This window comes from Mustela putorius, unplaced genomic scaffold (genome assembly GCF_011764305.1).
Source record: "Mustela putorius furo isolate JIRA1106 unplaced genomic scaffold, ASM1176430v1.1 tig00000596_pilon_pilon_pilon, whole genome shotgun sequence".
Lineage (NCBI taxonomy): Eukaryota > Metazoa > Chordata > Mammalia > Carnivora > Mustelidae > Mustela > Mustela putorius.
The window spans coordinates 11,516,441-11,797,587 of NW_025421428.1; the positions used below are offsets into that span (position 1 = coordinate 11,516,441).

The window sequence follows — 281,147 nt, forward strand, 5'->3', positions numbered from 1 at the left end:
ATACCCGAGCCTTACGACCTATCACAACATCATCCACGGGCCTGGCCCAGATCTGATCTGGGTACAGAGAAATACCTGTGCTGGAGGCGGGAGAGCAACCTCCCGCGTTGGACACGCCCACGCGTCCGCGGCCCCGCCCCCACTTCCGGCCAGGCCGTGATCACGTGCCCTGACCCCGCCCCACAGACACGGCTCCTCTCGCGTTGAGCGTCCCGGCTTCCCTTCCGCCGGAAGTGGGGAGTCTTTCCCTTTCCGGCTACGGGTCCCCAAGCGGAGCTGGAGGCCGGACGGGGGAGCCGAGCGGCGGCGGCGGCGGCGGCGGCGGCGGCAGCGGCGGGGGCGGTAATGGCGGAGCTGGTGCAGGGGCAGAGCGCTCCGGTGGGGATGAAAGCCGAGGGCTTCGTGGACGCCCTGCACCGGGTCCGGCAGGTACGGGCGCGGCCGGCTGGCGGGAGCACGGGAGCCCGAGGCGGGGCCGGGCCGGGCCAGACGGGGAGAAGGGGGTCGGGCCTGGGGGCGAGAGGCAGCCTGGGCTGACGCCTCTCCGGGGCTCGGCCTTTTCTTGGGGCTTCTGCAGCCGGAGGAGCCGAGGGATAAGGCACCACAACGAGGCCCAGGCCCAGCCTGTCGGGCGGCTCTTCTAAGTGCAGCCGCTGGGAAAGGGCTTGCCCGGGTTGCTTGGCCCCACCGCGCCCCCACGCCGGGCTGGGCGTGCAGGGCGCCCAGCGTGGGCTTCTGAGGTTCGCTAGGGGTGGGGGCTGGGGAGCTCACGGTGAGGACCAGGGTGTAGACAGAAAGCGACCGTCTCGGGCCGTGTAGCTTCTTAAAACTTGGAAAACATCGTTTTGGGACTTCCTGTATTCGGAGGGTGGAGTGGTAGGAATTCGAGGGTATTTTACTTTTGAAGTTATTCTTGGAGAGGGAAAGAGGAAGATGTTCAGTAAGTGTGGGTGGTCCACAAGACGTAGAAGTCCCTTATGGGCAATAATTTCCTCTCTGGGGGGAGAATGTGATACGGACTCATCCCAACCGTGAAGCCTTACCATCACAGTGTCGTGCATTTTGGCAGAGTTTAAATAAGTTGGGTTTTAAGAGGTTGCATACCTCCCTGGAGAATGAATATGGGACCTGCCAGAAATACTCTGGCTTCTGGCATGGTGCTTAGAGGAGAACATGTCGTTCTAGTGCGTGTAAAACTTACAAGTTACCTCTGACACTTAAACCTTTGCTTCTGAGTGTCTTATACTTATCACCTCTTCCTATTTAATTGTAGGCGTACTAACTGACACCTTAAAAGTTGAGCTGTAACTAATTACTGCTTGATTCCTAACAGAAAGCCACAGGACTCATTGTGTTAGAAGAAGGTCTCCACTTGCTCGCTTGAAGATATGGTCTTTACATCTCTTTCCAGTATTCCAGGGGAGGGAACCCTACCTGTTTCCCAGATACTGACTTTTCATTTTAATACTGATGCTCCTATAGACATTATATTGGATCCCCGAACTTTCCAAACCTGTGGTTCCACCTAAAATTGTTTCCGATGACTTGACTTGTTACTCACTGCCTAGGCCTCAAGCAGTACAGTAGTGAGTATTCATCTCACTTAGACTTCAGAGCCCACCAGTGGCTGTAATGGATGAACATGCCATCCAGCTTCCCTTGCACCACTCTGCTTGCCGGCGTGTTTCACTGCTTTCCTCTGCAGAACAGGGTCCTGAACCTTGTTTCTCACTGGCTACTAATATGTAATGGCTTTCACTTTGTGCTGATATGTGACAATCACCTGTTGGCCTTCTCTGTCCAGGAAGAATTATAGTCACTGCCCTAAAGAGCTCAGATCCTCAGTTTGCAGAAGGCCTGTAGTTGAACATAACATGAATTTTGAACCATTGAGAAGACTTTCTGCTTCTCTTGAGCCAGTGGTTGAACTCATATTCTTGGACAACCTGCTCAAGAGGGAGGGAGACCCTCTGTTAAATGGCTGACCCAGTGTGGATTGTTGAAGCAGTGGTGTATACTACTAGCCAAGAAAACTTCATTGGAAATGTTCCCAGCTCTGAAATGCACCATTGACTGGAGCAGTATTAAGCCCAATGGAGACAGTGCTGTGAGTGTATTACTTCTGAATATTAACAGCTTGTGGTCGATACTATCTCCAAGGATTTGATGGCCTTTAAAAACTAAAGAAAAAACAGGTTTGTGGGTAATTTTAGGTTTATGTATAGATTCGAATTGGGCAAGAATGGAATGTTAGAAATTGAAACTGTTGTATGCTTTATAGTAAAGTTCACCTCACTGGGTCTCACATTATTGGGGCATGTGGGTGATGATGGTCCTACTTCATTGTATACGCAGCGTGTTGCAGAAATGTGCCCCCCCCCCCAGTAACTGGAAATAAAAGATAAGGTATTTCTGTATTTTAATGATTGCAAAGCTTTCCCCCCCCAACCCGACCTTTACGTACCCTCATAAATACCCGCAATAGTCTAGAAAGTCCTCACAAGTTTGTTAGGGAGCAGTAAGCTATCTTGTGCTCAGTTTATGTAGAAGATCATAACCAAGTCCAAATCCACCCTGCTGGGATTTGAACCTGCAGTTTCTATTAAGTTTGGTATATGGAGCCCAGTACCTAATCCACTAGCTTCCTGCCTGGCATCATTGAAGCCTCCTGCATATCCTTTGGACTCTTTCCAACAGAGGGGACCAGCTGTTACTCTTCCTTTCCTCTGAGCGTGGTATTTCTAGATCAAAAGAGTCTATGAAGATGTCACATAAAATGTAAAATTTTCTGCAGCAGCATGAAGTTCAGTGAGTTAATAGTGGTTGGCACAAACGAATAATGCAGCCATTCCATAGGGAACTGTTCAAGTGTAGAAGTGTGGTTTGATTCAGTCCCATTGATAAAGAGTTAAGAGTCCTGGGAATTAAAAAAAACACGTCCTGTTCTCCAAGTCATTGGCAGATCAGCAAAAATACATTTTTTTTAAAAAAGATTTTATTTATTTATTTGACAGAGAGAGATGACAAGCAGAGAGAGAGGAGGAAGCAGGCTCCCTGCTGAGCAGAGAGCCTGATTTGGGGCTCGATCCCAGGACCCTGGGATCATGACCCGAGCGGAAGACAGCGGCTTAACCCACTGAGCCACCCAGGCGTCCCGCAAAAATACATTTTTTAAACTCATCGTTTAGAGAGGTCGGGATCCTCTGAAGGGTGGGATGTGGATTCAAAGCCAGAACAGGCTAGGCCGTCCTGTTTTGTGGCCACAGTGCACTTCTGCCCTGACCGACCCTGGTTACTGGAGGACCTCACGGAGATTATGGATAAGTAGGTACAACTCTGTTCTGTTTGGTTTGTTTTTTCTAAAAGCAAAAATATTCCCAGAGAGCCTGCTGCTGGTGGTTGAGTAGTCCGCGACATGCGGTGCACACATTCGTGTGCTAAGAGGACAGTGTAACACCAGTGTCTTGGAGATGCCCGGCAGCCTTCCCCACCTCAGGCCAGCTGTCTGCCAGTCATCACCTAAATAGAAAGAAGTTGCTTTGCCTAACTGCTAATGCTTTTCAGGACTTTAAGCCCTTGTTTTGATCTAGACCCAGTCAGTGCTTCTGTGTTGCACAAGTCCGGGGTATTCTTCACATAAATACAGTGTATTTACAGTGGAACGGGTGCCAGTTGGAGTTGGGCATCATGGTGGTTCAGCACCCAAATGATTGAGACCAAGCCCCTGTAGAATCTATAGGAAGTAATCTGTTGACAGTTCTGTAGGCCTAGAGCCTGTTTGTCACCAGAACTTTATTTTGGGAAATGTTCTTGGCATGGGGTCTCAGAATGTCCTTGGTTCTCTGCAGATGCCTGCCATCGCTGCCGTCTCGAGCTTTGAGCCTAAGCGGGAGATGATTTGGCGTGTGTGCTTTGTACATGCACAAAATTGCCTTTACGAGAATGTGCATCCACCTTTAAAAGAAAAAGCCTTTGTTCATTGGTTCTTGGTCACTCCCTGAAAGAGACTGTCTTTGCTTCCTTAATACATGATGCTTCTGACTCATGGCGTATGTGCTGAGCGCTCCACTGGTTGCAGCTGTATGCCACCGAGATTATCTCCTACACACCCAGCTCAAGTAGCTCAAGTCATCGATTCATGAGGGACTAACTTCTGAATGTGCATTCGTGTTTGCTTTCTCAAACACTTGAAGAAAACCAACATTTGCAAGAAATCTGTGGGCTGCTCTTATATCTTTGCTTTGGTAGGACCCAGTAGAGTCCCCTGTAAAGAGCAAGTCCTTGTTACAGGGTTTTTGTGACGTGACTGACCCCATCTGGGTCACTGCTTTTATGGAAGTGCTGAACTGCCTATTCGGTTTTGAAAAGTGCATAGGAAACGCACAATACGTTCCACTGTCTGTTTCTGCAGTTTTTCTCCTTTTCATCGGAAATTTCTTTATCTTTCTTTTTAAAAATCTGATAGCCCAAATGTCGCATCAGATTCTGGTTTCTCCTGAAGTCCCATTTATTATGTAGATCCAAATTTGCCTAGACCAGAGTTCTCAAACCACTGGCCCATGGGCTGGAGAAGGCTCACAGTGGGCCGGCAGGCATGCTTTGTTTGACCCACACAGTGCCAATACTTAGAATGATTTCGCATAAAAATTGAGCTCTCCAGCTTCTCAAGAAAAGATCTGGCCACACTGCTGACACAATCTGGAATGGCAGTACTCCCCAGGAGCTGTGTAGCAGCTGCCCCTTTGACTCTGGGATGCCATTGGGATGCCTAATCATCAACAGCTTTCTCCCCCATTGTCCTTTTCCGAATTGCGAGTCCACCGTATCTGGGTTTTATTTGAAATTTCTAATGGAAAGAACGGTTTAGGGAGATTTAGAAGACCCGAGTCTCCTGCAAGTAGCTATCTGACCTTGGGCTGCGTTAGCCATTCCCAACACTTGATCTACAGGCCGTTCGTGCATCTTCTGTGGAAAAGGTGTAATGGACAGATAGGTTTGGGGAATTCAGGGTCAAGTAAAGGTGCATTAGCTTCTTTAATGCAGGACTTCTCAGAACCTTTGATATGCATGTGTGTGTCAAGTCCTATAGGAGTTTGGGATGGGTGTTGTAAATATCCTGAAGTTACGTAATTTCATACTGTCTTTTCATAAAACCAAGTCACATTCTACAGATCAAATTTCAGGAAATGTTGAGCTAGATAATCTTAATAGTTCCTTCAAGCCCTCGAACATTCTGAGCTGTCATCTAGCTGGATCTGGGGGGAAAAAATGGCCACGGCATTTTGGTTCTTTTGCTTTCCATTATGTTGTGTTGGGCATCTGTTCAAACCCCCCCCCATCTTTTCTGTGCAATCCTTTTACTCTGTCAAAAGTCATGTCTCTTGAAAATGTTTTGCATTTAGAGTTTCGTTATAGAGACACTTGGGAAAGAGCAGCCAATACTTCTTTCAGGGGCAGAAACTGTACTTTTATCCTCAAACCAGCTAATAGCAGATCACTTGCAAAACTGAGCGTGTTAATAGAAGTAGTGATATGATTCGGATTGCCTGCCATTATTGGAAGATCTGCTGACCTCGGGGCCTCCTGCCTGGATGCTGGGCCAGCGCAAAGATAAGACCAACAGATTTGTGGCTGGTTTCATCTTACTGTGGGATTAGTCCTCACAACAGCCAGGTGAGATAGGACAAGGGTTCTGATTCTCATTTTATATTTGAAAATGATGAGCCGAAGGGAAATAAAGCCATTTTCTCAGAGACACACAAGTAGTAAATATACGCAGCTGTTCTTGGATCACTGTTTTCTGCGTTCTGAGGATTCAGTTCCTTCGTAGGGGTAGCTGGATCACTTTCCGTCTCCAAGGAATCAGAATCTGAACAAAGCATCCAGGGGATGCTGGTGGAGTTAGCTGGGACGTAGGGTATAAACCGAATGGACGTGTCCTCTTCAGGGCCTCTGGAGGTCCCGCTGGAGCAGCGTTCCGCTTCGAGCCTCCGCCGGGCATCTTAGCATTTTGCCTTCAGGTGGGCTTCTCCAGATCCACTGTAAGTTTGGCAAACCCTTAAAGTACCTTTTGTGGGTCGAGAACTTTGCTATGCATTAGGGAAGTTGTGCTTTGACTTTGGAAACATGGACCTTTTTAAAACTCTTGAAAACTTTCAACCTCCCTCAGGAACATTTAAATAGTTTTGTATGTAATTTCAGGAGGTTTGTGAATTCTGTAAAGTTGAGCCCTGGAGTTCCGGGTTTCAAAACCTTTGCCCCAGCGGTACTAAGGATTGAGACAGGTCTACTGTGCAGAGAGCTCCCAATAGCAGGGAGACAATTTAACCAGTAACTTTCTCAGTGAGCTACATTGTTTAGAGGTAGTTTATAAAGTGCTTTGCAAGCATAGAAAAGGGAATATTGAATTCTGCCCAAATGTTGGTGGCATGAAGCTGTCTGAAAAAGCTACTCCGGAGAGCTGTGCCTTATTTGATTGGCATATAGAATTCCTTGTTTTGGTTAATGCCAGTAAATAGGGCAGGATCAGCTGGGGCCCCATTTCTGATGACAACAATAGCTGCCATTCATCGAGCCACTGTTGTGCTAGATGCCAGGCAAGGACTTCCATATATGTTCTCTCATTTGATGGTCACAAAGCCCCCAGAGGGTAGTACAGTAGTCCCGCTTATCTGCGGCCTCGCTTTCCAGGTTTTTGGTTGCCAGTGGGCAGTCGAAGTCCAGAAGCAGCTGGTCCTGCCAGCTCCTGACATGTTGCCAGAAGGTCGCTGGTAGCCTAATGCCCTGTCACAGCCCCTCCGGTGCTCATCTCACATCATCACAAGAGTGAGTGCGGGATATCTTGATAGAGATGCCACATTCACATGACAGTTTTTTATAGTATATTGTTATAATTGTTCTATTTTATTTTTAGTTATCGTTAATCTAACTTACAGGTTAGACTTTATCATAGGCATGTACGTATAGAGGAAAAAATATAATACGCAGACGGGTTGGTATTATCTGCCATTTCAGGTATCCAGAGTCTTGGGATATATCTGCCGTGGATAAGGCGGGATCACTGTACAGTGAAGTGCTTATTAAGACTTTGGATTTGGGCACCTGGGGAGACACAGTTAAGCATCTGCCTTTGGCTCAGGTCCTGATCTCAGAGTCCTGGGATCGAGCCCCACATCGGGCTCCCTGCTCGACGGGGAGCCTGCTTCTCTCTCTCCCTCTGCCCCTTCCTCCTGCTTATGCTCGTGCGCTCGCTCGCTCTCTCTCAAATCTTTAAAAAAGATTCTCTGGATTCAGCCCGTGTGAGTTCAAGTTCTGGTTCTGCCACTTACAAGCTTAGCGACTGGGCAAGTTCTTTTAACTTCTTTAAGCCTTAGTTTCTTCATCTGGAAAATGGAGGTCATTGGTGGTTGTAATAATTTTTTTTAATAGTTGATATTAAAAGTTAGGAGGTTCCCCTTGGGATGTGATGACAGAAGGGCGCGAGACCGACTTTGGGGCCCCAGTAATGTTCTGTGTCCTGATCTCAATGCTGGTTGATACAGGTATTTTAGTGTAGGGACATTTAGTGAGCTGTAAACTTACGATCTGTGTATTTTCCTGTTATTATTCAATAAAAGATTAAAATGGCAAACATTTCTTATTTCTTACCATGTACCCAGCGTTGTTCTGGGTGCGTTATGTTGTCCCATTATCCCCGTGGATATCATTCCAGGCAGATGGGCTCCCAGTCCCCCAATAACGAGAAGAGTAACTACTTTATAAGGTTGCCATGGAGGTGAATTGAGGACACCATCAGGCACTTATAAGTCTGACACACGACTGTCCGCAGTGTGACCTCTTAGGCAGTAGGAAGCAGAACTGGGACTTGCTCCCATGCACCACGATCCTCGAACCTGCCGTCTGGGACGTGAGCTCAGCGCCTGGGCTTAACCGCGCAGGTAACATACTGTGTCTTCCTGCCGTGAGCAGCAGACCCTTTCCATCAAGCCCTTGTATTCTCCAGGGCCTGGGCAGGGTCACTCAGGTGACCGTGGAGCAGAGGTTCCCTGGAAGCAGGTTGGGTTCATGCTCCCTTGGAGGTTGTGTGAGTGTTCTGTTTGCTGAATCCATGAGGATCAACATCAGCTATATTTGATTGTGTGGACGTGGGACATGGGTGACTTGGCATTCAGGTGGCTTTGCCTATTTCTGTGGAATGTAATGTTTAAATAAATGTAAAACTGTGGAGATACACAGAGCTTCCTCTTCGGGTTTACAAGGTGAACTGCTTCAATTAAGAAACTTGTCAGAGAATTTTAGTTGTAAAAATGTGCACTAGGAATAATTAATCACTGTGTTTCCTAAATTTAATGATGTGTGTAGCACCTTTACAATTTCTGCTGTATCATTGAACCTTCAGTGTTTATTTACTTACTATTTTTAAAAGGAAACTAAATCACTATTGTAAATGAAAATTTTGCCTTGCATAGAAGGTAACTGTAAGAAATATATATATATATATATATATATATATATATCCGCATATAAATAGCCATAAAACACATACACACACACAGACATGCTCTCAAAGTTTAAAAACATTGATCCATGTACCTCCCAAAAATGCCTGCATACTTCTCTTTGGAAAACACTGGTTTAGTCTGTCCCTGCATTTTACAGGTGAGTACCCCAAGAAACGAGTCCACTGAAAGTCTCACCTAAGGTCATACACTGGAAGAGCTGGCTGGAAAACCTGGACCCTTGACTGACTTCTGGTTCAGTGGTCCTCCTCCTTGTTTTTATTAATTATTCAAAGTCAAGGTCAAATACGTGTGATGTTGATTTGTAGTTCATCTATTATGGTGCCTAAAATAGCATAGGTAGTGAGATAACAGATTTTCCTCCTGACCTCCCCCCAAGAAGGGGGGAAAGGGAATCGAGTGGTTAAAAAATCAGTAGCAGAGTCCCTTCAGGGCGAAGACAAGAGGGGCCTTGGTTTGGTTGGTGTGTCCTGATAACGGCTTCGGTGACTTGTTTTCTGGCCCACACCATTATTAGCTGAGAACGTACCTCACTTCCCTTAAGCAGCTGCCCTTCGGAGCCATCAGTTACGATGTGGGGAACTTGTTGAGTTGAGCTTGAGCTCGGTGCCATGGAAATCATTAGGTTTTAAGTCCTTGGGAAGTGGAATATGGTTAATAGAGTATTAGGTGGGAGAGGGGAGGTGCCCAGGACTGTGGGTAATAGCGTAGGCTAGAGCTGGGCAGGCTGGGCTTCAGTAGGCCTCCTGCTACTTACGACGTGTGTGACAGTGTGCGGGGCACTCAGCTGCTCCAAGCCTTGCTCTTCCTTGTCTTGAAATAGTATCAACCTCCTAGACAGTCATTGTGAGGAATAAATAAGATAGAATATTTCAAATGTGCTTCCCGGGGTGCCTGAGTGGCTCAGTTGATTAAGCATCTGCCTTCAGCTCTGGTCATGATCCTGGGGTCCTGAGATCGAGTCCTGCATCTGCTTCCCTGCTCAGCTAGGAAACTGCTTCTCCCTCCCCCTGCCCCCTCTACACTTGTGTGTGAGCGTGTTCTCTCTCTTTTTTGCAAATAAATAAAAATCACTTTAAAAAGTTTTAACTTTAGAAAAAATATATATTTATTTTTCTGCTCTTCGCAGAATGCCCAGCATACAGTAAACACTAAATTTTAATTCATTTTGGTGGACATTTAAAATCATTTCTTAAGGTTTGGGGTGCCTGGGTGGCTCAGTTGGTTAAGTATCTGACTCTTGATCTCAGCACAGGTCTCAATCCCACGGTTCTGAGTTCAAGCCCTGCATCAGGCTCCACACTGTGGAGCCTACCTAAAAACTAAAATAAGGGGGCGCCTGGGTGGCTCAGTGGGTTAAGCCGCTGCCTTCGGCTCAGGTCATGATCTCAGGGTCTTGGGATCGAGTCCCGCATCGGGCTCTCTGCTCAGCAGGGAGCCTGCTTCCCTTCCTCTCTCTCTGCCTGCCTCTCCATCTACTTGTGATTTCTCTCTGTCAAATAAATAAATAAAATCTTTAAAAAAAAAAAACTAAAATAAGGTTGCATTTGTATAGACGAAAGAGTACATTGTTTATTTACAGAATATTATGTGTACAGTGTAAATTATGATACAATTGTATATTATATTGTTAAACTCCTGTTTAACATTTGTTGAGCCAGGGTTCAAATGCAGTCTGTTGACTTCAGAGCTACACCTCTTAACCAGTAGTGTGTACTGCTTTTCTCTTAGTGGAAATTTCCCAAATTATAGATAACTGAAGTAAACATGACTTAAGAACAAATCTGAAAGCCTCAGCCTTTAATCAAATTCAGGAACAGGAAACTATTGTAACATTTTTAGCATATCAGCTTTGGGAAAAAATGACATTCCAGCAACATGCAAAACATACTGTGTAAGTTAGAAGGAAGGCCAGAGACTCAGGAATAACATTTTAGCTGCTTTGGAAAGAAGAAAAACGATCTGGAAGCAAAGAAATATCAGAAAGGTGCAGGGAGCATGCCTGATGTGTGTCGAGTTGAGGTTGTGGGGTTCTGGTGTCGTGTGGTTTGGCATGCCCGCTCTTGGGGGCCTCCACCAATAATCATGTGTCCTTGTACCCCTTTCTTTGTGCTTTGGGGTCATCTTCACTATCTGCTGGGGACATTCTGGGTCATCTTTAAAAGGAAACCAGCCAACAATCCTGAAAAACCCCGCATCAGTCCTTTACAACTAAGTTTATTGTAGCAAATGAAAGAGTCTCCGTGGGGCACAAGCCGAGGCAGTGTTCTCTCCTTTAATCTACCTGCTTTACCAGCTGGGCCCATAAAGGTAACTTTTGCATCTTAAGTAAGTAGCCAACCCCCATAAACTTATCCAAAACAAATACGGAAAGCAAGATTACAAGTCAGTGGTAGAATGCTGTTAGGCAAGACCTGTACAGTATTTTGTTTTAGAGAAAATGGCCTCTTGAATACAGAAGTTAGGTTTCTATCAGTAGTCTTGATATTTTAATTATTTACTTTTTATTTACTGATAATAATTTTAAACAAGCACCTATCATCGCTAGCTTAGACAGGGACACACAGACTTTATAGTAAATGACCTGTGTGGGCACTGTGTTCCATATGGCCTGGGTGCAGTTCCTCCCCCAAAAAATGTGTGTGGCTGGATTCCTATAAAATTTTCTATACAAAAGCAAGTGGTTCAGCCACCATAGTTTGCTGAGCTCTGACTTAGAATGTCTCCTAAATGGTCTTCCTACTCCTGCCCCCTTAGAATGTCTTTTCCTTGTCAAGGGGACCTTTTAAAAACATAAACCAACATGTTTCTTCCCCTCGTACGCATCGGAGTTGCTTCCTGTCACCCTTCCTATAAAACCCAAGCCCTTACCATGACCAAGAGCCCTAGGGAACTGGCCCTTGCCTGTGTCTTGGAACACATCTAGTTCCCCCTACTCTTGTGACGTTGACGTCTATCTTCTGGACTCGTCCCTACCAGGCTGGCTCCTGCCTCAGACCTTTTATACAGGCTGTTCCCTCTGCCTGGAATGTTACCTCTACCTGGAGTGCTCCCTCAGACTCTTGGATCGCCAGCTCCTCCTCAGCCTTTAGGTCTTAGGTCACACGACCTCATGTGCTCACAATGGCCTTCCCTGATCCACTCTCCAAAACGCTCTATGTCATTGTCTTCTCTTATTAGCCTAATGCTTATAACCCGTGAAATGATCAGTTATTGGTTAGCTTGTGTACCTGTTACTCCCCACTGACTGCTAACTCGGAGTAGGGGCCTGGTTATTCCTTTTTTTTTTTTTTTTTTTTTTTAAGGGAGGAAGAAAGAGTTGAGGGGTGGGGGGGTGGGGTAGAAGCCTAAGCAGACTCTATGGCCAGTGCAGAGCCTGATGAGGGGCTCGATCTCCTAACCCAGATATCATGACCTGAGTTGCAGTCAACAGTCAGACACTTAACCAGCTGAGCCACCCAGGTGCCCCTGGGCCTAGGTATTCTTATTCACCACAGGAACCCCAGTGCTTGGAACAGAGCCCAGCACATAGTAGGCCCTCGACATTGGTTGGATGAGTTGTCTTGTTTTTGTTTGTTTGTTTGTTTGTTTTTAAAGATTTTATTTATTTATTTGACAGACAGAGATCACAAGTAGGCACAGAGGCAGGCAGAGAGAGAGGAGGAAGCAGGCTCCCCGCTGAGCAGAAAGCCTGATGCGGGGCTCGATCCCTGGTCCCTGGGATCATGACCTGAGCCGAAGGCAGAGGCTTTAACCCACTGAGCCACCCAGGCGCCCCGAATTGTCTTGTTTTAACAGCCGCGCTCTTTGTGAAGTGCTTTCTAGGATGCAAAGTTCCTCTGTGTTGAGAGTGTGTTGTTAGCTTTCCCCAAACTGCATCTGGTGGTGGGACACCCAGAGGATCTCATGCAGAGGGGAGACGGGCTTGTCCAACACCACAGAACTACGAAACCAGAGAGACCTGACCCTGCATCCCTGACACTTAAGCCCTGCCTTGGGGTTTCGGTGTCATGATTGTCTTGTTTAAGACATTATATGTTTAAGGTCATTTATGTTGGTTCCAGAAGGTCTCAGATTTCTGGGCATATTTGGACAAGCTCGGAAGAACTACACTGAACACTCGCTCTCGTGGGACAACCCTTCTGTCTGCTCTTTATCCCCCCCACACACACTTATAACGCTTAACTTAGGGACTAACTTCAAGAGCAGTGGCTGTAAATATTCTTTTGATTAAATGAAAAAGTTGATTTACCATGAAGATCACATTTAATCTTCCAATGAGAACAAAGTAGATAAGTAATTCCCCCATAGCATTTGTTTCTGGGGGAAAATGCTTTAATAGCTATGCAATCTTTTTTTTTTTTTTAACGGATACTAAATATTAAAATAGCTCTCAGAGCTTGTCTCCCTTTCTCCAGTGCAGGAATCCTTCTGAAATGGTGTGGACAGTCATCTCCCCACTGTTTGGACACTTCCAGTGAGGAGCAGCTTACTATTTTAGCTCTCTGTAGATGACGTAATCACTTTATAGGATGAATGTTTTCCTAACAAGTTGTCATGTTTGAGCAAACACAGCCTTTTAAATAGTATCGGGGAGCTTGTTTCTTAAGGGAACCCTGTGATAAAAGCTTCTGAACAAAGTTCTTTATATTGTTGGCCTCCTTTTTTTCTTCATAGAATGCAGGATACCTGTATTTTAAGTGACTGCTTAAGTCTAATTTGTAGAAGACACACGTTTGGAAGTATTTTATTCCTAAAGACGTTGTTAAGGCCAAAAGAAAATTAAGTTAGCGGTGGAAAGTGTTTGTCCCCTTGGTGGCAATGCCTTACATTAATCTAGGTCAGGGGGAGAAATGGGGTAACAGGCCTTTTAAGAGGACTCTCCTCTCTCTCCCTCACATGGAGCCAGGATTTGTTACTGAGCATTTAAATCTGATTCTCTCTGTAGATTGCTGCTAAAATTGATTCAGTTCCTCACTTGAATAATTCCACACCTCTAGTGGACCCCTCAGTGTATGGATACGGAGTACAGAAACGGCCCTTGGATGATGGAGGTAAGTCGCAGTAAAATGTCTTTGCCTTTCAGATGGTAGCGAACCTGCCAGTTAAGTTGGAGTTGGTGTCACCCGGTTCCTTACCAGCTCTCTCCAGCGTCTCTCTGAAGAGGAGTGGGGGAGGGGACGTATTGGGGATGATTTTTCTCCGCGATTCTCGCATTTGAGTTCGTATTTGCCTTGATGACGCGGGAACGTTTTTCAGCCGGGCTCTAAGGTAAAAGACTTGCTTGGTCCTTGCGCATCAGCTCAGAAGGAATTTGATTCAAGAATTCCGTTTGATTTAGCCCTCCGCTCTTCAAAGACTCAAGTGGAAATTGAAGTTCCCACTTTACTCCAAAGAAAAGCTAAGATTTGGTGCACGGCCCCGAGGAAGCTGTGGCTACATCCTGATTTAAAGAAAGGGCCAAGGGGGTGGTGACCTCTTTGCAGTCGGTCTGCTGAGTTTTTCACCACTTACGACAGGCTCTCCCCACAGGCGCTGGTCTTTCCTTCGTTCGTGTGTTACTTCGCTGGTTTCTGTCTGTTACTCTCTTCAGCCCACTTAGAAAGGCCTGTCACCAGCCCCTTGGCAAAGACTATCTGTCAGATGTGTGTGTACAGAGAACTCCGACTTCCTTGATCGCATTTTGTGTCCTACAAAGTATGGCTCTGAAAGGGAATCTGAAATGTAATGGTTTGTACATGAATATGCGTGCAGCGGCGGGGGAGGGGGTTCTGTGTCTTCTGTCCTGTCCTTCTGCACGTGTGCCCAACCACATCTGTGGGCACATATTTCCACGACGTACTATTAAACAGAAAAAAAATCAAGATGTACAACAGGAGGTACTGTGTAATTTTCTTTTCCGGAAAAAGAGTGTGTTTTGATGTACATGGAAAAAAAATGTAATGTGGTATGACTGGTTTCTCACATTTCTTGGGGGATCCTAAAGGGGAGATTGCCATTGTTTTTAAATGTGCTAACCTTTTTGGAATTATCATATAGGGTCACAGCATGAAGGTCTTAGGGGGCTGCGCTCTTCTGGGTGTAAAAGTTCTTGTCTTTTTAAAGGGACTATTTATGAGCTCACACACACAAAATCTACCCCAGGGCCACTGGAGCTAAGGGGACCATTTAAAGTACTATTCCAGAATGTTGCCCTGTGATCTTTTTGTATTCGACTGGTGTTAGTGATTTCTTAGAAGAAATATGACCAATTGTACCATCTGCGTTTTTGCCGACCTGAAAAACTGTAATGCAGAGTGACCTTTTTACCTTCTCAGGGCAGTCATGCTTTGGTTCCTCTTATGGGACATCGATATAAAAATAAAACTAAGTTGTCTGGCTCTGAGCATATGCCCCGGTAATGGACAGTCCCTCTGGCCCTCTGTTTCCAGAAATCACGATCAATACCTTTCACAACTCCCCGCCTTGCTTGTACCCCGTGCGTGGCGGGAAGTGTAAAACCTGTGTGTGCACAGCACAGGTGATCACTGTGTCCTTTGCAGAAAGAGCACCTAGATACCTGCAAATGAAACCACGGGCACCGGGCTGACCTTCTCCCATTGACCCGCTGCACACCCATTCGAAAGATGTTCATCAAAGTCTCTGAGTTTTGGAGAAAGAGGCCTCGGGAGCAGGCAGATGTAGCTAGGGACTCACAGGAAATTCTAGGATCTCAGCTGGAACTCTAGTTCACTCTTCTGTGGTGTGTTTTCAGCTCTGTTTTGAGAACCATAATTTTTTCCATGTCTGCCTTTGGGGGACTGAGTTCTTGGAATCAGAAAACGAACACAGTTTCTCTTTTTCTTCCTTCTAAATATGAAGCCCAGTTAGAGTGGGGAAGAACTGAGAAAGATCCTTCCTGTCCAGGGCCAGCTCTCCGTCTTACACAGCAGACTACGTGAAGAACGAGAAACTTCCCTCAGGCTTTTTACACCGGGCAGGACAGTAGTTAATCCTCCCCAGTTGTGTGGCTTTCCAACAACAGAGTTACATAATGTTTTCCTCCAAGTTGGTCTCCACCTGTGGCATCGGGGATGTGCCGTTGGAGGTCAGAGAGAATTCTGGACGCTTGGAGCATTTTCAGGGCAGGCCGCGGTTGTCTTCTGACAGGGATAATAAGGTCACTGGGCCATTCCCCTTCTCTTGGATAAACAAATAGTGAATAAACAGATCCCGTCAAGGACAGTGATGTTCATGGTTCCCCGACAGCTTCCTAGGGTGCTGTTCGTGAGAGTTTAGAAAAGCAGAGATGAACAACAAACAGGGGTTCCTGCACTTTTTTGTTTTTTCTTGAGCAATAAAGTTTTCCAGAGCTTTGCCATTTTCCATTGGTTTGGTTTGGCTTGGGGTTGGTTTTTTGTTTTTGTTTTTGTTTTTTGACAGAAGTTCAACAGATCACTTCTTTAGCAACATGAACTTTCTAACTTTCCTGGAAAGCCAGATTCTTTAACCTCTCAAGCGTTGAAGGTCATTCCCCTAGAAGTTTTTGGAGGTATTATTTGAGTCTGTTTAAAAGTGCTTCAACTCCTAAGTCAACCAGAGAGAACCCTTGCAAGCCTCGGGGTCTCTGCAGGACATTGAGATTTGCAAACAAGTACATGAGTTGGAGGACTAGGACGAAAACAGGTAGAATAAGGGAAAAGCTTTGTTCGTGTTGTAGGAAGGGACCGGGTTCGTTGTGTCCTGGGCATTTGGAACTGTCACACTGCCGGCTCGTGAGACCTGCTCGGAGCCCAGCAAGAAGGGGTCAGAGCCGGGCTTTCCTCGCCTGCCTCGGTGCCCTGACCTGGGCCGAGCAGTTGTTCCACTGCCATCTGCTTCAGGTCAGGTCATCGTAAGTATTAGCACCATCGGTCTTGGCACCCACGCTTCATGGTAGTCTTGGAGGTGCAGCCCGGCAGTTCAGGAATCTTCCTGCGGCCCTTCCATCTGGTACTTTCTTCCCGCTGCAGCGGAGGCCTCTCGCTGAAGCCAGTCTGACCAGTTCCATTCCTCTGTTCTGAGACCTGTGGCAGCTTCCAGTAATGGGGGCAGGGGACGGGGGGGTTCTGGCCCTTCCTAACCTACCCTCCTTCTCTGGCTCTTCCCCCTCCCCCTCGTTGGGCGCCCTGCAGCAACCTGCTCAGCTGTTTCTTCTCTTTGCTCTTCCCGAAACCCATCCCCCCTCCCAGCTCTTTACGTGGCTGAGTCCTGCTCCGTCTTTAGGTCCCAGAATTGACAGGACGTCCTCCCGAGAACCCGGCCCCGTCCTCATCTCTCGACTTTCTTCAGTGCCTTGCCAGATGCTGCCTAGTCTCTTCTCTTGCCCCCTGTTCTTCCTCCCTCCCCTCTCCCCGCTTCTCCCTTTTCACACACCCACCTGAGCGGAGCGTAGACATCACATTCTGCTCAGAACCTCGAGAGCCATTCACTTGTGCCCTGGGCATCCTGCAGGGACCAGGGTGTGTCGTGGGCTTCTGCTGGACTCTACAGGCTGCGATCCTGGAGACGGGCTCTTTCTTTCCGTCCCTACCTTACGCGGAGGTGACTACCTGCTTGACGCTTCCGTTCTTTCTCTCCACGTCCTACAAGTAGCATCTAGGAAATTTCGTGAAACGTAAGATCCAAATCGAAGAGACTGGTATTAGCTAAGAGGTTTAGAAGTGCCGATTTTAATCTGAATCAGGGATTAGTATAACTTTTCTTAAAAGGACCAGACGGTAAATTGTTTTGGACTTTGAGGTCATATGTGCTCTGTCCCACCGACTCAGCTCTGCTGTCAGAGCTGGAAAGCAGCGGAGGAATCTGGAAGCGCCGGAGCCCGGCACATGGCCATGAGCTGGCCCGCAGGCCCTCAGTGCCTTTGAGGTTTATGTACCACCGTTCAGATGGTGCCACCCTTTCTGAACATTGTCTAGGTGGCGTTCTTGGTGACTGAAGGCAGAGTTCTTGAATGCTTTCGCGGGAACCACTTATAGGAAGATTGGGACAGAGGAGCCTGGTTTGTTTCAACACGTGTGGCCCAGGACAAAAAGAAGGAGGAAACAAGAATGAGGAGGGGAGTTTTCTTTGTTTGTTTGTTTGTTTGTTTGTTTAAGATCCACACTTTGCAAGAGGGAAGGCGGCATGAGAGGTGCTGGTGCTAGGTAGTGGGGAGGGCCTGGGTTTTTGCTGCTGGGCGGCAAGGGTGCGTGGACCACTGCCTGGGGTCTGCACTGCCTCTGGCAGGAGCCCGCAGGGCCCAGAGTCTTTGCTTTGAAAAGAGCGAAACGGAATCCACCACGTGCTTGTGCCGTCCCTAAAGGAAGAGAGTAACGGGCCACAGGGATGAGGAGCCGAGACTAAACCGTAGTCCTTGAGGCTCAGGGAGACAGGACGGGATGGGGCAGGGATGGGGGCGGGGGCATCAGGAGTGTGGTGGAGCAGTAGTCTTCCAGCAGGCGGAATGAAGGTCCCTGAGGTGGTGGGAGGCGTTTCCAAGAGTCCTGTCCCAGCTCTTCCGTTTGTGGCCGCCTCTTTCCTAAAATGGATCTCTCTGAGAATGGGGTCTGTGGTGGAGACGCTGTGCCCTTCTCCTCTCCGGGTCCCCAGCCACATTTCCTCTGGGTTTACGGGGGCACATCCCTGTCCTCAGATGCCTCAAGAGGCTGTGAGTCCAGAATTCTGACTGGGGCATCCCCAGATAACAAAGTGTGAGAGTCTTGGGAAGAAGTATTGAAAGGGACAGGATCTGATTTTGATTTTTATTCCGGCAGCAACTCATCACAGAGACTCGGGTGGTCCCTCCTCCCCGTCCATCCATCCATCCATTTCAGGATTTAGAAGTGAGTGGTAGTCATATAGGGGCATATTAACATGTATGTGTGAGTTGGAGAAAGGAAGTGAGATTTTTTTCCCCCTGGCAAAGTATGATCTCTGATGGGTTTGACAGTTGGTTTAGCCAACTAGATATCACACAGAGTAGAGAGAGATTATCCACAGAAATGGATGACCTAATAAATCTGTCACATCAGTGTTACAACTGAGAAACAGCTGAGGCTTCTACACCATACCTGTTGTGTTCTTTGTACCTGTTAACCTAGGGATGACTTTTAGATGTCACATTAAAAGGGGATTTAGAGTTTTTCAAAACTCTTTTAGGAAATGTGGGAGCCTAAGTGGCTCTCTACCCTAGCTGGGTGTGAGACCCACCCAAGGAGCTTTTAAAAACACATCTGATGGTGCAGCCTCTCTAGAAAGCTTAGAAAATTAAGCATGTGCTCACCATTTAGTGCACGGTTAAAGGAACAGACACCTGTCCACAGATCTTTGTAGCAGCTTTATTCGTAATAGCTCCAAACTGGAAACAGCCCAGATGTCCTTCAGCAGGTGAGCGGCTAACAGAATGGCGCAGCCATACGGTAGAACACTACTCAGCGACAAAAGGAATAAACCGTTCATACACGCAACAATCTGGATGAATCTGCAGATAATTCAGTTGAGCGAGAAAAGCCAATCCCAAAAGGTCACGTACTGTGTGATCCCATTTATGTAACGTCTTCGGAATGGAGGATGGATTAGGTGATTGCCAGGACGTAGAGATGGAGCTGGGTGGGGGCAGACCCCGTGTAGAATTTTTTAAAAAGACAGCTGGGAGGAACCCAGAAGCCTGAATTCCTTTTCATGTGGATAAGGAAACCAGTGTCTGGAGAAGTGGTTTGACCAAGGGCTGATGTCTGAGAAGTGGCAGAGGGAAGATTTGAACCCAAGTCTCTGTCTCTTGTGCCATGATAGTGTGTGCTTGGAAATGTGGGCTCCGGGGCACCTGGGGGGTTCAGTCAATTAAGGATCTGACTCTTGGTTTTGGCTCAGGTTGTGATCTCAGGGTCCTGAGATCAAGCCCCTGCGTTGGACTCCATGCTCAGTGCAGAATCTGCTGGAGATTCTCTCTCCCTTTCCTCCTCCCAGTAGCATGCACGTGAACTCATGCACACTATCTCTCTCAAAATAAACAAATCTTAAAAAAAAAAAAAAAAAAGAAAGAAAGAAGGAAGATGTGGGCCCCAGAGTGGTAGGTAGGAATTCCAGCTCTGCCATTGGTTAACTGTGTGACTTTGGACAGGTTGCTTAATCTCTCGGAGCCTCTGCTTCCTCACCTGTAAAATGGAAATTAATACCGACCTTATGAGGTTATCCTAAGAATTATAACAAGTTATTTTCAAACTTGTGAAACGCCACTCAACAGTATTTCCATCAGAAATCATACATACACACTAAGGCACATGTAGCTGAAATGAAAGTTTAAGGGAATATATACCCTTACTATACATGGTGCCCTCTGTTTTCTATTTCGGTTTTTAATAAAGCTGGTCGTGATCCCCCAAGTTGATATTTATGACCTCTGGCCTAAAGGCAAATATGGCCCAGCGCCACAAACACGTATCATAGACCTGGTTTTCCTCTTAGTGTCACTGCAGTGCTCCTTGGGTCAGTCTGTGGGTAGGCACTCGGCCCAGGGTGGGTGCTGGTGGGGTTCCTAACACCCCCACAACCTTGGGAGACTGGATTGGGTCACTGTTCCTCCAAGCTTCCTCCTGGCCCTATTGGACTCTGCTTCCCAAGGGCCACGATAGCTTTGCACACTGTGTGACCCCCAGACTGGCCCAGGGCCCAGACCAGACAGATGTGACTGGCGTGCCTTCATGGAGGCACAGGAATGTCCTGGGCCCTCCGCCTTACTGGTTGGTAGAGTGGGCCTGGTGCCTCCTGGGACTCTTGTGGGCCTGGCTGGGCTCTGCAGGCAAGGCACCTAGCGCGCCGCCCGCCGAAGCCCGTGAGCCTGCGAGTGAGGGCGCCATTACTGAGAAGAGCTTGAGTCCACTCTCACTTTTTAAACAACAATAATTTGCAGAAATTAGAGATGGATTACTGGCCTAAGGACTTGCAGCTGAACTCAGCAGGTCAGTGTTTTGTGGCCCTGGCTGGAGAGTTGCTGCCTGAGAACACAGGAAGCCTTTGTACTGTCCTTGGGAGGAAAGCTTTATGAAAGCACTTTTGGAAGCGGCAGAAGTCCCTGCTGCCGACTGTAGGTATTCCCGACCGTAACCAGGGCCTGGGAAGGCATTAGTCAGAGTCAGAGGAGCCGGGGAACCTGGGGCAGGGGCAGGATTGTTCCCGAAATCTGCAGAGGAAGCTCTGGCTTATTTGCTTGTTTGGTCAGTTACATAAAAAGTGTTGATGTTTTCTCTCCTGGCCGAGCCACTCACCTGCGTGTGGTCTGCTGCTCTGTGCACTGCGCCCGCGCCTGCTGTCCGCGCTTCTGCCAGGAGTGCTGTCACTCCTCGGGCTTTTGTTGGGGGTGGGGGAATGGGGGTTAACTCTTAAAATTGATGCATATTACAAAGTTAGGTATGTTCCTCAGTGATACTTCGTAGCATTTCTTCAGGGGAAGAAGGAGGAAGACCTTTTTCTCTTAGCTAGTCCGGAAAAATGTATCCAGTGCCTTTTTTTTTTTTTTGGACGATCATTATTGAAATTGGCAGAGTATTACTCTTCAGAAAAAATGTCTCATATTGTAGCATGAATCTCTTGTATGGGAAGCTCATTTTCCCCTAGCCCAGTCAGCTTCCCATTATGTGATGTGCCAGGTAAACGAGAACCACACGTGTGTGTGTGTGTGTGTGTGTGTGTGCACGCGCGCACACGCGTGGGCTGGAATGGAGCTGGGTTGAACTTCTGAGGGGAGATGAGGCACTGTGGGCCAGCGTGCCCATTAACGGGAAATGGGACTGATTGTGGGCAGCATTTTGCCTTTTTTTACAGTAAAATGACTGCAGTTACCATGGAATTGAACTTGATAGGTCCCCATATGCCTCCCTCCTCGGACCCCTTTTCACTTTGAAGATGGAGGGGAGGCTCCGTGTTCGCGGAATGGACATTATCCGTCCGCCTTGTGAGTGCCCAGCGCCCCTGATCTAACTGCTTGTTTTCGCTGGTCAGCAACAAATGGGGCCGTTTCTGCAGGGACTGAAACTTCATTAAATTGCACGTTTCAGCCTGTGGCTGCGGCATGTGCACAGAAGGAGGAGGAGGTGTGTCGTTCCTCAGAGCCCACCAACTCCGAGCTGAGTCTCGGTTGGAATTTGATTTCCTTCTTCTGTGTGGTGGCTCGCAGCAGTCCATGGCAGCGGGGGGGGGGGGGGGGGCTGGCATGCTGCTGTGTGTGCCTCTGCTTTTGCTCTCTGCCAGCCCCTCCCCTTACCAGCGAGGCAGTGGGCACCTGTGACGCGTACCTTACCCACAAGAAGGAATTGCCCTTTTTTATGTGACAAGCGCAAAATTTCAAATGGCTTTGACCAAAAGCCTTTTAAATGTTCTTCTGAATCTCACCAGGTGTTTTATGGTAGTGTTGCCCTTTACCCTATTTCTGTGGCGTTTCTGGCCAGAATAGCTGAAGATCATCAGCCTTTTGACATCTCTTACCAAACATCACAGCAGGCCAAGAGCCAAGGTCCGGCTGTGTTAGCCTGTTTGGGGACCAGGCGCTTCCGTGTTCTCGGCATGTCAAGGCATTTCAGTCTTCAGTCTCTCTGTCTTTTGTGTATTCTTGATCCCTGGGAGGCATTCTGACAGTGAGCAGGGACACGGAGCTGGACCCTCGGGCAGGGACAGCTGACCAAACTCAAGGGCACTCTTGGGGACATCCTTCTCCAGCCTGTTTTTTCATACCCACTGCCTTGGATGGCAGACAGGCCTCTCATGCACCGTGCAGGGGCCAAGGGTGTGAGGAGGACTCCTTGCCCAAGGTTGTCATTGAACAGCCTTCATGGGATGGGAATCCTGAGCACCAGCTGTCCCAAGTGAGGGAGCTTTTGTCACATTCCAACTGGAAATGCAAGAAGAGAATCTGAAGATTCAATAAAAAACAATTCTCTCATCCCTGAGATAAGCAGATTAATAGTACGTAATGTCAATATTTTGGCTGCAAACCATGTCTCGCTATTGATCCAGAAGAAATATGGTACTGACTCCAGAGCCTCATTTGCTTTCTGCTAGCGGTGTCTCTGTATGCACTTTCTTCTTTTAAAAAACCATGATCTGGTTTCTTTTCCTTTGTCATCTGAGGACTAGTTCCCGTCCAGCCAGAAAGACAGGGTTAAGTTCAGGCAGAAAGAAGAGCAGTTGGGAGTCAGAGATTTCAGATGCCAGACCATTCCACTCTTTGTTCCGAAGCTGGTGTGCTTGACCCTTCCCCACTGATCTCCTCCTGTCTGTCCTCCTGACTTTCCGCAGAGACAAGGTTCTGAGTGCTCTGGTTAGCGCCTCGCAAGGTCCGTTCAGTCCCTCAGAATATGCTGAGGATTGATACTTTTTCCTCGTCCACCGACTGTGTTTCCTGGGCTGCGTTTTCCAAAAGAGAAACAGCTGCTGGTTGGTTAGGGAGACGCTCATCAGTCGCCGAAAGAGGAGAAACTGGGACAAAAAGCGTAGCTAAAGTGGTTTTGTGGGAATGTGATTACAAGTCGGTTTTCATAATAAGAGGCTGTTTGGCACCGTTGTCTCTGTGAAATGGGCTTGAAAGGCACGCTCGTTCTTAGCGTCCCCTGCATGCGGACTGCCGTGCGGGTCAGCAAAGAGACCCAAGGAAGGAAGATGCCAGATCCTCTTCCTTGAGGTGTTTATGTTCTTGGGAGGACAGGGAGAATGGGGGGGGGTGCCCCGTGGCCAGCAGGAACATATGTGCGTGTTCTTAGTGACCACAGCTGCCACGGAGCAGTCCTTTAACGACGCTCCCAGGCTAGGAGGTTAAACCTTCTCATTTGCTTGAGAAAGAGCAAGAGGGAACCCTCAGTATCTTTACATTGATCTGGATCCAGAGCAGGAGGGAGGGGAAGGGAGAGGGATTTAGGCAGGCGGGATTTTCTCCCAGGCCGCTCAGCATGCGGACACACAGATCAATTTCTTATCCTGCGTTCAGCTGGACACTGGGTTAGAGACTGTGTTGATCAAGACGTCCCCTCCTGTTTCATATCATGTAACGCATTCAGTGCAGCCACTGAGCCTAAATTACTGTTTGCTTTCTCTCTGCCTCTCGTCCCCTCCCTCCCTGAAATGGTAAGAACTCGTGTAAGGATGGAGTCCGTTTATCCGTGCTAATGCTTTGATTTTTCTTTTCTCTTTCTCTTTGCCACAGTAGGTAACCAGTTAGGGGCCTTGGTACATCAAAGGTAAGCAGTGGGTTATGTTTTATTATTTATTGATCATTTCTAATTGTTTATCGATCGACCATCTGTACTAGAGTCTTAGAAAGTCAGAGGTTGAGAATGGGAAAAACCGGGGGCTAGATTTCTTTAAGGCTCAAGTTTTTTGTAGTCCTTTCCAAGACAGCATAAGCACAAGGGAGAAACGAACGGGAGCTATTAAAAATCACCCATTATTGTATGTAAATTTAACAGACCTCTCGAGTGTGGGAGCTTTTTTCTGTCCCACATATATCTAATCTAAAAAGAGAAATTTTCCATCCTGAGTTGATGGTCTCCACAGTTTTCTGAATCCTTAATGCCTCCATGCGAGCAAAAGTGTCGCCAAGAAGTGTTCGTCTTTGGGCTTTTCCACAAGATAAAGCTTGTGATTCTCAAGGAGTCGTGGTCCTGGGCAGCCAGAAACCCAGGCCCCGCCCCATGCCCTTGAAGAAGGACTTGCCGGAGAACCTTGGAGAAGGGCCCAGTTGCTTCCCTGCCTCGGTTTACCCTCATAGCCTTCCCTTAAATGTTGAGGATTTAGAGAGCTATGGAGAGGTCTGGGCTTTAAAAAGACCAGTCTGTAAAATAGGATGTTTGTGGTCAAAATGTTATCCTTCAAATGGAATAAAATGTGCAGGAACCTGCCTCAGGCTCTCTCCCCACATGGATGTCATTCTCTGTGTCTCCATTACTGTAATATTGTATCCTTAATCTTCACCAGTAACAATACAGTTATGTCCTCTTGTGTTCTACACAAGTGTTTGGGAGTTTCTAGAAATCGTCAGGCCTCAGTTAACCGAAAGATTTAACCTGGGTTTTATTGTTACTGGTTTGCTTTTTTAGTGAATTAGAATAATTTAAATGATGTTGCTGTTAGTATCAAACATAATTTTCCTATAAAGCCATAATTGAGATTTTACTTTCCCAAGAATATCATACTTCATGCAGTCAACAAGTTTCAGCCTCACAGTCAGAATGGAGGTTTGTCTCGGGGCCCAGAGCAGCTCCTCTTCATACATTTCTAATTCCAGGAGAGTCTGCTCCTGCCGTTCCCTGAGGGCTGAGGAACTGCTGAGTTTTGTGACAGTTTGTATTGTGATAGTGTTGAACCGCTCCCAGTAAATCCCCCAGGGACCCTTGCGGAGAACAGACAGGGCTACATACGTGGGCTGCAGTCTCGTGGCCACACGTACAGGGGTACTGCGACCCTCCACCGTGGCAGGGAAACTGGCCTCATGGGGACCCCGCAGCCTGTCCAGACGGGTTGGGCCCTCGAGGCTCGGCGTTTGTGTCCACGGTGCTGCTGACTTAGGAATGTGGCATTGTCTGATTTGGAGGCAAACTCAAATATCCCAAGACTGTAGAGAGGCTCTCTGCACATGTATGAACTGGGGGAGGTAAGCTCCTCGGGGATGTCCGCTCTCCTCAAACTGGGACGGTGGCAAGTGCTGTCGCGCCTTCTGCCTTTCTCCTGCGTGCCACGCTTTCCCTAAAAACATGGGCTGGATTCGATCCTTTTTGTGATGGGTAAAAATCCAGCTGTGTGAGAGATGCTTAAAAATGCTTACCCTTTTTTCTTTTTAACTACTTGCATTTAGCTTCCTTCTAAGGTAAATGTTTAGATTTAATTGCTTTCTGGGGCTTTGGGCAAATTGGATATTGTCCACAATACACTCTGTGGCAAATTTGAAGGTTTGTTTGAAAGAACCAGTGCAGCCGTTGTTTAAAAAAAAACAACCAAAAAACCCGACACATAATGGATGGAATAGCGTTGAACGAAAGTACCTTGCAGAGTAAGGTGATTATTTTGTTCTGGTCAACACTGATTAGGCCTCTGCTGGATACTGGGTTCCATTTGGAGCATCTCACCCGAAGCAACAGATCAGTGAGAGGGAGGCCAGAAATCAAGAAAAAGATGGGGAAACCAGGAATGTTGAGGAGAAATTTCAGCATTGCTATCTGTGTCTTAAGGAGACTGGCAGAGAAGTCTAAGCTAACTTCACAGGCCCCAAAGAATCTTTTAAAGCATTAGACAATACTGAGAAGAAAAGGCAGTTGTTACTAGAATTGATGGTTTAATAAAAAATCAGGTTTCTCCCTCTTTCACAGCGAGGGAGGAGGCTAGGATCTTCTCCAGAAGTGATTAACCAGAGGCCCTATGAGATGATGCTCTTTCTCGAGGGCTGGGGACTCGTTGGCATGATTTCTTTGAAGTCTCTTGTCTTCTGGCATTGCCAATATGGGAACGTGGGGAACCTGAAATGACCATGAGATTCTTTATATGTTTTTCCAAAATGTTCTTTGTTTTTAGGGCGGTAATAACAGAAGAATTCAAAGTGCCTGATAAGATGGTTGGATTTAGTAAGTATCCACATTATCTACTTTGCCCTGATTAATCTTTCAGTGGGACCGTCACTGTGGTAGGAGGCTTTGCACACTGTGTCCCTCAGAGCCCTGAAGGGCTGCAGGCCTCTCTCCAGGCTGAGAGAGAGAGAGAGCCACGCACCCCCGCCAGTCTCTCTCCTCACTTCAGCTAGAACACCCTGTACCTGTCTACTGTGTTTCCCATAGGATTTCCGTGGCTCGCCGAGGCCACCGTGATGTGCAGTGCCGCGGGCCTAGTGTAAATGTTTGCTGAGTTAATTAAGTCATTCATGCGTGGTTAAACATGGAACGGAGGCATGTTCTGACCCTGTTCCATTTGTTTCAGTTATCGGCAGGGGGGGTGAGCAGATTTCACGGATTCAAGCAGAATCTGGTTGCAAAATCCAGATTGCCTCAGGTAAGGCTTCTTTCTTCATAGATCTCAGTTTGGTAGAAATCCGTGTTTTGCCAGACTTTCCAGATTCGTTACCTTTGCTCATTGCTTAGAAGTTTAGGGGCCTGAGTAAGTATATGCGATTGCCGTTCTCCTTGTGCTTTTAGAGCTGGACTCCCAGATGAGAACCAGCAAAACCAGGGCAAAAGCGGGCCTGGAGACAAGGCTGCCCATCTGGCCTCTGGAGGAGGCCCTCTGTAGTTCTGTGGCTCTGCGTGGCCCCGGCCAGACCGGCTGCTCTAGGACCGCAGTTTTCTGCGCCAGGAGGTTATGCCAGACAGTGGGGGCCTAGAGGAGCAATGTGGCTTTGGGGTCCCTCCTGGGGACTGCTCTCTGGCTCCCCTTATCTCCTCCACCCCCCATTGTGGAAAGAGGCCAAGGCCAGCTGGGGGTTCTGACTAAATTAGCCCACGTGAAACACAGTTCAGGACCTTTCCCAGCTGGGGCTGTTTGGCCCATGCATTACGGAGAGAGATTGAGGAAAAGAAGCATTCTTTTTTTTTTTTTTTTTTTTTTTTTTTTAAGACTTTATTTATTTGACAGAGATCACAAATAGAGAGGCAGCGGGACAGGGGGCGCGGTGGGGTGGGGGAAGCAGGCTCCCTGCTGAGCAGAGAGTGATTAACCAGAGGGACTCTGGGACTCGATCCCAGGACCCTGGGATCATGACCTGAGCCAAAGGCAGAGGTCATGAGCCACCCAGGCACCCCAAGAATCATTCTTAACATTATTAATAGTTCGAGCAACTCATTTGAATTTGGTCTCTTTCCATAGCAGATGAGGGGGGTGTGGAGGACTCTTGACTAGAGAAGCATTTGTCTGTTTAAAAGATACATGTTACCATGTTTCCAAGGCAGTAACTGTTATTAGTTTTTTATATATATACATATATATATATATATATATAATACATACATATATATATTTAGTAGATATATATGTATATGTGTGTTTGTGTGTATATATATATATATATTTTTTTTGGAGTTAAGAATTTTAAGAGGCAGGTGTTTTAAGAACACAGGAAAGCGTCGAGTGGTGTCGGAAAGCAAGCTTTTCCTCTCTCGTCAAACGGCCCGGAACTATTTCCACATAGACATCCCTGCTCTCTCGGGAGATTCGCACACTACCTGGTACCAGGCCTCGTGTGCGTCTACCATTAAATTGCTCACCGGTGTGCAAACATGTGACCCTAACCCACTCTGCAGGCGGAGAAACTGAGGACAAGCGAGTGTCGGGACCCGGGCACTGCCCGGCACACAGCCGGGTCAGAGAGGAAGCTGAGCCGCTAGGACCCGCTGTCAGGGCTCCGTGGCGTCCCGCCCACTCCCCCTGCAGAACTTGTTTCTACTTTGGGAATCTAGGGCAGAGCCATCAGCCTACCGTTCTCTCCACAAGCGGAAGCCAACTGTCTCTTCCTGGGGCCCGGGCTTCTGTGGGGCCGGTGTAGGGACCAGGCCAGAGAGTCTGTACACAGAGGCACAGGTGCACGGTTGCCTGGTGCCCACCAACACACCTCATCTTCTTGATTCTTCTTATAGAGAGTTCTGGGATTCCAGAGAGACCCTGTGTACTTACCGGAACCCCAGAAAGTATTGAGTAAGTTTATTTTATTTACTTCTTCCTGTCACTCTTCTTCCTCCTTCCCCACATGGGGAGACGTGGAAGGGCCAGATTGTTACTGAGCGCTGTGGAGCCGCGTCGCAGCCTGGCCCACGGCAGCAGATGCTTCTGTGGAGAAGGATCTGGGAGGTTGCCACGCCAGGGGAGTTTTCTGTTACTTAAAACACATAAGGTATCACCATGGGCCCCCCCCCCCAAACGCTACAGAATTTCTGGCAGCCGTCATAACATCACTCCGTACACCAGGTTCTTTATAAAGAGTGTGCGCTGGCCCCATCTGCTTCCTTCTTCCTCGGTAACACCTCCTTTCCCTGAGCAGGTCTGCCGTCGTGACCCTGTCACTGGTGAACGGTTGAGAATCCTGGCACCAGGTCTTTTGCCCGGGGCTGATCCCACTGCCCTTCTGACATTTGTGAATCAAATGAGTTGACTCTTCGTGGCCCTTGCTCCTCTCAGAGGGCTGCACGGACCGGCCAGAGGGTGTCTTGACGCTGAGCGGGAGCCGTTGTCACCACCTGCCAGGAAAGCTGGCATTGCTTTCTGACCGTGGGACACCCGCGCTCAGAGCCTCATGTCAGAGGCAGGCCTCGGCAGTCCGCGCGCCTCCCGGGGGAACGGGGAGGTACTGACTCCCGAGTCTGCTCGCTCTCCTTTTTCAATCCACTGAGTAGCGTTGCATTTGGGGGCAGGGGTGCTAAGATTATGCCTGCCTCAGTAGATAGGGCTGTTTTACCATTTCTATTTCTCCGGGAGTCCAGATGAGTTTAAATTCTCTTGTTCTGCCGCAACATTGCAAGCAGTGAACCAGAATAAATACCGCAGGCAGGTGTGCGTTATAGGGCAAGCCGGATGGTTTTGCTGGGGTCCAGGCATCTTTCTTCCAACACAGGTTAATTTAGTACACAAGCAAAATATTAAAAAGCTGGTGTCGCTGAGAAGACCGGCCAGGCCGATTCTGTACACAGAGAGGCTCAAGACGACAAAAGGCGACGTCCGTTTCCTCCCTTTCTCTTCTGTCCTCTCCTCTCGTAACCATTCCCGCTTCCACTTCTCTACCCAGGCAGTCGGGGCAACAGCACTGTGACTTCAGGAAGAAACAGTTTCATCTTCTTCCTCTGCTGCATAGTAGCTGAATTCCTCCCTAGCAGAGGACCCAAAAACTAGATCGTATATAGTGATTTAAAGAACAAACCAGCCAGTGGAGCTTCTGGTGCTGAAAAGGCAATCGCCTCGACAGGTGGCCTGGCCAGCCGGGCTGGGCGTGCCGTGTCGGCCCTGTGGTCTCCCTCTCCTGCCTCCGAGTCTCCCGGCACCAGACAGCATCACAGGGGAAGCCGGGACCCGAGAATCCGAGCGGACAGGCACGCAGCCCGTATCTCGGGCTCTGTGGCCACACTGGGTCCCGGCCTCTCCTCCCCGCTCGGGCGCTCCTAGCCTAAGCTCCGAAGCCAGAGAGCAGGTGGGTTAGGGAGAAGAGATTGGGAGTCTGGGAACTCAGACGGCGGCTACTAACCCTCGCTTGCTTTCTTCCCGTCTCTCTCGTTGCTCTCTCCTGCCTGTATTTAACCAGTGTCTCTTGAGCGCCTCCTCTGTGGGAAGCATTGTGCCAGACCGAGGACCAGAGAGAGAGGCAGGGCGACCAGAGGTGGTCGCCGCCGCGGGAGCGGCTGACACTTGGTGCCGGGACTGCCGGACCCCCTCACGGGCAGAGGGCAGGCCGGACAGGGCTGTGTTGGAATGTTGGCTGTGTGGTGTGTGTTGCTTTTAAATTCCAGCCCGGTAGCGTGGCGGATGGCAGAGACCTCCCGGGTTGTGGGGGCAGGAGCTGGAGCTGGAAGGAGGGCTGCCTTGATTCCTTCGTGGTCTTCCCCCCATGCTGTTGCTCTCCCGTGGGCGCCCAGCACCTTCATTTAATGCTCCTTCTCTTGTGATTCTTTTCCCTCCCAAAGACAAGCCAAACGGCTCCTGGGGCAGATTGTGGACCGCTGTCGGAACGGCCCTGGCTTTCACAACGACATAGATGGCAATAGCACGATCCAGGAAATTCTTATTCCCGCGTCCAAAGTGGGTCTGGTCATCGGCAAAGGAGGGGAAACGATCAAGCAGTTGCAGGTGCGTGAGGCCTGAGCGGCGCTCCAGCGGGCCTCCTGGGACTCGGGACGGTGGGGAGGGTGGCCCTACCTCGGACTACCCCCCGCTAGGCTGGCCGTGCACCCCTCTGCTTCCAAGGTGCCACAGATCCTCCGTCGGACGGGTGCTTATGAACAGGCACTGTGGGCAGGTGCGACGCCCAGTGTGATGCCCTCACTGGGGCAGTGACACTCTGTGGCGGCTGCTTTTACCACCAGGTGACAGCGTCTCAGGTGAAAGTCCTGCGTGGACTTGCCAGAGCTGGGGCTCCTAGCCAGCCGTACGCCCTCTCACTAGCTGTGGGATCTTACATACGCGTGTGTATTTGTCGAGGGCTCGGAGTCCTTGTCGGCCTCACTGCTGTCATGAAGCAGAAGTGATAACTCGTGACTTTATCTTCACCTCAGACTCTCGGCACAGAGCCCGTGACTGAGTAAATGCTCCCCGAGCCTTAGCTGTTGCTGTTCCAAAATCCCTCGTGTGAGACCACGGGGGCCAGACGTGTTCAGGATGGAACACCCTGTAACCAGACACCTGTTGGTCTAGCCAGACGCAGTGACAGTCCCCCCGTGAGAGGGGCTACACATATGCTTCCAAGAGTTCAGGTTCATTTTGCGGCCAAATGAGCTGTGGACAAACGTTTATTTCCCCTCCTGGGCTTTTGAGGTTGTAGGTCGGGGCTCGTGGGCGGCCCGGTGCGCATGTTCCCTGCCCAGCCCTCAGCCTGGTGAGCACTCTGGTGCGGGCGCTAAGGTCCTGGAAGCCAGAGTCCACGGTTTGCTCCTCCCTGCCTCAGCTCTGGGACCTTGGGCACCTGCTGTCGGGCTCGCCCTGTCAGTGAAATAGGGCAGCGGGAACCCTTCCATCTCAGAGCTGTGCTCGGGCCCTAATGAGAAGCCGTTACTGCCTGGATCAGAAAAATTGATCCAGTCGCGCTATTCTGGAGACCGGGAAGGGAGGAGAGTGTTGGGAAACAGTTTCCATGTCGCACACCTGTCAGCTGTCTAGGGTGGCCTGCGCGCCGGTGTCCTCCCAGGGCAGCACCCTGTGGTCGGAGGGACGGGGCTGATGGTGGACAGGGCCCTGCCTCGTGCTTGCGGCGCGCACGTGTGCCCTTCCTCACGGCCGTCCTGGCGTGCTGCCCCCACAGGAGCGGACAGGTGTGAAAATGGTCATGATCCAGGATGGCCCGTTGCCTACAGGAGCAGACAAGCCTCTCCGCATCACGGGAGACCCGTTCAAAGTACAGGTAGGGGAAGGACCACGGATGGAGCAGGTCCTACGTGGGGGGTCGCAATGGGGGTGGGGGGGCTTGCGTGTCACGCAGGACGTTGTGAAACTGGGTGTTCCTTTATTTAAGGGGAGCTGTTGTCCCGACCCGGGTGTGATGGAAGGGCTGTAGGGATGTCTTGCTTTCAGCCAAGCCACTAGCCCCAGGTGTTCCTTAAATGAATCCGGAGCCAACGAGGATGGAGTTCCTCTTTTACACCGGCCGGATTCTGAGCGCCTAAGAGCCACGTGAGGGTGGCGGCGATGGTTGTGGCCGGCGCACGTATGTGACATTCCCATAAATGCAGATGGTTTTGTTGCCCTGATCAGACGTGGTCTCCCGTCTGGGCTCTGGGCACCTCAGCTGCAGGCTCTCTTCGGCTCTTGCTCGCTGCTTCTCTCTTGGCCCCTCTTACAAGACCTCCAGCTCCGGTGGGGGAGGTGAGCAGCCCCCAGGCATACGTATGCCCTCGGAGCGAGCATCCTGTGCCCCAAGCACCCGGCCACAGAGGGGAGCCCGTTTCTGAAAGCGGTGAGGGGCGTCGTCCTAGACCTTCTGGGGCAGGTCCAGCCTCCGACTCCTGCTGTCAGCAGGAATGCGCGTGGGCTGCGGGTGTGGGACGTGTCTGTTCCCGTGAACTATGACTGTTCTTTTCCTGCCCGCTGCAGCGTGCTGTGCCTTTGCTGCATTTAGCAGAGCTCCAGGGTGATGCACCTCGGTGAGCTAGTCAGCCGCAGCTATTTCTCCGTGGGAGCTCTGGGGCTTTGAGCCAGCCAAGGTTACCAGTCTCCAGCAAAATATGCCCCCGATTCCTCCCCTCCCACGATGCCTTATTTACAAATGGATGTATTCATGTGGGTGCTTATTGGTGTCTGTGTGCGTTTTTATTGAAATCGACACACGATATTATGTCCATTTCAAGGGTGCAACATAGTGACTCAACACACGGGGAAATTCTGTTACGGAGCGGCTCCCCATAAGCGCACTTACCCTCCGTCACTGTGCAGTTATTAAAGTATTAGTGATTCTATCCCCTGTGCTGCACTTCTCAGCTGCATGGCTTCCTTCTTGTATAAATGCAAGTTTATACCTCCTAATCCCCTTCATCTGTTTATTTCCCCCAGTGCTTAATGCTCTCGTCCGGCTTGACTCAAGCTTGTGTCACTAGTAGTTCTTCTGGTCCAGGCACAGACGTAAAATCCTGGTTTTAAAGCAGGATTGAGGGCCAGTGGTGAAACCAGCCTCTTTCCTTGAGCTCCAGGCAGGGGTGCACCCTTTACTCCCCTCCAGCAGGCCAGGATCCCCCAGGTGCCTTGCCCCCCCAGGGCTTCTAACCTCCCTGAGTGTGTACAGGTGGGCTCCCTGCTTACCTTCCGTAGTGGAACCTTGGTTCTTTTATGAAAGGAACACTAGAGCGAAGAGTGTATTTCCTTGATGTTCCAGTGCTTTGCAGGAAAATCTTGACAACCAAAGGTTTTTAGTTTTGTTTTTTTTTTTATTTTAAAACTACGTGTATTCCACATTTTTTATTTGGCAGAAGCCGTTCGCTGTGTTGAGGATAAATTGTTGGTCATTTGTTTTCTCTCCTCAACTTTTTATCATGAAAAACTTGAAACATACAGACAAGTTGAAAGGGTAGAGCAGGGAACATATATGTGTGTAAACTCACCCCGTCATTTTGCCACACTTGTGGCACTTATTTCTGCTCGACCATAACCATTTCTAAGTAAGTGGCAGGCGTTGTGACTGTCTGCCCCTGGATCTTGTATGTGTCTCCTAAGAATGAGAACTAATTTCTAGAACCAGGACTAAGTAAATGATAGCAAGTCCCCTAACATTCTCTTACAGTCAGTCCTACTCCAGTTTCTCCAAATGTCTGAAGACTTCATTTGCTGCTTTGGAGTTTTTTTGGTTTGGTTTGTTTTTTCCAGAACCAGACGCAGTCTGGGTGCCCGTGACCTTGAGTTCTTACGTACACCTAACGTTCGATGCAGATTCCTGTGCAGCCAGGAACGGTGTGGGGAGGGGGGGGCGACAGGTGCGTTTGGGGGCAGAGGACGCTGAGTGTGCCTCCGAGAGCGTCAGGCCCTGGAGGTAGGCTTTGCCAGCTGGTAATCGGGGTATTTGCTCTCTGGGAGCTGGAAGATATTTTCAGACCCCCTGGGCTGGCATTTTCCCTTTACTTCCCCGGGGCTTCTGTGGGGCGAACCTGTCCACAGAGCTCTGAGAAAGAAACGGTGTGCCAGATGCCTCAGGCCACAGTCCTCAGGCTCTGACCCACCGCACGTGTGCCGATCTGACTGGTTTAAAGCCGGCCGGGCCTGTGTGGATGCCTTGGGCAATGTAAAGAACATGTCACCTAGGACTCGATCTCTGTGACCCTCCCCAGCAGCCCACCCGTGTCCCGTGTTGGAACGCAGGAAGTGAGCTGGGCCCCAGCTAAGTGCCTTCTGGGTCTGCGAGTCTGACGTAACAGGCCGTGGTGTGGAAATTTCACCCGGTGTCATGGCTTTTCTTAGGAGTTTGATTTCCATAATGCCTGTCCTCTGTGTTTACGCAGCAAGCAAGAGAAATGGTATTGGAGATCATCCGAGAAAAGGACCAGGCTGACTTCCGAGGTGTCCGAGGGGACTTCGGTGCCCGCGCCGGAGGAGGCAGCATAGAGGTATGCCTGTCCTGCAGAGTAGTTCCCGGGCAGACAGGCCGCACTTTGGTTAACTCTTTAACCTTGACTGAGTGGGCTTTGGTTCATCTTCAAAGCCAGGGTGGGTGTGAGGAAGGACCTAGAGAGAGTCCACAGCCAGAGAGAAGGGGAGGGAAGGGAGCCAGCTGCACGCCTTTCAGGGAACGAGGCCGTCATCCTGGTTTTGAGCTTTGCCTCAAGGCTGTTCCTGCTGCCCAGGTCAAGACCAGAGGCGAGGCTTTCTTGGTGCTCTGCATTGTGTGCGTAGCAGACCCGGAAGCCCAACTTACTAATGAGGTGGAATGGGATGAAAATCTTTCCTTTATTTCTTAAAAAACTTTTAAAGATTCATTTATGAGAGAGAGAATATGTGTGCAGGGCCAGGCAGGGGCAGAGGAAGAGAATCTCAAGCAGGTTCCCTGCTGAGCACAGAGCCCAACGCAGGGCTCGATCTCACAACCTGAGAGTTGGACACTTAACCCGATGAACCCCCCCCAGGTGCTCCAGAAAGCTTTCCCTTACAGTGGAGCGCCGCGGTGACGCTTCACCTTGGATGGGGCTTGTGAATATCGTGCTTAGTAAAGTTAGCCGGGTACGGGGGACTCCACCCCCACTGGTGCCCAGAACGGGCAAGTTCTTCGAGACAGAACGTTGCGCAGAGGTGACCAGGGCTGATGGAAAGAGTCTCTCTTTAATGGCTACAGAATTTTGGGGGGTGGTGGGGTGGTGAAGAAAAGGTTTTGGGGGTATAGAGACCAGTGGTGGTTACACAACGTTGTGAGTATATTTCATGCCACTGAACCGTATTCTTACAGATGGTTAAAATGATGAAGATTATGTTCTGTATATTTTAGCACAATAGAAGAATGAAGGGGGGATAAAAATACACTTTCAGGGACCACCAGTATAATCAGTGTCCATAGTATATTTATGCTAAGTTCGTGGAATTGGGAAATAAGTTTGCCACTTTCAACCTTTTCTGCAAAAAGTTTATTATTCCTCATTTTATGGCTATCGTGATCAAATCTGAGATGCGTTAGATATATTTAATAGGTAGGAATGCAATCCTCAATCACGATAGTTTTCCAAAGAGGGGAGAGAGGGGAAAATATGCTGTATCGTATTTCCAGGAAGGCACTTGCAATGAAAAGTCTGTGTTTTGAGTTTGTCTTTTTTAATGTATCCTCTAAGAAATAACAGATTTGCAGACAGCTCTGATCAGGTTTTGTTTCCCTGTGCTCAGGTGTCTGTACCCAGGTTTGCTGTTGGGATTGTAATAGGAAGAAATGGGGAAATGATCAAAAAGATTCAGAATGATGCCGGGGTGAGGATTCAGTTCAAGCCAGGTTGGTTTCGATGACTGTCAAAACTCCTTAGTGCTCTGAAGAATCATAAAGCAACACAAGGACTCTGTAACTAGCTCATGTGTGTGTCCCCCGCTCCCCCTCCCACCAGTACTATCACCAAATTACCAATCTAGCTTTCTCCTCTGGGCCCTCATGGCATTTCCAGCTTTTAATTTTGTTCAGTAAAGACTCAAAAAAAAAAAAAAAAAAAACCTGTTATTCTGACTTCATTATTTAAAGATAAAACCATTTTTAAAAAGGACTAACGTCTTAGCATAAAGGACAGTTCTTTAAATTTTGTAGATTTAGCTTCATGAGCAAAATTTTTGACATTGTCTTAATTTTCCTCATTCCTCTGAAGTTGGAAAAACTGTGTGATAGGTTCATTTTTGGCAACACGGCCATAGCTCATGTCTGCCTTCTTTTGCTTTATTGTTTAGTGTTTCTGTAATGATAACTTTTTTTAATGCCTGTAATTACCTAAGAAGCAGGTGTTGGCATGGGCCATGCAAAAAGATGGAGCCGCATGTGCTTCTCTAGGCCTCTGGTGGGAATACTGATTGCAGGTCAGGTGACCTTTGTTTCCAGCTGAAGTTGGCCTTTTCCTTACGCCACCTCTCGCTTTGTCCTGCAGACGACGGTATCAGTCCAGAGAGAGCCGCGCAAGTCATGGGACCTCCAGATCGGTGTCAGCACGCGGCACACGTCATCAATGAGCTTATCCTCACAGCCCAGGTGGGTTGGCTTTCTGGGGTTCCACTGCGTCGCCGGCAAAGGCAGGAAGTGCTCCAGGGGTCTTGGGGCAGCGCCGTAGAGCTCTCTCCAGTCACATTTCTGGAACACAGCGGTCTTTTCAGTCACCCACCTCTGGGGACATGGCCAGCGGCTTCTCTACACCTGCCTGTCTCCTGCCTTCCTGTATTTTGTCACTACCTTCTTGCTCTCCTCCCTCTGTTATCCCAGGGTCTGTGTTTTCTTGACATAGGAAGTTCCTGACCCTACACTATTAGAAGTGCATTGCGGGTCACCATGGGTCAGACCATCGAGTGCCTTTAGCAGCGAACTGCGTTAAGTCAACTCCAGGGCTCTGGGGGAGCTCAGTCAGCTCAGCGCTCGACTCTGGATCGAAGCTCAGATCTTGGTCTCAGGGTCAGGAGTTCAAACCCCGAATTGGGCTCCATGCGGGGCATGGAGTCTACTAAATAAATAAATAAACTCTTAATCTCAGAAAACACTTTAGGCTCCTCCAGAGTCTTTTTTTTTTTTTTCCTTAAGATCTTATTTATTTGACAGAGATCAGAAGTAGGCAGAGCAACAGACAGAGAGAGCAGGGGAAGCAGACTCCCAGCTGAGCAGAGAGCCTGATTTGGGGCTCGATCCAGGACCCTGAGACCATGATCTGAGCCGAAGGCAGAGGCTTAACCTACTGAGCCACCGGGGTGTTCCTCCCCCAGAGTCTTTTTTTTTTTTTTCTTTTTTTAAGATTTTATTTATTTATTTGACAGAGATCACAAGTAGGGAGAGAGGCAGGCAGAGAGAGAAGAGGAAGCAGGCTCCCTGCCGAGCAGAGAGTACGATGTGGGGCTCGATCCCAGAACCCTGGGATCATGACCCGAGCCGAAGGCAGAGGCTTTAACCCACTGAGCCACCCAGGCGCCCCACCTCCCCCAGAGTTAAATTAAAGCCGTCTTCACGAAGTGGATTCCATGTGCATCTCGGGGCACGAGAGCAAGCTTATGATGCTGTTAGCATCTCTGCTGGCGCCCCTGCTGTTCAGTGCTCCGGGAACCCCTGGGCCTCACGCTGGGTCGGCAGGTCTCCCAGGTGTGCTGAACTGAGGGAAGGTTTAAAAACACCTGGGGCCAAGGAGCAGCACGGGATTGGAAACCGTAACCCGTCTGCTGTGAGCCGTGTGAGCCGGGACAAGCCTCTGAACCTCTCTGGGCCGAGCCGTGGCCATAGACCAGGGGGTGGGGCGTGCGGTGCCACCCATGCGAGCCCCCAAGTTGCTGAGTGACCGTGTTGAACTTATGGCGTGACAGCCCCCACCACGGACTTCCCGAATCGGCAGATCCCAGAGAGGGGGCTTGGGCTGCAGCCAGAGTCCTGGGAAGTTCTTGGGATGCGACAAGTTCAGAAGAGAGTGCCTGAGTGTGCCCAGCATCGTCTGCAGCAGGAAGAAGCAACAGACCCAGAGCTGCGGGAGCGCAGGGGAGACAGCCTCCCCTCCGACAGTCTGCCGCAGGCCGGTGGTCGGCAGTGTGTGCACGCACGTGTGCAGGCATTTTTACTTAAATCCCTAGAATTGCCTCGTTTACTCGTGATTTGTGTCTCAGAAGAGCCGAGTGCAGGGTAAGAAGCCCTCCAAGCCTCTCTGCAGGTTTAGATTCTGGGGAGGTGCTCGATTTACTCTCCATCAGCATAGGTGGGCTTTGCCGAACATTGTCCGCTGTGTTAAGCATTGGCTCGGCTTCTCCCTTCCGAAGGGGCTCTGGGCTGGACCAGGTTTGCCCTCAGCATCTAAAAAAGACCGCAAATGCTGCTGCTCCAGGGTGACTCGGGACAAAGACGAGATTGCTGATGAGATGAGATTGCTGGCCCTGAATGAAGGGAACCTTCTGTTAGGTGCCGGCCGGGGGTTGTGCTCTCTGCGTGGGGCCCGGTGTGAGCGTGTCGCAGGCTGCTCCACCCCCAAATGCTGGCCCCACACACCTGGTTTGTTGCACCCCAGTTTGGGGAGAATGGGACAACCAACTTTCTTGAAAAGCCTTTTATTTTTTCCGCTGGTTGGCTTGCGAGGTGCCCCGACCGCCATCAGCGGTGTCGGGACCGGAGGGCTGGAGGCCTAAGTCGGGTGGCCCTTTGAGATGCCCAAGGCTCGTGCGCATGTAACGCACGGTGTCTGGTAGGCCCAGCGGGCGTTAGCCACAGGGAAAGGGCATCAGCGTGGAGGAGAAAAGCAATGCCCGATGCCTGGACAGTAGGGCCCGGGCCTCCAGAAACAGGAGTTTGTGCCGACTGCCTGTCTCGGTTGGGTCGGCGGGGCCGCTGGTATGAGCACGGGTTGGTCTGCACCTGTCCTCCCTGACTGCACCTGGGGTTTGTGCTAATCCTGGCTTGAAAGAGCGCCTCCGAGGCTGGCCCGGGGAGAAGTGCTGAGGTTCCAGCGCGTGGCACTGATTACATCCTGTCACTGCGCCTCCTGCCTGGGCTGAAGAGCGGTCCCATGGCAGTGGCAGAAATCACTTGAGCTCTGCTTCCTTCCCAGGAGAGAGATGGCTTCGGAGGCCTTGCGGTGGCCAGAGGACGGGGCCGTGGCCGTGGCGACTGGAGCGTGGGAGCCCCTGGTGGCATCCAGGAGATAACCTACACGGTCCCGGCGGACAAGTGCGGCCTCGTCATAGGCAAAGGTGAGGGGCCATTGCTGGGGTTTCGTGGTCCCCCTCCCTCTTTCCTACCTTCCTCCCCCCTCCCCCCATGCAGACGGGGCCCCTGCGGTACCTCCAGAGCATGAAGTTGGGTCCACTGGTGGCACCTAACTGCAGGTGCCCAGCCTGCAACTCCAGCTGCCTTCCATAGGGACCCTGCCGGTCCCTACGGTCTTCCCGCCAGAGGGGACTGTCGGTTATCGAGTCCCAACGGACCAGAAGTGAGACAACCCCCCACCCCACCCCCGCCCGGTAAAGCTGTGTGGGTTGCCACAAAGGCACCCTGCCCAGTGTGGGGGCCTCTGGGTGTTTGTCCATCGGCTGATTAACGATTAAGATGCCTCCTGGGAGCTCAGAGGAACAGTTAAGGTAACAGCTCAAGCGAAGATGGACCTCTGACAAGCGTGTCACTTTTTGTCCTGGCTGGGTTTGGGTATTTGGTCCATATTGACACATATGAGCACATATCTTTTGAGCACATTTACTGTAACAGACACTCTGTGGAGGGAAATAAATACTGACTGACTCGTCGTTTCTAGGCTTTGTAGGGAACATTAGGTCGGGAACCCTCGTTAGCGGCTGACGCGGCCCCTCGCCGTCCGTCACTGGGAGCCGGGGGAGAGCAGGCAGCTTCCGGGGCTGCCGCGCAGCCTTCTCCGCAGCGGGCTGGCCTCCCTGTGGGCTCTCCGGGGCCCCCCCACCCCCAGCAACACAGGCTGAGGCCTTTGTGCCTGCCTCCATGCATGTTTGTTTGACAACACGTGGAGGGAGTAAATACAGGCCTCCCAACCCTGACTCCCCGCACCGCCGCCCCTCCCCCCGCCCCGAGTATCTCCCATTTCTGCCACCACCAGACCTCTCCGACCTACGGGAGGGAGCTAATGTCCCACAGACGGTGGCTTGGGTTTGGGAACATACTCGACGGAAAGCTGAGGCTGCCTTAGCCTGCACAGGAGGCCTCCTGCCCCCTCTCATTCTCCTTTTGGAGTCTGCGTTTGGCTGTGCTGTGGGCGGCATGTGTGGTGTGTTCCTTCGAAACGTCTATCTCCTGTCTCCGTGTCGTCTTCTAGATCATTCATCTCTCGGAGGCGGTAGGAACAATGTGGGTTTGTTTTCATTTCCTGGCGGGGTGTACATGCTGATCAGGGCTCAGGGAATGCTGTCAGCTGCCCAGATGCTGTGGTGACTCAGATCTGCCACCCAGACCATCAGCGTGGCTGCCGGGACATTCAGACCAGTTGGTGCCTGTGGGTTGAGAAGCAGAGCTAGGTTTCTGTGCCTTCTGAGGACCATTTTGTCAAGGAGAGTTGACTCAGTGGCCTAGTGCGGCCTTGCGACCGTTCCTGGTAGTCGGGGAAATCAGGGTGTGGGCAGGACGCCCCTTATGGTTTGTCCTCGACAAAGTCATCTTGATCGACTCCCACGGGAGAGTGATGGCAGCGCCGAGCAGTGACTGATCTGTGTGTGACCTGGCGTTCCGACTGCGGCCTCGGAGGCCCGAAGTTGGTCAGCCAGGGTCTTTCTCCACCGCCCCCCAGCCACACACACAGGGGCTGGGCGTGGGGGGGGTACACCCTCTTAAGGAAGGTGCGTGGTGAGGGAGACAGGAGAGGGAGCCGCAGGCAGGCAGGCAGCCTGTGCTCCCCCCTCCCCAGCTCTAGTCCGTGGACAGACGCTGCGCCTCCCCGGGGCCCCTGCTGGATTTCCATGATAAATACAGCAGCGGCGACAGATAGAGCGACCAGCCCTGCTCTTGTCAGCCAGGCCTTTTAGCAGGTTTGATTAATTGCTTTACGATTTCACGTCCAGCTGGGGGGCCGCTGGTGGGTCGCTTCTGCCCCCCATCAGGTGGAAGAATGGACAGGCTGCTGAATGAGCCTCTAGACAGCCACCATGTGCCAAGCTGGTGACCTCATTTTGAAGGAAGATGAACTTAAATGAACTCCTTCCGGCCCTGCGCAGTTTTTGTGCTGCCTCTTCCCCCGGTTATTATGCTGCCCCGCTCTCGGGCCTCAGGCCTGCGCGGCTTCTCCAAGTGCCCACGGGAGCCGGGCTCGTCGTCGGGGCCGAGGGCGCTCGGCCTCACACATGCGCCCTTTTGTGTTCTTGCCTCTGGAACCCCACGGGGCCCGGAGAGGCTGGAGGATTCCGGCAGGCACTGGGTGTGCGCTAGGAAGGCTTCCAGTTCCTTCTTCTTGCCCTTCCTTAAGCCCCAGAAACACTTTGCCTAGGAGCAAAGCTACTCACATTTCATGGTGCCAAGAGGATGAAATCGTGATGCGGGAGCAGAGGATGGTAGTTGTAGGGCTGGGAGGGGCTCGCTCTGACCCAAAGGCCACGGAGCAGCTGAAAGGCTTGTCTGTGACTTTCCGCATTGGCCAGTGCTCTGTGCTGGAGGTGGACGACGCAGGGATGCTCTTGAACCGTAGCAGAACTTGAAGGAAGGTCTGACGCGTTGTTGTTTTTAATTTGCTTTTAAATTGAAACCCATCCTCCGCTAAACTGCCATGCTGCACGTGCCAGTTTGAACAAAGCTTTCCCCGAAGGCCAGCAGCTTCCTGGTTCCTCCGGGCTTGTTCCCTGCAGTGTCCACCTTCGGGAAGGCCCACAGGACCCCGGCTCCGATTGTGCTTTCTGGGCCTGTAGTATCCCAAGAGGGTGAGATGAGACACAACACGGGCCAGGCCTGCTCTTGGGATCCTCCTTGTCTACTTGCTCGATGGGCGTGACGGGTGCCCCAGCAGCGGCTGGAAGGACTGTGCACGTGGTACCCAGAAATGGCAAGTGTCATTTGAGGTTGGTTTTGACTCTGGGCGGGGTCGAGTGATACAGAGACTGGCCTGGAGTCTTTGCTTTTGATCATCTGGGGTTCTCTGGTCGCCTGTACCATATTTTCCAGACTGTCTTTTTCTGATGTTGCAAGACTCTGTGCTCCCAGGTTTTCCTTGTATTCTGCCCCCCCACCACCACCACCCCAGTTGAGCAGAACCGATCTGTAAATTCTGTGAAATTTCAAAAGAAGAATCAAACCATTGTGACACTGCTGGACCTTTTGTTACGCAAATCTCATTAAGAGACTGGAACTCTCAAAGGTTTTTCAAAAGGTCCAACTAAATTTTCATTACCCCGCTCCACCCAGGCCTCTGTGACCCCCATCCTCGGCTGCCTCTCTGTCTAGACCTCCCCCGCCCCACCCCCCAGCGGAGGCAGGGACTTCAGAAGGGCCGTGGAAGGCCTGTGGGCTCTGGCCATTGTTGGAGCCCGTGGCTCGTCTGTTTGCGCTTGTGGCAGGGCAGGGAGGGAGCCGCCGGGCCATAGCCCACAGGGCTGAGGACAGAGTGTGTTCCCCTGGCAGAGGCGGGCTTGCAGTGAGCCTCCAAGAGCCCGGCTCCAGCGTGCACACCCTTGGGCTCCAGGCCCTGGCGTGGGTGCCGTGCGGTGTCTGGCCTCAGTCTGGCTCAGGGAGAAGAACCAGCTTCCTCGCTCCTCAGTCTGGTTTTGCAAATGAGAGAGCTCTGGTGTTTGTCAGAACGGGGGGTTTCGGAGTCAGTTGAAGGTACTTGTCTGCTCTCGGGTGAGGGCCGGGGTACGGAGGACACCTTTTCCTCCCCTAAGCGGCAGAGGACCACCGGGCCTCTGGGTCTGCCCCAACTGCCACTTACCCTTGTGTCTTGTGTCCACCTGCCTGCAGGGGGCGAGAACATCAAAAGCATAAATCAGCAGTCAGGAGCGCACGTGGAGCTCCAGCGGAACCCCCCTCCCAGCACTGACCCCAACCTGCGGATGTTCACCATCAGGGGCATCCCTCAGCAGATCGAGGTGGCCAGACATCTCATAGATGAGAAAGTTGGCGTACGTACAAGGTCCTTCCTCTGCCCGGCTTAATGATAGCTGGCTTTTCTTTTGGACGTCCAAGGCACCTGCTCCTCCCCAGAACGTGGTACCTCCTGTGCCTTCTAGTCCTCATGTCACGTGAGGGCAGCCCCTCCCACGTTGCCAAGGGGGAAGGTTGGGGCCCAGGGATGCCAGGGCCAGGCCCCGGGCGCGCTGGAGGAAGCCCCCTGGCAGAACTCACCGAGGCCCCTGAGGCCCCGCAGTGCAGCAGCTCAGGCCCAGAGCCGGGTCCCCTGCAGGCTTAGATGAGCAGCTGGGGCGGCAGCCTTCCCCCAGCACCGCCCCTGGACTCCCGCGGGCGCGGCCCTGGCGGCCAGCCCTGCAGGCGGCTTTCATTGACTCTGGCTTTAGTTTCAGGCACCTCAAAGCAGATAAAGAAAGGGAGTGTTGATGGAGGACAGATTGGCCACTGCTCACCTCAAAGGGGACGTAGAATGGCAGAAAGAGCCATGGGCCAGCCTAAATTGACGGGAGAGTCAAGCAGGTTGGTCCCTACCCCCAGGGTGACGCGTTAGGGCACCTGTGACGGCGCTCGTATGGGCTGTGTGGTGGTTTTGGTCACTCGAGGGGGCAGAAGCCATTTCTGCAAGTGAAGCCCCTGTGGGGAAGCGAGGCTAGCGAGTGTCAGAGGGTATCTGGATGTCACTTGACTCTGTGTCCCCGAAAGCTGTGGTTTGCTGGGGGTGGGAGGGGCCTGGGCAGAAGGCAGAGGTGCAGCCGACAGGAAGTGAGAGCTCCTTGTGTGCCCATGACAGGGGACGAGTCTCGGAGCGCCGGGAGCCTTTGGACAGAGCCCTTTCAGCCAGCCGCCTGCCGCGCCTCATCAGAAGTAAGTCTCGCACGTCGGTCTCGGCGGGAAGAGCTCACTCCGTCCCAGGCGGTCCTCTCCAGCTACTTCTGGGGAGGGCCAGCAAGAGCCTGGGTGTGAGCAAGACTCTTCCCTCTGCCTCTCTCGGCCGGCCCCTCTAGCCTGTTCAGAGCCCACTGGCCGGCCCCAGGGGTGGGGGCCTTCCCGCAGGGTGGAGGGCCTTGTCAGCGCCGGCATCCCCGAGTGGCTGCCCCCCGACTGCCGCCGCGGCCGCCGTGGTCATGTGTTCTTCACTTGCTTTCAGCACGTTTCCCCCAAGGAGCTCGGGCTGCTTCCCGAGCATTGCTGCTAAAGTGAACGGAAACCCCCACAGTACCCCTGTGAGGTAGGCGACCTCTCACTCCCTCTGTGTGCTTCTCTCGGGACTCTCGGGACCAGGGCTGCCACATGGCCACTACCCAGGGGTGGGGGTGGGGGGGAGCCGTGACGCCTCAGATCACGGATGGCCTGGCGGGAGGCGGACCCAGTTGAGGGACGGGGGTGTGGCCTGCTGTGGAACGAGTGACTCTTTCCCCCCCGCAGTGGTCCTCCAGCCTTTCTGACCCAGGGATGGGGCAGCACCTACCAGGCGTGGCAGCAGCCCACACAGCAGGTCCCAAGTAAGTGGCCCGGGAGGAGGTGGGACTGCGCACGCCACACGGGAGGGCTGGGCGGCCGACGTGTCTGGAACGCTCTCGTTGCGTCTCTTGGCCAGTACGCCCGCACGCCCCTCCCCAGAGCTGCCAGGAGCACCTGGGGCAGCGGGAGCCACCAGCAGCCCTGTGCTGGGCCCCCAGCGGAGCAAGGGAGGAGGCCGGCTCTCTCCTGGCCCCTCTCCAGCCTTTCTCTCCCATCTCCTCTGTTCTTTTCAGAGCTGGGGGCTCTGTCCGCTTCGGGCCCACAGATGCCCATCTGGACCCGGCCCAGCCTGCAGCCCCCGCTCACTGCCCTCCCAGACAGGCCCCCGCCCAGGCTCGGGCCTGTTGGTGACCGTCTGCCCCTTTTCTCTCCAGCACTGCCTTAGAAGGGATGGTCTTTCTGTCTCCTGAACTTCTCAGAAAGCACACAGCTGGAGAGTTAGCTCAGTGGAGGGACACCTTGGCAGAACAGCTGACCGTTAGAGAAGGTCCCTGTGGCGTCCAGTCCCCTCGGCCTGCCCTCGGGCCCCCACACGAGCTTCAGGAATCTTTCTAGAGTTGGATCTCACGCAGCCTTCAGAACCAAACCAAACCAAACTGCTTACCTTCCGTTCTTCTGTCCCCCTGAGGCGGCAGCTGCTTGCATCGAGGGCGTCCTTCCGTGCAGCTGCCCGGGTCCTCGCAGCGCCACACCGCTTTGTGGCTGCTCGGCTCACAAGGGACGGAGCCCGCGCTCCGGGTCCCTCCCGCTGCCCCCTTGAGCAGAGCGCGGCTGTGAGGAAGCCCGGCCCGGTGCCTGCTCCGGGCCCCAGCTGCACCAGCTCCCCGGGGGGTCTGGAGTCCGGAGGCCGATGCCGTGTGTGGCCGTGCACACCTTCCCCTCCTCTGGCCTCCAGTTGGTGTCTAAGAAATGGAAGGTTTGGGTTCGATTTCCAGAGTAACCGTGAGCTCTGACTTTGTATGGTTGCGGTTTTTTTCTGCCTCCCCCCTTTTTAAGAAAATGTCTCAAACATGCAGAATATTAGAAAGAATTTCACCGTAAACGCCTGCACCCTTCCTCCCCGCCAGAGTCCCCGAGCGTCTCACCGCACTCACTTGCTCCCAAGCCTGTTTGTGTTTCCTGTTCTGATGGAAAAGGGCCTGCAAGACAGGAGTGGCCCCGGGCAGACTAACCATGTGCCCCATTGTCCGGGACAGGGACTCTGTGGGAAAGCCCTAGACTGGGGGGTGTGGGTAGGGGACATGTCCTCCTGCCTGAGGGGAAGTGACCCCTGTGCCACGGTTCCGCGCCCCAGCTCCGCTGTCCGCTGCAGGCAGAGGCCTGTAGGGCAAAGTGAAAGAAAACACAGGGCCTGGGTTCTCGCCTCTGTTCCCGTCCGTCTCGTGGTGTTGAGCGTGTTTGTCTCTAGGGGGCGGTGAGAACTGGTTTCCGTCAGTGGAATCTTGTTTGGAAGAACCCACCTGCTTGCCCACACCCTCCACAGCCACCGTGTTCTGTGCCCAGTATCGTCCTGAGGCCCTTCCCACCCTGCTGGGAGGACCAGGACCGGGAGGGGGTGCTTCTCCCCGTGTGTTCTTCCCACCTCGCTTCCTTTCCCCGCCGCACACACAGACTCCTGTCACCGCACGCCCCTCCTCAGACTGCAGTAAATCAATGAGCAGGGAAGACACTTTGCCATGACCACAGTCACCAGCGCGTCCTGCCCGCTGGCTGTCACCTGCGGTTCTAACAGAAGACAGGACAGAAGGGGGTCCAAGCAGGGAACACACAAGCCAGCCCTGACCTCGGTAGAAAAGAAGGTCCCGACTTGTCGCTCTGGTCAGGGCTTATGAACCCTACAGGCCCGGGACAGGCGGCTGCCACTCCGCGCCCCGCCCCCCCCAGATCTTTGCTGCTAGTGCCAGGCGGAGCAGGCGTCCTGGCTCGCCCGCCAGGAACAGCCCCACACACCTCCTGTCCCCATCTGCTCCTCCCCTAGAAAGGCATGAGGCTAAGTCGGGCTCAGGCGCATCTTGTGGCCTCGGCCCTCTGCTGCGTGTACCGCGGCTTCTGTCACCGTCGCCGGCTCGATCTCTGAGCCGCTTTCCCACGGGCTTTCCCTGCACTTGGGCTTGTCCGGAGTGAAAGCCGTTCATCTGTGCGAGACCGGCCGGGTGACGAGTGTGCGGTCAGCACTGCTGGGATTCTTTATTCAGTTTGGAGGGCGATTCAGGGAGCCTCAGACTCTTGTCACTCTGGCCTCGGGGGCTCCCCAAGCTCAGATCTCCATCTGAAGGGTCGAGGCTGTTCTGACCCGTTGCTCTTGGGGGTTAGCTGTCCTGTCAACCCCCTCTCCACAGGGCTTCAGTCACTCCTAGGCCCCCTGGGGGCATCGCGGTTTCCCTGGCCACTGCCTTCCGGGGCCGCAGGGCTGGGACCGGGCTAAGGCACGACGCTCAGCCGGCGGGGGCCTGACTGCTTTTGTGTTCCCCGCACAGGCCAGCAGAGCCAGCCGCAGAGCAGCCAGCCCGACTACAGCAAGGCCTGGGAAGACTATTACAAAAAGCAGAGTGAGTGAGCCGGCCTTCTGACGAAGCAGACCCCTAGGCCCCGGGCCCCCCCCCGTGCCTGTCTGTGGGCCTCCTTGTCCGTGGTTCCCTGTCACCTTTGGTTTTTTTTTTCAGTGTTTTCCCTGTGTGACTTGGTCTCAGTCCCTGCTTTTGTCTCCCTGCGTCCCCTGTGTGTCCATCAGAAGGAACGTGGTGAAGTCGCCCACCTTCTGGACGCCAAAGGGCCTGAGGACAGCTGGGGGCCCGCTGTCTCGTCCGCAGCCATCCCCTCTGGAGCTGCTGGGCCAGGCCTCAGACCAGCAGGCGTCCCGGTCCCCGGCCGTCGTGCTTCCTCCTGGCTCTTTTTGGTCCTTTCAGGGCAGGGAACAGAAAAAGGGTAAGACTCCAGGAAGGGAGCCTGCCGTCAGAGCCGGTGCCTGGGCGCCAGTTCCCTTCTCGAGTAAGCTCGTGCTCTTAGCTGTGCCAGGAACTAAGCCCATCTTGTTAACAAGAAAAGAAAAAAATCGAGTAACAGCAACTAAAATAAGTCCTAAGTCCCCGGTATGAGTTTCCGAAGTGCCTGGCTGGAGTGTGGTCAGGGGAGGCGCTCTCACGCCGTGACTGCGCAGGACGTCACCTGCTGGTTGGCAAAAATCAAGTCAAGGACTGTGGTCGTTCTGGCGTTGAGATTCCTCCCCGGGGCTTCGGTGGGGTCAGGGAGGTCATCGTCACCCAGAGCCCCTACTGAGACGCCAGATGCCCCGTCTCCCCCAGACCTCCCAAATCCAGACGCGCAGGCACACATGGGCCTGTGTTTCCAGCCCTCCTGGGACTGGAGCGTGCGCAGGGGCACCCCCGCACCCAGGCCGGGGACCCGCACTCCTTTCCCTCTTCCTCCCTCCCCCTCGTCTCCCCCTCCACCCACCACCCACCCTGGCCATCTGTCTGTGCTGTTTCTCTGTGTGTGTCTCTCTCTCGGTCTCTCTGTCTCTGTCTCTGGCAGCCGATGGGGCAGGCAGATGGGCAGCGGGGGTGATTGGGAAGCGCCGACAGCCAGCCATGAGGTCTGGGGGCAGAGCAGGGCCAGGCAGCAGGCAGCTCGGAGCACTCTGTGCCCCTGGGCAGCGCCCGGCCGCGCGGTGTCCCGGCGGCTCGTCCAGCGTCCGGAGGGAGACCGCGCCGGCCCTTGGTGCAGCTGCCCCGGGACGCCTCCGAGCTGACAGCGTCCTTTGCCTTCCCCGAGTGTGTCGCCATCCCCGCTAACCTCCGTGCTTTCCTTTGTCAATCAGGTCACGCTGCCAGCGCCGCTCCTCAGGCCAGCTCCCCGCCGGACTACACAATGGCCTGGGCGGAATATTACAGGCAGCAGGTCGCTTTCTACGGGCAGACGTTAGGGCAGGCGCAGGCCCACAGCCAGGTCAGTAGCGGCGCGGGCACTCCCAGGCCAGCCCGAACCCCCTTCCTCCCGGGCCTGTGGCGGAATGGCTCAGGCCCCGGCCGCGCAGGCCCCCCTCTCCGCGCCCCAGAGACAGCAAGTTCGGGCCCCGGGAGAGAGGAAGTGCCTGCCCCTCCCTCATGTCTGAGTCCTGAGACTGCAGTGCCGAGGGGCACTCCCGTGTCCCTAGGCCTCAGTTTTCCCCACCATCCACGAAATGACCAGACTTTGTGACTCTGGGCAGCCTCGGCACTGCAGTAGGGACCGTGGGAGTCACAGTCCGTACTGTTCTTAAAGAGGATGGTGTGGCCAGACTGTCCCCCAGTCAGCGGCAAGGGGCGGCAGGAGAAGGGCGAGTCCAGACGCTCTGAAGGCTGGGCAGGGCAGAAAGCCAGATCTCCACCCTGCGTGGAAGCCAGGAGCGCTCTGTCCAGGCAGAAGCCAAAAACGGATTTCTTACTAACATCGGGAATATGGCCAAAGGCTGCCCTGAGTCGTGTCTCAGGTGTGTTCTCCAGGTGACCTGATGTAGGCCAGGTCCCCATGGACAGCGTGCTGGTTCCCACAGGCCCTAGACCCAAAGCTCGCTGGTCATCTCACTGCCAAAGTGGTCCCTCTGTGCCTGGGCCCGGTGGAGACAGGTGTTGGGGCTGGCGGGTGGCCAAGGGGAGGGACGCGCTCCCCTGCCCCACCCCCTGTACCTGGGCTTGGGGAGCCGCCCACGGCCTCCTGTGCAGGAGAGGGTTTGTCTGTCCTGGATCCCAGGACGCACGGACATGGGCTGTGTGTCCATGCCCGCTGAGGAGCCAGAGGCGACCTGTGCCCCAACCTCCGAACCTTCAGAGCCCCAGACCGGGACGAGGTCACAGGAGCTGACCTCACTAACTTCTGTCCCCTTCTTTCCGCAGGAGCAGTAGGACGGCGACCTGCAGCTGTTTCCTCCCCGAAATCATTGTGAGCAAAAACCTGTTTGTAACAGAGGTTTTTAGATTTGCAAACCTTTTGATGAAGAACCTTTGTTTTGTTCTGTGAAACACTATATTTAGATTAACAGGATTTTTCTAAAAATCGGGAAAATTAGTTACTAAAAATTGCTGATAATTTGTTTCATTATTTTTGTTTGTTATTTCAAATGTGTAAGCTCTGGGATTCTCTCTGGAGTGAGACCTGCAAATTCAGGCACCAGCGCGTGCCTCAGAGCAGTGACATTTCAACACGGTGTGTTTCTGTTTTGTTCTGTTCCGTTTTGTGTGTCTTTTTATTTACAGTTTTTTTCTGTTGCAACAGAAAGTGGCTTGGAAGTCTTAGGTGGTATGTAACAAATTCTTTAAAAAATTTTTAAACAGTATTTAAATATTCTTAAATGTGTAAATTCATTAAATGTTTTACTTCTAATTTCTTGTTATCTTGGCTGTCTGGTTTTATTGCATTTTTTTAAAAAACTGAACTATTATGTATTGTAATTAATTATGTGAATTCTGAATTGAGACAGATAATTGTATTGCTGTCCAACAGGGATTGGGAGGGGGCATTTTATAGGGTTTGTATAATTTCTAGAGTGCTAAAGGGGTAATATAAAAACGTGTCCGTGTGTTTAGCATACGTTTTTTTTCGTGTCTCCATTACCAGTTGCAATTGTGTATCTAAGACCTCCAAGCTTGTTTTAAAAACAAAACGAAAAACCTTTCTGTCTTCTCTCAGAAATATAAATACTGTTATTTTTAATATTAAAAAGAAATTCGATATAACTTTTAACAAACACTGTGGAACGTTAAACCGCGTGAAAATGTAGTAACTGTTGTTTAATTCCAAGATGTTTCTTCCTTTTTTCTTTTAAATATTTTCTTAATATTTGTCAAATTAACTAGATGAATAAATAAATCTAGTATTAACCACCATATGAATTAAATAATTTTGATTTAATAAAAGGGATAATATGATTTCCAGTGTTTACTGTAGTGCGTCTTGTACAGATAACATGTATTTTTAAAGGAAAGAAAAACGGAGTCGAAGCTATTTTTTCTTGCATTTTTAATTGACCCGAGGGACATTCCGTTTGAAATGTACCGAAGTTACAGCTTCTGGGTTTTTCTCCTTATTTTCCTTATAATGCTTGAAATGTCTAACTATTAAAAAAAGGCAATTGGAAAATGTTATGCATGTTGTTTTTTAAAAAAAAAAAAAGTGTTCTTTTTATTTGACTGACAATTCATTTTACACTCTATATAATAAAATTCCCACAAGCCGTCTTGTGGGCGAAGTATTTTTAGTCTGTTTGCTTTCCTTTCCGCCCAGGCCCCTCCCCCTGCCCCCCCCAGCCCCCCGATTTTGGAGCGAAGGTTCTTACTCTTTGCACTATACCAGCCCGACTTGGAGCCCAATCCAGATTTCTAGCTACTTCGTTAAGCTAATTTTATTTTAATGGCTTTGCATAATTTGACAGTCTGACTCCAGAGCCTTGATTACCATCAGCCCCTCTTACCTGTCAGTCTAAGCCGCTCTCGACGTGGGTGTGACACTGAGAAGTCAATAAGAGTGTCCTCGCACCGAGGCGCTGTCAGGGGAAGCAGAGCTGGAAGCTTCATTTAAGGGAGGTTGTGACCAGCTCCCGCAGCTGGATCAGCTCACTTCCCGTAACTGAGTCAGCTCGCCCCCCTCCCTCCACCGGCTCCCCCCCAACACACACACACACACACACACACACACACACACACACACACCCTCTCCCTGGCGCAGAAGGTAGGGCTGCCTTGGCCTGGCACACTGGGCCGCTGCTGTCCTCCACAGTCTTCTCTGGCTGCGGCTGCCTGGGCTGTTCCCTCCTGGCACACCGGACCACGCTGGGGGGCCCAGGGTCGCCAGGAGGGCTGGAAGGTGCCCACTGAGGTGCTCATTTGCTTTTGGTGTTTCCATCAAGGAAACAGAAGGAGGGTCCTCCTTACCCAGAGGTGTAACTCAGGGAGGGTCCAGGGGTTTCAGGACACAGCGGGACCGTGGGGGCCCTTCTCTGGAGGATATCGAGGAAGAGCCTTCGGCTCCTCTTTTTCCCTCCTTCCTTTCTGGTCCGTTGAAGCAACCGGCTCCAAACACAGCTCCCGACTTCCCCGTTTGAAAATGCCCTGCCTTTGCTGCCAGCTTTCTGTGTGTCATCTCCTTTAGATGCCCGGTACTGGGAGGATCCCGTGTAGAGCCCTCCTTATGGCTGTGGGTGTGTGTGAGTGTGTGTGTCTGTGTGTGTGTGTGTGTGTGTGTGTGTCTCCAGTTCAGGTCCCTTTTCTCTTTTCTGCCCCACGCTCTAAGAGGAAGGGAAAAAAAGCATCTGTGGCTCCTTGAGGCCGAAAAGGGGTGTGGAGAGCAGCCCATCTGCAGCCGTTCTGAGGCCTGTTGAGAGCCGGAAGACAAAAAGGAGCAGTGGCATCTTTAACTACACCTCCAGAGAATCGAGTTTGACGTTGAGAAATTGAATAGTAAAAGCCACTTGGAAAGAAGGAGGGGCGGGCGGAGGAGGGCATAACCGCTGCTGATGGAAATGGGAGTTGGGGAGAGGGCATTACAGAGAAGACTTCCTTCTAATTCATCTTCCAAGCTCTGTGCCAAAACAGCATTTGGCATGGTTCACAGGGAGCGATTGTGTGATAATGAACCCTAAGGTGTCCCTTAATTGAAGACTGAGCATTGCGGTTTGTGCCAAGAGTCATAAATGCTGCAGGCTTGCGAGAGGATGCATTTTCTTAAATGTATCGGTAAGTACAGATTAGCGCTTGTCCCCAGTGAAATGCCCATACTATAAATTATGGAAATCTCTCTCCCTCTCTCTCTCTCTCTCTGATGCAATCTTTTATTGAGGCGGGGGAAGGCGGGGTCCAGGACGGCAGGAGGCAGGGGGGAAAGTTTGCAAGCACATGAAATTTGGCCTCTCATTAACATGGCGCCCACAGAAGATGGTTTTCATCAGCAGTCTGGTGTCCTGGAAGGCTAAAGTGCTTGAAATGTACCAGGTTCAGCGATTGTGTTCCATTAAGAAAGCTGCATGGTCATCACGGAAAGGACAAGTCTGTGTTTGGGGGGGTGGGGGCGGGGCGGGGGCCCAGTCTGTCTTCAGAACTCTGCCCCCGGCCGCCCACCCACCACCGCGCATGCGCACTCCCGTCTCTGCCCGCCGCCCCCGGGGTCCGAGTTCCGGGTTCCAGGACGCGGCTGGGCTGTTCCCATGCGACCCCAGAGTTTCGGGGTAGTGGTGGGCAGTGCTCCAGCCAGCGTCCTCCGTCAGCATCCCTGCCCTCTCGTCAGGTAGGAGGTGGTGTCTTTTCCATGTCCCCTCTAAGGGGTGGCCACCCCCATGATGTCCTACAGCTCTGCCCCCCAACCCCAGAGGCTTGGCTGGGGCACAGATGGCATGAGGCAGGAGCTGGTCCACGAGGGCGCTGGGACACCTCGGAGCCTCCGCTCCTAGCTGGCTACAGCAGCTTGGTTTCCCAAGCCCCACTTCTGGTCCACTGGGGCCCAGCTGGGGTTTTTTGCAGACAGGCTAATGCAAATGGTCCTGACAGACTCTTAGAGATTAATGGCCAGAAAGTGGCTTGACACAGTTCCGAAGGGGGTGCTGGCCCAGGGTCCGTGCCTCGTGTGGGTCGGAAGGGGGAAGTAAAGACCGCCCTCATCAATGAGCCGCGGAAACAATGGGGAGCCTTGCTGGTCTCTGTCCCCAGGGCCTTCCAGGAGCACCTAGCGGGGGACTTGTGGTCCTTGGCAGGCATCTCCTTTGCTGAGGGTCGCCACACCCTGGAGGGTAGACAGGACCGATCCCCGCGACTTGCTCTCCTACACGCAAGTGTAGGGGCGGGTTCTGTGCCAAGTTCTAGGCTGGGCTTCATCTAGGGTTTCATTCGAGAGCATAATGGCTGCTCTCGGGGGGACACTGCAGTCACCACCAAGTGAGGCGGTCCTCGGAGCGGGGAAATGGCCTGAACGCTTAGCATTGAGTGTCAAGCCTACACGTCCATCACAGTCGATCATGGGCTTGGGTTCCATATTTACAAATTCACATACTCACTGAAATTTATTTACAATCTTAAAGCACATCCCCCCGTCCTGCTCTCCTGCAGTCATTCTCAGCAAATCTGAGTTGCCCAATGCGCACGTTTCTGCACACGTTTCTAACTGAGGACAACCCCCACCGCCCACATGTCAAGCCTCTCCGGCCATAAGCACGTGTCCGCATTGCTGTCTATCTAGTGCCACAACGTCTCGCTTTCTGTCGGTGATTTTGCTGCTTAAAATGGCCCCCAAGCATAGCGCTGGGAGTCTGGCACTCCCACGTGGACACCATGTGTCACGTAAATTGTGTCAGCCACGAGTTACCGTGCGGTTGGCCGTGAGTTTGATCTTCAGGAGTCGACGATACATATTAGGCAAGGTGCCTTTAAACAGAAACACACATAAAACACAGTTATGAACTGATTGATGAAAAGTTGTGACCAGAGGCTAGAAGGACCCCAACTCTGCACGCCCCGCTGGGAGTGATGGTGCCATATTCACCGATCCCGGTTCTCCGAGGTCTTGTAGAATGCGACCACACTGCAGACAAGGAGAATCAGCTATCTTACTTTCCGCAGAGGACCCCGATACTCTTGGGGCTCATGTTAGAGACAGGGAAACAGGTTTGAACGGGTTCTTGCTAGGGTCATACCATGGGCATGAGGTGGCAGAGCCCGGGCTCAGACCTCAGTCTGACTGTAAAACCTGCCCGCGTGGCCACTTTTGTGGACAGAAATGGCACTTGGGCAAAGGCCGACTAACTTGGTTCTAGAGGGACCCAGCAGGTTCGGTCCACCTGGAGCAGCAGAGCACAGGGGTAAAGGTGTGGACACTCAAAGTTGGGGTTTTTGTTTGTTTTGTTTTGATTCTATTTTATTTATTAGAGAGCGAATTCACAAGTACCTGAGCAGGGGAGGGGCAGAGGGTGAGGGAGAATCTCAAGCAGGCTCCAGGCTCAGAGTGCCCGATGTGGGGCTTGATCTCAGGACCCTGATCCAGACCTGAGCTGAAATCAAGAGTCAGACGCTTAACCCACTGAGCCACCCAGGCGCCCCTCAAGCTTTGGTGTGAGCAAAGGCTCTGACCGAAGACAAATCATTTAAGATTCTATGCCTCCGTTTCTCCGTCTGCGGTGTGGAGATAAGAGCTATTTACCTGGTCATGGGCTGAGCTAAGATTTTATGACAAATATGTAAAACACTTGACCCCTGCCTCACACTGAGAACCCAAAACACAGCAACTCCTAATAATAATTGAGACCAGGGCTGCTGTTGCTTCCTTTTTTTTTTTTTTTTTTTAAGATTTTATTTGTTCATCAGACAGAGATCACAAGTAGGCAGAGAGAGAGGGGGAAGCAGGCTCCCTGCTGAGCAGAGAGCCCGATGTGGGGCTCGATCCCAGGACCCTGAGATCATGACCTGAGCCGAAGTCAGAGGCTTAACCCACTGAGCCACCCAGGCACCCTGAGCCCAGGGCTTCTGACTACTCCTGTGGCTTTTTCTATTCCACGAGGAATGCCACGAACTGAGTGTGACCCAAAAAAAGTATCCTCACCACTGACCCTCTAGCTGCTTCTGGGCTCTCCTGGTCTCCCCAGGATTCTGTGACCCCAGGTCTAGCTCGCTGGTCCCCTGAAGCCACGACAGCTAGGTCATTAGGAAAGAAGGCCCCCAAGGGCAGGTGCAGCGACTCTGGAAGAAGTCAGGACCCCCCGCCACACACACACACACACACACACACACACACACACGCACACACACGCACACACATCGCTATGTGCCACCGCTGTGTAGGAGACGACTTTGGCCAGCCCTTGAGTGGACCTAGGCTGCCGAATTCTGGCCTGCAAGGTGGTGATAAGGCAATCCTTCAAGCACACGAGAAAGGATTCTGATCCTTTGTGTCTCCCCTTCTCACAGCAGCCTCTCTAATCTTCCCAGGAAGCCCCGACCCCTGCTGGGGGAACTGCCTGGGCCCCCCAATGTCCCGGCTGCACTTGCTCTGAGTTCACACAACCCTCCAGAAACCCATGTACCTTCAGTTCCCTGGGGTGTCGTCGGGTGCTCTCAGCTGTGCTTAAGAGAAGAATGACAATGAAGATCGGGGTGGTGACAGGCCTGGGATTCACGGTTTCCTTCTAGGGATAACATCCCACTAGGTCAACCCATCTGAGTGTATGTATTAACAAGTTCTTCCCCAAACCTGCCTTTTCTTCACCCAAGGGGAGCAAACAGCCACATGGAGTGCCCAGAGGCCTGGCTTGTGTTCCCTACTTGGTCAGCTGACCTCCTCTGTGACTGGAACAGGTCACACCCCTCAGTGTCCCTTCCATGGGAATTAGACCAGACCACACCAGAGGTTTCCAAATTGTGTGAGGCTGGGGTCAAGTGTGCCACTGTTGTTGGATTCGATTTCCAATAAAATACATTAAATGTATTTAAAACTTTTTGGCTATAATTTTTTTTAAAGATTTTTTATTTATTTATTTGACAGATAGAGATTATAAGTAGGCAGAGAGGCAGGCAGAGAGAGAGGAGGAAGCAGGCTCCCCGCTGAGCAGAGAGCCCGATGTGGGGCTCGATCCCAGAACCCTGGGATCATGACCTGAGCCGAAGGCAGCGGCTTAACCCACTGAGCCACCCAGGCGCCCCTTGGCTATAATTTTTTAAACACACTGGGCATTCGAATATGTTACAATGGCATTCCCACTTTTTTCAATCTGCGTATCTATCTTTGTGCCAATACAACACTATCTTAGTGGCTGTGCCTTCACGGTAAGTACTTCAGCTCTGTTGTTCTTCAAGCTTGTCTCAGCTAGGCCTCAGCCCTTTGCATGCCCATGTAAATTTTCTCTATTTTCTTAAAGATTTTATTTATTCATTTTGACAGAGAGAGCACAAGTAGGTAGAGAGGCAGGCAGGGGGTCAGGGGAAGCAGGCTCCCTGCCGAGCAGAGAGCCCAATGCAGGGCTTGATCCCAGGACCCTGAGATCATGGCCTGAGCTGAAGATAGACATTTAACCCACTGAGCCACCCAGGCATCCCTCTACATAAATTTTAGAATTCATTTATCAATCCCCTGTGCCCCACAATGTGCTCAAAGCTTCCAGGATTTTAACTGGAACTGCCCTGAATGTATGCATCAATCTGGGAAGAATCAAAACCCAACAACAGGCAGTCTCCCACTTCATGAACATGGTATATCCCTTCTTTTGTTTTATTCTTTGGTTTTTCTCTAGAATTCTAGGAGCTTTCAGTGGAGAGGTCTTGCACACCTTTCCTTCCATTTATTCCTGGGGCTTTGATGTTTGGCTGTTATTGAAATTGGTACCTTTTAAACTTCAGTTTTCATTTCTTCATTGCTGGTTTTAGAAATATAGTTTTAAAATATATTAACCTGGATTCCAATGACTTTACTTGAATTCCTTATCTATTAGAAGAGCTTGTAGATTCATCTGGATTTCCTATGTTCCAAATCATGTCATTTATGAGTAACAATGGTGTTATTTTTTTTCCTTTCCAATCCTTATGCCATTTTAAAAAATTGATTGTTTGACTGCCCTGTCCAAGGCTTCCAGTACATTGTTCTCTAAATGTAGTGACAAGTGAGCATCCTGGCTGGTCTCACCCACAACCTCAGAGAGAACACTTTTAATAATTCACCATTACTTATGTTTGTGGTACATTTGTTATACATACTTTTTATCAGATAAGGAAGTTCCCTTCTGTGTCCCATTAGCCAAAAGTTTTATCATGACTGGGTGCTGAATTTTTCAGATGCTTTTCTGCATCTCTAGAAATCATCTCCTGATTTATCTCCTTTTTAATTTTAACACAGTGAATTACTTCAATGGTCAAATTTTATACCAGCCTTGCATTCCTAGAATAAACCTCTTGGTTGTAATATATTTTCAGTACTTCTTATATATCATTGGGTTGAATTGCTCATAGTTTTGTTTAGAATTTTTTCATGTAGGGCACCTGGGTGGCTAAGGTGGTTAAACTCTGCCTTTGGCTCAAGTCATGATCCCGGGGTCCTGGGATCAAGCCCTATATTGGGCTCTCTGCTCAGTGGGAGCCTGCTTCTCCCTCTCCCTGCCACTCCCCCAGCTTATACTCTCTCTCTCCCTGTGTGTCAAATAAATAAATAAAATCTTTTAAAAAAATAAGAGTATGTAAGAGGACAAGGTCAGCAGTCCGAATAACTATAGTCACTAACAATCGCTTGCTTATTTGTCTGAATTCGAATCACACCCGTACTGTGCAACCAGTTCACAAAGAATGAGGACATTGAGGCTCACGTGAAATCATCATCCCTTAACTCTTTTTGAGTCTCTCATCAGCCTCACTGCTGCCGGTGACTGACCACCCAGCAAGCAGAGACCGTAAATGTGAACTTGTCAATCTATTGCTACCTAAAAGCCACCGGAACCTGCTTCCTTTGGTTTTCTGCAGGTTGCCTGTAGTACGCGGGAGTTTGGTATTTTCTGTGGATTGGGTTTTTGTTATTGGTTTTGTTTCTTTTTGTTTGTGTTATTTGGGGTGATTTTTTAAAGATCTTATTTATTTGACAGAGAGAGCATAAGCAGGGGGGCAGCAGGCAGATGGAAAGGAAGAAACAGATTCCCCATTAAGCTGGGAGCCTGACGCAGGGCTCGATCCTGGGACCCCAGGATCATAACCTGAGCTGAAGACAGACGCTTAACTGACTGAGCTACCCGGGTACCCCTATTTTGGGTGCTTTTTAAAAAATTATTGTTTGTCCTGCTTAATGTTCTCTGATCTTCCTGGATCTGTAGCTTGCTGCATGTCAGTAATTTTTGAAAGTTCTTAGCTGTTATCGCTTCCAACATTCCTTTTGCCCCCACCTCTCCCTCTTCTCCTTCTGGTGTTTATGGCAATTACACATATGTTGCACCTTCTGAAATCATCCCACAGTTCTTGGCTATCCTGTCGTTTCTTTCATTCTTCTTTCTCTTTGCACTTCAGTTTGGTAATGTTTTCATCAACACATATTCAAGTTCACTGACTCCTTCCCCAGCCCCATCCAGCTTACTGAGGACTCCACCAAAGGCTGTTTTCATTTCTGTTACCCTGCTTTTAATTTCCAGCATTCCCTTTCAATTCTTAGAGTTCCTATCTCTCTGTTTCCATCGCCCATCTGTTCTCGCATGTTGCCCACTTTTACTTTTTCTTTGAGAAAGAGTGCTTGAGTGTAGGGGGAAGGGCAGAGGAAGAGAGAGAGAATCTTAAGCGGGCTCCACACCCAGTGTGGAACCCGAGACGGGACTCGATCTCTAAACCCTGAGATCATGACCTGAGCTGAAATCAATAGTTGGACACTTAGCAGACTGAGCCACCCAAGCACCCCAGTTGCCCACTTTTTCTCTTAGAGCCCTCAACATATTAATCATAGTTATTATAAATTCCTTCTCTGATCATTCTGGTACTGGTGTCATATTTGAGTTTGGTTCTGATCCTTGTTCTGTCTCTCCAGACTGCGTTTTTTCTTGCCTTTTGGCATGCTTTATAATTTTTTGTTGAAAGCCAAACATGCTGTAACAGAGCACAGGAACTGGGGTAAATAAATAGGCTTTTAGGGTGAGAGGGTCCTATGTTCCCCTGGGAGTGAGGCTGTGTAATATTCACTGTAGTTACGAGTGTCCATGACCTTAAATTCTCCCGTGTCTTTTCTCAACTCCTCTCTGGACTTGGGGTTTCCCTGTCTCCAACCTCTCAGATGGAATCTTGCTCCTGTATCTGCTGGAACCGCCACTGGTATTCGGAGCTCTGCTGGTGTGTGGGGGAGGGGCAGGACAGACGTGGGGAGCATGCTGTAGTCACCAATTCTATGTCAGTCTCTTAGTGGGTCTGGCTCTTAGGGCTGTTTCTCCAGTGAAAGAGCTTCCCCCACCTGCCTACCACAGTCTTCTCAGGCTGTAGGAGTTCCAAGCAAACTCTTGGAAGCCCCGTGTCCTACTAACTTTGTGTATTCATTTATTTTTCCCTCACATGAGACAGGAAGTCTGCAAGGGGCTGGAGGGAGAGGAGAGTGCCCTTCCCCAATTTTGGGATACGGCTGTGGGTGAATTTCACCAGGCTGTCTCTCCCCTCCTTGTTTATGCCAGGGACACTAGCAAGTCTTCTCAGATCTTCTCCTGGAGAACCCGATGGAGTTCCTGGAGGGAAAACAAAACAAAACAAAAAAACAGAAAAACAAACAAACCACAAACCAACAAAAAAACAAACAGAAAAAAAAAAACAAAAAATAACAACAAAAAGAACACCATGCAAGTGTGCCTCCCCCCAAGACTGGAGACTACAGGAGTTTCTCATTGGGATACTATTCCACACTCAGCCTCCAACAATTTGCCAAAATTGCCATAAAGTGTTCCTACAAGTTTGTGGCCTCAGCAGTCCTGCTCCAGGTACACAGGTCCTCCCTGGGGTCCTCCAGACCCCCCGTCCCCACCCCCCCCCATCCACCCTCAAGGTGACCCTTTACCTTGCAACCTCAGTTCTCGGTAGTTCCTTAAAAAAATCGCTAATTTGGGGGCACCTGGGTGGCTCAGTGGGTTAAAGACTCTGCCTTCAGCTCAGGTCGTGATCCCAGGGTCCTGGGATCAAGCCCCGCATCAGGCTCTCTGCTTAGCCGGAAGCCTGTTTCCTCTTCTCTCTCTCTGACTACTTGTGATCTCTGTCAAATAAATGAATAAAATCTTTTTTAAAAAATTGCTGATTTCCAGAACATCAGCTTTTTCTTGTTGTAAGGACCAGAATGATGATTTCCAAGTTCTCAACATGAAGTCCTGTATCTATTTTCTAAATTAGATTCCTTCAGGGGAGCCTGGGTGGCTCAGTCGGTTAAGCTTCTGCCTTCGGCTCTGGTCATGATCTCAGGGTCCTGGGATCCAGCCCCACGTTGGGCTCCTTGCTCAGTGGGAGCCTGCCTCTCCCTCTTCCTGCTACTCCCCCTGTTTGTGCTCTCTCTGTCAAATCAATCAATCGATCAATAAGTCAGACTTCTTCATAAGCATTTATCTGAAGAAAGCATTTTACTACTTAGCATGCATTTGAAGATTTGAAGCCCCTCATCTGGGGGTGTAAGAGTGATTTTCACAATTCATGGTGGGAGACATGGAATTGGCACAGAAGTGGGAGCAAGAGACATTCCAACCAGCTAGAGAACAAGGATCTGAGGCTTGAATTCCACGACCCCGGCCAACATCTTGAAGTGTGGCCTGTGCTCTGTGGAGGGGCCCGCTCACTCGGGAAAACCCACTCGCAGGATGTGGGACTCAATCTCAGGACCCAGGGATCATGACCTGAGCGGAAGACTGTTGCTTAACGAACTGAGCCACCCAGGCGCCCCTGAACTAATTCATTCACCTTTAATCAAAGTCCTCAGGGACCAGCGGCTGCCGGGGCTGGGCTGATGTTACAAGACACAACCCGCCTTGTTCAATACCTCAAACTCCCGGTCCAGCCTGGCACATTGTTAAGTGTGCTTTTAACATTTGCATAATTACTTCCATAATTAGAATAGACACATTTTGATCTGAGAGTCCAGAGGGTCCAGAAGCTTCCAGAGTAAATACAATTTGTGACTTACTGGACGTCGGAAACAGTAAATTTCCCTTTCATTGTAACTACAACTTATTTAACTGGTCTTCAAATAAGTTTATCCTCCCAAATTTGCCCCAAGTCAGACCCTGGACAGAGAGGAAGGGAGAGGTGGGGGTGGGTGAATTGGGAGTGTTGGAGGGGGCAGGTGTGGAGGTGGGCGTAGATAAATGCATCTGGTCTCATTTCTCGGTGTCCCAGGGACCACATTTTATGCCCACCTGGTGCTTTCATAGTTCCCCAATTTTCAAGCATGGCCCGTGTTACTTTTTAAATGTGGTGAAGTTGCTAATATTTTCCATAGAGGAAGCACATGTTCTATCCTATGAGCTTTTCATGCATGATGTCTTTTCTTCCACAGGACTATTATGATCCCCATTTTGCAGATGAAGAAACTGAGGTTCAAGGAGGGGAACTTGCCAGCACCTGCCGGAGCCAGGATTGGACTCATATCCTCAGGGGTCCAGGGTCTGGAGCATCTCCTGATGGGCCCGGAGGATCCACAACAGGTTTTTGGAGGGGGGACAGTAGTAGGAATGACAACCACAGGCATCTCTTAAGTGTGAGCTCACCCACCAGGGCACATCAGGCTTTGTGAGACAAGGCAGGGTTCTTGTTCCCATTTTGCAGATGAGATCAGCTTGAGCAGAAGCATCAGAGCTACCAGACAGGCCCCAAACAGGCTGCCACCACCTCTAATCCCACCAGGGTGCACCCCACCACCAGCACTCTTGGAAGCTGCTCTGAGAAAGTGAGGGCAGGGTCTGCGCGGGTCAGCCGGGTGCCCCAGGGTCTTGCGTAGAGCCTGGCACACAGTGGACACTCAGTAAGGCTTTGTTGGACAAAGGAATGACCAGGGCCTTTGGGAGCTCTGTGAGGGCCACATAGGGTGTGGGTGGCACCCCGCAGGATGTGAGGGGCACCAGCACGGGGGGCCTGTCTGCCCCAGGCCTCCCCACCCCGGGGGCATCCCAGGCAGAGCGCTAGCAGGTGCAGGGACTGGGAGGCAGGCAGTAGAGACGCCGAGGAAGGCTGGGCAGGGTGGGTGCCTGGGGGGCAAGGCAGCTGGAGAAGGAAGGGGGTCAGGGGGATCTGGGCATTTCTTCTGGCTGCCCCAGGTCTCCCAAGGGCAGGAAACTGGGGAGAGTTGAGGGGCTGTGGCGGAGGGCCTGGAGACAGCTGGGAGGGAGGGGCGTGCCCGGCCTGCCTCCCGCTCTCCTGGTCCTGACGGCCTGCTTTGCCCAAACACCACCACCCCAAGTCCCCCTTCCTGCTTCCAGGCCACCTCTCTAGCTCTCAGAAGTCTCGGAAAGCCTCAAGCACTTTGAATTCCTGCTCTGCTTTCTCTCATCGCTACATATCCCTGTGTCCGCCAACCAGGCTTTGTCATCTGGATCCTTCCATCTTGGCCTCTCTCTGCCTCAGTCTCCCTCCATCTCAGCCTCTCACTGCTCCCATGAGCCCTGTCTGTCTCCTGCTGGGCAGAGCGTCTCCCCTCACCCCGACTGTTCCTCCCTCTGGTCCCGCCACACCCACCACTCATCACTCGGACTTGGGCACTGGCACCCGCGGGGCTGGGGGCCCAGGCCTGGGGCGTTGAGTGGCGCCCAGGAGGCGCCAGGAAGGGGGGGGGGTCCCCGCCCTCAGCGCCCAGAGAGACCTGCGTGCCAGTCACCTAGGTCCAGGGGCGCGCCTTTGTCTCTCCCAGGCCGGCCGGGGAGGTTAACGAGATTGGGGTGGGGCTGGGGCTCTGTCCCTCTTCAAGGCGCTGCGGTGGCCACACCGCGTGGCAGCTCCACCCCCCGGCAGGCCTGGCCCGAGTCACGTCTAATGAAACCGTAGTCTTAGCAGCCCGTCGGGCCTTAGTAGGCGCGGGCGGGAGCGCCCTGGAGCCCTGAATCCTCCCGTGGGAACGGGGCCGGGGGACACGCGGGCCCACGAAAGGAAGCAGATTTCCTGGGCCACGGCGGGACTGGGACCCGAAAGACTGAGACTCTGCACTGGAGAGAAATGGGAGGAGGAAGCGGAGAAGGTGTGAGATCAACGACGAGGGGCCCGGAGCGCGGCCGAGAGAGGGGAGCGCTCGGGGGAAGGCGGGCGACGCGCGCGGGGGAGCGCGGGCCGGCGGTGGCGAGCCGAGGAGGGGAGCCGCGGGAGGAGCCGGGCGAGGGGAGGAAGGGGGAGCCCGGGGGGAGGGGGCGAGCCGCCGCGGGAGGCTGCGGGCCGCTGCGGCCCGCGCGGGGGCCCCACTGCCGCCGCGGGGCTAGGGCGCGGGGGGCCGGGGGAGCCGGGTACGGGGGTAGGGGCGCCGCGCGACCGCATTCTTCGCCTTTTCTTCCTCGGCTCCTTCTGGCCGATCGATACCTGCGCGGGACCTGCCCCCGCCGCTAATATCTTTTTAATGAGTTCGCGGGGCTTAGAGCGAGCGCGATCTGCCCTCCAGGGTGGATTTTCCCCCGGCAGATGTTTCGGGAGGAGGAGGCGCGCGGGGCCCCCGGGAGGGGAGACAAATCTCTCCCTCCGAGGGGCGAGGGCAGAAGACTTTCTTCTAAAGTTCAAAAGAAAGACGGGCTTTCACTCGGCCCCCAAAAATGTATTTCCCGGCGGACAATGGGCTCCTTTCTGCTGCTCCGAGGGCCGGCGGGGCGGGAGGGGCGGGTACCCGGGCGCTCGGCCCCGCCTGACCGGCTCGCGCCCCCCTCCACCCGAGTCGGGGGAGCCGAGTGAGGGCGCGGGAGCCGGGAGCCCGGCTTCCCCTCGGAACGCCCCGCTGAGGCGCGCTGTCTGCACCGGGGCGTCCCCGAGCTGAGCCCGGGCGCAGAGGCGAGAACGAAAGTGCTCTGCGGGCCGGGCCGCCGGGCCTGGGGAGCCCCGGGCCGCTCCCCACCCCGGATCCTGGGGCTCGAGGGTGCTGCCGCCGGCCCCGGGGGGGGGGCGCGCGCCGGTGCCTCGGGAGGAGCTGGCTCCGTGGCCCCCGTTCTCTCCGCGCTCCGCTCCGTGCGGGGCAACAGGTAGAAATCGGCCAGCGTCGGGCGGCCGTGGGACCCTGAGTCCCGCTTCACCTGCCCGGGACCGGCCCCCCCTCCCGGGGCTCCCCGGCCCTTGCCGCCCCTCTCCAAGTGTCCCTCAGTCCGTGGGTCCCTCGGCCTGCGGCCGACTCCCTCTCTCCACTCCCGTGGGCTCCGGGAGAAGGAGGAGCCCGGGCCACGGGGATGACCTCCGAAGAGCCGCGGCCGATTGATTCGTTCCGCCCGGAGCTGGGGCCGCGTGAATGGGGGCCGGGGCGGCAGCGGCGGCGGCGGCGACGGGGATAAAGATGTTCTTCCCGCAAGGGGGAGGGGGCGCGGGGCGGGAAGCGGGGCCATTCACTCCTGGCCCGGCCCCTCGGGAAGCTGCGCGGAAGAAAGAGGGCCGGGGCCTATTCAAGCCCTACGAGCCGCCCACAATGGACCGATATACTGGGGGCCTCTCTATTAACGCCCATGAATATTAAAGAGATCTCGGAACGGCGGCCCGCGGGCGCGACAAGGGCGGCGCCTGCGAGCTCCGGCCGGGCTGGGGTAGGCTAGGGGGCTACGGCGCGGGCACACTCCTCGGCTGGGCCCCGCGGAAAACCACCCAGTTCAGCCACGAAGAAACTCGGGAGCGTGCAGTATCTTCCTTCGCAATCTCGGCGCACCGGGCTTGCTCCCCAATTCCAATGGGCCCTGAGACTGGGGCGCTCCCTATAGCTCCCCTTTCCCTGGGGCGCAGTCCAGGTGGGTCTGCGGCTCGATCAGAAGCACAGGATTTGAGCGCACAGTGGAGACGCACCGTGCCGGCGGGCGCGGGAGCTGGAAGGCTGTCCCCAGCCGCGCTTTCGTTGTGCCCGCAGCATCGCTGCTTAGGAGTTCGGTCCGGGTGGGGGGAAAGGAGTAGGGCTCCCTAGTCGCCATTGGAACCCTCGGTCCTTCACCTTCTGACCCCGAGCTGGGGTGCAGGTCCCAAAAGCTGTGCCCATGGTTGGAAGTATGCACAGACCTGAGGGCTTTTCTCTGGGGTGTGGCCCCCGCAATTGACAAAATCCTCCCGGCTTTCAGAGTAAAGTGACCTGACCCCAAATGGGACAAGGTGGGAAGCAATCTCAGTTCATAAAGCCCCACCTAAACTGTTGCGCAGACGGGGACACCGCGGCCCAGAAAGAAGAGCGGCCCCAGGGACGCTCAGCAGTCCTCCTCCTCCTTTGATCTCCCAGAGGCGGCCAGGACGGCTGCCAGCCCTGAGAACTGAGCTCCAAGCTCTGGGCGGTGCACCCCATGGAGTCTCCTTTGCCCTGGTGCATTTTCCCTTCCACCAAGTCTTTGTAGAAACCAAGGTCCAGGCATGGGTGAGGCACCCAGACTCGGACTTCCTCGGCCCCCCTCTGGCAGAGCCCTCCGCTCAAACCTGAGCCCGTGGTGAACTCGCTGGTGGCATCTGGAAGGGATCAGAGGTTCCGGGACCCTAACCCGCAAGCTGCACAGGCTCCTCTGCAGGGCTGCCCTCTGCTGGCGCCAAGCCCGACGGTCATGCCTTGTGCCCAGAGCAGCCTCCTCTGGGCATCACCTCCAGGCACACCAGGGCTCTGTGTCTGAAGGCCGGCGATTGCCGCCTTCCTTACTTTATGTCCGGATGCGGACACTGGCACAGCAGAGACCACTGGCTGGCACTGGGCCCGCAAGGCTGGGGGTCCGTAGTGGCCAGGTGTGAGGATGGCTTAGCAAAAGCCAAGACAGCCCCCCCCCCACACCGCCCCGCAGAAGGAGTTCTTTGCCAAGGGGTGTGAGAACAGTGACTCCTTATGGGAAGGCCAGGCCCCTGTCCATCTGCCCAAGGCCCCATGCTGCGGAGAAAGCGTAGAGAGTCTGATTCCTCCAGCTAACCCGTAAGCCCAACCCCTGCCCCGAGGGTCCAGAAAACTGGGCTCTGCTAGCCGAATCTGACATTGCAGGGAGGGTGAGGTGTCTCCACGATGCCCCTCCAGGGTCTAGGGCTGGAGTCGGCGGCTTGAGGCTAACCCAAGAAGTCAGCAAAGGCTTCAGGAAGCGTTGGTCTTCCCTCCTAGGCGCCGGGCTCAGCAGCTCCTTGTCACGGGAAAGAGATGGAGAAACACGGCGCTGGCGCCCTGGGTGCCTTGGAACCTGTGTGCAGAAAGCATCCTGGTGGAATGGGGGAGGGGGCAGTTGGGAGGAAGGGAGAGAAGGGGGAGGCCAGAAGAGAAAGAAGGAGAACTAGGAGGCAAGAAAGAAGGACTGCAGAATGCAGAGGTCTCCCTGAGGTCGCAGCTGAGCGAAGGCGCTGGGAGGCTGGAGCTTCAAGGCCCGTGGGCACCGCCTGCAGTTTCGGAGATCCTTGGCTTTGGAGCAAGGCTGCTCCCACTCAGAACTGGCCGGGGACCCTTTTCCACCCCCCTCCCATATCCATCAGAAAAACCTATTCTGGGCAACCCACGGCCTGTGCGGATTTCGGTCCCTAGCCCGCCAGAGTCGGAGCCCGTTGCCCACGACACCGCCTAGGGCAGGGCTCAGCCCCAACCCGCGCTACAGCCCCTCCCTGCAGCCCTTGCCGCGGGGGAAGAGTTTCACACGGGGCTGCCAGCTGTGAACCCCGCAGTTTAGCGGCCCGGTTGTAGCGAAGCAGCCGACTCTGGCAAGCGCCGTCTGCATCAGGAGAGCAGCGCAGCCCGCGTTCTGGAGCTCTGCTAGGCGCTCCGGAGAACCCGGCTGGCCAGGAGGGCCAGGGAGCCTCGGGGAGGTGAATGCCGCCAGCCGGGATGAGGAGTGCAGATCCGCCCTGGGCTGGTGGGTGAGCTCCGGGCCGGCAGGGCCCAAGGCCAGGCGTCCCTCCTGCCCAGTCGGGTCCCTGGAGTCCGAGCGAGCCTCCCCACGCCCCCTCCCCTGCTCCGTCCCCTCCTCTCCTCGCCGGGGGCTGAGCCTCCCTCCCAGCCCGGCGCTTCCCACGGGGAGAGGAGGAGGAAGGGGGGGGGGGCGGAGAGGAAGGGCCAGGGAGGGGCGGGAGGAGCGAAAAGGGACAATTCCAAGCGGCCCGCGCGCCCCCGCCCCTTGAGCTCTGGCGACGAGGGCTCCTCGAGCCCGGCCGGGTACAACAAGTCTGTCCGACGTCAGGGGGTCATTAATAACCAATTAGGAGGGTCACTGCGGCTCCTATAAAGGCGCTGAGCTTTTGCCAAGGCGAAGACCGTCCGGGCCGGGTGTGCGAGAGGCGAGCGCGCGTCCCAGAACCCCTCGCCGCCGCTTCTCTGCAGCCGCCCGCCTCCCACCCGCCCTGCACCCCCCGCACCCGCCTCCGCCTCCACCCCTGTGTCTCCAGCCCTCCGCGCCGCCTCTGCCACCTCTGCTGATTTCTCCATCTCTCTCTCCCTCTCCGCCTGGCTCCCCCTGGTTCACTTTCTTCCCAGCCCGCCTCGCCTCCCGCTCCCTCCTGCGGCCTCCCCCCCACCCCCCCGCTCCTCGTCCTCGTCCTCCCCCTGCTCCTCTTCCTCCTCCTCCGTCACAGCCCTCCTCTCTCGCTCCTGCGCTCCCCTCTCGCCCGCCGCATCCCCGTGTCCGCCCGGCCGTCCGTCCCCGGCGCCGGCGAGCCCCGGATCGCCCATGATGGGCTCCGTGCTCCCGGCTGAGGCCCTGGTGCTCAAGACCGGGCTGAAGGCGCCGGGGCTGGCACTGGCCGAGGTCATCACCTCCGACATCCTGCACAGTTTCCTGTACGGCCGCTGGCGCAACGTGCTGGGCGAGCAGCTCTTCGAGGACAAGAGCCACCACGCCAGCCCCAAGACAGCCTTCACCGCCGAGGTCCTGGCGCAGTCCTTCTCCGGCGGTGAGTCGCGCCGTCGAGGCCGGTCGCCCCCCTCCTCCCCCAACCTCCAGGAGGCGCCGGGTTCCCGTCCTGGCGACGCACGGGGCACGGCAGGGACACGGGGCGTCGCGGCTGTTCGGTGGGCCTCAGTTTCCCGGGAGCCGAACCGGGGCGCGAGCAGCCAAAGCCCGGGCGGGGCGGGAAGCCGCTCTGCGCCCCCGGCGGCTCAGAGAAGGGATCGCCGCGTCCAGGCTGCCCCGGCCCTGCGGCCCCCGGCGCCCCCCGGCCCGCCCCTCACCCCTTTGAGCCGGCGGGTTCCCGGCATTTAAAGCCTTACTAGGCGTGTAATAGCAGTTGACTCAAAAAGAAGGGGTTTAAAATTCATTTAGTTAACTTGGGCTTGACCCGAGAAAGTTCCCACTTCAACCGAGAACTTTAAAAGGCAGGGGGGCTGGGGAGGGGGCGGAGGGCGGGCGGGCCGGCAGAGAAAGCCGCGGAGGGAGCGAGGGAGAGAAAGAGAGAGCCAGAAAAGTTTCTTTTCTTTAAGATGTCTCAAGTTCTTATTCCTCATTCATCAACCTGCAAACAATATCTTTGCCCGGCGCTGGCATCTCTGCGCGTCGCCCTCTCTTCCCCCGTGACGATTTCTGTTCCTCTCTTAATTCACCGTGCAGACTAATTCCACTTCCATTCACGCTATGTCAACCATCTAATCCCCCCTTTTTGTAAGGGGAATTCCTCGGCCCCTTTTAAACAAGTCCTCTCCGCATTGAGCTACAATTTACTGCTACAGCATTCTTCCAGGGCTAATGAATTTAGAATTAGCAATTTCTTTCGAATGGAGCCGAATGAATGCTATCACTTTAACAGCGTGACAAATTGCCGGCCGCGCCGCAATGGACACCGTTTAACCCCCCCGCTTTCAGCCGGCCCGCTCGCCGGCGATTTTCCCAGGTAGCTTAGAGGGGAACCTTGTAAGACACGGAGGCCGTCCCTGTGCGCCTCGCCGCCCCCACTCCGGCTGCCAGGCCCGGCAGGGGCAGGGGGTGGGGAGGGGGCTGGGGGCCGCCGGGCTCTTTCCCGCCCAGAGGGCGACTCAGGGCTGGCGGGGGTCCGGCGCCACCCTTTAGGGCACCTGGGATCCTGGGCGGCGAGGAGGACCGAGGTGGGCCCGGGGTCATCCAGAGAGCGCCCCGAGGCAGCCCGCCGAAGCCGGTGTTCCTTTTGAGCTTCCGCGCCCCCCCCACCACCCCCCGCCCGCAGCCTGAGGTCTCTTCCCAGCGCAGTCGCCAGCCGGCCCCACGCGCAGGGCCTCCCGCACCCCAGAAAAGAGAGCTCCTGGCAGCATCCGGGGCCCTTCGACAGCGCCCCGTGTTCTGAGCAGGGAGGCGCAGTGAGCGCGGATTGTCCCGCGGAAGGGCGATCCCAGGCTGGACGATCACCGCCTCCTGGAAGCTGGCCTCCGTTTACCCATTTGTAAAGCCGCCGCCCGCTGCGGTGGGCACAGTCGTTCTTAAATCTTACAGGGTGGGGGTCAGGGAGGTTGTGGATGCTTTGAGAATTAGTGGAGAGCCCAAATAAGTAAATAAATAAATAAAAACAATAAAAGCTCCTAGAAATGAGCCCCAAAGCACCTCTTGCTTCGGAGGGCACAGACGTTCCCGGGTTGCAAACGGAGGCGACTCTTGCGCTGAGCACCCCCCAACCCCGCCGTCGCCTCCCCCTTCCACCGCACACAAACACACACCCCAGTGACTTCTCCCGAGTCACTCCAGGGCGGGCCTGAGGTGGGTCTGGCCGGATGGGACCGCCCTGAGTCTCTGGCGGGTAGGGCCGACCATCCCCTGCCTCAGGCTCTTACCCGGTCCCCCTGCCCCCCCGGTGGCGGTCACAGAGGTGCAGAAGCTGTCCAGCCTGGTGCTGCCGGCGGAGGTGATCATCGCGCAGAGTTCCATTCCCGGCGAGGGCCTCGGCATCTTCTCCAAGACGTGGATCAAGGCGGGCACGGAGATGGGCCCCTTCACCGGCCGCATCATCGCCCCGGAGCACGTGGACATCTGCAAGAACAACAACCTGATGTGGGAGGTAGGTATCCGCCACTCTGTCCCTGTCGCCCCTGCTGGGATCTTGGGGTGCTTGGTTGCCTGTGCTGCCTGACTCGGGATTGTGGATCCTGCCGCCCTGTGCCTGGAGCTACATCCCCAACCCAGCTAAGACAGCTAAGGCCTTTGTTTGGAAATTCTGATCCTCTTTCCTCTGGCCAACCCTTGGGACTGTTGTTGGCCCTACTTCAGAGGAGGGCGCTGAGGCCCCAGGAAGCCATGGCTTGCCTACAGTGCAGTTGCGGACAGCACAGAAACCAAAGAGACCTCCCAGGACCTGCATTCTTTTCCTCCCAGGACCTGCATTCTTTTCCTCCGGAGGAAGTTGCAAGGAAAGCCCCCTCTGAGCTGGGGGTGAGGGTGGCCAGCATGGAGAATGGAGGGGCCCCTGCTTCCTAGGAATGGGCTTCTCAGCCCAGGCAGAATAGTGACAACTGGAAATCATCGGGGGACAAATTGGTGTTGAGTCAACTTTCTGAGTCAGTGACCCGCATGCCACCAAATGATCTCAGCACCTGTGAATTATTATTCCCATTCTCCAGAGGGAAACTGAAGCTCAGAGAAGCTTCCACCCCGGCTTCTGACCCTCCTCTCCTTCGACAGTGCCAGATGTCAGGATGGCCATCCTTAGGACACCCTGAGGACAAAGCCATTCCCAAAGCATTTCCTCCCCCCTGGGGCTCTCACCACTCAGGGGCCAGGCTGGCAGGCGCACCCTCTCCCTAATCTCATTTCCCTTCCCTCCATGGGTATCCCCCAAGCCCCCACCTGACAGTCCCTGGAGAGAAGCCCAGTGTCACAAATCTTGCCCCTGGTCACAGCTCAGGAGGAAGAGAATACCGCAATGGTCCAGACACCTGTCCTGACCTCACCTCCTCCCTCCCTGGAGACCTGGGCCAGTAGTTTTCGTCTCCATTTGTTGCTAGGTTAGGAAGTTGGGTTCTAGTCTGATCTCTGAGTACTCTTGGTAGCTCCCACAAGGGGGCTTGGGCCAGACCAGGGTGCCACAGTGAGCCAGCCTTCCCTCTCCAGGCTCCTGGGTCCCCCTCTGATTCCTGGTCTGTGCTTGCTGCTGCTTTGGGGAGCACATCTGCATCCCCAGGGAATTAGCTGGATGGCACTTTGTCAAATCAGTGATCCCTTGGAGACCCTTTCCTTCCGGAGATGGGCAGAACGTGGCTGCGGGAGCCCTTGGGGCCCTGGAGACTGACACCCTGTTGGTCACTTCTAGCTGCCTGGCCTCCAGCTTTGAGCCCAGAGCCAACCTCCCCCCACCTTCTCAGCAGGAAAGCTGAGACGATTATAGAGCCCTTCCTGGGGCTGTTGTGGGGATAGAGGGAGCATAGGCTGATATGCCAGCAGCACGGGCCTGGTCCGGACACAGGTGGCTCAGCCTGCCTCACTGTCCCTAATTTACCTGCGCACAGGTGTTCAATGAGGACGGCACAGTGCGCTACTTCATTGATGCCAGCCAGGAGGACCACCGGAGTTGGATGACCTACATCAAGTGTGCGCGGAACGAACAGGAGCAGAACCTGGAGGTCGTCCAGATCGGCACCAGTATCTTCTACAAGGCTATCGAGGTGAGTGCATGCGCTGCTGTGTACGAAGCCAGGGGGCAGCTGGGAGAAGGGGTGCAGGCAGCCGTGTCCGGGTTCTGATGGGAGGGGGGGAATGGAGGAGCACCGATGCCGGCCCCCGCTGGCCCTGCCCAGGCATCATGGTCTCTGGGAGCAGGAACATCCTGGCAGGTTTTCTGCACTGCAAGTCAGCAAGTATGGAACTTTTGACTTTAGGCCATTGTGGATGTCATGAGTCCCTCTACTCTGAGGTCCCCAGATAGCTGCTTAGGGTGTCCTGAGGTTCAGAAGCCAAGAGATACAGAGAGCAAGACATGGGGAAAGCATTTGAAGGCGAGAGAGGTCATCGTGTCCGCAGCATTTTCGCTGCATGCTGTTCCTTGTTCTGCACGCATGGGACGTTGAAGCGGATCACGACTCCCAAGTCTCGGCTGTGACACGTAGATCACGCGCTGTGTGAGGTGTCTCCTAGATTCTGTGGATGCCTTATCCCTTATAATCTTTGTGTATTTAATCCACGAGGGAGGGTTCTGCGATGATCCACAGTTTGCCGACAAGGAGGCTGGGGTTCACTTGGTGGCAGGGGGACTCGGGAGCTCTTACCAGGCATTGGGGGAGATGTTGGTGCTAATGCCTGTGCTGGATCGAACTGCTTCGAGGCGAGGGAAAGGGAAAGGTAGCTGCAGATAAATATCATATCCCGTGGTTGAGAGTAGCTAAACCATGCACAGGTCATGGGAAGTTTCAGGAGGATGGAAGAGGAGGTGTTCCCAGTAGGGAAACCTTGGACAGAGGCAGGAAAGCTCCTGGGCTACAGAGAGGGGCTGAGGCAAGACAAGTGGTGGTAGCCATGGTGGGCCAGGCTGTCGGCACCCTCCAGACAGGGTCTCTTGGCAGGATGCTCAGCGTCTGGCCCAGAAGCGGGACAAGCTGTCCTTTTTCCCCATGGCAGACTGGGGGTGAGTGCAGTGTGGGGGTGTGGATGGGTTGTTCTCCCCCTCCCCCAGCCCCAACTTGTCTGGACCTCCTGCTTCCACTCCGCTGGTGGAGAACACTAATGGAGAGAGGCAGTGTCCTCCCTTGGGAGTGGGGCTAGCCTTGGTTGAATTTTGGAGAGGTCTGAAGCAAGTCTCCCAGGGACAGAGAATGACTTCCCTCTGGTCCATTTTTCTCCCTGGGACTCAGAGCCTCAAATCTTTCTAAGGCCTGGGGGGCACTGGGGCCTAGCAGCTTCTGGACCTGGGGTCCAGTTGTCCCTCAAAAACCAGGCTCCAGGAAATCTCCCAGGGATGACAACAGAATGGTCTTTGCCTGGGTGCTGGTGTGGCCTGGGAGGGGGGTCCCAGCTGAGGGGTAGACTCTGGGAGCACCAGGAAGTGGAGGGTAAAGAAAGGTGCCCCGTTTCTGGACTGGCATTCAGGGGACGCGGACTAGCTTGGGGCTGTGTGACGGTAGGACCGAAGTGGCCCAGGCACCTAGGACAAAGGTGGCTCCTGTGACCATCTGGCTGGGCCGCCACCCCGTGGGAACAAGGAATCGGCCTCAGGTGTGGCTGAATCTCACTGGAGCACAGAGTAACTCCAGGATCCTCCCCAGCCCCGTCTTCCCAGCCTCAAACACCCATCCTGCCTGCTTCCCTGCCGTCCTGATACAGAGGAGATGGGAGACACACAGTCGTTCCATTCCTCCTAACACAAGTGCACGCACACGTACACAGGGACAGATGCACACGCATGCACATGAGGGATCGTGGGGAATGCTCGTGTGGTTTGGGGCCAAAGGACCCAGGCAACCCTAGAGTCATTTACGTTTTATTGGGATTTAAGTTGATAAAAGAGAATCAGGAAAAAGAAATCGATTCATGCAGGATAACACGAGCGAGATGCCCTGAATTTCCAGTCAATGCTTTGCCCCAGAGGTAAGCAAGCCTGTGAAGCAGGGACTGCTTGAGTGAGGGACAAGGAAACAGAAAATATCACGTTACGGTCATTTCGCTTTTCATCAGCAAAGCTGGACACTTTTCCCGGGGTGGCAGTTTTTCTCAGATCATCGTGTGGCCATGTCAGATTCCACTTACCAGACCAGGGGTGCGTCTGGGCCAGTGTGACCACCCACCGTGCGCTGGGCAGAGACCAGGGCTCGCTGGCCCTTCTAGGCTCCAGCAGAAGAAATTGCTCTTCCTCCAGGCCACTCCCTAAAGTCTCCAGGATACATGGGCTGTTTGTTTTGTGTGCTCGTGCGAGTTATTCGAGGAGATGGGCCTTGGCTACGACCCGTTTTCTTAGTCTTTCTGTCACTTAGAACTGCCATTTATCTACCCCTACAAGTCTCCCGTGACTCACCCCCACAATGGGAAGGCCCATCTTTATTTGGTAAGCAGGATGCACTGTCGCTGCTCTCCAATTTTCCACCGATACAAAATAGTAGCCCTCCAAATGCAGACAGGGTTGGAAGGCCAGCCAGTCAGTGGAGAACCCCCAGGCGGGACTGGCATCTGGCCGGATCTACGGCACGCCATTCCTGGGGCATTTTCCCCATAGATTCAACCACAGAAGAAGTTACTATAGTGTGAGGTAGGCCTTTGTAGAAAGGCCAAAAATGGCCTCTCTACAAAGCACCCAGCGCATAGCAAGTGATCATTTGGTGTCGAATGAGTAAGTCTTTCTGCAGGTGATGGGGACTGGGTCGAAAGGGGGTGGGACACACAGACCCCTGTTCTCCCAAAGAAACAAAACCAGCTACCCCAGGAAGCAAGACCCTTTGATGCCAAAACTCCGTGCAAGGAAAGGATTTAGTAATTAAGTTATGAGAGCTTTGGACTCTGGAGCTGGGAAGATAATTCCCAGTCTTTCCCCTCCCGGTGTCTTGGCAGCTTACTGTGCCCGAAGCTTTCCTTTTCCTTTCAAACACCCAAACATTTTATATGGCAGCTCCCTGAGGACCATGTCTGCTTTTCCTGGCACCATTTTCCTTTTGACGTTGCTCGGGGGCAGACGCAGTTGGGGTACCCTGATTATTAATAATAAGCATCATTGATAATACACAGAGCATTTATCCCCTGCTGGTATCATGCTAAAGTCTTAGCAAATTTTTAAGACTCGAGTCCTCTCCGCTCTGTGAAGATACTATTACTCTCCCCATTTTAATGATGGCAAAACTGAGGTTCAAGGAGATCACAGGGCATTAGTGAGCTGTGATTTGAATCCAGGCTTGTCGGACCCCGGAGCAGAGCTCTTGGTCACCAAGCCGTGGGGCCTCCCCGATCAATACGTATTTGCTGGAACTCTATTAATTGGTGTGTCAGGACATCTGTGGTACAATGGAAATTGATATTCGTCCAGATGACACAGAGATCCTTCTGGACTAGGGTTTCTGCACCGCCCGCGGGGGAAGGGAGGTTGTCCAAGACTCCTGGGAGTGTGTTCAATAGTGTGACATACATTTAGATCAAGAAAACAAACCCAAACCAGATCGGTTTCCATTTATAATAAAAATTCAGAAAGGGGGCAGGACAGAATGGCTGGGCTGGTGGGGAAGGTTCAGAAGCGCGACCTGAGAGATTACATGATTTGTCCAGGGAAGACTCAGGCCCCGATACTCACCCAGAATCTCAGGGATGTGGATTTTATGATACGGGATTCCGTTTCCTGGGGGAATTATTTGGTTTACTGTGTGTCCTGCATCAGTCCCTGCTGTCTCGAAGAGGACACCTTTGTGATTCTGGTTCTCCGGGCCTCAAAGGACAGTCCCGGCAGGGTCCTGTCAGTTACAGCTGGCGCCGAAGAAACAGTAGCATCGAGGAGGGACCGGGAAGCCTGGGAGGGGGACAGTAGCTGTTCTTTGCGCTTAGTCGCTCAGCTGCCGGGACCCTGGGAACCTGCAGACAATAGTGCCAGGATCTCCCAGAGAGTCTGCTGGTCCTGAGGGTCCTCCTGGTTATCCCATGGGGGGTACCAACGAGCAAGTAGGGACTGGGCGCCCAGGGCAGGGGCTGTCGCTGAGCTCAAAGGGGCTCAGAGCTCTGAAGGGCCAACAGACTCCACCTCCGGCCTTCCCCAGTGCTGGTGGCTTCTCGATATTTGTGCCATTCTCAATTCCAGTAGATTCCTCTTAATAGATTTTTTTTTTAAGTGGAGCCAGCGCAGGGCGTGAACTCACCCTACCCTGAGATCAAGACCAGAGCTGAAATCAAGAGACGGATGCTTAACCGACTGAGCCACCCAGGCGCCCCGGATTTGCTTTCTTTAACATAGAGATAGTATAAAAAGTACTGTGTGCTCATTATTTTTTAAAAAATCAGATATCTCATATGAAAAAGTAGAAGCCACTCTGCCTGTCGTGCTGCTCCCCACCAACCTTAAATCAGCATTTCTGAATAGACTCAAAATGACAAACCCTTCTGGGGAAAGAAGCTCAGAAAACTGGCCACCGTGGCTGGGCGTCCAGGGTGGGAGAGAGAGTTCCTTTTCGCCTCCCCCGACCCCTCACCTGTTTACATGGGTTTGTCAATGTGTCTGCGTCGTTGCTCTGATTTCTGAAATGAACTCGGAAGATTAATTTTAGTCCATGCAAAAAATGTGTTAGTAAGTAAATGCTGCACTCAATGTTAAAAGTCAGTATCGAAGCGCTCATTTAGAAAATCATATTCCAAACAATGATTTTAAATAATATTCGGAATTTGTGCAAACCCAGAGTTCTTGGCTTCTCACACATCACCACTGTTTTTTTTTTTTTTTTAAGATTTTATTTATTTATTTATATGACAGAGAGAGACAGAGCTAGAGAGGGACCACAAGCAGGGGGAGCGGGAGAGGCAGAAGCAGGCTTCCTGCTGAACAGGGAGCCCGTTGCGGGGCTCGATTCCAGGACCCTGAGATCATGACCTGAGCCGAAGGCAGAGGCTGTTGTTGTGGTATTTATTTTATATATTTTTTTAATTTTAAAAAAGATTTTATTTATTTATTTGAGAGAGAGAGAGCATGCGTGGGAGTGGGAGGGTGGGGAGAGGCAGAGGGAGAAGCCGATTCCCCGCTGAGCACGGAGCCCCACACGGGGCTTGATCCCGGAGCCCCTGAGATCATGACCTGAGCCAAAGTCAGTCTGTAAAGCATCTGACTTGGGATGGCCAAGTGGGTTGGGGAGCCACCCGGGTGCCCCTAATTTACATTTAATAACAATTGTTATTGTCCATTACAATAAGAAGGCTGGTGTTGATGTGGATATTTGATTCCTGGGCTGAGAGTCTGGAGGTGCACCTCAGGGCCAAATCCGCTGGGGGCTTGCAGAGCCTGCTCTGCACATCTGTGCTCTCCCTGGGGGTGCCCCCCACCCCACGCCACAGCAAAGCAGGAAGCAGTGGCACTGGAGCCTAGCCTGTGATGTTGTTGGTCCCTAACGGCAAAGCCACCGGTCGCCCTGGGTTTTCACTGTGCCGGTGGCCCCAAGCCACACTGCAGGCTCTGTGGGGAGCACTGGGGGACTTTCCTGAGATGCTGGCGAGCTCAGGGACAATTAAAATACGCACTCCTGTGTCCATCCACCCTGCAAAGTTTTCTGCACACGGCTCCGCTGAGCCCTGACCCCGTGAGGCTGAGCAGGGGCACTGTCCCTCTTTTATAGTCCCAGAAACAGAGGCCTAGCACCAGAAGGCAACTTGCACAGCAGGTGAGGAGCCCAGGTGGACCCTGACGTGTGTGACCTCTGCCAGTGCTGTCTCCTCTTCAGACAAGTCTGATGGGGGTGCTGGTTGCTTTCAAAGAACCCTGATTGTGAACATCGAAGCCAGGGGCCAGCACAGTGTCAGAGGTGACTTACAATCAGAGTCTCAGAGTTGGGGGACCTCAGGGATCGCGTTCCCCCAACTCCTCACTTGAGGACACAAGCTTAGAGGGGATGAGTGCTTGCCTAAGGTCACCCAGGGGCCTGGTGGCCCAGGGTCCATCGGCACCCTCCCACAGGGAGCAGTTTCCTTCGCAACAAACTGATCTTAAGTGTTTCCCTTCCTTCCTCCTCTTTTCTGGGGGACTCACGAAACCTCTGTCATCTCCGTCCCCTTTCCAGCAGGGCCTCCAGCTCTGCCCCGCTGACCCCCAGGACAACGGCCATGACTGTGAATGGCCTCGAGGACTTTTGCCATGGTGCCAGATTCTAACCTGTGTGCTCTCTTTGAGGGGCCACCGAATTCTCCTCGGGTTCAGGGACTGTACTTGACTCTTCCACATTTGGACCCTGTACCTCCAAGCCAGTTTGGCACTTTCTGCCTGGCTTCCGGTCACTCACTGACCCCGAGGGCTTGACGTGATGGCCCACAGGCCGTGGGGGCAGGGACACGGTGGCCCCAGGCTGAGCCTCAGGAGGATGGCCGTGACCAGACCCCCTCACATTTTTCTTCCTCCACCCCTCCTCTCGTGCCCCTCTCCTTTCAGCGTCGAGCAGAGCTGGCTGGTGGTCTGAGGGTCTTCCTGCCTCTGACCAGAGGAAAGAAGCTGTGGTACAGAAGGGTGTTGCATGTGGCAGGCCGGAGTCAGATGGAAGGCATGGGCCTTCTCTGTAAGCAGAGAACCCAAAAGAGGGGGTCCCATTCTTGTGTGATTTCAGATACCCCTAGATGGAATTTTTGGCGCTTTAACTCCTTTGAGGCGGCTGAGGACCCAGGAGGAAAGCAAACCAGTTGCTGCCTGGGTGTGGCCAGATTTCCCTGGGAAGCTCCCAGAGTGACCCCCAGGATAGGTGGCAAATTGAGCTCTATGGGGTGCAGGCTTGGGAGGGTGGTGGCTCTTTCAACAGTCTTTTCTTTTTTTAAAGATTTTATTTTTAAGTCTTCTCTACACCCAGTGTGGGGCTTGAACTCACAACCCCGAGATCAAAAGTCGCCCGCTCCACGGACTGAGCCACCCCAGACGCCCCATCTCTCTCATTTGTCTTAGCTGGCTGGGGCCTGAAGGTTCCCCACTTGGGAGGGCTAACTGGCTTTCACCACAGGCCTATGGGCCCCTGGGGACATCCTGGAGTGAGGGATTTATGGTCCGTGCCTCCCCAGGAGCAGGCCTTCCACAGCCTCCCGGGACTGTCACTGCAAACCCCTTCCTCCCAGGGGCCTTCCCATTTCCCTGGTGCAGGTCCTCCCTGGGATTAGCAGAGAACTGTCACCATCTGTCCTGCAGGAATGGATTTTGTTCCAGGCTGTGTGCCTCAGTGTTTCCTGAGGTCGGGGGGGGGGGGTTCCTCCACCCCAGTGGTTCTTTTTTAGCATTTGCCGTGTGCACGGAGTCACACAGAGCTTGTGATCCGGAGAGAGGTACACGGGGCGTGCTGCTGCCTTGTGGGCGTTTTGCGTGAGAGATGTTTCCAGAACATTATCAGACAGGATGTAACTAAGTACCGTGGGGTGCCCTGCAGCCCACGCTCCTTGGGAACATCTGGTTCAGTCCTGCCGACCAGAGGGTTGGCTGACGCTGGTTCCCCTCAGTAAGAAAGGAAACGTTTTCTAGCTTTCCTTCTTCCAGTACCTCACCTTGCTACAAGCCTTGCATTCTGCTGCTGTCACTTTGGAACTCTTATGCGGCTGGGCGGCGGCAGCAGCTTGGCCAGGCCTGAGCTGGGAGGGGGAAGTAGGAAGGGGGCAGGGGCTGAGCATCCCAGGGCCTTCTGTGTTTCAGCAGCTTGCTAGCGATGGCCCGTGTGGCTTTCTTGGAGCCAAGACTGGATCTACGTCTCCATGGCAGGTGCAGGACAGCTGCCCGCCCCCCCCCCCACCCCCCGGCTGCAGGGGCACGTGTGAGACCGTGACTCTCACCCTGGGGCCTGCTGCCTCCCTGATCTTATCTGCCTTTCTTCTCTGTAGATGATCCCGCCTGACCAGGAGCTGCTGGTGTGGTATGGAAACTCACACAACACCTTTCTGGGGATCCCTGGTGTGCCCGGGCTGGAGGAGGAGCAGAAGAAGAACAAGCATGGTAGGTAGCCTCTGTGAGGCCACAATGACAAGGGACCCGTGGAACCCAGAGTGAGAGAGTGAGTGAGTGCGTGCACCTGTTTGTGCACGCTCCTGGTGTCCAGGGACCCGGGTTCAATCTCCAGCAGTATCAAGCCCGTGAGGCTACTGGCTTAAGCAGGCCAACGCCCCCCAGAGCTACCACCACAGTCTGGACACAAATGGCACTGTTTTCTGGACAAAATAAATTATCTGGGGGCAGGTTGGGTGGGCAGGATACCCGAGAGGCAGAAGGAGTAAGGGCCCCGTGGTGGGAGCCTAGATTGAGTTCCCGTCTGCTGTACGATCCTGGGAAGGGCTCTGTGTCTCAGTTTCTCCATCTGTAAAGGCAAGATGTTGGTCCCAAACTGAGATGATCTTTAAATCCCCTTCCAGCTCTGACAATGTACATTTCCCTCTGTCCCTGGTGCAGGGCCTGGTGGAGGCGCTTGGTATTAATCTGTTGAATGAAGTGGGGTACAGTGTTCCTGTGTGTGTGTTGTGGGGGACACTGGTCATCACGATAGATACCGTTTGCCCAAGACCTATTTCATACCAAGTATTGAGCTGAACCTTTTACAGGTATCACCCCACTTGGGTCCTCATAAAACCGTTGTGAAATCTGGTTAGAGGGAGAACCCGAGGCTCATGAACTACTATTTATGAGCTAATGTTTTACGAACAGTAATTTCTCTGATGCTCACAGCGGGCTTATGGGGGGATGTTACCATTACCATTACCTCCATCTCAGCAATGAGAAAGGTGAGGCGCAGTTCCTGGTACATAGTAGGCACTCAGTACATATTTGCGGGATGAATAAATGAAAGGGTTTATTTTGAGGGGGGGGCCTTCTATGGAAGCCTGCCATTTAGATGGCTACTTTGAGTGAGGCTCCTCCCGTATACAGGCTAAGGGAGGTCAAATGCAGGTTTTTATGATCATCTCGGGAAGTTGTGCATAGCCCCGCGAGGTCGTAGTCGGTACCCATTTTACAGATGAGGACGTTGAGGTTCGGGGGCGAAGTCACTCAGCCCCCGAGGTCACACAGCACGGTCTGGAGTCCAACTCCTCTTGGACCTCAAGTTCCTCCCATCCCTCCGGCAGCGCCGCCAAGCAGCCTGCTCAGACCCGCGCCCTCACCCCCCGTGGATCCCGGGCGGGCGGGGCGGGACCGGCCGGGCGCCGGGAGGAGCGCGCGCCTGGGGGTGGGGCGCGGGAGCCGGGGGCGGGGCGGCGCGGGGTCGTAACGAGGCTGCTCTCTCCCCCCCCCCCCCCCCGCCCCGCGCCCTGCCCGCGCGGCCAGAGGACTTCCACCCGGCGGACTCGGCGGCGGGCACCGCGGGCCGCATGCGCTGCGTCATCTGCCACCGCGGCTTCAACTCGCGCAGCAACCTGCGCTCGCACATGCGCATCCACACGCTGGACAAGCCCTTCGTGTGCCGCTTCTGCAACCGCCGCTTCAGCCAGTCGTCCACGCTGCGCAACCACGTGCGCCTGCACACGGGCGAGCGCCCCTACAAGTGCCAGGTGTGCCAGAGCGCCTACTCGCAGCTGGCCGGCCTGCGCGCCCACCAGAAGAGCGCGCGCCACCGGCCGCCCAGCGCCGCGCTGCAGCCGCACTCGCCCGCCCTGCCCGCGCCGCACGCGCACGCGCCCGCGCTCGCCGCCGCCGCCGCCGCCGCCGCCGCGGCCGCGCACCACCTGCCGGCCATGGTGCTGTGAGCGCCGCGCACGCGCGCCCCGCCTCCTCGCGCACGCGCGCCCCGCCTCCCGCCTCCAGCTCGCGGGGCGCGGGCCGGGGCTGTGCTCTCCTCGCTTGACACCCCCACCCCGGCCGCAGAGGGCCCGGCGCCGGGCGCTGTAGGTGCGTCCCAACAAGTGAGCCCCTAGGCACACAGTCTGCGCTCCGTCTCGCAGGTGAGGACACGGAGGGGCAGGGTCCCTTTTGCGGGCCACGCGGCTGGGGCGGCTGCTCGGCCGTCTCCTCCTCGAGGGTCCCCACGCCCGGCGTCGGGGGCGCTCTGGCACCCCTGTCCAGCCGGCTTCCCGGGCTGGCATCCCTCGGGGGTGGTAGGGCCTCAGCGGGGGCGGGGAGCCTGGGGGCGGGAGGCGGGCGGCGGGCCGGTGCGCGCACGGCCCCTCCGGCTGCCTCTTGGGACTGGTGCCCCGCGGTGTCGCGAGTCACCGACACGATCTTGAGAGCTGGGGGCTGGCGGGGCTCTGGGGCAGCCAGAAGAGACCCGAGACCTGCTCTTCCCTGGCAGGCGGGCCCTTTTCTCCTTCTGGCCACCTTACCCCCAAAGCCGGCTCCTGGGGAGGGACGAGGCACGAGCAGGGTGCAGTGTCCCGGGCAGGCCGAGCGCTAGTGCAGACGGAAATCCACTGGGGTACCCGGGGAAGGCCCTCTTGCCTCAGTTTCCCCCTTCCCCATCCGTAAAAAATGAGATAGTTGGAGCCATGTCTCCTCCCCTTCATCTCTGACTTCTTGCTCAGGGAGGAGAAGCATCCCTTCCCCTCCTGGCCACAGTCCTGCCGGAAGAGGGCAAGACCCGCTTCTCGGCGGAGAAAGCACTTCCCAGGCAGTGCGCGATCCTGGTGGTGGGGGCGGTGGGGGGTGTCCGCCCCGCCCACCCACACCCTCCCTTGCCTCCTCCCGAGTCTCCCCAAACTCTGGCCGTGGGCGCCCTCTGGTGTCTCCTGTCCCACCTTGCAGTCATGTACCAGAACTCCCGTAGGGCGTTTTGTAAAATAAAAAAACTATAATAATAAAGAAAAGTATAAAATGTATAGAGTTTTCAAGAAACTGTGTTCTACTTCCAGAAAATGGTCACTTTAACTTTGTAAATATTTATCTAAAATGATATTTACGAAACTGTGATATATATTATTTGATTGTATATGTACAACTGTAAATACATTTGTACCTCTCTTGTATTCTAAAATAAAAATTACTTGGAACATTTAGCACTTAGCCTCCGAAGGGGTCGACACATGTATCTGCATATCTGCATGAAGAGGAAATGTGGAAAGTGCCTAGAAACTGGAGAGGGGATGGGAAGAGTTGTTCCACTGCTTTTGAAAGTCACTCTTGTGCCCTCCCCAAGGAAAATTCTCTGGCACACTTGGGATGTCAGCTCCCAAAGAGATCGCCACAGTTCAAAGCAACCAGAAATCTCCGACGGGGCTGGGTGTAATCTTCGTGCTTCCAGCTGACTCTCAAATATTGGCGTCCCACTTTGTTACTTCCCTAAAATCATTACCTACCTTTTTTTTTTTTTTCTTTTCATGGACAACTTAAGAGTATTCAAGTAGCCCGTGGGGGTGGACCAAGATGGCCACCAAGTGCCCTCCCGATGCCTAGAATTTCCAAATGCTCGGGGTACCCATTTCCAGACCCTCCTTGAGGAAGTCAAAAGACCAGGAAGGCCATCAGTGCAGGGCCAGGCCCTGGCTCTCCTATCCAGGACCTCCTGGCCAGGAGGAGGTGTGTGTTCATACCTGTATTCCAACACCTGCTAGTTGGAGGGTCACCCGTCCAATCCACTGGCATCCCACAGGCACTGTCTGTGCATCCTCAGTTGCCATGTGCCGACGAGTACACACACACATACAGGAAGACACTTGAGCTCACACTTTTATAGGCAGGCCATCCCCATTTGGAGCTTCAGGTACTCCCAAAGACCCCCATACTTTGGGAGGCTGGTCTTGTACCCGGGCAGATGGAAGCACGGGGAGAGATGTACACTTGGTGTGTCCATTTACAAGGCCCATCTGGGGTTTCCTCCCTAGGGTCAACGGGGAAAGTCACCCTTGGTAGTCCTCCTCCCCTTGTCGCCAACCTGGCCTCTCCTTTGAAACCTCACCGCTAGGCTTCTGATGCCTCCAGTGGCCCCGGTATTACCTTCCACCCGCTGTAGGCCCCACAGAGGCCTCTTGTTTCCATAAATAAATCTTGAATCTCCTTTCCACTGTATGCTGACCAGTGGAGTTAAACACCCTCCCCACCCATCTGCCATGCCTCCCAGAGAGTAATGCTGGCTTCCTTCAGCAGTCAGACTTCAGAGAGGGCAGTAAGGCCCTTGACCAAGAATCTCCATGGCTCTCCCTGGGTCATTCCATTCTGAGAAGTCCCTGCTGCGGAGCCCAGGATCCACAGCCCGGGCTCCAGAACCCGCCTGGTGGCAGCAGGCTGTAATTGCAGGCAGTTGGGCTACTGACCTCTGGAAATGTGCTGGCGAGAGAGATCCAAGGATGAGCAGTGTGGAATGGGATCCTGAAGAATTGAACACTGGTGGGAAGCCTGATTCCGAAGGCCTCAGCTCTTACCGTACTTGCATTCCCAGCAGATGCCTCAAGCCCCTCTGCACACCCCTCTCCTCCCCACAAAGGCACGTGAACACCACTGGCAGTTTCTGGCCTTAGGGATTTAAATGCATTTGTTCTGGGAATCCTCCCCACAAACCTGTGAGGCTGATGTTCTTTTTCCCTCCCTGATGCACTATTAATATCCATTTTAAGTAGAAGAAAACTGAGCTAGAGAGTAAATCATTTGCCCACGTCACCTGTGGGCAGTGGTTGAGCAGTTCTCGCTGTGGCCGCCGACCCTAGGAGCCCTGCTCATGACCAACCAGTAGGCCAACCACATCCCAGTCGGCCCACAGAGTCGGTCCAAAGTGCTTTGGGCATATTCCACAGGGATCCAGTGCGGACCAGCCCGTATACTGGCCTTGTATTCTTCAGCCTTGCAAAACTCGCTTACTCATTCTAGAAGCTTTTTTGTAGATTCCTCAGGACTTCTGTGTACACGATCATGTTGTCTCCGAATTGAGACAGTTTTACTTCTTGCTTTCCAATCAAGATGGCCTTTTCTTTCTTTTTGTCATCTTACTGCATGGTTCAGGAACTCCTGGCAGGAGTTCCTGCTTTGAAACCCTGCTCTGCTGCCCTTTCCTGGCTGTGTGACCGGAGGCAAGGCAGTTAGCCTCTCTGTGCCTCAGTTTTCTCAAATGGAAAAGAATGTTGTGAGGAGTAAGTGGGCTAACATATCAACGAATAAAGCATATGGCGTCATGACTGGCACAACGTTAAGTTCAACAAACAGAAGCCGTTGTTAAGACAGGGGTGCCTTTGGTGGGTGAGAAGCGCTGCAGCTTCTACCACCCACCCCATTGGGCATTCCCCTAGAGGGCATCTGAAGCAGCTGTCCAACCTCTGTTCCCCTATCCTTTGCCATATCCATTATTCTTGGATCTCTTGAAATAGAGGAACAGATACCCCAAACTTTCAGCTTCCTTCCCGCCTCAGAGCTGGCCTGCTGGGATGTATGTCTGTGGCTGGTGGGGAAAGTTCCAGATGGGGGCTGATTAGCACCCATGCCAAATGCTTCCCGCAACGTGGCTGCCTTGGCCAAATCAGACATCTTGCATGTCGGCCCAGGGCTTCAAAGACAAGTGCTCCAGGAGCCTGCCCCCACGTGTCTGGTACCTGGCCCAGGTGGGATTAGGGCAGGTGGAGGGAGTAAGGGGTCGGGTGAGGAGGGGGCGCGCTCAGAGACAGGTCCCACGAAGAGGAGTTTGGATTTTATTCTTGGTGTAAACGGAAGCTGCCAGAAGCGTTCTAAGCAGGAAAATGGTTTAACCTGATGTGTTTTTAAAAGCTCACTCTGGCTGCTGTTTGGTGATTGGACGGTAGGAGGGCAAATGTAGAACCCAGGAGACCAGCCTAGAGGTGGTGCTCAGGTAAGAGATGACTGAGGGGCCCGAGGAAAGTGCACAGATGGGAGGTAGGTGGACGTGGAGGGAACTGATGAATGTTAGACCAGGTAGGCCATTCAGATCATTGAGGGAGTTAAACACACACTCACAGATTTCCAAGACCCCACCTTTGTAGTACCTCAGTGCCCAAGTTTGGGCTCAGGAATCCATAGCCTTTTTTTTTTTTTTTTTTTTTTTTTTTAAGATTTTACTTACCTATTTGACACAAAGAGAGAGCACAAGCAGGGGGAGTGGCAGGAGCAGGCTTTCCGCAGAGCGGGGAGCCCAATATGGGGCTCCATCCCAGGACCCTGGGATCATGACCTGAGCCGAAGGCAGATGCTTAACCAATTGAGCCAGCCAGGTGCCCCAAGGAATCCATATTCCTAATAAGCCCCTCTGGGATGTGCGCTCTGTTTCCGGGTGCCCAGGTGTCCGCATGTCCTCTCTTTGCAGAGAGGATCACTGGTGAGGAGTCTGGAGTCTCGGGTGCCAGTCCCAACTGCAAGTCTCTTGTGGGACTCAGAGACCCCAAGGACCATCAGGAATAGCAATTCCTACCTCCAAGATGGGTCAAGTGTGAGGAATAAGTAGCATGCGTCTATAAAGCATCCAGCAAAGGACAAGACCCCCGAGAAGTGTTTGGTAGATGGTGCAGGCTTTGGGGCAAAGCAGGTGCAGTAGGAAGGAACCCTGGCCCTGCCACCAACCACTCTGTGCATGTTAGTCCTTTTTGGCCCTTAGTTTCTGCCTTTTTAAAAAAGTATCTGCAGTGGATATGTCTCTCCTAAATCCATGTGTTGAAATCCTAACCCCCAAGTAAATGGCATGAGGAGGTGGGTCCTTTGGGAGGCGATGAGCTCACCAGGGTGCCTTAGAAGAGACACCCCAGAGACTCCTCTCACCCCTTCTGGGCCATACGCGGAAACAGTGAGAAGTGAGTTGTCTGTGAACCAGGAAGCAGTCTCTCAACAGACACAGAATCCTCCAATATACTAAGTAGTCATAATCCCAATGCTGTGACAGGCCCTGGAAACATGGGTGCTGTGAGAATGGGAGGGGCGGAGGTTATGTCCATCCCTCCTGGGATGAAAGTGGATGATGTCCAGAGTACCCTACTCTTGGTCTAGGGGCACTCCCAGGCCTAGCTCCCTAGCGGACTGGGCTACCCGGGCTCATAGAACACCACTGCCCTCTTATGGCGGAGGCCAGACTCAGCAGATGGACCCTTCTCACACTTTCCTAGCTCTATCTTCTTCTTCCAGGCAGGAGGGGAAGTGTCTGACCTGTGGACGTCCCACGGAGCCCTGGAATTTATACTGTTGGCTGCCTTGCAGGATTGGCTTTCTTGACAGATGTAGTTGTGAGCTTTGCTTAGAAAGAAATGTCCTTTCGGAGGTTTAACAAGCTGGTCTGATGGATCTTTGGGAGGCGGTGGACCTGATTTACTGAGTACAGTGCGTGAGGCTGATACAGGTTATTTAATCCTCTTTAGGGTCCCTGTGCATAATCATCAGCTCCAGTTCCCTGAGGCTGAAATGCGGTTTGTTGTGGAGTCTATAAATCACGTAGGGCAAGGAGGAGGGAGAGGGTAGTGGGAGTCAGGGAGGGGGGAAGTGCTGCTATTAAGTAGGATACAGAGGGAGCGCCTGGGTGGCTTAGTCAGTTAAGCATCTGCCTTCAGCTTGGGTCATGATCTTGGGGTCCTGAGATTGAGACCCACATCAGGCTCTCGGCTCAGGGACGTGTCTGCTTCTCCCTCTCCCTCTGTGATCTCACTCACTTTGGCTCTCTCTCAGATAAATAAATAAAGTCTTAAAAAATAAACTGGACACAGAGATTATAGCCACATATACATCTGTCTGCCCACTATTGAATCCTTAGAACAGCTCCTGGCATACAGACAGGGCTCAATTTATTGTACGAGTAAATATAAGCCCGTATCTTTGTATTAGGTGTGCACCTACTCTCCCTACAAAACAGGGCTGCTTTGCAAGGTTTGCATATTTTCTTAGGGAGTTTTCTTTTTAAGTTAGAGTGAATCAGCTCATTCAGAAGAAGTTGTTAAGAAAGAACAGAATCAGCATCTGGAACACTGTCTGGGGGTAGAGGTGGCTGTTTGGTGCCGAACCAGCACTCACGAGGAGCAGTAAAGTAGAATACTGGGGCTACTAGGAACAGTATGAATAGGGCCTCTTTTTTATTTCCAACTGTATTTTCTGTAGATCCCACCTACCAAAGAATCACATTTTAGCAAATTAGAGTTGGAAGGAGACTCACAGGCCCAATTCTCAATGATCTCTAACTCTGACAAACCATACATGGGCTGATGATTACTAAATCAAACGCCATGCAACCTGAGATTTCATAATTCCACAGGTGCAGCCTTGCCAATAGTAAAAATGGCAACTTGGCTTCCTCACTCCCTTCGTGTTAGCCAAATGGTTGCCAATAGTCAACATGGCCGCCAGACTGTGAGTTCCCATTGGCGGCTGCTCTGAGGCCCGCCTTGCCCCGCCCCTCCGTGCGACGGCTGGGAACTGCAAAGACGGAAGTCGCGGTTCCCGGCCGGACTGCGCTTGCGCTTTTCTTTGGCGCCAAGATGGCGATGGAGATGAGGCTTCCCGTGGCTCGGAAGCCTCTTAGCGAGAGCGTGGGCCGCGATACTAAAAAACATCTGGTGGTTCCGGGGGACACAATCACCACGGACACGGGATTCATGCGGTACGTAGGGACTTGGGGACGCGGGATCCCAAAGGGCGCCTGCTGGGCTGTCTGCACGTGGCCTCTGTTCCCTTGCATCCAAGTACCGGCGGACGCAGGGCACAGCTGATCATCTGAGCTCCCTTGTTTCCGAGTCCTCCGGCTTTTCACTCAATGCACTTTGTCCCCGTCTGCGTTTGCCTCGGTCCTTGGAAATCCCTCTCTCCTAACCTCCGGTGTCAAAGACTCCTGGGTTCTCTGCCCGAGGCCCTGATCTCTGAGCCTTCCTCCCCTTCGTTGGAGACCTGCAAAACTGGGGAGGGTTAGGCTCAGGGGCCTCTTCTAGTTTTCAGATGAGGGGACAGTGGGCATTCCTGACTCGGCCTCTTCTCTAGGCGACATCTCTTAGCCAGGTGCTCGGTTTTGAAATCAGTAATTGTTTGGGCTCAGGGCATATACAGTAGCTTGTGCTACAAGCACCCAAGTCCACATTTTGAATCTGAAGGCAGTACACTTATGTGCAGTTAAGAGAGTAGGCTCTTGAGCCAGAGAGTTGGGATTTCAGCCCTGTGCCATCACATATTACAAGTTGTATTTCCTCTCCGAGGTCAGTTTCCTTACCTGTAAGATCGTGATAATAACAGTAACTCTTTGGTAGGGAAGTGAGAATTAAATGAGGAAATAATTAAGAAAACAAACGGGGCGCCTGAGTGGCTCACTCTGTTAAGCGTCTGACTCCTGATTTTTGGCTCAGGTGTGATCTCAGGGTTCTGAGATCCAGCCCTTGCAAACCTCACCCCGCAGGCTTCACGCTGGGCTTGGAGCCTCCTTAGGATTTTCTCCCTCCCTCTCTGCCTCTCCCCCTCTTCTTTCTTTCTCTTAAAAAAAAAAAAGAAGAAGAAGAAGAAGAAAAGAAGCAAAACTCACCATTACATAACTATCATAGATAAACACTAGTGGTATTTCAGCCTTTTGGTGGTTGGGGGGTACAGCACTTATAATATTGCTCTTTAACTTTTTAGTTTGAGGTTATTGGATCCTAAGGAGTCTTAAGTGTCAGTCCTTCAGGAATTCAGCATGTATTTGTGTTATGGGTGGTTGAAGTACAACTGCAGTCAAAGTAGGGAAATGTATGTCACGGGGTTTGCATATCACCAGAGAGAGACAGATAATAAACAATAAGCACAACAAGCAAGTTGGTATGTTTGGTGATAAATTCGGTGCGGAAAATGCAAAGTTAAGCAGGGTAAGTGGAATGGGGTTGGGAATATGGTGGGGGTGGTGGCAGCAGGTGGGCGACCATTTTAAATGGGGTAATCAAGGTACGCCCGGTGGAGAACGTGACATTTGAGTAGACTTGAGTAAGACAAGGGCAGATGTCTCTGCAGCTCTCTTAAACAGTGTTCAGGGCACAGAAAGAAGCCAGACTTTAAAGCAGGAGGAGCCCGTTAGGAATACATGGTGTGTGTGTGTGTGTGTGTGTGTGTGTGTGTGTGTTTGTGTGTGTTTTCTAAGACTTTATTTATTTGACAGAGAGAGAACACAGTGAGAGAGGGAACACAAGCAGAGGGAGTTGGAGAGGGGGGAAGCAGGCTCCCCACTGGGCAGAGAGCCTGATGCCCTGGGACCCTGGCATCATGACCTAAGCTGAAGGCAGATGCTTAACGACTGAGCCACCCAGGCACCCCAGGAGTACATGGTTCTTGAAGGGAGAGGTCATCTCAAGAGTCACTCTTGTATCCCTTGTACCCTACTCAAAACAGGGGCCATGGAACTTATATGGGGGAAGAGAAGCTCATTGCATCCGTGGCCGGCTCCGTGGAGAGGGTAAACAAGTTGATCTGTGTGAAAGCTTTGAAAACCAGGTGAGAACAAAAGGTGTGTATTCGTTCTTGTGGTCATTCATGTTATATGGCCAGGAACATTCCCCACCGCACCCCCGACCTGCACCAGCTTTATCATCCAGTAGGTCTGCGATTTTGAACATGACAATAGAAAGGGTATAGGTGACTACAGGCAAGTGTGGGCTACTAAAGCTTCCTCGCACTACTCGACCTCTCCACACCTTGGTTACCTTCCCTGCAAGATGAGTATGAAAGCATGATCCATCTTGTAGGATTTTTGTGAGAATTCATGGAAACGGGATGGAAAGTACTCAGCACAGGGCCCACTGCCTAGAAGCGCTCAATAAAGGTTAGCGGAAAGGAAGCCGATGGGGTTGGAACAGAGTGAGCAAGGGGGAGTGGAGGAGCAGCCTGCCTGGATAGTGCTGTGTCTTCCACTTTAATGTAGTCTAGGATGCCCCTGGAAGGGGTGGAGCAGAAGAGGGACATGGTGTGACTTCTGTCTTGATAAAATCACTCTGGCTGCTGGGAGAGATTGAAGGGGAAGGGGGGCAGCCTTAGGGAGACGATTAACGGACGGTTTCCGTTATCTGAAGTCATGGTGGCTGGGACGAGCAGTAGGAGTGGGGAGTAATGGCTGATTCTGCAGACATTCTGTGTTCTAAGTTTTTTGGTTTTTTTGTTTTGCTTTTCACACAAGGGTGTTGGATTTTGTATTCTTTGGGATTTCCCATATATAGGACCTTGTCTGTGAATGGAGATAGCTTTCATTTCTTCGTTTCCCAATTTGGATGCCTTTTTTTTTTTTTTTAAGATTTTATTTATTTATTTGACAGAGAGATCACAAGCAGGCAGAGAGGCAGGCAGAGAGAGAGAGGAGGAAGCAGGCTCCCCGCTGAGCAGAGAGCCCGACGCGGGGCTCGATCCCAGGACCCCGAGACCATGACCCGAGCCAAAGGCAGCGGCTTAACCACTGAGCCACCCAGGCGCCCCTTGGATGCCTTTTATTTCTGTATATTTCGAAGGTAGAGCCAGTAGGATCAGCTGCTGGTCTTGTCCTGGAGTGAGAGAGAAATCTAGTGTTCTTCCAAGGCCTCCTGGGACTTCTGGCTTGAGCAGCTGGAGGAATGGTGTTGCTGTTTACTGAGCCCTGCCGGCTGGGAGAGGACCAGTTTGTGATGGGGGCTGGGGAGGGGGCTATTGGAAAGCTTCGCTTTAGGTTGGTGACATTTGGAACTACCTATTAGTCATGTAAATAGAGATGCTGGGCAACAGCTGACCAGAGTCTAGAACTCGAGGGAATGGCATAGTCACTGGTCTTTAAAATCATTAGGTTGGATGAGCTCAGCAAGAGGAGAGTGAGGGCCGACAGAGTAGAGGTCCGCAGCTGGAGCCTTCAGTGTGGAACATGTCTTCGTTAGAACTGGGATAAGGACTAGCACTGGGGCTGGAGTTGAGCACCTGTGGGTGGAGGAGACTGTGAGTGACTGGTTTGGGTGAGGTCCTGTCTCAGTCTCCTCCTCCTCTTCCTTTGCTGATGAAGAAGCCATCTGTGTTCCAGAGCCCACCAGGAAATATTCCGTGCTTAACAGTGTCATGTAATTAACAAAATAGGAATTTCAGGCTTAACGAACTACTGGGAATAAATGTCCAAGAATAGTTAATGGAGACTTTATACATGTAGGAGTGTTTCAAGTTACCAGTTTCTGGAAATCAGTCAAAACAGCGTAGTTAGGGGAGTTTGCCGGACTTCAGCATGGTGCCTAATCCAGGCCCTAATCCTGTGGAACTGAAATCTCCAGTGGTGCTTAGTCTTGTGATAAGGTCTGTTCACTGATGGATGACCTGTTTTATCTTCCAGATACAATGGTGAAGTAGGAGACATTGTGGTGGGGAGAATCACAGAGGTAAAGTCGATATCAAGTTGGTATTTACAAAGTAGAAGCAAGCTGGTGATTGAATGAATGGGATAGTCATTCTCTCTGTAGTTATGCAAGTGGGGCATTCATTATATTTGACTCTTATGGCCCCCCCCCTTTAAAAGATTTTATTTTTTTATTTGAGAGAGAGTGCACAAGTAGGGTGGGGGAGGGGCAGAAGGAGAGGGAGAAGCACACTCCCTGCTGAGCACAGAGCCCCATGGGGCTCTATCCCAGGACCCTGGGATCATGACCTGAGCTGAAGGCAGATGCTTAACTAACTGAGCCACCCAGGTGCGCCTCTGTGCCCTTTGATAGAGACAGTTGGCTTGTTGTATTGGGGGTTATGGGTTGCTGATGATGTGAGCTCTTGCCCCTGGAGTCTGTGTCCAACTGTAGACTTTCTCTGTAGGTTCAACAGAAGAGGTGGAAGGTGGAGACCAACTCGAGGTTGGATTCAGTCTTGCTTCTGTCATCCATGAACCTTCCTGGAGGAGAGCTGGTGAGGGTCTGCAGGCCAGTACTGTAGAGTATGCTAGAGAAGGCTCTGGGGTCCACTGCTCCACTAGAGAACTCTGCTTGGTGCCGAGGTTGCCTTTTTTTTTTACCCTTGTCTGTCTGTAGTGAGGTTTGCTGCCTAGATGTACACATGGGCTTTTCACTTAGCCCAGGCCTCCCCACATAAGTGGCAGTTGGTATGTGGTAGGATCTGGAATGGCGGTGGGGAGTGACCCCAAAAGAGAGTTGGAAGAGAAGCTCTCAGTTGCCTGGTACTCATCTTCCTTGTCTGGGTGTATCTGTTTTGCAGGGAAGGTGTCCCTTGAAAAGTTGTGTTTAGGTTAGCTTTTTGTCAGTTGAATGGCATTTGGTCATCCCAGACAACTGCAGGGCCTAAGGGGCGGCCTTCTGTAAAATGCCTTGGTTTATCGTCAGTTCAGCATGCCTGTACAGAGGCTTAGTGCTCAGTTCTCTGGAGAATGCGAGATAAAGGAAGCCCGACTGAGTTCCTGACAGAGCGTACAGATTAGCAGGGGAAGGGAGATAACTGATCTGAGTCCCTGGCAGTCGGAGAATGAACAAGCGTGTGACTGTACAGAAAGAGGAGTGATTTCGCCGGGAGATGCTTGTAGGAAAGGGGCGTTAGAGTGGATCCCTGAAGAATGGGTGGAATTTCACAGGGCGTTCTGGATCCCGGGAAATGTGTGAGTAAAGATAGGGTCAGGCCGCCGGTAATCTGACTCTGTGGCTGCCTGGGGAGCTGCCGTGGACAGTGAGTGGAGAAAGGGAGGCTGGGCACGATTGGGAGGGGTTTCAGCACATAAGGAGTTGGAATACTGTCCGGAGAGAGGAGGGAGGGGGGTAGCTGTGGGAAGGCCTGTAAGAGGGAAAGTGGTGGTGATCGCTCTGGTGTTCCTGCTTACCTACTCTAGTGTCGGAATACTGTGGCTGGTTCCAGAGATCTTCCTGCAGGATCTGACTTAAGTCACGTCATCGCTTTGTGTATTTCAGAGAAGAAGATCTGCAGAAGATGAGCTGGCCATGAGAGGTTTCTTGCAGGAAGGGGATCTCATCAGTGTATCCTGCACCTTGGATAATAGCATCTCTGTGCTTTATACGGAGCTGGGAAATGGGGCTTCGATCAGATGCCTCCGCCTGGACACGTAGTCCTGGCGGGGATCTGGATCCTAGATCAAGTGTCACGGGCTCTGCTGCAGCCTTCCTCCCCCTCCTTAACCCAACCGAACCCCCCAGCTCCTGTTCAGGCCTGCTGCCTCGGTCATTTCATCGGGTTTATCCCTTATGGTGGCCCGTGCTTCAAGCTAGACTCAGATTTTCATAACCAGGCTAGCTTTTGTGCAGGGAGTAGAAAAGGTGTTGTTCATATCAAGAGATTCATGAGAACCAGTGGGGAGAGGTTAGGTCGCGGTGGTGTCCTCGGGGTCGAAGGCTGCAGGTGGGACCACTGGGGATGGGAGGAGAGGCTGGAGAGGCGGGAGCGGGGCCCCGGGGAAGGCAGGTGCCGAGAGAGGGTTTGCTCCTTTAGCGCTCTGGCCAGGCGGAGGTGCAGGCGGTGTTCTCAGATGGAGCGGTGTCGCTGCACACGAGGAGTCTGAAGTACGGCAAAGTAAGGTGGTCTCTTGCTGTTCCTGGATACTGACTGAGCCCTCAGTCCATTTCTGAAATCCCCACTGCTCTCTGGAATTCAGCCCTAAAGAGCCCGGGAAGTTAAGCATGACAGGCTGGCGTCCTGCAAAGCGGCAGGTTCACACGGTCATGGCTTAGTGGCACGGTCATGGACGACAGCTCCGGTTCTCTTACTACTGAGGAGACTGGTGTGGCAGAAGAGCTCCCATGCCCTGCGGCCTTGTGGCCCCGCTGGCTCAGCTCGCTCCGGGGGGCCACGGCCTTGTGCTAGGGCCAGGAGCAAAGGGAGGTCATATTGAAACCCGATGGCCTTGGCTCAAGACAAATGTCCAGTCAAATAAAGTGGGTGTCTTTACTAGGAAAGATTGGTTCGCCACTTGGGCCTTTAAATGAACGGTCACTGGTTTTTTTGTATGAAGTTCTATTGAGGCTCTTACTGCTTTAACGATAGCATACTTTTTTTCTCTTCTAAAGATTCACTTTATTTGAGCAAGAGAGAGCACACGTGAGCAAGGGGAGGGGTTGAGGGAGAGAAGCGGACTCCCTGCTGAGCGGGGTGCCCACATGGGGCTCCATCTCGCAAACCCAAGCTCACAACCTGAGCCAAAACCAAGAGCCAGGGGCCTAACCGACTGAGCCGCCCCAGTGCCCTATGCCAGCATACTTTCTACAACAGATTATGACTTACCAGTCTTTTGGCTAGGGGAAACTTTTTGTTTTCTGAGTGGCACGGAAGCCTCTTCCCTTGTGGAGCGGCTCTGGTCAGCCATGCTCATGCCTTCTGGGGCCTGGCTACTGCAGACCCTCCCTCCGCGGGATGGGGACTCGGTGTTGCCCTTCCCCCCACCAGGGATGGATTTGCACCCAGCCCTCAGCCATTCCCCTTGCCCAGCAGCATACATCCCCCGGGCGAGGTGGGTGGCTGGGATCCAGGTGGAACAGAATGCACCGGCCCACAAGAGGCTCAGGCGCATGTCCTCACTCAGCCCAGCTTGCCTGACTGCCAGCGCACCAGCCCCAGATTCAGATACCATGATAAGAATGGCAGGAGGATGAGAGGGGTATGGAGAGTCACCTGCTCCTGGGGCGTGTCAACCTCTGCATCCACAAATGTCCTCGGGGCATAGTTACCCTGTGTGTATGCACAGGTGACTGCAGTTGTTAACGGGAGTGGCCGTGACTCCGCCAGAGCAAGGATGGGTATTCTGTTGGGTCTGCGTTTTACGCCCTTTACTCATGACTCTCCAGTGACTTCGATCGTGCTGTGTTTCTTTAGCTCGGCCAGGGGGTGTTGGTCCAGGTTTCTCCATCCCTGGTCAAGCGGCAGAAGACTCACTTCCATGACTTGCCCTGTGGGGCCTCCGTGATTCTGGGGAACAATGGCTTCATCTGGATCTACCCAACGCCGGAGCACAAAGAAGAGGGCGCGGGGGGCTTCGCTGCCGACCTGGAGGTGCGTAAACACCGTTGCTGCTGTTGCGGCGAGTGGCGCTCGGTCTCCGCTGTACTTCTGGGCCGGGTGGAGCTGGCTCTTAACATTTAAAAATTTTTTTTATTTTTTAAAGTTATATTTATTTATTTGCTAGCGCACACAAGCAGGGGCGGGAGGGGGAGAGAGAGAGAGAGGGAGAGGCAGAGCCCAGCTTGGGGCTCCATCTCACAGCCCTGAGATTATGACGTGGGCCGAAACCCGTCGGACACCTAACTGACCGATCCGCCCCCAGGCGCCCTAGTTGCTGCCTGGTTTTAAACCGTGTGATTGCTGGGCGCCTGGGTGGCTCAGTGGGTTAAGCCGCTACCTTCGGCTCAGGTCATGATCTCAGGGTCCTGGGATCGAGTCCCGCATCGGGCTCTCTGCTCAGCAGGGAGCCTGCTTCCTCCTCTCTCTCTGCCTGCCTCTCTGCCTACTTGTGATCTCTCTCTGTCAAATAAGTAAATAAAAAAAAAATCTTTAACAAAAACAACAACAACAAAAAAAACCCGTGTGATTGCTGCAGACTGAGGGAGTTCGAGTCTCCACTGAGGCGTCTTTACGAACATCGTCTTGCCTTCTCCTTGCGATGAAGTGGAACTGGGGTGCTCTCTGGTCACCGGGACGCACGTTGCGGGTCCCCGCAGCTGAGGCACCCTCCTTTTTGCCGTCCCTCGCAGTCAGCGGTTGATTGTTTTGGAGTCTCGGAGTCATAGGTCGAAGTTACAAATGATTTCTGTGCTTTGCCATGACTGTTCGCTGACCTTGGTTCTGTGTTTCCCCCTGTCTCCGCGGGTAGCCCGTCTCCCTCGCCGACCGAGAGGTGATCTCCCGGCTCCGGAACTGCATCGTCTTGCTGGTCACCCAGAGGGTGATGCTGTATGACACCAGCATCTTGTACTGCTACGAGGCGTCCCTTCCGCACCAGGTACTCGCTCCAGCCGTGCCTCCCCTTTTCCTCGTCTGTCTGTAGGACGAGTGTCCACTGCTCCAGCGTCTCCTGAGGGATCGCAAGTGTGTCTCCCAGTACCTTCACCGTGTGCGGGGGTGGAAACTGATCTGCCTACGGCCCTGTCTAGTGTCGGTAGATCTTTCCCCAAGATACTTGGGATAGCCTCGGTGTCTCGTGTCAGTGCAAGGGTTTACGGGGGGGATGGAGGTGCTGGGAGGACTACCTTAGGACAGCAGTTCTCTGGACTTCATCTCCCATCCCAAATTTTAGCTTTATCTTTTTAGCGAATCCCAAGAACCGAATCCTGGTGGTTCATTAAGCTGCTTCTAGCAGAACATATCTTGCGATACTTAGCCTCCAGTAAAGGAAGAGGTGCCTGCATGGCTCAGTTGGTTGAGCTGCCAGTCTTGATTTCGGCTCAGGTTGTGATCTCGGGGTCATGGATTGAGCCCCACGTCGGGCTCCGCACTCAGTGCAGTCTGCTTGGGATTCTCTCTCCCTCCCTCTCTCTGCCCTTTCTCCTGCTCATGTGTTCTCTCTCACTCTTTAAAATAAACGAATCTTAGGGGCACCTGGGTGGGTCAGTCAGTTAAGCATCTGCCTTCGGCTCGGGTCATGGAGACAGAGCCCTGCATCGGGCTCCCTGCTCAGTGGGGAGCCTGCTTCTCCCTCTACCTCTGCCTGCTGGTCCCTTTGCTTGTGCGCATGCTCGCTCACTCTCTCTCTGTCAAATAAGTAAAATCTTCATTTTTTTTTAAGATTTTAGTTATTTATTTGACAGAGATGCAGTGAGAGAGGGAACCAGCAGGAGAAGCAGGAGAGGGAGAAGCAGGCTTCCTGCCCAGCATGGAGCCCCATGTGGGGCTCAATCCCAGGACCCTGGGATCATGACCTGAGCTGAAGGCAGATGCTTAATGACTGAGCCACCCAGGCGCCCCTAATAAATAAAATCTTTAAAAATAAATTAATAAATAAGAATAAATTTTAAAAAAATGAAAGGAATATGGAAGGTTTATAGTAACCATGCTTGGTTTCTGCGTTTGGATGTCGCTTATGGTCGGTTTCTTTTCTGAACAGATACACCTTTTTCTTTTCTTCTTTTTTTTTTCTTTTCTTCTTTAGATCAAAGACCTCTTAAAGCCAGAAATAATGGAGGAAGTAGTTATGGAAACGCGCCAGAGGCTTTTAGAACAGGAGGGGTGAGGAGAAACATCTGAAGGACAGGATGGTGTGCACCTGACCCGAGCAGTTCTTGAAAGTGAACAATCCGATTTGTGGTCCCTGTGTGGCTCCGTGGAGAACTGTGACACTCACCACCTGACCTACATCAGGCTACGTCCAGCCCCAAAGACTTGCTTTCTCCTGATCTAGGGCAGAGCCTGGGGAAGTGCTGCTGGCCCCTTGGGTTGCCTGCAGAGTCGGGCAGTACGGGTATGCAGGCCTTTATTTTTTTATTTTCTTAATTATTACTATCTTTTTTTTTTTCTTAAGCTTCAAGCCTTTATAAGCACACAGTGTTTCAGCCAAGTGGACTCCTATTCTGGAATAATATGGAAAATCTTTTTCTTCTATCCACCATCAGTTAGTGAATCACCATCACAAGCTACAGTGCTCCCATGAAATGGTCCTTATAAAAAACGCAGCCTCCCTGACCCGCAAACTGTTTTGGCCTCTGTTCCCACTCCTGCGGCGCAAGTAGGACTTTTTTTTCGAGAGAGAGAGCACACGCGCGCGAGTAAGCGCACATGCTTGTGCTGGAGCAGGGATCTTCAGCAGGCTCCACGCCCACGGTAGAGCCAACGCAGGGCTCTGTCTCCTGACCGGGAGACTGGGATCTGAGCTGAAACCCAGAGCCGGAGCTTAACCGACGGAGCCACCCAGGTGTCTGTATAGTTAATAACATTAACCCAGCGGTCACATGGAAGAATAAAGTCAACCAAGCAGCCTTTGCTTGCTTAGAATGTTGCTTCTAGTGATACATGCGAGTATACATCCATCAGGCTGCTGTAATCTGTCCCGTTTCTAAGGGGTGATTTGTCAGAAGCTGAATTATCAGTAATAGAGTGAGTGTTCAGGGTGCTCTGAGGAATGGGAAAACAGGAAGAGAAATGCAGATGGGAACAGAAAAGCTGTCTTCCTCGTGTGATTGAAGTAGTAATGCATTAACTTTGGAATAATTCAGGGTTAAAAACAGGAGGTTGAAGTTCTCACTGAGGAATGCTAGGATTCCCATGCATTGGCTTTCCTAATGACTAGAAACGGTACTCTCAGGATTGGGAAAACATTTTTTTAAAGGCAGGCTATGAAGTGCTGTCTTATTTCACAATATGTGAATATTTTTTCTATATTTATAAATGTGGTATTAACATCACTGTTTCTGTCCCCATGCCCTGTGTAATACTTGGGAGTGTAGCAGGTATAAAACCTGACAGAGGACTTTAAACTGCCCTCTGGGTCATCCAGTGAAGTGTAAGCCTAGTATAGTTTCAGTGGTTGCAACTTTGAACCCTGCATTTGACACTTTTGAAATACAGCTCGGCTCTTTATTACTGGTATATTTCTTGTCCTTATAACATCACTCGAGAGCTATCATTTTAGACAGCTGAATATTCCATAGGCTGCGGTGCAACTGTAGATTGGCTCCCTTGGCGTATTTTTGAGAGCACATGCTGGGCTGTATACCTCTTAAGAGCAGGGAAGGAGAGGTGGGAAGTCTCCGATTTGGTTTAGTTTTGACTGGGATCATTTGTGAGCTCTCTGAAAGTTTGTTCTCGCTTGGTCTGGTCTCCCAAGCTGCCAGCCTGTGCTGTTCATTCAGTATGTCCGGAATGGCAATTTACCTGCCAATAGGAATGATCATACCAAGAATGGTCTGAAAGCACCTCTTGGGGATGATCTACTCTTCGTGGCCCACTAGGGGGCGTGCTTGCCGAGTGTTAATTCCAGTGGGCGTTTCAAAAAGGAGTAAGGGGAAATTTTTACACTGGTACTGAATCCAAGTAGCAACTTGTGATTGCTTTGCTTTATAAAACTGAGGACAAAATTAGACAGAACCGAGAATATGTGAACTTAAAGGGATTTATTCAACATCTAGCTACGTTGATATCTGGCATTTGCTGGGCTCTGCATTTTAGTTTTTTAAGTCCTCAAGTGTCATTCTACAGTGCTATGCAGGAAGTTAAAGGGTATAGTGCATCTCTAGAAAATACTGCAATCTAGGCTTGGGATTCACCAATCAGACATTGGTGAATGGAAAGTGGAGATTGGGGATACACCTTTAGATCAGGTCCAGGTGGCCTCTCCGTTGTCCCCTAAAGCATCATCTCAGCTGGAGAAGATAAAACAAGATCTCATTTGATAGTGAGCAGATAGGACCTCCACTTAGAAATGAAAGAAACAAAGAAAGCGGTATAAAGAAAGTGACTTGGTTAAGCTCCTACTGAGCTTGACTATGAGTCAGGAATAGACTTGTAAGCATTAGGTATAAAGCAACCCTTTAGAGAATGGGTTGGACCGATGGTGAAAGAACGTGGGTCCAGAAATTCTATTTCCAGCATTGAGACTGGTTCTCGATGGATGATGGCCGGGAAATGATTAGAGCATGAATAGACATGGTAACATCTCTAAGAAGAAATCAGGACAAGATCATGGCTGAGCAAAGGGAACCAGGGTGTCCGATGCTTGAAGAATGAAGTAGCATTTATATCAAGTCAGGACTAAGTTCGCCGGCCAGGGTCTTTCACCAGAGGGCAAAGCTAAACCAACTCACACTTGAATTTGTAAGTTTGAGTTCTAAATTTGGGAACAAGTTCTCAAACGTGTCACATTCAGTGTGTCCCATGACCATTCTCAAAGCTGCTATCTACAAAATGACTACCATTTCCCCACCCAGTGGAAATACTCATAAAATATGTAACAATACAGTAACTGGGTTACAACACCTATAATGTGACTGTAGTTTTCCCTGAATAGCAACTTCTGAAAAATCAGGTGGCCAACGTGGCCAACAGTTGCACAGTGCAGTGGGAAAAGCATGGGCTTTGCAGCAAAGTCGATCCGGGCTCAAACGGTGATTTGGTCACATGCTAACTAGGCAAGTGACCTTGAGTAAGTCACGTCTCTGAACCTTTAGCTGTGTACTAGGGAATAAAGGGGCCTGCGTGCTTTTTGCAGATCTCAAGTGTATATTTGCCGTTGTCTGGATCATTGGTTAGGCCCGCTAACCCAGCAATCTGCATTTTCTCGCCTAAGAGGGTGTTCTCACGCGCATACATGTGTAATCTGTGAAATGAGGTCGTTTCATCTTAAAAGGCTCTTTCTAGGCAGACATCTATGCCTGCGCCAGGCTTTGCCTGCGAGAGGTGCTTTACACACGCTGTTTCTTTAATGAGTGAGCCTCGGGATAACCCAGAGAAACAATGAATTCGAGAGCAATATGTCGGATGCTTCCCAGTCATTTATTTTTCGCTAGTTCTAATATTCACGCTTCTTGAGGAAAAGGTGAAAATTTGGGGAAGGAGGATAAGGCACCCAATACCTTGGTTTCCAGGAACGAGCCAAATTTTCTTCCCTAAGGAGGCTTAAGGAAGTAATCCAACTCCAGTTCCGAGACAATCCGATCCGCAGTTTTCCCCTTGCTTTGGCTCCTCGCCGGTGTCGCTCCCCGCGCAGGAGAGACATTGGCCAGCCCTACGCGAGACCGGCGAGAGTCCACCGGCTCCCTGGAGGGCGGGACCGAAGCTCAGGAGCCGGGAGCAGAGGGCAAGAAATCTCGAGGGCGCGCGTGCAGGGGCGGGCGCCGGGGGACTACAACTTCCGACACACCCTGCGGCTTGCGCCGAATGCGGTTGGCTGGGAACTCCGGCCTCACTGCCCTCACTGGCCAATGGGACGCAGGAGAGAGACCTGACCCGGATTCTCAGAGGCCAATGGCCGTACAGGGGAGGCGGGGCTTCCTTACCACTCACCTTACGCTCGGAAAAACCACATTTAAAAGGTCGTGCGGTGCCAAGTTCTGGCGGGTGGGGAGACCAGAGGCAGAAGGCGCGGCGGCATCCCCGAGAGCGGTCCCCGGAGGGCCCGGGTCCTCGCGAGGTGCGCGCCGGACTTCGCCGGGGGCGGGGTCAGGGGCGGGGCCTGGCCTCGTTGTGGAGCGGCTTCTAATCCATCATGGCGGCCGCGGGGGTCGGTGGCCGTCCCTGAGCAGCGCTGGAGCCGGAGACGGTTCCTGGGTCCTGCGGCTGAGGAGCCCCTCCGTTGTCCACGGCCCCCACCTGCAGGGGGAGGCGGGGTCCCGCGGCGGAGTTCCGGGAATGTGACTGCCTGGCGGCGGCGGCTGTAGCAACGTCCGGAGCCGGGGGAGGGGGTGTCTCGGGCAGAGACCCCCGGGCTCGGGGCAGCTGAGGCGGCCGGGCCTCCTCCCCCCTCCGCCCGTCTCCCGCCTTCGGGGCCGCGAGGGTCCTTCGTCCTGTACAGCCCTGCCCCGACTCTGGGACACTGGGGGTGGTCTCTGTTTCCCCCAGACCTGGGACACCCGGTTTCCTGAGGCGTGGAAGGAGCGACGCCCCCGAGTAAGCCGCCCGTGCCCCGCCCTGGCAGCCTCCCCTTTACCCCCCCAGCCTCCCTTTGCTCCGTCTCGCGGCCCCTCGTTTGGCCACGGAGCTCCCCCCACCCCCCATTCATATCCCTTCCCTGCTGTCAGGTGGCCTCCCCTTGCCCCCAGGTTGCTCCCGGGAGCCTCCAATGCCCTGACTTCTTCCAATGTCACCTACGGTCCCCTTAGTCTCAGCCCAAACAAAAACTTTAATGCAGAGGAAAAGTCTGGACTGGTTTCACAGGCCTTTTAAAAAGCGGACTTAAAAGTTGCTGGCAATGCATTCCTTCTCGTCCGAGTCGAGGGCAAGCTCTCGCTGAAGTCCGGGTGACCCGTGTCCTTTTCCGGAGCGCACGGCAGAGAAGCAAGAGCGGCAGCTAGCTGGGCAGGAAATTTGTCGGAAGATGAAGAAACCAAGATAGGGGGTGGGTGACTTCCACAGGAAAAGTTCTGGAGAAGCATCCAGAGGCGATCCACATTTCCTTCGTGTTGTGGGAATCGAAATGACTTTAGTGTGACTTGACCCTTTTACAGCATCCCTGTGAATGTTTGTTTTTCTTCTTGAAAAGACAGAAGCTTACTCAGCCAGTAAAAGACACTTAAACTCGAGCAACTTTGGAGTAGCACTGCAATGACATTACTTCGAACGGATCAACTGCAGAAGTAATCGGAACTCCTGTTTACATATGTCAACCTGAAACTCTGCTTCCTTTCGTTAGGGAAGATGTCTTTTTGCGATTGACCTCAGTTCCCGACTGGTGGAGATTCCGTGAATGTGAAATCCTAAACACACTGTTTCCTCCTAAGCCCGCTGACCATTCTGGACGATCTCGAACCCTCTTCTGGAAAGGGGTGCCTATCATTACTTTATGGGGCAGCAGCCTGGAAAAGTTGTTGGGGACCAGAGAAGGCCAAGTTTGCCTGCCCTGCACTTTATCAAAGGAGCAGGGAAGAAGGAGTCCTCGAGGCATGGGGGCCCGCACTGCAATGTTTTTGTGGAACATGGTGAGTGCTTTTCAGGCTTTCTGGTCGTTGTTTCCTCGCGTCTTCAGCCTAGGAACGCATAAGGGACTTGTGGGCAGCAGCGCTTGTGCCCAGCTGTACTTAAAACTTGTGTTACTGTAGTTTTCTCTTGGTTTGTGGTGGAACTTTCTTTGTATAAGAAGTTACCTAGGATCTCTGGACGGCTTTATTCAAAATCTCTTCGGGTTGCTTATTTCTTGCCTAATTCCCCTTCTAACTCACTGTTGACCTTAGATAAGCCATTTTACTCTTCCAGTTTCCTGAGGAGATTGGACTTCAGTGCTTTCTCGGGATCAGAGTCCACGATCCTGCTCGGAACCCAAGGCTTGGGCTCTACCCACGGTGCAGGGATCCTTTAATGCTTCATCCACAGAGAGCTTTCGTCACACGCTTAGAGTGGCTTGTGTTCCCCAAAAGGTTAAGAACCACAGATCCCAGCTGACACTAATATCCTTGACCTTTCCAATCGTAAGTAGGACTTGAAAATACCCACTTCCGGAGCTACGTGGGGAAGACTGAGTAGGGAAGCAGCGGCCCTTGTGAATTGAGGATACCCACCTTCTGGTTGTGGTACCTGGTGCTGGAGTAATCCTTTCCCCAGGAATGGGTGGAGCTTTTATCCTCCTCTCCCTGTTCTGGATGACATTGGAGGCAAGAAAGGTGGTCCTCGACGTTTTTGTGAACACCGGTGGCATTTGGTTGCAGCCCGTGTGTGCGATGCCATCCTCGCTTCCCGTAATTCTGTGTGTAGTTTTAAAGCAAAGGGTCAGCTGAGACTGATGCTCCGATCGGGGGCCAGCTGTGAGTCAATTAATTAGGGGCCTGTTTGTACTGTGGTAGCTTGACATTTTTCAAACTGTGCACTTCGTATTGAAATATCGATCGCACCCGCCCTATAAGCAAACGTGAGATGAGTGCAGGTGGCTCATACTTTGAAATTCCATCATGAAGAGTGCCTTTTGACAGTGGGTGACCACGATAAACAAAGGTCTCTGTTGCATGAACTCGCACTTACTTGACTGTGAAGGTTTACTTTCTTACAGAAAAATACCTCATCTAAATGATTTGATTACTCGCATTATATTTTTCCTTGAAATATTAGTTACATTTTAGCCCTGGTTTTAGACAGGCAAATATAGGAATTTGTTACATTATGGTGTAATTTCCCAATTCAGGATATATAAAGTGAATTATTTTTGTTTTTAACTAGCGATGATCGTGCAGCCTTAGAGAATGAAAATTGCTACAGACTCTTTGGAGAGCTTTGGCCAAACTTACCAGAATTTAAAATGCATATACCAGTAACCCAGTAATCTCACTTCCAGTAAGCTCTTCTCATACAGAATGGTATAGTCTCCTAGGTGGCCTGATGCCCTTTCAGAGAGGGTTGAGAGGTTCAAACCGTTTTCATATTAATGTAGTACTTTGATGTTATTCGCACTCTTTGCCCGAATGGTGCAGAAGTCATGCAGGGTCCGTAGCGTGCATCAAGGCGGTAACACTACACCTCACTGTACTAGTAGCCATTGTGTTCTTTGTACTCATTATGAATAAATTGTGCCACGTACCCTTAAATAAATACATAAAGATTTCATTTTTCACATAGGAATATCCTTGATGAAGCAGTAGGAAAGATTAATTTTATGAACCATTGACCCCTGTATACATGGTTTTTTTTTTTTTTAGTGCTCTGAAGGTTGACTGCAGAAGTACATGTAAAGCACTTCGCTGTGCTCTAGGAGCTAGTGGTTATCTCCAAGAAAAGCAGATGGGCAGTTGTTGGAGTTGCAAGCTGTACTAGCTGCTTTTGTCATGGAACTACCATTTTTACTTGAACTAACACCAACAAAACAATGGTTATTCAGGCTAAAAAGAGTATAAAGGAGTCTTTCAAGGAAAACAACTGGTAGTATATGTGGCCAGTGATAAAATTTTAGCTTTTCAATGAAGATTAGGATTTTGGGAAACTTGTATCTGCTATTGTGATGTAGAGATTGTGGTGATCCTTTACAAATGTGATGTTTTGATAAAACGAAATATTGATATAATGAAATATCTATTCAGAAAATCTACATAATTCAGTGAGCCAGTATTTTCTATTGATCAATGTGTGATATTATAAAATCACACACAGGTGCAAGATGGACCCGTGGATTTTAATATAACAATTAACAAAGTTATTGTTATTAACAATAACAAAGTTCCCTCGTACAGTTTTAGATTCTACATCACAACTAACCTTTAAGAAACTACCATTTAAGGTGTCTTGGTGTAGCTTCAAAGAAGAAAATCTACAGTTCTCCAAAAAGGTAACTTTTTTGGTGGAAAACAATTCTTTTCTAATAATAAAAAATGTTTTTAAATTAATAAATAATTAAAAGTTTTTCAGTTTGAATTTCTAATACGGTTAACGTTGGTGAGACTGCCTGTAGAAATAAGAGCTCATTGGGGGTCCTCCATAATCCTCAAGAGTGTGAAGAGGTCCTAAGATAAAACAGTTTGAGAACTGCCGCGACAGGGGGTCTGTCAGAAAGGCACACAAGCTGTTCATCCCCGGGGTACCCCACAGCACTAATCCTGAACGGCATCCAGTAGTGGGCAAGTGGAAAAAAGCAACTCGGAGATGGGTCCGCATGGTGCGGGAATTGGGATTTCGGCGGAGTGGGAGAAAACTTGTACTTTTTGCTTTGCATTTGTGATTTCTTTCTCTGACAAATTTGTGTTGTCTTATAATCCAAAAAATACAGAGATATAAGAACCCAATTGATGGCCTCCCAACCAAATAGTCACTTTCTTGCAGCAGCTTTTTCTGAGAGTTTGCCTGAGACACGTTTTACTGAAGACAACATCAGTTCCTTGGACTCCGACGTTCCTTTTCTAGGGGAACACAGTCTTACTTTGTCTTACAAATTGTTGATCTTTCTAGGGTGATCTTTCTAAGAGTTGGTTAATGTTCATATAGGTTGGATTAAAAATTATTGCAGTTATAACACATGTGAGTATTGGCTCAGATGCGAATCTGGAAGCCCAGAATTCTAACGGATGAGGGTGTCAGTGGTGAATCTGGAAGCACAGGGCAGGTGGCAGTTTTTTGCCAGGGTCGTTCAGGGTCAGAAGGGCTAGTCGTGTGTACAGGGAGAAAATAAAGGAAGCCATGGTATTATTTCATGCATCATATAGTCCTTCCAAATTTCAGTGGCTCGACTAAAGAAAATTCACTTTCAGGAAAGTTGGTAAAAGAGGAACAAAAGCATTCTCCGCTAGTAAGCCTCTTTTCCTTAGGGATTCTTTCTTGAACAAATGTTTATTGAGCTCGGACTATGTATCAGGTAATGTTTTAGTCATTGGTGATGCATTAGCAAACAAGAACATCCCTGCCCTCTTGGAATTTACATTCTAGCGGGAGGAGACAGACCGTTAATAAGCGAGGTGGGTGAAATGTGAAGTGTTAGATGGTAGCGGGGCCGGGGGAGAGAAACGACATAGAAAAAGGGCTAAGGAATGTTGGGCGCTGTGAGTTTAGTTAGGGAGGCCCCCCTAAGAAAGTGGCCTTGGGAGGAGGGGGAGGGAACGAGCCTTGGAAATAACGGGGTAAAACCATTTCAGGGAGAGGGAATCCGGGTGCAGAAGCCCCCCAGGCAGAGCTTATGTAGCGTGTTGTAGGAGGAGCCCAGAGTGGCCGGAGGTAAGATGGAGGTGGGGAGAGAATGACTGGAGAAGAGTGTTGCCTTGTTGACCATTTGAAGATTTTGACTTTGACTCATGTGGTTTGGGAAGGAGTACCAAGCCCTGACTTACATTTTATTAAAATGTCCCCGGCTGCTGCATTCTGAAGGGGAGCAGAGAGGACGCAGGGCTTCCACGGATGGGGGGGGGGTGCTCTCACCTGGATGGGAGCGGTCGTGGCTTGCACTGGGGTGGCGGTGGTGGGGAAGGCTTCGGGTTCTGTGAATTCTAGCAGGCCCAGCTGGCGGATTTGCTGTTGGATGAGACAGGAGGCGGGGCGAGCCGGATGGCAAAGAGGTCAAGGGTGACTCCAAGGTTTTTGGCAAAATGGAGTCTTTTACTGAAATGTAGACTAGAAAAGTGGTTTTGTGGAGGTGCGCTGTGGGGATTGGAGATCAGGAGCTACTTTGGGGGCGTGCTACATCCGATGCCTGGTGGTAGGCATGTATGTAGGCAGACGGGTCGCACTGGCATTCGAGTCTGCCCGTGTGAGTTCAGGGAAGCCGTCCAGGCTGGAGAGGGAACTTGGGAGTTGTCAGGTTGTAGGTGGTATTTAAAGCTGTGAAAAGGATGACAAGCCCAAGGGAGAAATCTCCAAGTAAGAACCTTTCAACTACGTAAGGTGACATTCAGTGGTTTATGAAATTAAGACCTCACGTTTTTCTGTAGGATTAATTTGAGTCCTTTCGGGGGATGGCAGCATTCACATTTTGCCTGAGAATGATTTTAACTCCTTTTTAAATTTTGAATCCTGTTTTCTATGAGGACTTTTTTCCCCTAAATCTAAAAGTTGCAGATTTAACAAAAAAAAAAAATGCACACAACTTTTCCTATTCTTCTTGGTAGTTACTGTTTTAAATATAAAATAACTATTTCAATTTACAAAGTTTTGTAGGCATACCTGGCTGGCTCAGTTGGTAGTGTGTGTGACTCTTGGTCTTGGGGTTGTGAGTTCGAGCCCCACGTTGGGGGTAGAGTTTACTTAAAAAAAAAAAAATTAAATAAAATTTAAAAATAAAAAGTTTTTTTATGCGTTTCTAGGTAATGCTTTAAAAATTGAAGATTTTTTAAAATAAATTATTTCTGGATTTTCTAATTTTAAGCTAGTACATATATGTCCTTCAGGGTTTTACTTTATTTGGTTATGTCATGTTGTTTTATTTATGAGCTTACCTGAAAACTGGTTTTAAGAAATTGTTTACTATCATTTTAAAACTATGTTATAAATCTCAAAAAACAAATGAACAAACACTTTATTGAAGATACGGGCACCTGTGTGGTACAGTTGGTTAAGTCTTTGAGTCTTGGTTTCGGCTCAGGTTGTGATCTCAGGGTTGTGAGATCCAGCCCGCTGTCAGGCCCTGCGCCCAACCTGGAGTCGGCTTGGGGTTCTCTCTGTTCCTCTCCCTCTGCCCCTCCTGCTCATGTTTGCACTCTCTGTCTCAAATACATAATAAAATAAATCCTCTAAATAAAGCTTTATTGCAGGTAATAGAATAGGAATTTGACAGATCAACACTTACTCCCATCACTGTTAAATTATACTAAATATCCATATACATAAGAAGATGGGAGACAGTGCAGCTATGGAGTCTTACAGGTACTGAAGTTAGATCAGTCAGATTTTTAAAAAGAAGTTGTTTGGAGATTATATTTATGTACTTATTGTTAGGTATTGAGTTCTGAACTGTGAAAATGCAGAATTGTATATATGTACCTTTTTTTAAGACACCCTGTTATTTCTCATAGGTGAATACATTTTATATGGCCTTCTTTTCATGAAACTTTATTACCCATTTTAAGAAATATGCTAATAGGGGCGCCTGGGTGACTCAGTGGGTTAATAAGCCTCTGCCTTCAGCTCAGGTCATGATCTCAGGGTCCTGGGATCCAGCCCTGCATCGGGCTCTCTGCTCAGCGGGGAGCCTGCTTCCCCCCTCTTTCTCTGCCTGCCTCTCTGCCTACTTGTGAACTCTCTCTCTGTCAAATAAATACAATCTTTAAAAAAAAAAATACACTTATAAATATCGAAGAAAACAGGAATTTCAGTTGTGGGATAAAGGAGGAGGATCAAAATGATTTAATCCAAAGAATTTTTACCTTAATGAAGCATTCTGTCAAAGAAAATAATCAAGATTGGAGAAAACACGAAATCATTTTCCATTGGCTAAGGATTTCACTTATGCGTCACATCTCCATGTGATAGACAGTGGTGTGTTGTGACGCGTGTCGCAAATAACGCATTTTTTTGCATGGGGGAATAGAGATGAGTTAACATGCTTGAGCTGAGAATTATACCCAGAGGAGTATATCAGGCACATTATCTTAGTCTAGGGGGAAAAGGTTAAATTTGCTACTTAGAAGATAAGCTTCAGTAAAAGAAAGCACTCCCTGAAGGCTTCCTTTGATGCATATTCCGTCATTCCCCACTTCTTCGCCTTTTTGGTGATTGTGCCCTGACTCTTCTCTGTGTTCACAACCTGCCTGCCTTTCAGAACTCTGCCTGGGTCCCACCTCTCACTTGAACATAAATTCTGATGTGCTTTTTAATATTACTATTTTTTTTAAAAAAGATTTTATTTATTTGACAGAGAGAGAGAGAGATCACAAGTAGGCAGAGAGGCAGGCAGAGAGAGGGGGAAGCAGCCTCCCTGCTGAGCAGAGAGCCCGATGCGGGGCTCGATCCCAGGACCCTGGGATCATGACCTGAGCGGAAGGCAGAGGCTTAACCCACTGAGCCACCCAGGTGTCCCTATTACTATTGTTTTTTATCCATGCCTGACATGGAGCTTGAATTTATGACCCTAAGATCAAGAATCACATGTTCTACCAATTGAGCCAGCCAGACGTTCCTAATGTGCTGTACCCAAATTTGGGGAGTCTAAATAAATATCTTCCCAATTTCTAACTTAATGCCACTGTGGTTAGAGAAGGTCTTCTGTAAATCTTAGTCTTTTGACATTTACTGAGACTAATTTTCTGGCCCCGCATATGACCTGTCTTATGGAATGTTCCATTTGTACTTGAAAAGAGTATATATTCTGCAGTTGTAATTTTCTGTGAATGTGAATTAGATCAAGTTGGTTGACAGTGTTGAAAATCTTCCACATCCTTACTTATTTTTCATTGGCCGATTTTTTTTTTTTAAAGATTTTATTTACTTATTTGAGAGAGATCTCAAGTAGGCAGAGAGACAGGCAGAGAGAGAGGGGAAGCAGGCTCCCTGCCGAGCGGAGAGCCCGATGCGGGGCTCGATCCCAGGACCCTGAGATCCTGACATGAGCCAAAGGCAGAGGTGTAAGCCGGTGAGCCACCCAGGCGCCCCTTGTCTGCCGATTTTATCTGTACCTTTCCTGAGTGTCTTTGGGTTCTCCTTTTCACTGAGAGGCGGGTGTTAAAAATCAGCAGCTATGATGATGGGTTCCCCCCTTTAATTCTATCAGGTTTTTTTAGCCTTAAAAGCAATTATTAGGAAACAAAGACTGGGAGGAAGGCCTAAGCATTTAACTCAAGAGGCTGGAAAGACAAAGTAGTCCACAGCACACAGATGTAAGAGAGTCGTGACGGTGACAAAAGAAATTAAGAAATGAAAATATCAATAAAACCAGAAAGTCACGCGGGAAAGCGTCTGTAAAATAGGCGGCCTTCTAGCAGGACTGATGAAGCAAAGGATGAGGCAGGAGTGAGTGGTACTTAGGACGGACGGGACGTAACTGCAAACATGTGGTCAGTTTGTGTCTTGTATTTGGAAGCTCTTTTGGGTCAGCAACACTGTGGTTTTTTTCTTTCTGTTGTTTAGTTTGGGTACTTTCTGTTGATCTCTCTTCAAGGCTGCTAACCCCTCTGCGGTTGTCAGTCTCTGCGATTCTCATTGTAGGTGTGCTAGTTTCAGTTTTAGAATTTCCATGTGGTTCTTTTTGATAGTTCACATTTTTTAGTGAGATTCGCCATCTTCTCACTTATCAGGCCCATCTTTGCCTCCAATTTCTTTTCTTTTCCTTTTTTTTTTTTTTGAAGAGTGCTTACTTGAGAGAGAGATAGCCAGAGGAGCATAAGCAGGGAGGAGAGGGAGAAGCAGGCTCCCCACTGAGCGGGGAACCTGCTGTGGGGCTCCATCCCAGAACCCCGGCGTCATACCTGAGCTGAAGGAGACGCTTAACCGACCGACCAAGCCACCCAGGCACCCCCGTTTCCAAATTCTTAAAAGTATTTATAATGAAGAACTTGACTGCTAATTTGAATATCTGGGTGATTTTGGGGTCAGTTTTTATGGATTGCTTTTTCCTCTACATTGCAAATCAACATTTTCATGTTTCTTGGCATGTTGAATAATTTTTTATTGTGTGTCAGATATGTGGATGTCACACCGTAGGGATTCTGGATCTTGTCTTACTTGGGGAAACTTTCATTTCTTTCTTTTTTTTTTTTTTTTTTTTAGGATTTTATTTGTTTATTTACAGAGATCACGAGTAGGCAGAGAGGCAGGCAGAGAGAGAGGAGGAAGTAGGCTCCCTGGTAAGCAGAGAGCCCTATTCGAGGCCCGATCCTAGGACCCTGAGATCATGACCTGAGCTGAAGGCAGAGGCTTCAACCCACTGAGCCACCCAGGTGCCCTATCTATCTATCTTTCTTTCTTTCTTCCTTTATTTCTTTCTTCCTTCTTGTCTTCCTGTCTTTCTGTCTATCTTTCTTTCGAGAGGCTTTCATTTCTTTCTCACAGACAGTTCCTGGCCTGTTCTTTAGACCTTGTCAGGCGTGGTTTTATGCTTTGTTTGAGCGAGTCTGTTTCGGATTTATACTTAGTCCGAATGTCCGGCCCTTACTGTAGAGGGCGCTCTTCAGACTTAATGCTTGACCTTTCTGGCCTGTCCGCTAAAGAGTGGAGGCAGCAGGTCTCTTCCACAGGGCATTGGCCAGTGTTTGAGTGTCAGGCACCCTGAGAGATTAACCCTCCGGTCACCGCTGTTGGTTGGGCCTTCCAGAATCTCACCTTGCACGTGTCTGCCCAGAGTACCACAGAGTACTTCCCTTCTCTTCTGCCCCCCCTGCAACGCCTCCTCTCGGATATTCTGCCCCCCCCCCCCCCCCCCCCCCCCCCCCCCCCCCCCGCATTCCAGCTGCCTCCACAGCCTGCAGCCTTGGATCCCTGGGGCAGTCTGCTTCCTCAGCTCCAGGAGGTGGTGCAGGCCGCTCACCCTGTGTGTTCTCTTCTCAGGGCTTACAGTCCTGCTGAACCTGTTGTTGAACACCTGGAAACAGCTGTCTTGAGTATTTTGCTTAGGGCAGAGGCTGTCTGATAGGAGAGTTCCAGTTGCTTTCTGTTCTTTACAGACTTTGATCTTGTCAGTGTTTTAAATGCGAGCTCTTTGTGTGGTTGTGCAGTGCTGTCTCCTTGTGATTTTGATTCCGTAGCTTCTTGGATGACTCACCGAAATTAAGCACCTTTTCATATGCTAATTAGCCATTTTGATGTCGTACTTATGTATTGTGTGTACGTATTGGTGTGTATGTATGTGTGTCTGACCTGTCAGTTCACCTCTTTTGTCCCTTTTTCTATTTATGTTTCTTACTGATTTGCAGGAGTTATTTGTATATTCTGAGTACAGGTCTTTTGTTGGATGTTTTTATTACTAATATCTTCTCACACTCTGTGGCTTGTCCTTTCACTCTTTTCTAAGATTTTATTCATTTGACAGAGCACAAGCAGGGGAAGCAGCAGGCAGAGGGAGAAGCAAGCAGTCTCTCTGGTGAGCAGGGAACCCAACATGGGGGTCCGTCCCAGGACCCCAGGATCATGACCCTCTTGGGAGGCAGATGCTTAGCCGATTGAGCCACCTGGGCTCCCCTTGCCTTTTCACTCTTAATGGTAACTCTGAGGAATCAAAGTTTTAAATTTTTTCTAAAGATTTTGTTTATTTGACAGACAGAGATCACAAGTAGGCAGAGAGGCAGGCAGAGAGAGAGGAAAGGGAAGCAGGCTCCCCGCCGAGCAGAGAGCCCGATGCGGGGCTCGATCCCAGGACCCTGGGATCATGACCTGAGCTGAAGGCAGAGGCTTTAACCTGCTGAGCCACCCAGGCGCCCCAAAGTTTTTAATTTTAATGTAGTTCAGCTTAACAGTTTTTTTTCTTTAAGGCTGGTGCTTTTTTATGTCCAATGTAAGAACTCTTTGTCTCCCCTAAGGTCATGAGAAAGTTCTTTTTTTTTTTTTTAATTAAGTTTTTATTTTAATTCCAGGGTGCTTAACATAGTTAAGGTTTCATGAGGAAATTTTATTTTATTATGTTTCATACACAAATCTACATTGCACTTGGAATTGACTTTCTTGTTCTGGGATGATGGTTTACTTTTATTTTTTTCATATTGACCTGTTCTTTAATCGAAGAGCACGTTTGCTGCTGTATAAATCAGGTATCGATATATGTGTGGGTTTGTTTGGGAACTCCTTAACTCTGTTCATTTGTTCTGTTTGTCTGTCCTTGCACCAGGGTCATACTATCCTAAATACTGTAGCTTTAAAATAAGTCTTAATATCTCGCGGAGTAAAACCTCCAGTTTTGTTCTTCAAGATTGTCTTGGCTTTTCTTTCTCCTTTGTATTTACAAACACATTTTTTTTTTAAAGATTTTTTTCTTTTTATTTGACAGAGAGCGAAAGAGGGAATGCAAGCAGGTGGAGTAGGAGAGAGAGAGAGAGAGAAGCAGACTTCCCGCCGAGCAGGGAGCCAGACCCCGGGCTCCATCCCAGGACCCTGGGATCATGACCTGAGCCAAAAGCAGACATTTAATGACTGAGCCACCTACAAATACATTTTAGAATCAGTTTTATCAATTTTCTACCAAAGCAAAAATACCAGTGGGGATTTTCTGCTAGGATTACACTAAATCTATAGATTACTTTGATCCTAGGAATAAATAATGGAATATAAAGAATTCTTACTGATGAAAGCAAACCACTTCAGGATACTTTTTTCTTGTTAATCCTAAAGGCTGAGTGATTCCTATAAACTGTTGAAAATCTCAAAATATCTGCTTATTCCAGATTCACCTTTCTTGTGTTTTTTTTTTTTTTTTTTTTAATTCTACTTTTCTTTGACACTTAGTACTTGGTTTTTGCTGGTAGAGACCATATTCATAATCTTCACCTGACCAAGCATTATATTTTGTACAGACTAGATGCTCAGTAAGTATGGGATCGAATATCATTGATTATCTCAGTGCCTACTCTGTATTATGCACTGTCAAGCTGGTGTATACAGCCGACTGCCCTGGAACAAGGCGACAAGAGAGCCAGCCGGCAGAAGGCTCTTTGTGTCCAGTTTACAGTCCTAAGGGCCACCGTTGGCCATCTGCTTGGGAAAATGGTTGCCGTCTTTGGACCAGCAGTGTGGGGGTGGGTCTGACGAATGGGCCAGGGCAGCGGGGTGCTTGTTCAACTTGGTGATAGTTGTTACAAGGTGAGCAGACCCCTGGCCTGCATCTCTCATCTCAGTTCTTATCTTTGTATGTCAAGGGCTGCTTGTGGCCACTAACTAAATCTCGATTATACAGTTGCATTTTCAGGAACTCCTAAACCACTAACTGGAACCTTCACTCAGTGGATTTTGTTTCTGTCACTTGCACTTCTGTGAAAGAAAGGCAGCCGATCCAGTTACAAGAGTTCAGTCAAAATGAACAATTCCGGCATTTGCCCTGGTGATACATGGATTCACCACAAATTTCTGTACTTTCTACTTCTGCAATATCATATAATAGTTCCTGGTTTTATTGGTGATTCTGTAGCACCCTGAGTGTCTGTCTCTGGTGCAAGTGAAAGATTGAAGTATTTTTAAAGCTCTTGTTTCTCGGTTCTCCATGCATGTAGCGTAGGCATTATTCCTGTTGCTCAGTAGAGAAAACTGTGGTTCAGGATAGTAATGAAGTGTTTTTAGAATGATATTGCTGATTTGTTATAGAACTGGAGTTGAAATCAAATACTTTTTTGTTGTTGTTTTGTTTTTTATTGTTGTTGAGATGTTTGGATTTTTTTTAAACGTGTTTTATTTATGGGCATCTGGGTGACTCAGTTGGTTAAGCGTCTGCCTTCAGCTCAGATTGTGATCTCAGGGTTCTGGTCTCGAGCCCCGCATTGGGCTCCCTGCTCAGTAGGGAGCCTGCCTTTTCCTCCCTTTTCCTCTGCTCCTGCTCGTGCCGCCTTTTTCTCCCTCTCAAAAAAATAGATAAAATCTTAAGGAAAAAGATTTTATTTAAAAAATGTTTAGATTTATTTATTTGAGAGAGAGAATGTACTCGTGAGTTGGTGAGGGGCAGAGGGAGAGAGAGAGAAAATCCCCAAGCAGACTCCCACTGAGTGGGGGGCCTGAGTCGGGGCTTGATCCCAAGATCCTGTGATCATGACCGGAGCCGTAAGGAGCCGGCCACTCGACTGAAGTCAGGTACTTCTTGAGAGCTTGAGTATTTTTTCTCCCCAAGACATTACTTTTTGAAGATGAACTGATCCTTTTGAAAATGTTCACAGCCCTGAAATGAGGGGGTGTTTTGAGTTAGAATTTACTTCAATAAAATATTTATTTTTTCACCATTTTGTGGGATATGTTTTTGATACTGATTTTCATAATGAATGCACACAAATACCCAGGCTCAGAGCTGTGTCCTTGCAGCCGCTCGGGCTGGAAAGGACCCAGAGGCTGGCTCCTTCCCCGTGCATCAGCAGGAGCCCCCGCGCTCCCTGAGTGGCTGTTCTTGTACGTGTGAGTGCGGGTCGAGGGGGCGGCCTGGCCCCCACAGAAGACATGGCAGTCTGGTGGCAGGAGGAAGAGTAGAAAGGACAGTCACCTACTAGGGTGCAAGTTTGGGCCGAGACGCGTGGGTCGTGCAGAAGAGCACAAGACCTCGCCTGTCCTCCCGTGCTTGTAATCAAGTACGGGGCAGCAGGAGCAGAGGACGAGACACCTGGTGAAAAGGACACAGGATGAGAGCCTAGGGGACGGGGCGGGGGGTGTTGGTTGGGACTGGTAGGGCCGCGGCTCCTCCCCGGTGCATAGTCGGTGCCGTGGGGGCCGCCGGTCTAGCCTAGACCGTGTGTGGCAGGAGGCCCATGCCTTTCTCACAGCCGTTGTGCAGATAGGGGCTACAGCCATTTGCCCTCGGGCCTTCATCCTCCGTTATGGCGTGGGGCTCTCCCCAGGCCTAGCGAGGACATGTGTCCTGTACGGTGGCCGGCTGTGCCTGGTTTTGGCTAAACTCACAGGATGGCCATTTGCGACGAGAACTGGTACTTTTTACCACTTCGCTTACACGCTGCAGCTGCGGTGGGTGTCGCTGCAGGACGTGTGCTCAGCAGTGCGCAGATGGGGTGCACACGTGGCTTTGGGGTTACTCACCCAGCGCAGCACACGCTCTCCTGAAGTACTTCTGAGAAGCAGTGACGAGTACGTTTCAAACTTTTTCTCCACTGGCTGGAATTTTCAACAAAAACACTTCCATCTCCTCTGAAGAGCATTAGAAAAACTGGAAGCTGTTCCTTGATTCACAGATGGTGGATTGCGTATAAATAACCGTCTTAGATACCAAGTATTGTCGTATATTCCTTACCTTTTATGGCTGCCGCTTGCGTGCTTTCTGTATGCTGAGTGCTGTGCAGAGCCCTTGACATATTATTTTTAAAAGTCACCAGATAATGCCAGCGCCCTTCATCTAAAATGCAGTCTGAGTTTGGGGTTATGTTGCCTAGAACCCTCTGGTGGTTCCCATTACAGAGAGCAGCAACCTCTGTTTTTGTAAACAGTCTTGTACCCTTCTCCCTAAAAATTTTCTGAGCAAAAGTATCATACATGTATTTATATAGCTGTATATCCGTATCTGTATCTAAATCGATAGATCTATTTGCCAAAGTTGTGTTTGACATTGTGGAGTGGAATGTTCCTCAGCTGTTTGCTTCTCTGGAGACGAAGTGGCCGGGAGTAAAGGTAGGGAGGTGAGAAGGGTACTGTCCCTTCCTCTTCAGTGTCGCACGGGCAGCCAGTTTTCTGCAGGTCTGCTGAGTGGAGCGCCCAGCTGTTCTGATTTATAGTTTTCTGTAGAAGGAAAAACCCTCACACAAATAATAATAGCACAGCCCTTGGGGTCTCCTTGGTGCTCCCTCCTTCCTGCCCACATTGTCTGGCTTTTGATGGGAGATGACAGTGCCTGGAACGAGGGGAGATGACTTTCACACTAGGCTTCTGACTCTTCCCCCCGAATTTCAGCCCAGATTGTTTTGATGACCCATCTCCCTTCTCGGTCTCCGCCGCGCACGTGGGAGGATGTTGGTCGGCGTGGAAGTTTGTCATTTTTGATCTCATGAAATTCCACAGTTGTCTGATTATCAAATTCCTGCTTGTTTGGTTGTGGCTAAATTTCTGTGTTTAGAAGAGTAGAATTTGTTACTACTCTCAGCAAATTGAAGATCGGGTAAATAAATACAGCGGGCTGCAAAAGTAAGCCTTGACAGTGTGGCATGTAAATTAAGCCAGACCTTCCCAGAAATGAGAATACAGACTGTGGGATATATAGGAGTTTTGTTGTACTTTGATCATTTCCTGCTTGTGTGCCTGTCTCTTAGATAGGGAGACGGGTTTTATCTGAATGCAGGTCCCAGACTACCGCTTGCTAGCAGTGGGAGCGTAGATACTAACATGTGCTTGGTAGATGTTAGTCGTAGATATTAGTCTCTGCGCTGCGAGGTTCTGGGACTATAGCAAGTCTTAACAGAGGTCTCTGGTTTTTGATTTGCAAAGTGGGAGTCATAGTTCTTGATTTACAACTGATGAGAGAATGACATAGGATAATAAGTTAAAAATGTCTAATAGTACGTGGCCCTTGATTAGGTCCTAATACATAATAATTATTGCTATTTATTATTTGTAATTCTAAAATAATATGTCTTTCACTAATAAGGAGCAGACCTAAAAGGACTAAACAGAGGACGATTAAGAAATGAATTCTAGGGGCGCCTGGGTGGCTCAGTGGGTTAAAGCCTCTGCCTTCGGCTCAGGTCATGATCCCAGGGTCCTGGGATCGAGCCCCCACATCAGGCTCTCTGCTCAGCAGGGAGCCTGCTTCCCTTCCTCTCTGCCTGCCTCTCTGCCTACTTGTGATCTCTGTCAAATAAATAAATAAAATCTTAAAAAAAAAAAAAAGAAAGAAATTCTAGTGGTAATAACATTGTGATGAATAGTTCGCCTTCGACAAGGTTGTACCGTGTTGGTTATTAAGGATTATCTCTGAAACTTGTGGCTTATATTTAATCATACCAGACCGCAGTGCTTCAGGAAAATTCTAGGGGTTGCCTGGGTGGCTCAGTTGTTTAAGCGGCTGAATCTTGACTTCGGCTCAGGAGTGATGTGATCAGGCTCCATGCTCATTGGGGAGATTGCTTGAGATTCTCTCCCTCTCTCTTTGTCCCTCCCCCTGCATGTTTGCTCTCTCTCTAAAATAAGTAAGTAAATAAAGCTTTTCTCTTTCTTTCTTCTTAAAAATGTTTTATTTATTTATTTGACACAGAGAGAGCAAGAGCACAGGCAGGGGGAGCCGCAGAGGGAGAGGGAGAATCAAGGTGCCCATCTAGCAGGGAGCCAGTTGGATATGGGGCCCAGTCCGAGGTCCCTGGGACCATGACAGAGCCGAAAGGGGCTGCTTAACTGACCGAGTCAGCCAGGTGCCCTAAATAAAGAAATGGGTTTTTTTGTGTGTTTTTTAATTTTTAAAAAATTTTATTTATTTATTTACATTTTATTTGTTTATTTGATAGAGGGAGACCCCAAGTAGGCAGAGAGAGAGAGGAGGAAGCAGGCTCCCTGCTGAGGAGAGAGCCCAACTTGGGGCTCAATCCCAGGACCCCGAGATCATGACTTGAGCCGAAGGCAGAAGGCCTAACCCACTGAGCCACCCAAGCACCCCTTTTGTGTGTGTGTTTTTTAATAAAATTCTAGAAAAAACCCCTCTTTGAACTGTGAGCATTTTTAAATTTTTAAAAAAGTTTTTTTTTTTAGTGAAGCATGAAACAAAACTTAAGATTAATTTTTATTAATTTTCAAAATGCCTTTTTATTTACTACATGTATTGGGACCCTGGGTGAATGTTAATGGTTAAGTAAAATTAGACAATTCTAGTGACATAGTTTTGGCACAGTAAAAAATTAAAATATCAGTTCATATTAGAGAGCTGGGCATGTTAACTACCAACATCTTAAAAAATGTATTAGCTGAAGGATCAAAAAATAAAATAATTTTAGAGATCCTTTGAAGAGTATTTTGAGAGACAAAACATGTGAGGTGTAACCCTTCTACACTTGACCGCTACCCAGCTACCATTCTACTACAGAGATACAGTTTAGATGCAGCTAAAATTTAGCAGGGACCCAAACCCACATCCCACATCCTATCCGAAAGACTTACTCTTTCCTGTCATTGTTTTCTTCCCTTCACATTTTGCATTTGTTAGAAATGTAGTTTTAATAGTTCTTGCTGCGTTAAATTTAAAAGGAAAGAGATAGGGCTTTCTCATACTACAATATCAAGGAAAAGGCCCAGTCAGTGAGGCCTAAGAGACCCCCAAGCTGCACATCCTGCAGCGGGCCTCCGCTCCGACGTCAGGCGTGGGTCTCCGCACGGTTCTGTTGCGGCTGGTGCAGAGCGCGCAGGTGCAGCTTGTTCAAGCTTCCCCACCCTGGGAACCGGCGCGGGAACGTGCAGCTTCGGCCGCCGGCTTCTCCCTAACACACAGCCAAGGGCTGGAGCCCCGGACACCCGCTCCCAAACCCCGGCCACCTGTAAGCATTTTTTTAAAAGTACTTTTTATCGTGGCTGGAAGATGTGAGCTGTGGGGAGCTTTCTATCCCTGCCACATGAAATCAGCACTCCGGTGGTTTTCTCGGAGATTCTCCTTGGTGCCTAGGCCTTCTGTCCGTTCTCGCTGGGAGAGGCAGCATCCTCTACCAGATCGCTACTCTTCACTCCTTTGACTTGTGATTTCTCCAGGACCAAGTTACCTAATCCTTAAATCTGCTGCTGCTTGTTAAGCACACTTCATTCTTTTGGCTTTTTTTCTCAGAGTCTACGTGGGCTTTATTTGTGAACCTAGATGGGAGCTGGGTTGGTGAAACTGTTTGGTCTGTAATACATTGTGGTTAGTTTGCTAGAGGTTAATTTCTGAGGTTTGGAAGTGTGTGTGGCTGTCCCCCAACCTAGAATTACACAGTAAAACAAACAATTTCCCCTTTCCCCTGCTCAGAAGGATTTATTGTATGGACTAAAGCCTGAGAAATTCCTTGATCCATAGTATTTGCATTTTTTCTTTATGTTGTTGTGGTGGGTAATTCTGTCCATGAGTTTCTGGAATCTGCCAATTTAAAAGAACTCATTGGGGCGCCTGGGTTAAGTGGCTCAGTGGGTTAAAGCCTCTGCCTTCGACGCAGGTCATGATCCCAGGGTCCTCGGATCGAGCCCTGCATCGGGCTCTCTGCTCAGCAGGGACCCTGCTTCCCCTCCTCTCTCTCTCTGCCTGCTTCTCTGCCTACTTGTGATCTCTGTCAAATAAATAAATAAAATCTTTAAAAAAAAAAATGAAAGAACACATAGGAATTTAAAGTGAATCTTATGCTCTGTGTGCCCCCCATGCTCACCCCGGGGCAAGCTCTGATCTGCTCTTGTCATTGTGTTTTGTCTTCCTGAGTATGTCCTATAAATGGAGCCATCCAGTATATAACTTTTTTTTTTTTTTTAAGATTTTATTTATTTATTTGTCAGAGAGAGAGCGAACGAGAGCGAGCACAGGCAGACAGAGAGGCAGGCAGAGGCAGAGGGAGAAGCAGGCTCCCTGCGGAGCAAGGAGCCCGATGTGGGACTCGATCCCAGGACCCTGGGATCATGACCTGAGCCGAAGGCAGCTGCGTAACCAACTGAGCCACCCAGACGTCCCCAGTATAACTTTTTAAGACTGGCTTCTTTCACTGAGCCTAACACCTAACACCTGAAATCCATCCAGGTGTTGCATATAACAATAGCTTGTTCCTTTTCTTTCTTTTTTGGAGTCAAAGTTTTAATATTCTTATTTATTTATTTATTATTTAAATTTTAGTTAGTTCACATACAGTGCGGTATTGGTTTCTGGAGTAGAATTCAGTGATTCACCCCTTACAACGCGCAGTGCTCGTATAGCAAGTGCCCTCCTTAACGCCCAGCACCCATTAGCCCATCCCCCCCCACCTCCTTCCGGCAACACTAGTTTGTTCTCTGCAGTTAAGAATTATGATTTGTTTCCCTCCCTCTCTCTTTTCCCCCCTCCCATATGTTCATCCATTTTGTCTCTTAAATTCCACATGAGTGAGATCATATGGTATTTGTCTTTCTCTTGAGTAATTTTGCTTAGCATAATATACTGCGAGCTCTATCCATGTTGCTGCAAATGGCAAGATTGCATTTTTTGATGGCTGGGTAATATTCCATTGTGTGTGTGTGTGTGTATGTGTGTGTGTGTATATAAAGAGACTCCCCCCCCCCCCAATATCTTCTTTATCCATTCATCAGTCAATGGATATTTGAGCTATTTGAGCTCTTTCCATAGTTTGGCTGTTGTTGATAATGCTTACAAACATCTGGGTGCATGTATCCCTTTGAATCTGTATTTTTTTTTTCCAAAGGTTCTATCTATTCACTTGACAGAGATCACAAGTAAGCAGAGAGGCAGGCAGAGAGAGTCGAGGGGAAGCAGGCTCCCTGCTGAGCAAAGAGCCTGATGCGGGGCTCAATCCCAGGTCCCTAAGACCATGACCCAAGCCGAAGGCAGAGGCCTAACCCACTGAGCCACCCAGGCACCCCATGAATCTGTATTTTTGTATCCTTTGGGTAAACACCCAGAAGTGCAATTGCTGGATGGTAGGGTAGCTCTATTTTTAACTTCTGGAGGAACCTCCATACTGTTTCCCAGAATGGCTGCACCAATTTACATTCCCAGCAACAGTGCTAGAGGGTTCCCCTTTCTCTGCATCCTCACCGACACCTGTTGTTTCCTATGTTGTTGATTTTAGCCATTATGTCAGGCGTGACATGGTATCTCTCCTTGTGCTTTTGATTTGTATTTCCCTGACAGTGAGTGATTTTGAGCATCTTTTCACGCGTCTGTTAGCCATCTGATTTCTTCATTGGAAAAATGTCTGTTTATGTCTTCTGCCCATTTTTTAACTGGGCTATTTGATAAATTCTTTGTAGAATTTAGACACTAACTCTTTATCAGATATGTCATTTAGAAATATATTCTCCCATTCCATAGGCTGCCTCTTGCTTTTGTTGATTGTTTCCTTCTCTGTGCAAAAGCTTTTTATCTTGATGGAATCCCAGTAATTCATTTTTGCTTCTGTTTCCCAGATACTCATTGCTGAGTAGTAGTCCATCATGTGGGTTTGGATATACTGTAATTTGTGCATTCAGTCATCTGTTGAGGGACATTGGGTTGTTTCCAGTTATTGATGACAATGAATAGAGTTGTTAAAAACTTTGTGTATGGTTTTTGTAGGCACATGCATTTTCAGTGTACTTAACATATTAGTTTTTAGGGCTGCTGTAACAAATTACCACACACTGGGGTACTTAAAATAGCAGAGATTTCTTTTCCACTGTTCTGGAAGCCAGAAATCTGAAACTGGTATCACTTGGAGGAAGTCATGGTATCAGTAGGATCTCATTAGCTCTAGCAGCCCCAGGGAAGAGCCCCTTCCTCCAGCTTCTGGAGGCCACTAGCATTCCTTGGACGGTGGCCCCCTTCTCACATTCCTCCAGGCCCTCACCTCCATTGTTACTCTCCTCCTGTTTTACAGTCAGATCTCCCTTGCCCCCCCCCCTTTAGAAGGATGCTTGTGATTACATTTAGGACTCATCAGGATAATCCCCCCCCATCCCAAGATCCTTAACTTAACCCATCTTCAGAGACTCTTTTTTTTGGCCATGGAAGGTAACACAGGTTCCCAGGAGTAGGCTGTGTGTGTCTCTTCCAGGGCCTTTTTCTCAGCCTACCACTCTCCCGTGAAGACCTACGGTGGTGGGTGTTACTGGGTCACATGATTAGTGTATATTTAATTTTATTAGAAACTGCCAAACTCTTCCACAGAGTACCTCTTATTTTATATCTCTTCAGCACTCTCACATGCTGGAATTCCTGGCTTCCTCGCTAGAGCTTGGTAGCCATTCTGGAGGGTACTCACTATGGTTTTAATTTACATTTCCCTGATAGCTAATAATGTTGAGCATCTTTTCATGTGAAAACTGCATACTTTTTAATTTTCCCTTTTTACTGCCTTAATAAGTATGAAGAAATAGCTAACGAAAGGAACAACATCACTGTCTTTGCGGCAGAAGCTTGCTGAGCAGCGAGTCTGCAGGAGAGCGCGGGGACACAGTACAGATCTGTTTCCTTTCAGTTGCTCCACCCATTAAATTTTCTTACAAAGTTTTGTCTGAGCTGATCATGTGTTTGATTCTAATTTAGGAGGTGACTATAATGAATAATAGAAAAATCGAAATCATGCTGATTCTCTGCCAAATTGTTCTTTTTTAATGACCAATCTTTAACCAGCCACCTCACCACCATGACCCCAGGCGCGATGCTGGCTTGTCTTTCTGCTGCCGTCTGGCGGCAATTCAAACTGATCCCGCCTGGATGGACACCACTCTTCGGGACATGACCATCTTCTAGACTAGAGTTCAAACACTAACCATTCACTTTCTTTCGAAGCTATGGTTTGTAATAATAAGTTGCACTAAATTCTCTTTTGGTCCTTGACTAAGTCCAACACAACACCACCATAGCTTCTATTGCATGAGTTCTTACAGAGTTAGGAGGGGGAGTAAATGAATGCTGGTGTCCATTAACTGAGAATTAAAAGCCTCAGTTCAGGGGTGCCTGGGTGGCTCAGTCGTTGGGCGTCTGCCTTCAGCTCGGGTCGTGATCTCAGTTCTGAGATCGAGCCCAGTCTTGGGCTCCCTGTTCAGTGGGAAACCTGCTTCTCCTTCTGCCACTCCCTCTGCTTGTGTTCCTTCTCTTGCTGTCTCTCTCTGTCAGATAAATAAAATCTTCAAAAAGAAATTAAAACCTCAGTTCAGAAAGGCATGACAGAATAGAATAAAACGAACTGATGCAAAATACATGACATCTTTTTAGAGTATTATTTGTTAGTTTTTATTTTATTATTTTGAACTCAGGACCCTGAAATTGAGACCTGAGTCCAGATGAAGAGCCAGACACTTAACTAGCAGAGCCACCCAGGCACCCCGGAGTGTTTTGTTATTCTAATTGTGCTGCTTTTACCACAATATTTGGGTATTGGGTGAGGTATGGCAGTGCTGAATCACTATATTGTACACCTGAAACTCGTATGAAACTGTATGTTAACTACACTGGAATTAAAAGCAATAAAAAAAATAAAACGATCCCTTTCCTGTAAAAAAATAGGACATTTGCAGTTAAATATAAATAAATAGTACCTAGTCTCAGTCTCTGGAAATTGATAAGCCCATGATTTAAAATAGTTGTGGCTCAGAAAACAGGATTGCATGGCATTTCCTTGCTCACCTATGAGAGTCCACCCCCTCCGAAGATGGTAGGGCTTTAGTTCTGGTGTGCGAAGTTGCTGTTAGCAGCATGAGCTTTGAGCTTGTCGACTTGATCCAACATTTGCTGGCCATAAATATTTGTTTCTAGCTCTGGTGCTGATACTTCCAGCCATGTGATCTTGGAGCAGGCACTTAGCTGACAGGATAGACCTGAGCCCTGGTTTCTCCATCTCTTAGATGGCGCCGATGGTATGCTCTGGTCCTTCCCAGGATGGTGGGAGACCGCGGTAAGCTGATCTGTGAACGAGCATAGGAAACTGTAAAATTCTTCATAAATGTACATGATTATCATTATGATTTCATGAAATCATTCACTTGTCTTCCTAATTGGAGATACCAGATCTCTCTTTGAATGCTAAAGCTTGTGGGGAATTTTTTCACTTGCTTAAGAAAACATTGCCAAGTAAAATCGAATACTTACAGTTTGGCAAGCACAGGCTTTTTCGTTACTGACTTTTCAACTTAATTTCTTCTGGGTTTTGGCAGTTGAAGAGTAGGGGTAGATTAAAGAAGGGAAAAACTCCTGCCCATAACGTGTACCTCTTTAAGCTACTCTGTTCGTGGGACTGGGGTGATTGGTGGAAATGTCTTAGACTAGGAAAGAGGTTTTATCCTTTGATGAAATATGTTTAGAAACATGCAAAACCCAGTCACATAATGTTTAAGAATATATATGTGGTGTCATTCTGTACACATTCGTTTGAAACTTGATTTTTTTAATTCTACATTGTACTTAAGATTTATCTGTGTTGATGCATGTAGATCTAGGTCCTCATTTTACCTGCTGTATAGTATTCTGTAATAGGATTATGGCATAGTTTATCCCTTCTCCCATTTATGCCAATAAGGTTGTTTCCACCTTTTCCACAATGACAAAAGTGGTGCAGTGAACATCTGTCTGCACATCTGCTTGTGCGGGGCTTTGGAAGTTTCTCAGAGTGGTGGGTTAGGCTGGCAAAGCTAGGCTTTGCGATGGTAATAAACATGATTGTCAGATCCCAGTTGCTTAACCCAGGAGGGTTATCTCTTGTGAGTTTGGTTGAGCATTGCTTTGCCCCACATACTTTGTGGGGGACCCAGACGGTTGTGGCCCCAGCGTCTTGTGCCTTTATAACTAGAAAGTGCAGCATCCTGGATATTGAGATAATGCAAGTGAGCAACAAGAACTGTGAGTTCTCCGGCCAGAAGGGGTACGTGATCGCCTCTGGTTACACCCCACGTGCAGATCTATACAAGGTCTCACCTCATGGCTAGAGGCCTATGAAATCTCTTCTGTTTGTTCAGGAAAGGGAAGGGTTTCCAGTTGTTCGTGAGCAATAGTAACGTCAGCTGGAGATAGACACCTGGAAGAGCAGCTGTCTAATATTCAATACTGTGTCTCTAACCCGTTACGTACAACTGCCCCTTGAGCCCCCAAAGGGACAACCAGTTCTTCCCCAAATTAGTTAACTTCGGAGCTTTGAGTTTGGGAACCCTTTAGTCTTAAATTACAGCTTGATGGTGGATCGTGGGCTTTTTTTTTTTTTTTTTTGAAACATTAATAAAGTTGAAGGTGGAGACCAGAACCTATATCTTGGGATTTGTAATGCAGTACAACAGCTACTTATTAAAAAATCTAGAACAGGGATTTTCCTGCTGGTCTGGATTCAGTTACAGAGACGAGAACCCACAATAGCTCATTTTATTGGGGGAGGGCTATATTACAAGGTATTTATATCTAAAAGAATTATTGGGAAAGCTGAAAAAGCAGGTTGTAGGTTGAGCTTGGTAAAGTCACAGAATGCACAGACTTGGGCCACTGAGGCAGCTATAGCCTCTTTGGTCCTTGGAGAGCTGCCAGCTCCAGAACCACCCCTACAATCAAGGACATTATGCCTCTGGCTCCAGAGCAGATCAGCTCCACACCTGTGAAGCTAATGCCTGGACGTGGGACCCCCAGTTCCTCCCCAGAAAACCAAATGCTTCCAGAGCTGGGCTTGCCCCAGCATCAGTGGAAGCGGCAGGAGTGTGCTTGGCCCTGCATCTGCTCTCCGGATCTCCTGTGATGGTTATCTGATTGGTGAAACAGAAATCATACTCCAGCCCTAGCTACAGAGAAGTGAGAGAGACACGTTGTTTTTAGCTCTCCAGCCTCTGCGCTGCTAGGTGACGGAACGTGAGGGGGAGAAAGAAGTGGGTCCGGAGCATCAGTTCACTCTACTGGCCCCAGGTTCCCACCCTGAGTATTAAGAAGTGTGCATAGAATTATGAAGTCTCTGACCCCTGGGATTTTATGTGTACTCTTGTGAATGTGCATAAGAACATTTTTCATTGCTTGGAGCCTAGGCTTTCATGAGATTCTGAAAGACGATGACGGCCGAACAAAGGGTAAGCTCCTGTAGGCCAGGCAGTGATTAAGCACGCAGATACTGAAATCAGGCAACCTAAGTTTGAATCCCGTCTCTGCTACTTACCTGGTATGAGACCTCAATTGGTGTGCACCTGTCATTTCTCTTCTCTAAGTCTTAATTTCCTTCTCCTCAAAATAGGGATATTAGGGGGCACCTGGGTGACATATTCAGTTAAGCACCTGACTCTTTGGCTCAGGTTGTGATCTCAGGGTGGCAAGATTGAATACCATGTCAGGGGCCACGCTCAGCTCAGAGTCTGCTTGAGATTCTCTGTCCCTCTCCCATTGCCCGTCTTGCTCATGCTTTCTCTCTCTCTCTCATAAATCAATGGGGGGAAATGGGGATATTAGGACCTCTCTCCTACGGCTGTTGTGAGGGTGTGGTATCGAAGCCTGTGTCATAGTGCCTAGTATATTGCCCAGCCCTGAGTAACAGCCAGTAACTGGTAGGTGCATTCATGCATTCTTGCATTCATTTGTTCACTCGGAAGAAGGTGGCCAACCCAAAAATTACAGCGTGTTACTGCCTCTGTTGAGGGTCCCACCTGGTGACTCCTCTCTCTGGTGTCTCAGTATACTTAGGTATCGTTTCCTTTGTGCCCACTGCATCCTGTGTAGCCCGATGGGATTTCTCACACCGTTCGATCGTTGCTTCTCTGTCACTCCCCCTTACACATCTTCAGAGCAGAGATTAGTTTGTAGTGCTTGTCCCATAGTAGGTGTTCAGTAAATGTTTATTAAATGAACGAATGAAAACTGAATGGTTAAAGGAATTGGGCAAGTAAAAGTAAAGTAAAGCAGTTTTTTAGCTTGGAGGAGAGGAGACTCTGGGAAGACATGTTAGTCGCCTGAAAATATCTAAAGGACCATCATGTAAAAGGAAGTGGGTTTCACCTTGTGCTGCTTTGGAAGGCAGAGTTAGGAGTAGTGGATAGTAGTCACAAAATGAGGGGTGTTCGGGCTCATTGTGGAGAGAGCTTCCAAACAGTGAGAGCAGTCAAGCATTAGGATGGGTGCCTTGGAAGGCAGCATATCCCTGGGGATATACAAGAGGAGGTAAGAAGAGATCAGGACTATTCAAACATTGTGGGACTCTGGGAACACTCTTCGGGCATTTTCCTCTCTGAGTATGTTTAGTAAACGCACTTTGGTGATCCCAGGGAGACTTTTCTAGTCGGAGAGGGGGGGTATCATCTGGCGGGGAAGGGCAGAGTGTATTGGGAGTAGTTTGGCTGGAATATTCAGGGGAGTATGTGGATTAAGGCAGGCAAGTTATGTAACTTCAGAGGTGACCTTGAGTGCTAAGCCAAAGATTTTGGAAATATTTGGTGGGCAGTCAGAATTACAGATAGTTCCCAGTAGGATATTAGCACCATGAAAGTATCTCCAGTACTTAGAGTAATGCTTGGCACATAGTAGTTGTTCAATAAATATTTGTTGAAGGAACTTGTTAAAAGGTCATAGCCGTGATTTAGAAAATTAATCTGAAACCTGAGTTTAGCTTGAGCATGGAAAGGAGGACACATAAATAGGAGGTCAGGAGAGCCTGAAGAGAGGGGCTGACACTGAGAGCCGTCGTGGTCGTGGGGCTGACTGGACTGGTCAGGTAGGTAGAAGGGTGAAGAGACAAAGGTGATCCCATGGACTTCAGTCTGGTGGCCAGAAATAGGAGTGACAGTCCCAGAAATGGGTGGTTCCTTTTAGTTCTTACTTAAGCAGAAGAACATGAGGCTTTTGGTTCTGGACATGCTTCAGTAATGTGATTGGGCTAACAGTCTCCATCCGCTCTTCACCACAGTGGTTTGTCCCTGTGTGTCATTCACTCGTCACTTACTTATAAGTCATTTGTGGTTCTCACCGTGGCTCGGCACTGTGGGTCTCTGGAGAGAATCAACTGTAATGATCAGAACGACTGCCTGGTAGGACGTGCTTCCTGTGGGTTGAGGATGACGCCTCCTTTCACATGGTCTCCCCGCTCCCTCGGCAGGCGCGTTGGGTGCGTTAGCTGTAATAGCGGGTCAGTAAGGAGACCCTCCGGACCAGTCCTCCCTTTTTTCCGACTTGGAAAAACCAAAGGTCTGTTTTCTTAAGATGTTGCTTCTGGCCCCGAAGCTCCTTTTCCCAGGCTTGTGGGGCCTGTGGAATAGGTGGTGTGTGCGGGAACAGCCGCAAGAGCGACCCGGGTTTGCCTGCCCGGGCTCCCAGGGTCTGCTCTGTGACCTGCCGTCTGTGCAGTCTGCTCTGGCTGCCAGGCTGGTGACAGAGGACGACGAGGACACTCCCCTGGACCTGCGCCTTTCAGGAGCTTCATTGTACAGAAAGAATAGTCTTTAGTATCAGGGCAAGTTTTTGTCAAAGCAGAAAAGAGCTGATCACATTTCTCATTTATTAGAAAACAACTCGTAAGCATCGTTGTCTCCCATTCTGTGAGTCGTGTGGGTTCGCAAAGGAACCCCTTCTCTGTGAGAAAAGGGGCAGCAACGACTTTTCTTATAAAGAGGAGTGGGATTCTGAATGCGAAGATCCACAAGTATATGTTGTTCCTGCCGTAGCCTGCTTCACATTTATCCTCATTTAGGAAAGCAGCAGACTGCGGGGGGGGGGGGGGGGCGGTGTTTGTTCACATCCTTTTTCCCTTGACTTTTTTTTTTAGATTTTTATTTATTTATTTGTCAGAGAGAGAGCGAGCGAGAGCGAGCACAGGCAGACAGAGTGGCAGGCAGAGGCAGAGGGAGAAGCAGGCTCCCCGCTGAGCAAGGAGCCCGATGCGGGACTCGATCCCAGGACGCTGGGATCATGACCTGAGCCGAAGGCAGCTGCTGAACCAACTGAGCCACCCAGGCGTCCCTCTCCTTGACTTTTGACAAACCAGCTTAGCACTGAAGCTCTCCCATTCATTTCTTCTGGAGAGAGCCACTTCTTGGGCTTTTCTGCGTTTGGGTGGATATTTTCATTATTTGGTCAAATGACAGATAGGACTTTTCCTCACGTCTCCCACTCACGAGTACAGCAATCTTCAGATTTCGAATTGACAAATTCCGTGGGTCACTTACTTCTTCCCAACTTGAAACATTTTACATCTTGAAACACAACAAAGTTTTGGTGCCTTTTTCAGCTATATTTCGGCATTGCTGTAAGAAGTTTTCCCTTTCAAGCCGTTAACATACATTTTACTCTATGTTCTGTTCACCTTTGGGATTATCTGGACCGTGTCTTGGGCAACCCCAGAGCGTTTTGCTTTGAGAAGAACTTAGGGCTTGCGGGAGCTCAGCGGAAGGGACTGTTTCTGGTGTTTCTGTTGTTGCTACTCGCCTAATTATCTTCCAGAAGTAAAAGAAACTTCTGTATGCGTGGGGCCTGCCCCCCACCCCACCCCCTGGGGCCTTTGCAGTGTCAGCTTCGGCTTCCGCGCTCTAATGTGCGAGAGCGGATCTGAGGCCCCTTTGACTGCACCGTAAGGTGGTTTTGAGGTGTGTGTGTCTGGGGGTGTTTTAAATATTTTTAAAATGCTTTAAGTGTTTTAAAATGTTTAAATGTTAAAATGAAATGAAAACAAATCTCTTTCTTGCCTTGCGCTCATGGTTGTGGAATTTGGGCATTTGGAATTGCCCCCAGGCTCTGGGCCTGGGCAGAGCTGGGCTCCCCTCGGTGCTGTCCGCCACCCTCGTGATACAGTCCTGTCCCAGGGCAGCCCACCGAAAGCTGAATGGAAAGGGGGGCTCGGTTTCAAAAAGGGCCACTTGGGGCTTTTTCAGAAGCTTGCTTTGTAAATGAAGAAAGTCAGGCCAGCTAGAACACATGTTCAGAGCTCAGTGAGAACAGGTTGTTCTAAGGCAGGCTCTGAGATCAGCCCACTTGGGAAGGGCTCGTCGACTCCTGCAGGAGAAGGCCAGATGGTGAGAAGTTTGTAGGCCCCATTTTCCTGTTGAGAATCTAAAGTTGATATTTAAAAACTAGAGGAGTTCGGTGAGGATTTTAAGAAAGCTGAGAAGCCGTGGTGCCTCTGGGGAACCCCAAGCACTGTCTCTTTTCCCCCTGGGAGTTTTACCTCAGGTCCCCTACCTGTGAAATGGGACCCTTATACCTTCCTTCAGGGTTGTCGTTACTATTACTTAGACGATTGGCCAACTTCAGTTGGGTGCTTGCCTGAGCCAGGCGCTGTGCTGCCTACTTGACGCGGTATTTCTGTCCCGCTTGCACAGTGGTTGAGAGTTTGGGCCCAGGAGTCAGACAGATCTGGGCTGGAGCTCAGACTGTGTGTTCATTGGCTATCAGATCTAGTTATTTTTTTTAAAGCCTAGATCTCACCTATCTCATTGCATTTCAAGAGTTACTAAGAGGGGACACTGTCTCATCTATGGCAGTTGAGGGAGGCCTGATAATGCCTTCCAGAGGTTCCCCAGGGCGGTGGAGGCCTGGGGGCAACAGGTTGTAGGTTCACATGGAGCTGGGGCTGAGTTTTCCCAGGCTCTCACCATGGTTGGAGTAAGTGTTGAGCACACATTACACGTCTGGAACTCTCCCCGGTTGAAGCCCCTTAGGGTTCGTCTCAGTGGTGGAGCCAGCGGGGTGAGGGGGTAGGCCCAGCTCCTGTCACAGACTCGGAAGGCTCACCTCCAAGCCCCGTTGCGGTTGCTTTTTTCGTTGCCATAACTGGGTTGAAATGCGGTTACTTTATGCTTGGATCCTGGACCAAGTGGGGTTAACTTTGCCATTCTCTGGCCTGCAGACCCTGGTGCTGCGGGAGGTCATTCTGCTGTATCAAGGATAAACAACAGTAGCTGTGTTTGGTCTCTTCCCCCTCCTTAAAGTCAGTCCTCAGTGGGGGGACTTACACTGGGAAGAGCTGGAACACTGTTATCAATTAGGATTCCTGTTCCTCTTGGGTTGGTAGTAGAAGCTACCGGCTGGTAACAAGAGGTCTGTTGTTCCTGGATTTCTTTCTGTTCTCTTAGCGTAGACCCTTCCAAGTCTCCCAAATGTCAGGGGTTCTTGAAAGCAGGAAATATTCTGGTCTTTTCCTACTGGCTGCATAACTTATCCTGGTAAGAAGACCTGAAAATATTAAACCTTAGGATGCTAAGGTTTAAAATGCTTAAGCCTTAGGATGCTGTCTTTTACAGGTTCTCTATTTTTTTAAGGAAGGAAATCACACTTCTAAATTTTTTGGTGGCTAAATTAATTTTTTCCTCTTTCTTGTGACTATTCGGTCTTTGACATGTGGTGCACGTCTGATTCATGTCGGCTTCTGGAGGGAAAAGTGGCTTCTCCCTCTTCTCCACCTGCTGCCCTTCCCGGCCCCGAAGCCCTTCACAGCCTTCTCCGTTTCCGTTTGGAGGGAAAGGTCTTTGTTTTGATGCATTATTAGGACCAGGAAGACAAAAGGAAGAAATGGTGGGATATTTTGTTTTAATCAACTCTCCCTTTTATTTTTTTAAAAGTCACTGTTGGACATTAACAGCTACGGAGCCGGAGCCGTTCACCTTGGTCAAGCATGGAGAGTAGCATCTCTTCGCGCCGCCTCCCCGGTGTTGCCATTTCGCTGCTGCGGTGTCATCAGACTTCCCCAGTTCGCACGGTCTGTCCTCTGAAATGGCGCAGATCTTCATTTAGTGGACTGTCCAGCCAGTCCTTCAAATTTTTTTTCTTTTCCTTTCTTTTTTTTTTTAATATGGACGAGTTAAGGTTTTTATGGTTTTGTGTTTGTTTTTGTTCTTTTTACAAACAAAAATGATTTTGTTTATCTCTATAAAAGAAATGCTCATTATTTTAAGAATTCAAAAGTGTAGAAAGGGCTAACAAAGAAAGCAAAACCCACCCATAATCCCACCACTGGAGATAACCACTGTTTATTTTGTGGAAACCTTTCCAGATGTATTTCTCGACCTATAGCCACACCCCTCTTACATAGGAGGGTCCCAAAATGCATGCAGTTTTTGTTCGTTTGCTTTAAAAAAAAACCTTTCCAGTGTATTGTAAGCATTTTTTCATACCATTGAATATAGAACATGGCAATTTTAAATAGCGTGTTGTTGGCATGTGTGTGCACTTCCTAGTTTATAGTGATTGCGTGTGTGTAGAGTGATTTTCAGACTGAGCACTCGCAAAGAGATGCAGGCGTTCGGTGCTCACAGTGTGCTGGGCATTGTGCTAATACGCGCTTTACGGGAACGGGCTCATCGAATCCATCCCTTTGTCCAGAGTTGTGCAATCGCATTCTTACCAATGCTCTTGCTTTCAGTCTCTCTGTTTTACAACTTATTTTTCGTACATAAACCTGAATAATCTTTCAGGAATGCAAATGAGATCATATTGCTCCTCTGCTAAAACCCTCTAGTAGCTTCTCATTTCACTTCAGCTGAAAGCCAGACTGAGATCTGGCCTGTGTCCCGGCATCCCCCTCGCGGCCACGTAGGCCCATGTTCTGCTTAAACATGACAGATCTGTTTCAACCACAGGGCCTTTGCACTAGGTTCTAGTTCCTCTGCCTGGGACATTTGGATGACTGGCTTTCTTTTCTTTCAGGTCCCAGTTCAAACTGAATTCAGGTGAGGTGAAGCACATAATACATGTATATTGTACAAAATTTTTTTAATTTAGCAAGATATAGAATGGAACGTGTCACCTGTAATCCCCATTGCCTTTCCAGTTCTGTGATTCTTTTCATTTCAGTCACTCCATTTGTTTATTCTTTTAACAAAATATTGGTGATATGCTAGGTGTATTATTCTGGTGTTTGGTAAGGTTACAGCATTCAAAAAGACAGTTATGGCTCTCACCTCTGTGAAGTCTGTTGAAGTATTCATCCTTTTGTGGAGGAGGCTGCATGGTGTCGGTTAAGAATGCAGGCTTTGGGGTCAGACTAGCAAGACTTGAAACATTTGGTTGGACCGCTTACAAGTTGTCTACCTGTGAGCCGGTTACATTCTGAACCTGTTTTCCCATTAGTACTGGTTATCTATTTCGGTATGACAAACCACCCCAAAATGGGGTGACTTAAAACAACATATCTGTGTTACCCGACAGTGTCTCAGGGGCAGGAGTTCCGAAGTGGATTAGCTGGGAGGTTCTGGCCTGTGGCCTCTGCTTGGACTACCATGTCAGCTGGGACTCTGTCATCCGACAGCTTGACTGGGGCTGGAGGATCTGCTTCTACGGAGGCCTGCTCACAGTGTCTTTTACCACGTAGTTACAGAAGTCCCACTGTCATTTCTGCAGTATCCTATTAGTTACACAGGTCCGTCCTATTGAGTGAGGGAGGGGACGAAGCATGTGAGGTGGGAGTCACTGGGGACCGTCTGGGAGGCTGGCTACGACACTGGCTGTAAACTGAGCATCACGGTGCACCTGCATCCGTGGTTTGAATAGTGAGGATTCAATGCAATAACACATGCTGGAAGTGAATGAAGAGAAGTCCTGGCACAGAGTCAGCGCTCGAATTCTGAGCGGTGGTTGTGTCTTGTCACTGCCACTGCAGGGCCCTCTTCTGCCGGCGCAAGGGGAAGACAAATCTAGCATGTGGGGGCAGGGCGAGGACAGGGAAAGCCTTCTCTGAGAAGGACACATTTAAGCGGAGACTGTCCCCGGACCAGGTTTTGGAGACAGAAGAACATTCCACACCCGAAGATGCTGAGTGGAGGGGGGAGAGTGGCTGCACACGGGGCAGAGGCCAGCATGTGGCGTTGCTGCGCCTTTTAGGGAGCTTTTCTTCTCTAGGAATGTAGATCTCTGAGCTTACCTAGAAACCCGCACAAAATAGGAGGAGCCTGCAAGCCAGGCTTTCTGGAGTCCATCTACCCTGCAAAGTAAGGTTTTTGTTTACCACGCGTTTCCCTAGAGTTCTTCAAGTTGTTTTATTTTATTGCCTCCTGGAGGGAAACATACATCTGGGTCTTCCAGGTCAGACCAAACTCTGTAGCTGACCTTTTCACAGGCTGAGTTGAAGGTCCCCTCTTCCTTAGGGGGACTGTGCCTTCTTGTTTCAACAGTGTACTTAGCTTATTTCACAGGATCAGATTCTTGTTCTGATGGATGCATCCAAAATCTCTGTACAGATTTCCTGTTGCTTGTGGCACGTTATTTCCTTGTGTTTATTATACATAAGGGCAAGATATTGTGTTTTGTTTTCTTGATACCTTGCGTTTGGATTGAGTTGATTGCTTCAGAGGATGCAGGTAGAGTTGGTGGAATGCTCAGCGCCTGCCTCATTAACCAGCCATTCCAAAGACTAAAGTTCCCCCACCTCTTCTCCTTTAGGCCAGATTTACCCATATTCAGAATTTTTGCCGAGGTGATTTTTTATTCTTAAATATGAACGATATGCTTCTCTTTGTACTTTATAGGCCTTCCTGAAATTATATGCAACCATTTATGTGTTCACATGATTTATCCATTTTTAAAATTATTTATTTATTTATTTAGGTGAGGAAAAGCCCTTATCCACTCCTGGGGGTGGTGGTGTTGGAGGCGCAAGGCGAGGCTTTGATGTGGAACACACCAGATAGTGCTACAGCAGCCTGGGGATACCTGCGTGCTCCTCACCTACTCTGCGGAGTTCTCATGGGAGGAGGGAGTAGTATGCGCATACAGGAGGATGAAAGCAGATACGTAGGATACATGCGGGCATGCCGTGATTTAGTCCCCTGATCCTCTGCTGTTGAGTACTTATGTTGACAGTTTTTCTCCCCAGAATTTTCATGACTCGTTTTTGTACGTTCTTCTTATTTCCTCCGGATAAATTTCTGAAAGTGGGATTTCTGCGTCTGAAGAATAGATACTTTTAAAAGCTTTGGTACGTATTGTGAACGTCTCTCTGCAAGGTTTATCTGGTAGATCAGTTTACCTGTCTGCTGACAATAACAGATGAGTATTTATTTCTCTTCTGATAAGGGAGGAATCCAAGCCATTGGGTGGCACAGAGCCATATTTGACCCGCTAGCCCCTGTGCTTCTAATCTCTCCTAAGCACCCCAGGAGCCTTTTGCTTTCTTCTTTATGCCACAGTTCTAATGCTTTAATGAATGCAGAAAGTTTTGGAAAATTGCATAAATCTAATGGGGCATAACAGCCTGGCAGGTTTTCCCAATCCTGGCACTGACCAAATGAATCGGTCGTACGTGTAGGCTTGGTGGTTCGCCAGCAGAATTAGGTAAGGAAACTGTCACAAATACCGGGTTTGGGCTCCTTTCAAGTGCTTCTCTGAGGAGACAGAAGATAAAGCAAAGAATTGGGTGAATTCTGCAGATTGTATTTGGCAGAAGGGAGGTCAGGTGGGCGCAGGTCCTCACCCACAAGTTTCTCAGGGGCCAGGAGAGACTGCTGTCCGGGAGCTTGCCATTGTGAGGGCCCTGGGGCCGTGGCGTGCGCTGGTGCACTCAGAAGAATGTGGTCTGGGACATTCCAGAGTCACATACCAAGCACACTTGGCCTTCCCTGGATGCCCCCTCCAGCTAGCTCATGGTCATGCTGAATAACAGAGCAACCCACATGACCACAGCGTGGAAAGTAGGTCTGGCTGTGCAGGACAGACGCCTCCCTGTTGGCTCAGGGGGAGGAACAACGGTCACAGACAAACATCTGAGTAGGACCTTGAGCAAAGAACGGAAAACCTGCAGTGAGTGGAGGCCCCTTCCAAAGCTGGCTCTGACCGGCAATTGGAGAGCCGCATAGGCGCACAGCCCGGGCGGCAGTGCTGGATGTGGTTCGTCAGGGTGCGGAGCAGAGTGTGCCCTGTGATTGTGAAGATGACCGAGGAGCAGCACAGGTGTTTTCAGGGACTTCTTTCAAGTTAAGAAGGTTCTCACCAGACCTGGTCTTCGCATTCCAGTCCTTTTTAAAAATTTTTATTTGAAGTGTGGCTTGTTACAGTGTTAGTTTCTGGCGGACAGCATAGTGATTCAGTGTTTACATACATTATGAAGTGATCACTGCCATCGACCCAGCTGCCATCCGTCGCTATGCAGAGCCGTCACGGTATCATCACGATGTCATTGTCACGTGTGACATCACAGCGCCACATACCCGCCTAGGCTGTGTATCGCACACTCGGATCGTCCTGATTTTACAGCTGGGAGTTTGCACCTTTTCATCTCCCCCTGTCCTTTTTTTTTTTTTTCTTCTTTTTGGTGACTTAGGACACCGTGATCTGTGGCCAAGGTATCCCCTCCCCAGGTGCCCTGGGCCACCCCCACGTTTCGGCCTTGACTCCTCCCTTACCTCTGCTGCCCACATCCAGCGTCGCAGCAAACGCTCCAGAATGAATCCCCAAGGAAATCACAGCACCCTGGCCCGGCACCGCTGCTGGCTCTCTACTGAGAGATTTCCCAGTCTCCTGACCTGGTCTTATTCCCCATCTGTGTCTGTCCTCCTGCCATCAGAGACCTTTCCTGAGACATTTACATCACATTTTTCCGCTGCCCGGTTTTCTGTCCCCTGCAGGGTATGCGTCTCCACAGCCTCTGGGCCCGTCTGGGCTTGGGTCTTGGATTTCCCTTCCTTTCATCCGCTTTGTTTAGAAGGGTCCTTTTCCCTGTGAGTGCCTCCCCAGGCTCTGTCCTTCCCCCCCACAGGGGTGCTCTTACACCAGATCTGCTGGTGCCTGACTTTTTTGGATCCTTTGCAGCCCGGCTAATGTGGCACCTGCTGGGAAAGGCTTCCTGCCGACCCAGCCCGGGCCACCCATGCCAGGACCAGCTGTCCTTCCTCTCTCAACTTCTCAACGCACACGCCATTTGAAATCCCCTCGTTTATTTATTGGTATAGTTGTTTGCGCTCCTACTAGAAGCATCCCTTAGCGATCTCATTCTTCTAGAGGCTCACCTGGCCTCAGAATGCCCTGGAGAGTCTGGCTTCCTATGGGAATGCCAAGTTTTAGTTCTGGAAGAGCTGCAGGTTGTATGAGAAAGAAACACATTTGATTCCTCAAACCAGCCATAGCACAGCCCTTCGAAAGAAAGTGCGTGCATGGGGTGCCTGGGTGGCTCAGTCAGTTAAGTGTCTGCCTTCGGCTCAGGTCATGATCCCAGAGTCCCTGCTTGGCAGAAAGCCTGCTTCTTCCTCTCCCTCTGCCTGCCACTCCTTCTGCTTGCGTTCTCTCTCTCTCTCTCTAAAATAAATAAATATCTAAAAAAAAAAAAAAAAAAAAAGTGCAGGCACAAACACACGCACATGCACCCGGAGAAATAGGGCATATCCTTTAAACAGAAATAGCTACTTGCATTTGAGTAAAGAAAGTTTTCACACAGAAAAACATTAAAATACACCTCTTAACATGTTAAACTCTGTCATCAAAATTCAGACTAAGGAGAACTCCATAGAACAAATTACCTATTTTAATTAGGTCATTAATTAAACGTTTCATCCTTGAAACGTTGAAAGAAAAAAAAACTTGAGTGGAATCGGTAGAGTAAAGGAGATATAATTGCAACACATGGAGCTTATTAAGAACTGAATTCAAGCAAACTATAAAACTGGGGCTGGGGGGGGGTGGATCTGGGGCACCTGGCTAGCTCAGGCAGTGGAACATGTGACTCTTGACCTTGGGATTGCGAGTTCAAGCCCCACGTTGGGCATAAATCGGGGAGAACCCATTTGTGAGCTGAATGGGGAAATTTGAACTCTGGTGGAAGATATTAAAAATTTATTGTTAATTTTTAGGGATGATAGCCAGAAGAACCATTATATTTAAATATCAGTCTTTGGGGTGGCTGGGTGACTCAGTCAGTTAAGCATCAGACTCTTGATTTCTGCTCAGGTCGTGGTCTCCAGGTCATGGTCTCTGGGTGGTGGGATTGAACCCTTGCCTCGAGCTCTGTGGTAGGCTCTGCTCTCAGCACAGAGTCTGCTTGGGATTCTTTCTCTCCCTCTCTCTCTACCCCTTCCCTCACTCATGCATGTGCATGCTCTCTCTCTCTCTCTCTCTCTCTCTCTCAAATAAATAAATAAAACTTTTAAAGAAATCAGTCTTTGCTTTTTAGAGACTTATGAAAATATTTATGAATGAAATCATGTAATATCAGATATTTGCTTTAAAACAACCTGAGCAGGAGGAATGGGGGGTGTCATTGAATGAAAGCCAGTCAGCTGTGGGTCGGGACTTGTTGCTGCCAGGTGGGGCCATACGTGGGTAGATGGGGGTGCATGGGGGTTCTTAAACCATTCTGTCTACTTTGAGCTATAGTTTGAAATTTCCATAATAATTTTTCTTACGAGGAGATTTTACTTCCCTAAACCCTGCATTTTCCCATGGCACCTCTGCCAGAGCTGACAGTCTGCTGCTCTTTTAAAGCCGTATTTCTTAATATGGGAGAGGCTTCCTATGCACTCCATTCCCAGGGACAGCTGTCGGCCCCTGCAAGTGTTAGAGCTCGCAGCCTCTTCTTTTTCTTTGTCCTTCTCAATAGAAAGATTGGTTGGTGGCAGGATTTACTTGGTTGCTACATTTGTGGGCGTGTAAAGTAATTGGCACTGTGCAGAGTATGTACACACGCCAGGGGGAAGCTTGGTGTGAATGGGCATTTAGCAGCATTGGGGAGTTGTAGAGGACTTCCCATTGGTGAGAGCAGAGCCTCCCTAGGATAGAGCCAGTGATGACTGTTGCTGTGTGTCCTCAGTCTACTGGGGATGGAGTAGAGGCAGCACCAAGCAACAGGAGCAGGTAGCTTTCACCCCGTGACCAGCGTGCCCCACCTGGACTGAGAGAGCCGTCCGTGTGTCAGGCCTGACTTGCACTGGTCAGGGGGGTTGTTGCTCCTCACAGGGAACAGAGAAGAAAGTTAGTGAGTTACAGGACAGCCGAGACCATCTGACCGTGGGCGTTGTGTTCCTGGCTCGCAGTCGTGTTTGTTGAAGAAAGGAATGAGTGCAGCTTTTCAAGCCTTAGGGGACTAAATCTGTAATAGGCCCACCCTATAGGGTCATCGGGAGAATTCAGTTAGAATGTCTGTGAGGAACCTAACTTAGAACAGTTGGAAATGGGGCACCTGTGGGGCTCAGTGGGTCAAAGCCTCTGCTTTCGGCTCAGGTCGTGATCCCAGGCCTGGGATCGTGCCCCATATCACGCTCTCTGCTCGGCAGGGAGCCTGCTTCCCCCTCTCTCTCTGCCTGCCTCCCTGCCTACTTGTGATCTCTGTCAAATAAATAAATAAATAAAATCTTAAAAAAAAAAAAACAATTGGAAATAGCCTAAGAGGGATAGGCATTAGATTGGCATTGGCATTGGGAATAGCTAAGAGGGATTCCTGTTAAGAGGGAATGGGAAAATATGAGACTGACGCGCTGCCCACTGCGCTAAGAGGGCCTCTGGGAATGGCAAAATATATGACGGCCATGGTGTGGTATAGCACTGTGTAGCTGTTGAGATTGAGGTAGCTTTACGTGGATTGATATGGAACCTGTTCAAAATGTCAAGAGAGAATTGTGGGTCTGTAGGCATGGAGAAGATGATTTGTTGATAGTAGTTATCTCTGGGTAGGGAATGGACAGGGGAGTATGGTGTGGAAAGGTGAGGGGGCATTCTCCACTCTTTATTTTACATATACCTATAATTGAGGTAGAAAATTAAATACTAAACTCAAAATGACAGAATAGTGCTTGTTACACAGTCAGCACTTGGTGAATTGTAAATATTATAAAGGGCAGTTATGATAAAGGCCAGACATCTAAGTTGAGTAGATTGGTTGTAGAGAAAAAGTAGAATCAGTTTTTAACTTTGAGTGGGACTTCTTTAGCTTCTGAAAACATAACAGATCTTTAATTTGGAAGGCCAAACATGGCTCTGGACTTTTATTGTATTTTTTATTACTATATTTTTAGTTAAGTTTATTGAGGTATAATTTCTATGGAGTATAAAACTCTCGTTAGCATACACTTGTGTGAACTTCGACAGGTGCATCCAGTTGTAAAATGACCGTCACATTTAAGACAGAGAACAGTGTCCTCACCTCCGGGACTCTCCTGTGCTGCCCCGTTGCCGTCTTCCCTTCCCCCATCCCGGCTCCCGGCAACCACGGAGCTGTTTTCAGTCTTGACAGTCTTGCTTTTCCCAGAATGTGTATGAATGGAATCACACAATCTATGGTCTCTGGAGTGTCTGGCTTCTTTCACTTAGCATGGCACCTTGAGAGCCATCCCAGTTCTTGGCTCACTATGGGTAGTTCCTCCCTTTCTGTCCCTGAGCAGTATCCCCTTGTATGGATATACCACAGTTTGTTTATCTAGTCACCCGCCGAATAGTGCTCCAGGCTTTTAGAACACAGACAGACCTCTGGCTTTGCTGTTGTTTTCATTTCTACCAGTTTTGCCTCTTTTTTTCCCCTTAACCCTATAAGATTATTGAGATTTATAATATAGGCTGTTTGTTTTTTTTTCCCCAAAATCCTCATATGAGAAGAGCTGTCTAAAATATAAATTATTTGGTTACTTTGAATGTTATGGGTCACATAGAGTGCTTACTGTGTGTCTGCCACTGTACTACATATTGCTTTACAAATACTGATGCTTCGAACAGTAGCAGGCCCGTGGTAAGTGCTATATGTATGTGTTCGTGAAAGACATAACGAATTTAAAGTTAGGAGATCATTTTCATTTCTTGTACAAGAGAGGTGCTGTGGGCCAGTACGGATGGGTGGGCGACCAGGGTAGTAGACCCCTGCAATGCCACTTCTCTGCCTCCCCTCTGCCCTTGTTAAAGGCTTTGGAACCTTGGGTGATTGCCTCTTTCTGAGCCTCACTAGCAGGAAACGAGGATGGATTATAATTTGAATCCTGCTGAAGAGAACAGATGATATCTGAACTCTAATATTTTAACTCTAAAGTTTGCTCATTGCGAAAGTAATCTGTTGTAAAAATCTCCTATAAAATGTGGCTCTATTTTGTATTGGGCCTGGGTAATTTGTTTCTTTCCCTTGTTTTTAAGTAGAACATAGTTCTGTTGGTGGCCGTGTTGAAAGTGTACTAAAACCGTTCACCACAGGGTGGCATTCCCTTAAAAAAACGAAACAAAACAAAATGAAACGAAAAGTTATGGGTCAACACTGAGTTTTAGGCATGGATTTGAGTAGAGGCAGCTGAAGTGCCAATTTTGTTCTGTACGTTTGTGCTTTGAGTTTTGGGGGATGAACTGGGAAATAGAGTCCTGTCATTTCATTGGCCCAATAAGTTATAAAGATGTGAGAATGTGGCAACATTTGTTCTTTCTTAAACACTGTGACACTTATTGTACATTAATTGTTACTGTACTCTAAAAAACTTTCAGATACCTTCACTCAGAAGCTTGTGTGCTTAATGGGAAAAGGAATACGTCTGTAAATAAAACATCATAAGTATTTCTCCTTCAGAAGTTGGCATGTAAAAAATGTTTACCTGGTAATTACTGCAGGGAGTACAGTTTTAACATTTTAGTTGTGATTCTCTTAAAGCAGAGTGTGTCTGCCTTATAGATCTGCAATGGATACTTCTGAGCGTCATTGCTGTCACTGGCTGGGTTTAGGTTATTTACACCAGAATCTCCGGCTGGTTGGCCCTCCTGTGCCTTTGGGAGGGAGAGGAGATCGCCCCCATTGCACTGACTTCCCTGAAGAATTTTCCCTCCTGCGTGTGTTCACTGGTTCATGCACTGGACGTTTACTGTGGTCCACACAGGCACAAAGTGCTAGCACCATGGGAGATTCAGATGGCCCTGATTTTCAGGAATCAAATAGATAAGATGAAACACTCATTTAATCCAAATGCTAAGCATTATTTTGTTCACATTAATAAAGTATGTAAGAAGAATTACAGGGGCTCAGAGGAGAGACTGCGCCTCACTAGGGTGGCTGGTCAGGAAGAAATAGGAGAGCTGTATTCAGCAGGAGAAGATGAGAAGAGAGAGTGTCTGGGTGTATGAAGAGGCCTGTAATGAGGTAGAATTTCACCCCTCCCCAGCTATAACTCCACCCCAAGTATATACCCTTTGAGGGTACAGGAAGGACACACAGATTGTGGGCAGAGGGAGTGTTCTGAGAAAGCCTGAGAAAAGGAAAATACAAAGTCCAGAGGGATTAGACTGTGACCCAGCTCCGTATGCTTGCTTGAGGGGTGTCTCTGTTGAAGGGTTTGCGGGAGGAGGACGGCTCGATGGAACTTCAGGGACACTTAGCATCACCCTCAAACATGGGTATGGGGGAGACTTCTGCAAGTGAAATGACAGACGAGCTATCCTGAAAATCCACCTAGACATGATGTCTAAAATGGAACAGACATCTTATTAATGAAGAGCTGAACTTGAAAGAAGGGAGGGGCGGCCTAAGCAGTAAAGGAAGAGCTGAAAGTAAGATGGGCAGCCTTCAGCTACAGCTGTCTTCCCGTCTGCTAATTCTAGGAACCAAGAGGCTGTCTTCCCCCCAGATTGTTTTATTGATATGTAATTGACAGACAATAAACTGCACATATTTAAAGTATATAATTTGATCAATTTTCACACACACACACACACATATATATATACCCCTGAAATCCTCACCACAATTAAGTCTGAAGAAAATATCAGTCATCCTTAAAAGTTTCTGAATGACCCTCTAAAATCCTTTCCTATTCCATCCCCCTCAATTCCCAGTCAGCCATTTGCCTGTTCTTTGTCAACATAAGTTAATCTTTATTCATTTAAAATTCTAGAAAATATAGTTATATGCTACATACTTTTTTTTGTCTGACATAATTATTTTGAGAGTCATCTGTGTTATGTATATCAGTGTTTTATTTTTTATTGATACATCCTATTCAGTTGTCTGGATATACTATAATTTGTTTATATATTCACCTATTGATGGGCATTTGCGTTGTTTCCATTTGGGGGCTATTACAGATTAAGCTTCTCAACATCTGTGAACGAGTCTTTGTGTGAACATATGCTATCATTTCTTTTGGGGAACTAACCAGGAAGGGAATGGCTGCATTATACAGTAGGTATCTGTGAGACTTGGACAAACAACCATGACTAAGAAGAGAACAAAAGAAAAGAACAGTGGAGCTAGCATAGAATTTCAGATTTTAAAAGGATCAGTTTTGGAATATAAAATAATGATTTAAAATATTTAAGGAAATAAAGTGTGAAATGGAAAAAAAGTAAAAACTAAAGTCCTATGGAGAAAGAACCAGGAAGAATTTAAAAAGAACTGAAATATATCATCAGTGAAATTCAAACCTGAATGGATGGGTTAAACAGGTTAGATACAGCTGAAGAGAGATTTAGTAAATTGGAGGATAAAGCTGAAGAAGTTACACGGATTGCAGCTCAGAAAGAGATGAAAATCAAATTTAAAGAAACAGAACAGAGTGAGAGGATGTAACATGTTGGCTTATGTGGAGAGGCAGAAGAAGATAATAGAGATAACCAAGGAGAGGCAGTATTTGAGGAAATAATACCAAAAATTTCCAAAAATACTGAAAACCATGAATCTTTAGGCTTATGAATCAGAGCAAATCCCAAGTAGAATTAAAAAAAAAAAAAAAACAGAAACAAAAACAAAACACTTTATCCAGACAATGTGGAGTATAATAGACACCAAAGACAAAAAGAGGGCCTAAAGAGCAAACAGAGAGAAACACGTTATCTTCTGAGGAGCACCGTTCGGCTGAAGGGGGACTTGTCTACAGCTGGCAACCAGAAGGCATTGGAATGGTGTCGTAAAAGTGCTGAGAGAAAGTGTTGCCAGCCTAGAACATTAAGCTCTTCTAAAATGTACCTTAGTAATGAGGGTAAATAAAATGGTGCATGAGGGTAAATGAAAACAGTGACATTTTCAGACAAACAAAAACTAAGTTTTACCTCCAACAGACTCTCGCAAAGGAACTTTTAAACTTAAAAAGAAACAAACGGGCGCCTGGGTGGCTCAGTGGGTTAAGTGTCTGCCTTTGGCTCAGGTCACAATCCCAGGGTCCTGGGATTGAGCCTTCAGCTTCTTGCTCAGCGAGGAGTCTTCCTCTCCGTCCGCCTGCTCTGGCACTGGTGCTCTCTTTCTCCCTCTCAAATAAAATCTTCAAAAAACAAAACAAACAGAAAATGACTTGAAAAGGAATGGTGTCTGCAGTGCGAGAGAGGATCTCCTTGGGGTGCACAGAAAGCTAGCTCAGGAACGATGAAGTGAGTCTGAGATAAAGGAGTTACAACTTGAGAGTCCTGTTTGTCACTGACAGTCTGGTCTAGGTGTCCTCTTTGAAACTGAATTAAATAAGCTTTAGGTTAACCTAAGTTTAGAAGTGTGGTAACTGATTTCTTAAAGTTTTCAGAGGCTGCACATTGGCCAGGCAGGTATGAAGGAGAAAGCCCTGGAGGGACAGGCAGAGTTTGCATGGATAGTGCCTGCTGCTCAAGAAGCAATGAACAGGGTCATGTTGCTTAGAAGGGGCTCTGTGTTCATACTAATTTAATATGTGTACTCTTGGATCTTTTGTCTTTTTTTCCAGGTTGTAGGAGATTTCCCTGATGATTTTTCATTCATTTTGAAATTTCTTTATTTTGGTAGTCCTATATTTAACTACCAGAGCTCTCATTTTTTTAAAAAAGATTTTATCTATTCATTTGACAGAGAAAGACAGAGCAAGAGAGGGACCACAGGCAGGGGGAGCGGGAGAGGGAGAAGCAGGCATCCTGCCAAGCAGGGAGCCCGATGTGGGCCTCGATCCCAGGACCCTGGGATTATGACCTGATCTGAAGGCAGATGCCCAGCGACTGAGCCATTCAGGTGCCCCAGCTCTCTCTTTTAAAAATCTTTTTCATAGCATCACATTCTTGATGTCTGAGCGTATAATTTTTATGTCTATCTGAGGGTGTGAGTTAGAGAAGAGTTGTGTGTGTTACAGGGTGGCGGGGGAGGGGGGAATGTGTGCTGGTGTTTTTAAAACATTTCTCCAGTTTCCTGAATTATCTTTTTCCTTCAGGTTCATCTGTTTTCTTGGCCTTTTCCTGTGGTGCTCTAGGGCTTCCCTCAAAGTCTGGTGATCCTATTTGTCCATTTATATTTAAAGTGGGACTAGGAATGGTACAACTAGTACAGCTAGAATTGTAATACAACTAGTGATTGTAGATTGGCTAATTACATTTCTGGATTAATGAGGAAAATCATTGGGGCATGAACGATGCATTAGTACTTTCAAGATCTTATTCTTTAGAGAGAATGCATCCTTGTGGGGAAGTAGCTGTCTGGGTGTGGAGAGGTGGGTCAGGTGTGTGTTTTGGCTGTCTGACACTTCACAGACAGACTTGGAAACCTCAGTTTGCACCCTCTCCCTCACTCCCCATTCCATTCTCCTTGCCATCTTCATGTTTGGGGTTCTTCCTGGTCGGTGGGCTCCCTCTATCCCTCTATCCTCTACCCCTTCAAAACTCTCTTGGCTGTGACTTCTTCTCCTCTCCTTTGCCAGGCAATGTGTACCTATCCACTTTCAGATTTCCAAATTTATTGAAATTACTTTTATGATGATGACCTCCTTTCTGTTCTCTTCATTGTTGAGGGATTAGACTTTTTTTTTTTTTTTAATTCCTTTACTGTAATTTCAAGGGGTCGCTGGCAGGAGCAGGGGTATGCACATGTGCTCAGTCCACAAGTTTGCCCCAGAAACCCAGTTATTATTTTAATACCTTTGATGATTATGGATTACTGCAAATAGGGAAAACATAGGTCATTAAGCCAAATATATATTAACTCTTAGGGTATTATCAAAAGCTTATATAGAATTTTTTTAAAGTTCCCTGTATTTTGAAAACTTATCATTTTCTCCTTAAAAAGAAAATTGGTAAATAAGAAAGAAAGAATTAACCCTCTAGTTAACTAAGAATTATGAGTAAGTGGGATTTAAATATTATCATATGTTGATGGCAACTGTGATTTTTTTTTTTTTTAAGAAATCTAAGAACTGATTTCTAATTACTTGTTCATAAATCAGCCCCCTGTGTGATGTGATAATGGCCTGAGAGCTGCCAGGTGAGTGGAAGTCGCTCTAGAATGGCGGAGTGGCAGAAACAGCCACTGTGACCGGAGATGTGTGTGCACTTTGTTAAGATGATTCAAATGGTAGTTACGGCGACAAAGATCAACAGAGGGAGAAAGAGAGAGATATTAGACAAGCAGCAGGACATTTAGTAAGTCATTATTCGTGATGGCGAAGTCGTTCACTATGAAAACTCTGTCCTTCTTGGTCTCTTTGCGGTCCTCTGCCACTTCTTTTTTTTTTTACTTCATGTTAGAACTTGCTGATTTATAGCATATTGTAGTTCAAATCCATCTCTGAAACGAAGTCTGTAAAATCTCAAGATATATCAAAGACTTTAGTGGCCAAGAGTAAATCACGAAAGGATCTTAATCTGTTCAGTCCTTTATGCTTGGTGGGAGGGGGCTTATAAACGTATAGAGAGAGAAATGGTTTGAGGTGGTGCATGAGTTAGTGGAATGCCGTTAGCGAACGTAGCCACTACAAGAAGAACAGTATATTCACTGTGTGAGTAATCTGTCCTGTGGGGAGTTACTTTGGGTTTAAAACAGTGTCTGCTGCTCTTAGATGGCTGAAATCTTGGTAAGGATAAATTAGAACTACGGTAAAGTTGTATTTGATCTTGAGAGATACTACTGGCAGATCCCGACATTTAGTTTGAGTACTAGAGGTTTCCTTATTTACAGCTGCTCAGCCGTTGTATGAATAGGGCCCTCTCTGCTTTCTGGCCCGCGGAGGCCTTTTATAATTTGAGTGTTCTCAAAAAGAACATTGTGTGAAAACGATCAGCCCCAAATGTAAGCTACTTTTAATAAAAGCAAACACATTTTACATTGGCTCGTCCTCTGGTTTTTGGTTGTCTGTTTTAGGAAGGAAGCTGCAGGGCCTTTTGGAAACGTGGTGAACCAGGTAACAGTGAGGTTTTCTGCTTATAGGCCATGTAGATGTGGTCTGTTCGCCCCTGTCATATTTGTGGTGATCTTACAGCTGTCAGAATCTGGCACATGAAACCCACATGAAACCCATCGCAGCTTCGGTTTTAGATTCTGCTCACCTCCTAATGGTACTTGTATCAGCTCTTTCCTTGCCTCAGGTTTTTCTTCCGTATCTCACACTCTCCTCTTGGTAACTAACACCACTCAGCCTCTAGTCCCATGTCACACCTCACTTTCAGAGAGCCTTCCTGTCTCAGTCTGCCTGTATGAGTCCTTGGTGGCACTTGGCATGCTTACAGTGAATCCCACTGGCATGACAATTATTCAAAGCCTCCCTCCTTCGTTGGACTGTAAGCTCTGTGCAGGGAAGGGCTGTGACTGTCTTGTTCCGTCTGTTCTGTGTCCAGTGCCTGCAGCAAGCCTGGTGCATGCTATGGGCTGATGCTGTTCAACCTGAAGGGTCTGCTTCTGCCATCAGGCTCACCATCTTTGGTGGGTACATATGGGGACTGATTCAGGAGCCTAGGTGAGCCATGCAGTGTCATCTCTCTTAGGTCTGGAAGAAATACTGAGTTATGGTCCGCTCTCACTATTTCTAAAAATGGGTAGGAGAGTGTGGATAATTGAAGTTGCTTCCCCCTTTCTATGAGGAGTTCCTTTTTAGTAGATAAAAAGACTAGAGGAGGCAACTCCAGATATGTGCAGTACCCAGCACTGGAGAAACCTGGCTTGACCTCTTTTTTCCATTCTTCTCTTACCACGTGACCAGGTAAGTCCCAGAAAGTAGACTGAATGTAGGCGAAGGGAAGGTAGAGATGAGGTTCCAAATTGGATGGACAAGTTAAGAAAAGAGAAATAAATGGTCAAGCTGTTTTGCTAGTTGAAAAGAGTGATCAGGGCGCCTGGGTGGCTCAGTGGGCTAAGCCTCTGCCTTCGGCTCAGGTCATGATCCCAGGGTCCTGGAATGGAGCCCTGCATCGGGCTCTCTGCTCCGCAGGGAGCCTGCTTCCTCCTCTCTCTCTCTGCCTGCCTCTCTGCCTACTTGTGATCTCTGTCTGTCAAATAAATAAATAAAATCTTTAGGGGAAAAAAACAAAAGAAAAGAAAAGAGTGATCAGACGATGATGAAATTGACGATGAGGAGAAGAACACGCCCATCACCTGCCTGGCCCTGGCAGTTCTGGAAGCGCCTGATCCAGCTGATGGCTCCAAAGGCAGCCTTTGCCGGGGTATATTCACAGTCTGTTTTGAAGTTGTGCAGAGAAGCTCGCTTGCGTCATCCTGAGATGCAGTGAGTCAACGCAGTCCCAAGGGAGCAGTAAGGGCCTCAAACAGAAACTTGGAACGGAAAATAGCTCTGGATTTAAAGACAGAGTACTTTCTTCCTATGACTTCATTTGGTAATGGTAAGGTTAATTCACAGAAAACCCTCCTTTAATGGTGGACCCTAAACACATGTAGCACGATGGGTTCCTTTACTTCTCCCACTTGGCCTTTAAAAGCAGGACAGTGTAGTTGGGCGCTCGGTTTGGGGGGGCCCTGTTGAAATAATTCTCCACCATTCACTTGCCGTCTACACACCCCATTCTCCCCCAGCTGCTTTTGGACTTCTCGGGGAATGTCAGTAGAGTTCTCCTGGGCATTCTTGACCTTCGGTCGTGTTGACATGCGTTGGGATTTTTAGTGGAGAAGAATCACCAGAGAAGAATCTTTCATTTAATTTTAACCACCGACCATATTTACGTCTACTATTTCAGCCTGAATTTTAAGTTGCTGTCTTTTAATAGAATTGCAGATAACATCTTACTGTAACAAACATCAAGAGGATTATCCAGATTCCTACTTGAAAATGTCTTTTATATTAGCAAATTTGCTAGCTGCACTATTATCTATTAGTGTGTACTAAAAGTATATTATTTTGGCTTATTTCGAGATTAGAGAATTCCCAGTGGAATGTTTCCCTTAACCATCTAAATCTGTATTGCTTTTTCTCTCTAGTCTCCTGAACAGCGAGGCTTCTGGGCAGGAAATGAAAGAGGTGGGGGAGGTAATATAGAATAACTCAGTGGCTTCCAAACATGTGACTTGCGTGAGGAATACGTACTCTGCTAGGACTGGGTGTGTGTGTGAGAAGAAAGTCCATGAATTAATAAATATCTTTATTATGGATCATAGTGATATTTTCTATTTTATTTAATTGCTTTAAAAAATGCAGGCTGTGACTTACTAATAGTTTTTATGACCAGGAGTGAGTCCTGACCCAAATTTGGAGAGATTTGTAGTTTATAAAGAATGTGGGCTCCAGAGTTAGTTACCCAGGTTTAAATTCTGGATCTACCCTAACTCGAGGAGGATCCCACTGTGACTGGGTTACCCCTCTAAAGCTTTGGCTCTGACTCCTGTGAGATACGAATGGTGGTAACACACCCCTTCTCCCAGGGTCGCTGAGAGGTTGAGAAGGAACGTGTGACGCGCTCGGTGCAGCCCCTGCCCACGGACCTCGGTGGCATTGCTGGCTGCGCTCGTGGTCGCGAACGTCCTCGTTAAGATGCTACAGCTGTACTGGCTTCATGGGAAATTGTGGAATTTCCTTCCCGGAGGACGTGGAGAAGGATTGATTGTACTTGTTAAAAGCACTTGTTATTATTTTATTTTCTTATTTTTTTATTATGAAAATTTCCAAACCTATACAAACTTGAAAGAACAGTGCAAAGAACCTGCAATATATTCCTCATACAGGTTCATCAACTCTTAACACTTGCTACACCCTCTCCACATTTCTCTTTACGTACGACCACTTCTTCTTTTTACCAAACCACCTAGAAACTGGCTGTGATAGCCACAAACAAGGCCATTCTCTTATGACACCACAGCACCATTGCCACACAAAGAAAATCAGCATTAATCCGAACATGTTATTCAACGTGCACTATATATTCAAAATTTCCCACATCTTGAGTGCCAGGGTGCCTCAGTCCGCTGAGCCTCTGACTCTTCATTTCAGCTCAGGTCATGGTCTTGGGTCATGAGATGGAGCCGCTCTTGGCGCTCTGTGCTGAGCAGGGAGTCAGCTTGGGACTTTCTTTCCCTCCCTCTTCCCCTCCCCCTGCTTGTGCCCACTCTCTCTCTCTCAAAAATAAAAAAAGAAAAACATTTTGAAAACTCCACATCTCTGTAACATTTTTAAAAATGTTTTAAAAGATACATTTATTTATTTGAGAGACGGGGGGAGAGTGAGTGCATGCAGGCACGAGCGGGGGAAGAGGGAGAGCGAGAGGGAGAATCTGAAGCAGGCTCCATGCCCAGTGCGGGGCCAGGGCGGCGCTTGATCTCAAGACCCTCAGATCATGACCTGAGGTGAAACCAAGAGTTGGACGCCTAACTCACTGAGCCCCCCAGGCGCCCCCCTCAATAACTTTATTGATGAACCACTCAAAGAATTTCAGATGAACCAGATGGTCTAAGGAATGCCTGATGGAGGGATACCTCGGTGGCTCAGTTAGTTAAGTGTCTGCCTTCAGCTCAAGTTGTGGGATCTTGGGGTCCTGGGGTCGAGCCCTGAGTTGGGCTCCCTACTTAGCAAGAAGCCTGCTCCTCCCTCTCCCTCTGCCTCCCCCCACCAATCCCTGGCTTGTGCTAGCTCGCACTTTCTCTCTCTCTCTCAAATAAATAAATTTTTTAAAAATGGGTGATGGATGTGAAGACTCCTGTGAAGTTAAAAATGACCACCCATGAGGCACTCTCACATGGAATATGAACTTGACCGTGCCTCTTTCTGGCCTCCTTTGTGTGAACTCCCAAGACCTGCTGTAGGTGGTGGTCACGTCCCCTGTGAGGAACAGTGAGCCTGGCAGTCATCACACCTACTTCAGCGATTGCATCCCTTCCCTGAGCTCTGATAAGAAAACGGGGAGGGAGGATCGAAAATAAACACCCTAAAATGCAAAGGGCTAGAGTAAGGAAGTTACATCTGAATTTCAGTGACTGTGAATCGGAAGTATTGGTTGGAACTACAAAGTGTCTAGGTAGGAATTTAAGTTCTTTCCTCCAGTTGAGAATGATAAGGTTGTCTTGTAAGGAGAGAATTTTAGATGGACAGTATGGATGTTTGACATGTATGTTTAAGATTTTATTTATTTATTTGTCAGAGAGAGAGAGAGAGCGCAAGTGAGTGCGAGTGAGCACAGGCAGACAGAATGGCAGGCAGAGGCAGAGGGAGAAGCAGGCTCCCCGCTGAGCAAGGAGCCAGATGTGGGACTCGATTCCAGGACACCGGGATCACGGTCTGAGCCGAAGGCAGCCGCTCAACCAACTGAGCCACCCAGGCATCCCTGACATGTATGTTTAAAGTACACATATGAACAGTAGAAAATTAAATCAGCAAAACAAGGCATTCAGTTAAACGTCTTACCTTGCCAGTTTCTTCTATATTTTTTCAGAGCTGCTTTAATTCTTTTTTTTGGGGGGGGGGGATTCTTTTTTCTTTATTCTTTTTTATTAACATATAATCTATTATTAGCCCAGGGGTACAGGTCTGTGAATCTCCAGGTTTACACACTTCACAGCATTCACCATAGGACATAGCCTCCCCAATGTTCATAACCCAACCACCCTCTCCCTACCCCTCTCCCCTGAGCAACCCTCAGTTTGTTTTGTGAGGTTGAGAGTCTCTTAGGGTTTGTCTCCCTCCCGATCCCATCTTGTTTTACTTTTTTCCTTCCCTACCCTCCAAACCCCCTACTTTGCCTCTCAACTTCCTCATATCAGGGAGATCATGTGATAATTGTCTTTCTCTGGTTGACTTATTTCACTCAGCATAATACCTTCTAGTTCCATCCACGTTGTCGCAAATGGCAAGATTTCATTTCTTTTGATGGCTGCATAGTATTCCATTGTACATATATACCACATCTTCTTGATCCATTCATCTGTTGGTGGACATCTAGGTTCTTTCCATAGTGTGGCTATTGTGCACATTGCTGCTATAAACATTCAGGTGCATGTGCCCCTTTGTAACACTACGTTTATATCTTTGGGGTAAACACCCAGTAGTGTGATTGCTGGGTCATAGGGCAGCTCTATTTTCAACTTTTTGAGGAACCTCCATGGTGTTTCCCAGAGTGGCTGCACCAACTTGCATTCCCACCAACAGTGTGGGAGGGTTCCCCTTTCTCCACATCCTTGCCAACATCTGTCGTTTCCTGACTTAATTTTAGCCATTCTGACTGGCATGAGGTGGTATCTCACTGTGGTTTTGATTTATATTTCCCTGATGCCGAGTGTTATGGAGCACTTTTTCATGTGTCTGTTGGCCATCTGGATGTCTTCTTTGCAGAAATGTCTGTTCATATTCTCTGCCCATTTCTTGATTGGATTATTTGTTCTTTGGATGTAGCATTTGATAAGTTCTTTATAGATTAAACATTATCTTTTGGGTACATTCTTAGAAGAGTCTTACATTTCCTACCATCCCTTGCTCATCCCCATTAAAATAAGACATCTGGGGATGAAGAGATCTGTGGTGGTGACGGGGGGCCCCTTGGCCATGCTTTATTGATCTGGTTGGGTCTTGTCCCTGGGACCATTGTGTGGATGTTTGCTGGAGTATGATCAGGACCTTGTGTTTTATTCTTCTGTCTCCATCATGTCCAGGGGCTGTCCTTGTCTGCCCTCCTGTATATTCCCGCTCCATAAGGTGAAAAAGAACTTGAGTTCCTTTCTTACCACACAGCAACTGAGGACGCGCAGAGGCTGGATCACTCCCTCTGGCAAGCAGAGGGAGAGGGGCAAGCAGACTCCCCGCTGAGGAGGGAGCCCAATGTGGGGCTTAATGTGGGGCTCAATCCCAGGACCCTGAGATCATGACCTGAGCTGAAAGCAGATATTTAACTGATAGAGCCACCAGCTGCCTCTGGAGGTGGGGCTTTCTAAGCATTCTAGCACTTTTGTCCTCTGTGGCACCCAGACTTTACCTTCTAGTGTCTGTGTGTATGTGGCCAGGGAGGATCTTAGGTGGGATAGAACTTTCCATGTGCCCTCCTCCCCAGTGGTAGCAGACTTCTGTTTTGTGTTAATGCAGGATCCAGCCCATGAAGCTCTACCTCTCCCCCACTTCCAGAAGCAGTAGATCCCAGGGGCTGGCGGGGGTTGGCGGGGGAGGTCCCTGCCTTCCCTCTATAGACTAGGGCGTCTACATTGGAAGAGAGAAGCGTCTAAGAAATGGGCAAGATTTTATCCCTTTCTAGTACCGAGGGGCGTTTTCTCCAATCTCCTGCTCCGTTCCCAGTCTTTCTCAAGAGCATTTGGTAGAGGCCCCGATGGAACAGAGCTTGCAAATGAGTTTGGATTGCCCTTGTGTTTGGAAATCCCAGGGGTTTGATATATTATATTAGGCCACACTTGGCTTTATAAGAATTCAGTATAATTTAAGCTGTTCTCCTCTTCCCTAACTTTATGGCAGCTACCTTTTCCTCTTGTGCTTTGGGAAAGGTCACACAATTTATGTGTCTGTCTCTCCTTGGAGGGACTCGTGACTCTTTAGAATTCAGTTCAGCTGGTTACCTTGTGACCTTGGCTCTCCGACTAGCTCGAGGAAAATTATGATTTTATAGATTATCTAGTTTTTTTGTTGTAAGAAGGGAGTAGTGTTCTCTATGGCTTTCTGTGTCTCCAGCAGAAATGGAATTCTGCTGTTTCTTTGCTAGTCCCTTAGCAGGAGTATATGGGTAAAATAGAGTTTTAGGTTCCTCACAGATCAGTATAGTTTGATAATGCGAGTACTGTGTATGGGTCTCTTCTGTTTTCCGTGTCTCCCGTTGGCTCAAGTTTGACCACCCCCTTTTTTTCCACTTTGTATTAATGTCAAAGCTTACAGAAAATTTACAAGACTAGTATAGAGAATTCCCACCTGCCCTTTGGGTTTATCAATTTTTAACATTTTGCCATATGACATTTGCTTTATCACTCTCCCCTCCCCTGTTCCCTCCCTCCCTCCCTCCATCTCTTTGTCTCTGCTTTTCTCTTTCTCTCACTCTCTGAATTGTGTACGGATGTAAAGTTCATTATTCTGAGTCAGCTGAGATTAGGTTGTAACATTTGTCCCTTTTTCCCTTAGTGCTTCAGGTGTGTTTACTTAGAACAAGGATATTCTCTTATTTAGTTAGCTAGAGTATAATAATCAATTTTAGGAAATTTAAGTTAAATAACAATATTCTTTATTTTAGAGAGAATGTGTGTTGGGGGGAGGGGCAGAAGGAGAGAGAGAGAGAATCCTGAAACAGACCCCCCACTGATTGTGGAGCCTGACGCAGGACTTGATCCCAGGGCCCTGAGATCAAGAGCCAAAATCAAGAGCCGGCCACTTAACCAACTGAACCACCTAATATTCTTATTTAATCTGTAGTCCATATTCCAGTTTTCTTGGTTGTCTGAATAATGACCTTTGTAGCATCCCCCCCCCGCCCCCCATGAATTTAGGATTCAGTCCAGGGTCATGGATTGCATTAATTTGTTATGTTCCTTAATCTCCTGTAATCTGGAACAGTTCTTTAATATTTCTGTCTGGCTTAACATTGACATTTGTAAAGAATATAGGCCAGTTATTTTATAGAATGTTTTTCAATTTCGGTTTGTTTGGTGTTTCCTTACTGTTAGGTTCAAGTTACACACTCCTGGTTAGAAATCTATGGAAGTAATGTTGTGTCTTTCTCATGGTATTACATTCAGGTACACACAGTGTCCTTCTGTCTGAAATTAGTGATATTAATTTTGATTATCTAGTCAAGGTATGGTCTGGTTCCTTCATTGGATAGTTGCTAGTTGTCCTCTGGCAACACAAAAGCAACCTGTGGGGGGAAAACATTCTGTGGCCATGTAAATAATCCACTCCCTGTAAAACCTTCCATTGATGATAGCTTGGATGTATAGATCCTTGTTGGGGGTGAGGGAGGGCAAAAGCATACCTGTGACAAGCCTTAGCCTCCTCTTACGGTAGAAAAAAGGGTCAGCAATCCAAGACCATTTCTTGTAAAGCCAAGACTTCAGAGGGGTAACACTCTCAGAGCAGAGGTGGATTGGTGACTAGCAGGAAGGAAAATTGTTTTATCCGTGGTTTTGGGTGAAGGCAAAGAAAAAACAAGTGACATGAGAACTTGTGGCTACTGACCAGCTCCCACATGGGTTGGGAAACTGATTTTATACTATTTGTTTGACCTCCGGTAAAGGCAAGTTGGAAATCTTGATTTAAAGTGGAAAGGTTTTTAGTCACCCTGGCACTTGACAAAAGAAAATTGAAGTCTTCTCTGGATTCAGAGAGTTCCATAGATCATTTTAACCAATATAAACACACCAAAAAAGCAGATAGACAGGCGCATGGACACACACACACACACACACAGCAGAAACAAGATATCACGTGCAAGAGTCAGTAGAAATAATAGTAAACCCTGAGTTTTGAAGATTTCAGATATTAGAAGTATTGGATATAGAATATAAAATAAACTCATTTAATACTTTGAGCAAATGAAAGAAGGAATTGAAAATATGAGTAAAGAAAAAGATACCATTAAAAACAACTAAGCACGGTGATGGACATTAAGGACAGCACATGATATAATGAGCACTGTGTTATATACAGCTGATAAATCACTGAACTCTACCTCTGAAACTACTAATACACTATGCTAATTAATTGAATTTAAATTTTAAAAATATCAACACAGGACAAAGAAAAGTCTGAATTAAAAAAAGAAAAGCTTAAGCAAACTTATTTTAAAAAACAAAATGTAATGTCCAGAAATAAAAGCATAATTATTGAAGTAAAACATTTAAGGAAGGGTTGAATACCAGAATAGCTAGAGCTGAAGAGAGAATTAGTGAACTGGAAGACAAATCTAAAGATGTAACATAAGCTGTAGCATGGAGAGACAAAGAGATGGGAAAGATGAGAGGTTACAGGAGAGAGTATATAGTGAGCAGTTCCAACTTGTGTTTAATTGGAGTTCCAGAAGAAGATGCTATGGGAAATGGCAGAGAGCAGCACGGAAAGAGGTAATGGGTGAGAATTTTAATAATGGATTCGCATCGTGCCTCCCCCTTCCATCTCTGGGGGTTATTGCTGCAGTGTATATAGGAGGCCTAGAAACCAAATGTCTAGGTATGTACAAAGAGTTACCAGTGTAACAAACTGTTAAATATGTTCTCTATATCTGCCTTGACAAATATGCTTCCATAATAACCAAGAAAGCCAGTTTTAACTTTATAGTTCTTGAACTCCACAGAGATTAGCACAGTTGTGTAGCAGCATGGACTGAGCCAGACCCTGGCCTGTAGCCCAGCCCTCTCCCCTTCTTCCCCCAGCTTTATTTTGTACTATGAACTATGAGGGGTATCATGCGAACGTGCATAGATATTTCCACCTGCATATCTAACCTCTGTTGACACCTCTCCCAAACATGCCACCAGGTACATTCTGCTTTCAGAATAGAATGGGGAAGAGAACCAGGCAGGTCCTGAGTCTGGGCTTGGAGGTGATAAGGTAGGGAATTCCAGGGTCCTAGAATTTTGGTAGTCAGCTCTGGGTGGACACATTCCCGAGACTTTTGACCCCGTAGCCTGTGGGGAGAGCTGGAGTCTTTTAAACTGTGGAATCGGACAGAGGCCTCTTGACCCAGGTTTTAAGGGTGGTAGAGAGACAAAAATTCTCAGGTTCTAGAAGCCCATCAAATTCCAAAGCAATTAAAAAGGAAAGCAAAGAAATTGTGACTGTATAGAAAATCAAAGACAGAAAAGATTCTTAATAAAAATAACTAGAGAGAAAAGATTGCTGGTAAAGGTACAACATTTGGAGTGACAGCTGGCTTTTTAGAGCAAGAATAAAGGTCCTTAAGCAGTATAATATTATTTCTGGAGTAGGCAGAGAAAAGAACCCAGAATTACATAGTTATGAAACTGTCTCTTAAGAGTAAAGAGATTTTCATGAGGCGCCTGGGTGGCTCAGTCAATTAAGCATCTCCTTTCTGCTCAGGTCATGATCCAGGGTCCTGAGATTGAGCCCTACCTACATCAGGCTCTCTGCTCAGTGGGGAGTCTGCTTCTCTCTCTCACCCTGCTGCTTCCCCCTCCTTGTTCTCTCTCTCTCCCTCTGTCAAATAAATCTTGAAAAAAAAAAAGACACTTTCAGATAAACAAAAACAAAAGGGATTTGCCACTGAGAACCCATCACTAAGGAGCTTTCTCAGGAATATATATCAAGGGCACCTGGGTGGCTCAGTCAGTTAAGCCTCTGCCCTTAGCTCAGGTCATGATCCCAGGGTACTGGGATCGAGTCCCGCATCGGGCTCCCTGCTCGGCGGGAAGCCTGCTTCTCCCTCTCCCACTCGCCCTGCTTGTGTTCCCTCTCTCACTGTGCCTCTCTGTCAAATAAATAAATAAACCTTAAAAAAAAAAAAAGTTTGTATTTCAAGAAGGAATGTCACCCAAAGAAAGGTTTAAAATTTATGAGGACATTGAATAGACCCAGAGAGGTAGATTAACTTGCCTGAAGATCCCAGTTGGTTTAGGATTGAGCTTGGACTTCAGCCCAGATCATCTTTGAGCCAGATAGAATGGGTGTAAAAAGGTTGAAAACAGAACAGCATTTCTATTTAGGAAGTAAATAGAGGGTACCTGGGGGTTCTCTTCTGAGATAAGCCCTACGTTCCACACGTCACTGAAGCTGAGTCTTCATGGCCTCCGGGAATTTGTTCTAAGTTCTCCATTGCTAAAGCGTCATTGTTCCTTTCTGCTGAGATGAGTTGGTTGCTCAAGCTGGGAACTTCGGTTTCTGACTTTCTGGAGGCCACGTGGTAGCTTAAGGCCAAAGTACCAGAAGCCTCTCCCCCTTGCCTGGGATGTGACAACTTCCATTTCTCTGCTTGTTCTCTTAATTCTATCGCTCTCTCTTTTTTCCTTTCCACTTTGCATCAGCTCCTTCCTGCCCCTGTTGGTTCTCCCAAGAGTTTCTTCATCTTCCCTGTCCTCCAGTTTTCCCTCGTTCTCTGTAACAAACAGCCGCCCCGGGAAATACAGTTTCTTGGGGTGCCTGGGTGGCTCAGTGGGTTAAAGCCTCTGCCTTCAGCTCAGGTCATGGTCGCAGGGACCTGGGATCGAGCCCCGCATCAGGCTCTCTGCTCACCGGGGAGCCTGCTTCCTCCTCTCTCTCTCTCTCTCTCTGCCTGCCTCTCTGACTACTTGTAATCTCTATCAAATAAATAAATAAAATCTAAAAAAAAAAAAAAAAAGCGGCGGCCCAGGATGGCACATGGAGTACTCAGCTCGGGGAGGGTTTAAGGTGTGTGAGCAATGTTGAGTAGGATATTTTATCAGATAGTTCAAATAATATTGTACCTTCTGCTTACATGGTTGTCCTCGGCAACCATGGTGCTGTCACAGCATCTCCTTTGATATCTCTGAGATGGCAGGTACTGTCCAGGTGTGTGGATAGGCTGTAGGACATGGAGGGGCTGAGTGACTTGCCTCTGATCTGAAGGTGGGAGGTGGCAGGGCCCTGGAATTGGACCTCATGGCTTCTCTCTGCTTGCTTGTCTTGTGCTCTCCACTAATACCATCTTTCCTCTCCGTCGTAATGGCTTCCAAAGGGCGCTAAGGAACAGCACTGTTTTTTAGTTGTAACTGACATAAGGAACACCACTTTTTAATCAGCCACCAAGAATCACATGAAATTTGCTTGTTTTTAGTGTCCCTGTCCATACTGATGAGTTGCTTCAAAAGCATTTTTCACAGATTTCTTTTATTGTGCGTTTCCTTAACTCCTCCAGTTACTCGCCTCTACCCCCTTTCTTCGCCATAATTATTGTGACGCCTCACCTGGGCCCAGATAATCATGAATTTCTAACTAGCGGTTTCGATGCTCATCAGGATTTCTGTCATTGGAAGGTTCTTTTCTACTTTTCAAGACATTGTTGATATTACCCTCTCCACTCACTCTAGAAGTTTCCGACTATTCTGAGAAACAGCTCAAGTCCATACAAGCTGTGCTGTGAAGGCATACTTTGGCTTGGATTTTAGTAGTAAGCGCTGCCTGCTTTTTAAAGAGGCAGATGAGCTCAGTGAATGAGGGCAGTTTCAAACTACACCATTAGCCTACAGATGACATGGGAGGTCATGGAATGCGGCTGTGTTGTTGATTTAAGTGAAGTGCTTCAGACTGCAAAGTTTGTGACTGCCCTTAGGTCATATATATAGGCTTTTTTTTTTTTTTAAATAAAGATTATTTGTTTGACATACAGAGATTACAAGTAGGCAGAGAGGCAGGCAGAGAGAGGGGAGGAGGGAGAAGCAGGCTCCCTTCCCCGATGCCGGGCTTGATCCCAGGACCCAGAAATCATGACCTGAGCCGAAAGGAAGAAACTTTAACTCACTGAGCCACCCAGGCACCCCGACTTTTTTGTTTTTAACCTGTGAGCTTACATCCATAAAGTTAGCAGAATATGCCATAGATGAACTACCTGATTTATTTTGTTCATTTATTAAACTTGTGAAAAAACTTTTTTTTAAAGGCCAAGTTTAAGATACCTTAGACCATACAAATATGCCTATTTCCTGGCCTGTTCTGTCTCTTGAAGGCCAGATTTCATCAAAACAAATGAATCACTGTTTTTTCTTCCTTCATCATCCCCTAATTGGTTTCCAAAATAAAATGATTAAGGGCCACGTTTCTCAACTGCATTGTTTTGATTACAGTCCTACTGGCTGTGCTGGTGGTGCATTGGGAAACCAAACTGGTGATCCTTGCTTGCTGGGTCACATGACTTCTGGGAGGGTTCTCTGCTTTGTTGCCACTAGAAAGTCTTCAGAGGAGCAAGCTCTTTCTTATGCTTTTCGTTATGAGCTAAGGAAGATGATTTCAAGTCCTGAAACCTTGGCTATTATTATTCAGGCTCCATTTTCCTTGAGGTCTGGTTTGGTTTTCAGGTAGGAAAACGTGCATTTTAGAGCTTCCCAGAACCTATACTTAATTAGTGGAATTTTTGTTGTTGTAGTTGTCAGGTTGTGGGAAAGCATCAGCTGACCCTCTAGCAGAACATGCCGATTCCCCCTGACTGTAGGCCCTTCTCTGCTGGCACCCCCAGAAAAGGGGCTGCCTTCCCATTTCCTCAGTACTGTGTCCCATGAGTGGTGTGGAAGCAGATAGCTGTGTGCCAGCGAGTGGGACCCAGGGTTTCTGTGAGCACCCACCTGCACGGCCTGGGCCTTTTGTTCAGTGACGACCTGCTCTTTGCCAGGCCACCCTAGAGCTAGTTGGCCACCAGATATTTCATTTGTAGCAACAGGAAGGAATAATGACCCTGATGCTATGTAGTAGATGGTTCTAGAATTCCCCTTCAGATGGCATCGACCCTTAATGCAGCTGGTTTCACTTAATACGTTTTGTTTAAACAAACCCTGTTCCTGGAAATGGTTTCAGAATAGTCTGTTCCTTGTAGCTGTTCCTTTGCTCTTATTTTTAAAAATGTTTTCTCAACGATATCATAAGTGCAAGAGCATGACAGATTAGAACATTCTGCTTAAAGTTACTGCACTTAAGATAGAGTTGTGTTCAGACATGCTACATTGATTACTGTATTCAGTAGCTTTGGGATTAAATCCGGTACCTTCTTCATTTTGTAAAACTGACCAGATTCCTTTGTGGTTTAGGTATATTCTCCTTTAGGGGACTCTGATGTCTAGAAATCTCAACTTACAAGACCAGATAAATTAGGGAATAAGTGTTTTTCACTTTGTAAGCATGAAAAATTCTTAACAAGAAGCCAGAGCTGGATTAATCAGTATATTAAGTAATCAGTGTATTTTTAAGTAGGATATAAATTTCTTTTTTTAAAAGATTTATTTATTTATTTGTATTTTTTATTTACTTTTTTAAAAGATTTTATTTATTTATTTGACAGACAGAGATCACAGGTAGGCAGAGAGGCAGACAGAGGGAGAGAAAGGAGGAAGCAGGTTCCCCGCGGAGCAGAGAGCCCAGCGCGGGGCTGGATCCTAAGACCCTGAGCTCATGACCTGGGCCGAAGGCAGAAGCTTAACCCACTGAGCCACCCAGGCGCCCCTGTATTATGTTATTAAAAAGATTTTTAATGAAGGAAACTTTTAAAAATAGGAATTTATGGGTGCCTGCCTCTCTGCCTACTTGTGATCTCTGTCAAATAAATAAATAATCTTTAAAAAAAATAGAAATAGGAATTTATAAAACATGCTGCTTGTTAAGTATCAGCTATAAATGAAATATCTCCCTGATGAGCTCACGACCTGGGCCGAAGGCAGAAGCTTAACCGACTGAGCCACCCAGGCACCCCTGCTTATTAGGAACTTTTTATATATAAACGTTCATTTTTGTTATATTCTCCTATAGGATATTTTCTTTGGAGAATGTATCTCAGTTTATAGTTATACATTAATTAATGTGAAACTGTGTTCAGTGCCCTTCCCCTCCTGGACTGCAAGCTCCCTAAGCATAGAGACCTTGCCCATGTTATGCTTTATCAAAGTCGTAGCACACATCAGATTACTGTGCACATAGTAAGTGTTTAGTAGAAACTCAATGAATGGATGAATCAGAGAGACACTTTTCACTTAGAGTGCAGTATAGTGATGATAATAGCAAACTTGCTTTAGTCTTAACTGTATCAGGCACTGATCTCAGTGCTTTACATACGTAAAGTCCATATTTATTAAGTACTAGGTGGTGACTGCATACAAAATGTTCAACAACAGGCTGGTTAACATTTAACTCTTGGTTGCCCAGTTCTTTATTGTTAGCCTTCGACAGTTATTCCAGGCATTTTCCATATAGGAATATTTTGGCAATAAAAGAACACAGGATATTCTTCCGCTCCCAGAACTGATGTGTTTGTGATTCCAGGTGCAGATGTCTGTTGCCAGGAACCAGGGGCCTGTTCTCAAGCCCAGACACTGCATCAGGAGATTAGTGCCTGTTCCTTTTCCCCTCATGTTTGATTTTAATTTCTTTAGCAGGACAAAACTAATATAGCTTCCAGTAAACAAATGATTAGCTTTTTTTTTTTTTTTTTTTTTTAAAGATTTTATTTGGCAGACAGAGATCACAAGTAGGCAGGGAGGCAGGCAGAGAGAGAGGGGGAAGCAGGCTCCCAACTGAGCACAGAGCCCGATGTGGGGCTCAATCCCAGGACCCTGGGATCAGAACCTGAGCCGAAGGCAGAGGCTTTAACCCACTGAGCCACCCAGGCACCCAAATGATTAGTTTTTAATTCTTATTCTGATGAATACCTTTTGGTTGTAGTTGGTTTTATTACAGAGGTAGGATTTTCTCTTTATTTTAAAATAAGTAAATGTCTCTTTCTCTTGATCGTCCCTTCACGAGTAACCACTGCTCTTTTCTGAATATCTTACCAGACCTTTTTCTCCTGGGTTCTTGAATATTTTAAGGAATCTCTTTCTAGGTTGCAGTTTTGAAAACATTTTATCCTACATCTGTATATCATAGTGGATGTTCTGCTTCTGAGAGTACAATTTAATTTCCTTTGTAGGCATCATTAAGAAAAGGCAGAGAAGACATTGAACCCAATGTTAAGTGCTGGGCTTACAAAAGGTAAATGACTGTTACTAAGTCATTGCTTGCAATGGAATCTGTAACATTTTCCTATTAAGTTAATTTAAAACTGCTAAGTATATTATTCCAATCATCAGAAAATGTAGATAAGTAACAAGGAGAGGGAGACTTATGCCCAGGTAAAAAATAAATACGGATTTCCAATATCTAAGAATCCTCTGGCAAATGGGAGTGTTTGCCAAGTTCCTCACTACTAAGAACAGTGGAAATATGCAGGAGGCGTGCTATGAGATTGATTGCTATTGGCCAGCATTCTTTTTCTGTTTCTTGGACATTCCACAGCACTTTGCCATGGCTCATTATCTGGATGAAAGAAAGCACCTGTCCCTTCAGTGTTCCCTACTAACACTTGCTTGATTTTGTTCTCCAGGCATCTTCCCACAGGAGCAATGAGTTTTTTAAGATTATGAAGGGGGTGAGAAATTGTCTTTACACTCCAGTCCGTGATATACATGAATTCAGAGTGACCCCAAGGACCCCTCTTTGAGCCCCATGCTTCACTGTTAATAGAAATACAGATAAAACTGGAGAGTCATAAAACCGTGGGCTTAAGGTGCTGCGAGGAAGGAAGGTTTCACTGTTGCCAGTATTCATGGCTGTGTTTGTCCTCCAGAGGTGTCCGTACCCATAAGCAGTGCTCCATAGTGCGGTCTGGGGTAAGTGAGCATAAGGTTTGCTTTTGCAAAGTGCGTGGAGGTTGACCACGGAAGGGTTGGGGAGAGAATTATTGGGAAGGCTACAGTGCATCGTCTTGAGCAGGTTAGGCATGGGGAAATGTACATAGGGAGGATTGGTTTGGCAGTTTATTTTCTTAATGTGGTCCATGTCCAACAACTTGTCAAGGAAGGAAAGCATGTAGTGGAGAACACTGGACACTAACTTGACAGAGCCAGGAGAGGATGTTTATGGAATATTAGGGCTTGGGTTGGGTGATTTTTTAAAAAAGTAATTATTTTAAAATTAAGGTATTATATGTAATAAAATCTGCCTATTTTTAAGTGTGCATTTTGATTAATTTTGGTATGTAATCATGTAACCTTCATTATAGTTGAGATTATAGAATCATTTCCTCATCACTGAAGGTTTTCTTGTGCCCTTTTCCAGTTGATTCCTTTCAACCACTTACTCCAGACAACCACCCATAGGCCTTCTGTCTCTGTAGTTTCACCTTTTCAAGAAACTCATATATATCGAATCATATGGAAGCCATAGACTTTTGTGTCTACTTAGCATAATCTTTCCAAGATTCAATCATGTTGTCATATGTACTAATATTTTCTTCTATTTCTTTGCTAAGTAATGTTCCACGGTGTGGATAAAGCACAATTTGCTTACCAGTTTACCAGTGACTAACATGTTGCTTGTAGTTTGGAGACTGTTAGGAGTAGTGCGGCCATGAACATTTCTGTCCTCATCACTGTGTGCACATAGCCTTCATTTCTTTTTTAAACAAATTTTAGGAATGCCTTGGTGGCTCAGTCAGTTAAGCAGCTGCCTTTGCCTCAGGTCATGATCCTAGAGTCCTGGGATCCAGTCCCACCTTGAGCTCCTTGCTTGGCAGGGAGCCTGCTTCTCCTTCTGCCTGCTGCTCCCCCTGGTTGTGAGCTCTCATTCTCTGTCTCTGACAAATAAATAAATAAAATCTTTAAATTTTTTTTTATTTATTTGAAGAGAGAGAGAGAGCATGCACGAGTAGGGGGAGAGGCAGAGGGAGAGGGAGAAATAGACCCCTTGCTAAGCAGGGAACCTGATGTGGGGTTGATTCCAGGACCTTGGGATCATGATCTAAGCCAAAGGCAGACACTTAACCGACTGAGCCACCGAGGTGCCCCTAGATGTACTTACGGTGTAGGTCTGTTGTCCACTGTGTCTCTTGGTTTCCTTCATCTGATAATATTTCGGTTTTCTTTTTATTCCTTAAGGATACTTTTGATGGATATAGGATTCTGGGTTGCCTGTTTTCTTCTCTCAGCATGCGAAAATTGCTCCATTCCCTCTGGCCTCTGTAGTTTCTTTTTTCTCTTCTTTTTTAAAGTTTGATTTATTTCAGAGAGAGAGTGCGCATATGTGTGTGCAAAAGGGGTAGAGGGAGAGGTAGAGAGAGAATCGCAGGGAGACTCCCTGCTGAGCATGGAGCCCAGTGCAGGGTGTGATCTCATGACCCTGAAGTCATGACCTGAGCTGAAATCAAGAGTCAGACTGATAGTTTTCATCATGAAAGTGGTAACAAATTTGGTCAGAGGCTTTTTCTGCATCTACTTAAATGATCATATGATTTTCTGCTTATTCTTCTAATATGATAAATTACATTGATTTTTCATATGTTAAACCAACTTTGCATTCACAAGATAAATGCCACTTGATACGTATTTTTGTGTATTATTAGATTTACTATATAACATTCTGTTCAGAATTTTCACACCTATGTTTATGAGGGATATTGGTCTGTAGTTCATTTTTCTTGTTACATCTTCGTCTGGTTTGGCATCAGGATAATACTAACTTCATGAAATGAGTTTGGAGGTGATTCCTCTGCAATTTTCTGAAAGATTGGTATTATTTCTTTTTTTATTTGTTTTTAGGATTTTTATTTATTTATTTTACAGAGAGAGAGAGAGAGAGAGAAAGAAACAGGGAGAGAGGGAACACAAGCAGGGGAGTCGGAGAGGGAGAAGCAGGCCTCACACTGAACAGGGAGCTGGACATGGGGCTAGATCCCAGGACCTCAGGATCACAACCTGAGCCAAAGGCAGATGCCTAATGACTGAGCCATCCAGGCGCCCCTTGATATTATTTCTTTCTAAAATGTTTCGGTTACCAGTGAAACCACCTGGGCCTGGAGATTTCTTTGTGGGGAGGTTTTTAAGAATACGTTCTCTTTTGTAGATATTGGGCTGTTTAAGTCTTGTTCTTAGTAGTTTTGGTAATATGCATCTTTCAAGGGGTTTGTTCATTTCGTAGGTTGTCGTATATATAGCTATTTATGTATGTATAGATACTTAAAGCTATAAATTTCCCTCTAAACACTGCTTTTTCCTGTGTCTCATAAGTTTTGATAAGTTGTATTTTCATTATTATTCAGTTCAAAATATTTTCTAATTTTTCTTGTGGTTCCTTCTTTGAACCAATGATTATTTAGAAGCATGTTGTTTAACTTCCAAATACTGGGGGGTTTTGGTTATCTTGATGATACTGATTTCTAGTTCAATTACATTGTAGTCAAAGAACATGCCCTATGTAATTTTAATCTTTATATATATATTGATCTTGGCGCACCTGGGTGGCTCAGTTGCTTGAACATCTGCCTTCAGCTCGGGTCATAAGCCCAGGGTCTTGGGATCGAGCCCTGCATCGGCTCCTTCCTCAACAGGGGAGCCTGCTTCTTCCTCTCCCTCCCCCTGCTCATGCTCCCTCTGCTCCCGCTCTCTCAAATAAATAAATAAAAGTTTTAAAAAATATGTATGTATTGATCTTGTTCTGTTTATCAAGATAGATCTGTCTTAGTAAATATACCATATAAAATACCCCTTGAAATGTATATCCTTTTTTCTTGGTTATTAAGTCAAAGTGATTCATATATTCTATGTGTGTTTGTTTTGTTTTGGTTTGGGGTTTTTTTTTGTTTTTTGTTTTTGTTTTTTGTCTAGTTCCATTAGTCGAGGTATTAAAATCTCCAATTGCTAATGTAGAATTATCTTTCTTCCCTTAATTGTGTCAGTTTGGCTTCATGCATTTTTGCTCTTTATTTTTGGTTTCAAGTGTTTTATTTAAGTGACTTTCTGGCCACTTTGTTTCTCCTTGGTGTTCATTTAGTATCTTGCATCTTCAGATTTCTGTAATTCATCACTTTTATGCAGTTTGGGGCCCTTATTTCTTCAGTTTTTTTTCCTACCCCATTCTCTATCTTCTGTCCTTCTGGTATCCCACTTACACATGGTAGACCATTTGATGTCCTCTGACAAGTTTCCAGGTCTCTGTTCTTTCTTCCCCCCAATCTTTTCTGTTTTCCATCTTGGATAATTTCTTTCTTTCTTTTCTTCTTTTTTTTAAGTAAAGATTTTATTTTTAAGTAATCTCTATACTCAACGTGGGGCCCAAATTCACAACCCCGAGATCAAGAGTTTCATGCTCTACTGACAGAGCCAGCTTGGCACCCTCACCTTGGATAATTTCTGTTCATCTTTCTTGAAATTCACATACACTTCCTCTTCTTTGTCCATTCAGCTGTTAAGTCATCCAGTGGATTTTTTTTATTCCAGCAATTGTATTTCTTCAGTTCTAGAATTTGTATTTGGTTTCTCTATCCAGATTTTTTATTTCCTTACTGAGCTTGATTCATTAAAAACATGTTTTATTGTACTTCACTGAATTCTTTATAATAGCTTTTAAAAAAATCTGTGTTTATTCCAGATTTATCTAGTTCCAGATTTATCTGGAATAAACACAGATTTATCTGTTGTTGGTTCATCAACAAGGTAGGCTTGGGGTTGAACTAAAATGTGTTCTGTTTTCTTGAGTCTTTGTATGTTGAGTAATTTTGAATTGTATCCTGGATATTATGAATGTCAACTTGTAGAAATCCTAGATTTTGTTATTTCTCTCTAATAATCGTTGTTTCTTTTTTTTATTAGGTAATTTTCTTGGCTGAGTTTGAACTACAAACTTGTTTCTCAGAGGGCAGCTCCCATGTCTTAGATCTTTGGTCTTTAGCTGAGCTGTTTTGGGTCCAGGCCATGCATGAGTGTGAGTAGTTCAAAGTTCGGTCAGAAATATATACGTAGGGAGCTTGGAGATCACCCCATCTCTCTCTCTCTTCTAGGATTACCCACTCTGTTTAGTATTCCGTTTTCTGGGTTCACTTTTCTGATTTACCAAGTCAAAAATGCTGTGAGTTTTTTAATGCATGTTCCTACTCTCTCTGTATATATGATTCATAGTATCCCAAAACAAGAAATTGCTAAAGGCAACATTTTGGAAACACACAACGGTAAATAAAATGATTACAGGAACTTTTAAAAGGACTTTTTTTCAAAATGATTCCTGAGTGTGTCAGAAATTTCAGATAGTCAACACAATATTTTGATGATAAAAAGGGAAGGAATCTTTTATCTGGCTGTGGAATAACTTGGTCACTTTACAGAAAGATAACCCAAATTTGCATTTTCTTTTTTGCCTGTTATCCATCTAAGTATTTACAATAAGAGATTTATAAGTGCTTTTCTTTTATGAATAAATCTGTTAACATTGAGCCAACATTGCCATGATTTTTTTTTCAAATTTTAAAATTTTATTTATTTTTTTAAAGGTTTTATTTATTTATTTGACAGAGAGAATCACAAGTAGGCAGAGAGGCAGGCAGAGAGAGAGGAGGAAGCAGGCTCCCTGCTGAGCAGAGAGCCCGATGCGGGGCTTGATCCCAGGACCCCGAGATCATAACCTGAGCCGAAGGCAGAGGCTTAACCCACTGAGTTACCCAGGTGCCCCGAAATTGCCATGATTTTTAAATACAACTCATTATTTCCTTTAAGTTCACCATCTATAGGCAGAGTTTGTTTTCCTCAGACCCTTTATATTTCTTACTAATAGTTTACCCTCATATTTCTCTTTTGTTATCTCTTATCATTTATTAACTTTTGATTTAATTAATGTACTTTCTTAGGTATATATTTAGATATTTAGAAGTAGATAATTCTGTGAAAGATGATAAGAGTAAAATATAATTAATTGTATTAGCACATTAAATAAAATAATGTATAGATTTTATTGATTTACCATCTTAATAAACTAACATTTCCCTTAATTAAAAAATTAGATAAACATTTATTATATTACACACATATTCTTGTTTCTTTGTTACCATTTATATTAAGTGCCAACTTTAAAGTTAAAAGTTTTTAGACTGAAGAGAAAGCTGGAAGACAGGAAATGAGGAACTGCCTAGCAATTTTTTTCCACAAGCATACATTTTATGTCACTTTAACAAATTTTAAGATGGCAAAGTAAGTATGGATCTAGCATCATTTAGAGAAATTTACACATCCAGTTAATCTGCAGATATTTTATATATAAAAGTAAGGAGGAGGGGGCGGCTGGGTGGCTCAGTCCGTTAAGCACCCAACTGGTGCTTTCATTTCAGCTCAAGTCATGATCTTGGGGTTGTGGGATCAAGCCCCGCATTGGGCTTCGCACTGGGCATGGAGCCTGCAAGATTCTTTCTCTCCTTCTCCCTTTGTCCCTCTCCCCCACATCCCCACCCTTGTCTCTCTCCCTCTTAAAAAAAAAAGGCGGGGGGGTGAGAAGGGCCACCGACTGGCTCCGTTGGGGGCACAGATGACTCTTGATCTTGGGGTTGTGAATTCAAGCCCCATCTTGCATGTAGAGATTACTTAAAAATAAAATCTTAAAAAAAATAAGGAGGAAAGGTAATTTAAAACTGTATGTGGTACCCAGTGTTTGGATTTTTCCTTTAATTAGAAATTATCCATGTTTCCAAGGATTATTAGTTAACTCAGTTTATTATTTTAAGAGATCTTTAATTGACCTAAATATTTGGAAATTAAAATTTAGATCAGTGCATCAGATATTTATAATTTGTAACATAAGAATTTATGAGATTAGGGGTGCCTGGGTGGCTCAGTGGGTTAAAGCCTCTGCCTTCGGCTCAGGTCATGTTCCCAGGGTCCTGGGATGGAGCCCCACATCGCATCGGACTCTCTACTCAGCAAGGAGTCTGCTTCCCCCTCTCTCTCTGCCTGCCTCTCTGCCTACTTGAGATCTCTGTCTGTCAAATAAATAAAATCTTAAAAAAAAAGAATTTATGAGATTAAATAATTTTTAAAATATAAGTTCTTTTACTTAAATACAGTTCTGTGGTTTTGTAATTTTAAACAATTTGTGGGAATAGTGAGATCTTACTGAACCCTTAGAACTACTATTATTAATTTCGAAGGTTTAAATCATGAGAAATTAAACCTAAGTCTTGTGTTAATTATTGCAGTAACATTTTTATATCATAATAAAATCATGGAAGGAAGCATGAAGTTATTTTTAAGCTAATTTAAACTTAACTCTTACTTATAGTCCAAAGAATCAACTAGTTGTCGGGAATATAACATAAAGTTTCAATATAAATAGAGCTATTATGGTCATATATCCAAAAAGATTTTTACGACTCTTGGATATACCAAGCTCTAAGTATAGGAACCAAGACTGTTACCCAAACTCACATTCAAACATTTTCTTTTGAGTTAGTTCAACAAGGGAAAAGTAGAAGCACCAATAGTTTAATTTTTTTTTTTTTTTTGCTTTCTTATGGAAATTCTGGACTGTTTATCTCTACTAGGTATTTCTTGGGTATGCACATGATGACAGAATAATTATTTAAGACTAATTGATCTTCAGACTTTCCCAAGGAAAGAGGAAAAGTGGGGAAGGAAGGAAGAAGCGAGAGGAAGCTGGTTCACGCAGGCACAAATGACTGGTTATCTCCTATAAGGAAGGGAAGGGACTTAGACGCAGGAAAATCTGACAGGCCCACTCAAACCCACCAAGAACTAAGTCATTATATCTGCGTCACATAGTAATTCAGGTCCTTGACAGTCCTATTAAGCCATGTCCTTAAAAAGCCAGGATTTATGAGTAAATAAGGGGAAAAAAGGATGGTCTCCTTTGTAAACAAAGTGATATGTCTTTTATTTTTTATTTGTATTATAGTTTTTAAGATTTTTTTTTTTTTAAGATTATTTATTTATTTATTTGACAGAGAGAGATCACAAGTAGGCAGAGAGGCAGGCAGAGAGAGAGAGAGGAGGAAGCAGGCTCCCTGCTGAGCAGAGAGCCCGATGCGGGACTCGATCCCAGGACCCTGAGATCATGACCTGAGCCGAAGGCAGCGGCTTAATCACTGAGCCACCCAGGCGCCCTTTTTTTTTTTTTTTTTTAAGAGAGAAAGCATACACACACACACAAGCAGGTGAAGCAAGAGGCAGAGGGAGAAGCAGGCTCACCACTGAACAAGGAGCCCAATGCGGGTCTCCATACCAGGACCCTGGGATCATGACCTGAGCCAAAGACAGACGCTTAACCAACTGAGCCACCCAGGCGTCCCAAAGTGGTATCCCTTTTAGACAGGCAAGCTCTTGATCTTGGGGTTGTGAATTTAGACAAGCAACCTCATCATGAGGTTCCTTCCCTTTTTGTTCTGAATTTATGATGTCTCTTAGATGAACAGTCTTTTTCATAACAAAATTTCCTTTTTAAAAAGATTTTATTGGGGTGCCTGGGTGGCTCAGTGGGTTAAAGCCTCTGAGCTTTAAATAACTCTGCCTTCGGCTCAGGTCATGATCCCAGGGTCCTGGGATCGAGCCCCGCATCGGGCTCTCTGCTCAGCAGGGAGCCTGCTTCCTCCTCTCTCTCTGCCTGCCTCTCTGTCTACCAAATGAAATAATAAATAAAAAAAAAATCTTAAAAAAAAAAAAAAAAAAAAAAAGATTTTATTTATTAGAGAGCACTAGAGAGAGAGAGGCAAGCAGGAGTGGGGACAGAGGGAGAGGGAGAACCAGGCTACCAGCTCAGGGCTTGATCCCAGGGTCACCACCTGAGCCCAAGGCAAATGATTAACTGACTGAGCCAGCCAGGTGCCCCTTCATAACAAAATTTTCAAAGTGATAACTGCAGTTTAGAAATGTATATAAATGAAAATATGAAGAGAGCAGGTGTTTGGCTCAGAAGGGCAGACTAAGAAGACCTCACAAGAATGAGGTCAGTGAGGCTGGTACTTATATATGTCTGGTATCGCCAGAATCTGGTCAAAGTGGAGTGGAGTCCCAGTGACCCTTCAACAACAGCTGTCTGTTAGTATCCTTAGAGAATGGGCTTATGGAACTTCCCTATAACAACATTTGCTTGACGGTAGAATTAAGTTATTAGTTCAGCCAACCCAACCAGTCCATATTGAATGGCTGTATACAGGACTTGGCCCTAGGTGTACAAAGATGGATCAGACATAAGACATAGTTTTAGCCCACAAGGAGCTCACAGCTTAGCTTTTTTTTTTTTTTTTTTAAGCAAAATACTTCTTAAATTGTCTTCCTGGTGGGATAAATCTGCCCTGGAATCAATCCAAAGTGTTTTGATGACCATAAAATAGTTGCAGTAATAAGGCTTGAATTCCAAAGAACCCCATTTTAGATTCCAGCTCTTTGCAGGATATTAGCCAGGCCAGACCTCTTTTCTATCATGACTGTTTAAAAAATAAAATAATGCATTTGCTAGTTTAAAAAGTAATATATATATATATGAAAATTAGTAGGTTGAGAAGTTTTACTCTGGTCCATGAACTTTTCTACTTGGTTATCCCATGCTCATTTCTTCCAAATTAACACTGTAAGTAGTTTCTTGTATCTTTTTCCATTCTTTCTTTCTTTTTTTTTTTTTTTTTTAAGATTTTTAAAAATTTATTTATTTGTCAGAGAGAGCACAAGCAGGGGGAGCAGTAGGCAGAGAGGCAAGCCAGGCAAAGGGAGAAGCAGGCTCCCCCTGAGCAAGGAGCCCGATGTGGCACTTGAGTCCAGGACCCTGGGGTTTATGACTTGAGCTGAAAGCAGATGCTTAACAGACTGAGCCACCCAGGCATCCCTTTTTCTGTTATTTCTTTGTACAAATATAAACATATATTTTTAATCCCATTCTTACACAAAAGCTAGCTTTCCAGTTTAAAGGCTGTCTGGCAGAAGGAATTCTTACTTGGGATAGGATCATCCTTTTTCTTTTCATGGTCAGGCCTTCATCTGATTGGACAGTGCCCACCTGCATTAGGGAGAACATTCTTATCCAAAAACACCCTTACAGAAACACTCAGAATGATGCTTGACCAAATATCTGGGTGCCCTGTTGCCTAGTCAAGTTAACACATAAAATTGGCCATCACAATTCTCTTGTCTCCATTAATTGTAGAATGAATGCTTCTCTGGTCTCATCTAACAGCATTGAAGAGCAAGACCCAAAAGGATCACACTCTCCAAACTATCTTAGAACAAAATGAAGACTATTTTTAGCAATACAAAAATATCTAGGATGCAGCATGGTAAAATTCACATGTACCATCCAATAAAAAATGACTAGGTATGTGAAGAAGTAGGAAGTACAACCAGTAACTGACCAGAAATGACATAAAAGATGAAATTAGTAAATATGGACATTAAATAATAATTACAATTGTATTTCATATGTTTAAGAAGCTAGCAGAATGAATGACTGTACTAAATAGAGACATGGAAGATGAACTTCCAGAGAGGAAAACCAGTGGCTGAGATGAAGGCTACACTGGATGAAATTGATGTCAGTATAAATATGGTAGAAATAAAGATGATTGACTTTGAAGACAGCAGTGTAAACCCAGAAAGAAAAAAAAAGAACTGAAAAAAATAAATTAACAGAGCACCAGTAAAGTGTGGGGCAGTATCAGGTGGCCAAGTGTATGTGATTAGAGCACCTGAAGGAGAAGTGTGAGGAACCGAAGGAATAATAGAAGAAACACGGCTAGAAAATCGCCGGAGTGAGGAAATCAATAAATCCGCAGATCCAAGAATCTCAGGGAACTCTAACCACAAGAAACATGAAGAAAAATGGCATCATAGGTTGCTTAAAACTCGTGATAGGGGTGCCTGGGTGGCTCAGTGGGTTAAGCCTCTGCCTTCGGCTCAGGTCATAGTCTCAGGGTCCTGGGATCGAGCCCCACGTTGGGCTCTCTGCTCAGTGGGGAGCCTGCTTCTCCCTCTCTCTCTGCCCACTTGTGAGCTCTCTCTGTCTGTCAAATAAATAAATAAAATCTTAAAAAAAAAAAATCTTGTGATAGAGAAAACTGTTAAAAGCAGCCAGAGTATACATTGTGTACATTAGACTGAGGATTAATGTCTGCAGATTGTTGTTGGAAACAGTGTAAGCCAGGCGACAATGGAGCAACATCTATTTATTGATTGATTGAGAGCATACACGCAGGGGGTGTGGCAGAGGGAGAGGGAGAAGCAGGTTCCCCACCGAGCAAGGAGCCCAATCCAAGGCTCAATCCCAGGACCCCAAGATCATGACCTGAGCCAAAGACAGAACTTAACCAACTGAATCCCATAGTTTACTCTCCGTCTTCTGGGTTTTTGCTCAATTTTTTTTTTTTTTTAAATTTTCAGCAGTGTTTTTTCTGATCACTTTATTTAAAATTACAAAGTAGGGGTGCCTGGGTGGCTCAGTCACTAAGATCTGCCTTCAGCTCAGGTCATGATCCCAGGGTCCTGGGATTGAGCCCTGCATCATGCTCCTTGCTCAATGGGAAGCCTGCTTCTCTCTCTCCCACTCCCCCTGCTTGTGTTCTGTTTCGCCGTCTCTCTCTATTAAATGAATAAATAAAACCTTTCAAAAAAATTAAAAAATAAAAATAAGTTACAGTCCAGTCTCCACTCCCTGACCTCAGCATCCCTGTCCTACTCACGTGCTTTTTCTCCCAAGCAGTTTTACCTTCTTACATATTTTGTAATTTACTAATTGATTTTGCTGTCTGTCCCCTACTAGAATATGAACTGCTGGAGGGAGGGATTTTTTTTTTCCTGTGTTTTACCCATTGTAACCCTAGAGCTTAGGACAATACCTAGCTCTTAGTAGATACTCAGTAAACATCTGCAGAATGTTTAATGTTCTATCTCTTAATGATGCTCCCTTTGCTTTGCTTTGCTTTGCTTTGAAAGAAAACTTCCTCTGTAAAGTCATGTATTTTCAGGTTGTCCCATAGTTTGGTGACCAGGAATTTTTAAACCTATGGAGACTTAAGAGAGGTGTTCTTCTTCATTATAAGGAAGGAAGGAGTAATTGTGAAAGCAGCATTAGGAAGGAGAACTGGCAGAGGTATTCTCGGGCCGATCAGTTTTAGGAATAGGTTATGTATGAAATCGAGGATCTGAAATTTGATCCCTTTTAAAAATACTGTCATGCTTCTTGGACAGCTTCATGTACTCCTGTCCAGATGCAAATGTACCCTATTTTGAAGATGAAGATTAGAGTTTATTTAACTTAGTGATAGACATTTGCTTCAGTGAAGATGTGTTTGCGTGCGTGAACTTGTACTCAGTTGTGTATGTATGTGTAGGTAAGTCTGTAGAGTTAAATCTCCAAAATAGAATTGCTGATAAATATATTTGCAATTTCGATAGATACTGAATATTGTCGAATTTCCTCTCTGGGGCTTTTTGAGAACTGGGAATCAGATATGCGAATTCTAGATAGAGTTAAGAGCTAGCATTCCCTTCATGATGTGTAACTATAGGACAAAGTCAAAGACAGTTTTGTCACCTATATAGTGGGAAGCTGAGGAATTAAGTGGTACCTTCAGTCTTTAGGAGATCATGTACGAGAGACTGATAAGCCCCACACTTCTTGTCTTTATACAGCTTACTGGCAGGAAGTTGAATACCAGGTCTCTGGACTCGTTTTTTTTTTTTTTTAAATAAGGCTTTCTGGCTTGCTTGCTCTGGAGGTGTTAAACTAGGAATTGATCCCAGGCAGCCAGAGCTCATTGTCCATATTCATTTTTTTTTTTTTAAGATTTTATTCATTTATTTGACAGAGAGATCACAAGTACGCAGAGAGGCAGGCAGAGAAGAAGGCAAAGAGAGAGAGAGGGAAGCAGGCTCCCTGCCGAGCAGAGAGCCCATTGCGGGGCTCAATCCGAGGACCCTGAGATCATGACCTGAGCCGAAGACTCTCCATCTCCATAGATTGTCCTATATGCACATGTCCTATAAATGGGATCATGTGCTATATGGTCTTTGTGGTGGGGTTCTTCCACTTCACAGCACGTTTTTGAGGCAGTATATTGCAACACGTAACAGCACATCATTCCTTTTTACTGTTGCGTATTCCTCTAGTCTTTGGACACACATTTTGTTCATCCATCCACCAACTGAAGGACATTTGTGTGGTTTCCAGTTCTCGGCCATGAAGACTAATGATGCTGTGAACACTCAGGGACAGGTTTTTGTGTGGATATGTGTCTTCAGTTCTCTGGGGGAGATTCTTAGGAGTAGAACTGCTGGGTCTTGTAAAGTAAGTTTGTGTTGAACTTCTTAAGAAATTGCCAAGCTCTTCCCTAGAGCAGCCCTTGGTTCTACATCCCACCCACAGTGTACAAGGGCTCTGGTTTCTCCACATTCTCACCAATACTTGGTTTTGTCTGTCTGATTTTAGTGTATCTCTTTGTGGTTTTAGTTTCCATTTCTTGAATGAACCAGTGATACCGAGCATCTTTTTTTTTTTTTTTTTAAGATTTTATTTATTTATTTGACAGACAGAGATCACAAGTTGGCAGAGAGGCAGGCAGAGAGAGAGAGAGGGATGAGCAGACTTCCCATCAAGCAGAGAGCCTGATGCGGGGCTCGATCCCAGGACCTGGAGATCACGACCTCAGCCGAAGGCAGAGGCTTATTAACCCATTGAGCCACCCAGGTGCCCCAATACCGAGCTTCTTTTTATGTGCTTATTGGCCATTTGTATTTCTTCTTCCTTGACATCAATTAAAAATCCTTTACCTCTTTTTTATTTGGTTGGTACACTGTCTTATTATTGAGTGATAGAGTCTCTGTATTCTGGATACAAGGTCTTTATCAGCTATATGGTAGAACGGAGGAGTTTTTTAATCTTCCTTACCATAGATTATGGAAGGGTGGGGGGCCGCTAACTGTACTAATAATTAACATGTGATATTTGAGTGCTTATTACGAGCTGGACATGGAGCTGTGTGTTTTATGTTGATTATTTAAGTAAGACACGTTCTCGTTTTCTGAAGGTTGTGAGACTGTTTCTAATGCTTGCTTTCCAGTTAACAGTTTTTGATAGATAAAGAAAAGAAATAATTGATTTAGAAATGCTTAATCTCTATGAGTTAAAACTGGTATTTTAATATTACGACAAAGACTAGGTGGCTGTTCTAACAGATGCGGAATGCCGGCAGCTTTAGGCAAAGCTGGTGTTTATCTCCGTCCGCTGCAGCAGGCTGGCAGCAGTCCTGGCTACTGGTCTACTACTACTACTAGTCCGGCTATATGGGTCAGATACCTTCATCTTGTTACTCTTTAAAATGTGGATTCTCCCTCAGTTCCAAATGGCCGCGCCAGCTGTCCTGTTCTTGTGCAGGGATTGGTAGAAAGGGGGGCTGCCCATTCCTTTTAAGAAAGAGGCATGTCGGGGTGCCTGGGTGACTCAGTGGGTTAAGCCTCTGCCTTCGGCTCGGGTCATGATCTCAGGGTCCTGGGAGGGAGCTCCTCATCGGGCTCTCTGCTTAGTGGGGAGTCTGCTTCCTCCGATCTCTCTCTCTCTCTCTCTCTCTCTCTCTCTGCCTGCCTCTCTGCCAACTTGTGATCTCTGTCTGCCAAATAAATAAATTAAAGAAAAAAAAGAAAGAGAGAAAGAGGCATGTATTATTTCTGCTCACGTACCTTTGGTTAAAACTTAGTGACATGGTAATGCTGAGGTACAAGAGAGACTAGGAAATGTAGTCTTTACTATGGGGCCATGTGTCCATCTACAACTAAGGTTAAGGTCTAAAACTTAAGGGGAGAGGGTAAGAGAGGAGAACAGAAGTTAGGGACCATTGTTGGCCTGGGGCTTCCTGTAACTAGTCTGTGTGGGATTCCCATTCGTTTTTCCTCAGAGAAAGTCTAGCTGATATGTATAGTTATTGGCCTAAACCTTATTCAGGAGTTAACTTTTACTATTGTTTTATAATAGCATCAGAATGCTCTTCCTGCTGAAATAGTAAAAAATATGAATTATTATTGCTTAGAAACTGTGAAAATTAACTTAGCAGTTAAATCCGATTTTGGAGTTGCTTTATTGAATGTAGAGCTTGTGCACCGGCTGGTCAATAGGGTGGCAGACAGGCGGTTCATGGACTTTGGAAGCAGAACTCTTTGTCATTTTCTTTTTCAAGTGACTCTTTCCTCCTGACATCACCACAGGGCCACTTAACAAGTCGAGTCATTTCTCCCGTGTTATCTGTAGCTGTTCTTCTCTGGTTAATATGTAGCTTTGGATTCATACACGGAATCTGACGCTGTAGGAGGAAGAAGCAGTACCATTTCATTTGGAGATGCCATTGCTTCTTCGAAGGACAACAGTGATTTCTAACAAGTGTGGGGGGAAAGCTTCTGGACCCATTAGTCCTTTATGTGCGTTCAAAAACCTTGACAACAAAACAAATTGCTGCTGAATGTTTTGAAGAAACAAACATAAAACTCCTCCAGTGTTTCATTTCCAGTTTTTCATCCTCACTAACAATTATCGAGAAATTCGCCTTTCCCAGGCGCAGCTCTAGGCTGCTGAGAGGGTCTTAATGCTGAAGGAGCCCATACTTGCATAGCCCATGTCAGCCACCCCAGAGATAACCTGGATAAACACCGGCCCTTCTGCAAACCTCCTGATCCCTGCAGGGCCTTGCCCTGTGGGGAGGTTCAGACGACGTGTTTTCCTTCCCTACTGGCCTTTCTCTCTACACTCCCTCCAGCTGCCTGCCTCCCCCACCCCCAAGTAACGTGATCTCCCAGGCCTGCTCACTGATGGCCAGATTCTTTCTTTCAGTCTTAGAGAAAGAGAGGGGGAAATTAACCACTGGTTTCCCAGGTCAAAGTGAGCAACGCTATGAAAGCCAAAAGCAGCATCTGGAAGTAAAAGCTGTCTTGCTTATAAATAACCAGTGCTGGGTGTTTTTGTTCCTTATTTGTTCCTTTATCAATGTTTCTGCCTAAGTGCCCTTCAGGGTACCTTACTCTCCAGATGATAGTCTGAAGCATTTTCATTGTTGCAACATTACTATTGTTTTATTTGTTTTATAGATATTATAATCTTTATTCAATATTCAGGTTAAAGGCAAACAAACAAGAGTTTTACGGATTTAAAATAAAATTCTTTGGCATTCCTTTTGTAAGTTAACCAAAGTAAAGGGACAGAGACAATTCACAAAAATGTTTGAAACTTCTTTGAGTTGAATTCAAGCATTTAGTGTTTAATATGAATTATCCCAAACTATTTTTTGTTTAATTGTATATCTGTTTCTAACTTAACTTGCAAGTGGATTCAACTGGGTTTAAGAATTCAGGATTTGGTTGTATCTTCACCAGCAGCAGTATTGTGATTTGAGACCTATAGTGTGCCACAAATTTTAAAATAGTTTTGCAGCCTGGTGTCCTGAAACTGGTCTGTCAGTTCTTGATTATGGGTACCTACCTAGCGGGGGTGATGTAATGGAAAAAAATCTAACAAGGGAGTTTGGAGATCCGGGTTCTTTTCCTGGCTCTGCCATACCTTGCTCTGAGACCCCGTGCAAGTTATTTAATCTGTCGGTGCCTCAGTTGTCTCGTCTCTAAAACGGGCGAAATAGATTCTGATGAAAGATGATTAAACATGGAAGACCTCTTTTTTATCTCCATTTGCTCCCAAAGCGGTACTGAAATGATAATAAAGATATTTTTTCCTAAGTGAAAATTCATAAAGGCAAAAGGATAAGAGGATAAGAAAGGTGAACACATCTTTGAAAATGGAAGGCAGTCAAAAGCAAGTTGAAGCCTAACCTCTTCTGAGGGAGACACTAGACGTGCGCTAGTGTGTGCTTGTAAGGTCCTGAGAAGAAAAGGGACATTAGAGGCGTTAGTACTCCAGAAGGCAGGGAGTGGTGAGGCCTGTAACTGAATTGAGGGGATCGATTGAAAGCCGGCAAAAGGAGTGTTTAGGTCCAGCAGATGAGCACCTCCCCTTCCCTCCTGGTCGAGGCTGGAAGTGGCACAGTGACAAAGTAAGTGGTCTGTGGAGGCTCCACTCAGGGGCGTTCCCCCCACCATGGATACAAAGAAGCCGCGGGGCTGAAAGCAGTGGAATGAGCAAAAGAAGAGTTTTTTTCCTTTAAGATTTTGTTTGTTTGTTTGACAGAGAGAGAATGAACGCTAGGAGGAGTCAGAGGGAGAGAGGGAGAAGCAGACTCAGAGGGAGAGAAAGAAATAGAGTCCTTGCTGAGCTGGAAGCCTGATGAGGGTGGGGGGTTCGACCTGAGCCAAAGGCAGACATTAACCAACTGAGCCACCCAGGCACCCTGAGTTGTTTTGTTTTAAAGTAAGCTCTGCACTCAGCAGAGGGCTTGAACTCACCCCAAGATCAAGAGTCAAGTGTGCTCTACCTACGGAGCCAGCCAGGTGCGCTGAGCAGATTTTTTTTTAAAGACTGCCTACTGAATAGTGAGATTCTCCACACTCTTCTAATAATTGTCAGCCAGGGTCCTAACAGAGGAGATGCAAAATTTCTTTTCTGGGAAAAACAAACAAACAAACAAAAGTGAATGGCCCTAGAAAAAGCCCTACAGAGACCAACATTTGGGGATTCTCTTGATGGAAAAGTGAGCTCACCACCTTTCCTGACTGAAGTCCACCAGTTGTTGTGCCTCTCCATGTAGTCCCTCATTTATTTATGATGAATGGACAAGGAGATTTCTCTAAATATTAGAGAAGAGTCTCTAGCAGATAAAAGGTAAAACATTAGCAGAAGGAAAAAAAACAACAACTTGGTTGAAATAAAGACAATACAGAAAACAGAAGAAAAGTCCAGAAGAATTAGCCTTTGCTGTGCTCATAGACACATATTGCAAACATCAAGCAAGTGTTAATAAAAATAATCACAATAATAGAATAACGAGAACATCAGAATAATAATGAGCTCTTTAATATTGAGAACATTATAGCCAAATTTTAAAATTCAGCAGAAGACTCAGAATACACCTTATTGCAGGAAGCAGTACATAAAGAAAAGACGTGGACAGTGAGAGAGATTGGATAAGAAAATTGGAAGCTCAGTCCCAGGGCTTCAGTATCCATCCGATAGGAATTCTAGAAGGAGAGAGCCAAAGAAAATAGAGGAAAACTGAGGAGATAGCATCAGGGAAAACCTCAGAGTTCTCCAGAGCCAAATGACTTAAATCTTTGAATTGTTTTAGCGCCCGAGTGCCAACATGATAAAAGACTCATTCCCAGCTGTGTCCTTGTGAAATTTCAGAACACCAAGGGTATTAGAAGATACTCCAAAGCTTCCAAAGAGAAAAAGAGCTTCATATATAAAGGATCAAGAATCAGAGTGGAATTGCATTTCTAAACAATACTAGAAAATAGAAGCTAGTGAAAAAACATCTTCAAAATTAACTGGGAAAAATTAATTTTAACCTAGAATTCTGTATACCCACCCAAACTGTCAGAGCAGGATAAAAGAAAGGCATCTTCTGGAATGTACCCTCCCTCCCCTCTTTTTTTCAGGAAGCCACTGGACAATGTATTCCAGCAAAACGAGGATGGAAGTCAGTAAATAGAACTGAGGGGGCACCTGGGTGGCTCAGCTGGTTGAGCATATGACTCTTGGTTTCAGTTCAGGTCATGATGTCGGGGTCATAGGATCGAACCCCACATTGGGCTCCATGCTTAGCACATAGTCTGCTTGTCCCTCTTCCTCTCCTTCTCCCCCCTTGCACGCTCTCTCTCTCTCCCAAATAAGTGAATAAATAAAATATTTTTTAAAATAAAAATAAATAGAACTGGGAATATTTTAAGTGTTTTAGTATTTGGAAAGAATACTACTAGGTGTTTGATGGATCTTTGAAATATTTGGGGGGTAATAATAATAGATGTGTAGAAGATTAACCAAATGAAAAAAATCAAGGCAATTAGTATCTCCAAGATAAATAAAGGAAAGATGCATAGTATATTATTGACAGAACAGTGAACAATATTTACATAATCACAGCAATGTAAACACTGACCATTGACTTAACCCAAAATTATGATTTTACTGTTTAGGGATGTTGGGATACTACTGTAATAAGTTAATATATAATGTGGAAAGCTGATGAATCCAGAAACAACAACATGAGAATATTAATTAGAAATCTGAAGGAGGCTGCCTGCCTCGAGCTGGAGGCTCGGGGATGGCGTCAGGGGACTGCTGTGTTCATTACAAAACTCGAGTACTATTTGATTTTTAACCTTGGTATAAGACAAAAATTAAAATGAATAAAGAATAAAATGGGCATACCAATAATAAATTAGCTTCCTCTTAGAGAAAAGTTAGTTTAATAGTTACATTTGACTTGTTAATTATAAACATGTAGTGGAGTCTTACGATAATGAGATTTTTCTAGAAAGTAGTTTTACTGGAAGACAGTTCAGGTTTGGCCTCCAGCTGAGAACTGTGTCTCTGGAAGTACCAAGGGAACTAACAAAAGCAGTCAGTGTTACCTGAGAGACAGTCCTCTGTGCTGCTAGCTTGTCAGGTCCTGGGCCTGAAACAGGCCCCCATTAAAGATGTGGGGTGTGGAATCTGTGATTCGCCACCAAGCTGTGGTTGCAGTCCCCGGCTGCCCGACGAAAGGTGGGACTCCGTGACATCGCGATCGTCGTTGCTAGACCTACTCCACAGCTAGGGTTTCTTTCCCCTAATAAAATAAACGGATTCCTTGTCCCTCGGAACCCTCCAGACTGCTTTCACTCCCTCAGACGGTGCTTTCTGGAATCATTTTCACAAATCACATTTGTTAATTTTAGCTCTTGACTTAGTCCCAGTAAGACTTAGGCAGGAACCCAGGCCATCATCTGATCTGGTAAGAGGGCTCTTTTGGAAATAACCATAGCTACTGTCTGTGGAGCCCCTTCCATGTGTTGTTCCTAATCTTCATAACCCTGTGAGAGAGTGCCTCCCCCCAGTGTGACAGCTGAGACAGTGGAGGCTCTGGGACGTGAAGTCACTTGCCCAGGCCACCGCAGCGGGTGGCAGAGGTGCTCTCGAGAGCCAGGCTGCGAGACGTAGCTCACCCAGCCTCCGCGGCGGGGCCTCCCCAGTCCAGAGTCAGCAGGCCTTTGTGACACTCAACCCCCAGGTCGTTCAATCTTCCCGAAAAGTTACGAGACAAAGAGATACATGAGTGTCCTTATACAGTGGCCTGAATGGATGTGACTGATAGGCTGTTCTGAGCCTCCTTCCCTTCATTTGGACACACGCTGGACACGCAGAGCCAGAGAAGCCAGCGGGCTGTCACTGGAGAGTGTTTGCAGAGTCAGAGCAAGTGGGGTTTTTGGCAGGTGCACGTGAAACGGCGTGTACGTGCCTCAAGATGTTTGCTCTCCACACCCTCCACCCCAGAGTTATTGGCTGGGGTGGAAATAGTGGAGGGGTCAGTCACATTTGGGATCATTTGGTCCTGGGGGGGGGGTCCCAAACCAGGCCACGTGGCAGGCTTCCTGCCTCTCTCCCTTAACCCACTTCAGCTCCCCCTTTTAAATAGGACTGAACTCCAAACTTAAAAAAAAAATTGACTTTAGCCTAAAATCATAAGAGAAGCATCCTCTTTTGGTAATTTGTTCTAGAATTAAACATACTGCCTTTAGGGGCACACCTGGGTGGCTCAGTTAAGCTTTCAGTTTAGGTCAGGATCCCAGGGTCCTGGGATGGAGCCCATTGTGGGGCTCCCTGCTCCGTGGGGAGTCTGCTTCACCCTCTCCCTCTGCCCTTTCCCTGCTCGTGCTTGCTCACTCCCTCTCTCAAATAAAATCTTTAAAAAGATATAAAGAAAAAATTGCCTTTAAAGGGAAAAAATTTTAGAAATACCCATTCCTGTTTGTCCTATTCCTGGTGAAAATAAGAAGCAACTCTTCTCAAAAACGTGTGGTTTTCAACCTTAAGTATACACACAGATCCTCTGGGGAACTTGTTAAGGTGGAGCCCATTCCGTGTATTCTGATTCTAAAGGCTAGAGTAGAAACCAGGAGTCTGCATTTTATTTTATTTCTTTATTTATTTCTGGGTAAAGATTTATGTATTTATTTATTTGAGAGGGAGAGAGAGAGAGTATTTGAGAGAGAGAGAGAGAGAGAGCGCGGGCGCTCATGCCTGTGTGCGCTCGGGGAGGGGCAGAGCGGAAGGGAGAGGGAGAGAATCCCAAGCAGGCTCCAGCCCAGTGGGGAGCATGAAGCGGGGGCTCAATTCCGTGACCCTGAAATCATGACTGAGCTGAAACCAAGAGTCAGACACTTAACTGACTAAGCCACCCAGGCACCCCCAAGAGTGTGCCTTTTAAGAGAGTGTCCCAGGTGATTCCAAATAGGTTATCCACAGGCGCACCTGGGAGGTCCAGCCTCACCTCTGGCTCCGCGCTCTGCTTGGAGTTCTCTCTCTCCCTCTGCCCCTTCCTCTCTCGCGTGTGCGCTTGCTCTCTCGCCCCCCTCCCCTCAAACAAGTAGATAAAATTTTTCTAAAAAGTCCATGAACTATACTTTCAGAAATATGGCTCAGATATACTTTAATTAAGGCCCTAAATTCATTCTTTTTGAATACATTTTAAAATATTTTTAAATAGTTCTAATTCTCTGAATTGTTTTCTCTTAAAACATTTTCCCCAACAGTTAATGATTTTTATTTCATCCTCTAGCTTTGCTCATAGTATCTTTCCACTTAAATTGAAAATTATGTGCCATTTTGGAAAGGTCAGGGGCTTTGGACCATACTGCTTTCAGGCTGTGTGAACTTAGAACTCTCTCCCCGCCCTCTCAAGTTTTCGTACCCGTGAAATGGAATTGTTGTGACCTTGTGCCTGGCACATATCAGGCGCATATTAAACACCTGCTTCTTTCCCAAACTGAATGCGACAGAACAAACAAGTTAGTTCACAGTCTTTTTCATTTCTTTGCTTGTTTAAGTTAATGCCTATGGGTTTAAGGTTGCTTAAGGGGCAGCTTTCTTTTTTTTTTTTTTTAAAGATTTTATTTATTTATTTGACAGAGAGAAATTACAAGTACACTGAGAGGCAGGCAGAGAGAGAGAGAAGGAAGCAGGGTCCCCGCTGAGCAGAGAGCCCGATGTGGGACTCGATCCCAGGACCCTGAGATCATGACCTGAGCCGAAGGCAGCGGCTTAACCCACTGAGCCACCCAGGCGCCCAAGGGGCAGCTTTCTTGGGCCTTTTTTCATTCTAGCAAAAAGATGGAGGCTCTCCTTTATTTACTTGTAACAGTGCTTTTTGTATCTTGCAAATGAGTTTCAAAACCATCAAAAGCTGGATCTGGAAAGAACAGTTTGATATGGTACTGTACAGTTTGGCAAAATTTTCAGTATTTGTTGTTGCTAATTCCATGTTTTGCCAGGCCTGTTGATGCATGGTTTTATAACTAAAATTTAAAAGATTTGGACACAGTTTATAAGCATTACTCATTTTAAGAGGACTTAAGAGGATAAAGTCATTGTAGACTCAAGAAGAGAATATTAGTAATAGTCATTAGCTTTTTAAAATAAACTTACATCCAATATAATACAAGACATGCAAACAAATATCTGGGCCTGTATTAACTGATAGTATTCAAGAATATGGTTAGAACCAGAAAAATCCCTATTAGTATATAATTCTTAGCATTAAACTGCCAATTTAGATATAGTTCTTTACATCTGTATTGCTGTATCAATGATGGACTTTATTGTAGCTTGGTCCAAAGCCCTTGAACTTTCCAGAATGGCACTAAAACAGATATACTGTATTTTTCAGTTTGTACTGGTGGCACCCTTTGAATTTTATTTTTGGCTTTATACATGGAGTTTGAAAGTTTTTAAGACAACACTAAACAAGTCAGCAGTCCCTACCTGCGGGCTCTCTAGCAGAACGACAGTGCCTCCCAGAACCTAGACAGCATCCAAAGTTGGTGCACTTGTCACTTTGTGTCTCCACATGGTGGGAACTGCATCCCTACTTCCTGGACCGCACGTTCTTAGGGGCTCATGAGCCCTGAGCTGGTATCACAGCCCTAGCCAGACCTAGGGCCACTCAGCTGCAGGACAGACACATTTTGTACATTGATCAGAATTTGGTAGGACACCCTCGAAGAGCTGAGGATGCCGTGGCTGAGAGCCCCTGTGATGTACACTGGTCCCATCCAGTCCAATTGTGAATTTTTATGTGCTGTATTTGGCAGACCTATATGAAGATCTTGTTACTTAGCCACTCCAAGGTACCCAGATTTCTCTTGTTACAGGACAGGCTGGGAGGTATACACACGAGTCCAGCTTTGCCTTCTGGGGGTGACCACTCGCAGACAGGGTCTCTTAACCAGCCCTTCCTCTGAAATACATGATGTTAGCTATTTAACTGAAGATACGGAAATCCAAGGTTTTATTTATTTATTTATTTATAAAGATTTTATTTATTTATTTGACAGAGAGACAGAGACAGCAAGAGAGGGAACACAAGCAGGGGGAGTGGGAGAAGCAGGGAGCCTGATGCAGGGCTCCATCACAGGACCCTGGGATCATGACCTGAGCTGAAGGCAGATGCTTAACAACTGAGCCACCCAGGCATCCCCAGAAATCCAAGGTTTTAATCTACTTGGAACTTATTATTGATGGGAGAGGCTGTGTCATGCACTGGTCAAGAGCCTGATCCTTGGAACTGGGCAAAGCAGGGTTGGTTTCCAACTAAGGTGCCTTGGGCAGGTCGCGTGACTTCTCTGTCAGGTTTTAACCTGAAGAATTGGGATACTGATTCTCTTTTCCTCGCAGGATCATTGTGCAAATGCGGTGTTGCAGTGAATGGAACAGGTTTCTCATAAGTGTCTGACACACAGTAAGGTCTCAGTACCTATTCTCTCTTGTTATAAGTGTGTTCTAAGATGTGAGCTACAGTAATTTTTCTGCTGTGGTTATCTGACACTCTTTGTTAAATAAATATTTATTAAATAAATTCCTTTTCTTATTGTTACTGAAATATATCTGATTTTTATTAAATGATTTGGTGTGATTGGGTTCCCTGTTATTTCCCACCGATCTAGATTTCTGGCTTTATGCCAAGTAATACACTATTGTGATTATTGTAATTTTATATATAATAATGTATATTGTCAGTCCTAACCAGAGTTCTAAAGATTTCAGCCCTATACAGCAATGAAATGGGTTTTAAATAATAGTACCCATGGCATTTACCAAACAAGGACAAAAGTTTCCTCGTGAAGAAAATGAGGCAAAGCAGGGAAGTGGGCCCTGCCTCTGACGGGTACTTGCTGGGAAAGCTGGATTGCCTTTACTTATAATCAGAAATTATGTTTGAATTTGAACTTAACTTCTTCCGTTTCCAGCCACCTCCTTGTATGAATGTATGATTTGACAAAGGTCTTGCATACCTTCGGGGGTTGTCATGTGGGTTCTAGCTCTCTGATTATTCATTCTTTTACACAACCACTGAGTTAGCCTTAATCATTGTAAACTCAGTGAACTTAAATGAAACCAGTATTGTTAACTGCAAAGGAATTTGCATTATTCACCAAAATTTTGGGGACGCAGGGCTGACCAGAGCCCCTGCGCACCAGCGTTGTTCCACTGTAAGCAGTGCAGGTTGGGGGCATCTCGCCAGAGGGATACTCGAGGTTCCAAAGGTGGTGCTGAGCAGGCCTGCGCTTCTGGCAGCCCGAGTAGCCCAGGTCTTTCTTGGGTCGTTAGGACTTAGCCACGTTGAGAACCACTAGACGCTGCACCTCAAAACAGCCCCCCTATTGACTTAGAAGCCGGCCCCGGGTTGGTTTGGGAACCCCGCAGAGGGCCAGGGCCGCGGTGGGCCTGCGATCGCCGGGAAGAGCGGGGCGGCCGCCTGGCCGGCGCGGCGCGGAAAGGGTTAAGGCGGCGGCGGCGGCAGCGGCGGGGGCGGGCCTCGCGGGCCGGACTCCGGGCCCTTTGTTAACTGGAGCGTCCGGAGCGGAGACCGAGACGCAGCCGCCGCGGCCATGGGCGGGCGCGCGGGGCGTTGGCGAGGCGGCGTGGCGGGGCCGCCGGGGCGCGGGAGGGCGCGCGGGGCCAGCCGGGCGCGCCGGGCCTGAGCGCGCGGCGCAGCGAGCCGGGCGAGGCCGGCCGCTAGGCCGCCGGCACGCGAAAATGTTGGAGATCTGCTTGAAGTTGGTGGGCTGCAAATCCAAGAAGGGTCTCTCGTCGTCCTCCAGCTGTTACCTGGAAGGTAAGCGCCGGCCGGCGCCGAGCGGGTCAGGGCGGCCGCGGGGCACCGGCCGGGCCCTCCCGGGCCGCACCCGCCCGCGCGCGCTCCCTCCTCTCCCTCCTCGGCCCTCCCTTCCCTTTCCCTTTCTCTCCCTCCCTCTCTCGCTCTTTCTCTCTTTCCTGCGACCGCGCCTGGGCGCCGCGGGCCGAGCGGGAGGGCGCGGGGCTCCCGTCCTCGCGCCCTAACCCCGGGAGAGCCCGCGCCGGGACCGGGATGGCGACGTCGCCGGGCCCCCAGCCGCGCGGCTCTCCCCGAGAAAGTTGGAGAAAGCGAACTCTAGAGGCCCGAACGGCCTTGTGAGCCCTCGCTGTGGAATTTCTACCGTTAATTGGGAATTATGTGTCAAAAAAGGTCTACCCGTGTTTGTGAAACATGTGATTTTCATTAAGGATCGTGTACAAAGGAACACGGCTCTACCATTTATGGATACAAAATTTCAAGCGATCTTTCTACCCCACACCCCACGCTCACAACCCCAACCCAGTGTTATCTGCAGACCACGAAGAGGTCTTAGGAATTCTCCCTTTTCGGGTTGGCGGGGAGGAAGCGAAATTGCAGATTTTAGGAAGGCGTTGTGAATGAGTCCAGAGTCCTTGGCGGGGGAGGGGAAGCTCATGTTAGGTTCCCTCCGTGAAGCGCAGAGCCAGGCATCTTACTTTTGCCTTCTTTGCATTCTACTTGGCTTCTCTCACCCCTGTCTTCTTCTTTCCTGTTGACTTCCCTTCTCTGTACCCGTTACAACGGGTGGGGGGGAATGAAGTGCGGATGGTGCTCGGTTGTTTTCATCTTGTTGCTTCCAGTGGACGAAATCGATCTGACTTAGGGACTGATCATCCCAGATATAATCTTGCTGTCCTTTTTCTGTCCTTTTCACTTAGGACTTAAAATAGGAATAGAAACGTAAAACTCATTTTAGAACAAGTAGAATTTTTGCTATAGTGCCATGAAGTTGTAATATTTTACTTTTTAAAATGAAAGAGAAATAAAGGAAGGCCTTATAAATGGCCTAACCTCTCTTTCTTACAACTTTTTTTCCTAATATATATACCCGACAACCCTCACTGGGCACCTTTTTTTTTTTTTTTTTTTTTTTTTTTCTGACTTGAGGGCCTGCCTGGAATCACATAAGCAACTCAAACCTTAAGCACAGTTGAGGTAGGTGAAACCTCTTTGCCCTTGCTACACAGTATATGTACACCCATCTGTCCCCTTCCCTGTTTGGGATTTGGGGCTTTGGAGCAGGCTCACAAAATCCAGCATTTGGAGGGAGGAGATGGTTTATTTGTCCCTAAAAGTTGGCATCCGAGGCAGCCAAAATCATCTTCAGTAATCCGTCACTTATTTTCCGAGTTGCTCAAAATTCTGAACACATTCTCATTTACATCTGTATCGAGTTAGTGTTAGGCATTATCATCTCCATTTTGCAGATGGACCGCCTGTCGGGGAGTAGAAGAACGGACTTTTGTAGTTGCAGAGCTGGAGGAAAGTTTAGGTCACAGCAGAGCTGTGATACTGTTTTGTGTTTTGGGGTTAACTGGAGATTTAGTGTGTACCTGGCTGTTGTAATTATTGGGGTTTGGGGAGGGTTATCTAATCCTAAATGTCTTATTCTGTCCTGTCTTGAAATAATGCAGCCTCCCAAGTCTCAGAAAAACCACAGACTGCCTTGGGTTAAGGTGGCATCTAGGAAGGAATCACTGTAGGAATTCTCCCTCCTTACTGAGTTTCCCTTACTTTGCTGGTATATTTAATTGGAGAAAGTCAATGGAATTACTGTTTTTTAAGTGGAGAGAATTTAACCTCAGTGATGGTTTCTTGAAGACTGGACGGGCTATTAGTCTCTAGGGAAGAACAATTGCCAACATCTGGATAAGTAATCCAGCCTTTCCGTTTTTACTGACATCCTAAATCAATCAATCAGTGTTTATTGACACCCACTCAGGGCTCAGGCAGCTCAGGTCACAGAGAATTGAATATGGTCAAGTTTTCCATTATGTCAAAGAGGGTTCAGCCCTAAACGCAACTTGGATCACTCATCTACTTGCTACCCAGGCCTGGCTGTCAAAGAAACAATTAAATGCTTATTGTATGCCAAGCTGTGTTTGGGCATTCTGTCTTGGATTTAGTGTGCTTATTTCTCATGATGGCCTTGTGGTTATTTCTTCTTTATAGATGAAGAAAGAATCTAATTTACCAGATTAGGAAACTTGCCTGAGGTCCCAGAGCTAGCAAGTGGTGGTGCCGGGATTTGAACCCATTCTGTCTGACTCCAAAGAGCCCAGTTTTAGCTCTTCTGTGCTTTACTAACTGTGACTGTGACCTTTGGCACTCTCCATGGATGTTAAAATAGTGTCTTTAAGAAACACTCGAATGCCTGAAATAGGTTATTCTTTCTTTCCTAGAAAATTAATATTGATAAAAATGATTATCTTTACCAATAGAAATAAAAATTTTAAATGTATTTTGAAATAGCTGTACATGATAAATTCTAAAAGGGTATTTTGTGAAAAGTAATTGTGTCTCCTATCCAGTTTCCATATATCCAGAGACAATCACTCAGTTTCTCATGTATCCTTCTGGGAATAGCCTATGCATATAATAAGTATTTATAGCATTTGAGTTTTGTGTTCCACCTCTGAAAAGGTATGTTTATAGCGGCATCTTTCACCATGACCACATTTAATTTTACAACCTTAGGTCTACTTCAAACACTGAATTTTCTGGTTATTTCTTTCCCATAGATATGTGGAAGAAAACACGAACACCAGCCATTTGAATCTGCTTTTTTTCCAGTTTTCTTTGTTCGTGTTTGTATTTGTGTACGTTGTGCATGACTTTTGTACATGGATATGCTAGTTCTGTAATGTTTGGAATCGAAATTTAATGTCTTGTGAAATGAACTCTTCTTGAACTTTGTAAATTTATTTTAAGGGCCTGCTTTTAAATGCTTCTTTTCAGCAGTTAACTTTCTGGCGAATGCTTTATGTGGTGCCAGCCACACAGATAAACTGTTCAGAACTTCTGCTTCAGAGAAGCTTATGCTCTTTTTCTAAATACTCTCTCCTGAGGTCATCACAGGCTTCCCTTGTTTAGTAACAAAGAAAATGTGAGGCTTTTTTAGGAGCCTAATAGAGCGCCAGCCAGCCCGCCAGCCAGCCCGCCAGCCAGCCCTCTCGCCAGCCCTCTCGTTCGAGGGTACATTCACGCTTTCGGGCGCTTCTGATGTGCTGGGGCCTCGGCCCTGAGCACTTCACACACATCCTCACTTTGCTCTCCCACCAGCGCTGCGAGGTTTCTAGAGAAGAGGAGAAGGGCCCCAGTTCACTCTGGCTGGGACTGCTTGTGAATCCAGAGTTGGGAGATCCCAGTTTCTGTCTGACCTCTCAGCTTTTCTGCTTCCTTACTTACCTCTAACACAGAAAGACCGGACATCCTCCGTGCAGCCCACCTTAGAGGATTGTTTTGAGGATCTGGGAGAGGATTCCAGTGAAGCTTTTGAAACCAATAAAATGCTAAGTATTTGTATTTATACTGATCCAGGTTGTTCTATGGTAAGGGCATTGCGGAAGTCCCGGTCTCATGTGGGGCACGTGGCCGCAGAGCCGGCAGCCTGGGCCTGGTTGCCAGCCGGCCGTGCCTGCCGGTCTGGGGCACGCCGCTTTCGGAGCCTCGGTGTTCTCATCTCTCAAATTCAACTCGCGGGAGTCCCTGCCTTGTTGAGTGGGGAGATTTGCACGAGAGATTTTGTTTAAATTGTTCAGCATAGAGCCTCGCAAAAGAGCAAGGTATTATAGCACATTAACTGTTATTTTAAACAAATATTTAGCTAAAATGTGGCATTGCCTGTTTCTCCATTGCTTGAAGTCATGATAGAAATAAGCTGAACCTTGCCCATGGTTTTTCTTGTTAATAAAACCATTTGTTTCAAGTTTGCTTTGGTGCATAGAATTAATACTTCCTGTCATTGGTTTTAAGGAAAGATACCTTCCCTTTCTCTAATCCTGCCCCCCCCCCCCGTTTTGGTTTTATTTATTTACATCATGTCTACACCCAACATGGGGCTTGAACTCACAACTGTGAGATCAAGAGTCACATATGCTCTTCTGACTGAGCCAGCAAGGCGTGCCTCCCTCTCTGATCCTTTCTTATGCCCATGGCGAATGTTTTAATTGTGGAAGAAGAACTCCCATTGGTTCAAGATTGGCATCTTACTCCCTCCAGAGGCAGTATTTCTGCAGCTCCAAATAGTGAAAACTGAACATCTCATACTACTCGTTACTTTGTTCTAAAATCATCATAATTTTGCCATTGTAATCACTGATCTACAGTAGAAACAGGGAAAATTGTCCATAGATAAGCTTGAAAATATATGACAACATTGTACAACATGATGACTAGTTGATAGTACTGTATTGTAGATTTGAAAGTTGCTAAGAGAGGAGATCTTCAAAGTTGTCCTCATAGGGAAGATTTGCAGCCTTGTGGTGATGGATGTTCACTTACTATGGTGACTGATCATTTCACATTATTGACCTGTATCAAATTATTATGTTGTACACCTGAAATTTATACATTGTTTTATGCCAGTCGTATCTCTATAAAACTAGAAAAGATGAAATAAAAAATATATACAACAAAAACTAACGATGAAATGGGTTATTGGAAGAATTTAGCTTTTCCTGTGTAATAGTGGCTCATAATTAAACACTAAAAGATTGATAAAATAAATTTTTTTTTTTTTTTTTTTTTTTACTTTTTTAAATGGAAAATTCTAAGTCTGTAAGAAAAGCAGATAGCCCATTAAACTCCTTGTACCCATACTCAGCTGGAACAATGACCAAATTGTGCTCAATCTTAAATTGCCCTCAGTGCAACTGACAGAGTCACTCTCGATCTGAACGTCCTGAGTTCAAGCCCCAGAGAGGGCAGATTAAGTCACTTCTCATAGTCAGTGAGGCTCAAAGTTACATTTGTTAAAACAAAACAAAACAAAAAAACACAAAGCACACTATGGTCGATCTTGTTTTCTTGCCTAGTGAAGTTACAGTTCCAAAGCTAATTACTGACATTTGAGAGGCTAACTTGGCCCTGGAATGATGAGAGTTGTTAATCTCGGAAGTTGGCTTTCAGATCCTCCTTTCTTAACCCACACCGTGCGTCCTTGATTCTGCTGTCTGTATTGGGTGGTGGTGACAGGGAAGTCCGATGAATGAGACTGGGAGACATTTGGGAATTACAGAGGAGAGGGAGGCAGAGAAAGGCTGAGACCAGAAGGAGTGAACCCAGATGAGAAAGGCTGGGGGGGACAGGGGCCTGAGGGAGGATGGCCGGAGGTCAGCAGAGGGAGAGACCCCGAGGGGAGCAAGGAAGAAAGCCAGATTCTGAGACAGAAAGTAGAATGAGAGACTGAGTGGGAGCCATGCAGACTGGTGGCCGGGCTGGGGCATGGGGAGCCGAGGGAGAGGTGGAGGAGTAGCCTCACCTCTGCTCCCGCCGCCTGGCCTCTCCAGCGGTCATGAGAGCGCCTGCTTAGTAGGCTCCTGGGGTTCAGTGCAGACACGGTGCTTGGCACAGTCCTGGCCCTCGGGAAGCCAGCAATCAGTACCATCCACTCTTCTTTCACACTTGGTTGCATAAACTTGAAACTCTTTGCTCTTAAATTCTCTTTAAAGACCTAATCCCTATCAATCTTACCAGTCCTCAGATGTCATTAACAGCACTGTACACCATACATCTTAAAATTGATTTTAAAAAGTGGGCCATGGATAGAATTAGTCATTGATTTTTGGAACGCATACCTTTTTTTGATCACATTCTATCACTGAGATTAGCAGTAGGAATAATAATGGCTAACAAGACCTTCTGGGGACATTACCTGCCGTCGGGTGGCCCTTTTTCTTCAGTGAGTCTGGTCTAAAATGATCCAGGAGTCCTTGATGACCCTTTCAGGGAGGACAGGAAATGTGAAATGAATGCTTGCAAACCATCCCAGGCCTGGCAGGCAGAGGGGGAGGCTTTCAGTCTGCTGCAAATGGCCTGTGACAGAATAAAAATGCTTGTACGGTTAGCGGGCTCACTGCAAACAGTTTGAATCTGGGCCAGTGCAGGGACTCGGGAACCGTTCCTCCCTCACAGACAGAACGTGCGTGGAGGTGCTGTCTGCCTGTGCCGGGACTATAACAAATCCTGTTTCTTTTGAAAGCGCAGAGAATTGGACTTTTATGTTGCACCTTGTTTTAGGATCTTAACAATGGTTTACAATCCATTTTAAAAAATGGCTGCATTTCCCAGAGCTTCACAAAAGCTTCCCTGGTGATGCGCCTTTAGTTTGCATCCTTCTGTCTTTCTGCCGTTCTGGCTGCAGGTGAACAGATCGCTGAGGTGCACTCTTCCTTCATGACTTAATTTTTAACCTTGTTGCTAAACACAAGTACCACCTGTCCTACACAGCGGCTGCCTGGAAGAAACACCCGCCAGTGCCGTGCACGCTGCCTTGCACGAGGCAGGCGGTGAAGACTGTGGTAGGAAAGCCGGGCTCTGGCCCGGAGTCCACAGTTTTGTGGGGACAGTAATAAATGAGGAAGTACCTGCCCCGCAGTGCAGGGCCCTGTGATCAGGTACCACACTTGACATTGGTGCAGAAATTTTGTGCATCCAATGTGCATGGAGTCCTCCTGACAGCCCGGCTAGGTAGATGCCATTGTTGCCCTGTGGTGCAGCAGGGACCCGGAGGCTGCTGATGGACTAAGGTTTAAACAATGCTTGTCTGCCCTGGAGCCCAGGCTTACAGATTCCTCACCCATGAGGTGGGTGGCACTTATCCCCCCGGGGCGAGGTGGTAGGAAGTGGGAAGGACCGGTCAGGTTCGGTAGACGTAGGCGGGGCAGGGGGCAGGGGAGTCTGCTGGGAAAGCTGGGAAGGCATTCCGGGGAGAGTAAATGGCACTTGTCAGGGTGCACACGAGATGAGGCGGCCACAGGGTTTATGTGGGGGAAGCCCCAGAGGTATGGGGAGCTGGGGGCTGTGGGAGGAGCTGGCCCCATACCAGTCCCTGAAGGGCTTTCTGTGCCCACTCAGGAGCTCGGGCTTGTGCCACAGTGGGAGGAAGGAGAACCCCAGCCATCTTTGGAGAGCCTGTTACCTGCCAGGAGCCGTGTCTTCCGTGTTCTCTGCAGACCGCCAGAGACCCTGCAAGGCACCTGACCTCTCTCTTCTTGTGTTGCCACAGGCGACCCTGTTGGCCAGTAGTGGCCACCCAGTGACAGGCAGAGCCGTCCTGGGCTTCCTCTTCTGCTTCTGCCAGCCGCCACCCCGTGTGATTTTAACCGGAGAGCTGCTTGGTCAGGCCTGCGTTTTAGAAAGACCCCTCTGGTGGCGGTGTGGAGGGGGAGTGGAGCAGGGCAGGGTCGAAGAGGGGAGACCGGTCGGGGGTGTGGTGGGCAGCGATAGGATGGGACTGCCCAGGGAGATTTCGCAGGAAAAGTGGCCACAGTGTGGACGTAAACTTAGCTGGGACGAGGTGGGGGTCGGGGAGGGGTGACCATCATGTTCAGAGTGCTTTGAGGATGGTGGGGTGTTCTTTTATTGGGGTCTCTGTTGTGCTCCATCTCCAGGAACTGTAGGCTTCTTTGAACAGAGTCTTAGAAAGTGATAGAGAATTTTTTTTTTAATTTTTTACTTTTTGTTTTTGTTTTTGTTTTTAAATATTTTATTTATTTATTTATTTGACAGAGAGAGATCACAAGTAGGCAGAGGCAGGCAGAGAGAGAGAGAGGAGGAAACAGGCTCCCTACTGAGCAGAAAGCCCGATGCGGGGCTCCATCCCAGGACCCTGAGATCATGACCTGAGCCGAAGGCAGAGGCTTAACCCACTGAGCCACCCAGGCACCCAAATTTTTTACTTTTTGATAGAATGAATGGACTGTGTACCTTCAGAAAGGCTTAGTACTTGGACTGCTGATAGAGACAGAGGTTAGCATGGAAAATTCTGTTTTCTAAACTTGACTGGCTTGGAACATTATAATGTAAACAGATTCCAGGGGAAATAGTTAAACCTTGGGCTAATTCAAATAACTTTACTTTTTACTCTTCAATTTTATAAAGGGGGTTTCTCTGGAAACCTATTTAACTTACTGCTTATAATGCCCATTAGTGGGAAGTGTGATAAAACTGCATTTATTTAAAAAGAAAGCTGCATAATTTGGACTTCTCACTGATTTATAGCAGCCTCTTGTCTAGGCCCCTCTCCCTGTCAGATCACTGGGGTTTCTACTGAACCACATCTGTAGTATAGGAGTTGTAAACCTGGAAGGCTCTTGGGGTTTGGGATAGAATACAGGGGCTCCGTGTCCTTGGATGGGGAAATATTAGAACTTTATTTCACCGACCTCTAACGGAAAATTAGCGTTTCATTTTTTTAAAAATGTAGGCAACAAAGCTCAGTCATATTAGAGGTACTTGTGACTTTGTCACTGGTAGAACTCAGATATTTCTATGTCATCTAACAGTTGTGATTCTTGCTTACACATATCACTACTTTGAAATGACAGTAGTTACCCCTGGTTCTTGTTATTTAATGTGTTAATAAAGAAGCATATATTTAGGGCACCTGGGTGGCTCAGTCATTAAGCATCTGCCTTCAGTGCAGGTCATGATCCTAGGGTCCTGGGATCGAGCCTCGCATCGGGCTCCCTGCTCGGCGGGAAGCCTGCTTCTCCCTCTCCCACTCCCCCTGCTTGTGTTCCCTCTCTCACTGTGTGTCTCTCTCTGCCAAATAAATAAAATCTTTTTTTTCTTTTTTAAAGAACCATATATTTAATGCTTTAATAAGGAAGTGGTGTGTCACAAATAATTTTTTGGAAAGATTTTGAGGACTAGTTCAGTCCAGTTGTTCTCCTTTGCAGTCCTCTATATTCTGGGCATTTGCAGACTTCTCAGGCATACCAGACCTCACCAGAGGGGCCACAGCCCAGCACAGATGAAGACCCCTCCCTTAGTAGCCTCAGTATGCCAGCTGGCCTTGGATGCCTGTCATAGTCCTGCTGTCCTTGCTAAGGATCTTGTTCAGGATCCACATCCTTCCTGATGCCAGTGAGCTGGTCCCTTCACAGCTCCTCACCCTCAGTGTCTGTGTTCCTATAAATTAATCCACAGGGCAGCGCCTGTCTTCTGTTTGACTTCCACTGTCGAGGCCATGTTCCTTTTCCTTAGCTGTGTTCTTCCCACAAGGAGCAGAGGCCATGTGGTGATCCTTGGCATCATTACCACCTCGCCTACCCCTGCTCCCCAGCAGATAACACAGCGTTCGAGGTGCTGGCGAAATTTGTTGAGTGTGAGGTTAAGGTCAAGGCTGTATTCAGCTAGGCTCGTTTTTTAAACAATTTTAACCACTCTGGGTGAAGGTGTAAATTATGAAATAAAGGACCATGTAGAATGTAGATAAAATGATTTTCACCGAGTTCAGATTGTGGGAAATAATACTTTTCCTCTAAGCTCATCTTATAAGAAGTTGTGTGAGACTGTTGTGTACTGACTTGAGAATAGTCCGAGCATGATCTCATCCGTTGGAACCGAGTCTGAAATAAAACATGAAGCCTTCCCTCTGTTTTGAGGGATCTGTTTTATAGATTTCTGAATTACAGAGATGCCTGGAACTGGAGGGTAATAGTGAAAGGCCCACAAAGGAAATAAGAATAAAGCAACAAGGGTTAAGTAATTGAAATCTAGCTGAAGTGAGGGGAATATTTATCATTCCCGACGCGCCCTGCCCTCCCCCCTCCCTGACCGGGAAGGGCCGTCCCAGCCATACAGTGTGGGCTGCTCTGTCCTCGGAGGGGAGGGGGACAGGAGCACCTGCCGAAGGGGGGAAGCTTCCCAGGGCTGCTTTTCCCGGAGGTGAAATCTCCCCTCCCCTCGGGACTATGAAGTGGCCACAGGGCCTGGCAGTTCACTGACGTTATAACTCTCTGTTGGCCCACGGAAGGGGCTCAGGGGCAGCCCCTGGAAGTCTAGATCAGACAGGCCGTGTCAGAGAATCTTTCTTGAATGTTTCTGATCAGTGACACACAACTTTAAATTAAGAAAGGATTACTTTCATGTAAAACTGTCTTTAAATTGTACCTTAAAGACCCAGGCCATTTTAGAGTACCATTGAAGTAGGTTCGACACACATGGGCCCACTGAATTTGGTGGCATTATTTTTATTGGATTTTTAAATAGTTTGATATTCTCCTGGTTAAAGCCGTAGCTTTTTTTTTTTTTTTTAAGATTTATTTATTTATTTGACAGAGAGAGATCACAAGCAGGCAGAGAGAGAGAGAAGGAAGCAGGCTCCCGGCTGAGCAGAGAGCCCGATGCGGGGCTCGATCCCAGGACCCTGGGATCATGACCTGAGCCAAAGGCAGTGGCTTAACCCACTGAGCCACCCAGGCGCCCCAAGCCGTAGCTTTTTGGAGGCTTTTTAATTTAATTTAATTTTTTTAGATTTTATTTATTTATTTGAGAGGGAGAAGCAAACTCTCTACTGAGCAGAGATTCCCAACATGAGGCTGAAGAGGGGCTCCATCCTGAGATCCTGACCTGAGCCTAAGCCAGGTGCTTAACAGACTGAGCCACCCAGGTGTCCCTGGAGGCTGTGTGTGTGTGTGTGTGTGTGTGTGTGTGTTAAAGCTATCCCCATCCTTGGTACTCAACTGGCTAATTAATAATGACTTTTCCTGAGTTTTATGGGTGAATGGAAGCCTTCTGATGAACGGTATGGTAAAATAATAACAAAGGGGTCTTAAAAGGGGCAAGAGGCACTTTCGAAGATACAAATCTTAAGTAAGACTTAAAGTATGACTCAGAAAGGATGAGGCAGAAAATGTTCACTAAAAAAAGTAAGAATAATAGCAGATGCTGAAATTTCTCTCCCAAGACTTAACAGTAACCAAAAGATCCACTGGAAGAACAGAAGAGGGGAGCTGTTTTGGGGCCTCTCTTTTGAATGAAGCCTCGGGCCTTCTTCAGGGGTCTAACTTCCTGACCTCAGGCCTGGCAGAAAGTCCCCTTATGAAGCCGGAAGGCTGAAGAACATTCTGCAGTGTTGGCCTTGTAAGCTGTGATCATTTTTAAGGTTGACGAGCGTAGTTCAATATGAAATGAAGCAAGGAACTTGGCATTTATACATTGTGAGTCAATTTTGACATCAGCCTGGACTGGGACTTGACTGGAAGGTTTTGGTGTTGGGCTGTGGCCACACTTCAGCGTCTCGATCCAGAGGTATGCATGAGCAATACTTCCCTTTGGGCTTTGGCCATTAATTTGTGGAATGGAGCAAGAACTGGAGAGGAAAATCGAGAGACTGCCTTGGATTTCCTGACGTCCTGTTGAATCAAAAAAGCAGTGGGAGGCCCTTTCCTTCCTGACAAAGGGCTCATCCCCTCTCATGAAATTCCCAGCAGCGGTCTCCGTGTTAGGGACAGTCCCTCCTCGTCCCAGACTTCAAATCCGCAGGCACCCCTGGGCCAGTATCGGCCTTCTGCCTAGTCCAGGTGTTTTCCAGGCCACTTCCCCTGATTATGTAACTTTGATCAAATCCAGATGCTGCAGAATGTTTGATAGAAGAGGTCAAATGGCACTGGAGAAGAAAAGCATTTCTGTATTCATGACTTTGGTTTAATTTCCTGTGTGGGCCGGGTCTGCCAGAGTTGTGTGCTCATGGCCACGAGGTCGGGACTCCAGAGGGAAGCGCGCAAATGTTTTTTCAGGACAGCTCGAGGCTCCTACTCCCCCAGGCTTCTTTTTCACATTAGACTCTCAACTAGGGAAGTGTCCGCCGGTTCCTATTTGTGACGGCAGTTTCTCCATTTTTGTAATTGTTTTCTGAATTATAAAAACAGTCCCCATATATTGTGAGAAGTAGGCCAGAATATAGAAGAGAATAAAGGAGGTTTTTTCATGTTTGTGGTCCTACCACCCCATGTTAATAAGTACTGTTCACATTTTGGTGCAGTTCCTTCTGTACTGTTTCCAGTTTGTTTTGTTTTGTTTTGTTTTTAAGATTTTATTTGTTTGACAGGCAGAGATCACAAGTAGGCAGAGAGGCAGGCAGAGAGTGGGGGGTGGGGTGGGGTGGGGGGAGCAGGCTTCCCGCCGAGCAGAGAGCCCCATGCGGGGCTCGATCCCAGGACCCTGAGATCATGACCTGAGCCGAAGGCAGAGGCTTAACCTACTGAGCCACCCAGGTACCCCTCAGTTTTTTGTTTTTGGGGGCTTTTTTTTTTTTTTTTTTTTTTTTACAAAATTGGGATCATACTGTATATAACAGGTTGTAATATGAGCACTTAAACAATGCATTATTATGTGTATATTCCCAAGCCAATAGCTGTCGTTTCTAAAAATATTTTGAATGAGGGCGCCTGGGTGGCTCAGTGGGTAGGGTTCTGCCTTTGGCTCAGGGATCTGGGATCAAGCCCCATGTTGGGCTCTCTGCTCAGTGGGGAACCTGCTTCCCTTTCTCTGCCTGCCTCACTGCCTACTTGTGATCTCTTTCTCTCTCTTTCAAATAAATAAATGAGCTCTTTTTTTTTTTTTTTTAATTTTTTATTTGACGGCCAGAGAAAACAAGTAGGCAGAGAGAGAGAGCAGGAGAAACAGGCTCCCCGTTGAGCAGAGAGCCCGATGCAGGGCTCGATCCCAGGATCCTGGGATCACGACCTGAGCCAAAGGCAGAGGCTTTAACCCACTGAGCCACCCAGGCGCCCCAATAAATGAAATCTTTAGAAAAATATTTTGAATGGCTTATGAATATATTTTGTATTATGGATGGACCACAAGCTGACTTACCTTCTGTTGATATTTTGTACTTTTCTAATTCTGTGCTATTTAAAAATCAGTGTAAATAGTAGATATAGATCTCAGGATAATTCCTACAGGTGATAAAAGGTTGTGGAATTAACTAAAGGTTCAGTTTGTATTTCCGGTTGCCCTCCTAAAGTGTTGTGGAGATTTCTCCGGGAACCACTGCCAGAGAAAGTTACGTTTCACTGAAGTCTTACACTGACTTAGCCTCAAGAAAATGTACCTGCCAATTTGATGAAGAATTTGCATTTCTTTGATTACTAGCCAGGGCTAACATGCTTTCTAAGTTTGGGGATAATTTAAATTTTCTGTGAATTGCTTATTCATGGTTTTGGTTCCTTTTTCCATAGTGGAGGGATTTGTCTTTTTGTGTTGATATGCAAGAGTTCTTTTATGTTAAGAATCCTCAGTCTAATGGTGTTACTTAATATAATGGCAGTAGAAGACTTGACCCGCCAGTGAGCTCCGCTTCCTGTAAAACCTGCCTCTCCGGTGCCCACGGCCCACCACCATCCTCTGGCACTCACTGCTGCAGCCACTCCCAGGGCCAGTTACATTTCTCTCCGGATCTTCAGTGACACTTGTTGTTTTATTTACTTAGTATGAAACCAGTGAAATGCAGGCGTAAAAAGAGGACGGTTTCTATCATATTCAGATGGATGCCTTAGACAGGTGATTTTAACATTGCTGCGGGACCAGGTGTGAGTGAGCCAGCTGTGAATATTTGGAAGGGACTGTGGTGGGGTCACAGAGCTTAAAAATCCAAGTCTTCCCTTGCTTGGCCTGCAGGAAACCAAAGCTGGAAGCCAGTGGTGGGGACAAGCTCTGACACTCAACACACACCCACCCCTGAAAGGGCAGGCCTCATCCCTGCGGTCAGGGCCAGCAACCAACACCCATTCAGGTGGGGATGGTAGATCACACTTTTTTTTTTTTTTTTAATTAAAAAAAAAAAAAAAATAGTTCTCTGCCTTAACTGGCTTTACTTATTTAACTGATCAGTCCCTGATCATGATGGTGCTAGGTGTGTTTTTAGATCCCATGTAAGATACTCGGAAGAGCGAGCCCTAAGCCATCACGAAGGCTCACACTCTAGGAAGTGGCAGTTACAGGTCCTCTCCCTTGAATTTCGCTTTGCCCTTATGATTCATACAGTGAGATTACCAAACATAGTCATGACGTAATTTGGGATTTACTCTTTTAGCAAAAACAATTCCTGAAGGTTTACTTCAGTCAGTAGTATGAAAGCTAGAATTGAAAGACCCTTGTTAGGGCGCCTGGGTGGCTCAGTTGGTTAAGCGTCTGCCTTTGGCTCCAGTCATGATCTCAGGGTCCTGGGATAGAACCCCCCATTGGGCTCCCTGCTCAGTGAGGAGACTGCCTTTCCCCCTCTGCCTCTGCTCCACGCATGCCCCCACCCCCCGGGTTAAGGTTCATATTCAGATGGATGCCTTAGACAGGTGATTTTAACATTGCTGCGGGACCAGGTGTGAATGAGCCAGCTGTGAATATTTGGAAGGGACTGTGGTGGGGTCACAGAGCTTAAAAATCCAAGTTCTATCTCAAATAAATTTTCTTAAAAATCTTTAAAGAGTGCCTGGGTGGCTCAGTTCATTGGGCAACTGTGTTCGGTTCGGAACTTAATCCCAGATCAAGTCCCGCATAGGTCTCCCAGCTCTGTGGGGAGTCTGCTTCTCCCTCTGACTTTCTCCCCTCTCATGCTCTCTCTCACTGTCAGTCTCTCAAATAAATAGATAAAATCTTTTAAAAAATAAATTTAAAAAAATCTTTAAAAAAAAGGACCCTCATTAGTTATGTTGTATTAGTTTATTCCAAAGAGTTTTTTTTTTTTTTAGATTTTTTCTTTATTTATCTGACAGAGATCATAAGTAGGCAGAGAGGCAGGCAGAGAGAAAGGAGGAAGCAGGCTCCCTGCAGAGCAGAGAGCCCGATGTGGGGCTTGATCCCAGGACCCTGGGATCATGACCTGAGCCCAAGGCAGAGGCCTAACCCACTGAGCCACCCAGGTGCCCCCCAAAGAGATATTTTAAAGAATGCTGATTTCTGTAAGTTCTCCAGGTGTGTTTCTGGAGGTTAGCCTCATTCCTCAGATGTCTTAGGTGTCTCCAGTGGTTTGGTTTATTTGGTTTTTTTTTTGTTTTTGTTTTTTTGAGAAGTGAATACTGCAGAATCAGGCCCATCCCTGAGACAGGTGTCATTGCCCAAGAAAAGATGTTTGGGAGTTCTCTAAATCCATAAAGAGGGAACATTTAAGTAATTTTTAAATTTTTCTTTTTTTTTTTTTTTTTAAGATTCATTCATTTTAGAAAGATTGAGTGCAGCCGGGGAGGGGCAACGGGAGAGGGAGAGTCTGCTGTGCGCAGTCTAATGCGGGCCTTGATCCCACACCCTGAGATAATGACCTGGGCTGTAACCGAGTTGGACACTCAACTGAGTCACCCAGGCACCCCTCAGTAAGTTTCTTATCATTTGGGAAGATTAGAATTTCCCCTTTTCCTCCTTTTATAAATAAAGTTTGATTGCTTATTGTAGTTTCCTTAAATGAGTATTTAGATTTCAACCCATAATATCCTGTGACTATAAAGACCTATTTATCACTTTCTAAGACTCTGTCTAAGGGCAACTGGGTGACTCATTCGGTTGAGTGGCCCACTCTTGATTGTGGCTCAGGTCATGATCCTGGGTCGTGCTCAGCGTCGAGTCTGCTTGTCCCTCTCCTTCTTTCCCCCACTCTGCTCGTGTGCACCTCCTCACTCACTCTCTCTGGCTCAGATAAATAAATAAAATCTTTTTTTAAAAAACCTACTTGGATTACATTTGCTGGCTAAAAAAAGCTCACGTGTATATCACAGAAATTCTAGTAAGGTTGAGCGTAGTTCAAGAAAAAAAAGGAAGAAGAAACTTCAGGAAAAGATAATGAACTGTTTGACCCAGTAGTGAACATTAGCCACATGTTCTTAATACAAGAAATGTTGATTGGTGTGCAGCTTTTACCACTTACCTATATGCGAAACATGAAGGACTTTGTTATTACAGAGTGGAAGGAACTTACTAGTTTTCACAAAGTAAAAGACATGTAACAAAGGTCGTATTTGAGAGTGGAGAGCGAGCTGGAAGGAAGGGTAGGATGAGACTACTCTAACCTTGGGAAGGAAACCGCTGAGAGACACTGTCTATAGCTGAAGAACAAGAAATAAAGTCTATGCAAGTCTGTTAGTGAAAATACGAAGGTAACTGGTAGAGAGGCTGGCTGGCGTGGGACAGCACAGCTGTTGGCCTCTGGGTGTAGGGGAGATGGGCATAGAAGGTGTTTGTCCTTCATTATAAGCCTTTCCGTCTTATTTGGTTTTTTAAATTATGTGCACGTATTAACTTTGACATGTTTTTAAAGAAACTTGTGTTACATGGAAGCAATGGCAAAGACGTATGAGGACAGACTATTTCCAATTTTAACTGAGTTCATTTTGAATTAATGAATTTAACAAGCTGAACCTATTTGGGAACAGTGATTCCCACCTTGGAATGAAAATAATATTTTTCAGAAGATTTGGGAAAGGAAGAGTCCATTTTTATTTTACCGCCTTTCTTATTATTACACGTAGATGTTGAGAAATGAAATAGATTAGAAATGTATAATGATGGAAACAGACTTTTTTGTTTCTCAGAATAAAACTAACTTTTCCCCCCAATTCTTCCTGTTTCTTCTGTTTCCCCTTTGTCTTCCAGAAGCCCTTCAGAGGCCAGTAGCATCTGACTTTGAGCCCCAAGGTCTCAGCGAAGCAGCTCGTTGGAACTCCAAGGAAAACCTTCTTGCTGGTCCCAGTGAAAATGACCCAAACCTTTTCGTTGCACTGTATGATTTTGTGGCCAGTGGGGACAACACCCTAAGTATAACTAAAGGTAAAAGGGCTGTGGACCACTGCTGGTGCTTGCAAGAGACAGAAATCAGAGGAAACTGTGGCTTGACTAGCTACCCCTTTGCCTAGCGAAAGAGTAGCTTTAAAGATCAGAATGCAGAGACATCAAAGAAAAGAAAAGAAACACCTAGCATCTTTATAAGAGAGCCGCTTTTCCTTAAAAAGAAGAGTTCCTGTACAATAGTCTTAGAAAAACAGAGCATCATAGTGAAAAGAATGCCTGGACCGAGCACTGAAAATGCCTTCTTTTTTCTTTCTTTTTTAAGAAAAAGTACTTTTTTCCCTAAGAAATTTCATTATGCTAGGAACAGAACACTTGACTAAACCTAATAGATTTTTGAAAACTGAGGCTCTGTGTTTTTTATTCAGTGCCAACAGGAAGCTTCATCTATAAAGTGTACTCTTCTGTACACTTATAAATGCATTTGTTTATGTGGATTTGTTAAAGAGAAGTAGGAATTTAGGGATTTGGAGATTTTGGGTAATCCTGTATGAATAAATGGGAATGAACGAAGCCAGCTTTTATAAAGCTGATGTCTGATTTGATTCTCTTCTTCTAAGGTGAGAAGCTCCGGGTTTTAGGCTACAATCACAATGGGGAGTGGTGTGAAGCCCAAACCAAAAATGGCCAAGGGTGGGTCCCAAGCAACTACATCACACCAGTCAACAGTCTGGAGAAACATTCCTGGTACCACGGGCCCGTGTCCCGCAACGCAGCTGAGTACCTGCTGAGCAGCGGGATCAACGGCAGCTTCTTGGTCCGGGAGAGCGAGAGCAGTCCTGGCCAGCGGTCCATCTCGCTGAGATACGAAGGGAGGGTGTACCACTACAGAATCAACACTGCTTCCGATGGCAAGGTACGGGGCCTAAGCCGGGGGAGCTGCTGGACTGCGGGTGTTCAGCTTTGGCCAGGAGGACCCAGGGCTCCTGATGCTGCGGTTGAGAAGCTATCACAAATCCCAAACAGGAAGATGCTTGAAGGCAGCATCTTCAAGTAGATGCCGCAGGCATCGCTCTGTTAGCCTAGGAAAGACACTCTGTTGAGGACCAGTCATGTGATATTACAAGTCCAGGGGCCTGGTGTGGCTCTCTGCCTGTCCTGCTGGAGTTTTGTTGCTAGCTGTTTTGTAAGATGGGAATTCCTGCTAGGTTTGGGACATACTTCTTAAATTAGGATTCTTCCTTTTTAAAAAATCACTTATTGTGCTCGTAATTCATCTTCTATGCAATAATAAAAAAATTGCAATAATAAATGGATAATTTAAGGGGCGCCTGGGCGGCTCAGTGGGTTAATAAATGGATATTTTTAAAGTAAAAGACCCACCTTAATAGCACTTCCCAAATAAGCATGGTACCTGCCGTTCTTCCCGTAAATCTGTGTGTACCTGCGTGCGATTACACACACACACACACAGTTGTTAATCATGAACGAGGTCCCATTGTACCCGTTGTAGATTTCCAAACCCAAACCGTAGTTTTGTAGATGCGTTGAATGTACAGTTTTCTAAATTTTTAAATTTTTTATTTTTAAAGATTTTATTTATTTATTTGACAGAGGGAGAGGGAGAGGGAGAAGCAGGCTTCCCGTCGAGCAGGAAGCCTGATGGGAGGCTCGATCCCAGGACACTGGGATCATGACCTGAGCTAAAGGCAGACACTTAACGACTGAGGCACCCAGGCACCCCGAATATACAGTTTTATTGTGACATTTATATGAACAATGCTCAAGAGTCCATGAAGGAAAAGGAGGGTTTAACATTTTTCAGGTTCTTCCTAGTGACGGACACATTTTTCAGGTTCCTCCTGGTGACAGGCACATTTTTTAGGCATCCGCTCATTTAAACCTCACTTCGGTCCTCAGGGTGGAGGTCACTGTGATCTGCGTTTTTGCATTAAGGAGTTGGGGACTTAAATGGGAGGAGGTATTTTGCCCAGAATCACCTCATGTGCGACTGGGGAGCGCGGCTTGGACCCGCTGTCCTCCCTGAGGTACCGTGCCGTCATCCGGGGTGCAGACGGGTGGGTTACTGGGCAACGTCGAGATGGTGGATGTGTTTTTTTAATTAATATGTAATGTGTGCACATGGTTAAAAAAAAAAGACGAAATAGATTACAGTGAGAATCTGTCTCCTAATTCCACTCCCCTTCCCAGAGGCAACCCCTGTAACCAGTTTCTTTCAGAGTACCCCACTGTATGTATATGCTTTTATATATATATATATATATATATATATATATATATATATATTTTTTTTTTTTTTTTAAGATTTTATTTATTTACTTGTCAGAGCAAGAGAATGTACAAGCAGGAAGGGCTGCAGGCAGAGGAAGAAGCAGGCTCCCCACTGAGCAAGGAGCCCGATGCAGGACTCCATCCCACAACCCTGGGATCACAGTCTGAACTTAAAGCAGATGCTTAACTGACTGAGCCACCTGGGCATCCCTGTACTTACATTTTTTAAAAAAACACAAATGATGCAGACGTCACACTGTTTGGATCTTACTTTTCCCACCAGCATTCACTGAAGATCGCTTTACAGTAGCACGTGTAGAGCTGCCTCATTCTTATTAATGACTGCTTGTGTGGATGGACTATCCTTTATTGAAGCAGTGCCCTACGGGTCGACTTTTAGGTTCTTTCCAGTCTTTTGCTGTTACAAATAACACTGCTCTGAGGTGGCTTTCAAACCATTAAAAAAAATATCTTGGCACGCTGTATAAAAGCATTTACATCAGCACCTAGTACTCAAACTAGTAACAAAAGGTTCTGGAAGCCTTCCTCACCCTCACTGTATGTAATGCACTCTGATATTTCGTATTCCCTTCTGTTCTGTCTCGTTTTTTAAAAAAGTTGTGGTCAGAATCCACTAAGTTTAATTCTCTAGACACACGTACACGTACATGTGTCATGTTTTGAGGGGTCTCTGTGCCATTTACTAAATTTATCTTTTCCTCTGTATTTGAAATATACCAAATTGGCATAGGGTGGGTCATGTACATGTGTGGGTCATGACCTGCACTGGGAACGTGTTGTACACCCTTTGTGTACAGTGTCAGTGTATGCAAGATAAGGCGCTAGAACTGACGGGAGGTTTTGTGCGTTTAGAATTTGTGTAGATGTCGTCAGATTACCTTCTGTAGAAATTGTACAGATGTGTTTACTCACCCTGTTGCTGGTGAGAAACGGAGCTTCCAGGAGAAACAGGAGTGCATCTTCCCTCCACCTCAACAGTGCTGTCAGGCTTGTGGAAACATCTGTCACTGATTGGTAAAGATGGTCTCATTATATTTAATGTACATGCTTCGTGTTTTGAGGGATCCCCGTGCCATTTGCTAAATTACATTTTCGTGCAGATCTAAATACACCAAATTTACTTATACACTGAGATCTGTTGATGTACCCTCTGTTCTCTTCCAATATTAGACTTTTATTTGTTACAGTTGTATATGTTTTAATGTGTGATAGAGCTAGTTCCCCTCCTTGTAGTCCTCTTAATATTTTTATGGCTATCCTCAAACATTCATTTGTACCACACAAATGCACATATATCTCTCTTTTTAATGTTCTTCTCTTGTTTTTCCGCATGTCTCAAAGTCTTCTGGCCAAAGCCCTTATTGCTGATATCTAGTGCTTTCCATGATGGCAGAGGTCTTTGTACCCAGCATGGCCACTTGCTGATGTGTGACTAGAGATCAGCCTTACCACCTTGCCTTTCGGGTCCTCATTCTTCTCCCAGATGTGGAGCTAGGTCATTCCATTCTGCAGGACATACTCCAAGTGGGGGGCCCTTTGAAACCTTGCCTTCAGCCCACAAGGGTTCCTCTCTCGTGAATTAGAACACCAGAGCACACCGCCCATGAGGGAGGTGATTTCCTGGAGCTGACAGCTTGCTTCCCATCTGTGCTGTTTATCCAAGGCAAACCATGCCGCCTCGCGGTAATCAGTTGAGGTTTGTACTGAACAGGGTAATGGTTTCTTTTCCCTGGAGTTGTTTAACCAGCATCCTAGGAACAGATTCAGGAAGGCATGATCTAGTTTGACAACTCATTAGCCGGGGGTCGGTCCAGAATAGCGCTCAGAGGGAGAGAGCAAGGCCTGCATGTGGGATGCATGATTCACAGAATTCGAGAAAAGCTGGTATGTGCCAGGGGAGCACAGGGAGCTCATTTAATCAGGCAGTATCCACCACTGGGCAACTCATCCAAGTGTCCTAGGCCTGCTGCCTCCTCCTCACCCACCCACCCTGGCAGACTCGCCCGTCAGCTGTCCGAGCACCTGGAGACGCCTCAGCCCGCGGGGTTATCAGTTCCGGCCATCTGCAGAGGCGCCTCTCTGTGAGGGCTGCACTCGAGGGGCTGTGCTGGGTGGGATCGTATTCCTGGAATGAGCGGAGCAGTATCCGAGGTATTGGGGGAGGTACTACAGCAACGCATGAGACAGTGTGGCTCGGCGCTGAGAAAGGCTTGCATAGCAGAGCCTTGATGCAATCCTTTTTGGATTTCTAAGGGGAAAACTTAAGGTTGGTAGGAGGGACAGGCTGGGGTTGCATAAGCTTAATGCTTATTTTTCAAATAGCTAATCTTTAGAAAACAACTGAATTTAGAAGATTCTTCTCTAAGGCCCCGAAAGATTTCTTTTTGCCTCCACCCTCCCGGCCCTGATGTACTTCTGTTGTTGTGTCCCTGAGCTTCTGCGGCCATTGCGGCCAGTCGGCCCAGGGCTCCGGGAGCTTCGAGCTGGACTGTCACAGGGGCCATACCAAACTGAGCCATTGCTGCTCTGAGGAGTCTCCACAGTCTGGAAAACCTCCCCATCCCCTGGGATGCGATTGTCATTCTCAGTGCTCTCCGAGTTCACTGTCTCCTGCCAGCGCAGTGGAATTAAAGGCTGATTTTCCTCCACCATCCGCTGCCTGAATCATTTTTAGTTCTTCTGGTTATTTGTGTCTACACTTTATTTACTTTTGTGGGAGGCCACTGTCAAGTTCCACAGTTCCTTATACCCCGTGATAGAGTCTTTGCTTTTCTTCAAAGAGGTTCCCAGATGACATTCATTTTCACGGTCTGCTGAAGTGACAGGGTTGGGTTGACAGGAGAGGAATTTGGGCTTCAGCTTTAGCAGAAGCGGCAGGATAGGCCAACTGTATAACCTCTTGAATTTTTAAAAATTACCCACCCTGACAGTGGCTTGGCAGGTACAGGCATCCCAGTGAAAAGTCTGCTGAAACATGGCTGACCTTCCCTTGTCGAGGAGACTTTGAGCATTATTAAGTACTGCTTAATTATTAATTATTGAGCCCTGCCCTCCTGCACTGCGCCTACACTGTCAGGGTAATGATGTTGCTTCCTGGCCCAGCAGCCTGTAACCAGTGGTACATCCAGGGTGGTCTGAGGCAGCTAAAAGGGGCACCATTCCCGAGCACTGATAAGCTGGTAAGTCTGGCGGTCAAGAGGAACACTGTTTCTGGTGCGTTTCTTCAACAAGTCCTATCTTTAGGGTTCCTGCATGATCAGCAGGAGGCCCAGTCCTGGCTGAGCACCCAGAGTGTCTATATAACCAGGTGCGCACAATGACATGCCGTTCATAACGCTAATTTACACTTTATTCTCGGAACATGCCAGGAATTCCTGATGCGGATTCCCCAGTTCACTAGCAAAATGCTCAAAACTCAGAACTAATCAGAAGGAAGCCAGCAGACCTGACTGTTAGAAGGTGGCCGTGTGGTGTATTGAGAAGGGAGAGGAGTTTTAATATTTAACAAGTGTTGGAATGTAAATTTTATGTTGAAAGATGAACTAAGTCACGGGGTCTATAAATCTAATTATTGAGAAGGATAAAGTAGGTCCGCTCAGTGAAACCTCCCACAACTCTGAAACCTCTTAACAGGAGAGCCCGTGCGGGAGTCGGACGAGACCAAGAACAAGTTCTGCATAAACTAGGGCCAGGCGGAGCCGTCAGCATTCTGTGTGACGGAAGGAGCTTGGTCCTCGGGTTGGGGAGCACTCCTTTCACGCTGATGGGGGAGAAGTAGGTAATGAGCCTTGCTCCCGGTGACCAGCCCCAGGAGCCCCCACACTGTGCCAGTGATGTCCAAGGGGCAAGGGGTGCTCTAATCCCAGGGAGTGCCTTTTGGGAGAGGCTCCACGCTCTTCTCTGCGCTTCATGGCAGCAAAAACAGTGGCAGCTGAACTCCCCCCAAAAGAAGAGGGCATGGTACACTTGGCATCCACAGTGAAGTCACTGGATGACTGACAGACTTTTCCAAAGAGGGGTGGGATCAGGGGCTGTCCCCACATCCTACTTGGTCTTCTCCGTGAACTGCACTTGTGTCAGCAATGCCCACCTACAGGAGTGCCCTGTACATCAGTGTATGGACATCAGGCAAAGCGCAGGCTTAGTGGCACTGACTTCTGCTCCCCGCCTCCCCCAGCACCTCTCTGCGCTCTTCTGGGCCGTAAGTGAAACTGATCAGCTGTCCTAGAGCAGGTCACTTAGACTAAGGTGCCCCGAGGTGTGAGTGAGGCCTCCGAGTGGGCCTTCGCTCACTCTGGAAGGTCCTGCCACTGAAGGGCACCATCTTGCAGAGGGACACGTCCCCAGAGCTGCGGGATCCTTCTGGACAATTCTTGGGTTGCTCAGAATTTTATTTTAGTAGGATTGCAACCAGAAGATTGTAAATTACAGGGGCACCTGGGTGGCTCAGTTGGTTAAGCGTCTGCCTTCAGCTCAAGTCATGATCTCAGGGTCCTGCTTTCCCCTCTCCCTCTGCCACTCCCCCTGCTCGTGTGCACGCATGTGCACTCTCAAATAAATAATTTAAAGAAAAAAAAAGATTGTAAATTACAAAACTCTAAGTCAGAGTTTGCTCTTCCCTTGCCTGAGTTTTAAAAATCTGTTTATGTTATCTCCCCAAGCAAAAAATTAAAAAAGGAAGAAAGAATTCTGTTTACTTTCTTGAGGGTTATAAATGGGATCGACTCATGTATTTGTTAATATTTTCTTCTTTTAAAATATTTTAATTATCTATTATTACAAACATACAGGAATTGATGGAGCCTTCCATAACCAACCCTGCCATGTTTTTCAGGCTTTTTCTTCCTTTTTCTGTTTTTCAGTAATGGAGATACTGTAGCTACAGCTCTAGTACAACTGATCCTGTTCTTTTTTCTCCCTCCTGCCCCACACATCACCGCTATTCCAAACCCAGTTCCTCCTCTATCTCAGTAATCAGGGCAAGTTGTGATTTTTAACGTTTTTTTTTTTTTTTAAGGATTTTGTGTATTTATTTGACAGAGAGAAACACAGAGAGAGAGGAAACACAAGCAGAGGGAGTGGGAGAAGGAGAAGCAGGCTTCCCACCCAGCAGGAACCCAGTCGGGGCTTGGTCCCGGGATGCTGGGATCATGATCTGACCAAAGGCAGACACTTAATGACTGAGCCACCCAGGCGCCCAAGTCGTCATTTTTTTTTTTTTAAGATTTTATTTATTTATTTGACACATCACAAGTAGGTAGAAAGGCAGGCAGGGTCGGGGGGGCGGGGAAGTGGGGAAGCAGGCTCCCCGCTGAGCAGAGAGCCCAATGCAGGGCTCGGTCCTAGGACCCTGAGATAATGACCTGAGCCAAAGGCAGAGGCGTGACCCACTGAGTCCCTGGAGTCATCATTTTTTTTTTAATTTTTTTATTAACATACAATGTATTATTCGTGGAGCTGTCATTTTTAATGTCGCCCCCCACCTTCCGCAGTCGCTGGCTGCCCTTCTTGAGTTAGTAGGTTTGGTTACTTGCTGTCCCCCTGGAGCCTGATGTCCTGTTTGGATTTTAATGTGGAATTGTTTTTTTGCAAAGGAAGCATTCCCTCACCACCTCACTGAAACAAACCAAAAAAGAAAAAAAATAGCTGTCCCCATCCACACTTGCTTTCTGTCGGCCTGTCGGCCTGTCAGCCTGCTCCTGTCCCTCCCTCCTTCCCTGGTGCATCCAATGAGAATGACAGGTGCATGAGCTCTGTGCATGGGATCACGCCCACTGTAGATCTCAGAGGGAGGCTCGCTTGCGCTGGTGTCTGAAAGCCCCTTTCCTGCCTCCCCCACAGTAGAGGAGGCTGTGTGGCCCTAGTGTGGCCCTCCAGTCCCCCGCCCCCCACACTCATCCCTGCAGCGTGCTGACAGACAGGGCATCCCACAGGGGCATCCGGCTGGGGTCGCCGAGTCTGGGCTGCCGAAGCTTTTTAGCCCAAATTGAGGATGTGAGAATGAGAAGAAGATTTATGTTTTGTTTAGTGATTTCCATCTCTGATGACTATGTAGTTCTGGATAATTATATAATTATAAATAATAATTAGAGGTTTTAGGTAATAAGCATAATGATTTTTTAAAAATTTGCTTTCTTTTTTAATCAGCAAATAGGTACTAAGTTGTGTTCTTCACTAATTTAATCACCGACTATTTATTGAGTACATATTACGTGCTATGTATTTCTTATTCTCCCCATTGGGGACACAGGATTAAAACAACTTAGGGCTCTGCTCTCATGAAGCTGACATTCTAGGAGGTGTTGACAGTAAGTAATCGACCAAATAAGCAGGATAAGTACAATGCAGAGAAGTAAGAGAGGCGATATGATGACTAGTGCTAGGTGATGACCAGGTCAGGTGACTGCAGTGACACTGACATTTATGCCAGGCTCAGGATGGTAAGAGAGAACCAGGAATGTGGTGATTAGGTGGCTGGAGGATTTCAGGCAGAGGGAGCAGCAGATGCAAAGGCCCTGAGGCATTTTGTTACACCTTCTGCTTTAGCAAGTAAATTACAGCATGTGTAGAGAAACACAACATGGGTGGTTTTCTGCACACTGCGTCCTGCGTGGAGAGCTGTCTGTCTGAGGGGTTGCTGTGCACTGACAGGCTCAGCAGAGCTGGTTTATCAGAGTTGTTCGGGTTTGTGTGCACTCTGCGGGCTGAAAGCTGTCCTGTTTCCCTCAGCTCTACGTCTCCTCAGAGAGCCGCTTCAACGCTTTGGCTGAGTTGGTTCATCATCACTCGACTGTGGCCGACGGGCTCATCACCACTCTCCATTACCCGGCCCCCAAGCGCAATAAGCCCACCATCTACGGCGTGTCCCCCAACTACGACAAGTGGGAGATGGAGCGCACGGACATCACCATGAAGCACAAGCTGGGTGGAGGCCAGTACGGGGAGGTGTACGAAGGCGTGTGGAAGAAATACAGCCTGACGGTGGCCGTGAAGACCTTGAAGGTAGGCCTGGGCCTGCCGCGGCTAGATCCAGCCCGCCCTTGCCTGCTTGCGGCTCTCTCGGTGGCCTGCCCCTGTGCTCAGGTCTGAGGGGGGTAACCAGTGCCCAGGAAGTGCCTCTGTGGGCCTTTCTTCAGACGGGTTCAGCCCCTCTCCCCGACTTCATCCGTGTGCCAAGAAGGGCTGTGGTTTTTGGTGTAAAAAGATGAGTCATTTGGAGAAGTGTTTTCATTATATGGCAAGATTCTTTTAAAGCCGTGGGTTTCCGTTCTCTCTGTGTGGCATTTGGATCACTTCCTATGAGAGTTAAAAGGAGGAAAAAAAACCAAGTTTTGAAAGAAGGGGATTTAACCACAACGCATTTGACTGTTCTGTGGATTTTTGTCGGCAGATTTGAAAGGCAGGAGCATTGGGTGTTCTAGCAGGTTTCAGTTCTGTGTGGTGTGAGTGCAGGCCTCTGGAAATGGAGGTGTAGAAAGGCCTGAAGGAAGCGTCAGGGCTCCCTACTGACTCAGGTACCAGAGGGTCATTCTTGTTAACTAGGACTTTTCGCCCTTTCCGCTCAAGCGTGGGGTTTGTAGTTTTCTGGCGGATTTGATGTCCTTTAAAATCTTGAGGCTCAAGCACAGGTTTTGCTTGCGACTGTCTTTGCCTTCCACATGTGAGCTGAGCTTTTACCCGTGGCCAGAGCATCCCCTAGTGTTGACCTACGCTATTTTCACTTGCTTTAAAGGAACAATTACACTGACAACGTGCACAGGGATTGAGAGAGGAGGCAGTCCTGTAGCCACTGGACAAGAAAAAGAATGGAAACATCCATGACTGGGAGGAAGGGATCCAAGTGTGTGCACACACTTCTGTGGAGTCTGTGGGGTACACACTTGGAGACCCCTGGAGCCAGATCACCTTTTAGGGCTTCTGTTATTTCCCTGCTGCCTTTACTCAGAGGCACAGTAAAGTGGAAATTATGGGTTCTGGTTGACGTAAAGTGACTCTTCAGATAAAGGATTGTGTTCTTTAGTTCTAGAAACCAAGGGTGGCTTGCTTCCTGGCACTCTTATTGATTGTGTCCCCTTAGATCAGTCCTTTGGGCAGGACTGACACTTGTAGGTTGCGGAGTGGGGGTAACATAGTTTGGGATCACCTTGAGGACTCCTGGATACTTTCCAGGCATGGTTTTTTAAAAACACAATAAGCATTTATCGAGTTCCTTCCTTCTGTTTGCCTGACCTTGGGCTTAACCCTGAGATTGTGAAAATAGACTTCTTTCCTTCAGGCTAGTCGAGGTAATGGAACAGTGTAGCTAGGAGGAGAAATGGGCACTATGACAGGAACCACGGTGTGGTGTGGTAGGTGCCAGGTTAGAGGCAGGAGCGGGGTGCTGTCACACCGCCTGGGAATAAGGTTTTGGCGGGGGGAGTTACTGGTGAGCTCTACTTGTCAGGGAGAGAGCACGAAGGAGACCATACGTTGGTGCCATAGGGGAGGAACAGGAGTTGGCCGGGGGAACGGAGGCCTGGACAGAGGCGGAGGGTGAAGAGCCTGTGCAGTCACAGAGGGTTTGAACTGCCTGAGGAACTGGGATTTTATCCGGGAGACAGTGGGGTGCACTGGGTGCACAGATGATTGGATTTGCACTTCACAAAGGTGGCTACGTTGGCGAGCCATAGAAAACACGAAACAGCCGTTGTCCCACCTCCACCAGACCAGGTGAGGCCGGGGAGAAAGGCATGTGCTCATGCTCCAGCATCACTTTGGCACTGGACTGAAGAGCAGCCCCGGCTCTGGGTCTTGACCAGCTTGAGAAACTGTTAAAGGCCCAGGCAATATCCACACATTTGCCAGTATTTGCAAAAATGAAACAAGAAAGAACAGAAGCACAAAATACACTAGGTTTCCATCCAGGGAAGGTGTGTCTGAAAGCTTTAGAAAGAGTGAGAGTTTGCACAGCTTGAAATGTGGGGGAAACACAGCCCAGCAGTGGATACTGTGGTATTGTTTCCTGAGCAACTGAAGATGGCCATTCCAGAGGAGGGACCCCTCCTGGAGGTCACTGGCAGTGGTGGCTTTCTTATACCAGTGAATCCCAATTATTTGGAAGTTGTGTGCATGTTAGAATATATTTCTCTAATGTTGTATTATTAAACTTTTATTATACTTTTAATGGTTTTCCCCAAGAGCTTTATTAACTTTATGGTCCCACAGTTGGGGGGAAAAATTACAGAATCTAATTGCATGGATTTCTGGGAGTCGTCACCTCTGCTGATAGCTAATTAGGGAAAAGGAAATGCATCATATTCTAGAGATGTTTGTCAACCCAACATACCGTACGAAGCAAATGCTAAATAAATTACCCCTTTTTTCGCCTCCCCTGCACAAAGCACATCTCTACGGTAGGTTTCCCACTTGTCAGATGAGATCAGTGTCACGGTAGGTTTCCCACTTGTCGGATGAGGTCAGTGTCACGGTAGGTTTCCCACTTGTCAGATGAGGTCAGTGTCACTGTTCGGGGCATTTGTTTCCACTGGAGACGTTGAGAACTTTGGGTTCTCAATGACAGTAATGGCTCATCCTTATTGAGCTCTTGCTACGTGCCCGGGAGGGTGGGACACTCCATCTGTAGCCTCTCCTTTAATCCTTTCGACCACCATAGGGGAAGGGTCCTCCTGTGGTCACTGCTTCGGGCTTGAGGAAACTGCACTGGAGGGAGGCAGGGGAACTGACCCAGGCATCCTGCCTCAAAGCCCAGCTCCGTTCCTCTTTCCTTAATTGTCACTCTGCTGCTTATTCCTCACACACCATGAAAAACACAAACCACAGTTCCGAGTCCTAGAGACCCCCTTCCCTGCCCACACTCACTTGCCCTTCGGCTGCAGCTGGATCTTCCCTTCTCTCCAGGACCCAGCTGGGCACCTGAGTCTCCGTTGTCTCCTTCCCCCTCTGCCACCTATTTTGTGTTGCTGACCCGTCTTGAGGCGGCCCAGGAGGCAGCAAAACTGTGCTTTAACCCGGGCTCCATAGTGATCCACCAGGCCGCACTGGGTCCTGTACCGTCTGGGCCCGAGACCAGAAGAGACTGGGAAACAGGAGTGAACAAGGCTGCCCTCTATGGGTGGGAAACTGGAATTAAACCAAAAGCCTCCTGAAGGGAACTGCTGGTTTGAGTTCTGACATAATTCAACAGGTCCTAGGCTTACCTTTACCTGTGTATTATCGGTATCACAGGCGGGACGTGCCTAAGAGAACCAGATGTCCAGTAAAGAAAGCCCCACATTTCAGATGAGCTGTATTCCAAAAGTCTGTTTATAAGTCCCTTCCCCCCCCACCATGAAACGGTTCTGGAAGTCATAGAATTTGGGGAAGACTACTGTTGATCTAGTGGCATTAGGATTGACTCTTAAGCTACTGACAGATTTACCATTAAAGTTGTGGGAAGTGACATTGTTGAAAAATGTTAAGACTTAAAGTTGTACTTGGTTCTTTACCTCTTTTTCAAATAGGTTAATATACGCACATAGTGTCTTCTGCCTTGATTTGTGTGACTTTCCAGAAAAGTCTGTGAGGGGTAACTTTCTGAACCATGTGGCAGCATGCTGTCGACACGGCCCCGTGCCTTCTGGTGCCCGCATACGTGCAGTCGTTCCTCGTCAGTACGCGTAAGGCGCTCTTGTTCGTGCACGGATGTGTCTAACATAAACCAGCCTTCCGCGCACATTGGGGTTCTTCCCCACCCTTTGCTATTACAGACCGTGCCACGGGGATTCTTCTTGCTGGATATGTGGGGACTGTCCTAGTGGTCAGCTCCCCAGGGTACGCTAGATCGAGGAGCAGGTACCAGTTTGCACTCGACCGGCACTGGTGACCCTGCCCTTGCCTACACGGTCTGTTTGGGTTTGGCTTTTGTTTGCTGTATTCCCCCCAGGAAGCTGGTCCTGTTAGAGAGCTCCAGAAACGAGCAGAGAAGGAAGGGCTCCATGGCAGCACTGGACAGTCACGTGCTCTGGCTCTCTGGCTCCCCGAGGGGGCTGTGCACAGGGAGAGAGGCGGCACATCTCAGAACGCACTGTCACCATGTTGCTCGCTTGTTCTGGCTGTGTGTGTGAGGACCAGCATTCGGGGGTTCTGTGGGAGGTGGTTTCTTATGCACCTGGTTGGTGAACCCCCTTCCTCGGCCTGGCTCAGGAGCTCCACCCCATCTCTGTGGGCTGTGGGATGGCCCTTCACTGTGGTGGTGACCTTGCTCACCTCACATTTGGTTGAGAACCAGGGGCAGGTGTGGAAACTGAGCTCTCTGTGGACCCTGCTCCAGGACTGTGGTCCCTGCTGGGACTCGGGGAGCCATGAAGGGCACTCAGGGCTGTGTAGCACCAGTGACACGAACGCTGTTCTTGGTTAATGCTGTGAAATGCCTCTGCTGGCGGGGAGGCCAGTGAGCAGAAAGGCTGAAGCTGGATGGAAAACACCCGTGACATCTTGGGTCCAGAGAATGTGTGTCTGTGAGACACAAACCAAAAAGCAGTGTTAACTAAAGACCCAGCCTGTCTCTCATATAAGCAATGTATTTAGCCTGATCGCAGGGACAGAGATGACTGTCTTCATTACAGTAGTGGGTCCCGCTTGCCGAGTCCTGCCCACGAGGCGGGTGCAGCTTTTCTCCCTGTTTGTGGACTGGAAGGGGACATGCCGAGAAACCTCCCTTACCTGGCTTGTGAGTGACTAAGCATGGCCACGCCGTGGCAGGGCTTGGTCTGTGTAACTCAGAAGCCACCCTCTTAACCACCCCCTGTACCGGCCAGGCCCTGGTGTGCATCTGGGCCAGGCCGGTCAGTCCTCGTGAGGAGAGCTCGGCTGGCCCATCGCCCTCCCAATAGACAAGGCCGGAACTCAGTCTTTACTCGCTGTTGCTTTGCCCTCATTGATCAGAGTTCATTTTATTTTACTCTGTAAATGGAAGACCTTTCCAAAAAAAAGATGGAAGATTTTTAAATTAAAGTCAAGGAATAGAACAGGATAGCACGGGGTGGGGGGCGGTGTTGTTTCCAGTTTAATACAGCTACAGAAGTCTGAGGCTGCTGGTAGTATCTGTTATATAAATTGAACCAGGCCTGATTCCAGCAGGGGGAGACACGTTCATGCCAATTGTCCTATAAGAAAAAAACAAGGAATTATTTATACCACACATGTACGTGCGTGTGTATGAATGAGGGGAGAGCAAGACAGACAAAAAGAGGACGCGGTGCCTTTGAAAGCCCTCTTGTTCCTTCTGCATGTCCACGCCTCTCAAGATCCAGACCAGACATGGTTCTTTCAGAAAAGAGTCCGTAGCTATAAGGGCACGTGTGAAATGATTTCACTGTGGGTGGTTTATTATGTGGCACTTTAAAAGGAAAACTCCACTTGTCTAGAAAGCTTTATTTGACAGCTGTGTTTTGAAGGTGTTGCTGGCCAGGCAAGGTTCTTAAAGCCCCTGGTCCTTACGTGAGCAGCATCGGCTCTCCGACTCCAGCAGGCGTGTGCTCTCCAGCCTCGGCATTAGCGTGTCACCCGGCGGATCAGAGCCTTCCACGCACCAACGGCACAGCCTGCAGGGCATGTTAAGGAGCAGAGAGGACTCGGAAGAATTGAACAGCCAATGGGGCCGTGGCAGGGACGAGTTCTTGTCCCCCGTAGAGCTTGACGCGGAGACTACAGCAGTGGTTTATTGACATTAGAGTAGCTGACCGTTGTTAAGGAGCGATAAATTGTTTCTGAGTCTCACCCTCCTGAAACCCTAAGCTGAGTGGTAATGGGCTGACCTGTGTCCTCAGTGGTCATGCCTGGGCTTTAACCATGAGTGACCGCAGCCAGGACACGCTAGGCAGAGGATGGCCTGTGCTCTGCAAGTCTTTGCACGTGCGGGGGCGGCAGGAATGGCGCAGCCTCGGTGATGCTGCGGTGAGGGCGTGAGCTCATTGTCTCCCAAGGCACAGGTACAATGTGTAAGGTGCCACATTGAAAGTACGGTGGATAAAGGGGCACCTGGGTGGCTCAGTTGGTTAAGTTGCCGGCTTTTTTCTAGCTCGGGTCATGTTCCCAGGGTCACAGGATCGAGCCCCACGTGGGCTCTGCACTCAGCAGAGAGTCTGCTAAGGTTTCTCTCTCCATCTGCCCCTCCCTGTGTACGTGTGTGTGTGTGTGTGTGCGTGTGTGTGTACATGCGTTCTCGCTCACTTACTCTCAAATAAATCTCTTTAAAAAAAGGGGGTTCCTCTCAGGCGAGTCTAGTTTTCCAGATCACTTCCCATCCACCATGGAGCCTTCCTCTCCAGACAGACGTAGACTCCATGTTGAAACTTAGAGGGAGGCACCCTGCTTCTCCTGCTAGACTTTGTAGCTGGCCTCTTGCGACAGACACACCAGGTCATTTGCCCCCACCTGCTTGTCGCTGTGGTGGCCAGAGGGCATCGGTTCTTTAAGTCAGAAGAGGTTCACCTGACGCAGGCCGCAGAAGGCTCCTGCGTGGTAGGGCCAACGCCGTGTGCGGGGCAGGGTGTGTGCGGGGCAGGGCACGCAGCCCTCCAGAGTTGAGCCCGACCCAGAGCACCTGAGGAAGTGCAGACAGGGCCTCCGGTAAGATCTGGGCATTTGCGGATACCTCTGTCTCCGCATGGCATTTCGATCCGGTGAACTTGCTAGAACCTGATCTCATGAAGCCATCATCGGGGGCTGTGGAGGTTTATTTCAGAACCTGAGGAAATCTGCCTCGTGGGTGGTGGCGATGGCTTCATCAAGGCGCCCGGGCCGCCACGTGCTCAGAATCCTGTGCCGTGCAGTGTCTTCTGTCATGTTTTGACGTGCGGGTCTTCTTTGGTTGGACAGTATCTTTTTGTGTCATCGGGGTTTTTTTGTTAATGTGAAGTGTCTTAGGACTGCTTGGAAACCAGTTATTCGTTAGGGAAGTAGAACCAGCCTCTCCATTGCAGCCCCTAGAAGCCAGTGGCCAGCATCTGTTTATTGGCCTGGGCAAGAAGTCACAAGGTCAGCACCGAAGGGAGAGCCGCCTGCGCACCCGGTGGCCGTTGGCGCGGTGGCAGCCGAAGCTCCGGATTGTACTGACCATTCAAGCTGTAGCTTCCCGCTTAAACACTGTCCTTGCTGAGACAGCTCCCCCCCCCTTTTTTCCCACAGGAGGACACCATGGAGGTGGAGGAGTTCTTGAAAGAAGCTGCAGTGATGAAAGAGATCAAGCACCCCAATCTGGTGCAGTTGCTCGGTGAGTGCGCGGGGCTCTGGCGAGAGGGCCTCTTCGCTGAACACCCCCCCCCCCCCGGGTGCTGCAGGTGCTGCGAAGGAGGTGAGCGGCCTGCAGCACGAGGATTTCTGCTGCGGGCGTCTGTCCTCTGCCAGCACGCAGCCCGTGGCAAAAAGGAGGCCGATGTGGGACGGCGTGGCAGGGGAGAGGGAGGGTTCCACACCCAGCATGGGGCCCAGTGAGGGGCTCGATCTCAGGACCCTGAGATCGTGACCTGAGCCATGCAGGTGCCTCCTGTTTTTTTTCTTAAGGGGGCAACGTTACTACTTTAATTCGATACCTAAAAGCAGATGTATGCAAATCTCCAATGGCTTCAGAGACCAGAATTTCCAGTCGTTTCACTGCAGTTACTCTGTAAGCAGACATGCCTGTGGTGGGAGTGAACTGACAGTGCTGTAGGCTGTTTGGCGTGTGCCCGACCTTTGCCTCTGAGCTTATTGGCAGCCTCTTCTGTTGGAGGTCAGGGGCCCCAGAGGAAGAGAAGAGCGCGGCCGCGTCCCTCCCATAGGAACGTGAGCACAAGCCACGAGTACTTGCAACTGTGGCAGAGGTTGGGTCCCAGATTTAGGGGCAGAGACAGAATCCATTTCAGGAGTCCTTTTCTGTTGCGTGGTCCTTTCCGGGGTTGGTGCACTCGGCCACGGAGCAGCACACCAAAGCCCTTGACGTTTCTCTTGTTGGCAGGGGTCTGCACCCGGGAGCCCCCATTCTACATAATCACTGAGTTCATGACCTACGGGAACCTGCTGGATTACCTGAGGGAGTGTAACCGGCAGGAGGTGAACGCCGTGGTGCTGCTCTACATGGCCACCCAGATCTCGTCAGCCATGGAGTACCTGGAGAAGAAGAACTTTATCCACAGGTAGGCGCCTGGTGGGGCAGCCCTCCCCGCAGAGCCACAGAGTGGCCATGGGGCCGGCCACCTTTTACAGAGAGCTCCAGCTTACGAGGTCTTTGGGCTCAGCCTTTCACCTTAGTGCAGGCAACACAGTGGGCCGTGGACCACAGGCAGGCGCTGGGTTCCTGGCCTCGCCAGCTTCACGCATGCATCCAGGACCCAACTCAGCAGGCCTGGACCCTGGGCCCGCTGAGCAGTGGATCCCCGCACTAAGAACTATTTCCCGCAGCACCGTTTTGGACGACGTGGAATGCTAAATGAAGTTCATCAAAGGCATCCTTCCTGATAATCAGGCCCTGGGAAGCGGAGCGCGGTGGGCGCTCGTCAGGGATGCCCTCCTCCCCCGGGGTTGGCGGGGGGGCCGGCGTGGCTCCCACACGGGCTCGCGGTCACAGCCAGCGCCCGGGCTCTTTGTGTTTCGCGGTTTCTCTCCTTTCTCTTTATTATCATTTCATTCTCCACTTAACTTGCTGTCCTCTGGCTCGGGGATGTTTCCATGATTGTCAGTACTGTGTATGTGTAGTTCTAAATTAAGCGGCTTTGCTGTTTTGAATCCTGGAGTGTTTTGACCTTCAAGCGTGCCACAATTACCTTGGTGTTCGCATTCCTTGCTGGTGGAGATGGCTTCCTAGCAGAATGACGGCCTGAGCAGGACAGGGCCTGACAGGCTTTGCTGGTGACTTTTATACACGATGTTCTCCACGCCACCGCTGTGAACTTTCCTACCCAATTACCTCAACTGTGGAGCCCGTACATGAGATTCCGTAGTGGGGAATAAGAGCAGCACGTGTGAAAGGCCGGCCGCTTCTTGTAAGACAGCGTTCCGGGGCTGCGCAAGAGCCTGATTCATGTGCTCCTGTCACTCAAGAAGGTGAACCCTCTGAGGCTGCAAATTGAGATTTCTTGACTTCTGGTTTGCTTTGCATGGCTAGATCCGCTCCTTTTTCATTTCATGAACTTAAAATGCTTTACCAAAATCCTATTAGGCACAAGTCTTCTGCATTTAATTTCCCTCTGATTGCTGGTGATCGGGCTATCTTAGGCAGACATCGCCTGAAGGTGCTGCCTCTTCTCATTCCTTCGTGCCGTTTTGCCTTGTGATTTCATGGTTAGCATCCACGGACCAGATATCAGACTCCCACCTCCCTGGGACAATCAGGAGGCGAGAAGAAGCTGATTATACAGGAGAGAATTTGTAGGATACGTCCGGATAAGCATCAGGAGGAAATAGGAGAGTGTGAAACACAATTTGGGAGGAAATGCTGTGGGCTTTATTTTTTTTTTTTAATTTTTAATTTTTTAAATTTCTTTTCAGTGTATGAGAATTCATTGTTTATGCACCACACCCAGTGCTCCATGCAATACGTGCCCTCCCTAATACCCACCACCAGGCTTACCCCTCCCCTTCAAAACCCTCAGATTGTTTTTCAGAGTCCATAGTCTCTCATGGTTCATCTCCCCTTCCAGTTTCCCTCAACTCCCTTCTCCTCTCCATTTCCCCATGTCCTCAATGTTATTATTTCTTAGGGCTCCACAAATTGTGGGCTTTATTTTATTTTGTCCTTTATCAAGTCTGGATGGGCCCAGTGTAGATTCCATCTGATGGAAGTTGAGGATTGGCTGATGCCTTTGTTCCCCGTGCCTGGCATAGAGCTCTCCTAACCGAGCAGACCCTTGGTGACCACAGATGTGCAGGCATGAGTGGAAGCACTTTACATATTAACTCACAACCACTCACCACAGCCCTAAGAAGTAGGCGCTGCCGTGATCAGCTTCATTTAAGGATGAGGGTAACGGTGGCCCAGGGTAATGAACTTGCACCTCTTACCTTGGTGGGAGCTCAGGCGGATGTGAGGGATGAGCCGTGCTCCCGGTGGGGTGCTCACACGTGTTCCCCAGGGGACTGGACCCTGCCGTCAGGAGCGTGCCTTTGATCACTGGTGATGGGTTGGTGAGGCCGGGAAAGCTGGCCACACTCCCGGATAAACGCTTTCTTTCCCCAGAGATCTTGCTGCCCGAAACTGCCTGGTAGGGGAGAACCACTTGGTGAAGGTGGCTGACTTCGGCCTGAGCAGGTTAATGACCGGGGATACCTATACCGCCCATGCCGGGGCCAAGTTCCCGATCAAGTGGACAGCGCCAGAAAGCCTGGCCTACAACAAGTTCTCCATCAAGTCCGACGTCTGGGGTAAGGGCTGCTGCTGCTCGCGGTCAACCCTCCCTGCCGGGGCGGCTCCGTCTCCTCTTGTCCTCACTCCTCTTGCCTTTTCTCTACCTCTTTCTTGCTCCTTCACTTCTTTTCCTTTATTCCTGAATTTTTTATTTTTTTCTCACTTGATAGTCTTTACTCCTGTTTTCTCTCCAAGGTGAAGTAAAAGCCAGTGTTTTCTTCCAAAATAATTCAGCTTAACTTTTTTTCTCCCCCACTAACTCACCGCCTTCATCCGAAGCGTGCTCCTTGGGTTTGCAGGGGCAGTTAGCCAGCCCTGCAGGCACACAGGGTCCTCTGAGCAGGGAAGGCCGTGTCGTTTGGTTTGGGCTTTAAATAGATTATTGCCCTTGGAAGCTTCACCTGCCAGTACTTAGATGTTTTGTTCAAGAACTTCCTATTGTGGCAGGTCGTAAGCATCCACTGAAGAAGGCGGAGTTGCACCGTGGGCCCCGTGCACACATCACCCCCCTTCCTGGCCGTCAGTCGTGGTTCTCCTGCAGCCTTGACCCCGCCCCCGCCCCAACGGTTTTGAAGCAGATCCCAGATAGCGTATGATTTTGTTCATAAATATTTCAGTAGGAGTCTCTCAAAGATGGCTCTTTATTCTTGTAGCCACAGTGCCCCTCCTCCCCATATTGACAGTAATTCCTGAGTATCACGATGCAGTCAGCGTTTGCATTTCCAGCTGAGCCGTAAAAGTCCTACTTCTCCCAGCTGCTTGAGCTGAGATCTGAGCACTGTTCACACCAGGCAGGCGGTCGGTGCGCCCTCTGTGCTGTCCGGTCTAAGCTCCCACCCCGTCTTTCCACGGCCTTTGCTGTCTGTTTGTTAAAGAAACCCCCTCCTGGGTCCTTCCACGTCTCCCACACCGCATCCCGCGCTGTAATTCAGTGTGTTCCTCTGTCTTCCGTACTCCTGGTATGTGCGCAGCTGTGGCTGGTCCACCGGGTCATCCTTGGGTCTGACTTCTTTTCAGCAGGACAGCGTCATGCGCCATCGTGTGCTGTTTAATCAAGCCAGTGCTGGGCTCCATTATCCCTCCCGTGTGATTTTACAGCTCCTGATACCCAGTGCCTAGATCTGCTGATCTGTTAGGGGTTGCGGAGTGGTGCTGCTCTAATTCTGCCACTCCTCATTCACCCGTTAGCTCGGCGCTTCTGTAAGAAGAAACCCTCCTCTGCTGTTTGGTTACTCGGGGGTACAGTTCGTTTAGAAAAAGCAGCATCGTTCGCTTCCTTGCTGTTGTTCACCCATGTTCACACAGACGAGTTGGTGTTTTAATGCCTTCCAGTGATGACCAAGTAGATTTGGGGGTTTTTTCTTTTGTGACACTATTATGATATAGGTGTATATAAAATATAGATGTGACATGGTTGACTATGTTTTAACCCACTGCAGTTCTTTTTCTTCTTGATACTTTGTCTCTTATATGGCCAGTGGGAACTGCAGATTGCTCCTGGTCCTTTTGACAAAACCCTTGTAGTCGTTAACAGTGTCCGTCTGGGGCCATAAAGATATTCCCGGTCCGTTCCATGTCCTGGACCTGAATCACCCATTTCTCCAAGGAGTCCTGTGCACCAGTGGGGGAAGAGGCAAGAGGGAGAGAATCCCACGCAGACTCCATACTGAGCATGAAGGCCCACACAGGGCTCGATCTCATGACCCTGCGATCCTAATCTGAACTGAAGTCAAGAGTCCTATGTTTAACCACTTAAGCCCCCCAGGTGTCCCAGTTTTACATGATTTTTATGAACTGTTTGGAGTTAGAAGGGGCCTTGGAGAGGATACTGTACACAAGAGAGGAGAGGAGGCTTGTTTTAGACACTTAGCTAGCCGATCTCAGAGCTAGGAGTAGAAATAGCCTCTTGACTTCCAGCCGTCGGGGTCCTCCACCGTAAATCCCAGCACGGTGGTCTCATTACATCAGAGACACTGGCAGGGCTGATCAACCCAGTTTCTTCCCCGCATTGAGCTCGTTGTGGAGTGGGGAGGGTGTTAACTGAACGTCTCCTTCTGTTCTGGGCTGTTGGTCATTAAGAGCCTAGCAGGATGTCCCTGGGCTGCTTCTGAGGGCGGAATTCTCATGTGCGCTACCTAGGTTTAGCCAGTTTTAAGTGCAGGAGAGTTCCATTTCATACACCTTCAACAAGCTCTGTCTTTCTTTTTTCTCGTAGCTTTTGGAGTATTACTTTGGGAAATTGCCACCTATGGCATGTCACCTTACCCAGGAATTGACCTGTCCCAGGTGTATGAGCTGCTGGAGAAGGACTACCGCATGGAGCGTCCGGAAGGCTGCCCGGAGAAGGTCCACGGACTCATGCGAGCGTGTGAGCCTTGCCCAGTGGTGCCAGGGGGCCGTGTGGGGGCCGTGTGGGCTCCGTGCGGGCTCCGTGTGAGGGGCCGCGCGAGAGTGTGTGCGCCCCGTGCGAGTGCTCCCCTTCCTTCCCTGCCTCTCTCGATCCACTTTCTCCAGAAGCAGCCAGTGTGGCTGTTAGGTCCACACTCACCCAGACTGTCCTCCGCGCTTCTGTACCCACTGTTTACACGTAGCGATTACGTGGGAGGGGGGTTTTGGTTTCTTTTTAATGCAAAAATGGGATTGATGGATTCCAAGCTTGGATTTCTTATTAATAAATACAAATTCCTAGGCCCTGCCTTCGAATATCCTGCTGTAGTAGGCACATGCTCCGCTGACGTCTAGCTAGTTGGTTTTATTATGTATATATTTATATAAGATCATTCCCTCAACTTTTTTTTGCACGTAGCTGTGTGACAGGCATTATCTTTTGGTCCGCATTTCAAAGGTATCTCTCCCTCTCCCCACCCCCTTATTTTTATATAGTTGTTTAGCTTCCCATTAAATGACTTATTCATTCATCTAAAACCATTTTGGTAGACATTTGGTTGTTTCACATATTTGTTTGGCTTTTGCCATTACTAGGAAAGCAAGGATGAACCCTCTTATATGTATACCTCTGTGCATTATGCTGGTATTTCTAAAATAAAGCAAATAAAACCAAAGTTAAACCATTGGTTCAGAGGGCTATTTGCATTTTAAATTTTGATAGGTTTTACCAAATTGTTTTCCATGGAAGGTACCCCCCCAAAAAAAGGTACCACTTCTCCCACCAGAAGTGTAGGAGAGTAACTGTTCTCACCAACATGGGGCTTTATCAGTCCCTAATCCTCACATTAATCTTGGGGCACCTGAGTGGCTCAGGTGGTTAAGCATCCAACTCTTGATCTCAGCTCAGGTCGTGATGTCAGGGTCCTGAGTTTAAGTCTCACATTGGGTTCCACACTGGGCATGGAGCCTACTTAAAAAAAAAAAAAAAAAAATCCTTGTGTTAATCTTGTCTTAATTAACATTTCTTTACTGATAAGGAGTTCAGACTTTGATAACCCAGAAGTAAGGGTGAACTAGAAAGCAAGCCGTTTGACTTAGTGATTCTCTGCACTTGTTAGAGTGGGGCTGGGGAAAAGACTTATAAATGTAGTTCTTGCTGTCACATCTCTCTGGGGCTTTACAATCCATATTCCTGCCAATATCTAAAGTCTTTTTGAATTCTTAATGTCTGTAATAGGACACAGTGACATTTGTCACTTTAACTTGTCACAGCAAAACATGGTTAGCAGGATTGGGGGTTTTTTTGGGTTTTTTGGGTTTTTTGGGTTTTTTTTTTAAGATTTGAGAGAGCACGAGTGGGAGGGGCAGAGGGAGAAGGAGAAGCAGACTCCCTGCTGAGCAGAGAGCCTGCCGTGGGGCTCAATCCCGGGACCCTGAGATCATGACCTGAGCCAAAGGCAGAGCCGTATCTGAGCCACCCGGGCATCCCTGGGGTGCTTCTTTCATTACCAGACTTTCCTTAAGAACTGCTAGACCCCCGCTTATTAGCAGGGCCTCATGCATGGTCTGACTGTTTTTCGTGTGTCCAGGTTGGCAGTGGAATCCCTCCGACCGGCCTTCCTTTGCTGAAATCCACCAAGCCTTTGAGACGATGTTCCAGGAATCCAGCATATCAGATGGTAAAGTGCCCATTCCTGGGGGTGCCTGCAGTGGGGTGAGAGGTTGGAATGGAAGGGGACAGCGAGTTCTCTGAGACCAGAGAGCTGGGCAGAGGTGTTGGGCGTGGAGCTGTCTTGCAGCCATGCCGGACTCTGAGAAGTACCGAGGGTGATTTTCTCAGTATCTGTATCTCTTCTGTAACTGTGCATGAATGAGCTCTCTTACTCGAGGGGGAGAAAAAGACGGAAAACACCAGCATACCAAACTGACACCATTACTGATGGCTGCTGATTTTTGGTGTGGGTTTTGTTCATAGAAGTGGAAAAGGAACTGGGGAAGCAAGGTGTGCGAGGGGTTGCGAGTACTTTGCTGCAGGCCCCGGAGCTGCCCACCAAGACCAGAACCTCCAGGAGAGCTGCGGAACACAAAGACCCCACTGAGGTGCCTGAGACGCCCCACTCCAAGGGCCCGGGAGAGACCGGTACGTCCCCTGCCCCCAGCAGACACCCAGGGGCGTCCACCCCCTCAGGGCCAGTACAGGCAGATGGGAAGCAGTAAGAGAGCCTGCACAGAGGGCAGGCAAATTCCTCGTTAGTGATCCAGCTTTGAAAAGTGGAAGGCTCTCCCCTCCACACAGCGTCGTGCCCCTCCTTCTGGGAGTCCTTAGGAACCGCCGGCTTCAGCAGTTACTCTGGTCAGGTGGGCACAGGTGCTTATGAAGCCGACTGAGAACAAACCCGCCTTTTCATGTATTATTCACGGCATTGGTGGTTGCTTTTGCGGGCGCCGGAACAATAATAAATATTGAACCAAACGAAGAGCAGCTCGTTGCGAAGTGCGGAATGAAAGCTCCCTAGAACTGACGGAGCCAGGGGACACCCGCAGCGCAGCGCCAGTGTCCACACATGGTCTCTGAGAAAAGACTGGCGGCCCCCGTTCCCTAGCTGCTTGCGGGAGGTGGCAGCGGTGCCCAGGAGTCTCCGGGTGTCGGGAGGAGTAACCCCCGCCGGCACCAACCAGTGCTCCCGCAGCCCCCCGCGCCCTGCTGTCCTTTGAGTTCGGCTGCTCTGGTGCAGCAGCTGCTGCTCTCCCAGCAGAACCCTGGAAGCCGGGTTTGTGGAGGCTCCTGGGGGAAGCTCTCATGGTCCACTGATGAGTGAGTGGGGAGATGCAGGACAAAGCCAGAACAACGAGATATTTAGGCATAGCACGATTCCCAAATACTTCTTCTCGTGTACCCATATTAGTTAAAAAAAAAAAAAAAGGTCACACATGAGTCTAGGTGTGTACGCGTACTATGCCCAGACACGTGTTTTATAAAATACAGCAGAAATGTACACTTAGAAGGTTTATGTTAAAAAATCCAAATTACAGAGTTTTCTTTCCACACCCCCGATTGTCTTGCTCACCCACTTTTGAAGTCTGTGGCCTATAGACTCTCCAGAAGCTCGGGCCTGTGTCCTTCTGTTAGTTGTCAGGATTTCAGGTAGCTGAGCAGTGGGGATGGGGAGAGGCCGCTGTGGGAACTTCAGGCTTATTAAAAGCCCAGTGATAAGCAATCATGTTCATTTATGCCCATCAGTATTCATCTGAGGGGTGTTTTGATATGTAATCTCGTGGTGAGCCGAGAGTGTCAATTAGCTGTTCAGCATTGAACTAGAGCGGTGCATAATTCATTAGGATTTCACGTTCTTCAACTTCTTCCGCTGGATTAAAGTTTTGGAGGTCCGCAGCGTCCTCTGAGTCAGGTGTCCTGCGTGCCCCCTGGTGTTCTGACAGGCGCCCCCTTGTACCTCTGCTCCAGTTGTAGACGTCCTCTGTGCTGCTCTGGGCACTGACACAAAGCCGCTCCTCCCAGCTGCCCTCAGAGGGAGAAGTCTGTCATTCACCAGCCGGGAGCTTGGCAACACCAGAAAGATTTCTTGGGAGCTATTATTCACGTATAAAGAATGCCCATTTTAAAATGTGTAAAGGTCACTCCTTCTTGTTCGCCAAGCATAGTAGCCCATTGTCACCGTGGTGCATGGCCCCTTCCCTTCGGACCTCACCTCCTAGGACCTCAAATGGCAGGCCCGAGAGGCCCGGGGCTTGACCCTTTGCTCAGCCCTGTCACGGTTTTTATGTGCTAGGGAATGGTACTGGGGGACTCTGTGCTGTCAAGGAAGCCCCGGGGCAGGGATGAGGGGCCCAGCTTTCTGTGCTGCTGTCCTTAGGGAAAAGAGACACTTTTCCTGAAGACATTAACAGTGGTGACAGCAGTCAGTGAGAGGCTACATGCCAGTAGCTGGGATGGACGCTTTACGCTCACTGAGTTACGTTCGCTCCGCGACACTGCGGGTGCGTTCTGTTCTCCATTTCATATGTGAGAGAGCTGAGGGTACACGCAGACGTGTCCCTGGCCCGGGCCAAGGCTGGGGAATGGCAGAGCCGGCGCTCACGTGCAGGCCTACCAGAGCCCAGATCCTTGGCGGCTGCTCTGTAGAGAACAGGGTCCAGCACCAGGTTCCCCTCAACAAAGAAGCCTCTGGTCTGGAGGCATTCAAACTCTCCCCGCTGTGTTTCAGAGCCTCTGGACCACGAGCCTCCTGTGTCTCCACTGCTCCCTCGAAAAGAACGAGGTCCCCAGTATGGCGGCCTCAATGAAGATGAGCGCCTTCTCCCCAAAGACAAAAAGACCAACTTGTTCAGTGCCTTGATCAAGAAGAAGAAGAAAACAGCCCCAACCCCCCCGAAACGCAGCAGCTCCTTCCGGGAGATGGACGGCCAGCCCGAGCGCAAGGCGACCAGCGAGGAAGAGGGCCGAGAAACCAGCAATGGGGCGCCAGTCCTCACACCCTCGGACGCCGCCGAGCCAGCCAAGTCCCCAAAACCCAGCAGCAGGGCTGGCGTCCCCAACGGAGCCTTCCGGGAGTCAGGAGGTGCAGGCTTCCGGTCTCCCCACCTGTGGAAAAAGTCCAGTACACTGACGAGCGGCCGCCTGGCAGCCAGCGAGGAGGAGAGCGGCAGCAGCGCCAGCAAGCGCTTCCTCAGGTCCTGCTCTGCCTCCTGCGTGCCCCACGGGGCCAAGGACACAGAGTGGAGGTCTGTCACACTGCCACGCGATCTGCAGTCCACGGGGAGGCAGTTCGACTCGTCCACATTTGGAGGGCACAAAAGCGAGAAGCCAGCTCTGCCTCGGAAGCGGGCAAGTGAGAACAGGTCCGACCAGGTGACCAGAGGCACGGTGACTCCCCCACCCAGGCTGGTGAAGAAGACCGAGGACGCAGCGGATGAGGTCTTCAGAGACGCCGGGGAGGCCAGCCCGGGCTCCAGCCCGCCCAGTTTGACTCCAAAACTCCTCCGCAGGCAGGTCGCAGGGGCTTCTTCCTCTGGCCTTCCTCACAAGGACGAGGTCGGGAAGTCCGGTGCCTTGGGGACCATTGTCGCAGCTGAGCCGGTGCCTGCCACCAGCCGAGCAGGGCCAGGAGCATCTGGGGGGGCCGGCAAAGCCCCCACTGAGGAGCCCAGAGCGAGGAGGCACAAGCCCTCTTCCGAGTCCCCAGGGAGAGACAAGGGGAAGCTGTCCAAGCTCAAGCCCGTCCCGCCGCCCCCGCCACCGGCCTCCGCTGGGAAAGCCGGGAAGCCCTCTCAGAGCCAGAGCCAGGAAGCAGCGGGGGAGGCCGGCGCTGGTGGGAAAGCCAAAGCCGCGGCCATGGTTGTGGATGCTGTGAACAGTGACACCGTCAAGCCCGGGCCACTGGGAGAAGGCGTCAAAAAGCCTGGGCTTCCGTCCATGCCAAAGCCACAGTCGTCCAGCAAGCCGGCAGGGACCCCAACCAGCCCAGCTCCCGCCCCCTCCGCCTCGCCATCAGCATCTTCTGCCCTGGCCGGAGACCAGCCAGCCTCCACTGCCTTCATCCCGCTCATATCAACCCGTGTGTCTCTTCGGAAAACCCGCCAGCCTCCAGAGCGGATCGCCAGTGGCACCATCACCAAGGGCGTGGTCCTGGACGGCACGGAGGCTCTGTGCCTGGCCATCTCCAAGAACTCTGAGCAGATGGCCAGCCATAGCGCCGTGCTCGAAGCCGGCAAGAACCTTTACACGTTTTGCGTGAGCTATGTGGATTCCATCCAGCAAATGAGGAACAAGTTTGCCTTCCGCGAGGCCATCAACAAACTGGAGAATAATCTCCGGGAGCTTCAGATCTGCCCGGCGACAGCAGGCAGCGGCCCGGCGGCCACTCAGGACTTCAGCAAACTCCTCAGCTCCGTGAAAGAGATCAGTGACATCGTACAGAGGTAGCAGGAGCCAGGCGTCAGGGCAGCCGGAGCCACCGGCCGTGCCTAAGGGCTTCCCCACGCCTGCCATGGTGGCTGACACGAGATCCGTGAGTTGGGACGTTGGCCCAGGAGTGCCGTGCTGGACGGAGCCAAAGGTCACAGTGGAACACAGCCCTACTACCTATGTTTTGCGCCAGCTGTCCTCCTGCACTTTCCCCCTCCCCCGCCCGGGCTCCTCAGCCTCCTCTGTGCCGAGTTCTATCTGTGGACTTAAACTGAGCTCTTTGGGCCAGGTGGGAAAGCAGATGAGTATTTCTTTTTTTCTCCTCTGGCTCTGCCTTCTCCTCCATTTACCCCAAGAACGAGTACCCTGAACAGGAATCTTGTCACCAAGGCCTAGGAACTGTCCCCTCCACTTACCACGCGGAAGGAGCCTATGCATGCCTCTTACTGTGCCTCCTGCCCTGAAGACGCGTTTCCAGAACTCCATCCTGGAAAGTGCTGCTGGCTGGTCACTCTGTCCTCCGTTGCTGCCAGGCGCTGGGGCCCTCACGTTTCCTCGTGTGAAGGTCACCTCTTGATTTGTGGGGGGGGGGCGTAAAACAGGGTGCTAACCAACCGGCCTTTGGGTCCCGGGACAGTGGGGAAGCTGAGGGGCCCGTGGTGTGGGCGACTGTCCTTGCCAGCCATTCTCGGCGCCTTGCTGTCTCGTGACAGGCACTGCTCACCCAGGACGGAAAGCTGGAGTCTTAGTAGCAGGGTCTCAGTCCAGAGTACCAGCGTACGGGAGGCAGGACGGATGGCCATCGGGGTAAACAGCTGGCGCCCGGGTGGCCTGGGGCTGGGCCTAGGGAGGCCTGCTTTGGGCCCAGGACACCTTCCTTTCAGGTTTCCAGGTGCCCAGAAGCAGCACTGGGTCTTGATTTCTGACCGGTGCCGTCCTGCTCCCTTCTACTCCTCTGCATGCAGAGCTCTTTTCCTGTGCGACAAGCCAGTCCTTAGTTGTCTGGAGTTCTGGAAGGATTTTGTGGCTCCACCCTCAGCCCAGCCCCCTGTGGTACAGCAGGACCTGCCGTCGGCCACCAGCACCTGCCGTCGGCCACCAGCACCTGGGAGGAAAAGACTGTGGAGCCAAAAGCCCCTTTTGGCCGTGCACGAAGGGGCAGACGTCCCGTTGAATCGCCATGAGCAACACGTAGCCCCCCTTTCTGCTGGGGTTATCAGGCATGAAGACCGCGATCAAATGAAGCCCCAGAATGTGTCTCGAAGAACAGGCCTTTGTCTACTCTCCCCAGGCGGCCCCGGACCAGGCTTGTGGGGCAGAAGCCCGGGCCGTCTTGAGCTTGACCTGGAGCAGCTACTGAAGAGTGGGCAGGCACCTGCCTGGGCCTCTCAGCAGGCCCAGGAGGAAGAACCACCTCGCACCCCCAGGGGTGCGCACCTCCTCGCACCGTGACCGCACACGGGCCCCATTTTTATGCTCCTCACCTAGACTTGTAGTTTATTTCCCTGGTAGAGACTGTTTCGTTTGGATCAACTTCCGCTGTCCTCACAGCGCGTCACCTCTTCGCCCCCCCAGCCTCCCGTGTTGCACACACTGGGGGAGGCGCTCGAACACCACCAGCGGCCTTTCGGACAAAGCAGAACGGACCCCCTGGGTTCCCTCAACTGCGTGTTTCCATGAGGTACTGGCCTCTTTGTTCACATGATTTGCCACTATATTTTACATTTATACGTTGATATTACACTCTTTTATAAATGACATGTAAATAGTTTTCCACTATTCTCTCTTCTCAAATGCTTCTAGTTGTCTTTTTTTTTTTTTTGTCGCATACATTTTGTTTCTGTATATGATTCTGTGGTTTTTGAATCCACATCTTTCTGTAGTATTTTTTAAATAAATGTTTACAACATTAGAACTCGGGCAGATTGCTCTGGTCTGTACTTTCTCCTTGTTGTTCTGAGCCGTGGTGTGCGTGTGGTGGGGGGGCCGGGGTCCCTGTTTCCCTGCAGGGGGACCCGGAGGCTGGGCGGCGGGGCTGCAGCACGAATCTCGCATCTTCCTCCGCCTCCCGAGAGCAGTCTCCTTGCCCTGGTCTCAGGCCCTTCTTGTGCTCTTGACACCGATTCTGCCGGCAGCCCTGGGAGTGGGCTCTGCCACCGGGGGGGGGCCACATCTGACTGATGTGGGAAAGGAAGAGTCCAAGGGCTGTGCCCGCTGTCAGGCTGTCACAGCATCACTGAAGTGGGGAGGCGGCATCCTGGACTCCGTTGGGCCGGAAGCCTTAGTCCCTCCACAGGTGTGCTTTCCTGCGCTCCCCGCTCCCCACCCCCCACCCCGGCCCCGAAGCACCCCTTGCTCGCTGTGGTCCACGCACCCCGGGTCTTATTTCTCTGCGTACAGGAGGAGGGGTGGGGATGCTGGCCTCAGGGTGATGGAAATGCCACCCGGCGGGCCGTGTCCTCTCCCAGCCCCCCACCGAGGGGACTGAGGGGGGTCCGTGAGGCCATTTTCCCCATCGGGGCCTCCATTTAGCACCAGCTGACAGCTTGGAAAGTGGAAGTCAGGGAAGTAAGTCGCGCTGTGTGATAATGATACTTATTAGGCGGCAGACTTGTCAGAGGATCCAGATCTGCTCAGCAAAGCATGGTGAGAAGCACGGCTCAGTGGGAGCTCAGCGCGGCGGCGCAGCCCGTCAGGCAGGGGAGGTGAGGTCGCAGCCCCGGGCTGGGTGCTGGGACCTCGCGGAGCACGCGCGCCGAGGGGCTGCAAGGCCTTCTCCCTGTTAACCGGGTCAGGGGCGTCACCTCAAGGGACAACTCTTGAGTTGGAAAGAAGACGCAGAGTGACTACGATGACCGCCACCACCGATGGCTGCTCCCTCCGTGCCAGACATAGGCCGGTCCCTGAGACTTCACGGCACCTCCTGGGCAGAGCGTGTTACCCCATTTTCTTGACACCCAGCCGTGAGGTTACGGGTTGTCATGGCTTGGGCGTGGTGGCATGTGCCAGTCACCGTGGCAGCTGTGCCCATGGGAAATACGCGTCTTCTCTCAGTTAGAAATTTTGCGTGTGCTGCTCATGCTTCCGAAACTTTCTTGGGTCTGGCTGTTCTGGAACAGCGGTTCGCCACTTGGGTAGGCCACAGAAGCCCTGGAGAACTTGGCGCACCTGGCTGCGGCCCCAGGAGAGAGCACAGAGGTGCATACGTGGCCTTCCGAGCCTTGTGAGGCCTGCCCTCGAGGTCCAGAGCCGGGGAGCGGGGTCAGGCCTGCCATCTGGGCTAGCAGCTGCTGTCACTGTCGTCAGAATGAAACACAAGCCAAAATGTCCGAATGGGAGCGAGCAAGCACCAACAGAGCACGGAGCGCAAACAGCCAGGAGGAGCGCCGCGTGGCAGGTGCCTGCAGGGTGGGGTAGGGCGAGCAGTGGAGACAGACGAACTCATCACAGCCCGGTGTCCATAAGCCTCGCCAGTGCAACGTGAGCAGGAGCAGCCAGACAGTTGGTAGTGCTGCCAGAAGCTTCCATCTATTTAAAGCAGCACATTGGTCTGTGGTTTGGTGTTGGAAGTCAGGACGTAGGGTCATGCCTGGTTGGGGCGCAGGGGAGCTCGGGGGAGCAGATGGTGCTCCGTTTCCTAGTCTCGGTCACACTGACTGACGGGTGTATCACTTGGGGACAGTTTACTGAACTGGACACTCAGAACTGGAGCACATTCTCCAAGTGTGTCAGATTTCAATGAGAGGTGTTTGCTTGTATTCGTTAGAGAGCGAGCGAGAGCCTGAGCAAGGAGGGGGAGGAACAAAAGGAGAAGCAGACTCCCCGCTGAGCACAGAGCCTGACGCAGGACTCGACTCCGGGACCCCAAGATCATGACCTGAGCCGAAGGCAGATGCTTAACTGACGGAGCCATCCAGGCGCCCCTCAGTGAGCGTTTTCTTAAAATTACAGCTCGTATGCAGAAGCTGTGCACTACAGATGTGCTTTGTGTGACCACCTGAAACCCTCTGTTTCTTTAATGAGGGAGGTTCTGTCCCTGTCCTCATTTAACATGCCAGGAAGCTGAGACTCAGAGATGTGAGGCAGCTTGCCCGAGGTCACACATGCCACCATACGCCGGCTGTGCCGGACCAACTTGTCGGCAGTGCAGATGGCCCCAGCATGACCAGCAGAGCTTGCTCCAGAGTCCGGCTCCTCCCTCTATCATGGAGTAGAAGAAGTCAAGACTTAGAGACAGCCCAGCTTCGCCGGTGTCAGGATTTGCTGCAAGAGATCCCAGATTGAGTGTCCTGAGGAGTCGATTTTTAAATGTTCTTGGCACAAGAGGCACCCGGTGGGACAACACTGAGCAACCGTTGTGACTGTCCCACCCTCTTGGGCGGGACCCCAGCCCCCTGCCTGGAGGGTGACAGCATCTTTTTCTGGGTTGGGGTCTTGAGTGGACTCAGTCATCCAGTGTCTCCAGCCCCGGGACAAGGGACGAGCTGGTGGCTTGTTTACTAGGACAGCTGCTAGGTGACTTGCTGCCCCATGAGCCTCTTTCTTTCTTACACGTTTTTAGGAATATTTCAAACACATGGGAAAATTCAAGCAAAAACATTCCCCGGCAGTTTAATAGCTAAATAGCTTTTAGATCTGCACCCCAAGAGGAAGGCTTTTGTGTGTGTCTTGTGTCAACAGTGAAAGGGTGCAGACAGCTCTCCGGCGCCTGGACTGGGGGAGACAGCATTGCCACGCCAGGTGGGGTGAACCCAGACTGCCCAGGGGAGCTTAATCTGTGCTGGCCAAGTCAAGGTTTTCCGAGGAGACTCACCTTCCCTAATCTAGAAGGTGATCTTACCCACCAAGAGGGTGCGGGGATGGCATGACAGGCCCCCAAACCTCAAGCAAGCCTTGCTGGGGTCGAGCGAGGGTTAAAGAGGCGAGGTAGCCAGGTACAGCAGGAAGGACTTAACAGAGCAATGCCCTTAACAGTTGGATCGTTTGGATTTTCAGGGTTATTGAGCTCGAATGTACAAGCAACTGGAAGGAATAACTTAGTCGTTGATTGCTGCTGAATGATGAAAGTCTAATGACAGGATAGCCACTCTCCTGAAGGCCCAACCCCCTGCTTTATCTCTGATTTCTCTGAGGTTAATCTCATCCTACGAAATTAGAAACCAGCCAGTATGTCCCCAAAGTGTGTGTAAACACGTGCGGGAGCATCTCATCCTCGGTGACCTCCAAGTTCTTGTAATCGGTGACCACAGAGGCGGCTCCTTTTGTTCTAAGAGGAGAAATGGGCAGGTGAGGCTCACCCGGGGACCCGGCTGCAGAGCGTCCCTCTGCCCTTGGCCTTTGGTGTGTCCTGTCTCGCCTGGTCTTTCCACGAGCCCGTTCTCTGGCTTCTCTCTATATGAATGAGCAGAGGGCGGAGTGATCCAGCTTGCGGTCCCCACCCCCAATGCCCGGCCCCCCTCCCAACAAAGTGGAGGTGAGCACAGCCGGGTGAGAGCCTGAGCTAGGATCGCACTTCCTTCACTTGGCCACTTTCTTCACAGCTGGAGCTGCCCTTTGTGGACACGCTGGGACTCATTTTCTTGAGGTTTGCCCTCTGTGGCTTGAGGGCTGAGTGTCTGCCTCTTTTATCAACAGACGAAGACCCTGGGATGTGTTCTGTCCCCATCAGACTGTCACAATAGCAGGAGGCATCCTGGCTCATCCCTTCCCTGGACGGAGATGGAGGCCAAAGAGTATGATGACATGCCTCCCAGGCTCGGTGTCGCTGTCTGGCCCCTCTCCCGGTGGGGCCCGTGTGCCCAGGCGTGGGGCAGAAGCAGTGAGGAGCTCCGGGAGAAGGCAGCTCGCTTTAACATGAGGTGATGTTCTGATTCCTGTCTTCCCGGCCCGTTCTACCACCCAATTTCCGCACTCCCAGTCAGCTTGGCTCTTTTGTAGCTCCGATCTGTCACCCCTTAATAAAGTGGCTTTCTGGCTGCCGGGGATTGAGAGCTGCTACCGGGGAAGGTAAGTCACTAATAGAATGGAAAACACTGTGAAATGCTCCAAGGTGCCAAGCTGGGCCCAACCCAGTGTGGTTCTAAAAGGCTAATAAAAATCCACCAATTAATTGTGACAGCTCAATGGAAAATTATTCAATTGTGAACAGGGCCAAGCAGCAGCTTGAAGGAAGGAGGGGAGATGTTGCTATAGTAACATCAATCCAGGTTCTCATCTCAGCGGTGGGAGCCAGCCTGGGAGTGAGCAGCATCCGACCGCCGTAGCCGACACGGGGCGGGATGCGGGACACGGCAGAGCAGCGCCCGAAAGAGATGCTCTTCCTTGCCCCGGGCTTGCAGCCACTCCAGGCTGAGCGCTGGCCTCCCCTGGGGTGGGGAAGTTGTTTTCAGAATGCTCTTTGCTTTGAGAAAACCAGGGAAGGAGCCATCGAGTGCAGGAGGAAAATGCACCCCGTATTGTGTTTCCCTCTACCCTTCACCGTGGGTATTTTACCAACTGCCAATTAAGGGGCTGCCGGGACAGGTGTGGATACAGGCAGCACGAGCTCCATCTCCCCGGAGCGGAGGCAGTGGCAGCTCAGGAAAACAGAACTGCTGGGGCCCAGAGGACCTGTAGGCAAGAGCCAGGTGGGCCTTCCATTGTGGTTTTGCAGTTACAACTTTTATTTCAAAAGATACACACAACACATTCATATTCCGAACATTTGAAAGGCAACCTTGCTCCAGCAAAATGAATCCCTTCCTTGCTCGTCTCCCGCTAGACTGCAGGCTCCGCACACACGGCGCCACCGAGGACAGTTACCAGAAGGGAACGGGCAGCCGGTTCCGAATGACATCTCGACACCGCAGTGGGGTTTTCTTGCCAGAGGGATCTTGTGTTAACGGGATGGGGAACAAGATTTTTTTTTCTTTAACTTTCAGAACCATCCTCTCTACCCGGTGGGACGCGTTCACTCCGAGTTGCACTGTGGATGTCAGCGGCAGGCGTCCCCGTGGAGGCTGTCAAAACTTGGATTACCCACTGCCATCAGCAGCCCCCTGCCTTCAGCCTGGAGCCCACACCGCTGGCCCTGCCTGTCCACATTCTTCCCAGGGGTGCAGCTTGCTTTGGGCCACCTCCTTTTGGATCCCATCCGGTCTTTTCCTCGGTGCCCACTAAGTGATCCTACTGCTAAGAACTCATGACAGGCATCCCCTTGCCTTCTTAGTATCCTGATCTTTCGGGCTCAAGGAGAAGACAGGAGGGGGAGTGGTAGCCGGGAGGGTCCACGGACGCCCCGGCCCCCTCACCGCCGGCCGAAGCGGAAGCTGAAGCCGCCTTTTTTCCTGCTGTAACTGCTGAGCTCCTCGGCCAGGGTCCCTAAAGGGCCGCTGGCCTTCTCGCCGTCTGCGGGGAGGAAGCCAGTAGCCTTGCTGCCATCATCCTGCCTCCCGAACCGGAACGTGAAGCCAGGGCGCCGTTGGCCCGACACCTGCAGCTCCTTGGCCATGACCAGCAGGCCGTGTGGCTGTGGGGCCCCCGGCCAGCCAGGGGAGCCCCGTGGGGGGAGCATGCGGTATCCCCCGGGCAGGTCGGCCCAGCTCATTCCGCCTCTGACACCTCCCACGGTGGCAGCGGGCTCTTCTCTGTCCAAGAGAGGAAGGCAGGCACCCAGCGGCAGGAGGAGGAGGCACGGCAGGGCGCGTGGGCTTATCATCTGGGCCGGAGGAAGAAGAGAGGAAGTTACCGGCTGCACACGTGGGCCTTACGTGACAACTTGTCAACAGTGTTTCCCGGGGCCTGGACAGCCATCAAAGGCTGGTGGCTCCGCAGAGCAAGCAGCTTGAGGAAGTGTCACTATGCTGGGGGTCAGGCCTTTATTAGCAGGCTCAGGAGTGATTGCACCAATTAGGCTGATTCTCCTCTCCTGCAGTCCCTGCATCTGAGGGCCTTGGCAGCTTAGCATTCAAATACCCCCGCTGCTGGGACAGCGGACGGCCGCGCACCATGCGCCGGCAGCCCCCGAGAGCCATGCCATGCAGATTGGAGCTCGTTCTCTTTTATTTTAACTGTTGACTCTTGGGCCATATCGTTTCAGAGCCACAGGGCAGAAAATTCATAGCCTCAGTCTTGGTTTCCAACTTGATCATAAATGGGTCTGGCTAAACTGTGCTGCCGGGACACTCAGCTCGTGTCCCTCTAACATGGAAAGGAGTTGCGTCCAGGCCTAACTCAGACACCCACCGGGGAACGAGCATGTGGACGTGGCGGGGCTGCCGAGGTTCCCTACGAGCTCCGTCTGTGTGTGCGGCTGCGAGTCCTCTTTACAAGAAGCTTCGTTTTTAGGCCCTGTTCATCCCAGGTCTTCAGGCACGAAGACTGTCAGGAAGGCTAAGAGGTGGTGCCTGGGCCACACAGCGGGCAATGGAGGCCTGAGATTTGGGATTCTAACGGCCAGACAGCATCTTGGTGTGCCAGGCCCGTGGGCAGAGCTTCCTGGCCCCCTCCCGCACTGTCCTCACAGCCCTGGTGCAGGGCGGTCTTCCCCTCTTCTGCGGGGGAGGCCGTCCGCGAACAGGGCACTTGCCCAGCGTCTCACAGCGAGCGTTACAAGAGACAGCTGGGGTATATGCCCGGGTCTAAGTGACTCAGAATCGCTCCGCTACCCCACAGATGGCGGTCCGGGGGGATTCGGAACAGAAATAGAGCTTCCCCAAATGCCCCGGCTTTGACAAAAACTGCTCATTCCCTCTGAAAGGAAGCCTTTTTGGTAATGACCATGGTGAGTCGGAGCCGGCTGTTCTGAGGAGCAGCTCTGAGCCTGAAAGAAAGAGCTGGTTCTGGAGAAGAAGCCTGGGATCCCCAGAGCTCTTTCCAGAAATGGCTCCCTTGAAGACATTTCAAAGTGAACCCAGCCAGAAGGCTTTAAAAAAATCATAAAAGCCGCCCTCCTCCCTACGTAAATCCAGCCTCCTAACTTCCATCACCTCATCCCCCGGGGCTGGAGCCACGTCTGGCCCAAGGCGGGGAAGACTCTCCATCAGGGCCCGGGGGAAACGGGGCGCTTTCCACCTGGTGGGCGACTCCACCTGCGGATGGCCTCTGGGGCTTGAGAAAAGGTGTACTGACGCGTAGAGGAAGTGGCTCCTGTCCCCTTTTGGGGGTTCATGGACCCTTCAAGAACATGGGGGAAGCTTGGGACCCTCACCACCAAAAATTGGACCCCAGCATAAGTTGGCGCGTCAGGCCCCAGCATTCAGGACATGGCAGGAGAGGCACACAAGGGAAGACCAGGGCGGAACCCTTGAGGGTTCCTGCTGGGGATGGAGCGGCTGGACTCACCGTGCTGCGCACCTGCTCCCCGGGAAGGCTGCTGGGCAGGGTCCTCTGGGAGGTGTCTTGGCTGGGTGGTGTGGTTCCTGGCTTCTCCCGGCTTTATATAGGGCCCTGGGTGGATTGCCGCTGCCCTCTGATTGCTGCACATTCCTGACCCTGGGATTCCATTGGGGACGCCGGTGGTGAAGGACGGGGCGGTGCGGACTGTGTTGATAAAAGACCCAACACAGACAGGATGTGGTCTGATGAGTGGAGCAGAGGGGGCTGCCCTTTACCCAGAGGCCGCCTCACTTGGAGGAGAGCGGGTAGCGTCATTAAATCGCGGGCACAGACCCTTAAGTCCTTTGGAAGAGTTGTGCATGGCACGACCCCCCCAGTCCTAGCAGCGCTGCCTTTCTCGAGTCAGCCTCACTCTTTGGAGAAGTGGGGGCCGTGTCCACGGCTCACCCAGCCCTGCCCCGCCAGCACAGCCGTTCCCGTGGGCTCGGGAAGTCAGACACCTGGGAAGCCGGCAGCTGCCTCTCACTCCCTCACTCCGCTCTGCGGGAAGTTGTGTCAGGCGCCGTGTTTCGCCAGCTCTGGAGCCTGGCCGGGGACTGAGGGGGGCAGCAGGACGGCGGCTTCACCCTGCTGCCCCCCTCATGGACATGGGAGGGGTTCGGAGCCCCTGGCCCGGCCGATCCCTCTCAAGCCCACGCCCCCTGGACCACAGTCGATGTGTTCCTTCGGAGGGAAGGCTGGGCTTTCCCACCGCAACCCCCGTGCCTGCCCGGGTGCCTGACACCCATTTGGGAAAGGAAGGAAGGACACACCTGCAAAATGTTTCCAAAACTCGCTGACCCTCCGCTGGGTGGGTGACCGCGCCTCGCTTTCGGAACTAATGTTGCAAGGGCTTTGTGCCGTGGGGACGGGCGGTGGAGAGGAAGCTGTCCACCCAGAGTGGGATTTGGCAAAGGTTGGGGGAGGACGGTCATGGTCATGGCTCCGGCTCTTCCCACAGCTGGAGCCACGATGGAGGCCGCCAGCATCCATCACGCCCCGGGCATTTCTCCCCAGGACAACTTACGCCGCAGTGGGGAGCGTCACGCGGTGCCACCTGCACGGCCTGCCCGCAGTGATCTCAGGTGCTCACCCCATGGTTACTCTGCCTGCCTCATGGAGCGACCCCGGGGTCTGCTCCCGGTACGAGGATCTGCATGGCTGAGCCAGGGCTAGGTGCCCGGTAGGGGCGAGTGCCCTGCGGAGTACGCTCCCAGCCCCGGCGGAGGTAGGAGGCAGGCGCCCATCGCAGGGGGACGCATCTGTCTGGGTACCAGCGCCCTGGCTGGTCCGGCAGCCTGCAGCCCCAGGAGCCTCTCCCCGTCCTGTCCCCCCACCCCACTGCCTGTGCCTGGGACGGGCACCCGTGGGGAGACCAGCCCAGCCAGGTCCCCAGACTCTACTACTCGCTTGGCCTCGATTTCCCCTCTCCTGAGAGCGAGCAGGGCAGTGAGGGGTGCAGGTGCCAGGTGAGGCTGGGGACGAAGCACAGAGGGTTCCCCTAGTCCCGGGGGGCCCTCGCCCAGTGGACTATCACCTCAGCCTGTGCAGTGCTGGGGGTGCGGAGAGTCACCCCACCATCACACGCGAATGGAGATGGTCTCATGGGCACTACTTCTCCCCTGTAGACCCGAGAAGGGCGAGAGGCTATCCCCCTGCAGGGGGAGGGGCAGGACTGGGGCCCAGCGGGTCAGAGCCCTTGGCTGTGCAGGAGCAGGCCCAGCCCCCATCCTGAACCCTCTCCAGGCCCATCTGCAGCAGGAGCATGGCTCAGCTTTGGACCTGTCCCCTCTCCCCAGGCAGGTGTGGGGGGAAGGGGCACCCCTGTGCCGACCAGAGTAGGTGCAGAGCCGCCTCCATCCCCAGGGCGGGGGTGCCTCTGAGGGGCTGGTGTGTGTGTGTGTGTGTGTGTGTGAGACGGGGGGCGCGGGGTCACTTTATCTCCCAGCCAGTGCAGGTCTGGGGTGACTCTGGGTGATGGGATGTGCCTCAGTCCCCTTGGGTGTCAAATGAGAGGTTCTGGTTCCTGAGCTGTGCTCTGTGAAATTTCTTGGGGACAGCTGTGGCGAGTGGGAAGGGCAGGCGTGGGGTCGAGCCCTGAGGGCCACCCCAGACCCCCCCGGGAGAGAAGCTCCACTTGGGGGTTTGACACACCGAACTCCGAGGTTCTGCTGTGAGAACTACCACTGCCCCAGGGCCCGTTCAGAACTGGAGGCCACAGAAAGTCCCGAGTGTTGGAGCCTGGGCTGGGCGTGGGGGTAAGGTTGGGGGCGAATAGCCCACAGATTCCTCAGCCCCGAGCCATCCTGTCCTCAGGCAGCAGTGCCTGGAGTCAAGTCTGATGTTGGATTTGGTGCCAAACTTCCCAACTCCTGGGCCTTGCCAGGTGTCCCCAGAACAGCTGGCCCAAAAGATTGTTGGTTGGTTTGTTTGTTTTAAGAGTTATTTATTTATTTAGAGCAGGTGCGTAAGGGGTGGGGGACAGAGAGAGAATCTCAAGTGGACACCACACCCAGCTCGGGGGCTCGATCCCAGGACCCTGGATCATGACCTGAGCCGAAACCAAGAGACGGACGCTCAACTGACTGAGTCACCCAGGCACCCCCGAAAGATCGTTTTTAAGTGTACTTCCTGGGCTCCCTCTAGGGAACGAGAAGTGGGAGAGGGGACAAGTCTGGGCCCCCAGAGCAGTGGCTGGGCGGGCTCTGGGCTATGGGAAGGTCATGGACGGCTCAGGCCATGCCGGTGAGAGGGCTCCGCTTCCCACAGCAGAGGCTTTTCTCAGGGGCAGAGTAAATGGGGTGGGGGTTGCCGCAAGGTCCTGCTTTCCGACACCAGAGAGAGATTCCCTGGGAAACTGCCCTAAACGTCAGGGCGGAGTCCCAGGATGTCCAACCAGACTAGCAGCCCCCACCGCCCTTGCTTCTCTGTGTGGGGCTGTGACTTTGCAAGAGTGGGGACCTGTTGGGGTGACACAGCGCGGCTGTGGAAAGCCCACGCCCCTCACGGGGCTCTTGGACCCCCCGCTCCTCTCCTACGACCTTTTAACCACACGTGAGGACCCAGAACTGGGCACCATCTCTGGTTACACACCAGCGGTCTTGGGGCCAGTCACTCTCAGAGCCTCCGTTTCTCCACAGGCCTGGGGATGGCAGGGGTGCCCACATCACAGCGGGTGCTGCGAGCTACTGGGTAAAAGCTGGGTCCGGTGCAGTACTCACTCCACCAGTGCTGGCTGCTCCCGGTGTTCCAGAGAGCCCAGGCAGTGCCCTCTTCATATGCGTGGGCCCAGGGTCTGTTGTTCCCTGCCAGACTCCCGGAGCTGCCAGCTGAACCCCCCCCCACCACCCCCAAAGCCTCAGGCAGCCTCTTCCCATGCCGTAGGACGTGCTGTTTATGGCTGAAACACAACCACCCTCGTCAGCTGTGAAAACCTGTGGGGCTGAGTTCACGGAATCTTTCCAACAGGTCCCATGAGCTGAGGCAGAGCAGCTTCCCCCTGAGGGTCCCCCGGCAGGTTTGGTGTCTGAGGGGCCTGGCTGGACCCCTGGAGCAGGTGTGGCCCGTGGTGGCCACGATCACTGCAGTGACGACCCACGGACCTGACAGGGAGCTGGCAGGACCTCATGCCTGTCAGCCAGGAACACTGGGGCAGGGCGTCGTGCTCTGTGAACAGTCTGGAAACTTCCAGCCGCTGGGACAGAGCCCTCTGTCTACCGCATGGCTGGGAGCGCAGACACCCTCCAGCGGCCTCCTTGGTGGGCCTGAGGGGGACTCTGGCACAGCCATACCCCATGGTCCCCCCACTGGCCCTCTGATGGGGGCTTTGGTGAAATAAACCCGGGGGTGGTTTTGTCAAGCTTCTCAGTGGTTTTGTGAATGAACAGCCATTGGGGGCTGTTGTTTTTTGTTTGTTTTTTAATTTATTTATTTGACAGAGATCACAAGTAGGCAGAGAGGCAGGCAGAGAGAGGGGGAAGCAGGCTCCCTGCCGAGCAGAGAGCTCGATGCGGGGCTCGATCCCAGGACCCCGGGATCATGACCTGAGCCAAAGGCAGAGGCTTTAACCCACTGAGCCACACAGGCACCCCAGGGGCTGTTTTTAATAAAGTCTCAGCTCCTCAGGACTCCAGCCCCAGGAGAGATCCTGGTTGAGGAGGGCGGATGCACAGGGTCCTCCCCTGAGGCCCAGCCCCAGGAGGATGTCCCCACTGGGTGCAGCTAGGGGCAGGGCCAGGCCTCACCTCCCCAGCCGCTGACCGGCTGTGCCGATGCTGCTGCGAAGGATCTACCTCAGCCTCGGCAGGGCACGGAGTTCTCCGGGAAACACTGTTTCTGCGATAGAAATCAAGACGGGAGCGGCAAGGCAGTCCTGGGAAATGGTGCGGGAGGCCGTCGCGGAGCCCGCCTGCGCTGGATGTGGGGCACCGAGAGAGGTCAGAGGCGGAGGCCCCAGCCGAGTCACCACGAGATTTTATTAGGGACAGGAACACACAGGACACCGCCCAGACCAGCTTCTGTCCCGAACCATGCTGGCCCCACAGCCACTCTGAGCCCCCGCCCCCCCAGCCAGCTTTGTGTGGACTGTCAGGCCTGCCCGTCTACACAGCCAGAGGCCGGTCCCCACTGGCTCTGTCTCCACACGGTCCCACCACGGGCAGCCCCAGCCATGGTCCCGTCAGCCGCTTGGCCCCTGGGGGCTTGGGAACAGCTCTCTCCCTGCAAGCAGGTGGAGACACCGGCCCTGAGGAGGCACGGCCCCTGGGACCAAAGCCTCATGTCCTTTGGCTGAGGTCGAGCATGTCTCGCCACCTGCACAGGACAGAGATGCGTGACTGACCACAGGCCTAGCTCAGGCCCCCCGGCACCCCCATGCCTGCAGACACAGCCTCCCTGCCCTCCCGGTGTCGCCTGGCAGCCCCTGTTGAAGTATCCTCCGACTCCTGGGTGACAGGGCTCAGGGCCCAGCCAGGCCGGTCAGAGGCCGGTGTGAACGAGGGTGGCCAACGGTGGGCGCAGGGGGACAAGGAAGAGACAGGCCTGCGACATGACTTCTGCCCCAAGACAAATATTTATGAAAACAATTTCACATGTGGCTGCGGGGCGGGTGGGGGGGATGCAGTCTGGGAGCTGCTCTTAGCGCCGTCCTGGTCTCCTGGTGGCTGGTGCTGAGGCCATCAGGGTGGAGGCCCAGGAGCCATCCGTCCTCCAGACCCAGCGAGCTTCGTGTCCGAAGTGTGGGGGCCGCAGAGCGAGTGCGGTCACTGGCCGGTTCCGCAGGACCTGCCTGTGCTGGCGGAAAGGAACCTTCAGAAGCTTCGTGGGGCCACATGCACTGCCCCGGGGTCCTGTGTAAAGACCCCCTCTTCTGCTTGGCTCGCTCTCCTCATCAGAGGACAAAAGAAAGGGACAGGGACTTCAGTCAGTTCACATGGGATAGTGGGGCCACAGGCCCCCACTGCCAAGCCATCAGCTCGGGCCCCTCGCACACATTCGTCGTCCGTCAGGCCTTGGTGGAGCTGCCTTATGCTACTTGCTGTCCTCACAGCCCCTCTTCCTGTGGTCGCTGCTGCTCACGAGGCAGCCATTCCCGGGGACATCACAGCGGGGGCTCCTGGAGCCCAGAGCCTGCCTTGCTCACCAAGCCCCGAGGGAACATGTGCGCGGGGCTATCTGTGCCCTTTAGGAAGTGGGGTGTGCCGGCCTTGGCTGTCCCCACCAGAGGGCTCTATGCCCAAGCAGCCAGCACTGGATCTGGCCCAGGTCCCATGACGGTGCCACTGCTGGGCTGGGCGTGGGGCTGGGGCTTTCGGGTAGGAAGGAACAGGTGTCTGCATGTCGGCCGATGCTCCTGGAAGCCACCCTCGGCCTCCCTCCCGCCCGGCCCAAGCCCCGGCACGTCTGTTGTGCAGCCAAGCCCTGGCAGGAGCACCCCGAGCTTCCTGGCGCACACGCACATCTGTGAATCCATTTACATCACGCTCACCAGGAGTTTGTTTGATGACAGATCAGAAAACGCCTGACACTTTCCAAACAGTGGCTGGCACCGTGAGGCTGGCAGCGGAAGCGGGCTCTAGCCTGGGGCTGATGGGGGAGAAGGGGGTTCCCTGGGATGAGGAGTTGGGGTCCCACCCGGCCTCTGCACTATGGCTGGGGGCCCTCAGCAGCTTGGGTGGGCTGGCTCCCCTTCTAGAGGACGGAGAAGGGGGATCGCAGGGGCCCTTCCCTTCATGTCATATGGAGCCCCCCACACTGCCCCGGCCACCCCTGCAGCTGGGCTCCTCCCCCAGCACGGGTCACACTGGGCTGCGCCGCCTGTCTCTTGGCCGCGTCTGTTTCAAGTACGGCGCCTACAGGGCAGGGACTCGGTGCCGTCCGGCACCTGGGCAGGCCTTGGCCCACAGCAGATGTCCAGCGAATCTTGGCTGAATGCCATGACCAGGCGGAGCTCCAGGGGACGGGCCGGCTGGCACAGCGGGTCAGCCACACTCCGACCCCTCCTGCTGCCCCTGGCTGACTCTGACTCGTGATTCCTGCAGCACAAACTCTGGTGGGAGGGGGAGAAAGGAGCCCCACGCTTCTCTATTTGCCCGTGTTCACCTGACTCCAGGCGTCCTACAAGGAAACAGCCCGCCCTCCTGCCTGAGGGGGTCCCTGGTGCGGCCCACCCCATCCCAGAACCTCGAAGCGGCCCATCAAATCCCCCCAGGTGGGAGCTTGGAAGAACAGCCCCGTGCTTGGTTCTGATGGCGAGGGCATCAGGGGCCCGGCACTACCCAGGAGGGGGGTTAGGGCTGCTCTTTTTGGCTGCTGACCTCAGGACCCGCAGTTGGGTAGGTGCAATGTTGCGGGGGATGACAGGACATTGGGAAGATTCGATGGAAGCGTGTGTCCAGTGTCTGGCGGTGCCTCAGTCCCCCTGTTTGCCCAGTGAGTCCCTCCCTTCCCCCGACCTGAGATGGCAGCACCCAGAGTCCCAGTAGGGGGCGGCCTCCCCACTGAGACAGCAGTCTCGGGGGGGACCGGGAAAGCGCTCCCAGACCCCTCCTGGTCCAGCCTCCACCTTGCAGGCCTGATGCCAGGAAACCCTAAGACCCTGGAGTCCCTGGGAATTGGGGAGTGTGTGTGTGTGGGGGGTGATTCAAGCCCCACGGCAGCCCAGGAAATAGAGAGGTCCTGACGGGCCAGGCCGGGAGGGAGCAGGACCTGCCCCAGCGTCCCACAGGCAAGAGGACAGGGCGGGGTGGGGCTCCGGCTGCCCAGGAGGGCAGGAGGCTGGACACAGCAGCCCAAGGGACTGAGGACCTCCCAGGCCTGCGGGTAGAAGGCTGGGGGGAGCCCCGGGGAACTGGCCCTGGCCCCCTCGGGCTAGGAGTCCCCACAGACAGCTGTGCCCCAGCCTGGCCTGGAATGGTGGGCTACGGCTGCCAGCCCCACACCCCGGGCAGCCCTCACCGCCACCACTCCCCACGGGCCTTGGGGAGAGGTGGGAACCCCAGGCATCATGGAACTGAAGGAGGGAAGCCTGGAGGGCCAGGAGGGCAGAGAAGGCCGGCCTCGGACCTGACTCAGAAAGATCCAAACAGTCCCTCTGTCCACTAAAAGGGCTGCAGGGGTGCCACCTGCCCCTTCTCTGTGCCCCCCAAGCACCAGGGGTTTGGACCAGCCAAGTAGAGGGGCCGGCCGGAGTGCCCGGAGGACTGCTGGCCGAGGGAAATCAAGACTCTTACCCCAGGAGCCAAAGTCTGGGCAGGCAAGATTTGGGGCTGTTAAGTGGGCCCTGCCCCAGGTCAGCAGAGGTCAGCTGGGGGGCGGGGACAGGGCAGAGGTAAGGTGCAGCCCCTCCAATGTGACAGCAGGTCAGAGGAGAGGTAGGGTAGGGTCGGGCCGGGGATGGGGAGGGGTGAGGGGTTGGGAGTGGCGCAGGGTAGGGTTGGGCGGGGGATGAGGGGCGAGTGGGCAGGGGTGGCGCGGGTGGAGGGCGGGCGCCACGCCCATCTAGCGGTCCTCACGGACCGGCCGGATCTTCATCTCCGAGAACTTGAGCGAGTACTGCCAGCCCGTCCAGGAGGACCACTCGATGCCGTCGGCGTAGGAGGCGTGTGCGCCGCGCAGGTACTGCCCGTTGAGGTTGGACGTGTGGCAGTTGCGGTACCACCAGGCGCCGCGGTAGAAGGCGGCGCAGTTGTTCTCCGAGTGGTCGCTGTCACGGTCCTTGGTGGTGAACCTCATGCCGCCGTGTTTCAGGAGGGAGTCCCCTGCGTGGAGGCGCACACGTGCAGGCGTGTGTCCCGGGGACTCCCAGACATGCAGACCCTCACCCGGGCATGTGCACGCACGTCTGTCCCGACACACCCATGGTGTCTGTGTGGCTCGCGGGTCCGCATGGGGCCACCTTGAGGGTCCATGGTCTATCCCTGGGTCCTGGCGGTCTCTGTTCCCCCTCCCCCCCTTTCACACACTCCCTGTCCTGGCCATGCCTCCCCTTGAGAAGAGAAACCCAGCCCAGAGGGGTGCGGCCACCCCACTTGACAGGTCCAGCAGAACCCAAGCCCCAGGCATCCTGATTCCCGGCTCGGGGCTCACTTTGCTCATCTGCAGAATGGGTGAACGACTCGGGTCCTGCCGTTTCATGCTGTTGGGGTGAGGGCCAGGCGGGACTTGAAGGAGGAAGCCAGAAGTGCCAGACCCCTGTGGCCTGGGATCCTACCTGCCGTGCCCGAGTAGTCGGCCACGGTGAGCGGGTACCCGTCTTCCTCGGGGTCCACGGAGAACAAGCCCACTGCAAAGCTCCCATAGCGGGCATAGGCTGTGCCGTTGTCGAAGTCCTCCAGGTCCACGTGGAGCTCGTACGTGGCCTGCGTGGTCAGGGCGTGGATCCTCCTGAGCCCTAGAGTGGGGGGGAAATGGCTGAAGTCGGGGGGCTTACAAGGGGACCCCCACAGAGGGAACTGAGGAGACCCAAGAGCCCAGTTCACGCGGCTGGCGACAGGAAGGTTTGCGCCGTCAGCCCCGGGCTGTGTCTCTCCTCCGGCCGGCCTGTGTTTGGCAAGAAACTGAGGACTCACCATTTCTCTGCTTTAAGTCATTTCCAAATGTTTGAGTGGAAGGTTAGTAGAAAGACGGCAGGAGTCCGAAGGAACGTGGAAAATCTGGGTTGAGGGTGACAGCACCTCTTACCCTCACTCCCACTCTGGGCTCCAGCCGGAAGGGATCTGGTGCTTGTATGCACTGCCCTGAACCTGGCCTCTGAGTCTTTGCACATGCTGTTCCCTCTGCCCAGGACACTTTTCCCTACTCATCCCGGTTGGGTTTTGTTCGTGCTCAGGACTCAGCTCAGGAAGGCTGCCTGGCCTCCTGCCTGGATTGAGGACCTCTGCCCGCCGGGAGCTCCCCCTCTCCGTGTTTCTCATTCTGTGTCCCCACTGCCTGTTTCCTTGTCTGCTCCCCCCGCCCCATACACAGCGTGGAAGCTCACGACTAACTCCCAGCATCGGAGTGCGGCTCGGTACACAGTAGGCACTCAACAAATGCTGGCTTAGCGGCTGAGCAGCGGAAGGCGGGGTCTGAGTCTCCTGCTGGCTCCAGGGCCCGGCCCCCGCGCCCCAGCGTCCCTCGCCCTCTCTCCCTCCCTCACACGCTCACGTTCAAGGTGCTTCCCTGCCAGTTTGATTACCTCTTGATTAAGAGGGCGTTTAATTAAAATTACAAGTTATCAGCATCTAGTGACATTTCATCAGCCTCTCCCTCCTGAGCTCCAGACACCCCGCAGGAGGGTCAGGGTATAATAGTGCAAGCTAAGGGGGCGAGAAGACCGTGCGGCCCCTTCCCCATCCAGGCCAGAGGGAAGCCTCAGGCCCACGGTCCAGGGCCAGCACTAAGGAGAGCCACCCTGAGCAGTGAGTGGCCTTGTCCGAGGCAGACCCCACCCAGGCTCTCCAGGCAGCATCCCCCACCCCCGCCCCGTCCTACTTTCCCAGGACCGGGATTTGAGAGCAGAAGGGTCTCATCCCCCTGCCTCTGTCTGCTCATCCTTGGGCTCCCCCTCTGGGGGCACCAGCGTGCACCCCAGCTTGGGCACCTGTGCCCCCGGCCTTCCGGGGCCGAGGTGAGGGGCCACGAGGGCTCCACATGCTGTAAAGGGCAGGCCGGGGACAGTGATGACAACTGCCCACCCGCTGGACGGCCCTCGCAAATGCCAGCCACCGTTCCGAGCGCTTCACGCGGCGTAATGAATCCAGTGGAATTAGAATGAGTCCAATTTAATTAAAGAATCCCCGTACAGCTCTTAGAACAGGGCCTGGCCCACTGCACACATTATCCAGGTGTTTGCTGCTGCTGTTGGGATCAGCGAGGCAGGGGCCCTGTTGTCGCTGCCTGACGGCCGAGCCTGGGGCACAGGGAGGTTAAGGGACAGGCTCGGGTCACACAGCTGGGGAGTGGCAGAGCTGGGATTTCAACCCAGGCAGACCTGCCTGGACTCCTTGCTCTTACTCAGTTCTCGTCCAAGACAAACAGTCCGATCCAAGGAGAGGGCAAGAGGGACACCAGCCCAGCAGGAACACCTGAAGATTCCAGATTCCTTTCCCCCACTGAGTGGCTGCTGGGGCCCAAAGGCCCACCATTAGCACGCCGTTCCTCCGGGCAAAGCCGCGCTCCTCCCCGTGCCCAGGAGGGGCCCCTGGCAGGGTGCCCTGAAGGAGGGGCAGGGTGGGGCCCCGAGGGTCCTCTGCTGTCTTCACCCTTCTTCCCACAAAGGCCACCTCCTGCTCTCCCTCTCTCTTCACTTCTTGCGTCTCTCCAACCCCCCTGCTTTGCTGGGCTCCTGGATGCTGAGCTGAGATCGGACCCCACCCCCATCAGAGCTGGAGGGACAGGGAGCTGGTGGGTTAAAATGGAGAGGAAAAATACTTAGACCCCCAGACCTCTCCCCTCCCCCCCGAAAAACTCCCAGATGGATTAAAGATCTGAACCTAACACAAACACTCAAAAACATTAAAAAAATAAAAAGGAGACATCTTTGTAAAACTGGGAGGGAAAAGCAGAGCCTAAAACCCAGAGGACATGAAGGAAAAGATGGGCAAACATCGGCTACATCAAATTTTAAATGTCTAGGAAATAAGCAATAATTTTACAACAAAAAAAAAAAAAGAGAGAGAGAGAGACTGAAAGACAGATGACAGAAGTAAATACATATCATGGGCACCTGACAAAGAATCAATAACCTTAATATATAAAGAGCTCCCATAACTCAATAGGAAAAGACAAAACACTAGGTGGGAAGGTGAGAGGGGAGCATGGAAAGGCAGAGGGAGGGAACGGCCAGGGGAGTTGAGGCTTGAGTTGACATTCTCCTCAGGGCTCCCTGTCTGCCGGGAGCTAATCAAGGCCCCGCTTAAATGCTTCCTCCCGCACCTTCCGTGGCCGCTGATAGATTTCAATTAAGATGCGGTGAGTGGCGGAGTCACCAACACTGGTCCAAGGAGGTGGGTGGTGATGCGGAAACAGGGCCCCCACCGGGCCACCCTCTCCCCATCTGACACACCCACCCAGGTGGGCGGCAGGGGAGGGGTCTTCCCCCCCAGAAGGTCCTCTCCCGCAGCCCCTCCCCTGCCCCTGCTCTCACTCGTGCAGTTCAGGGTGTAGTTTAAAGCTTCTGAATCCTGCTCAGGTTCCCTCCATCCCAAGACTCACATACACACCTCTCGTTCTGGGTCTCGCTTTGCTCCCCCATAAAAGGGGAGGACAATGCAGGCCCAGCCACCATCTTAGGGTAGGTGCGAGGTGTCAGGGTCGAAGTCTACAGAATGGGCTTGGCATACAGGAGGTGCCCGCTAAATAGAGACTTGGGGTAATAAAGTTCTGTAGCTGGTCCCTGCCTGGTAACGGGACACTGGCGGGCGGGGCAGGGGGGTGGCCAGGACAGAGAGGGTCCTGCCCTCGTGGGTCCCTCGGGGAGAAGGACATTAGGCCAATGGACACTGTAGATCACCACCCAGGTACCTCTGGCCAGGGGGGCAAGTGGTCACGGACCTGGTCCCACCCCTGGGACTGACCCCGTCTTTCCCCCAGAAATTCCCCTGAAACTCCTACAGGCCTAGGACCTTCCTGACCCCCACCTGGGAGCCCAGCCCTCCAGACGGGGCTCCCCACCAGCCACAGGCCTCACACCTTCGTTCCCACCTCCTCTACCTCCTGCCTCAGCCCTGCGGGGGGGGCGCTCCCAGATACCCGGCTGTGGGGACGTCAAAGTGGGGCCCTGTGCTGTGGGGTGGATGAGCCCATTAACGTGGGGTGGGTCCAAGGCTGTGGGTTTTACTTTATTTCATAAAGTGTATTTATTTACATCCTCTCTACACCCAAGCTGAGGCTCGAACTCAGGACCCCGAGATCAAGAGACCCACGCTGCTCCGACTGAGCCAGCCAGATGCCCCGATTTTAACGTATTAAAAATATCAATGGGGTGACTGCCAATGGGGGCACAGGGCTTCTTTTTGGGGTGGAGAAGATGTTCTGGAATTAGGTAAGGGCGAGGGTCACCCAACTCTGTGAATGTACTACAAACCCCCGAATCGTGCTTTAAGACGGTGAATGCTATAGACAGACTAAAAAAACCCAGACCAGGTGGGGAGGGCGTGTTCCCGCGGGCTGCGGTGCCCGGACACACAGCAGCCCGCCCTGCTGGTGTCCCGGCTCTCACCTAGCCAGTGCTCCCCCGTGAGCTTGCCGAAGCCGTCCCGGTACGCTTCCCAGCCTCGGAAGAAGTTCACGGAGCCGTCCTCCCGGCGCTGGAACACCTGCGAAGGACGGAGAGCTGGTGTCTGCCCTCCCGGGACCCCAACCCCAACACGTGTCCCCTGCTCCACTCGCTCCTTTCGGCCGCCTGCCTGCTTGGGGCGGTCGTGGGGCCTGGAGCAGAGCAGGGACTCAAGGACCTCACGATGGCCCCAGGCAGGACTGACTAAATGCCCCCAGACCTCCCCAAAACGTCCCCCCAGGAAGGAATCACGGTGGACGGGGCTGGAGTAAACACGGCTTCTAGGCTCACCTCGGCTGCCTCACTTGTGGGACCTGGGACTGGTCCCAACCCCGGCTTCGGCCTCACTTTCCCTACAGGCCAAATAAGAAGGGTGGGGAAGGGCCCTAATACCTCTTCCCAGGTCGAAACAAAACTGGGCAAAAATCCATTCTCGAGTTTTGAAGAACCGAAAACACAACGCGCGCCCAGGCCCGGCCTCCGGAGCTCCATCTCGCGAAACAAGGCTGGTGGAGTCGCGCACAGCCTCCCCAGAGAAGCGGCCCCGGCGGAGGGGGGGACCAGTGGGGGCCTGGGGGACCGGAGCCCCAGCCGCTTCCGGGGGTGGGCACGGGAGTCCACAGCCCGCAGGGATCTGACTCCGGACCAACGAGCAGCCGCGCTGCGTCTGTAACTCATGTTAATAACGTCCGCGAGTTGGGAGTCAGGAATCCCATCGGTTAAATTGCTTTGAAATAAGTGCCACGCTGGGCCAGGCCCGAGCTGCCGCGAGTGTTTACAGGATCCGCTGACAGTCCTGTTCCCGGCTGCCCCGTTCCAGCTCGTTCTGTGTAACAAGCCTTTTCCTCGCTCATGTGCCGAGGCAGCACCGGCGCCCCCACCCGCCCCCTCCATCTGTGCCCACGAGCCAGGCGGTAGAGATCGGGCTGCGAGCTGCCGCTTTCCTGACGAAGCAGCCTGATTTCAGTCGCCCGGAACCGTCCTCCGCCGGGAGCTCGGCCTCCTGCTCAGCACGGGTCCCCGGGGACCCCGATCTCGGTCACAGCCTTTGCTCTGCTGTGACGTCAGGGAGTGGCCGGCCTCCCGTCCCTCCTGTCCCACGTCGCAGACCTGGCCAGGCCCCGATGGGTGCAAGTGCTCCGCAGGGACTAGATGGGGAAGGAAGTTCGATCGGGCTCCGAGAGATCTGAGAGGTGCTGGGAAGAGGTATTGACGGCCCGATTGGGACCCTGAGCACGTGCCCTTTGAAAGGCTTAATCCTGGCAGAAGTGCAGGCGCTCCCCGGAGAAGTCTCGAGAAGGCAGCAGGCGGCAGGAGCCTGTTTCTGCCGGAGGGGGAGAGAGGCGGGGGGCCGGGGAGGGTGGGGGGGCGACAGGACCTGGGCCCTGCGGCTTAGAGCGCCGGCCACTGGCCCACCTCTCTGTCCTTGGGGGGTCACAGCGGCACCTCCCCTGTGGGCCCTGGCGGTCCACTGAGAAGACACTCAGGGCCAGGCACACAGCTGGTGCTCAGCGCGCGCCGGCTGCAGGAGAACGACAGCACCGAGCCCCAGGCCAGGCCGGGGGTCTCCCCTCCACCCCTCCCTGTCAGCCCCGGTCCCAGGAACACCCTGCTCTTCCTTCCAGACTCGGGCCTTACGCACATCCACCCTGAGCCGCCTGGGAGCCCACCCGGTGCCTCCATCATCCATTCAGATGCGCCAGAGATCCTCTCCCTTAGGGCAGAGGGACACAGGGGACCCCCCCACCCCAACCAGATGGGAAGCAGGACCGCTCTACAACGTGGGGACAGTGGATATGACCGGCACGGCCGGCTGCTGGAGGGGAGTCCAGGGTGGGCCTGGAGGGGGGCAGGGTCCTGACCACAAGTGTGGCCGTGTGGCCTGGGGACATCACTCCTCCCCTCTTGGCCTCGTTGGTCCTCACTCGCTAACAAGCCAGGCCTGTCCTCCCAGGGCCCCAGGGAAGGATAAATGGCACTGCTGTTAGGGGGGTGGTCTGCTGGGCTTTGGGCACAGGCAGGGTGTAAGCCCTGGAAGATGAGACAGACGGACCGAGTGCTCAAGGTGGGCTGCTGTGCACAGTTGGCCATGGCTGATGCCGGGGCCGAGTCCCTCTCACTGAGTCCCTCTCACGTTCTTACTCACGGAATCCATACCCCAACCCTGTTCTCCACCCCCTCATCCTCAGAGTAGACAGAAGCTCGGACACCAGCCGGAAGTCGGGGGGGCAGTGAGCATGGGGGGGTCGGACCCACCCCTCACGCCCGCAGCCGAAGGCCAGGCTGGACACCAGCAGCCAATGTCCCCCCTCAACGTCATTCTCATTTGCCACTGACCAGCCCCAGGAGGTGCCTCCTTGTCCCCCCGCCAGGGCTTTTAAGCCGACCTCTGACTTCTGTCCGCCCCTCTCTCCCCTGCCAGGAACAGGCCAGGGCCCGGCTGGGGCTCAGCCTGGGTGCGTGATCAGCGGGTGAGAGCTCAGGATTTGGGGGCTGCCCGGGGCGCCCCCCCCGCCTCTCTCTCGCCCCAGGGACAGTACGCCTCAAGCAACCACGAGGGGAGACGCTCCCAATGAGATGATTTGAGTCTACACCCGCTGAGAAGCCACCACGACTGTGCGCCCACGTGAGCGTGTTCACCCGTGACCCGTGAGCCACCCCGGGAATGGCCCAGATACCTCCATGAAGACGCTTTGCAGAAGCGGCACTTAGACTTGATGCCCAGGACCCCAGGAGAGGCAGGTGACATCATGGCACACACACTCACAGATGTTCGTATTGGAGACAAATCTTCCTGCACTGACACTTGCCCTTTGAGATACGGCTCTCTGGATGCTGCCGGCCTTCACCGTGGGCCTTCCTGCCTCCTGGGCTGAGTGACAGCGGGAGCCGGCCCGGCCGGGATCTCGGGCAAGGCCCCCCGGGCCCGCCCGCAAGCCAGTCCCTGCTCAGTGTGGCCCACGGTGTCCAAGGGCCCTCGAAGCCACAGACCGGCTGCCAGTTCTCCAACGTTTGCAGGAGTCGGCTCTCTCTGACTCAGAGGCCCAGGCTGGGCCACAGCTGGACCTCTGGGACGCTGGCTGGACGGATGTCACCAAGCAGAAGGCCTTCAATTACAGAGCAAGGGTCAGCCAGACAGGAAGGCGGAAGAGGGAGCAAGCACAGGACGGAGGGAGCCACTTCCCGGCCACCTGTCCTAAAAGAACATGAATCCCACTTAGGCCAAAAAAAATCAGGGGGGTGGGCAGAAAGAGGTAGGGAAACAAAAGAATGCCTTTGGAGGCTCAAATCTTCACGGGCCCGGCTCCCGGGCGTCTCCCTTGGGTTTCAGCAGCAAAGTGACCGAGGCAGGATGCCAGCCACCGGCCGGCCGCTCGAGCAGGTGGCACGTAGGAAGACAGACAGAGCGTGTTTTCTTGATGCGGCTTCTCAAAAGCCAGTGCCTGTCGCCCGGCGTGTCTTCCAAGTACTGCTTGGGGGCTCTGCCAAGGGAGGGCTGGGCCCACATGGTCCCGCAGATGGTGCCGGGCGGTTCCAAAGGAAGGAGCGGCAGCATTTTGGGCGGTAGCAAGCTGGGGGGTGGGGGAGCAGAGTGGCCGATGGTCCCGCGTTTGTCCGCCGGGCTCCAGGGGCCCGTCTTGTGCTCCACGTCTCTGGGTCACGTCTCTGCCGGGACCCCCTCCTCGGATGGGCCCTGTTGGACTGGCTCCTTGTCTGCCGTGGGGCTAAGAGCCAGAGGCACATCCTGGACGCCCCAGCCTGGCTCCGTGGTCTCCCCAGCCCAGAGGGCTCTGTGCTCCCGTTTGGCGAATGAGCAGGCCAAGTGCTCGAGGTGGGGTGACCACTGCAGAGCGGGGACACCCTCAGTGCTGAGGGGGTGTGCCTTGCGTCCCCAGGCCTGTAAGCCCACTCGGCCCTCAGCGCAGCTGAGCTGGGCCAGCCCCAGGAAGTGCCCTTGGGTGGCCCCTGGGAGACCAAGTCTCATGGGGATTTCCAGCAACAGGCCACGTGTCCTCCTAAGTCTGGGCTTCTCTCTTCTGCAGAACGAAAAGCTTGCTGCTCCAGGCCCTGTGTGCCAAGCCTGGGCTCCCAGGTTGACTCAGGCCCTCAGAAAGCTCACAGCCTCGGGAGAGGAGGACACAGAAGCCAGCAGTCACAGGGCTGGGCAGCTCCTAACGTGGCCTGCTCCTTCTGTGCCTATGCCTGTTCTCTTACTATCAAATGGGTCATACGAGCTCCGACCCACAAAGACTCCGTCATGGTTACCAGCGCTGAGGGGATGCATATTAGTCCAAAATGGTGACAATTGTTGGTACATTTGCTGGGAGCTCAGAGGGGGTTGGGGCCTCTGCTGGGGTGGGCTCCAGGGGGGCTGCCTGGAGTAGGAGACAATCAACTGAACTGCTTATTGAGCAGGGCCTTGGCAGGTGGTCAGAGAGGCCAAGAGATGGACGCTCGCTGGGTGGGTCCAAACCCTATGAGATGGGAAGGGAGTGTCTCTGCCTCTTCAAGAGTCCCCAGGAGGCAGCATCTGGGACCTTCCCAATACTCGGATGAAGCTGCTGACGAAATCCCTTGCAGGCAGATCTTGTGGGTTGTGCAGCTTCGGGGTCCACCAGCCCCCAGACCTCCTGCGCAGGCGAGTCTGGGCCGGGCAGGGGCAGGGCGTTGCGGCCAAGGCGGATTCTTGTTTCTAAGGAACAAAGAACTTGGACGGGCCATGTAGTCCTTCAAAGGCGGCCGCTGCGGAGGCTCTGCCCACTTTCCCAGGCGGCCGTGGTTCCTCGAATCCTTTCTGGGCACCTCTGGGCCGTGCCCCCAGGGTGCTCCCCGGGCTTGCTGGCAGGAGCACAGGTGCAGAAGGCCCCAGATTTCGAATCTCAGCTCTGCCTCTCGCGGGCCGTGTGACCTCCGACGAGTCACAGCCCCCCTTCCAAGCCTCAGTTTCCCTCTCTGTAAAGAGGAGCCAGCAGCAGTCCCCTCGCCACCCCTGCCGGGCTGCAGGAAAACGCGCCGTGAAGAAGCAGCGGCAACAGGGCGCACACAGTAGGTCTAACCAACGTCCCCTCCCTCCCCTTCAGAGCCAGCTGCCAAGCCCAGAAGGAAGCAGTCCTCCTTGTTTTTGACTGCAAATGGTACCCCCGGGCTTGGCGCCCCGCCATGCTTCCCGGCTTGGCAGTCGGTGCCTGCCGGCTCCCGGCAAACGGTGCTCGGAGCTGCCATTTATCAGATGCTGAGCTCCCCGGCGAGTCCCGCGCGTGCTGCCCTGTTTTACGTTAAAAGTTTACAAAATCCAAACTGCTCTGGGCGGAGGCAAGCTCTCTCCGAGCACACCGGTCGAGGGGACGTGGGGCTGTCGTGGGGCTGTCGTCTTGCTCATGCATGAGGGCATATAGCCCCAAAGACCCCCCAGGGCAGCGGGGAGCCGGTGCCGAGCCGCGCCGCGGCTTGGGGACACCGTGACCGGCTGATGTCGGCAAGGACAGGCTGAAGCCTCAGCCCGCATAGGGACGAGGGTCCCACCGCCCGGCTGTCCGGCCTCCCCGGCTGGGCCGCCCCGGGAAGCTTTTCATCTCTCCCAGAGCCTGATCCCACCGCCAGGCTGGCAGTGGCTCCTTTGATGTTTTGCAAGTGAGGGAGGGATTCTCCTCCCCGCCTGGGGAGCCAGGCGGCGAGGGACCGTTTCTCTCACAGCGAAGCCAATTAGCAGCATATCTGAGCCGCTGACCTCGCGACAGTAACGCGCCTGGCAGAGCGTGCGGCCACCGTGCAGAACGGGGCGTGGGCCGCTCAGCTCGCGGTGCTGGGAGCAGGCGACGGGCGCCGTGAATCCCAGTGGGGGCGCAGAGCCAGATCGATCCCACGGCGGGTTCCTGCCGCCGAGATGCTGACCTGGACCTGATTTCCGTGACCCCAGAGGTAATTATGCAAAGGCGAGGGAGGGGACCAGCAATCAGGCCTGGTGACAGAAGTGCTGTGAGCAGATGTCGGCGGGGGGCAAGGCTGTGCCTCGGGGCAGAGAGGCAGGGAAGTTGGGAGGGGGGTGGCCGTCTGCAGAAGCCCAGCAGAACCCTCCTCTGACCACGTGAAACCCACACCATCCCCTGCAAGGCGTCCGCACAAGCCACAAGGGCCACATTGGAGGCTGAATGTGGAAGGGGGCGCCCCAAGAGGGGATGTGACCTTCCAGCCTCACGCGGCCCGCTGGGAGGTGAGGTGAGCTGGAAACAGCCAGCTCCACCCCACGCATTGCCTTCCGAATGAGGAAATCTGCTTCTGTTTTGACGAGACTTGCCTTTAAACACCGGGCCTGTGAGGATCCTGCAGGAGGGAACCGGGTTCCTCTGTTCGCGGGAGTCCCGAGGCTCAGCCTGGACGCCGGCTCCCCGGCGCCCTGCTCACCGGGGAAGAGCCCGCGGAGGCTTCTGACTCTCCCCCCACATGAACGGGGCTCAGTGAGGTGAACTGTCCTTGCTAAGTGTCGGTGGTCACGTGTGTGACGAGGGGCAGCAGCTGGACAGGAAACCGCTTGGTCACACCTGTACCGAGAAGGCCCCCGGTGGCCGGGCCCCAGTGGGCAGAGGCTTTCCAAAGGAGGCCCCTCACCCCGAGTCACAGGTCGGCAGGACGGGGTCCTTCCTTCCTGCCTCCCTCCTCCTTTTCTGGGGCAGGGGTGAGTGCCCGTGTCAAGTTCAGGAGTGACCTTGACAATCGGCGCGACCCCGTGTGGCCCGGATCGCTGTGGGCTTTGGGGCCTGTGGAGAGAAGGTCGCAATGCAGCCGAGGCCGGTGGCCACATCAGCCAAAAGGCCACCTTGTGTGTGTGCCCACCGGCCTCGGGGGCCTCCCCACCCAAGGAACCACACGTGGCCTCTTTCCCACCCGGCAGTTCCTGCTCACCACAGCCACAGTCCAGGGCCCACAGAATTCACACGCCCCAAACTACTCCCCCACAGCCGCCGCGCCCTTCGCCCCGAGTCTCTGGGCCACTCCCCACTTGGGGAAGCCCGGTCAGCCCTCGGAACGTGCCCGCAGCCGCACACGACCCAGCCCCTGGCCGCCTCCCTCCTCTGGCCCCTGCCCCCTCGAGCTCCGAACACCAGCAGACAGAGCCCACACGGGCCCAGACCCAATGCTACCCTGTCCCCGCAGACCTCTGCCTGGCTGTTCCCTTTGCTTGGAACCCTGGTCTCGCCTCGTCCCCCGGTGCTAGGACCTCCCTGTCCAGAATCTCCAGAATCTTCCCTGTGCTGCCCCAGGCTGGGTTAGGGGCTCTCCTCTGGGGTCCGCCGCCCCCACCCCAGCCCTACAGCCCTCACACAGGTAAGCTCATCCACCAGCTCCCCACCAGGCCAGGAGCTTTGCTCTTGGCTCCCCCAGTCTGCGGTTGGCGCTCGGTGGTTGAAGGGTTCAGGGTCCCCGTGTGACGGCCGGCTGCACAGACACGCGCGAGGGCCTGTGGTCTTTAAGCCATGAAGCACCTGCAGATGCTCAGCCTTGCCCGGTCCGGCCTCACCGGGAAGCAGGCCCTGGCTGCCGCGTCCAGCCCCAGATGCCCTGGCCGCCAGGGAGAGCCACCCGGCGTCGGCACGCGGGGCCTGGCAGCTCAGACACTGGGCCTAACGAGGATGGATGGTACCAGGGTTCGGAGAGGCAGCCGCGGGCTCCTTCCCAAACAACAATTGAGTTTCTGAGAGATTCCGTGTGGCAGGGAGGTGATCCTGACAGATGCCCAGAGGTATCTGGGCAAAGATTGCTTTTGACGGAAGCCCAAATGGATATTAACGTCTATCGGCCTCGCAAACACTTCTCAGCCAAGAGCAGCCTTCCTTCCACGGCCCCTGATCCAGGTGTCTGAGCGGGAGGGCAGGGGGGTGGGGGGTCCGCTGTTCCTCATCGGCTCCCCAGTAATGGGCCCTGAAGCCCAGGCCCTGGGTATTACCCGCCTCCTGGCCCAGATCCTCATCCACTTCCGGGGAGATGGGCTTCGGGAGATGCGAAGCCTGGGCTTGCACCTGGGTCTTTCATTAAGCCTGTCCTAACCCTTAACTCTGATTTCTGGGCTTTGGCTCCTACGTAGGTGCGGCTCTGCCTGCTGAGGGGCTCCCAGAGGCAGACGCCATAACTCAGATGTTCTGAGTTAGGAAAACAAAAGAGCTTTTGGGCCCCAGACCGGACGCAGTACACTTAAGTGCTCTCCTCTGGAGCTTGAAGACATGTCTGCACGTTTGTCTGTCCCTGGGCCTTTGGGGGATTCTCAGCTGCCGACTCTGCCCTACAAATGCACTCGCCACCCCCCCACCGCCCACCTGCCTCACTCTGGCCTCCCCTGTCTCTGCCCCCACCCCCCCACCCCCGCTCAGGAGGCCAACCCCTCTCAAAACCGATGCTGGCTGCCCACACCTCCATATCCCACCACGCCTTCCCCCGGAGAAGCTTCCCTCTGCCCTCTGCCTGGCCATCCGCGCACCAGAAATCGTTACCACGCTCCTTGGTGAGAAATGGAGGGGTCATGCCAACCTCTCCTCATGCCCCAAGTGCCAAGGGCAGAGACCCGGGGGGGCTGCCTAGGCTCCAGCCGACCCGATACCCTGCTTCAGGCCCCCATGACTGTCCCCTGCACGATGGTCAGTGACCTCCTGGCAAAAAGCTCAGCAAAAGGGGTCAAGCACGTCCTGGTCCCGTTGGATGGCCGGGGCCTTGCACATGGCGTGGCCCATCATCCTAAATAGTGATCGCGCCACCCATGGGCCTATGCCAAATGCCCCACAAGCATTTGCCGGAAGCCTTGGTCAACCTGACCGTCTTTCCCCATCTTCTGAGATTTGGGGAGGGTCGCAGGCCTGTGGCCCAGGCCCCATCCATCAGCACAGCCCCTGGCCCAACGGCTGGGGAAGCAGAGGCGAGGACACAGGGATCTCTTTCAAACAACCTCAGACTGCACCCCGCGCCAGCACCCATCTTGGGGGTGCCTGTGCCGAGGGGTAGCTGTGCCCCGGGGGCCCCAATGCCAGCAGCCCGGGGGCAGTGGGGTTCCCACCTTGTCACCCATGGCCAGATCTGGGGGGCTCCGTTCCTGGGGGCATGGCCCTGAGCTGGTTTCTCGGGCCTCCCAGCCTCCCTCCAGGATGTTTCCTTTTCTGCTTAAATCAGAGATTTTCTGTTGCTTGCAGTTAAAATCTCACAGTGAGGCAAGTGGGTATCCCCATTTACAGCTGAGGAAACTGAGGCTCAGAGGAATTAAGTAACTTCCCCAAGATCAAACAGCAGGACTGGGAGCTACCCCGACATCTGTCTGTGGATATTGGAGCCCAAGCTCCCCACTGCATTGGCAAAACCTCGATCACAGGCCTGTCCGCAGCGTGAGCCAGCGGCCTCCTCCTGTCCCCTCTCCCCGCTCTGCTCTAGGATGCACCGTTAGGTTACAGATCCTGAAGCCACCTTAAGCCATCTTCCTCTCTCCGGCACCCTCAGTAGCTCCCCAGTGCCCACCGCAACCCCACAGCCTGGGACACTGACGTTGGTCTCTGGTCTCACTTCTTCACGCGCCATCCACCCCAGATCGCTCCGTTCCCTGAAGAGCCTGTGTGCTTCCTGCGGCCCAGACCCTGGTTAGGTTGGTCCCTCTGCCTGGGGTACCTTCTCTGTCCTGCCCCCTTACTGCTCTCACTTCTTACAGCTTATCTGCAAAGCCCCCCTTGTGCAGGAAGCTGGCACAGAGCCTCCCCTACCTCTGCTTACCGTGACCTCTTCCACCCAAAAACCTCACAGACTCCAAGTTCTCCAGGAGGACTGCAGTAGGGACTTCCCCATCTCTGTGCATCCCTGGGACACAGTAGGTGCTCAAGATTGTTTGCCCATTTATGAAACCAAATGTGAAGCCAGGAACCCTTAAAATGTCGGTTGTACGAGCCCTGCTTTCCATGTCACTGGGCATCCCAACCATGGCCAACTTGGGGAGGCTGAGCAGCTTTCAGGGTGGAGGCAGATGTCCAGGGACAGTGGTACAGGTTGTTCACTGCTCCGGGGCACCCGGCCCACATTTATTCTCCTCACCAAGCCCAGTGTCCCAGGGGAGCCAAAATGAAAGGACAGGCATTTTTAATTCACACAAAGTCACTCAAGAGCCAGTGGCAGCCCTGCTGAAGCCTGGCTCCAGGGCTGAGCTTCAGGTGAGGGTTGGAAGGCCACTGATTCGAGAGGGAGGGACAGCAAGCTCACTTCATCTCCCAGCTCTAGAATGGGGGTCAGCAAACCACAGCCCACAGAAGGGCTCCTGCCCACTGCCTGTTTTTTAAATGGCTTGTGAGCCAAGAATGGTCGGGAACGTTTTTAAAGTTTTTTTTAAAAAGAAAAAGAAAAAAATATTTAAAAATATCTTTGTGATAATATTTGAAGAATGCACAAACATTTTATGAAATTCCCATTTCGGCGTTCACGCATGTTACTAAAATGCTGCCAGGCCCATGCGTTTCCCTTGGCCGGTGGCTCCGGCATCCGCACGAAGGCAGAAGCCAGCCGTCGCCCCAGAGGCTGTGGGAGGCGACGCACGCAGACCCCACTCCCAGAAGGGGCTTCCCCACTAGCAGACCCAGAGACTCCCCGTTGCCCCACCCCCTTCTCCCAGCTCAGGGGAGATATCAGGGTCACCCACGGCCACCCCACCCCGCCCTCCCATGGCCGTGGGGACATTTCGTTGTCCCTACTTCTCACCCAGGCAGTAAGTCACACCAGCTCCTTGCCGGGAAGCCCCTGGGATCTCTGCTCCCCGTAGGTGCCTCCCTCCTTTCCTCCTTCGATCGCCTGCACACGGGCCATATATCGGACAACCTGAAGGACAGCGTCTACACAAGCTGGCCCTTGAGCTCCGGACAGCAAGAGGCTCCTGGTGCCGCGTTCCATGCCAAAGCCCATCCCCGACTTGCTCAGTGCTCAAGGGGAACCCCTGTGTTCCCGGAGACTCGAGGCTCGGGGAGCAGGAGGGGGCTCCGTGGGCAGGAGACGGGATCTAACATCTGCTCCCAGGGGGGCCCAAGTTTCCACCCACAGCCTCTGCCTGCCCTGTGCCGCCTTCTGGAGGTGTGGGGTTCTTGGGGGTGAGATGAGGGGCAGGCTTGTGGGGGCCGGCGGCAAGCCTGGCCAGAGGCAGAAGGCTGGGTGAGGGGCCGCTCAGAGCACCCCAGTTCGCGGACGCCACCCTGTGGGTCAGCCCGGCCCACCTGGACCTCTGCAGGGCCCAGAGGAAGCGGACTGTGCCCCCCGGGGACACTCACCGTCCAGCCGCCGCCGTCGGTGCGCATGTCACAGTAGACCTGGAAGCCGGCTGGGTAGTGTGTGGGGAAGACCGAGTAAATGCCATCCTCCTGCTGCCCGCTCAGGAGCACGTCCAGACAGTCGCGGGGCGGAGACCCTGAGACAGGGCCTGCTGTCAGGGCTGCGCAGGGCACCTGTGTCCCCGCCCGTCCGCCTCTGTCCCTGGGTCTCCCTGGCTTGTCGGTCTGCCCTGCAGTGTCCCATGGGCTCCAAGGGACCAGCCTTGGGGGCAGACCCTGGGTGAGTGAGCCGTGCCGCCTCTCTGAAGGCCTTGCTGTCCCCATCTGGAAGATGGGCACAAGGGGCTGGGAAAGGACTCAACAGAAGGGTGCAGGTCGGGTGCTCGGGGCTGCCCGGCAGCAGGAAGCTTTCAGCGAACAGCAGCAGTGTGTGGGCAAGGGGCGATGGGGGTACACAGCTGGGCACCCAGGTCACCCAAGAAAGGCAGCCTCCCGCACCGCACTCACCGTTGGGGCAGCCGCGGGGCCGCAATCCCCTGGCAGGTGGCCTCTGGAGGTCAGCTTTGATGCGGGGCCGGCCCACCCCTGGGTCCCTCTGCAGGCCATCTAGGACATCGCTGACCGAGTTCACCAGGTGAGCCATGTGGCCTTGACTCTCGGAGAGAAGCTGTGGGGCACAGGGGTGAGTGGAAGGGGCAGGGACTCCGGCCAGCCAGCCCCTGCCACTATGGCCGTCCCCTCCTGTGCGCCCCGCTGGGGCCCGATCTGAGGAGCTCAGTGTCTGTGTGTTCAGAGGACCGGGGCTCGTGTGGGAGGGGAGACAGAGGCTCCAGCAGAGAGCTGTGTCCTGCTGCACCCGGGCCCCGTCCTCCTCCGTCTCTGTGCCCCAGCCCAGGTGAGAGGACTAGAGAAGGTTCTACCGTGCAGGGGGAGGCGGCACCAGGCAAAGCTGGGTTCAATCCCAACCTGCCCATTTACCAGGTACACGTCAGGGGGGCGGTGAGTGATGTCACCAAGCCTCAAGGCTGGGCTGCCAGGGCTCCCTGTTGCAACCGCCACGGAGCCCAGTGACAGGGTGGGGACCCCAGGAGAGCACAAAGGACTTGGCCCACATTGTTACTCGGATGCAGATTACAAAACACCCTCGCCCGCAACACTCTCTCCTGATGCCCAGCGAGGCTGCGAAGGCAGGGGTGGCAGTGCTGCGTGCAAACTGGGGGCCCTGGGGTACCCCTCCCCCCACTTAGCCCCCATCCCCACTCCACATTCATGAGCCACGGCTCCGATGTCCACCACCTCACCTCTCCCCCACCGTATTGCCGGGAGGGAGGGCTTGGCTCGCTGTCCCCTTGGTACAGATGAGAAAACTGAGGCCCAGAAGGACAAATCCCTAAGGGAGAACGACCTCGGGCTGCTTCCCCAGGGCTGACCAGCAGGAAAGGAACCTGGGGGTGGGGGCCGTACAAGTGGGGGGCGGTGGTCTGGCCCCAAACTCTGGTGTCAGTTCGGGGTTTTGACTCCGCCCCTCCTCCATTCACGGGGCCAGTGACCCTGGAGGAGTCACGGAACCCCCTTTCTGAACCAGCGTAACGGCACCTGTCTCTGAAGGGGGGTGGGGGGCGTTCACGGGAGCACATGTTCAGAGCACGAGGGCTCAGTCTGGGTTCCCTGTGTCATTCCGACCACTCGGCTGGGTCTGGGGGTTCGTAGCCAGCGTCGCACTGTCCGCCTCCCCCCATCCTGAGGGGCCTCTGGGCTGTGCCTGCTGCCTGAATGGTTTGGGGTCACCTCCCCCACCCCACAATCTGGGAGGCTGCGGGACCATGAGGGGGGAGGCGGGGGGAGACGCGGAACCTGCTGGGGCTTCACACCCCAAACCTGTCACTTGCCAGATAATAGCTCGTTCGAGGAAGGAAAACAGAAATACACAGTGCCAGCAGCTTACAAAATATGATTCTTGGCTTGTCCAGAAGCAAGGGCCCAGCAAAAGCCTTTAGTTTCCCTGTCAGCTTTGCCTCTGCAGGGAGGGCTGAGGCCCAGGGCGGTGGGTGGGGGAGGGCACAGGGGTGGGCAGAGGGGCCACGGGGGCAAGGCGGTGGACCCCTCCCTGGGCCATCACAGCAGCGTCCCCTAGACAGGCCCCCTCGGGGGAGCCCCGTGGACCACATGGGTGCAGGCAGCCCCCAGAGTGGGGGCAGAGGGCAGCGGGCACCTGCTGGGTGTGGGCGGCAGAGATCACCGGGGCTCGTTGGCTACGTCTCCAGGGTCCGGCCCATCCTTCTGCCACGAGCAGACACACTCGAGAAACCCAGGCACAGCCCGCTCTTGCTGGCGGGCAGGGGAGACCTCAGTTTAAACCAGCAAATGATTAAAGTTGAAATGTACACATAAACATGCTCCGAATTAATAGGGAGAGTCAGTCCCCGCTCGCCGAGCTGCGCGCGCGTTAAAGAGGACTGGCAGCCGTTAGCGGCCGTGAAGTCCAGGCTGCTTCTGTTTCTTGCTCGGGGTCCTGGGCTTCCGCAGGGCACTCGGCCACTCTGAGCCTCCGTCTGCCCCTCCGTAGAATGGGCACCTCCTGGGGCCATGGTGCTGCTACACAGCGTCTAATAACCCCCAGGGGTTCCTATCATTACTCCCTCCTGCAAAAGAGATTTTTCCGTGGTGGCTCCCCACTGGCCAAAACTTTAGTTTACAAATGATTTTATTTCCATCATAACGAAAGAAAGGCCCATCTCTGTGTGTGCCAGATGCCAGCTGAGCCCAGCCCAGCCAGGAGCTCCCACATCCTCGTGGGTATGGACTACACGGTCCCCATTTTGCAGGTGAGGAGACTGAGCCCAGGGAGGGTGACTGATGGGCCCAAGTCCCACAGCAGCTACCTGCTGGAGGCTGGACTGGACCCCAGCTCCTGAGCCCCAAAGGCAGAACCGCTCCCTTCCACTGCTCCCGGGCCAGGGGCCAGAGACATCTGTGCCCACAAGAGCCGCCCCGAGGCCTGTTTGCTGTGGGGCCCAGAGGTTTGCCATGAGGGTCAGGGAGATGCCTTTTAGCAAGCAGCTCTGGCACTTCTGACAGAGGGTGCCTGTGGGCAGTGCCTTGGGAAACCCAGTCTGGGCTGATCACCTGGGGGTCTGCGGAGCTTGGAGGAACCAGGAGCCACAGGGCCATTAGCTCTGCAAGACATGTGGTCTCTGAAATCGCCCTGAGTCTGTGGGAAATGAGTCAAATTAAACATTCTTTTGAGAAGTAAATACATTAGGGGAGCCAAGGCACTACCGGATCCCCCAAAAGCTATCAGTCTTGTAGGAATAGCTCTAGGCCTCTGCGTAGGTGGGTAGGTGGGAGACCCTGAGGTCTCTCCCTGAGAATCCCCACCCCTGCACTAAGGGCCTGGATGGCCAGGGGCTGAACCATGTGGAGAGCAGGACGGGGGGGGGCGCAGGTCACCCAGAGAATCTGGAGGTGTCCCCAAGCCCTGCTGATAGAGGGAGTGGTTGACCACCCCTCCCCGGGAGAGGGAAGTGCCTTCCCATCAGTCACCCAGACAGGAGGACGAGGGCTATAATTTCTCCAGCTGCAGCCTTCCGAGGAGGGAAAAGACCCACTGCTCATGAGCTGCTGGGTGACCGAGTGCCTGGTCATCGCCAGTGTCCGGAAGGAGCTGGAATCAATGGCAGGGTGTTCCCCAGGACCTGAGTCACTGGGAAGACAGGGTACGAAGCCAGAGGCTGGGCAGGGCGCTGGAAGGCCAGATGTCAGAGGCCACTGGACCCTGTCTCTTGGCCATTGTCTCTTTCTGGGCCTCAGTTGTCTCTTCTGGAAAATGGTGAAAAACCAAATCCCTGATCATGTGTTGGGGGCGGGGGTTCTTGCTGGTGCTCCAGGAGGGGCTAACATTGCAAACTCTTCCCAGATCTACCAGGTGCTTGCTAGGACCTGCCTTGGCTCAGGGGAGGGAAGGGGATCAGGGGAGTTGGGGCAGAGGTGTTTCAGGGCGGCCTAAGGGTCTGGTTGAGCTCTCTCAGCTGGTTTGTCCTTCCCTAGAAAGCTGGGAGCACCGAATGGCAGAGAAAGGGGGAGAGAGCTGGGAAGGGGTACGGCTCTTTCTGGACATGTGGCACAGCTGGGGAGAGGGTCTGCCCCTGACCTGCCGCGTGACCGTGAACCTCAAGTCACCACTAATGGAGGCCAGGTCTGGCCTCACCTGTACAGATGCATCTGGGAAGCCTCTGGAGCCCTGGACTTGGCCTGACTGTGGGGTGCCATGCGGTGTCCCACAAATACCCAGGATCCCCAGGATAGTCGGCAGGAAATGGTATCCCTTTCTGGGTGGCCTTGGATGAGACTCGCTTCTCTGAGGCTCACTTGCTCAAAGGTAGATGGGAAGAGCAACATTCCCCAGTCCTAGGACCCTTGGGGACTAAGAGATGCCGTGGCCATCAGGTGCCCAGCACTGGGCCGGACCTGCTGGTGGCAACCCCAGCCCCCACCAAGACCCCAGGCGCAGCCCCTCACCTGGATGAGGCGGCCCTGCTCGCTCTGCAGGGCGCTGAGCCCCTGGCCCAGGGTGCCGAGGCCCTTCCGCAGCCCGGTGCACTCCGCCTGCAGCTCCGAGGCCCGGGCCAGCAGCCGGGGCAGCTGGTCCGCCAGGGTGTCCAGCAGCTCCCGCTCCTGCTCGCCGGCCAGCTTCGGCTCCTCCCGGTGCTCGGCCAGCGCCTGCAGCACGGACGCCTGGGCGCCCTCCAGGCGGGCGAAGCCGTCGGTGAGGTCGGGGCAGCGCGGGTCGATGAGGATGCTGAGACGCGAGCTATCGGCCCTCTCCACGGTGACCAGGGCACTGTTGGCACCTGCCGGCCCGGTGCTGACGACGGGCGGGGGTGCCGTGCCTGGCGCGTGGGTGTGGTTCAGGAAGAGCACAGCGCCGGTGACGGCCACGGCCAGCAGCACCGCCAGGGAGAGCAGCACCGTGCACAGCACGTAGCCGCAGCTGGGCCACTGTGGGCGGGCCCCGCACACATAGACACAGAGACAGACAGACAGACGGACAGGAGAGAGAAGGGGCGGCATCAGGGGCGGAAAGGGGCTTCTAGCTCTGCCTGGGGAGGGGGGTCCAGGCAGCCTCAGGACGGGGCCTCTGGCCTTTGGGAGGCCTGGGCGAGACTCAGAGGGCCCTCTTCATGGGCACAAGGGCAAGGGAGTCCTACAGAGAAGCAGAGATGAGAGACAGAAGCCCAGAGGGGAGTCAGAGAGCCCAGGACCAATGATACAGCAAGTGCAAGGGAGTGAGAGATGCAGGCAGCTGAAGATGGAGAGGACGAAAAGAGAAACTGAGGCAGAAAGGCAGGGAGACCTTTGGAGGGCCGACCGCCCTCCCCTCACTGCCCCTGCCCTGATCCACGTGGCCTGCACGAGGCAGGCACACCTCCCCCATGCAGCCCTCCTGGGTGGGTCACGGCTGCAGGTGAGGGCTCCCACAGCCTCGGGCCCCCGCACTGCCACTTCCAAGGGTGGGGGGTGACCTTGGGTGAGGGACCTCACCTCACTGAGCCTCGGTGTTCTCACCTGTAAAATGGAGGCAATAACGGCGCGCCCTGCCCCACACGTGGGTGCCCGCCGCGCAGACTCAGGAAGAGAGAGCTGTAACGGTGACAGCAACCACGCTCAGAATTGTCACACTGTCATAGCAGAATGAGCACCCGTCACTAAGTTTTCCACCTGCAGCACCCAGAACCCAAGTCCCGAAGCCTGGGCAGGCCTGCGAGGCTGCCAGGCATGAGTCCCCAGGGCGCAGGGGGCCGCCCAGCCCCTCCTCTCCTCTTTCCTCCCCTCTCCGCAGAGCAGGCTAATGCCAGGCACCCTGGAAAAAGGTGCCTCCCTCCCTTGAAGGAGGTGGGGGCTGGGCCGCCGGGCAGCTGTGCCCCCCAGAGCAAGAAAAGGGGGGGGAGGTAAAAACTGAGTTCCTTGGGGTCTACCCACTAGAACCAGGGGGGGCAGCTTATCCTTAAAGGAGGCGCACCCCGTGCTCGCTGTACCAGATTGTTCACAGCCCCGAGGGAGCCCGCAGCGCGGCCACAGAGCGGGTGCCACGTGGGGGACAGGAGGCCCAGGAGAGCCCAGGGCCTGCCCAGAGTCGCATAGCAGACGAGACATGAGCTCCGACTCGACCCCCAGCCCCCTGCCTCCTCTCGGGGCCAAGCCCCTTCTCCAGCTGGCTTTCCCCATTTACAACTTTAGGAACTGGAGATGCGTCTTGGCAGGAGTCGGTACAGGACGCATTTGGAGCCGCGCCTGGCCCGCTGTGCGTGTGCGGTAAATATTAGCAGCTTTTACTACGGTGATAGATGCGCACAGAGCACCCGGAGGTGTTTGTTCTTTGTTTTCCACCCAAAGTGTTACTTCTGCATGTCAGCGATGCTGGGAGGCACCTTCCCATATTTCCACATTGTAACGTCTCCGACGGTGGGGGCTCCTACAGCTGAAATCAACCCCTGCGTTCCCAGCGACACATGGAATAGTGTATCCTCTTACACAACGCCGCTTACTACGAGAGAGCACCATCGAGCAAGCAGCCTGTTCTGCACAAGTTCAGATTCTACAAGTAAGTCCTGAGTCTCCTAATTGGCATCAGAGGAAGGTGGGGCCGGGGCCGAGTTGCAGGACAGAAGCCCCCCTCCTCCAGGAAGGGGGCCGTGCTGCTGGCGAGATGAGGGAGAGACGTCCTTAGCCGGGCCCTGCAGGGATGATGCCCCAGGACTCAGCGCTTCGCCCTCCTCTCTCCACACCCTCCCCAGGCGGCCCATCCATCCCAGGTTCCACACATCTCCAAGGTTTGCTCCTGCCAGACCTGGACACGTGAGCTCCCCACATCAGCTCCACACCGGCTGCTCCCTGAGCCTGAGGCATCTGCTGTCCCTGCTCCCCTTCCTAATTCTCTCTCTTCCTTCAGGGCCCAGCTAGATGCCACCTCTTCCAGGAAGGCTTCCAAGACTGTCTCCCCAGCCCTCCCCGCCCCAAGCTAGTTATGGAGAGGCTCCTACCCCATGTTCCCACGACCCTCGCTCCCCCCTCCCCCGTGGTGACACTCATCCAGACACAAGACCGTCATTCTCTTTGACTTCATTCGCCTACTTGCTCAGACACCCATTCCACGTTCACTGGATGTCCCCTGGAGCCTGGCTCCAGGCCAGTCCCTGAGGATTGGGGTGGCAGTTGTCCTAGCCCTGCCCTGGGGGAGCCCATGTCCCCTGGATGGCGATTCTCCGCCTGTGTGGGGCGTGGATCGCTTTGGGAACCTCTGAAATGTGTGCACACAAGGACGGCTCAGTTGGCAAGCCCCAAGCCCGGGAGACTTACCCTGGGCCACGGGAGCCCCCAAGGGCAGGGCCGCTTGCCTGGCACGGAGCAGCTGCTTGTTGGATGGATGGAAGGAAAGCAGATGGACCGGGTCACTTCCCGGTGACTGCGCTCACACAGAGGGGCAGGGCAAAGCTCTTCCGACAACCGTGTGCGGCAGGGCAAAGACTCATGACCTCCGCGCTGAGCCCTGGACCCCCGACGCAAGGCCACCTCTAACCCCGCACCCCCTCCGATGGCCTCGCCCAGAATGAAGGCAGCCTCCAGGTCTGCCCCAATTCCCCAGTCACCTGCAGGTCAGAAACTTCCAGATTATCGCCGCCATTCCTTGTCCCCAACCCTGAAACCTCTGAACGACCCCTGGCTCCAGTTAGATTCACTTGGCAGATGGGAAAACTGAAGCTCGGAGAGCCGGAGACCCCTTCCCAAGGTCACACGGGAGGCACACGGGAGGGCCAGCCGGGGCCGGTGGCCGGAATCTGCTTGCCTCCCACCACGTTCTTCCCTCTGTCTGGAGCGTGAGTGGGGCTTGCGAGACAAAGCTCTGTGTCAGCAAGTAAGTCCCTGTCAGGCCCCTCCCGGAGCCCGTCGGGAGACACCTTGCCCCGAGCAGCTCTGAGCGCCGTCCTCCAACCGAAGAACATTAAAGTCCCCAGCTGGCAAGCCAGAGCGGCCAGCCCCGTCCCCCCGCGTCTCCAGGACCCTCACCCTCTCGGGCGCCTGCTTCCACCCAAGCTCCAGGTCCCTGGAGGGAAGGCAGAGGGTGGCCGGGAGGGAGAGGCTTGAGAAAGCTGCAGGGGGTCCCCTGAGGGGCTGGGGATGATGGAGTTGGATGGAAACAGGCCACTCAGCAGAGGAGAATTAGTCTTCTGAGATCACCTTAAGCGTGAAGTCCTGCTCACTTTTACAGGCTGCTGTTTACGTGTCTGGCAAAGGAATCTGCCTGAGATAATAAGGGGTGGCCTCTGGGGGTCGAGCAGCCCCAACCATGCCGCGGGGCTGGAGCTCATTAATGAGCCCCGGGCCGGCCGTGGCCGAGCAGGGCGCACGCCCTGGGGTCCGCAGGACGCCACAAAAGTGCGCGGGGCAAGGAGTGGGGACTCTGGGAAGCTGTCCCAGGCAGTGGGCACGCGTGGAGCTAGGAGCCCCGGGTTCGAGGTCCACTCTGCCCTTAACTGCTTGTGTGAACCCCCAGCTAGAGGGACGTGCCCTCATCCCCTGTGTGACCCCCCCAGTGCCGGCCCAGGGCTGGTGGCTTCTCAGGAAGCCCAGACCAGGGGAGGACCAGAGGGGGGGCTCGTGCCTGGGGACGCAGGAGGGAGGAAGCCACAAAGATGCCCCAGGGAAGGGGGAGGGGCTTTCCAGGCCGCCTCTCTGTGTCCCCGGCCTCAGAGGGGCCCCTGGGGTCCTGCGGGGGACAGGAGCACTCAGGAGGGAGGGACGCACCACACTGATGCTTTGTTAGCCAAACAGGCCAGCCTGGCCTGCTCCTTCCTTGTCTGCTAGGCGAGCCTGGGGGGCAGTAGCCTGGGGCGGACGGGATTCTACTCCTTATAGCACAGCAGGAAGAAGAAAGCGTCCCTCTAGGGGGAGGCCAGGCAAAGTCAGATCCAAACGCAAGCGGCTCCGAGCCCCCCCCCCCCCCCCCCCGTCTCGTAGGAGCACCCCATCCGGAGGCATCATGACAGAACAGCCTGGTGAGGCTGTGGGCTGGGAAGACCAGGGGTGGGTGATGGATGGGCAGGGGCGCGGCAGGGAGGGGCTCTCAGGGGCGGAGCTGCAGGGGGCGGCCCGGAGCCCCTGGGGGCGTCCTCCCCACCTCCACCCTGGAGCCCACATCTCCCCCTCCCACTGGCTAACTCGGAGCTCCTGGTTCTGGCCGGACTCAGGGTGGGGGGTCCCAGAGATCTCCTAAAGTGAGGGGCTGGTTGTTCGGCTCAAAATTCTGGGGTCCCAAAGACAGGAAGAGGACCTACTAGCTTGTTCTATGAGCGCCGAGGAGAACCCCCTGTCCTGCTAGGCTCTCTCCAGGGCATCCCACGCTGAGGGGCATTGAAGCCTCGGGCCACAGGGAAGGTCCTGGGGGAGTGGCTGAAGGGGACAAAGGGACAGGACCTGGAGAGCTGCCCAAGTCCACCTGGGGGCTCCAAGCTCCCCACGCTCTGGCACTCATCAGGAAGCACGCAGCTCTGGGTCTATTTTGGGGGGCGGGTCTCCATGTTTCTTGGGAGGGTCTTTCTTCCTGCCCGCCCACAGCTCCTGGCCTACTGGATGTGCCCCCAGCCCGCCAGCACCACACCAGGTTCTGTCCATCCCCTGACCCGAGCCCCCCGGAGAGTCCCACCTGGGGACGACACCAACACCACCACCTCCCCCAAAAGCCGGAGCGTTGCTGAGCTCCCCCTCTTTCCCCCCACCAACACCCAGCCAGCCTCCCGGCTCTGTCCCCGTGCCCCCAGGCCTGCCCTGGTCTAAGCCCCCTCGCCTGCCTCTAAATTACTGTGACCGTCTCCCCACCAGCCTCCTGGCCACCTCCCAGCCCCACCAACTCATGCCCCATGAAGCCGCAAAGGACCCCTCCCGAAGGCCCCGCTGAGACCCCTCTAGAGCGACGGAGGCCTCCTGCCCTCCAGAGCAGGTTCCACTGGGCCCCTCAGGTGGGGGCCCCTGCAGGCTCCACCCCCCCCACACACACCCTGTTCTTCCCACCTGCCTGGCTCCTTCCCTGTCCCCCAGCACACTTCGGTCTCCCTCCCGGACGGATCTGGCAAATACCGTCCAGCTTCAACCTCACCTCCTCCGGGAAGCCGTCCCTCCGCACTCCCACCCTGCCATATGTCCCAGCCACCCCGCCAGACTGGATAGCGAGCTCCCTGGGGCAGGGCCAGGCCAGGAGGAGGGCACAGAAAAGTGACAGAAGGGAGTCCTTGGCCAGTCGTCCCTGGGGGTCTCTTCTCCTCTCCGCCTTTCCCAGCTCCCCCCCCAACCCGGTGACCTCCACCGGAACCCCAGGGAGCAAGAGGACAGACGCTAAATACTACCTGACTTGTGGGTTTCTTTGTCCCCCTCATGAGACTCCGATCTCCCTGCTCCCAGGTTCCCAGCTGTGCATCCCAGCTGAGGCGGTGACTCTGAAAACAGTCCCCGGGTGAATGCAATGCAGCGGGGTTTAGGTTAGACGTCGGGAAGAACTTCCCAATGAGGATTTCGTTTTCCTTCTGCAACGTTTCGAGAAGCTTCGAAAGGACCAAGAGGCACTGCTTGGGATTGCCAAGGTTGACCTCCCTGGGGGGTGCCGTGACTCGAGGGCTGCTCAGGAACGAGCCCCCGCCCAGGAGGAGCCAGTTACAGGGTGACTTTCTGCCCCTACACTCCAGGAGAGAAGAATCATGTCTATTTCTAGATCTTTTCATCTGAGCGACTCCAAACTGGCAACTTTTCCACCATCATCTCCTGCCCCAGGGGTGAGAGAGCCCCTTCGTTCTGCAGGCAGAGATGGGAGTAGGAAGCTTGTCCAAGGTCACCCAGAGAAAGAGGAGCTGCGTGCGGAGGGGTCAGGGGCAGAGCGGCCTGAGATGGTCCCCAGAAACAGCAACATGGGACACTTCATGGGCAGCAGGAGCCGTGAGGGTCCCGGGGAACGCCGAGGCCTGCCCACCAGGACTCTCCCCCTGGAATTACATCACACAGCTGAGCAGACCGAATGAGGGAAGGACAGCCAGCCGCTCCTGCCTTCCTCTGCCCGCCAAGGCTCCTCCAACACCTGGGAGGCCCGGGGTTCAGGTCCTGGCTCTAGCTCCTTTACGCTCAGTTTCCTCATCTGTCAAATGGGTTGATGATCCCCACTGCCAACCTCCCAGGGCAGTTACAGCTAAGAAATGAGAGGCGTAGAGAGAGAGATGAGCCCGGCTGCTGCTCCAAGTATGGCAAAGGGCCTCTGTTCTCCCAAAGGAGGTGGCCCTTCTGGTGGGAGCTGGGTGGTCAGGTCACTCTCCCTGATGGGCAGAGGGAAGTTCGGGACACTGACAGCCTGCAGAAGGGAACAGGCTGCAGTAGGGCCTGCCCTCCTCACTTGACCCTCCGAGGAGCCCTTGTGAATCCAGGAGGAAGCAGGAACCGCTGTTCTCATTTTGCAGGTGGAAAAGCCTAGACCCAGAGAGGGGGAGTAACGTCCCCAAAGTCACACAGCATGCGGATGCCAAGGCAAAACTAGGAACGAGGGAGGAGAGAAGGCCAGACCTAAGGGAGGAAGTCTAGAGGGACCCAGAACAGCAAGGCTCTCTCCTTCTACACGGAGCACAGGAAAGGCCTTGCCTCTTATTGAAGCTTCCAATGAGCCTGAGGGGGACGCAGGGGACAGCCTATCTACATGCTGGGTCACCAAAGGAGTGTGAAGGGGAGGTGGTGTTAGATATTGGCCCTGAGCCCCTAGGGCCACAAGCCCTTAGCTGCCTCTGATGCCAAAGGGGCAGACAGCTGGGCTCTGGCTGGTGGCAGCTGGAATACGTGTCCCCAGGCAGCAACAGAGAGAGGCCCTGAAGCCACAATTCAAATAGATCCCCCAGAAGCCACCTCCCCCTGAGACACAGCAGCACTGGCTGGCTCCTCACCCACAGCGCCTGGCTGAGGCTTCATGAGTTCAATTCAGCACATAGCCCTAAGCTCCCACCCCGAGCTGCGTGGAAGGGCAGGAAGGAGCCTGGGCCTCTGGGGGAGGAACTAGAGATGGGAGTCCAGAAGAAGCATGTGTCCAAAGGGGGCTCCGGGTAGAGGAGGGACCTGGGACAGGGGAACAAGGCAGTAGTTGGGCAGCACAGGCTAAATGCTACCAGGACTTTGATACATAGCCAGGGAACATCAGGGAAGACTTCCTGGAGGAGGCAGCATCTGAATAGGTTTTGAAGTACATGTAGGACTTCCCTGAGCCAAAGCAAAAGAATGTGTGTGTGTGTGTGTGCACACACGTGTGTGCACACACATTGGGGATGTTGGTAGAGCCAACAAGATGACACTGCAAAGGTCTGGAAAGGGGCAGCCTAGTGTAGTAGGCCTGGGGCTTGACAAATGACAAGCAGTCAGTCCCGGGAAGGGGGCTAGTGGGAAAGGAGAATGGGTACAGTGCTAAGAGAGTAAAAAGGGAAAACAAAGGAACAGACCACCTGGGAGGCGCTGGGAGCTGCTGGGCTCAGACCTGGGTTCGAATCCTTACTCGCCTGCAACACGCTGTGTGACTCTGAGCACATGCCTCAACCTCTCTGAGTCCCATCACCCTGGGATGTGGGACTGTGCATCCCTGCCGAGACCCCAGGCTGCTGCAGGAAGGGAGGTTCTGCTGATAGTTGGGAAGGAGCTTTGCACCCTGTAGAGGGCTGGGCCCCCACACCGCGGCACTGTCCCTCCAGACAGAATGAGAGTGGCAGCCCTGGAGAGCGAGGGCCCATCAAGGCGCATCCCTGCCACCCCCCGTCCTGTCACTGCAAACACAAACAGCTCTTTCCCCAATGACATCTGTCTGGGAGAAATTTGAAATTTAAAACGGGCAGTCCCATTATTTGCTCTCCTTGGTGAGCGGGCCTCCTCGTCTTGCCTGCCTGCCCCAGTCCCTTGGCAGCGCGGCCTGGGGCAGCCCCAGGGCTGTCCCTCCACTCCACTTCGCATCTCCAGCCCCTCTCTGACCGGCCCTGGAGCTCTGCCCTCACCGCTCCCCTTTCCAGTGCACCGCCCTGGGCACCCTCCAAGCCCGCCCACTCCACTGCCCCAGAAGAGGCAGCAGGAAGGGTGGAATGAACATACCCAGCACCACAGACCCAGGTTCAAATCCCAGCAGAGCCTCGTGGCCTCTGGCAGGAGCCACCCTCTCTGAGACCTGCTTTTCTTGTCTTAAAGCTGGAGAATCATCATACCCAGGGCTTCTCGCATGAGACAAAAATGTATTGATCCTTTACTGTAGAGCGGGAGGGGTGGCTGTTTAAAGTGTGAGCATTGATGGGAGATGCAGGGGATGGGCACCCTGGTCCAAAAGCTGGGGTTACCCTACCAGCCACCTGGCACAGGGTGGTGCCCACAGTGGACACCTAGCAAGGGATTAAGGTGCCCATTGTAGAGGTGAGGAGACAGACACTCAGAGAGGGGTGTGATTCGTGTGCACCCACAGTTTGCTAAAGGGCTGGTCAGCCTGTGAACTAGAGGTCCCCTACTCCCTCTGCTCAGGCGGGCACGGGGAGGCTGTTGGAGGCACAAGAGGGCCCTCTGCCACAGCGCCCGGGTCCTGCAGGGGTGCTGCCCCATCCGCACCCCGAACCCCAAGTTCAAGCCTCTTCTGGAGGAGGAGGAGAGGAGGGCGCCGCCTCGCCCCAGGCCTCCCTCGCCTCGCGGGGTGCACCCCAAACTCCAGCCTTCAGCTGGACGCCCACCCCGCCGGCCGGAGCGGCCACCACCTCGCCAACCGCGCGGGCTCCGTGTCCCCACGCCCCGGACCCGCGCGTACCTGCGGCTTGTCGCGCGGCCGGTCCTCAAGTTGGGAAGCGCCGCCCATGGTCTTCCACCGGTCGTTGACCATCTTCCGGCAGGACTGGCGGGGGCGCCCGGCCGGGCGCGCCGCTGCGGAGCGCAAAGACGCCGGGGTGGGCGCGGGCTCGGGCGCGGGGCGCGTTCCGCCCTCCAGATCCCCGCCTGGAGGCCCCGCGCCGGCTGGCCCGGGCCGGCGGGCGTGCGTGTCCGGGGATGCGCGGGTGAGGACGGGGTGCGCGGGTGTGCGCGGGTGAGAGCGGGAGCGGGAGCGCGAGAGCAGCCAGCCCGCCAGCCCGCCCGCCGCTCGCGCTGCGCGCCGTCCCCGCTCCCGCGCCTCCCCCTGCGCGCTCCTCTCCCTCCTCCCTCCTCCCTCCTCGCTTCTCAATCTCCGTGTCTTTTTTGTCTCGGACTCTCTTTGCCTTTTATTGCTCCCCCCGGCCTCTCTCTCTCTCTCTCTCTCTCTCACATACACACATACACACATACACCGCGGCCAACCATAGTTCAACTTCACCTCCAAGAAAGCCCAGATAAAGGGGCAGAACCCGCCCCAGGCCCCGGGGGCCAGCCGGGAGGTGGCAAAACGCCGCGGGCAGCCCGCCTCCTGCCGGCTCCCGGGGGGGCCAGGGAAACCCGAGCGAAGCCTCCTCGCAAACTTCCTCCCGGGCCGGACGCGTCCCAACTCACCGTGCGCGGGGGGCGCGGCGCCGGGCGGGCCCAGGGGTGCCCCTGCCGGGCCGTCGGGCGTCTCCCGGCAGCCGCGCCGCGCTCCTCCCGCTTCCTTGGGGCGCAGGGCTCACCCCGAGACCGGGGCGGGGCAGGGGGTGCGGGCCCGCCGGAGTGCGCCCCCCGCCCCGA

General features: G+C 50.8%; 6 protein-coding genes across 10 annotated transcripts; 4 read left to right on the plus strand and 2 right to left on the minus strand.

Moving 5' to 3' along the window:
- The first annotated feature begins 285 nt into the window (after window positions 1–285).
- On the plus strand, window positions 286–50,662 carry FUBP3 (far upstream element binding protein 3). 3 transcript variants are annotated; one of them, XM_004757113.3, is made up of 19 exons: window positions 286–429; window positions 13,468–13,573; window positions 23,710–23,743; window positions 26,070–26,119; window positions 26,469–26,540; window positions 28,118–28,175; window positions 30,149–30,311; window positions 31,480–31,578; window positions 34,160–34,264; window positions 35,526–35,628; window positions 36,263–36,363; window positions 38,897–39,038; window positions 42,748–42,908; window positions 43,706–43,779; window positions 44,063–44,143; window positions 44,341–44,417; window positions 46,914–46,985; window positions 48,254–48,381; window positions 49,308–50,662. In XM_004757113.3, the coding sequence occupies exons 1-19, from the start codon at window positions 346–348 to the stop codon at window positions 49,314–49,316; spliced, it is 1,719 nt and encodes a 572-aa protein (XP_004757170.1). In that variant the 5' UTR covers window positions 286–345; the 3' UTR covers window positions 49,317–50,662. The 3 variants fall into 3 exon arrangements, with proteins under 3 accessions (XP_004757170.1, XP_012914089.1, XP_012914090.1); XM_013058635.2 differs by having other exon boundaries at window positions 23,713–23,743; XM_013058636.2 differs by lacking the exon at window positions 46,914–46,985.
- A 16,935-nt stretch (window positions 50,663–67,597) lies between these two features.
- On the plus strand, window positions 67,598–82,501 carry PRDM12 (PR/SET domain 12). Its single transcript, XM_045082602.1, has 5 exons — window positions 67,598–67,910; window positions 69,784–69,974; window positions 71,419–71,574; window positions 79,415–79,526; window positions 80,847–82,501. Exons 1-5 carry the CDS (start codon window positions 67,688–67,690, stop codon window positions 81,263–81,265), a joined length of 1,101 nt encoding a protein of 366 aa, XP_044938537.1. The 5' UTR covers window positions 67,598–67,687; the 3' UTR covers window positions 81,266–82,501.
- Window positions 82,502–87,861: 5,360 nt separating this feature from the next.
- Window positions 87,862–98,276, plus strand: EXOSC2 (exosome component 2). 2 transcript variants are annotated; one of them, XM_004757106.3, is made up of 9 exons: window positions 87,867–88,020; window positions 89,763–89,864; window positions 91,705–91,750; window positions 92,175–92,264; window positions 93,272–93,337; window positions 93,819–93,887; window positions 95,184–95,360; window positions 96,178–96,306; window positions 97,453–98,276. In XM_004757106.3, exons 1-9 carry the CDS (start codon window positions 87,899–87,901, stop codon window positions 97,531–97,533), a joined length of 882 nt encoding a protein of 293 aa, XP_004757163.1. In that variant the 5' UTR covers window positions 87,867–87,898; the 3' UTR covers window positions 97,534–98,276. The 2 variants fall into 2 exon arrangements, with proteins under 2 accessions (XP_044938540.1, XP_004757163.1); XM_045082605.1 differs by lacking the exons at window positions 96,178–96,306; window positions 97,453–98,276 and adding an exon at window positions 95,905–96,171 and having other exon boundaries at window positions 87,862–88,020.
- A 3,035-nt stretch (window positions 98,277–101,311) lies between these two features.
- On the plus strand, window positions 101,312–234,959 carry ABL1 (ABL proto-oncogene 1, non-receptor tyrosine kinase). Of its 2 annotated transcripts, none has more exons than XM_004757105.3 (11): window positions 101,312–102,928; window positions 204,925–205,098; window positions 205,677–205,972; window positions 214,099–214,371; window positions 221,536–221,620; window positions 222,344–222,521; window positions 224,561–224,745; window positions 226,944–227,096; window positions 228,706–228,795; window positions 229,092–229,256; window positions 231,340–234,959. In XM_004757105.3, exons 1-11 carry the CDS (start codon window positions 102,793–102,795, stop codon window positions 233,055–233,057), a joined length of 3,453 nt encoding a protein of 1,150 aa, XP_004757162.1. In that variant the 5' UTR covers window positions 101,312–102,792; the 3' UTR covers window positions 233,058–234,959. The 2 variants fall into 2 exon arrangements, with proteins under 2 accessions (XP_004757162.1, XP_044938539.1); XM_045082604.1 differs by lacking the exon at window positions 101,312–102,928 and adding an exon at window positions 188,120–188,298.
- A 5,020-nt stretch (window positions 234,960–239,979) lies between these two features.
- Window positions 239,980–240,735, minus strand: LOC101689621 (pyroglutamylated RFamide peptide). The gene has a single exon (XM_045082606.1). The coding sequence runs from the start codon at window positions 240,733–240,735 to the stop codon at window positions 240,325–240,327; it is 411 nt and encodes a 136-aa protein (XP_044938541.1). The 3' UTR covers window positions 239,980–240,324.
- A 6,120-nt stretch (window positions 240,736–246,855) lies between these two features.
- FIBCD1 (fibrinogen C domain containing 1) lies at window positions 246,856–280,516 on the minus strand. The gene is made up of 8 exons (XM_004757102.3): window positions 280,267–280,516; window positions 271,989–272,063; window positions 270,942–271,421; window positions 266,931–267,090; window positions 266,424–266,560; window positions 255,094–255,190; window positions 251,104–251,283; window positions 246,856–250,651 (listed from the first exon to the last, which is right to left on the minus strand). Exons 1-8 carry the CDS (start codon window positions 280,336–280,338, stop codon window positions 250,392–250,394), a joined length of 1,461 nt encoding a protein of 486 aa, XP_004757159.1. The 5' UTR covers window positions 280,339–280,516; the 3' UTR covers window positions 246,856–250,391.
- Between the last annotated feature and the right edge of the window lie 631 nt (window positions 280,517–281,147).

What these genes read in the sequence shown, in the direction of transcription:
- EXOSC2 (XM_004757106.3), top strand. Translation starts at nt 87,899, where the DNA reads ATGGCGATGGAGATGAGGCTTCCCGTGGCTCGGAAGCCTCTTAGCGAG. An exon ending in ACGGACACGGGATTCATGCG is followed by an intron (nt 88,021 to 89,762) that starts GTACGTAGGGAC and finishes TACTCAAAACAG; the next exon opens with GGGCCATGGAACTTATATGG. An exon ending in TGGTGGGGAGAATCACAGAG is followed by an intron (nt 91,751 to 92,174) that starts GTAAAGTCGATA and finishes CTTTCTCTGTAG; the next exon opens with GTTCAACAGAAGAGGTGGAA.
- PRDM12 (XM_045082602.1), top strand. Translation starts at nt 67,688, where the DNA reads ATGATGGGCTCCGTGCTCCCGGCTGAGGCCCTGGTGCTCAAGACCGGG. An exon ending in ACAACAACCTGATGTGGGAG is followed by an intron (nt 69,975 to 71,418) that starts GTAGGTATCCGC and finishes ACCTGCGCACAG; the next exon opens with GTGTTCAATGAGGACGGCAC. An exon ending in GCAGAAGAAGAACAAGCATG is followed by an intron (nt 79,527 to 80,846) that starts GTAGGTAGCCTC and finishes CCGCGCGGCCAG; the next exon opens with AGGACTTCCACCCGGCGGAC.
- LOC101689621 (XM_045082606.1), bottom strand. Translation starts at nt 240,735, where the DNA reads ATGATAAGCCCACGCGCCCTGCCGTGCCTCCTCCTCCTGCCGCTGGGT.
- FIBCD1 (XM_004757102.3), bottom strand. Translation starts at nt 280,338, where the DNA reads ATGGTCAACGACCGGTGGAAGACCATGGGCGGCGCTTCCCAACTTGAG. An exon ending in AGCAGGGCCGCCTCATCCAG is followed by an intron (nt 267,091 to 270,941) that starts GTGAGGGGCTGC and finishes TGTGCCCCACAG; the next exon opens with CTTCTCTCCGAGAGTCAAGG. An exon ending in CCGACGGCGGCGGCTGGACG is followed by an intron (nt 255,191 to 266,423) that starts GTGAGTGTCCCC and finishes CGTCCTTCGCAG; the next exon opens with GTGTTCCAGCGCCGGGAGGA.
- ABL1 (XM_004757105.3), top strand. Translation starts at nt 102,793, where the DNA reads ATGGGGCAGCAGCCTGGAAAAGTTGTTGGGGACCAGAGAAGGCCAAGT. An exon ending in CAATGTTTTTGTGGAACATG is followed by an intron (nt 102,929 to 204,924) that starts GTGAGTGCTTTT and finishes TTTGTCTTCCAG; the next exon opens with AAGCCCTTCAGAGGCCAGTA. An exon ending in CACCCTAAGTATAACTAAAG is followed by an intron (nt 205,099 to 205,676) that starts GTAAAAGGGCTG and finishes TCTTCTTCTAAG; the next exon opens with GTGAGAAGCTCCGGGTTTTA.
- FUBP3 (XM_004757113.3), top strand. Translation starts at nt 346, where the DNA reads ATGGCGGAGCTGGTGCAGGGGCAGAGCGCTCCGGTGGGGATGAAAGCC. An exon ending in CCGGAGGAGGCAGCATAGAG is followed by an intron (nt 34,265 to 35,525) that starts GTATGCCTGTCC and finishes CCCTGTGCTCAG; the next exon opens with GTGTCTGTACCCAGGTTTGC. An exon ending in CCTGCCGCGCCTCATCAGAA is followed by an intron (nt 43,780 to 44,062) that starts GTAAGTCTCGCA and finishes ACTTGCTTTCAG; the next exon opens with CACGTTTCCCCCAAGGAGCT.